The 277,251-nt window shown below is 46.8% G+C and overlaps 1 protein-coding gene across 1 annotated transcript; it reads left to right on the top strand.

Annotated features, from left to right (window-relative positions):
• Positions 1-62,052: 62,052 nt before the first annotated feature.
• slo (calcium-activated potassium channel slo) lies at positions 62,053-263,754 on the top strand. Its single transcript, XM_055063539.2, has 31 exons — positions 62,053-62,558; positions 170,940-171,001; positions 173,183-173,200; positions 180,175-180,189; positions 180,509-180,532; positions 183,715-183,738; positions 198,453-198,549; positions 201,952-202,063; positions 204,921-205,072; positions 208,958-209,125; positions 211,083-211,174; positions 214,573-214,683; positions 215,208-215,313; positions 215,671-215,823; positions 217,519-217,674; positions 219,702-219,814; positions 220,646-220,804; positions 220,904-220,980; positions 225,776-225,835; positions 228,333-228,404; positions 230,678-230,704; positions 232,390-232,540; positions 236,954-237,043; positions 245,134-245,302; positions 248,241-248,465; positions 248,739-248,922; positions 249,866-249,967; positions 250,103-250,233; positions 250,788-250,982; positions 256,005-256,172; positions 258,044-263,754. Exons 1-31 carry the CDS (start codon positions 62,205-62,207, stop codon positions 258,122-258,124), a joined length of 3,648 nt encoding a protein of 1,215 aa, XP_054919514.1. The 5' UTR covers positions 62,053-62,204; the 3' UTR covers positions 258,125-263,754.
• Positions 263,755-277,251: the final 13,497 nt, after the last annotated feature.

The raw sequence follows: 277,251 nt of genomic DNA, 5'->3' as shown, positions 1-277,251 counted from the left end.
ACGCTACAGAATTGAACTATATCCTTGAATGAGGTGAGGAGAACAGAACAGGGTGGCGCCCCGTTCAGGGAAAAGGAGGTTGAGGGGCAAATACATAGTGGAGATCAGTGGGCAAAACTAATATGTGGACTGTCTTACTGTTTTCCCTAAATAATAAATGTTTGCGCGTATAACAGTGACCACTTTTACTGATGATCAGGAATTCTATTTAATTCACACATGCATACGACATCAACCAGTGTTCGACAAACGGGAAATAGTAGCACTCTCATTGATCTAAATGACCACGCTAAAGCAAGCTAACTGCCCATTTATGGGTAGCTAAAGGCTGCCAGTTTTAAGAAGAATGTGATAACAAGGCCAATCCAAGAAATAAAGGGGTTAAAACATGCGAATTACATTGGACCCGAGTGTGAGGCCACCGCCGCGCCTGACTGCGAGGGTAGGCGAAACCGAAACTAGCGGTGCCTGTGTAAATGGCATCGTCGACGGCCGCGCATGGGTACAGTGTTGGGGCATCTGCTTTGGGCTTCGGCCATAACACAAAGCCTTATATGAACGGAACGTAGCGCTAACTTTGTTGTGCTACTCGGAAGAGACCGCGCCTTTCGTGTAGTTTGCGTCATTCCTATTATCCCTGATTGAGAGCCAATGGCGAAACCAGAATTTTTTTTCGGGGTGGGGATCGATGACACCTTCCTTTGACCGGGAAGGGGGAGGAAGGAGGGGGGGGATCCACATACTAACACCATGCTAACACATAAGTTTCGAGGGGCGGAGGGGTCACGTGCCCGGTGTGCTACCTAAAGCCCGTGCTACCCCCAGGCTACGCCACTGCTTCGTGCCTTCTGCACGGCGACTATAGGTGCGACTAGGTAACGCGCATGAAAGGATGTCGCGCGCCCATCCTCATTTCCCTCTCCAGGCCCCCTAGTTCGGTATACGCATCCCGCAGATACTAGGCCATGAAGCTCGCGGCGTGCAAGTGACCGCCTGCCGCCAAGCGCTTTCGACTCCACCGACGGCCAACAATATTAAAAACTAAATTCTAGCGTTTTACGTGCCAAAGCCACGGTATGACCAGGAGAATGCAAAATAGTGTTTGCCTGAGCTCGTTGGTTACACATAGCATAGTTGGTTTCCAGCAGAATGACACGGACAGGAAGAGACGACGGCACACGCTGGACTAGCAAATGAATGTTTATTATTGATTTCCTACACTTCTTATAGCACAAGACAGCCAATCCTTCTTTTTTGTGTCATGCCGATTGTCCGACTCCTTAGGTTGAAATGTCGTCTTTGCGCAAGTAGCCCCTTTTCTTTTTCTGTTAGCATTGATGCAAGTATTGATGCATATACATGATGTAAGATTGCCCACTTCTGTCAATTGCCATGACTTCTAAAATTTCGCGCGTCAGCTTGTCTTTACTTTTTCCTAAAACTTCGATGTCGTGAAATTGAACGGTAGAATGGTGCTGGTCATAATGAAAAGCGAGATGCACAGCGGAGATTCCTTCAAAAAATGCTGCATGCTCTATTGTTCTGTCATGGATGCACCTGCCTGTTTGTCCTCTATCGTCGGCCACATGATAAGGGCATATCATATATTACCCCTGTTTTGCAGGTAGTGTGCTTCTTCTTGTGGTTTATTGTGCATTACTTATTTTGCTGGCACTTATTGACTCGTGCACACATTGAATATGCCTTGTTTGGTGCTGAGCATACCTTCCTTTCCAGCTATATATCTTTAGCTTGTGGGTTAGGCCATGTATATAAGGAACAACTACGACCTTCTTCCTTTTCTGTTTGCTAAGCACGATGTCGCGGGATCAAATCCCGGCCACGGCGGCTGCATTTCGATGGGGGTGAAAACACCCGTGTACTTAAATTTTGGTGCACGTTAAAGAACCCCAGGTGGTCCAAATTTCCGGAGTCCCCCCACTACGGCGTGCCTCATAATCAGAAAGTGGTTTTGGCACGTAAAACCCCATAACTTACTTAATTTTTTCCTTTTCTGTAGAATGTTTCCTTCTTGCTGAACCTTGTTGTTCAAGAGTCTCGTATTCTTTAGCAACCCTTCGGCGACCGCTGTAAGCAGGCCTTTGGGATAGCCAGCGTTGTTGAGCCTGGTTACCTGGTGCATTAAGCTCTCTTCCATGACGTGATGACACGACTTCTTTAGGGCGGCCTGTAGTACTGTGGTCACGATGGCTCGTTTTACATTCTTGGAATGGTCGGAAACGTATGGCAGGAACCCGTTACAAGAGCGGGTTTCGTACTTCCAGCATGTGTGCTGCTTTTCGAAGGTGATGACCAAATCAAGAAACCTAATTCTTTTTCTTTCTGGCATTTCAAAGGTGAAGTTTAAATCCGGACATGCTTCATGGAAAGTGGTCAGGACACCTCCCCTTGTGCTATAAAAAGTGTAGGAAATCTGTAATAAACATTCAGTTGCTAGTCCAGCGTGTGTCGTCACCTCTTCCTGTCCGTGTAAGAACGTTCTGCTGGAAACCAATTGGGCTATGATTACGAGGCATGCCGTAGGGGGGCTCCGGATTATTTTTGACCACTTAGAGTTCTTTCATGTGCACATAAATCTGCATACACGAGCACGAACCGTGCGCCGATAACGTCGGACTATAAACGGGCCTTAAGCCCCCGGCCATGGCGCGCGAGGCACCGAGGGGAGGGGAGGATGGGGGGTGGCGTTCTACTCCGGCTGCGCATGTGCGGCTGCGTGCGGTCGCGCGGCCGTTATCTTGAGAGCGATCTGCGTTGCGGACAACCTTCTGTGGCTATGACGGGAAAGCTACGTAGGCAAAGCTCGCACAAGTGAAAGTGCTTCTGAAACGAGTCCCGCGTTTTACTCCACGTTAGTTTAGGCTGGGGAAGACAAAACATAAACACCTTATTAGCATCAGTTAAATAAGATATAACACACCACTGACTCTACAGGTTTACTTATTTTGCGGCTTTTCCTTTCCGCGCCTGGGGAAACGTGAAACCGTCGCACATGGAAGCTGCGTCAATTCAGCGTCTCTTCATAGCAATCATAAGCACTGTCAAACGCCGCCGGACTACTTAACACCGTAGCACATTTGCAGCATCCATGCGCCCGTAGCTTTCCCTTCATAGCCATAGATAGTTGTCCGCGAGTATAGTTGCATCGACGGCTCGTAGCTTTGTGCGTGCTCTGTTCTCGGCTCTCACTTTGCGTTCAAGTGATAGACAGCCCGAAGATCACTTCGCTTGCTGCTGCTGCCGGGTTTCCTCACGCCAGCGTTTTGACAACGAGTCCCCGCGGTCAAAGAGTGTGACGTGTTCGTGTTTGCTGTGCGCGCTGACACTGTGCTTGTTAATTCAGTTATCAAGCGGTTGATACAGCCGATAAAAGTACTATCCTTACTTCGTATGGCTGTCTGCTAATTTGCTATCGCAATCGATGCTTCGCCTTCCGGGCGAAACTGCGACTGTTTTCATTAGTCCAAAAAAAGTCAACCATCGAACCAATTTGTTCCGAGCCATTGTCACCACTTGGTGACGCAAATTTCGCTTGCATGACAGCGATTACTCGTTGTGAAATGGTGCATGTACGTCATTGATGTGAATTGTCATTGTGCGTTCACGCACGAGTAAGGTTCTAGATTTCAGTCGCACACACATCTATGTTGCATAACCCAGCGTTATAAAAAACATATATTTTTTTTTTTTTGTGCAGCGGGTCAAATTGTGCGTTCAGTTCGGGTCAATGAATTCAATTTGCAGCGGATGTGCTACATCCTCCGCTATGGTCGAGAAGGGCGCTGGCTAACATTCCTAGGGGTAATTTTTTACACGCACACAAATATCCAAGAAAGTGGACGGTGGGATGGCCGGGCCGCTGCTGAGTAGTTTAATTGGCAACTAAAGCACGGCACACGTAATGCGGAAGATGTGTGTTCGGTTCCAAAGCAGGGCACGTTGTCTTTTCGCCCGCTAGCGTTCCCATTTTCCGTATTGTTTATGCACTTCAATTAAACGTGACAATTTCTTCTGTGTTATTTCTGGCTTCACTGTTTTCTTCATATGGTTGTAACCCGCCGCGCTAGCCCGGTGGCTATGGCGTTGCGCTGCTGAGCTCGAGGTCGCGGGTTCGGTCTCGGCCGTGGTGGGATCAGAACGCAAAAACGCCCGCATAGCGTGCATTGTGTGCATGTTAAAGGAGCCCAGGTGGTCAAACTTAATCCGGAGTCCCCCAGTACGGCGTGCCTCATAACCAGGTTGTGGTTCATGGCACGTATAGAACCACAGAGTTAAATTTTTAATTTTCTATTCTTTTCGCCTTTTGTAATTCGATCGGACGCCGCCGCGCTGCCGTTATTTCCGAAATCGCGGCTAGTCGGCACAACGCATGATAAGAAAAGAGGGGAGTCAGTGATGTGGGTCGTTACAAAACACGGCTCCTTAGTTGTCAAATGGTACTCCGGTCACGGTGGCCCAGTGGCTAGGGCGTTGTGCTGCTAAGCACGAAGGTCGCGGATTCGATTCTCGGCCACGACAATCAGGTTGTTGTTTTGGGACGTAATACCACAGAATAATATACAGGGTGTCCCGTGCACATAACTTGTGCCCAAAATGTAAAAAAAATATATACGAGTGCCATGCAGCTGCACAGAAACAAGGTAATGTTTTTTGCCGTTCCTTGGAGCAAGTCAGACATATTTTTTTGCATTTCGCCTAATTACATAATTATTTATTATTAATTAACTTCATTAACTATTACATTCAGATCGCTGACGCATTTTCGCTGACGACTGCATTATCTATCGTTCTATTAACTCCTCCGATGACCACCTGATCCTCCAAAATGATCTTAACCAAATTATTAATTGGTGTGACACCTGGCTAATGACTCTAAATTCATCAAAATATAAAGTGATGTCCTTCACCCGCAAACGCACTAACTTGGACTATTCTTCCTGTATTAAAAATGTTCCATTATCTCGGACCTCATCATTTAAATATCTAGGCGTAAATCTTTCAACAAACCTCTCCTGGACTTCTCACATAACTACCATCTGTGCCAGTGCTTCTCGATCACTGGGTTACCTGCGACGTAACCTTCGGAACTCACCTCCACTTATCCGCAAACTGGCATTTCAAACATTTGTTCGCCCTCGACTTGAGTTCGCCGCTCCAGTCTGGTCTCCCCACCAAAATTACCTAATTACCATGCTGGAATCAATCCAAAATAGAGCCACACGTTTAATTTCCCGAAATTATGACTACCGTTCTAGCGTAACTCAAATAAAGATTCACCTTTCACTTCAGCTGCTAAGTAATCGTCGCGACATAGCCCTTTTGTCATTATTTCATAAATACGCCCACCACACTAACAAACGTTCCTTACACCTAGAAACGTCATCGCACACGTCGCACAGATTATACAACCATCATAGCTTCACGCGCATCTATGGTAAAACAGAAGCATTTAACTCGTCTGCAATTCCACGTGCCATTCGGTTCTGGAACAACCTCCCCGACAACATAGTTGCGGAAACTGACCGTGAAAAATTCAAGCACTCACTGAACTCGCTTAACCCATGTTAACCATTAATATCACACTCACTGTTCTGTGTTATTTTTTTTTCTACCTTTTTCTTGCACTGTAATACGTTTCTTACAAACTTATATTGTTCCTTTTTATTGTAATCATATGCAGCTTTATGTAGCTAATATGTTTCTCTGACTTTTAGGCTGTGCACTTGGCTGCTGATTTCATTTGTTATTGCTGTTAATAGATTGTATGTTACTGATTGTATGCCCCCCTTACTCAATCCCCATGTAGGGGCCTTGTAAGGTATATACAAATAAATGAATAATAAATAAATAAAACGTGTCAATGAAAAAATTGCAGACCAACCTGAAAAAAGAATCCCGATCCAGCTTTCTGTTGCTCAATGTCTCAGATAAAAAGTTTTTCCAAGCAGCCCACAAAACACAAAAAAGTGCCGCGTGCCACTTTTCGCGGGCTTCTTTCTGGCTTGCAACAAAAAAGCTTAAAATTAAATTATAGGGTTTTACGTGCCAAAACCACTTTCTGATTATGAGACACGCCGTAGCGGAGGACTTCAGAAATTTCGACCACCTGGGGTTCTTTAACGTGCACCTAAATCTGGTGTTTTCACCCCTATCGGAATGCGGCCGCCGTGGCAGGGATTCGATCCCGCAACCTCGTGCTCAGCAGCACAACACCATAGCCACTGAGGAACCACGGCGGGTTGCAAAGAAAAACTACTATTATGTAGCACGTGCAGAGCAACAGAAAGGTGGATCAGAACGTTATATATATATATATATATATATATATATATAAATGCATTTAGATGGGGGCGATCTGTGCAAACACCCGTGTACTTAGATTTAGGTGCCCGTTAAAGTACTCCACGTGGTCCAAATTTCCGTAGAGCCCCACTACGGCGTGCCTCATAATCAGATCGTGTTTTTGGCACGTATAACCCCATAATTTAAGGATGAGAAGCACAACTTCGCGGTTATCTTTAGTTTATTTGCCCAACAATTTCGGTCGATGGACCAACCTTTTTCAAGGATATTGTTACGATCGGCCTGCGGGGGCTGGCGATCTTCGGAGAAGCGACCTCCCAACCCTTCCCAGCTCGCTGCGACGACTGGCTTTGTAAAGGCAACAATGCGCCTTCTCAACAGTCCAACGGCACCTCGAGCCACGTCCGGCGGACCGAGTATTGTTAGTTGATTCGCTGTCGCCTTCACGGTCTACTTGGAGAAGATAACTCCTGGAAAAGGATGTTTTGCGGTGCTTTCTCACGGGCCCCAGAAGTCGTCACAGTCAATGGACAGACGCGGCGGCTACTGACGGCGGGGTCAGCTCTGGGATGAAGAGGCGCCTGCTTGGGTCAAGACTTCTGTCTACGAGAACCCTCTCACCTCGGTGTGTTCAGTAAAACCGAAGCGCGGAAGTGAGTGTGTGGACCCTCCCCCTCAAAGGCGGGTCGACTACGATGAATTTGGACGCTCCCATTGGTCGAAGATGGAACGGCAGTTTTCCCTCACCTAGGGATCTAGGGAGGACAGAGTGTTTTTAAGCAGCCGTTGTCGGCTGTTCGGGGTGCTTTCTCTTTCAGTCATGCTAGACTGATGAAATGTAACGTTGTCCACCCTTCATGTAGATATTGTAGATAAATCCCATATTCCTCGTTCTCGTTGAGAACAAGTCCCTCCCTTCAACAACGTCCTCAGCGTGGATGAGTCGGACGACGGCATGGGCCAGCTAGCACTTATTTCATGCCCGACCCCAACTCTTACAACTGGCCGGCAGTGGTGAGACGGACTTTGCGACGTGGTGCTGTGTCTGCGGTGAGTGCTTGGTTCTTGCTTTGACTCTCTAGGCTTCATTTTGTGGTTGTTCAGTTTAGAACAGTAGGGAAGCTGGACTGTAGATTGTTAGCTAGGTTGTGTTTACCTAGGTATGTTTAGCGAGCAGGACCAAGACAGTAAAGCAGCAATCACGGAGTTAAGGACACTGCTGAGAGACGAATTGTGAACTTGGTGAAGAACTGGGCCCAGAGGTACGCAAAGAAATGCTAAAATCGGGATTATTGCAGCTGATTTCCGAACATGCCAGTGAGGAGGACATTGAAATTGGGTTAGAAATTTTTTGGAAAAGAGAGGAACAGGACAGAGAGAGAGAAGAACGGGACAGAGAGAGTTAAGAAAAATGCAACTTGAGCTTGAAAGCAAACGTTTGGAGTTGTCTCAAGGAAGTGAAGGGGCTCTAGGACGATCAAGTGACGCAGAATCATTCCGCATAGACAGGCTGTTAAAGCCATTTGGGGTCGGGAACGACATAGGCTTGTTCCTAGGAAATTTTGAAAGGGCTTGCGAGATGAACTTCTGTCCGAGTACATGGCCACAGCGGTTGCTGTCTATGTTGCTGTGTGAGGCTGCGGAAGTAATCGCCAGACTCAGTGCGCAAGATGCATATGATTATGCAAAGGTTAAGGCTAGTCTTTTGAAGAAGTACCGCCTTTCAGCCGAAGCTTTTCGGCAAAGGTTTAGACGCATGGGCAAGAAGGATTGCGAGAGATATCCGGAGTTTGCATACGGCTTAAAGGCCAACCTGTTTGAGTGGTTGAAAAGCGCGGAAGCGTACGACAGCAGAGACATGATTATTGAATGCATGTGTCTATAGAGCAGTTTTACAAAAGCATCCACTAATCTGTGAAGCTGTGGATGCAAGACAGAGGAAATGCAAACACTGTGGAAAGCGCGGCTGAATTAGCCGAAGAGAACGCAACGCGTACCCTTCGCTGAACGCCGAGGACGGAAATTGGGACGGTCGAAATGAACCGCGGAAACCATTTCCGTTCATAAAGGATTCACAGACTAGACGACCGGAGCCTGTACACATGGAGAAAAAGCGCTCAGAAAAGAGCGAGGGGAAATCAAACGGGGAAACCGTACAAAAAGAGCAGAAAAGAAAATTCGAATCTTTTAGACCGATCCGCTGCTATAAGTGCCACAAACTAGGACATCTTGCTGTAAACTGCGGGAATCCTAGCGTAGTTTTCTCCTGCGTGGATGAAAAAGACGAGAATATGGAACTTTTAAGCCCTTATCTTCACGACCTGCAAGTTAATGGCAAGCCATGCTGGGTTCTGCGAGACAGTGCCGCCACTATGGACATTGTCCATCCGTCTTACGTGACGGTAGATGACTTCACGGGAGAAGTAGCATGGATCAAACAGGTTGTAGAAGAACACAGCGTGTGTCTACCCATGGCCAAAGTAAAAATCAGTGGACCGTTCGGTGAGCTCGTGACCGAGGCTGCTGTTTCCAGATTTTTGTCGCTGCAGTACCCTTACATTTTTTCTAATCGGTCGGATCAGCTACTGCGTGACAAAGGGCTTAAACTGGGAGAGGGCGTAGTACAGGCATTGACGCGAGGCCAAGCTTGTAAAATCGCGTCGCTTTCGGCTGAAAATGCAAAAGCTGCTCCAGCGGAAGTAGCAAAAGAGGTAACTTCAGTAACCGAATCCGACCTAGGCTCGAAGGACGAAAAAGCGGTTGAGGAAACCCTGCCAGCTGACCAGCTCAATGAGAGCGTATCACTAGGGTGTCAAAGTTCACGCCTGCAGGAAGAGCCAGCTGACTCACTCGCAAGCGAGACAGGGTCGTTACTATCACCGGCCTCAAAGAACTTTGACCAGCTCTTACGTGTGGACAGAGAGTCACTGGCAGCCGAGCAAAAGAATGATGACAGCTTAGCTAAATTGCATCACACAGCTAACGAAGGCATTGCTAGGCAAACGTGACGATGCAAGCGAGAGGAGGATTGTTGTGTCGACACAACAGAGACCGAAAGGGCAGGATTCTAGATCAGTTAGTCGTACCTACTAAGTACAGGGAGGACCTTTTGAGTCTTTGTCATGGAAATGGGTGGTCTGGCCACCTAGGCATAAACAAATCGAAGGAAAGATTGCTCATGGAATACTACTGGCCTGGCTTTTTCAAAGACGTAGAAAACTTTGTAAGATCATACGACGCCAGCCAGCGCTCGGGTAAACCTGGAGAAACCTGGAAAGCTCCACTAAAGGTAGTGCCCTAAATTTCAGAGCCTTTCAGACGACTTGTGATAGACACGGTAGGGCCTCTACCAAAGACAAAGTCGGGTAACAGGTAATTGTTTACCATGCTGTGTCCGGTTACAAAGTTTCCGGAAGCAGTCCCTCTGAAAGTGCACAGCTCCACCGAAGTAGTAGACGCGCTTTTGTCAGTATTCGCACGAGTTGGGTTTCCAGCCGAAATTCAGGCGGATCAAGGGTCAGTATTCACTAGCTCACTGACTTCCACATTCGTACAAAAGTGCGGAGTAAAGTTGATACACAGTTCCGCCCATCACCCTCAGTCAAATAGTGTAGACAGGTGGCATTCAGTACTTAAGCGAGTTTTGCGGGCGCTGTGTTACGAGCACAAGGAGGACTGGGAGAATTGCCTTCCGGCCACTTTGCTTGCTTTGTGAACGGTTCCTCATGAGGCTACAGGGTTCTCGCCGGCAGAACTAGTGTATGGGAGGACACTCCGTTCTCCACTGAGAATGTTAAGAGAGATGTGGGAGGAAAGAGGAGAGAGTTAAACAGTATTAGAATACGTGCTAAATCTGCTGGAATGGGTAAGTGCAACCCAAGAACTAGTCGAAAAGAACATGGGAGTAGCTCAAAAGAACGCCAAGTTCTATTACGACAAGAATGCGAGGCTTCGTACGTTTAACGCCGGAGACCAGGCAATGATCCTCAAACCTTCAAGAAAGAACAAGCTTGAAATTCACTGGGACGGGCACGTTAAAGTGTTGCACAAAATTTCAGATACTATGCTCTGAAAATGCCCGGTCGCAGGAAAGAGGTGCGGAAATACCACTGCAATTTGATGAAGGCGTACGTGGAGCGGAGCGGAGTCGTTAACTGTACCATCAAGGAACAGGATGACACTAGTACCGAGTTTAATGAGTATAAGGCGACCTCCAGCTCTGAAATCAGCCTGGAAGAAGTGGGAAAAAATTCAGTAAGCTCGCACGCTCTTAGACCCGAGCAGCTAGATGAGCTAAAAGGGCTGTTAGGGGAATATCTCGACAAATTCAGCGATCGGCCAGGTAGAACCGAACTAATAACGCATGAAATAGAGCTGACATCAACGGAACCCGTAAGATCAAAGCCTTAGAGGGTGTCTCCACGAGAGAGAGAAATTATGGAGGCAAAGATACAGCGCATGCTAGAGTTGGGAGTTACTGAGCCCGCTGAGAGTGACTACACGTCATCGCTAATACTTGCAGAAACCCCTAATAAGGACCCTCGTCCGTATGTTGATTACAGGAAGTTAAATGCCATCACTACGGATCAGCTGTACCCGATACCCAACATTGAGGAACGAATCGGAAGAGTTAGTGCTGCTAGATATATTTCAACTACAGATCTCGTGCGTGGATACTGGAAAGTTCCCCTTTCAGAAAATGCCAGCCGCTATGCCGCATTTATATCACCTGTAGGCACTTTTCGCCCTGTCGCCCTCAGCTTCGGGCTCAAGAACTCGCCGTTTAGCTTCTATAAGTTAATGGATATTGTCCTAAAATACTCGCAGGAGTTCGCCTTGCCATATCTTGATGATGCAGCAATTTTTTCGGACAGCACGTATCGCACCTCAAGCAGGTGTTCTCACGGTTGAGGGAGGCCGGCTTAACGATGAAGGCGGAAAAGTGTAGGTTTGGCTGCTCGCAGGTTACTTATCTGGGCCATGTTGTCGGTCAGGGCACGAGACGGCCGGCCAAGGTGAAAATAGCTACGATTGGAGAATTTTCTCAACCGCGGACGAAAACAGACATTCGTTCATTTTTGGGACTTGTGGGGTACTATCAACGGTACATTCCGAATTAATCGCAAATGGCAAGTCCATTAACGGACGCCCTCCGAAAGGGAGCACCGAATAGCGTGCACTGGGATAAGGACAAAGAGAACGCTTTTCAAAGTTTGAAAATGCTATTGGTTTCTCGTGCTGTGCTTCGCGCGCCAGACTACACAAAATAATTCATAGTTCAGTGCGACGCAAGCGACAGAGGTATGGGCGTGGTGCTTAGTAAGGTCGACGACGATAATGAGGGATATACTATCCTCTATGCCAGCCGTAAACCAACTGTAAGAGAGGAAGCCTACAGCGCTTTGGAGAAGGAATGTGATTGTTTAGTTTGGGCAGCCCAGAAATTGTCGTGTTACTTGTACGGAGCGAGGTTCATCTTCGAGACCGACCACTGTCCTCTGACGTGGCTCAATCAAATATCACACAATAGTGACCGCTTGCTCCGATCGAGCCTCACTCTCCAAGAGTACTTCTCCGTCAGATATAAGAAGGGAAAGCTGCATAGCAATGCGGATGGTTTGAGCAGGCTAATTTGAATTCTCCGTTTAGAAATCCCGCCTAAATTTTGGGGTTCTTATTGTTAATTTTGTTAAGCCAAGAAGGTCCCCTCTCATTTAGCAGGACTCCATCCATGATTGCTGAATTTGTCAGCACGAAATTCCTTCAGAAATTGGCGTAGCGAAATGCAGCATTTCTTGTTTCTGCACTTTTGTTTTATTTGAAGCCTATAGCGGGTCTAAAGTGAGATCCAATATACGTCATCTCGGCGCAGAGCCGTGTTGTGGGGTTCGCTTTGCAGTTGCCTGTCCTTGTTGGATGTTTTGGGGCGGTGTCATCATTTCACAGCTGGTCGCTGCAAGCCAAGGCATCTCCCCCCCTTGCCACCAGCCATTCTCTTCCTGCCCAGCGGTAATCAGCATTGGCCAGTCGAGATTTTTCGGGCCATGGAGGAGCTGTTACGATCGGCCCTCGGGGGCTGGCGATCTTTGGAGAAGCGACCTCCCAACCCTTCCCAGCCTGCTGCGACGACTGGCTTTGTAACGACAACAATGTCCCTCCTCAAGAGCCCAACGGCGCCGGCATGTCTAGCCACGTCCGGAGGACCGAGTATTGTTAGTTGATTCGCTGTAGCCTTCACGGTCAACTTGGAGCAAGAGAACTCCTGGAAAAGGATGTTTTGCGGTGCTTTCTCACGGGCCCCAGAAGTCGTCACAGTCAATGCACAGACGCGGCCGCTACTGATTGCGGGGTCAGCTCTGGGATCAGGAGGCGCCTGCTTGGGTCAAGATCTCTGTCTACGAGAACCCTCTCACCTCGGTGTGTTCAGTGAAACCGAAGTGCGGAAGTGAGTGTGTGGACCCTCCCCCTCAAAGGCAGGTCGACTACGATCACTTTGGACGCTCCCATTGGTAGAAGGTTGAACGGCAGTTTTCCCTCACCTAGGGATCTAGGGAGGACAGAGTGTTTTTAAGCAGCCGTTGTCGGCTGTTCGGGGTGCATTCCCTTTCAGTCATGCTAGACTGATGAAATGTAACGTTGTCCACCCTTCATGTAGATATTGTAGATAAATCCCATATTCCTCGTTCTCGTTGAGAACAAGTCCCTCCCTTCAACAACGTCCTCAGCGTGGATGAGTCGGACGACGGCATGGGCCAGCTAGCACTTACTTCATACCCGACCCCAACTCTTACAATATATATAACGCGTACAAGAAACGTATAGAACGTTACAAGAAAGTAACCTATCGCAATTATTTCATTCAAAAATGTAATTGATTAGACTTACGGATTACTGCCCCACGAAAGTAATTGAAGAATTCCTCAATAGTAATCGATTACTTCTGCGCTACCTTCGTCTGAACTTTTATTAACATTCTTCGGAAACACTAAACTGAAAGAGCTGGCCCGGCCCACACAGTGTGTCCTTTGCAGCTTTCATAGCTTAATTATACTAAAAATCGCACTAAAAATTTTCGTTGATCATTCCTCATTTTTTGTTGTGAAGACATCAGCAGCGACATTGGAAACTTGCTTGAGGAGGAAAAAGAGAGGGAAAGACACGAATGTTAACCAGTTCAATCGATGTGCACGCTGGGGTGTAGGGCGGTGTTGTAACGCATACTCATTTTGTGCACAATATTGTGGTTACTCAGCATCTGGGTCCTTTAGCTATGAAGCGCAGCGATGCAATTCTGCCGGAACTTGAAGAAGACGGTCCCGTCTGGGTCAATGAAAAGCTGAAAAATTGACCGTATGTGATTTCATGGCATTTACGTCCTAAGTGGCCTTCGCTATAAAGAAATACCAGCACCTGCTCAATTTATCAGCGAACATCTATAATGAAGCGTCAAGTTGAGGAATCAAATATTGCGCCCCCGCGTTTGCTTGTCTGAGCATGCGCAGCGAGGCTGCTGCGTGGGCCTATTTAGGGCATTCTACAGCAGTTTCCACTAAATTCAGGTTCTCAAATCTGAGTCGCGTGGTACAGCTTGTATCGCGACAACAAAGGAACTGGTTACATGTAATTGGTTACTGAAAAATGTAATTGAATTACAGTGAGCGTTACCGAGTAAACAAAGTAATCTTAAATTACGAAAAAACGAAAAATATAATTTATTACGATTAATTAATTACGTGTAATTCGTTACGTACAGGTCTGATACACACACAGACCTTGGGATAATCGGCAGCCGCTCTTGGTGACCGGATTTCCATAAATCATACGTGGATGGGCGAACTGGGTTTGTTCTGACAATAACTGTGTTTTGACAATGATGGCGCATGTGCAGAAACTAACATGTCGCCGGAAAGCAAATGTTTAAAACGATAACATCGAAGTCTTACAAGTGTTGTTATCGTTAATAGAGAAGGACATCAACAACAGGAGTATTTCTCACTGGGAATAGTACAATCAGTCTTTTAATAATTAGTAAGTGCTCCACTAAGAGCTACAACCCAAAGAAGGCGAACTACGCGCACGAGCACAGGTCACAATGAGAAAGTCATAATGCGCAACGAAGAACCGTATGGTGGATTACAGGGTTATAGGGACATCAAATAAAAAAAAAAATGAAGTCGAGCTAGATTTGATAGACTAGACTTCTGTAATGACGAATTCATCATTTGTAGCGGTAATGGAGCTTTTATAAGAAAGAAAATGCCAAAATGGAAAATCTAAGCGGCGCCCCTGTTGTAAGCCTTGATAACTTTCATATGACCTCATCACTGGCTGATTCAGATAGAGTGGCATGAAGGGAGATCACGTGGCGATAACCACAGCTCGTCCGTTTTGACGAGGGCGGTTAAAATTACGGTGCAGCAATTACCTACGCAACAAATTGAGATATTGGCACACAAAAAACAATGATAGAATTGTAGACGAATAATCTATCACTGTAGCGCGACTTAATGTTTTCATTTAGTGTCCCCTTAAAGAAACATAAATAGAACCTGTGGCAACGGAAACTTTTGAATTAAGTGGGGATCTCCCGCAAGACTGCAATGATACATGATTACCCGCAAAGCTGGCAGAGAAAACATAGTATGTGCTTTGGAAACCGAATGGGGATAGTGCTCCAGACAAACACTTTAAAAGACGGTCACAACTTCACCCCTTCCCTTTTGGCGCGAGGCAACTGTGGGAATAACGAGATGAATATAGGTGGCCTCGTAATATACCTTCAGTGAGCTCACATGACACAAACGTTGCGTTGGTGTAATGCGTATTATGAGACTCTACGATCAGCTACTCGGTGGCGGAGTGAAAACGGATGCCAGTCTTGTCTTGTATCCGAAGTACTGGCAGTCGTTTCAAGCAATATCGTTTCACGTGCACGAACGTTACCTGGGCAGCGCCGCCGTTGTTTCTAAGCATAATGCAAAAAAAAAAAAAAAAACCGAGTGGATAAGTTGAGAGTCGGACACTTGCAGCCGTTGATGTGGTGTTGAGCGAGTCTTTGGCAAGTTCAGTTGCACATCCTTTACCAACCAATATGGTTCATACTCTCAGCGGGAATGAGCTCATGATCATGGATGAGCTATCTGACACGTCTTTTTCTTCTACAGCTGCCGCTCAGCTAATCTCTGCTATGTACCCTCTGTTTGTACCTCCGATGCGCACACCTTTGCACGTTTACGACGCTCATTCAGCTAGTCGCTAACGTAGGCGTCATCTTCCGACACGTACAGCGCGAGTTAACGTTTAACTTGCAATGCTTTATGGCAAAAGGCAATGAAAAGCAAGAACACGAGGGCAACGAGCTGAATCAGGCTAAATGAGAAGCTTGTTATATGGCTGAAAGAATTCAGCAGGATGGTCAACGAAGAACCAAGGAAGCATATAGTAATTAGTGTTTGTAATTCTGCGGTTTTTTGGGATAGCAGCAAAGGAGAGGAAGGCAATATAGCGTCTCAATGATGACATTGCAACCAAAGAGGCCGTATGCGCCACCCATCATGCAGGCACAGAATCAGTTGCAGCCGCACTGGCCGCACTCTGACAACGCAAAATTACCCAAGACAAAACTACAGCCCCCTGTGTTCACACATGCATTGCCAGGGGTTCTGTACTGTTGGACGTGTCTATGCCGTTGCACAGTCTGTGATTGGTTGGTTGATTTGCCTTCATGAATGGATCATACCCATTATGAAGGATTAACCAAGAATCGGATAGTTAGCAAAATAATTAGTCAAATCTCTAAAAAGAAACACTAATGAGAGATTTTTGCACAGATCAAAAGAAAAGTAAAATAGGACAAATATTAATAATTTAACAAGGAAGTCGTCCTCATTCAGTTAGAAACTTCTGAACAGGTGCACAGACATCACTGAATATATGCCCTAGACAGGAGGCTCCTAAAGACAACATATCGGAAATGGCAAGGTTCAATACAATGCAGTGAAATGCTCCTTCTAAAATGTATTTTTTTTTTCTTAAAGGGCTACTTAAAGGCGGGGCCTGTGACGTATGCGTCACGCGATCCTCGAGCTTCGGTATGAGAAAACGCAGGGAAGGAATTTCGCTTTCGGAGGCTCGACGGTGCAAGTGGAAAGAGTGTCTATATTGGCAGTGACGCTCGCCGCCTGAAATCATGGGTTCGCGGCACTTAAATATTTCAATTTCGGCTATTAATGAACCAATTTGAAAAATTATTGCGATAGAACGCTTTCTACAGGGCACGTAACAACCTCTAGCGTATAACCGAACTTTTCTATGCGGCCTGGTGAGAGGCCCTTTAATGGTGAGACATCGCGGCATGATAAGAAGTGGTCTATGGTTTCATCATCACCACGAATTGAGCACAATGGGGAAGGGTGCCAAATCGGACCTATGGAGAGAATAGTTTAGGATGGGTACTCGACATTTGAATTTAGTAAATAGGAATTCAATTCTGTGGAATTAAAGAATGAAGAAACTGCAATCAAAATTTATTTTACAAACCCGACGTTTAGGACACCGACCGGCTCCTTCTTCAGGGGCGAGATGGCGTGAGGCGTAGCAGTGCTTATATGCGTTTTTTAACGCTTTGAGAGGAGCATGGACACTTTTTTATTGTGAAAGCAATTATATGGACACTCCAGGCGCATTTCCGCCGTCGGCGTCGGTGCCGCCGTGATGTTCCGTATGAAGTCCGAGGACGATAACATCGCCGCCGCGCGCCGATGATGTATGTGCGAGTGAAAACGTGCGAGGGTGAGCCAAAGATGGCGGCTCAATCTCGAGCGCCCAAGGGAGTAAAGCGGGGAGGAAGCACGCCGTCTTCCGTCGTGCGCAAAACACCGGGGGGAGGGGAAGGGGCCATACACCGGCGGCCACTGCGTATGGCGCGGTCGCGCACGTCCGCGCGGGCCCTGTCTAGAAAGCTATCTGCGATTAGTACAGAATCTAGGTGCGCCGCAGGCTCATAGCTTCGTGGGTGCTATGTTCTGGTCACTTAGTTCGTGTTGAAGTGAGATGCAGCACGAAGTTCAATTTGCATGCTGCTGCTGCCGCGCTTCCTCACTCCAGTGTTTTGACAGCGAGTCTCCATGGTCATCGAGTGATATGTGTTTATGTTTGCCTGTGCTCGTGTGACACCATGCTTGTTAATTTAGTTAGTAAGTGAGCGTTTACGAGCTTATACGGCCTATACAGCTACCATCCTTACTTCGTATAGCTGTCTATTAATTTGATAACGCAATCGATTCTTCGCCTTTCGGACGAAACTGCGATTTTTTGCAGTCCTTGAGAGTAAACGGCGGGAAGTGTTCTTGACGAACGATTGATGTTTCCCGATGTTTTCTTGCATGTGCCAGGATTCCAAAAGAAGCCGCTGCCGGTAATTGTTCTCTCTATTCAAGACTTCGGCACCATCGGGGCTAATGTGGTGGTCAAAAAGCTCGCAGTGTTCTGCCACAGCACTGCGTTCTCTTTTTCGGTGGCGAATGTCATTCTTGTATTGACGAAATCTTTCAGAGTAGTTTTTAGTCTCGCCACTATATGACGTGGGTCATTCGGTGCATGCAAGTAGTCTTGTTCCCAATGCCCTGCGTGTTTTCCACAGGACGGTTGTCTTTCGGGAGAGGAAGGAGGCTTTCGACAGTAGAGAGAGATATACTCGAGAAGAATATACTCTAGAAGCCTCTCTCTACTTCGACAACGAAGTAGACAGATGTGAGCGACGTCAACCTCTAGCCCGCGCAGCGCACGGGATACCTGTCTGCCTACGCGGGAGCTGCGTTCCGCGCAACGCCTGCTGTCGACGCCGCCCGATTTCGCCGCCTATGTCGATACAGCTCACACGCCGACATGGAATATCAAGTCGCAGACACCTCCATCAGCCCTGCCGAGCTTGAAGCTGACTCACGCTGGGTCCGTGCCGTGAAAGCACACCGTGCAGCCGCGGCCCACCAGCCCGTCGTCTCGCCACCGCCTGCCTTGCCACCATCCAAGACTGCCTGCACTACCACTCTCCGTCGTCACGCTCCCTTACCTCGCCTCCCAGCGGATGACTTCAAGATCGTCTACAGACCGGGAGGAGGGCTTGACCTCCGCACAACCACTAACGGAGCCCTGCTCCAAATCCTTTGCACTCGTGCGACCATCGACTACGCCAGCGCACGCACCGCCAACCGTGTACGGATAAATCCGTACAACAACTCCCTTACTGTCAGCACCCCATCTGAGCCGCGCGCTCGCCTCTACCTCCGAGTCTCGGAACTCCGCCTGGGTGCCATATCTTACCCCCTGCGTGCCTACATGGCCGCACCCGACAACGCCCTCCGCGGCATCATACACAACGCAGTGGACTCCCAAACCCAGGACGAGATCGTCCAAGACCTCCAGTCAATGAACGTGAACACCCCCTACGCCATCGCTGACGCACGCCAGATGGGGCGCTCCCAATCCATCCTCATCACCTTCGTCGGCACTTTTACTTTTCCCTCCACCATCGTCTTCAACTGCGGGGTCTACCGCTGCCACCCGTTCCGCCCGAGAGCCGAGGCCTGTACGAACTGCTGGGCTCCTGGCCACCGAGCGGATGTCTGCACCAAGCCCAAGTCCGCCCTCTGTCACCGCTGCGGCCAGGCCCACAAGCCAGTCGAGCCCCCGGCCTGCGTCCCCTGCTGCATCCTGTGCAAGGGAGCCCACGTCACGGGCTCGCGCTCGTGCGGGCTCCGGTTCGAGCGGAACGGCCCGTCATCGCCCCCGGCCACCTCCAAGCACCAGCCTCCCCCACCAGCGCCACCCACCGTGCCCATCCTCAAGAACCCCCGGCCTTCCCGTCCCCGCCGCCACTCTGTCTCCCGTGGTGCCCAGTCTGCCAGCCGCCACCGCTCCGTCTCCTTCCCGCCTCTGCCTAGGTCCGAGGCGTCCACCGCCCCCGCCACCACCACCACATCACCGGTAAGCTGGAAACCGCAGCCTCACACGTCGGACCCCCAAACCGCGGCCCTCCAGGCCACTATCGCTGCCCAGCAGCTCCAAATTCAGGAGCTGTCGCGCCAGCTGCAGGCCGCGCTAGTGCGTCTGTCCTCCCCCGCTCCTCCTCCTACTTCCCCAGCTCCCGCACCTCCACAGCCGCCGTCGCTAGCTGTGGAGCCGATGAATACGGCATCCTCGGCTGCATCATCGCGCGCCTCCTCTCCCAACCGCAGTCCCCCGCTCAAACGCCGATCACCTTCCTCCGACCCTGTCGCGCCCGAGCGTGACGTGATTCGCCAAACAACCTCCTTCTTGGAGGCGTTTGAGGAGCGCGTCATGGCCCGCTTTGCGCGACTTGAGCGCGTCGCCAGTATCGACACCCGTGTGGCCGCCATCGAATCCCACCTTACCGCCCGACACCAGGGTCGCGGCCTTAGAGACCCGCCAAAGCGCGACTGAGGCCACCGTCGCACACCTGTCGCTCCCTGCCCCACTCACCCCGGCACCTACCCCAACTCTGTCGGGGGACTCCGCCATCCATCATGGCCAGACACCCCACGCGCCTTAATTTCTGGCAGTGGAACTGTCGGGGGTTCCGCAGCAAGCGGAACACCCTGCAGCTCCACGTCCAGAAAATCCCTCCCGACACTCTCCCCTCCGTCCTAGCACTCCAGGAACCCCTAACTCCCGTGAAACTGCGCGACTACACCTCCTTCCATCCTTCTTCTAAGGCCCACCCAAACGTTGCCACACTGGTGCAGTGAAACCTTGCTGCCGTGCAGCACCAGTTGGACGTTTCGGACTGTGCCCATCTCCTCCTTGAAATCCTTCCTCGCCGTCGCACTGAGACAAGCCTCTTTGTTCTCAATGTGTACAGTTCTCCCAAAGCCCCTTCAGCTCCTCTCCTCCTCGTCCTCCGCCGAGCGCTCTCCTGCGCTGGCCGCAATGCCCTGGTCGTTCTTGGCGACTTCAATGCCCCACATACCAGCTGGGGCTACCTCCAGAACACTCGCAAAGGCCACTCACTCTGGACTTTCATCCACAACGAGTGCCTTTCGGTCCTTAATGACTTCGCTTGCCCCAACAGGATCGGATCTAGTGTTCAACGAGACACCAATCCGGACGTTACCCTCGCCAAAAATGTCGCCAATCCGACCTAGACTAATACAGAGGTCTTCCTCGGTAGCGATCACTACGTCCTCTGTACAACTTTCCCACTCCCCTCCCTTGCTCGCGCCTCTACTCGTCTCACCCAGATAGTCGACTGGGACCGCTTTCGCTCCACTCGTCTCTCTACTTCCTCCTCTGCTCCTATCACCGATCTCTCTGCCTGGACCGAGACCCTTTTGGCGGACGTCCACACTGCCACATCCACACTCCCTACAGCACCACACTCCACTACAGCAGACAGCCGTCTGCTGCACCTTTGGGAGGCCTATCACGCTGTCCACCGCCGGTGGCAGGCTCAGAAATACAATCGCCGCCTGCGCCTCCGTTTGGCCCGACTCGCGTTGGACATGGAGGAGCACTGCGCCTCTCTCGTTAGACAACAGTGGGGCCAGACCTGCGACCGCATGGCAGGCAACCTGGGCCTCCGCGACACGTGGTCGCTTCTCAGGGTGCTGCTAGACCCTACACACACTAAAGCTTCCCAGCGCAAGGATATCTCCCATCTCCTTCATTCCTCCCCACTCACCAATATTGACTTCCTGGCGGCCCTCCGGGACCACTACCTCTGCACCGACCTACCTACTCCGCTTCCCACCTACTCCGGCTCCCCAAACCCTGACCTTGAGGCAGACATCTCCGTGGGCGAGGTTCTTGCGGCGCTACTCACACTCCGCACCACCTCAGCCCCGGGGGCGGACCGCATCACTAACAAGGTACTCCGCAACCTAGACACCCCCTCCCTCGAAGCCCTTACTGATCTCCTCAATACACATTGGCAGGCTGGCACTCTTCCATCCTCCTGGACCCATGCACGTGTCTCATTCATCCCCAAACCCGGCAAACCTATTGCCCTCGAACACCTCCGCCCCATCTCTCTCACCTCCTGTCTCGGCAAGCTGTTCGAGCATGTCATCCTGGCCCGCCTCCAGACCTATCTGAATGATCATGACTTTTATCCGGACTCCATGTTCGGTTTTCGTCCCCAGCTGTCCACCCAGGATGTCATGCTCCAACTTTCCGAGGATGTCCTACACCCCTCCCACCACAAATGCACTCGAGCTATCCTGGCGCTGGACCTTACTAAAGCATTCGACAATGTACACCACACCGCCATCCTGGACGCTCTCTCCTCCCTCCATGTCGGACCCCGTGTCCATGCTTACGTCACTGCGTTCCTCGCCCACCGCACAGCCGAAATCTCATACGGCCCACTTTCTTCTCCTTCCTTCTCCTTTGGCAACAAGGGTACCCCCCAAGGCCCTGTCTTGTCCCCTCTTCTGTTCAACATTACCTTCTTCCCGCTGGCACGTGCTTTACGAGGTATCCCAGCTCTGTCTCATGCTTTCTACGCCGATGACATCACCCTCTGGGTGACCACCGGCAATCTTGGCGACATGGAGACCGCTCTACAGGCAGGTGTGGACGCGGTAGCAGCTCACGCCCGGGCCATCGGGTTGAGCTGCTCCCCGACCAAATCGGAGCTTTTGCTCCTTCGGCCTGGGCGGATGGCCCCCCTGTCGCCTTCTCCACTCACCGTCTACCTTGACGGCACACCCATTCCTCTCGTCTCTACCCTCCGCATCCTCGGACTCTCTCTTCAGTCCAATGGCAAGCACACCACCCTCATCACTCGACTCGCAAACACTGTACACCAGACTGTCCGCCTCATACGCCGCATTGCAAACCGCCACCATGGCATGCGCGAACACGACCTCCGCCGCCTGGTCCAGGCCTTTGTTCTCCGCCGCTTCATTTATTCTCTTCCGTATCTCTACCTTTCTCGTACCGAGGAAGACAAAGTCAACAGCCTCATTCGCCACGCATATAAGTCAGCCCTGTCCCTTCCCACATCTACGTCGACGGCTCGGTTACTGTCGATGGGCGTCCACAACTCCCTGACGGAGCTGACGGAGGCCCATCGCACGGCGCAGCTCCTCCGTCTCTCCCGCACCCGCCCGGGTCGCGCACTTCTCTCCACCCTTAATCTCTCCCCTCTTATTCCTCTTCCCACATCACTGACCGTCCCTTCCCATGTCTTCCCCCTCCTAACCGTTAATCCCCTCCCTAAATATATGCATCCCGAACACCACCCCTACCGTAGAGCAGCGCGAGCCTCCGCGCTCTGGCGTCAGTACGAACGGCAGGCCGCCGTGGCTTACGTAGATACTGCCCCGTACCGCCGCTACCCAGCACATGCCCTTGCCGTCACTGACAATTCTCTCCGACCCACTCTTACTGCCTCAGTCTACACTTCTACCTCTGTCGAGGCCGAGGAGGCAGCTATTGCCCTTGCCATCACGCAAACCTCCGCGAAGTACATCTTCAGCGACTCCAAACCTGCGGTCTACAACTACGCGGTTGGACGGGTGGCCCACCCGGCCATCGGAATCTTGCGTTCCGATACCGTTCCCTCTCGCCCCATCCAAATCATCTGGGTGCCCGCTCACGCGGCCCATCCTGGTAACGAGGCGGCCAATTCCATCGCTCGAGATTCTACTGACCGAGCAAGCCCGTCCCCGCCGGGAATGGATACGCGCGACGCGCTCCTCACGTACCGCGATATCACGCAGCACTATCGCCTCTCTCGTCTCACCTTCCCCCCTCCGCACCAATCCCTTTCCCAGCACCACCAACACTTATGGCGCCACCTTCAGGCCCATACCTATCTTACTCCCGCACGTCTTGCCCTCTTCCACCCCGGGACGCACTCGCCGGCTTGCCGCTTATGTGACGGCTCCCGCGCCGATTACGCTCACGTCCTATTCTCCTGTCCGGCACACTTGCCCCCTGCCTCTTGGCGCCTAAGCAATCCGCAGCAGTGGGAGGCTGCTTTGTCCAGCACCGAGCCGGATATCCAACTCCGGCTGGTGAACTGGTCGGAGGACGTCGCGACTAGGCATGGCCTGGACGCCACAACCGGCAGCCTGAAGGCCGCCCACAACGCTGCTTTTTAATTTTTAATTTGTTTTTACTTTTGGCCTTCTCATCAATAAAAGTTTTTCACCACCACCACCACCACCACGGGCTACCTTACCCCTCGAACGTAAGGTACCGAGACACGGCGGCGCTGTCGGGGTAGGTCGGCAGCCGCCGCCTTCCTTTCATTCTCGTTCCGCCGGCGGAGAGCAGGGCGAATGAATGTAATTATATAACCGTTTCTCTTAAAGTCACGGAATTTCTGCTCCAAGGAAATAGGAGGTGTTAGTAAGATTTGTTAATGATATGTTCCAAAAGTCTTGCATAACTGCACGTATCCTGAACCTAGCAGAAGTTCTGAAAGCTAACACAGGAAGTATCGACAGAATGGGACCGCAGGGGCCGCTCTCGCCAAGCTATCCGCTATTTAATTCGTAGCATGTTTTTCGTGGTCAGGTATCCAGACCAATCTAATTAGAGTTAAGTGAGAGGGTACCAGAGAATGAAATGTGAGTGGAATATGTGGATCACTATTTGCAGTGAGAGTTCAACGTATGATAAGGCATTCGTTTCCATATAACAACTGTTGAGACTGATAATTTCCTTCCTCTTAGGGTCAAAATTATTGCCAGAAACTCTGATAAAAATACAGGTATGAAGTTGAGCACTGCACGGGCCCTAGCTGGCCCGAAAGTTTGGCCTGGCACGGCCCGTGCCAGGCCAAACTACCTAAAATTTGTAGTTTCATCGCTCTTTGCGCAGTCCTTAACTTGTTCTCGAGCTTTTTGGTAACCTCCAAGTTCTGTCCCGTATGTTGGTACCGGTAGAATGTAATGATTGTACACTTTTTCAACGACAGTGATAAGCTCCCAGTCAGGATTTTGTAATGTCTGCCGTAAGCACTCCAACCCATTTTTATTTTTCTATAAATTTCCTTCTCATTATATCAGGGTCCCCTGTGACTAATTGACCAAGGTAAACCTCCTCCTGCACAGATTCTTGAAATTGAATAGCGATCCTGAAGCCTTGTTCCCTTGCCAGGTTATTGAACCTTACCTTTGTTTTGTGTACAATAATGTTGAACCCAACTCTTACATTTCCTCGGTTAAGGTCCTTAATAATTTGTTGTAATTCGTCCCCAGTGTTGCTGAACAGGACAATGTCATCTGCAAACCGAAGGTTGCTGAGATATTAACCGTTGATTCTCACTCCTAAGCCTTCTCAGTCTAATAGTTTGAATACTTCTTTGAAGCATGCATTGAATAGCATTGGAGAGATTGTGTTGTCTTGCCTGACCCCTTTCTTGATAGGTAACTTTCTCCTTGTGGAGAACCATGATAGCTGTGTAATCTTTGTAGATATTTCGCAAGATATTCACGCATGCCTGCTGTACTCCTTGATTACGCAACGCCTTTATGACTGCTGGTATCTCTACTGAATCAAATGCCTTTTCATCATCCATGAAAGCCATAGAGAGAGGTTGATTGTACTCCGCAGATTTTCGATTACCAGCTGATTGATGACATGGATGTCCTACATTGTAGAATATCCCTTCCTAAAGCCAGCCTGTTCTCTTTGTTTATCGAATTCAAGTGTTGCCACGATACTATTGGAAATTATCTTGGTGAATATTTGATACAATACTAAAAAAAGATAATGCACCTAGCTATAATTCTTCAATTATTTAACACCTCTCTTTTTATGGATTAGTATAATAGTGGCATTCTTTCAGTTCTCTGGCACACTTATAGTCGTGAGGCATTGCGTATAAAGGGGCGCAAGCTTTTCAAGCATGATATCTCCTCCATATTTGATTAAATCTACTGTTATTTCATCTTCTTCTGCCACTTTTTCCTGGCTCATGTCTTGAAAGGCCCTTCTAACTCCATTGCTAGCTATAGAAGGAGCCTCTGCATCCTGCTCATCACTAGGTCGAATGAACGTAGCGTGGCTGCTCTGGGTATTGTACAGGTTACATTGAATTCTTCCGATGTTTTTACTATATCATCGAAATTGCTGATGTCATTACTCTGCTTATCTTTCAGTACATAAATTCTACCTTGTCCTATGCCAAGTTTTGTTCTCACTGATTTCATGCTGCGGCCATTTTTTGCTGCTTCCTCAATCTTTCCCATGTTATAATTTCGAATATCCCTTACTTTCTTCTTGTTGATCAGAAGGATATTTGCATTGAAATGGTGTTCACGATATTGAAAACTATTTGAATGGTGGGAGACTTATTGCATAAACATTCCTAGACTGTCTCCAGTTGTCCGAAATATGCTTCGTATAGCAGCCACAAGAGAAATAATAAAGCAGTTTTAGTACAGGTAGCTACATTTTTCCAGAGCTGAAGACGTGCCTAAAGGTGGAGTCGTTTACAATATCTTGTTGTTGCACAAAAAAAAAAAGTAAATTTTCCGCTGGAATCAGTGATTTTAAACAAGTTCTTAGTGTATTGAAAGAAAGGGGCAACAAGGAAATTCTGGAATATTCATCTACAAAATAATTTGTATGTTCATAGTGCGAATCGATATTGGTGCCCAGTATTTTTATTCGCTATCTGTTCAAACAAGTTCAATATTCTGCCGTTGTCTATAGGGAACAATTAGTCCAACTAAATAAATTTGGACTTTCAAGTATTCAATGTTTTTAGATAATGCTGCAGAAAGTTGCAACATCGGTGAGAGCGACGTGAAAAAGAAAACAGAACGCACAAAATTTTATTCTCTCAGTGCAATTTCGAAATGTTATTTTCACGCGTTAAGTGGCTCAGTCCTCGTGTTCACAGCATTGTATATGTTTTTCTAGCCCTAGGCGGGTTCCCTGAGAATTTACATGAAAAAGAGAATAATATCACATCCCAATCTGACGAGAAAAAAAAAAAAAACTACGTTGCCTACGCTGTACATGCACTCTGCTTAACATACTACGTGATAAGACAGCAGTATACAGAGTCTAAATGAACTCATATTGCGAAACAAGGATACCTAAATTGTGGGCTGAGAAATTTACACATGATAATGAGGCCGAATAAAGCAATAAATATGACAAGGTCCATGTCACAACATGATTGCACATGAGCGTTACCCTTGCAAACCACCAATTTCTGTACAACGAAAAAAATTGCGGATCCCACGCATTGTGGGAATCGATGTAAGTGAAGCTTTGTATGCTGATTGCTTTGATTGACGATAATTAGCGGTGGTGTTGGTGGCGAATGTGTCATTTTTACAGCGTTTAGTCTCATACGAGAGTGGTGAGTTGATGTTAAACGTTACCTTGCATACACCGCTGCTGTTTGTCGGCGTAGGGAGACACAGGAAGACGTGTTTGCTTGAGGCGTTGTTGTGCTTTTTTGTTCATAATCTCTGAGAGTTGAGCATTATCATTGCCTCACATGGCACGTCGCATCGTGGCAGAAGCGTTAAACCTTAATTGAATTAGGGGCTGTACTTAATTCATATAATCATTGTAAAATTGTATGTATACAGTGTATACATACAATCGCAGTCTGCACCACGTGGCGCTGCTCAGCGAAAATGCTCCTGTTCCGCGCGACGCTTCTTTCGGGCCTGGGTGTCCTCGACGCTGAGCGCACGCTTTGGAGCCATTTTTCTGGCGCGTGTTTACGTGCTCCTTCTGCATACGTGACCAGCACGCTGTTGAGACGCCAGCTCCAAGCGCTCTCTTCAGGCTATGCACGATTGTAATGTTTATCATAGCCCAGCACTTGCATTTTTGTCGCATAGGAAATTAAGCACAGCACGTGCCATACACACAAACTACGCATCTCAGTCCACGGCGGTGTCGGCCTGGATGGATGGATGGATGGATGGATGGATGGATGGATGGATGGATGGATGGATGGATGGATGGATGGATGGATGGATGGATGGATGGATGGATGGATGTTATGAGCGTTCCCTTTGGAACGGGGCGCTGGGTTGCAATGATTATATGAAATTCAAAAATGGCTAGCAGTGGACATGGGAGCGTTCACCTATGCCTTTGCTATGCGTATATTGCTGCACAATTAGTTGGAAAGTCTAGCACGGTTGTTCATATCCCACTTTAAAGCACGAGCATGGTGATTAAAGGGTGCACTTTTTTAATTTAACAGCAACTTTAGCGGACAACCTGACGCACTGGAATTTGCTTCTTGCAAATAGTCAACCTCTTTCTATATATATCGTTTTTCCTAAAGAGTAAGCAGGCGTTGTGCCACTCTCGGTGGCAGTTGCAAGCCTGACCCCTCCATATTTTCTTCACTGTCCACATGTATGTGTGTTTGCATATCGAATAATAATCTGTGAGGTTTCGGCTAGTAATGACATGTTTATTTCTCTCAAAGTGACACAATAGCCAGGAAGAGAGGACGCAGGGCAGAAAGCTGCTTCATGCAGATTGAAGAGCGTCCGGCGCCCGTTAATCGCATGACAGTATCTTCACAATAACCCAGAACTCGACCTAGCTTCGTTAGGCTCCAAGGGCTAATTAATCAAACCGAACCGCCTGGGCTCGGGCGACCCAGCGCATGACACTTTCGGACTCGGGCCGGACCCTAGCCTGAAATAGCGACCCCTGCAATGCTTTAGTATGAATTCGGGAGGTTGATAGCGAAAGCGACCAGTCAGAAGCGGCGGATAAAATGCCAACTCCATATTTTTTCTTCGGCTTGTGAGACCTCTGTCGCAATGACAGCACTTATTTTTGCTCCGTTAAGTGATTTTGTCTGTGATGTTGTCTGGTGAATGTTTCCTGCTTACTTTAACCCCTCTACGCCCACTTCTGTTGGTCGTGTTGATTCCGCCGAACACCGCACTTTCATCATACTCCTCCTTCCGCTTTGCTGCGTTGTGCTTTTCTCCATTTCTTTGACGTCGCTTTTAATGACTGTCACATTTTACTGGTGTAAGGCATTAAAAAAACATTCTTGTTCGTAACACTGTCTCGGCTGAAGGCAAAATTACACAGCATGCTTTAGAATGTGTGAAGTAGCGATGCCAATTTACGCTGTACAGGGTGTCCCAGCTAACTTTAGCTAAGGTTTAAAAATATGCCGACTCACTTTAGGAGGACGCGACCAAATGCATGTTGTTAACTATTGTATGAAGCGAGCCACATTTTTTTGTTCTCTGCTTAATAACATAATATAATTAAGAATTACTTGACTAACTTCGGAAGTATTAAGTTCAGGGCAAAACTTTCAATGCGCTAGCAGTAGAGCGCTCTGGGAAACATCTAATTCATCAGCTTCTAACCTTCTACTTGTTATGTAATCATTCTTTTCTGCGTCCTAAAAAAAGCCCGCGAAATATGAAAAACAAGAACTAAAAACCCATGACATGCCCGCTCGCACGCCGCGATTACAGTACTCTGAAACGTGCGACGTGTGAACACGGCCGGCATGTACGTAACCTGGCCTTGAATACCTGCACGCTTCTCTCTATGAATGAACAGGGTGTGTTCGGCCGGGCATGTCCTGTAATCAATTATGGTCGGAATACATAATTTTCTGTCCGACTGTCGAGAAAAATATTATTTTCGCAAGAAAAAAAATCTGTCTTCACACACACGCACGCGCGCGCACTACACACACACACACACACACACGCACACACACACACACACACGCACGCACGCACAGACGCAACCGCACACATACACACACACACACGCGCGCGCGCGCGCTCACGCACACATACGCACACACGCACGCACACGCATACACACACACGCATACACACACGCACGCACACACGTGCACACAAACGCACGCACACACACACACACACACACACACACACACACACACACACGCATACACACGCATACACACACACACACACACACACACACACACACACACACTATGTAGAAGCGCCCGGGAAGTCAGAAACCAATTTTGCGAATTTTGGCGACCTGGCGCAGTGACTTAGATGTTGCACTTAAGCCGATGTCACATGATCAAATCCCGGCCACGGCAGCCGTATTCAGATGGGGGCGAAATGCAAAAATTCGGGTGTATCATTGATTCGGGGCACGTTAAAGAACCCCGGGTCGTCAGAATTAATCCGGAGTCCGGATTAATCCGGAATTAATTCACTGCGGCATGCCTCATAATCAGGCCCTCGTTTTGGCACCTTAAACCCCAGAATAATCCTTTTTTCTTTCCGAATTAAGATTTTGGTTGGCTCCCAAAGAAAGTGTTGTGGCTACAGTCCAAAGATATTTAGTGATACCATGCTTGTCAATAGCGGTGATACTAACGAATTATTAGAGTATCACCTCTATAAATTGAAAAAGAAAATGAAATCGCGAGAACGGAACAATGCACAATATCGGACAAAGTTCAAGTTTTTTCCCTCCGCATCTGTGAAAACCACTGTTTTAAATTTTTATCAGGCTGTTGCCATGAAAGTCATGAAAATTTCAGGCAAATATCTTTGCCAAAGTCGGCACAAGAATTCACGAGAAGTGCTCAAGTTTAGGCCTATATCGTTAAGTTAGCGCTATTTTAAACATATTTTTTAAACAAAAGGTCACCATCAATTTTCTTTAAAAGTTCCTAAATTAAGTCTATTGACCTGAACGTACGTAATCTGGAAAAATATGTTGCATGCTTTCTTTTGGTTCGGAACTATACAAAGTAAAAAATTTGTCCGAATTAAGGGTATACCGCCACAGCGACGTATACGGAGTCCGTGCGTGCTCGTGGCTGCGGGTTCTTTTTTTACGAGACGAAAATTCTAGAAAATGATTCGAAAAGCAAGGATTAACAAAAGAGAAAATTTGGTGATAAAAACACTCGTCGCGTTCTTGGACAGGAATCTCAAGATCTGTGCATGGGCCCAGCCACAGAACGGTGAGGCATTTCCACATTGTTTTGGCCCCATGTGACACACACACACACGTATATATATATATATATATACATATATATATATATATATATATATATATATATATATATATATATATATATATATATATATATAATAAAAGCATGTACGAAAAAAAACACTTGGCGGACGCTTAAGCATCGCCTTCAAGAGTGGAACGCGATAGCGTTATCGTACCCCGTTCGCACCGCCCACTCATTCCCTCGGCATGCTCTTGAGTCACACAAAGACGAAACGTGCGCCTGAGCAAGCGGAACGAACCAAACAACTCGGTGTCTCGGAGGGGGAAACAATCTACGCGAGCCAAACGTCGTGATCGGCATGGACAGCCGGGTCGCGACGCGCCATGGAGGCGGACGCGATCATGGGGCTGACGCCTCGATGGGAACGTCCTCTATCTCGCTTGGGAGCACCACGCAGACGCATGACTCCTCGCCAGCAGCACGGCACACATCACAGGGGACGCTTTCCCACCAGACGCGCTACGGCGCAGCGATCACGTCAGAGACGTCCCGCATCGGACGCTGCACCTAGGAATCGCGCTGTGAGCGGAAAGAGGAGCCGCGTCGCCTAAACACGAGAGTTCGAGTGACGCACGCTGGAAGTTGGAAAGGGAGAGAGCGAGAAAAATTATTAAACGCAAGGGTATTGGAGCATCCTCGCATCGGTCCCCGCATGGCCCCAATGCGCTCAAACCAGACGAAGGGGAGAAGCGGGCGAGTGGCGCGCCACCTCTCGGGGCAGCGCCGTACATTGCGAGGAGGGGGTCTTCTGTGTTTGCCGCAAGATGGCTCTGCATGTGCGCCAAGCGCAGAAGCAATGTAGCGGAAACGTACTTCGCTACGCGTTTAACTGCGACTTCTGTAATTTACATGCTCATAATTACCGATATACACCACAGTATAACTTTCTACGGCACGTTTCTAAGGCAACACCGCATTCACTAGAGGCGCTTTTGTCCCGCTTTGAAGCATCGACCTCATGGCTGAGTGGTAGCGTCTCCGTCTCACACTCCGGAGACTCTGGTTCGATTCCCACCCAGCCCATCTTGTAAGTCGTTTTTATTTATGAATTGCCTTCCGCAATTTTTCGCTGACGGCCAACGGCGACGACACTGGCTTTTCTTCGACACGAGCTCCTTAACGCTGTCGCGTTAATAACGCGACTTTCCTGACATTTCGGCCGGGAGTGATGCACACTTGTAATGATGGCGATATCTAAAGTAAGAATGGTGTATCATTGTACATACATTGTACAACATCGCGCAACCATGCGAAGTGTGTGATGACGCTGGGAAGCACTATCACAGTGCGAAGACTTACTTATCTGAAGGCAACCGTTGCTCCATCATACGGAGCCTGTGCGTCGTACAGCCATGTTTCGGCCGCTCACAAATATCTTTTGAATATTGCACTGCGTTCTAGAAGGCCATTTTCGAAGTAACGTGTAATGCATGGTCAGTTTATTTATTTGTTTGTTTGTTTATACATACTTCAGCCCCTTTATGGGGCTATTGCAGGAGTGGGTTAGACAAAAAGAAGTCATACAAAAACAAGTAAACAATAACATTAAAAATACACAAGAAATGAGGCAGATGACACAAATGAAACTCAAAATAACAGCAACACTGAGAGTCAGTACAAAAACGAGAATGAGTCAATACACTGTAACAAAAAGAAAATACATAAAATCAGGTGTAGTTAACTTTTAACAGGAAATCGTTTAATGGCAGTGACCTAATTGTTCCGGGAATTAAGTTCCAGAATTCAATAGTACGTGGGAAAAAGCTGTATTTAAATTTATAGTTAGTTAAGCATTAGATGAAGTAGTTAAGCGCTACATGAAGTAGATTCCTTTTTACAGGAAACTGTGGACAACGAGCGCGAGCAACTTTAGTGGAGTACGGACGCATAATTTTAGTGTCGTGCTTATTTTTGTCTATTAGATAGCTGTAGACCTTGCAACTACACTCTGGTGCTAGAATTCCTCGAATGCTCACGAATCTCTAAATATACCTTTTATTAAAGTGACCTATCCAAAACCCCCAATAAATAGAGCGCGGTTTCTTGGCCTAGGGATTGTTTACAATGGTTCCTCTACACGTCACGAAAATTGCACTGAAAAAAAATGTCGCAGTTTCGCCCGGAAGGCGAAGCATCGATTGCTATAGCAAATTAGTGGACAGCTATACGAAGTAAGGATAGTGCTTTTATCGGCCGCATAAACTTATAAATATAGGCGCACTAACTAAATTAACAAGCATGGTGTCACGCGCGCACAAGCAAACATGCACACATCTCACTAGATGACCGCGGAAACTCGCTGTCAAAACGCTGGCGTGATGAAACGCGGCAGCAGCAACGAGCGAAGTGACGTTCACTTCAACGCACAGTGTGCGCCAAGAACATATAGCACGCATAAAGCTGCGAGCCGCCGACGCACCTAGACTCTGCCGCCAATGCAGATCGCGGCCCCCTCCCTCCCCCCGGTGCCTGGCAACGTTTGGTGCTTCGCGCGCTACGGAAGACGGCGCGCTTCCTCCCCGCTTTCGTTCCTTTAGCGCGGGCGAGATTGAGCCGCGATCGCGGCTCCTCTCGCACACTATCACTCGGACATACAGCGTAGGGCGCGCGGCGACGGTGTTATCGCCCTTGGACTTTATACGGAACCTCTCGGCGACGGCGACGGTAGGAATGCGCCTGGAGTGTCCATATGTAATTGTTATAGCAATAAAACGGATTTGATAGTCTCACAGGGCGCCACGAAGCCTTCTTAATATATACAAAACCGACGTGCCTATATACAACAGTCCACCGAGCCTCATTTTTGGGATTTTTCGAAAGTTATTGCCTGTCCAAAAGAAAATGGTTCACAGTAGTTATAAGACACGCGGACTTTTCTCTCCATAATACCGCACGGTATTGCGGAACTTGAGGCACGCAGATGTAATTTTTTCCTCGAACTCGTTTGAACTCCAATCAACTGGCTCACAAAGGTGCGAACCGCTTCTAACTGTTATAATTTTCGCTCCTGAGTTCAGCCGTAACCGAACAATAAAGCGTGAACCCTAACCCAAAATGAACCCGAAAATGTTTCGGTTCGAAAACCTGGGGTAGATGTATACAATTTCACGCGCGAACTGACCATATGCTAACGTCGGCGAAGTTGAAAGATGGCTGAAGCAACAAATGACATTAAAAAGGGGCATGTGTTTTCGCGAGAGTACACACTGAAAGGGACATAGTGAATAAATACATGAAAAAAGATGAAGAACGTATCAATATTGCACTTAGAAGACGCGATTATTCACGTACACAAAAAACTCGTTTCACCCGAAAGGCGAAGTATCGATTGGAACAGCAAATTATTAGACAGCTATACGAAGTAAGAGTAGTAGCTTTATCGGCCGTATGAAGTTGTAAACATTAGCTTACTAACTAAATAAACGAGCACGTTGTCACGCGCCCATAGGTAAACATGAACACATCGCGTTCCATGACCGCGGGAACTCGCTGTAAAAACGCTGGAGTTAGGAAGCGCGGAAGCAGCAGCGAGCGAACTGACCTTCGCGTTGTCTCTCGCTTCAACGCGAACTAAACGTCGAAAGCACAGCGCATACGAAACTACCAGCTCGGCGCGTGCACTTTGTCCACAGCGCAGATCGCTTTCAAGATACGGTGCCCGAGCGGCCGCGCCGTAAGCAGGAGCCTCCTGAATAGAATGCCCCCCCCCCCTCTTTCTCGCCTCCCACCCGTGCCTCGCGTGCCTTCCTCCGCGTTCCTCCCACGCGCACGCGAGATTGAACCGCGATCGTCGGCTGACCCTCGCAAGCTTTCACTCGAACATACAGAGTACGGCGCGCGGCAACGATGTGATCGCGTTTGGACTTTATCCTGAACATTATGGCGACGGTGGCGGCAGAAATTCGCTTGGATTGTCCATATAATTGCTATCGCAATAATAATCATAGAAGAGAAATAAACTCTAGTTTCTAACCAGGCGCGCGTTGTGTTCGCCCAGAGGTGGGTGACCTCCTTATTATAGGCAGCCATGACTTGTAACCGACGCACGGGCCCTGTCCACCAGCTGGAGCTGGTTCTCAGGGTTCCATGACGTCAGCAGTGCCTCCCGCTGGTAGAGGGTGTTTCACATGGTACCATGTGGGGTTACCACGTGGTAGAGGTTGTTCGCTGTCTTCGGGCAGTATTTTCAGGTCCTGCTGCAGGTCCCGGGGTGCATCCTTGGAGAAGTGTCCCGTGTGGGCCGGTTCCTGCCTGGAGCCTTATCCAGGTCACTACTTGTTCTCTGTTCAGCTTCCTGTGAGCAGGTGGATAATGTCTTCGTTGCTTCCCGTAGTGTGCGAGTGCTTCGGAGTGTTTTCTAGATATTCATTACTCGTAAATGCCGGAGCCCCAATATCCCTGCAGGGTTACCCGTTGTATATGCTCTCGGGCTGCGGCATGTTCCGCTTGGTACCCCGCAAGGTATTCGTGCCCCGGCGTCCAGAGGATACTTGCTTCTTCGAAGTCACACTTCTACTTCTGTAGAATTTGGGGCGCTGATTTGCTTAATATTCCGTTCTTGAATCTTCGGCACGCCTCTGGCAAATCCGTCACGACGGTGACTCGTGAAGCATTTGTCGTGATTGCTAACGCTATGCCAAGTTCTTCCGTAGTGGTTGCATCCTTTCCATATGTCGAAGCCACGGCCAGGTCGTGCCCTGTTTCGTCCACATTAGCTACGCGTGTGTTTTTTTCTCGGTATTTAGAAGCATCCGTGTACCTTATGCTCTCTTTGTTGATAATGCGTTCGAGTGTCTGCTTTAGGGATTGTGTCCGCGCTCTGCTCTCCTTGTCATGTTCTTGGGGCATCTTCTTCGGTATGTTGGATAGATGTATTTTATCCTTGATTTAATGGGGGATACGCTAGGGTAGGTGCGCTTATTTTTCGACTGTATAGCCCAAATTCTTCAGAAGTGCTCGTCCCACTTTGGTAAGCTTCACTCTTTCTAATTGGTTCACCTTTTGTGCTTCGACTAACTCTTCCAAGTTGTTATAAACTTCCATCTTGAGGACATTGATCGCAGATGTATTGGGCGAAAGCGCCATGGGAATCTTTTAGGGTTTGCGGATGAGGATGTTCACCTTCTTGCGCTGGCCGTTCGTCATCTCCACGTAGGAAGTCCCGTAGGTAATGGCGCTTGTGATTAGCGCTTGTATCATTATTATGCAGTCCTCTTCTTTGAGTCCATGGCATTTGCTTGCTACTCGCTTAATAAGATGCGCCACTTGTTGAACAGCGCGTTGTAGTTGCTAGAGCTCCGCTCCTCCGGCATCATCTTTCTGAATAAGTGTACTGAGGATGCGTAGTGTAGAGACCTTTGGGATATTGATGCCTCCCACCGTCACTTCAGGATCCGGGCTTTCTTGTGGAGGGCGACCCTGTGTACATTTCCGCAATACAGAGAGCTCCGATTTCTCCGGTGCGCAGGAGAGCCCGCATGCTTCCAGGTATTGCTTAGTGTTGCATGCCGCTTCTTGAAGCGCATCTTGTTGGGTCCCGGTAGATCCGCCAGTGGTCCAAATTGTCCTGAAAAAAAGCATGTAAAAAAGCAGGTGATAACCCGCTTGCAGTCGCCGGAGACTTTAATGGTCCCTGCGGTCTGGGGCTACAAGTATCACACAACTAAGGTCAAGCATCTGTGGCAAAACGCAATCGAACTAGATCTCACCCTCGCTACAGACCCGGCATTCCCTACCAGAACAGGCACCTCTAAATGCAGAGACAAGACGCCTGACCTGTTCTTTGTCAGGAACAGGAACACTGAATTCCGCTGGCGCAATCTTCTCGAGGATCTAGGCAGTGACCACTGCATAAACGAATTAACTTTCCCATTAGCCACACAAATCCCTAAAGTTCACACTTTCGTAGATTGGGCGAAATTCAGAGAAATCAGAGAAAATGGACTCAAAGACCATCCCACACCCACGCTAGAACAATTAGTGAAACAGATCAAGGATGATATCAAAGTTGCCGCCTCGGAAATAGAGACCTGCCAATAGACAGCGTAGACCGCCACCTAGCCCACATGCTCGAGGCCAGTCACTCACATCTAGATGGAATGGACAGCGTCTTAGCCGCAGGTTAAGAAAAAAGATTTCGGAACTCAACAAGCAAATAGAGGAATACTGCTCTAAGCTTTCGAGGCAGCAGTAGGACGATGTCTGCAACGCCACCGACGAGCAGATGCGGAACAATGGCGCCTGGAACCTGCTTAAACACCTTCTAGACAGCACTAGCACCAAATCTAGCCAGCATCGCGCCGTAGATAAGGCAATCCACGAGGCGCTACATAACTCCACTCCCACAGACCTCATTGAAAAGCTGATCAACAAATATCTACCGCTGGCTGGCGCTAACAGCAACGGCTCACACCCTACCTATGTGGGTGCGGATAACGTGAAACTAGATCGAGAGTTTGAGGTGGAGGAAATTCGTACTGCCCTTCACAACCTCAATAGTAAGTCAGCCCCTGGCCCCGATGGCATTAGTAATAAAACGCTTAAGAATCTAGACACAGAAGTTGAATATCTCACAAAACAAATAAACTCAATTTGGAAGCAGGGCAACATCCCCCCGATTGGAAAACATCCCTCACCGTCCTAATACACAAGTCCGGCAAAACCTCCAGCATAGATAATCTAAGACCGATCTCACTCACCTCGTGTGTTGGTAAGGACGCGGAGCATTCCATTCTCAACCGCCTTACGAAACACCTAGAAAATAGTGGGATTTACTCACACGCTATGATTGGCTTCCGGGCAGGGCTATCTACGCAGGATGCTATGAAGCTGATCAGGCATTAAATCACCGACAACAACTCCAGATACCTGAAAGCTATCCTAAGACTCGACCTCGAGTGGGCATTCGACAGCCTGTCACACGAATACATTCTCAATACCATCTCCAACCTCAACCTGGGTCCCAGATTACACGCATATGTCAGCTCATTCCTTACCGACAGGACAGCAACGCTTAAGGTTAGCGGACTAACGTCGCAGCTGCTAACGCTATGCAACAAGGGGACACCACAGGGGTCCGTTATCTCCCCTACCCTCTTCAACCTAGCCCTAATAGGCTTAGGCAGAACACTCAGTGCCATCGAAGGCATCAAGTACACAATCTATGCTGACGATGTCACTATATGATGTACCGGTGGCAGCGACGGTCACATTGAATCGACATTGCAAAGTACTCTTCATACGATCGAGGATTACCTAGAGCCCCACGGGACTCAAATGCTCCCCAACGAAGTCAGAACTTCTCCTTTGTACACCAATTAGACCTGGACCCAAACCAATGGGCTGGGTCTACGCCAAAGACCGGGACATGAAACTTCACACTAAAAGCGGAGGAATGATTCCCATAGTATAAAGTCAATCAAAATTCTAGGTGTGACAATTGATGCCAATATGATGCCAATACGAAGGCGATGAATAAAATTATAACCAAGACAGACAACGCCATGAGGCTAATCAAAAGAGTCTCCAATAGACAACAAAGTCTCAAAGAGGACAATCTACTCAGGCTCGTACATGCATTCGCCGTATGCCACTTTACATATGTGACGGCGATGCACAAATGGAAACCCTCTGAAAAAGCAAAGCTAAATATCCAACTTAGAAAGATCAACAAGCAGGCACTGGGTGTCCCGAGTTGCACGAGCACGGAACGCCTAATGCAGCTTGGGACACATAACACACTCGAGGAGATCGCAGAGGCGCAGGAAAGAGTTCAGTTGGCTAGACTGGTGGGCACCAGGTCGGGCCGTGCACTGCTCCAGGCTTCGACGAACCTAAAATCCACTCACTGCACGCAGACATCCCGTTAGACACGCGTAAACGCTTCGAAGTCAAGCCGCTACCTCGCAATATGAATCCGGAACACAACACAGAAAGACGACTAGCCCAGGGCGCTAGTCTTCTCCGCAAAATTCATAAAGAAAAGCAGAGAGCTTGTTTTGTCGATGCAGCAAGACACACAGACAGAAACGCTTTCACGGTAGCTCTCGTGGACAACATGGGCAAGACAATCAACTCAGCCACGGTTATCACAAACAACCCAGAGATTGCCGAGCAGAAAGCAATCGCCCTAGCGTTAACGGATCCCCGGAGACCACACACATACAGGGATTCTCGTAGCGCAATTCGTATCGCAGCCCATCAGAAAGGGGTAACCTCGCAGCAAGCCTTAGCTATCATACAAAATAGCAAAATCCACTTCCATTCAATATGCTGGTTCCCTGCACACCCGGGAAACATCGAGAATGCCCCCCTGAATCTCAACGAGCTGGCCCATATGAGCGCGCGAGAACTAACCCTCCGCAGCGCCACCCTCGCGGGTCCGGACCATCTCCGAGAGAACAGGGACGCCCCACTCACATATAACGAGCTCACTAAACACTTCTAACTCAGCCGAAGAGAACTTGCCACACCAAATCACACGCTCAAGAGACCACAAACACTCACTTTGAGACTACTTCAAACCAATACATGCCCCACACCCAAACGCCTACACCACTACATGGCGGAACAATTACCCTACACGCAGTGCGCGAACTGTATTGAATCACTTAACCTCAAACTAGCCTCAAATAGCTGTATTTCCGCTCTGGTGTGCGACCGAACCCCCAATGCCGATTGCACTCAGGACCTGGCCAGGTTCGAGGCTGCTATTCGCAGTCCGAATCTGGTTGAAAAGCTCTGGGCAGTCCAGCAAGCCCGTCAACGCGTCCGCGAAGCTCCTTCTTCCGGTCCCGACGTGGGATTAGACCTCCTATGGGTCACCCCATAGCCTTGCAGGACCCAATAAAGTTTTCCATCCATCCATCCATCCATACATCCAAATTGTGAGGTCACCTGCATAAATAAAGTGCGTGTTTGACGCCCTTTATTCTAGCAAATATTTTTAATAGATAGCTGTATTTCCGCAGTTTTATGAGTGCCGCCGGCCGTAAGCCAGCCCGCGCGGCTCTGCGCGCCGACGGACATGAAGCCAGGCCTACCCGTGGCAGAAGTTTTACAGACGCGGACCAGCGGTCTGGTGTTCGCACGCTTTGGGCTGGGCTACGTGGCTGCGTAAAAGTGAGACTAAAAATAAAGGAAGTACACCATCGTGGCGAGCGCAACACAGGTAGAAAAAAGGTCAAGAAGAAAAGAAAGAAAATATAAAGTGACGTTTAACTTCGTGAACGCGGGTTACGCGCAAGCGTATGGGTGTTGTTCCGGAGCTTCTAAGCGACGCCGTCTTGCCTGACATACACGCATTGTCGCAAGCCGCCTAGCATGCCTAACGCACGCATTTTGCCGGTCTTGTTCTGCTCGTGCCCCGCGCTAGCTGACGACTTCGGGGTCGGTCGACTCGCGCTCGGCCTGCCACCGGTTGCGTTGCTGCTCCGTCCCTCTCATTCGGCGCTCGGCACTCGGCCTCTCGATCGCCAGAATCCAGACGAACCCGGTACATCCATAGCACACACAGAGCCCATAGCAACTACCAGAGGAAATGAACCCAGCGCACCTCCGCTTACCCTCCTCCTCAGCGATCCTCAGCCTCCTTCCAGCTCCCCACCTCCGCCGCGTGCTCATTTTCTCCACCACCAGGTACCCTCCTCCTCCGGCGCTCGTTTCCATCTCCCAGCTGGGCGGCCTCCGACCTTTTTTTTTAATTATGGGGTTTTACGTGCCAAAACTACGATCTGATTATGAGGCACACCGTAGTGAGGGACTATGGAAATTTGGACCACCTGGGGTTCTTTAACGTACACCCAATGCACGGTACACGGGCGTTTTTGTAAATCGCTCGCAATTGTGAGCGCGTAAGTATGCACAGTGCTAATGAAAATGATGGCACGAGGGGTGATTGCGAATTCTACGTAAGTATAGGATACACAGTACGATCCGGCGTGCAACTTGCATACCAACAAGTTCCAACGAGAGGCAGTGTCACATTTGATTCCGAACGAACGACAAACTGCATGTATTCGTCATACGACGAGGGGAGCGGTAGTACGGCGACAGCCAAGCACAGCGCAGAATGTGTGGGAGGTCGCCTGCTTCATAGCCGGCGCCTTCCGCCGGGGTCTGTTCCTCACCGATTCGATCACTCCGGCCGAGGCATTCGCATTTATCGTCACTCGCAGTGGCACAAAAATTGACCACAATTTGTTTCTGACTCGAAATAGTAGCTAATAGAATAAGCTTATGTCGAAATTGCGCCTGTACTGCAAAAGCAGCACACAAGAGAGCATTTCGCATACAGCTGGTGCTGCGAACGTAAGAGACGTACATTACAGCAGTTACACTGTGCAAACGTACGCAGCATGTTCCCATGATGTCCTTCGCGTACATGAAAGTGATCCGCATAACACGAAAAGTGCGGCGAAACGAACATGCGAGGGACGTCTTCAGGACGTGTTCGACGCATCCCTAGGATATATGTCTTGGCAGTGGACGACCATAGGATATCCATAGGACGTCATTATTGTCACTTGGACAGCTTGTGCTGCAAACGTAATAGACGTACATTACAGCTATTACACTGTGCAAAAGGCCCTGGCATAGTCCATAGAACGTAGGTAACATGTCCCCGTAATGTCCTTCGCGCAAATGCAAGGAATGTCTGCACGACACGTAAAGTACAGCCAAAAGATCGTGTGAGAGAAGTTCGCAGGATGTATTCGACACAGCTAGCCCTAGGATATCCATATCTTGGCAGTGGATGTCCATAGGATATCCACTGAACGTCATTGTTATCACTGGAGAAGCACGCAGCCCATACCGCCCATCTCAGCAAGGCGTCTCCCTTGGTTTGCACGGCTGCTCTTTGTATCGGCGGTGTTGCGAAAACCAACGGTCTTTGTTTAGTTGTGATATACTTGTACAGTGTTAACTGTGTCGGTAAAAATAAGTACTCTATGACGAGGTGGAGCTGGAGCGCGAACGGATACAACTCCACCTATCGAATGCTGGTAGGCATCCAGCATTCGGGCTGGATACTTGTGGCACTTCGTCGTTCGCCGCCATCCGTACCGCTTTGTCCGGGCCGAGACCATAGTGAGAAGTAGGCCACGAGAGCGAGCGGGCGATGTCGATGGGATAGGAGCGAGCGCAGCAGCGTGGTCTCCGAGATCTCTTGTATCTCGGCGGCCACGGCAGCAGTCTCCGGTATAGGATTAATGTCGCATCCTGTGTACCGCGGCGCGGCCGCTAGGTGCGGTACCTTGGTGGGAAAATAATTAAATTCATGATTTCCGTCAATTTCTCTTCAAAGACAGCGCTGTGTTTGCTGTTTTTAGCGCTCCAGCTTTCATTTGGGTTAAAAAGCTCGGCGGAAAAATTTTTATTCAGTATTCCTCGAACAATGCGAGTCGTCACGCCATGATATTAACCGAGAACACTCCGCGAGAACCACCCAAACTGAGAATCACCCAAAATTTGAATCTGCGCCACATAGCCACTCTCCTACCATCATGGAGTGACCAGTGATGAAGTGCCTTCCTGCATCCCCAACAAGTGTAGAATCATGCTCTTCCTCTTCTCCACCCGACTTTCCCCAAGAGAATAATCATGGCGCCGCTCTTGCCTGCGTTTGCAGGTGATGATGTGGCAGTTGTGTGACCATTACGAGAGTCGTTGCTCCTTAAATAGTGTTCCTTGTATTTTGAGTTCCGACAGCTGTAAATATAATGAAATGACTAAGCTGTCGTCGAATTTGTCAGAGCTATGACGTTGATGGGTCATATTCCCTGTATTTAAATGGCGTAATATGACCTTTTTTGTTATTAATGTATTTTGATAGCCCTTGGCATGAACATAAGTTACAATCGTGAAGTCGTGCAGGAGACTATGAGCGAGCGACGCGTTCACAGCGAGTGAACTTTACTCATCCTCCACTCCCTTGCCCCGCTTCCGTTTGCAGCCCGATTGGCAGAAGATGTCTCAGCTCTCGATGATCACCTGCAATTCCGACTGCACAGAAATCTTGCAAGCATTGCTGCCTGAAGGCCATGATCCCCTCGCGTGGCACTCCGCCACCTGCACACCGGCACGGCAGTCACGCCAGATACCTTGACATCTCGCTGGACCCAACCTGTGATACTTGCCATGTGGGTGAGCCAGTCACAGCTGGCCATCTGCTAGGGACATGTACGGGCCCATCCGCACTGCGAAAAATCTACTTTGTTGGGCTACAGAGCTCAGTCTTTACGTTATAAACGAACGGATTCTTCCAAGAGGGACCCTTGCCCACCGGAAAGCCATATACGACAGCTTGCTGCTATACCTGTCGAGGAGCGATACCTTCAACTCAATGTAGGCACCTCGCTTGAAGCGCGAGAAGTTTGCCTTTCATTTATATTTAATAAACGTTTCCCTCATCTCCTCTCTCCCACATTAAGTCTAAAAAGTCGTGATGTCGTTCATTAATCGAGCTGAGCAAGCCTGCCCTGGCTGGCTGGTTGAAGACCCGAACGGCGCAGACTAAACTCATGACCGTTTTCAAGCTGGGGCATGTCCCTTGGAGGTGGTGCAAGTCTACTTCACGCACTGGCCCAGGACAGAACTGGCAGCTGTATCGGACAAACCTCGCAATCTGGATAAGTGTATTAGAGAGGAAATCACAACGTTAACTTAGGACTCGAAACAAGGTCCCTACTAGTACGAGCCGACAGCGCTACACTTACAGCGACAGCTTCCTTTACAACAGTGTCTGGGCCTCAGCACTGACGCGTACGTACAAGGTTCCAAAGAGCAGCAACCTTGATATTGACGTACTTCTGGGCTCAAGGCCTCAACATTTTGACCAAGAAGTGTGCATTAGAGGCGTTTACTCACAAGGCCATGACGTGGTACTCCGTTTGAATTTACCATAAGACGATTTCATACACCAAATCTCACTGACTGTTAAGGCATTGTTATCGACAGGTACGCGTCGTGGACTTACATATATTGCTCACATACATAGGTTTCTCGCTGGTAAAACGTGGGGCCAATCCGTCACCGCAATGCTTCAATCGCACAGAGCGCTCTTCATAGGATACTTGCAATACAGCCTAGCAATGCTGTCCTGGGCTGGCAAATCTGACCTCTGTGTCATATAGAGTACTCAAGGTCAACCCTTTCACGTATGCCTGGGACTACCTTGGCGTAAGACCTTGATGAGGGCTAGTTGGTTCATATATAAAACTGAGGTTGAACAGCGCGAATAAAACAAGGACAGGAAGAAAGAAATACACAGCGCTTGTCTGTGGTATTTGTTTCTTCGTGTCCTTGCTTTATTCGCGCTGTTCAAACTCAGTTCTACTTTGGTGTGCTTCAACCACCACAACGAATGTCATCGCCAAAGACCACCCACAAATGACAACATATAGCTGTCGACGCACTTCTGGCGCATATGCGCCATCATTTTCCGTATTCCTGGCCATAACCTTGGTCGCTTGCCAGAGGGGAGACCCAAGGCTACGTTTCCAGAGTGGTTGCGATTAACAACTACCCTATGATATTGCACTTCTCGCCCACAGCCAGAAGCCGTTTCCTTCGTGGTGACTGTAAAAGCCTCTTGCGCAAGTACCTTGAATTTCAAGAAATTGCGAAGACGGCTATCTTGTCCTGAACTACTCACAAGCAGATCACATTGGCGCTATTACACGTATCATACGCTCAGCGAGCCCGTGCTAATACGGGCAGTTGGGTATCCGCAAGTTCCACGGGTGCCTTTGTTGTACCAGCTCGATCGGTCGCCATCAAATTAAAAACTTGGCGCATCACGACATCCACGAGATCCAAACTTACCACTGTTTGAACCACTTTTGAATAGTTTGGAAAAGAAAGAACTTGCAAATGGGCAATGTCTCAGGCAGCCCTTCGAAGCGTGCGAAGTTGACGCAACGGGTATTATGAGCAATTAGTGTTCCAAATCAACAAAATTTGCTATTGCTCTACTGATAGAGGGCATCGTATAATATTTTAGTGCCTGCTGGAACATTGCGGTATCGTTGGTAACCACGTTGCCGACGACGTTGCCCGAGATGCTCACGCTGGAGCGCCGACACTCCATAAACCGTTATCGACAGTTGACGCTGCAAGAGAGTTTCGCTATCTTGCGCGTACTATCCCGTTGGCTCATTGCAACGACCAACAGAACTCCAAACGTCACTTATACAGTATCGATCCGTGATTACAATTGTAGTTACCATCAAATCTCTCAAGACGTGATGCAACACTGCCGTGTCGTATGCGGGTCAGAGCCGCCTTCAATAATTCGTAGTTATCGCAATGGCATGGCTGACTCACCTATGCGGGTGAGTCAGCCTCAGTGCAGACGTGAAGAGGCTACAGAACGCTTTCTCTACCACAGTTCCCGCTTTGACGAACGCTAGACTCTCAGTTGTGCCTTGAGCAAAACTGTATGATAGGCCTCTTACCGATGCTAAGGTCCTATGAGGAACCTGGCCTCAGCGCTCGTCAGCCCAGAAAGGCTGGTGAGCGTGCACTTCTAAGTTCCTGAAAGTGACAGACTTAAGTGCCCTACCGCAGGAACATTGTGTCTCATAGAGCGCCAGTTATTAATCTGAATGCATATCTACACTGCATTTCCTCCCCCATCCCTCTCCATACTTGTAGGGTAGGAAGCTGGACGAAGTCTAGTTTAACCTCTGTGCCTTCCTTTATTTCCTCGCCCCTCTGTCTCTCTCCTTCACCACTTCCAAAGAGCCCGACGTAAGCTCGTGTTGATGACGCTTAACACACATAAAGTTTGAACCGACAAAAAAAGTGAGTGGGAAAATATGGTAATAGCAATACAAACGCCATAAATAAAAATAATTTACCATCAGAATGGTTGGCGTCAAAGTACCGCTGGACCAGTCTCACCCATGTTACAGAAAAAAGGTAAATACTTGCAATTACAATTAGTCTAAAAAATCAATCGTTTTCAGTTACTTTCAGTCCCAAGGGCGGAATGAAAATTGTAGAAAAGTAACTGATTACTCTTTAATTAACCTTTCGTATCCATTACCCCTGCAATAGCACACGTGGAAAAAAAAGGGCTTGTCTTCCTCAGGCTGCTGTGTTACGTGTTACTTATTTTCCTTCAGATTCTGCTAATTTTCACAAGGAGCTGCCTCTCAAAGTTCTTGTCTCTACTTTTTCCACGCTTTCTTGTAAATATGTCCGCAGCGTCACTGAAGACCCCCTCAATGTATGCAGGTGCCTTTTTGTATTCGCGCGAGAATATTGGTTGTGCGGCTGTACTTGTACTGTCGCTTTGTACCATTCATCCGTTTGCCAGAACATATCAAGTGAGGACGCTAAGCCGCAAGATTTCAGCCATATCCATCATTTCATTACATTCTGTAGATAGCTGTTCGCACCTCCATCATGAGCATTTTGCTTTGCGCTTATCTAGCGGCAAGCTGTTTCGCAAGCAATGTGCCTTACTGCGAACCTTTAACTGATTTACCTATCTTACTTCTGCTTCATTAGCCTTCAAGAAGTGTAAATTCGTGCGCGTGGCAATTTTGAATTACAACAACCCCAAGGATAGTTGCGGGGCGTTGCTTGCTCGCGGCCGTTTTCCGCACGGTTATAGGAAAAGAACGGAGCTATTTTTCAGCGAGCTGGTGCGTGGGCAGATTTTAATGAATGCTGATACGTGTCCTGGCCACTGAACACCAAAATAAGGGCAGCAGTGAAGCATGAACGGATAAACAAAGGAAACAATGCGATACGGGCGGTACTTCCTAGTGACAACGTAATTCGCCGAGCTGCCAATTATATACTACTCAGCTCACATCGTCGTTCGCCGTCGCGCTGCGCCACGGTCGCGTAAACTAAGCATATATATAGATATCAAGAAGTGTGGCGCCTAGGTGTTGTCTCTCGCTACCGCTTCGTTGATCATGGAGACAACCACGTCATCGGATAAATCGTTCGCCATTACACATCTTACACATGCCTACGCAGCCTACGCTTGCGCGCATGTATAGGTTGTTTCTCGTAAGCGAAGGCGTTCTGTGCCAATGAAAGGGCCAAATAAAACACGTATTTTTGAGGTAATGATAGTGAACCTGATTGTTTGGCGGTTTTAGAGAGCAGCTCTTAGGCTCCAGTGCCTGCGACGAGCGTCGGCGTCAGCGGCGTAACCGAGCGAACGAGCACAACGAAAGATCAAAGAGCGAACGCGGAGCGAGATATGAAAGACGCGAGCCACAAACGGTGGAGATCAATGAGAGCGGCTCCTTCAGTGATGTGTGCGCGGGAAACTGGTGTGATGCGGACCCGCCCAACCACTCGATGCGTACCCATGACTGGTCTCAGCCGGACCGCTCGTTTCGTACTATCGCATGCTCGCGTCAGCTCTCGCTCACGATTGTTTTGTTTGCTTGGTCTGGTCTCGTTCGCGCTTGTTTCGATTGTCATGGTTCGCGATTGTTTTGTAATCTGACAGTATGCGCGACCAGAATTGTGTAGTACTTTCTGAAAGCCACGCGGCAACAGCGATTACACTGGAAACTTCGACGAGTCATCCATAAAAGTCGACGCGCTTCACCCGCAGATCAGATTTTCGACGAACGCCGACTCTGCTACATGTCTCTCTCAAATTCTTTGCCTCAATATATCGAGAAATGAAAATACGTTTAGAGCTGCGCTCAAATTTCGCGTTAGGGAGTATCGTAATTGTGGGTGAATTGTTTACTGCCGCAGGATATCGGTAATCGGTATCCTTCCATAGCGTTGCGGCCGTTCGCGATCATCCGCTCGATGCACTGTTCGCCAATAGTGCACGAAGAAACCATGTCCTACATTGTGCACAGCTGCTCTTTATCGTCATATATGGTCGACACCAACGTCTGCTCATAAATTTCACTGACGAAGGGCAGCGGCTGTAAACGATACCTGAGTTTTTGCCACTGGATATCAACATTAATGTTTTCCCGTGCGCTTATCAGCAGGGTATCGAACCAATACTCCTTCGGGTTTGGTTCGAGTTCGGTTTCATGCTTTTGCGTTCGGCTAAGGTTCAGCTCCGGAGTGAAAAGAATAACAACTCGAAGCGGTTCAGAGTTTTGTGAACTAGTTCATTCGAGTTCAAACGGGTTCAAAGAACGAAAAATACATTTGCGTGCCTCCGGTTTCCGCAATACCGCGCGGCGCATGGAGAGAGAAGTTGTTCGCTTGGGTTATAACTACTTCGAACCATCTTCTTTTGCACAGGCATTGACTTTTGAAAAATCCGAAAAAGGAGACACGACGCACCGTTTTATATAGGCACGTCGGATTTATATAGATTCATAGCGCTTTCTGGCGCCCTGTGAGGCTATCAAAGGCGTTTTTCCAATGCAGTTTTCCTGACGTGTAGAGGAGCCATTTCAAACAAACTCTAGGCCTAGAAAGCCACGCTCTATTAACGCGACAGCGTTAAGGGCCCCGTGTCAGAGAAAATATGGTGTCGGCGTCGGTGGAGTTGTCCGTGAGCGAAAATTGCCGTATGTATTAAAGCATATGTATATGCCACGCCTTGCTATATGACATGCGGTATATGAGAGTCATATTGCCACACCATTCTATCACTAAAGTTGCTCATGCATACCTTGTCTTACATTCTTGACAAAGTTGTTCTTCGGAATGTTGACAATGACAGCCCACAAACAAATGACATGAAAGAAACATCGGCATAGCATGTCTTTTATTTTAACTATTCTCACACTTAAATATTAAAAGTACGAAATAATAAAAGGAACCTGAAAATTATGTAAATTTTTTGGCGCTACTGTGCACTACCTCTGGCATCGGCCCACGCAAGAGACCACGTTTCTACTAGAAAGCTCGCCTTCGTGCATGCAGTTCGCCGCCAGCGTTTCCCGGTAAACATTACGGTTACATACGCTGCCGTGAGAAGCGTGAAAAGCAGTCAGCGATCTTTGAATGCTATCGCGTTCTACTCTTAAAAGCGAAGTTTAAGTATGCTCCAAGCTTTTTTTATTTTTTATTGCGAGTTTTGAACCGGCCACTTTAACCGAATATATAGTTAGTGATTTCTTGAGCATTCGTGGAATTCTGGCACCATAGTGTAGTTGCGGGGTCAGCTGCTATATAGTACAGAGAAATAAGCAAGACACTAAAATTATGTTTCCGTACTCGGCTAAAGTTGCTCACGCTAGTTGTCCACAAATTCCTGTAAAAATGAATATACCTCATGTAACGCTTAACTGACCATGCATTACACGTTCATTTTCGTAATAATAAAAGAAGTCGCCTAGTTCAAAAAGAACACGTAATACGCCTTCACAAAAGTGAGCAGTCGCAACTAACATCTCTTTATAAATACTTCCTGATTAAAAAATTTATAGCTAAAATACTTAGAGGAGCCAAATAAGTAAGGTAGGGGAAAAACTCAACAAATGTGTAGTGCTTTAATTATGGCGCGTGGCCATCGCAAATATCAAAGAATAAAAGAATAATTTTTATAAAAATAATTTAAAATTCTTTATGCCAACAACAATAACAAAAAAGGCTTGTGCGACTTTGCAGAATCAGAGCGCAATTTCAAGCAAGTTTGTTTATTTGGAGCATATTTACTGAAGTACTATAGCGCCAAACAGACGACACAAGAAGAAGAGACACGGACGAGCGCTTTCTGACAACTGATGCTTTAATGACGGAAACACACAATATGTATACGCAAATTTGGCGGCGCGACATGCGCATTGTCAACACATCACATGGTAACTAGGTAAAAGGCGATAGAACGATGTGATGTGTTGACAATGCGCATGTCGCGCCGCCAAATTTGCGTATACATATTGTGTGTTTCCGTCATTAAAGCATCAGTTGTCAGAAAGCGCTCGTCCGTGTCTCTTCTTCTTGTGTCGTCTGTTTGGCGCTATAGTACTTCAGTAAATATGCACCAACTAGCCCAACAAAAAGTGCTGCTGGATTATTTGGAGCAGTTGCATTAACAATTTTAGTTCCCTTTATACTTAAACTGCAGGGTTTAAAATATTGTCTGGATATGACGCTTTCGAGCTTGAGGAATTTTCAGCAAAGGGCCCACACACCTTTAACGTCGCATGGCCATCAGACATAATGTTCGGCCATTTTCACCAAATTCGATCTTGGTGGCTCTTGTTATTCTTCCAGTAAAGCTAGCTAAATTCTACGCCGATTCTTAAAACGCACTTACAACGTTCCAGAGTGCTTGCATGCGTAATTTATGGTATACGCCGTGATCAACCCACACACGTGAAATATTTCATACGCATCGCCCGTAACGTTCCCTCTGTGTCTGCGAAATATAAAGGTGACTCATTTAGTTCACCGAGGACACCGCGAGCGCCACGTATAGCGCATGAAAATGGGGAGAAAACGAGGATTTAGTAATTATTTGTAGAGCTCATAATTAAGGCAGAAAAGTTAAAGCTTTGTCACAAATTAAATTTAACATGCCTCTTATTTTTGACAAATTTAAACTCAGTGTTAAGCACAATTCTCTTGTAACACTGGTAAACATAGCGTTTTAACGTACGTTTGACACTTTCGAGCACTTGCTCAAGAAATGTTTTACAAAAGCCAAACTCATACACATATACAAACTTATACACATTCGCATGCCCATAAGCCATAACATTCGCCACATGTTCACCAAATTTTACCTCGGTGGCAGTTATATATATTGGTCGCCCAGGACAGCAGGATAAATTCTGTGCCAATTCTTAAAACGCTCTTATAATGCGCCAGAACGCTTCCATAATCAATTTACTGCAAATGTCGTAATTAACCGTAACACTTCGTCAACACGTTACCCCCACCGTTCCCCTGATTTTCGCCAATTATAAATAAGGAGCCTCGTTTAGTTCACCAAGGACATCGGGGGGACTTACTACGAGCCTCGCATAAAAACGAAGAGAAAAATAGGATTCAGCAATTATTTACAAAACTCATAATTAAGCAAGGAACGTTAAAACTTCCCCACCCATCACCCCTAACACGGCCCCCTCTGCCACTCCATGTGCATTTAATGTCATGAACAATTGTCTGAATACGTTGGGAAACAGCTTTTAACGGCCAACGCTTTTGAACACTTTCTAAAAGAATTTTTTTTACAGAAACTGAAGCTTATCCACACACACCCTTAAGTTCGCATGTCCATAGGCCATAAGTACCCCACATTTTTTCAAGATTTGATCTCAATGGCTTTTATAGTTAAGTGCTCTAAATTCTACGCCCTTCGTAGGGCACACAGAATTATCCGGTCCTCTTCCATACACAGTCTACTGCGAAAGTCGTATTTAGCCCACGCAATGTGAACTTCGCCTACACATCACCCATACCGTGTGTCTTATTTTTACGAAATATAGACAAGGTGGCTCGTTTAATCTACTGAGGAATTCATAACCTTATACATAGCCACAAAACCACCACTCCGGCTAAAGCATTGCATTCGGTGTCGTTTAGGATTAAAATTTAATTTAAATTAAATTCTGGGGCTTTACGCCGCTAAAACCACAATCTGATTATAAAGCAGTCCGTAGTGGGAGTATTACGAATTAATTCTGCCAGCCTCCGGTTCTTTAACGAGAACTGTTGCATTTCGCCACGCTCTAAATGCGGCCGCGCCGCGCTCGTGATCGAACCCACGACCTCGAGCTCAGCAGCGCAACGCCATAGCCACTGGGCTACCACGGAGGGTGTAATTTTACACAACGTCTGCCGTAGCTCTTTCCGAAGGTCAGAATGCCTTTAGTTGTATGACTCTAGGTCAAGCCGCAGTGTTCAAGCTTATAGATTCTTTTATTTTGATAGCAGGTGGCTTGATACGGGCCATTTCCCCTGCGCACCTAACGTTGGAGATCACGTGATAAAGCGCGCGCGCGTGGTAAGGGGGATGGGCAGGGCAGGTACGTGAGCAGCTCGCGGCTGGCTCGGCGCAGCGAACGTTGCACGCTGTGTTTCCTGCGGTGTTGTACTACACTCTTAAACAAGATTACACCATTTGGGTCGCATCCTGCCACACAACAATAATCATCTGTCTCGCCCGCATTTCCTTTCTTTACCGCTGCGAGCTCGGTACCTCCAAGTCAAGAACGGAATGCACGTTATCAGTATGACAGCATTCTCGACAGGGAAGTAGCGAACACAGCGTTTTCAAGAAAGGAAACGCAAGCAAGACAGGTCACATTGTTGTGTGCCAAATATACATCCCAAAGGGTGTAAATTTGATTATGAGTGTCCCAGTTAGCCACAAACATGCAACAGACGTACCGCATTGATCCAAACATCCAGAAAAACATGGGATGTCCTATGGACATCATTCGCATGCACATACATCTAAGGGACGTACAATGGCATCAAAGTTTTGGATGTCCAATGAACATTCATTTAGTTCGTTCATCAGACGTACAGCAGACAAAATTTTGGATGTCCATGGAACGCCTTTAAAAACAGTACTTCAGACGTACAGGCGCCGACAAAAGTGGTATACTGCACGCAGCGGGAGCCGGAGCAGCGGCACGCTGAAATCCCTTGATAATTTGAAAGTAGCAACACACTTTGAACTCTGCCGCCGCCGCACGAGCTCCTCGCCGCCTCCTCGCCCCTTGCGCGTTTCCCCGCGGCAACCAGTTTTGCCCCCGTTTTTCTGCACGACGATTGGTCTCCCTGCCGTTGCCCTTGGAAACGCGCGGATCTTGAGTTTTGCTTGTGTTTTTCTTTTTCGTTCGCGCCATTTTTCTCCTGAGCACGGCTGGCTCGGCGCTTTAGCTCGACGTAGCGAACGTTGTACGCTGTGTTTCCTGCTCTATGCGCTAGCGCTATGCCGGGCTGTTGCGCATATAACTGCAGCAGGAAGCCTGAAGATGCTTATTCCGTTTTTATGATACCACAAGGCAAGCGTGACGGCTTGCGCAGGAAGCAGTGGCTGCATGACATAGGCCGAAAGAACTTTGTTCCGACAAAGAACAGCGTTGTTTGCGAGTTGAGGCGTCTTTCTTATAGCTCGTAGCAAAGCATCCTGTAATGCTGCATTTTTTTTTCATTCTTCCTGGCTGCTCACCAGCGTTTTTATTGCGGTTGTTCTGAGTATGCTTAATATTCTGGGGCGGCTCCATCACCCCGCACGTCGCTAACTATGTTATTAAGTCGGAAGTGGCATTATAGATTCTGCTTTGCACCCTGAAAAAAATAGTGGCAAGTATACCCGTGGTATTGGAGGTGATGAGCGTTAGCTAGTCAACATTGAGTTTTTTTTGTAAGTTTTAAGGCGAAAACCTTTAGATGTCTGTTTCAAGGTAGCGTTGTAAACTGGAAGCATCACGTGACCCAAGGAAGGCCAGAGGTGACCCAAAGCATGTCCACCCCTGTATAAGAGAATGATTACCGAAGTTAATTAATGAATGATAAGTGATTGACATAAGGTGGATAAGGGAGAATTAAGGTTGATTAGAGTGTATTAAAGAAGATTAGGGTGGATTAGAGTGCATTAAGAAGAAATAATGAATACAGGTTAAGGTGGGTGGAGGAAAATTAAGGCGGATTATGGTGGATTAAGGTGAAGGGTTGATGAAAGCGTATTAAGACCGATTAGGGTGCATGAACAAGGATTAGGGAGAATTAAGGTGGATAAAGGAAGATTAAGGTCAATTAATGTGGATTAAGGTGAATTATGGTTGATAAAGGAGGATTAAGACCGATTAGAATGGATTAAGGTGAATTAGGGTCCATGGAGCTGGATTAGGCTTGATAGAGGTGGATTAGGGTGTATTAAGGTGGATTGTGACTATTAAGCAGGATTAAGTTAGATTAAGGTGCATGAATAAGGATTAAGGTGTATGAAGGAAGATTAAGGCGTATTATGATGGATTAGGGTTGATAAAGGAGGATTAGGACCGTGTAGGGTAGGCTAAGGTGCATGAGGGGCGATGTAGGTTGATTAGGTTGTATTAAGGTGGATTGGGAGTATTAAGCTGGATGAAGGAGCATTAAGGTGGATTAGGGGGGACTAAGGTTAATTAGGGTTCATTGAGTACTAAGACCGATTAGTCTACCATAATCCTCCTAAGGCACATTAATCCACCGAATCCACATTCATCGAGCTTAATCCTCCTTCATTCACTTTAATCCACCATAATCCACGAAAGTCCTCCTTAATGCACGCCAATCCACCTTCATCGACCTTAATCTACTCTAGCCCTCCTTAATGCCCTTTAATCCTCTTTAATCAACCCTAATACTGCCTCATTCACTTTATTCTACTATAATCGTCCTTAATTCACCTTAATCCACCCGAATCCACATTCATCTACCTAGTCCACCCTAATCCTCCTTCATTCGCTTTAATTCACTCTAGCCGACCATAATCCTCCTTAATGCACCTTAATCCTTCTTAATCCACCATTGTCCGTCATGCACTTTAATCCATTATAATCGTCCTTAATGCACCTCAACGCACCTTCATCCACCCTAATGCACCTTCATCGACCTTAATCCAACCTAGTCCTCCTTTATGCACCTTCACTCACCCTAATGCACCTTCATCGACTTTAATCCACCTTAATCCTCCTTAATACACCCGAATTCATCTTAATCCAATCACTAATTAATCATCACTTTGCTAATCATCTCTTATGCGTGGCTGCACATGCTTTGGTTCGCTTCCCGCCTTCCTTCGGTCACGTGATATTTTCTGTAGCTCACAACAGGACCTTGAAACAGAGGTCTAAGGCTTTCGCTTAATAAGCCACACACAAAGGGATGTGTCACAAGCGATACTAGATCAGACGCACGAAGTAAAGCATCTGATCATGTGGCAGAAAAATTGTCTGGAGTATAGGACTCGCCTCAAAGCTCCCTTTACATCGGTTTACTCCGTTCATACGGCTTTAAGAAAAAACCAACCTCCTCATAAACGTTGCCTCCAGCATTATCGTCTGTTATTAGCATTTCTCAAAATTTTCAACCCCACTGGGGCGCGCAACTGGCCGAAAATAACACGCCTCCATATAATCCTGCGGCCCGTCCCCGGAAGCCCAGGAGGAAAAGCACGCCGTGCGCAGCCGGCGGGCGAGGAGAATCGAGGAGGAAAGCGCCGTGAGGAAGAGAGTGTTGCTACTTTCAAATTATCAAGGGGCTTTAGCTGCTACCGGCGGGGTTACTTGGGCACGGTAGGGCGCGGGAGCACAAGCTTCCTCTTTGGTGGCAGATCGGCAAGCAGCGTGGACGTTCCGCGCGTGCGCCGATCCATGGTTCTGTGAGACCGTCGCTACTTTCAAATTATCAAGGGGATTTACGGCACACTGCATCGCGACGCCATCTACATTGACACGAGTCAAGCGACACGCCTGCAGATAATAAAGGGCACCCATTGGCTGTCTCGATCCCAGATGCTGCCTGTAGATGGCATTGCGATGCAGTTTGCCGTTGCTCCGGCTCCCGCTGCGTGGAGTATACTACTTTTGTCGGCGCCTGTACATTGCACAAAGCTTTAGATGTCCATGGAACGTCCATAACGTCCATAACGTTTGTACTTCAGACGTGCATTGTAGGCCCCCCACAGCTTTCGCATTGTCTACGCGCGCTTCTATGATTTTGACGCGGAAGATGCTGCGCAGTTGGAGCCTGTAGTTTGGTGCGACGATCACGCGGTATCGTCGGTGAACATGTAATGCATGTCCATAGACGTCCCATATATATATATATATATATATATATATATATATATATATATATATATGTTTGCAATTAATGACTCATTTATTTCTGACACTGGAAAATTGAAAAAACGAGGTAGAGTATGTTTGGGAATGAACTGATATATATAGTAGAAAAAACTGCATGAAAATTATATCCAGACACTCTACTTTTGTTGAGCACCACCAAACTTTTTTAAACAGTGCCAAACTTCCCGTGTGGAAGTTATTGCGTGGCCTCCGACACTTGACACTCCATCTGGGAGGCCATGTGCGTCGAAAGCATGCTCGAAAGCAAGAAGCCGGAAGCGCGCCATATATTTTGCATTAAATGAAAAATGGTGCTTAAGGACGTCAGAAAAGTTAAATGATTTAAAGAGATGTTACGCAGCATTATTGTCCAATTATCAATTATTCTCACAGTCGCGTGCCTGTCATACGTCACCATAAGCGCAGCCATTGCAATGGTGCAGCAAGCAAGCATATGCGGGCGTTTGTGAGCTTGTGTTCCAGTGCTGGCGCTGAGCTTTCTCTATGGCTGAGCCGTGCTGCTCTATGCTGTGCTCCCTGAAGGGCTGCAGAAGATAGCAAGATAGCGCCAACCTTTCCGTTCTCACAACGAACCACTTTTAGTTTGCAGTTCTGATGCTGTGACACTTCATTTCTTATTCTCGCCATGTCTGCAGTGGTGTCCGGTCGTCAGCAGGCACATGGTTTTCAATATATCTCGGTGGTTTGTTTTTGTAGTTTCTTCTCTTTTATGCCAGTAATGAGTGCTTAGCATGGGCCGGAAGAGCTAATGCATAACGCAAACGCCCAGCGGTTTCGGCAGTACCCTTCGAGGCATGTCGGTGGTGTTTCTTCTCGGAATAGTATTAAACTGAGCCAATTGGTGCATAGCTAAGACTAGTTTGAGCAGCTGAACTGCAACCCGAAAAAAAGGGCGATAAAGAAGCGATGATCCTCTTTGTCTCCCTTTGTCCCGTGTTTCAGTTCAGCTTTGTCCCGTGTTTCAGTTCAGCGGTTTCACTGGTTCTGGCGCACGTTTTCGATAGTGGTGCTCGATGTTGTGAGGTCGTCACCGTTCATGCATTGCTTTTGTTCTGTCTGCCGGTGGAGATATTTTGTAGCAAGGGTTTTCAGTAGAGATACACGATATTTTGCACGCTTTGATGCTCCTCTGTACATAGCTCCTGTGTATATCGTGCAGTATTACGTGCTTGTCATTTTTAGGCACAAGCCAAGTACTTTCACGTGTCTTAAAGAGTCGATATTTTTGCACATTATGTAACGCTTTGCTGTGCTCTACTGCTTGCAAGGACGAATTTTATTATCTGTCTCCATGATAAAGATGTTATAAGTGTGGGTTTATACTCTGCGATTTCAACCTAATCAATGAATTTAGAGAAGCTGAAAACCGGTTACTTTAGGCGTCTTAAGCTACCTTGTATGTCTTACCCACGCATTCAGAAATGTGCCTTAACTTGAAGCCCATGCTTGATTTGGTCGAGATAAAGCCCGACGCGAACGCGCCCAAGGAGAGACAGTGAGTGTCTTGGGCACGTTCACAGCTTTCGTTATAGTGATAGTCAAGCATGGGCTTCAAGTAAGGGTGAATATCTGAATGCGGGATAAGTAATAAGCGATGTGTTTGCGTAGCTGTGAAGATTCTGTCCTCTTTTTCAGATTTAGGATGCTCAAGCCAGCCAGCAAGAGAGCGATCTTCCAAGTACGATTCGTCCTCCAGCCCCACATAGCATCGTACCGTGTGCCTTTAAGAGTGCTGACAAATTTTCTTCCTCTTTTTAAACTGGTAGTGGTCCAACTTGCAGTCACGGTAATGACTACAAGGCTAAACCTCACCATCTTCAGCGCCCAAAAATAATGTTCCCTTTGAAGTGGCAACCTTAAGATAAGCACTCACTGCAACATGTTTCCTTGGTAGTACTGCTACGAGGGCCAGTGCAATTAACCACTGCTGCTATGTTGAGCCCAGTGTATGAACACCAACCAGATAATGCTACAGAGATGTAGATGTAGCAGCTCGTCTCCAGCATCAGCTGAAGCACCTGCTTGCATTATAAGTAGTGCAGTATGTCTTCAAAAATGTGGCAAATATAGAATCCTGTTACATGGTGTCAGGCTGAGTGTACGGAAAGCATTGAGATGGTTTATAAATAAAGGGCTGATTTGATACTGCTACGAGTGGCTCAGCACTCTCAGTGGCATGGTATGCCCTGGTGCCACTGCACTTGGTTGACTAGTGCATTCCAAGTATGCTGTGGTACCAGGTATCCACTAACTGCAATTACATTGACATTCCTTATGATCCGTGAATCTACGCACGAATTGGCTGTAGTCTCACTTGCATGGAAATATGATATAGTTATTCTTCTCGAATAATTTATAGAGCATATCATGGTTGTACTTGGACGGCATGCTTATTTATTCGAGGAAAGTGAGGCAAAAGTTAAGATGCTTCCTCGTTATAACAGTCTTGATTTCTAAGAGAGAACAGTATGTTAAAACAACTTTTTTTTATGCAGCAGCTGTGTTCCAAATATTTCTCCTTTATGGAGAAGCTAATTTGGCCCCCTTTTGCTGCAGCGGGTTGCCTTCTTCTCTCACATAATTTATCATTGTGCTAACATATTAATAGTTTTCAGATTGTTTTTCCTATAGTATATATATTGCTGTTTTGGGCCTTCAGCTGTTGCTCTCCTTTATGTTTCACTACGTTGTTTCTATTTCTTTTTTCTTATGCTGAATACAAGGGTAGTCAAATAGTGATTTGATGTTTCAATATGTGAATTCTGCTTTTGTTTTTGTTCATGAGAATTAAGTCTCATAATGTGCCCTCTGTGTTTTATTTTACTGGACAGAATGCAGCTAACACTGCGCTGTTGCTCACCTAAAAATAATTTTTTTTATAAAAGAAGTGTTCCTTTTCAAGCATTGCTTTTACTGTCTTATTTTATTTATCCTTTAGTATGTTAATGCTTAGCTGTTACACAAAAGTGATAGTTTTGTATTGTTTCGTGTGTTAAGTGCTCATTGTGCCTTTCAGAAACCAAGAGGTGGCATTATGTTGTATTTTTAGTGTTCACTTTATTTTCATGAGACAGCTGCAGTCTGCCATTGTACTTCACTGCAAATATTGTGTACATCATTACGTACTTGTCAAACGGTTGATACCAATAAGAGGTTTCACAATAAAAAAGCTAGTGTTGAGTTAGAACTTGAGTTTCTCTTCGCTTAGTAATAGTGGCACTTTGATTTGTTGTCCCAAACAGTCCAGGACTGCACGAGAAGCTGCGTACGCCAATAATCACTGGCTGTAATAGCGTCTCAAGCAGTTTGGGGCAGTCTCGGACAACAAATTGAAGAGGTCCAATGCTTGTATGCATGACGAATAAAAGAAACAGCCAAAAATAGTACAATGGATGTCCTATGGACGTAAGTGTGGTTAATATGCATATCCATTAGATGTAGTAAATATCTATTGGATGTTGTGGATATCTATTAGATGTAATTACATTTACAGGATGTCGTGGACGTCTATTAGATGTTGCATATATCCAGCGCTGACATCCCCACAACGTACTTCTTACATGTTCCGGATGCATTTGCGATGATCCATAGTACATCCATGCAACGTTTCCTGGACAACGGACGTACTGTATCTCTAAGGTGTACCATATTATGCACATCTAATGGATGTATCTGGCTATCTGGGGTAGCGCTATGCCGTGCTGTAGCTCGTATAACTGCAGCAAGAAGCCTGAAGATGTTTATGTAGTTTTTATGATACCACAAGGAAAGAGGGACGGCTTGCGCAAGAAGCAGTGGCTGCACAGATGACCGAAATAACTTTTTTTCCGACAAACAACAGTGTTGTTTGCGAGGTGAAGCGTCTTTCTTATTGCTCGTATCAAAGCATCCCCTAATGCTTTATTTTTTGTTAATTTGTCCGGCATTCCAGGAGTTCGAAAGAAGTCCGATTCGCGAACTTGTGCCCTGAATCAAGCCGCTCTACATCTACTGCATGATTCATACTCCAATCGAGTTCACGTTTATACAGAGGGCTCTTCGACTCTATCCAGCTCTACTGGTGTGGTAGTCATTCCGTCGATGTCAATCTGCAAGAAGTTCAAGATCAGCCACGTCACAACATCGACAAGATGTTGCACTGCGCCCTCCGTACTATATAGCACTGCGCCCTCCGTAGCGCCGTGCTATATGTGCAGCAACAGTCACCAAATCACTGGGCTATATTTTGTGACTCAAAGGCAGCCCTACAGTCACTCTTATCAGCTCTGCGCCGCAGCCCACATGGAAAATTCGTAGCAGAGATACGATTACGCTACCATCAAGCGGTGGACAGAGGCCACGACATTGTATTTAAGTGGCTACCTGGGCACTGCGACATTACTGACAATGAAAGTGCCGACAAAGCTGCCCGTGAGGCACATGATGTATATCAAAGCAGCTCGATACCATTGTCGAGAACGGATGCAGCGCGGCACCTGAGTGGTCTTACCCATAATATTACTGTAAGGAAATGCAACACACCGGAGTTCACCAGCCGGCGCCTATATGCCATGGACCCACATATAAGATAAGAACATTACTTTGTTTTAACCGACGGGAAGAAACGTTACTGTGCCGCGTGCGACCAGGAGATTTTTTCCCAAACACTTACTCATCCCTAATTGGATTGGCGGACAGTGCCAATTGCAGCACATCTGGTGTCGAAGAAACGACCAAAAATCTCTTATGTAACTGCCCCACTTATGAGATAACAGGAGTGCCCTCCGGACAGCTTTGGAGCCCTTAGACGATAGGCCTTTCACAGAGGAGAAGACCTTGGGCCCGTGACCTCGTGCGTCTGCTATGTGCAAGGCCACAAAGGCGCTACTGCGTTTCTTGAAGAGCACCAGCCTGTATGACCGCCTGTGACTGACTCAGCGATAAACGTTTGTGTGTGTAACAGCGCAAAGTGGTCTATCTTTCTTCTCTTTCTTTGAATCCCCTTTTCCCCTTCCCCAGTGCAGGGTAGCCTACCGGGCTCCGCCTGGTTAACCTCCCTGTCTTTCCCTTATGACTTCTCTCTCTTTTGTCGTTCTTCCTCTTCATTCTGTTTCAACATCACTGAGACTGTGCCGTAGAGTGGAGCTTGCGGCTGAGGAGGCATCCGTCCTTAAAAAGCATAAGGGGACAATTATGTAGGCTGAGAACATTGACTGCTGGGTGTCGCTTTCTAGTAACTTAAAAAACGGAGCTCTCTTACTGTGCCAAAGTAATGCACCACAATTTTGGTGATCGCGTAAATTTTTTTGACGTTATTTGAAGGTCTGCACGCGTGCGGGAGCCATCTTAGAATTGGCAAATTGAGAAAGAGGTCTTCAGCCCGTATTCACAAAAACGTTCATACGCTATACAACTCTTCGTAAGAGCACATGCTATGCAATCATGCTGTTCAATGTACTTTAGTGAAGGCGACCGGCCAATAACAAACAACACTTACGGAAGAAATGATTTGTGAATCCGGCTTCTGATTTCATCTGCTGCACAATAAGAAGGGAGGGCTGGCAGCTCCATTACGTTGTAGTAACTTAGCGTCTCATGTTTTACTCCATTTTAGAGAGTAATCGCACTTCCCCATAGAGTATATATACGATCACCTTGCTTGGGCACCAGCAGAGCAAACATTTTAAACGGGACGTGTGAGAGCGCTCGGAAATGGAGTTAAATTTGACAGAGGAAGTTACTCCAATATAATGAAAGCTGTCAGCGCTCTGGGCTGTTATAATACGTGTAGAGTGTTCCATTACGTTCTCCCGTTTTTCGCACCATGAACCCACATATTGTTTAAGGTGCCATTTTGCTAAATCTGTACGTCAAATGCAAACAGAAAGAAACACCGGTACTATTATAGCGCGCGGCCTGTGACTCACGTGTGTGGACCCTCAGAAGTTGCTATGGACGCGTCTTTAACGGAGAGAAGTAAATTATTTGAATTAAACACTATCGGTTCGCTTATATTCATTCAATGCAATAATATGACTATGCGTGCAGGATTAAATATGAGCGAGAGAGATATTTGACCAATTACAGAAGGCTTGGCGCTAATCGAGGGGTTAGCGGATTCGAAATAGTTTATAAAGTATAATTGAAATAAAATTAAACATCCAAAATAGTGATTGTAATATAACAAAAGGTAAAGCCAGCATTTGCAAGTTTAAAGAGTGCCACTACCGTAATAATAAGTCACGGTCGGCAAATGTGAAGGCTTAGGTATTTGTGCTGAAATATTGTGTAAAGACTGAAATGATTTGAATAAGTTTATTGGCTTGAGAGCTATGTGCTAGCTAATCCGAGCGGGAATTAAAACGTAGACTAGTTAACATCAATTATAAAAGTAATTTCCACGATGGGTGCTCGGTTTCGATTAGACTCACTGATTACTGACGCGCATTCTAGTGCTGACTAGGAAAAATGGGATTCATTATAGACAATTAATCAAGCAGAGACTAGCCTCATCCCCTTACTTGCTCTGCCATCACAATACCTCCTCAACACTGTGAATGAATAATCAGTTGAGTTTTTAATGAAAGCTGTAGCACGCATGCGAAAATGAAAGTGCGAGCGTAAGCGAACCAAGGGTATACAGAAAGAAGGAACCGGTAAGGAGTTCCATCCAGCGCCGCGGTCTTCTCGTTCACTATACCATCATTGGCCGGCTGCCGTTCTTGCGAGCCGTCCTTGCACACGAAAGGCATTATGAGCTTCGGCCGGATTCGGCAGAAACAGAGCAAAAGGCGGTCTGCAATCTCTCAAGATTGGCCTGCGCCAATTTGCCGGCGCTCTCGCGGGTACGATATTTGTTTCTCCGACGGAGAACGGAGCGGAGCTGTCCCTAGGCGTCCGCGCCTGGGTCCCTAGCCCCGGCTCGCACGCCGCCTGGCGGTGCTGCGGCGCTGGGGCCCGTGGCGCTGCGGCGCCAGTGAAGAGGGAACCGATCCCGACGACGGGCTGCCGCCAGCGAGCAGCGGCCGCGAGGAGCTACGAGCGAAGCGTGCGAGCCCGCTGGGCCGCCAGCGCGAATGTGCGCCTTCTGATGCGCGGCGTGACGAGCACGAGCAGCGATGGCTTCTGCCGAGGCGACGTCGCCCGCGCCCAACATGTCGCCGGGCGAGCTGGAGTGCATGCGGGAGCGGAAGTGGTGGTGCTTCCTGCTCTCCAGCATCTTCACCTTCCTGGCGGGCCTCTTCATTATCCTGATCTGGCGAGCCCTGGCCTTCCTCTGCTGTCGCAAGGAGAAGGCAGGCGCCTACAGTCCCGGGGCACCAAAGCAGCCGACCGCCAAGAAACCAGCCCCGGGCGCCGCCGACGCCAAGCGCAAGGGCGGGGAAGGGGCCGCCGAAATCGGGTTCATGACGGAGGCCAAGGACTGGGCAGGGGAACTCATCTCGGGACAGACCACCACAGGCAGGATACTGGTGCGTTTCACTCCTCTGCATGCGCCGCCCCTCGGCATGGAGCGCTGGCACAGTCGCTCTTATTCGCATTGGAGGCTCTCGTGGAATGCCTTCCAGTGCAGTAACGTAACAAAAAATTTAACCTAGCGGCACCGCTGCACCTGGCAGATGGTGGTTCTTAACGCTTGCTGAAGGTAGATGAAATTGGAAGTGCATCGAGAACGAGGCATACGGAAAGAGGTGTCTGGTTCTTCGTGTTCTTTCAATTTCTGTGCTTGACGACTTCTAGCCGTCTTGCACGATGTCAAACATGCGTCGCCTCCGCAAACGCTATGTAGATTTGTCAGAACTGCTGTCCGGGCACTCAATGCTCTCTAAGCAACCAGCGAAGTCATGGCCTGCGTTGTCATGTGTCAAACGTTTCAGCACCGCTGATGCAACCGGTGATACAAGTAGCACAATATGGGAGTGTGGGTACCTGAACAAACGTGCAGCCGAAACCAACGGAGCTAGAACGCATTTATCTCTCATCGATCATTGTAGCAGGAGAAAGTAAAATAGGGCCCGTGCGTTCGCTCGCTGACGAGGAGAGGGCAGCTAGTTTCAACCACATGTTCCAAGAGCAGCTCTTTCTCTGAGGCCACCCAGTCGTTTGTTTGAAGACAGAATAAATGTGGTAAGAAGAAAAGAAAAGAAAAGCACTTCCATCTGTTAAGTTTTCGCGAAGAACGTGGTTTTAAAGCAAAGACACAAGAAAACATTGCGAGAACGAGCTTAGCGTAGATTTGGACAATATATACAAAGCTACCTGTTGACCTTCCGGTGTAAGCACTGCACTTTCCAGGGCTACCTAGTGAAGATTGCATTTACCAATATGTAGGACATTTATTTCGCCGTGTGACTTTAGCCACGCACCACAAAATAAAAATAATGATGCTCACATGGAGTAACACCAATTGATAAAGTGATGTGCACACAGAGATTTGTATGCCGCTTTAAAACTCGCCAGTGCTCATTTCTTCGTACAGTGACTGCTCTTACGTGCACTGAGAACGCAAAGAGAGTTTGTGGGCTTGTGCGTTGCGGATTTTGCATTGAATGTTATGCGACGAACGAAAAGCTGTACGGTTTCGAAATTCGCACTATATTGTTGCGGTAAATGGCGCGTATATACCGAGGACAAGGCGCCATTTCTCAATGGTCGAACGCTCTGCCGTTTAATTGATCATTGTGAGGGCACGTCTTTAGTTCCAATTTCACGTTGTGTAGGAGAATTAGGATATATAAATACGTTTATGCATATGATCCCGCTAGAAAAGCCCCATTTACCCAGTAGTCTGCCGAATTTACCTTCTTCCTGTGTCACAGCTGTGTTCGAGAAAACGCGAGAAACGGAGTGGCCATTGTCCTTGAGCTTAGCTTCTGAAATCGAGCGAGTGGCTTCATGGGAGTATTACGGGCAACCTAACCGCGAAAACCTTGAAAGTATTTCGCTTAAACCGATCCTGTAGCTTATGCGCAATTATTGCATTTCCGTGATTGAATCGTTGTTGAGCAAGAAGACAGGCGCGGTGCATTCGTTCTCGAAAGTTGACAGCTGTGCGTCGCCAGGTGTTTTAGCCGTTGTTTTCTTTTATCTCACTCGTACTGGAATGACGTATTACTTCCTAGGGCTGAATGCATAATTAGTGCCGTAGAGCGAGTCGCGCGCAGACGTGAGCGCGCCTCGTCTTTATGAGATTAGCGTTATGACGCACTGTGTACGTTGATATCGATGGCTCGCGCAGAAAGTACACCTTTCACTATTGTACATTCGACGCACGTATTTTGAACGGGCGAGCTTCTCGAAAAATAAATGCACGTGGCACACGCAGATTATTCTGCTGTCCCTCTCTGTTAAAATGAAGTGGTTCGGTTATTTGTGGTGATTTTGACGTGAAACTTGTGCTATTGGAGGGTTCAACGTGCATGATTGACAGAGCTTTCTAAATCTCAGTGCAAGGGCGACGTCGTGCTTGAAATGCGGTCGAGCTCGGCTCGAACTCGCAAGCTCACGCGCAGCCGGTGAACACCTTGGCTACAGTTGTGCTGTGCTGTGGGGCAGAGAGTTGGTTCGAAATGACCTATCATTTACGCTTGTGGAACATAGAACAAGAGGCGTTAAATCCAAAGAAAGCGCAAGGGGGGAATGGTTAAAAAAAGGTATTTTGTTATTAGGATGCGAACACCCCTCTCGGCTGTCGTCATCAGGTGCAAAAAGGGTTAAGGAGGATGTACTTGGTGTGAACGGGTGCCGACCGGGTGAGCGCTCCAGCTCCGTCGCCAGGCCCGCGAGAAACTCTGAAATCTAGTACAGGCGCGTGCTTGCGGTGTTCTGAATTTCATTTCGGAATCGATCACATGAAATCCTCCCGGGTGTGTTTCGGGCGGGTACGCTGTGCAGCCGTTGCTGAGAATACTTACACAAAGTGCATAGTGTTGGCCTTAGTGTCACTGCTACGCCTAGAGCAATTACTTCTTGTTCTTGGGTTCCTGCTGAGGTCGTTGTTAGATGTAATTTAGGTTTCGAGAAGAAGTTAGCAAGTGTCAAAAAAGTGTAAGTTCTCAGCTTGCAGAAGGCGAAAGATCTCCTTGAACATGTGCAATGTACAGTTATGGTTCCCACGTAAGTTCGAAGGCGAAACCCGAGAAAAACCTTCTTTCGGCAACACCCACAAGTAGTTGTCCGAGGTCACATGGAAAGGTACTGCACTTAGCAAGGAACCGAAATGAAGGAAAATAAGTGATGGAGGTTTTCTTCTGACAGGGCGCTGTTGCGTACTGTAGCCTGCAGCCCAACATTGAAGATTAATAAAGTAGGTCAAGATTTTTCATGTGTAGTGATGCGATTCATAGGCATATCTAGACTGACATTATAACTGCACCGGCGGAATCTATGCCTGGCTCGCCGCTGTCGAAACTGTGATTTAGAGAGGGTGATCTTCCCGATGGCCGGTGCATCCTTGTTCACTTTATTCTTTTTTTTTATAAGTTAGTCACCGAGTACGTGTTTGCTGCGGCGTGCAGTCTTCACAGGCTTGCTGAATATGTCATGCCTCCCTGAGGAAAATACGCAAAAAGTACCACTGGTGAAGTAGCATACGTTTTCTTTTTCTTTGTGTTTCCTTCTTTGTTTCATTTGATGGGTATTTGCTTATTAGATACACGTCAGCGCTTGTGCCTGCGACACGCATAAGGCAGCGTGTATATAGGACATATTTGGTACCCGGAAAATGTTCTAATACTCGCCTCGTGCTGCGCAACCGGCGATTTCATGTTGACGCAATAAACCTCTTGAAACGTGAACACTCAGAACAAAAAGAGGGATTGTAACCGTAGACTCAATACAGTCATGACATTCACTTTTTAAATGTTCTTCCTTTCTATATTTACACTTGTAGATAATCCCTCTGCCTTTCCCGTTAATTTTAACAGAAAAATACGGTTTTCATACGCAGTCTACTGAATTCTTCGCGTTTTCGTGCTTCATTCTGAGTGAAGTAGTGTACTTATGTGACTGAACTTTGTGTTACTGTGGTTCGGAGTTGACTTCAGTTTGGGTGCTTTTAGGCGATTTCCTTTTGATATCTGTGGACTTCAGTATTCGCGAATCTGTATGTGAAAAGGAGTAGCCGGCGCCAATTAAAGGTGACATCTTCTCCTAAGCACCATATGATAAAAAATATAAAAAGAAATAAACAAGGTGTGGTATTGATGGATTTTGACAGAAAACTGTTTATCTGGTACGAACAAACGTAATAAAAGACGGGAAAAGATATGAAACAGTGTTATTGAAGACCTCTGCAGTTTCACGTTTCCTTAAAGTTCTTTACCTTCAAAATCACACATTTAAACCCTGACGAGAGGATTTCGTTTTACATCACAACTTCCACTCTCAGATTATAACACACTGCAGTATATCCTATCGATACTTATTAACTGATCAAACGGAAAAATCGGCCATTCAGTAAGACTTGTTTTTTCACTAATTTATCGGCTCACAAACAACCGCAATAATTCAGCTACAGGAACCACTTGCTTAGGTTACTATTCACTGAGATGGCATAGTTTGTTCGGATGTTTTCGCCTTACAGATTCGCTTCTCAGACGTAGCGGTGCGCATTATTTTAAAACGAATGCACACAGGCGGCTATGAATAAGGCTACTGTACTGGGTGTAGGCACATGGTCATGTGCCTGCACATTATCTGGTCTGCGAGGTCAACAATGACCTTCCGTAGCGATACGTTCACTCTTTCTCGACATTATCCAGCCTGTATCCCTTCCCTCTAAACTCCCCGCTCGGTCTTCAATCCATCCTCCGGTGGGACACCCGTGCCCTCATCCTCCCACATGTCTGCTCCCTTCCCCACAATTTTTCTCGGGTGGAGGACGTCCTAACCTTCGGGCCGGGGTGGCACATCACCAGCCATCACTTGTGCCTGGGGTCAACTGTATGAAGACAATGTCCAGCGCCAAAAGGATTCCGCACCTGTTTTGGTCTGCAGCGATTGCCCGTCGTCTGCTGTAGTCTGTGGACATGCCGTGGGACAAAGAAAGTCCGCGAAAATTTATTGTGGGTGCGAAGTTAAGTGACCAACCTGACGAGTATGAGAAATGGGTCCTAAAGAATACAATACATGGTAACAGGCCTCCATGTTAACATATAATTTAATTCGTACACTATGTCGCGTGGCAGCACAGGCCAATAAAAAATTATAAGAAGCAACGGCCAAGCAGTCTGGTCCATCATCGACAAACGGTTTATCTAAATGAAGGGTAGGATAAGAATAATTTTGTTAATTTACTCTCTGTACCGTATATGAAAGTAGCCGTAGTATGAGATTCTTCTAATTATGTCATCAAGGCGCCATAATTAGTTGAAGTTAATAAAATTTTCTGTATGCCATGTCCGTTGCTCTGCAGCAAGATGCCAAAGCGGGATTAGAGTTTTGCAGGCAACATTCGACAGCACTATTACACGTGCACGTTTGGAGGGCCTTCGTAGCATCTCATGTGGAGGCCATGGTATGCGCTGTTACTGGTTGTTATTATTCGACGGAATGTATCATCGGCATTCTGCCTTACACTTTTCCTCCTACTTAAGCTTTATTTTTTGTGTGTGTTGGGCCCTCTGCTGCCTCCTTCGGTCATCATCGCTCTCACAGTCCACTGCATCATGACTCTCATTGCTTCAAATTTTGCGCCGCTATACTGTCAGCCATCCGCTGCGTGCTTTGCAATAAGATATAGCTCCAGCGAGCAAGCATTTTAGCGCTGTGCTCGGAATTTAAAGTCACAGGCTTCGATTATCAGCTCGATTTGTTGTTGTCAATGACCGCTGAGATAATGTGACTGGCGAAAAGCGATCAGTTGTTAGTCTAGTCCTCCTTCGTTCACTTCATGCTTCTTGGTCCCTATTTCCAGTCTGTTGGCTGCCGTTGATCGGCGAGCTTCTGCAAGTCCTACCATGCCAAGCTCGTGTGCCCACGCGAAGATTTGAACACTTCACCACATTATATTTGTTTAATCAACGAATTAAATTTATTTCGCAAGAAACATAATCTCGTTTGATGGCACTTTCATTAGACGAATGTTTTTTCTCGATTTGTTTCAATAGGGTCATCCGCCACTCTGTCTTTCCTGACGGTAGCAGAACCTATGTTGCAACGGTTATTTCCAACAGGTATTCATGCTGAGTGCTCGCACGTCGATTCAGGGTGCTGTTGTGGGTGACATAAGAAAGTTTTTGAAGCATTGCGAAGTTCACTCTCTTTACCGTTCATAATGGATGGATTTCAGAGCTAAATCTATAAGTAAACAGAGGAGGCTCATGTCCAAAACTGTGGTGAATCCCGCATAGAGATCTTGGGTTTCGTACGTTCTTTCTAAATATTTCTGTAAGCTGCAATAACAGTAAAGGTGAATCCTTTTTTCGCTGGTCCAGGCTGGAAAACTTCTGTTAAAAAACGAAGGCAAGGTCTGACGGCGCGATTGTAAACTACGTCTGTGTATATTTCAGTTTTTGTCCTTCAAGACAGTCTATGTAGCGATAATGTGGCATTGCACATACCTGGCAATTTCTATTGTGAATTTTAAGTGAGGCCTTATTCTTTGAGAGCCCTTCTCATTCCATAGCGAACTTATTTATTTGTTTTTTTCATATTCACCATTGCACTTGTGTCGAATAACTAGCCCTTTAAGCATCTTGGAGGAAGCATAAAACGCAACAAACTTTATCGGAGGCATACTCTAGATGCAGCCACATAATTCGCTCGGTGTCTGCACATGCAGACTGCGTAGCACCATCGAGTTGCTAGCCCTAATTTGTTGCCTGCGAGCGCCCGTAACGCCTTTCGCGGACTCGATCCTCGCCAAGATAAGGGGATATAGGGGTGGCTGCGGCATTGATGCAGAGTAATTGCATTCACTGCTGGGACTCTAATCCCCAGAAGCAATCAGCTCGGGTACACCCTGCAGTAGGGACCAGCGCAGTGGCGATCACATGGGAATCCTTGAGCACGCATCGACGTTCTCACGGGAACGAGCAAATACAGGTGGTCTTTACCTGCTACTGAGTCTACCCCTGCTAATCTTGATGCCGCCTCCCCCGTCTCCCTTTCGCAGCTGCCGTGACCCACTCTCTTTTTCCGAAGCCCATTTAATGCGGCTCATTGTCGAAAGGTAAGCATTCACCAATCTTGAGGACATGGTTCTATGTCAGCTCGAACGACATGCCGTCGAATACTGTAGGCTATGCTTGTAAAGTGAATACAAAAGTATAAAGATATTTACGCTTGTGGCACCGTGGCACCATCTGGCCAAGTTCTTCAATTTTAGGGGAACGCACCTGTCCGCTTTCTTCTGCCCCGTTACATCATGTAAGCTTCGCTTTCATTCATTTGGGTAGTTTGCGGTTATCCCCTTGATCGCGGCACTAGGTCTCGCAACGGTGCCGCTGTGAAACGTCTTGATATCTACCTATTGCTTTAGTTGTTATATTCTCGTCTGGTCTGCCTGCACGTTTGTCCAGACAAGCATGGTAACGAGGGTATACTTGTGGGGCAGCCACCGGGGCAGCCACCGGCGAAGCCGGTCCAGCAAGGCAGGGCAATGGCCAGCACCCGTGCGCGGCGGCGGTCAGGCGAAGGGCGCCCCGCGGGACTCCGAGGATGCGAGCCACGGTTTCCGTCGCCTGCAGTCCCATGCGTGCGCCGTGCCTTGTTGCTGTTGTGGAGCGTCCCGACTTGGATTCTGTCCAGTTCCCGAGTCGGCGGCAGCCGTGGCCGTCGCAGTCAAAGTGCAGCTTTGTGGCGACACGCTCGGCCCGGCAGCCCGCGCGTCGTGCGGTTGCACTGAAATTAGTGTCGCCCCGGGCTCGGTCCCCAAGCGCGCTCGCGCTGCCGGAAAATTGGAGTGGTGCGCTCGTGCCTCCCCCTTCGTAATTAACTGCGTGTTGCTGCTGCTGGGGCCCCTGATCACGCGCGGCTTTCTCACGCGGTGCACGATTTACATGTCAGTCGTTCGTGCGATCAGGGCGGATGCGACACATCTCGACCAACGCGCGATCAATCTGCACTCCATAGCCACGCTACCAGTTCGCGAGAAACGCTTCGCTGGTCGACATTTCTGACGTATGCCACGAACGGCATCGAGTGACTGACGGGCTTATTCGAACGTAATTATTTCATTCTGTTGTCGCGGATCCTGACTCTTAGTTATTGCGCTATATCCCGTGGGTGAAGACTCTGATTGGTTTCATCCCGCGGATTGTCGGGGCTGGTCAGAGCGACCAACAAGTTTGGGTGACGGGGGAATATCGTCTTTTCTCGTGCGAAGGGTGTGGCCGTCCACCAAGGTAGGGTCCAGCACTCACATGAGAGCGACAATCCCCGACGGGGCATACATTTATTTTGCCACTCGAGTGAGCGCCATCGCATTGCCTTCGCCGAATACCACAAATTTTCACCATCCCGGCTCGCTGCACACACTTGTCGCTTTCATTAATCCAGAACACGTCAGTTGCACGTGAAGTGTCATTTAGAAACACCTATAGGCAAAAGTTTTTCCAATTTTGCCGACGCACGACGATAAAGGCGATGACGATGTTCATTGTCTGCTGCCCTTTTAATTACATTTGCTGAGCGGGAGAACATGGACTTCTGCTCCCACAAGGGCGTCGGAATAGCTATATGTGCACGAGTTCGCACTATCTGGCGGAATGGCGCTGAACATTCTGCGGGCAGAGCGTGGGGAGAAACTGCGCTTGCAGAATATACCTTCGAAGCAAATTCCTCCGTAATAAATGTAACAAAGCTGTGCCTGTGAATCTCTCATGGAGGACGTCAGAGGTTTCTGCTGATGACAATAAGTATTTATTCATTCCCGAAAAACAATGTTCCTTGGTCAGGCCTTATAGAAATATAAAAGAAGCATTATTGAAAGTTAAAACTTGATAAATATGGCAGTGCCTGAAGTCCTGAGAGAGCGCTGAAGGAAGTCGGGACACCATTTCGTTTACCTGGAGGTCCCCTTGGTCGGGTCCAATCCAGTGATGCTTCGGACGCTCAGAGACCGGGTTGCTATTCGTAGAGGCTTGTGGGCAGGACAGTTTCAAAGCATGCGATCGGCTGGCCACACAGTTACATAAAGAGTGCAGAACACTTCATGATGATCGGTGAAGTACGTGCGTGTTAAGTGATGGCGATCATCGTGGTGATTGGGACATGACGTGTAGACGCAGCTGACCAGCTGTGGCTACACGGATGGTCAGCTGGTACGGGGTCTTTGTTGTCGGATAGGGTGGCTTGGAGGGCCAGTCGCCGGCCTGTGTGTGATCTGTAGATAGAGTCTCGCCGCATTTTCGGTCACCAAGCAAATCTCCGTATTGGATTGAGGAATCCAGTAGCATCTTGCTCCATAACGAAAACTCTACTTGGGATTCGATTGGGGTTCAGTATTCACAATATATGTATGCGCTGCTTCTTCAGCACCAGTGCCCTTGCAATGCGGTGTTCTTGGTGGACTTGGGTACCGCGCGAGCCTACGTTGTTGTACTCCTCAAAAGCTCCTCTGCAACCTGTGCACATGCAACGATTTCTGTATCTGGAGAAAACTGGCTCAACTTGCAAGGCTTGACGGGCAAGAACAGTGGTCTCGTTTTCGGCGTTCTTGCTTGCAATATAGCAGTGTTGCGTAGGAGTTTTTCTTTTTTTTTCATTGAGTCGGTCGTCCGTACTTTAGAGTGTCACTCTTTTTTACGCACACCGTTGAGGTCTAGAAGATAGGATTCGGGTCATTCCTTCCTCGCTTTCTATAGCAGATCTCTTTCACCGGAGAGGCTTGCATGATTTACGTATTCCAAAGAGCTACTAACATGATTAGTAAACTAACGCTGCAGTTGTGTGTCGGTATTCTCCTTGTCGCAAGTGGTGACAGGAACAGAAAGACGAAATAAACGCGGTGAAGCGCTTTGACTCAATCACATCGCCCTTCAGTTTGCGTCGCCTTCGTCACCTCTCACCCCAACAAATTCCTTGGTGATAAAGGCATAAAAAGACGATGATGAAAGTCGTGATAAGATGACGCGCTTTTCACGATAAACCTGTTTCCGCAGCTGTAATTCTTCATTCTTTATAAATTCATTAATTTGTAGTAGCTGATCTTTGGCCCAGCTTGCAGTGAACAAATTGCAGTAAACATTCACTTACTAACTAAACAAGCATGTTGTCACACGCGAACAGACAAACATGTACATATTTCACTCGATGACCGCGATCACTTGCTGTCTTAACGCTAGCGTGATAAGCGCCGGCAGCGCGGAGCGAAAACTTCTTGCTGCAGCTCGCTGCACCATTTCAACTGTGCGCGCCGGGTTTCTGAAACTCACATTACTCGTGCTCCAACACTGCGCTGGAAAACAGCGCGCATGAAGCCACCAGTCATCTTGGCTCGCTCCACAGATGACCAACATACGGCAAGCATGCAAGGGAAGCCGAGAAACATGGTGGCTTGATGCGCGCCGTCTTCCCGCGCGCCCAAGGTTGGAGGTTCTGTGATTAATCGCACGCTAGGGGGTAGAGCGCGCGTTTCATCCTTTAGTCCAGCCGTAGATGCGCATGGCTGTCCGCTCGGCTGAGCTCATTAGTAAGGACCCTACCGCATAAGGGACCCGCGAGCCGTATGTTGGTCATCCGCGAGGAGAGCCGAGATGGCTGGTGGTTTCATGCGCGCTGTCTTCCCGCGCACCTAGTGTTGGAGGACGCGTAATCTGAGCTTCGGAGACGCGGAACAGTTGAAATGAAAAGCACGAAGCGTTCGCTGCCCGCAGCCGACGCTCATCACGCCAGAGTGGGCTGCTCATTCTTATCGCACTTGGACTTTATAAAGGACATCGCGGCGATGGCAATGGCGAAAATTCGCCTGGAGTGTCCATATATTCGATATCACAATAAAATAAGCAGGGAAGCGAGAAAAAGATGTTACAACAGCTTTGTACCTAGATATAACGAACTAGAGCCTTCCGAACATGACTGCTGACTTGAATATTCGAGTCCTTAGGGTGAAAGGATTGCCCAACAGTACCGGTATCAGTGAAACAATAACACTGTTATATCAAGTGTGCACTTTTCGCATTCACAGCACGAATGTTTTGCACCTTGCCTCCTGCAGGTGCACCGATCATCCTTATCACATATTTCATAGATTCCCAGCTTTATCACAGGCATACGTTGGCTCAGGAAGGCAAACGCTTTGACAGCTGGACGCATCCTGACAACAGACGTATTCCTATCATAGGCTTGATTGCTGTACGGCTTTCTGTGCAACAATTTCTCTATCGCGAAGCCTCATTAGGACATTGCGCATTAATCGACCATGCCGACAAGATGCATTTGCTCCCGCTATTGATTTCCGGGGAGAATTCGACGCTGACTACGGTTCGAAAGGCTGTACGTCCCACGGCCGAGAGATGAGATAGAATATATTACCTCTCATTACCGTTGCGGCTTTCTTTTTTTTCCACACCGATGCGTGGCTATAGATGCCAAGTGGCTTTGAGTAGTGTATAGTTTAGACAAGCCCTTACGATATGCTTTTCACCGTGTGCATGCGGGCGCTTTGTTAACGGAGATATTAGGGCTCATGTTTCAAGTAGTAGCCTTAGCGCAAACTTCTGTCCGTAGTCTGTTGTTATCCGAAGTGGAGTATAGAGAAAAATCTTATTGTCTGCCCTTTCGCTCGTGCATGTTTTACCCACACCACTTCCCGGCAGATGATCAGTTTCGGCGAACATGAGCTTGTAGAAGTCTGTTAGGGGCAAGTACAACAGCCTGCTGAAGAGCAAATCGACGTCAAGAAACTGCAAACAGAAAGCCTATGTTTCTTTTGCTCATTGTTTATTCGGACATACACCGTGCGAGATGAAGGGGTGAAATGGAGATTAAAATGCCTGGCGAAGCCCCTCCCCCCCCCCCCCCCCCCCTACCCGTGCATTGCAGTGGCGAAAAGCAACAAGCGTACAACAAAACAATAAAATGTATCGACAAGGACATCATGAAAAGTAAAAATTAATGCAAATAGCAAAAAACAAAAATTCAGAAAAGGCAACACACCGCAGCAATACTACATATTGCGCGAACAGTTGTTATTCTACAGAAACGAACAAGAGATAATTCTTAACCTTTTTCTTGAGCCTATATTCTGGTCTGCACTAGTGAATCATATTAGCAAAATCGCGACTTTCGTTTAAATTAAGGTATTCATTGAGCAAATGCCGTAGTTCCGTAGTGAGTTCTGACTATCGGTGTTCTAAGTCGGGTGTGCCTATGATGGTAATGTGTATTGTCCGGGAGAGAATGAGGGCTGAGTATACTAGTGACTGGTAAAATTTGCTTTCGTTTATACAGAGCAAGCGTTACCTAGTTGGAACATCAGGTTAACTCTGAGTATGCTAATCTTAGAGAAGAATGTGGCTGTGTGATCTATTCGTTGAGCGTTTTCACTGCAACGCGCAGCTCTTTTTTGTAGGGTTATCAACCTGTCTAAATTTGTCTCAGTTTTCGTGCCCCAGATTAGTGAGCAGTAGTGAGGGTGGAAAGGAACAAGGGAATAATGTGAATGAAGTTTTAACGCTTTCGGCAGCAAATTTCTAGGATTGTATTATTTATTTATTTATTTAAATACTTTGAAGGTCACATGGCGTTACAGAGAGGAGTGGGAGAGAAAAAAAATACATATGCAATTGGTTCAAGAAAAAGCACTATAAACAATTGAATTTCAATAAATTTTGAATTGAATTGAATAAAAGTTGAATTAGCCATAGTCTGGGATAAGAGCGATGGTGGCAGGAAGGTGGTTCCAGTCGGAGCTTGTCCTAGGGATGAAAGAATCGCTAAACATATTCGTGCGGGAGACAGGAACTTGTACTGTATACTTGTGATCCAACCTGGATGAAGTGTAAGTGGGTGGAGAAAAGATAGCTTCTTTTAAAACAGGGTTATAATGGTAAACTTTATGGAAGAGGCAAAGACGGGAACACTTGCGACGTACTGAAAGATCTGGAAGGTTTAATATCGATATCGAGCTACACGTATCGGCATGAAGCTCGTTTACCTGAGGTGTCCAGCTCAAGTTCTATTCAAGAACACCTAAAATTTTGTACGTAAGTAGCCATCCAATAGCGTAGTTTTTAAATTTACTGCAATCATTTTAACGGTGAAGCATGTTACGGCTTTTATTTATTTATTTATTTATTTATTTATTTATTTATTTATTTATTTATTGAACAATACTGCCAGCTTCATTTCGGAAGCTCAGGCAGGCGTGCAAACATCACCCGATTTCAAACGCTTTTCCCTCAAGGGAACAAAAAGAACATAATCAGCAAGAGAAAGATTTTCTAATACACAAGTCATTGCAAATGAATACGATAATGCCGTCAAATTTGCTGACAATAGGAAATGTGTAAAAAAAGAAACATCAGAATATGTAACAGAAGCCAAAAATGAACAATGACCGCATGACTTTACAAGTACGCCTGTACTACAGATAAGAAGGAACTGGAGTGGTTGAACTGACCACGTTTTGTGGAAGGCCGTTCCATTCGCGCAATCTTTTGGGCAGGAAGGAAGAAAGATATGCGCTTGTTCTAGTTTGATAAGCATATATACTAAGTTTTCTTAACATTCAGCTGAAGTTCATTTCGATTAACTATCTATTAGTTTTAGTATTATTAGCAGTGTTAGCATCTATTAGTTTAGTATTATTAGAGCGAGATAAAAGAGATGAGAAAGGCAGGGAAGTTAACCGAAAGATAGATATCCAGTTTGCTACCCTGCACTGGGAAAAGGGTAAGTGGAGGCAGAAAGAATAGAAAGAAAAGTGCACACACATGAAAAGAGTGGGAGAGGGGGAAAAAGGAAACAAACACACACACAAAGTGCGCAGCAGTGTCACACTCGTTCAAGCAGGTCGCTCGACCGGTGGAACCTCAGTAGAGCCTTCACCGCCTTTTGGTGTGAAGATCGCATCAGCCGGCATTACTAGACTGTCTGCTCAGAAAACTGCCGGTCATCGAGGCGTACCAACGCCGTCACAAGCGTCTGTCTCTGGCAGCTGTAGCGAGGACAACGACAGAGGATATGTTCGATTGTTTCCTCGATGCCGCAACTGTCACAGACAGCACTGTCAGCCATTCCGATGCGGCAAGCAGACGCATTCGTGAAAGACACTGGAAGCCATAGTCGGCAGAGAACAGTTGTCTCGATTCGGGATAGTCCAGATGGAATGCGTAGTCGGAGGGATGGGTCCAGGCGGTGCAGTCGAGTATGTCGGAAAGCTGGCGTGTTCCACACGGATCGCGTGGCATTACGCGCTAGCATGCGAAGCTCTGCTGCTGCGTCAGTTCTTGATGGGTTCCTTCACGGCATCTTCGTAAGCCCTCGAAGCAGCTTCATAGGCGTTTTCGTTGCCCTTGATGCCGCAGTGGCCTGGGAGCCACTGAAAAGTGATGTCATGTCCTTTCTCTGCTAGCTGGTGATATAGCTGCCTTATTTCCAGCACAAGTTGGTCTTGTGGTCCACGACGTAGAGCGGATAGCAAACAATGCAGGGCTGCCATCGAATCGGTAAATATGCTCCATCTTCGTGGTAGACCTTTATTCATCATGCGAAGTGCGCTGCGAAGTCCAGCAAGCTCTGTAGCAGTCGACGTTGTCCGGTGAGAAGTTTTAAACTGAATGGTCACGGCTTTTTCGGGAAAGACCAAAGCTCCTGTAGATGCATCCACAGTTGTTGAGCCATCAGTGTAAATCTGAAGATGGTCCTTGCATGTCTCGTGCAGCATGAGTAGAGATAGCTGCTTGAGAGCTGGCGACGAGAGTCCTGCTTTCGTCCGAATTTCCGGTACCGAGAGTCGAACTTGTGAGCGAGCCAAACACCAAGGAGGTGGCAGGAGCCTCTCGGCAGGCGCGTAATCTCCAGGGAGGTAATCACAGTACGCCGATATCTCCTGGCAAAAGGAGGCACTGGGCCGGTCTTTCGTCAGCGCGGCGAGGTGGTGGAAAGGCGTGAGTGCAACGTGCCTGATGTGTGCTCTGAGTACTTCCAATGTCATACGAGTTGTGATTGGGTAATCTTGAGCTATCGCAATTGTCTCCAATGTTGATGTGCAGCGCGGCATCCAAGACAAACTCTGAGTGCCTGCGCCTGAGCACTCTCGATTGTGTGGATGTTACTTCTGCAGGTATTGCTCAGTACAGGTAAGCTGTACCTCAGATACCCGAGAAACAGCGCCCTGTGGAGTTGTAACATTGCGTGTACTGACGAACCTCACGTTTTCCCTCCAAGAAATTCGAAAAGGGGTGAAATGGTCATTAGACGTTTTTTCACGTAGGCCTCATGGGGATTCCAGCTGAGGTCTCGATCAATGATCAGGCCTAAGAATCTGTGCGTACTGGCGTAACAGCGATTTTGCCTGTTGATAAATATGGCGTAGGACGTCATTGGCTTTCACGTAAATGTGACGACCGCACAGTTCTCAGGTGAAGCCTGGAGAGCCTTGGACTGTTTAGTATAAGTATTAGATTAACAGTGTATTAGCTGCATTTTGAAGATCGAGTAAATGTATACCTGTTAGTAAAAAATGTATATCTGTTGCCTGCATATAATATTATGCCAGGAGTTTGCGGTTTACGTACTACGATGTCATTTATATAGTAGATAGTGAAAAGTAGCTGGTCTAGAATAGAGCCTTGCGGTACTTCATACTTTATTGACTGCATTTGGGAACTGTAACTGCTTAAACAAGTGTGCTGCACGTGCCAGATAAATAACTACGTATCAGATTCAGTCCCTTGCCTCGGATACCGTACTGTAGTAGTTTACGAGAGAAAATAGCGTGCTTGATGGAATCGAACGCCTTTTAAAATCCAGAAATGGTCCAAGGGTGTATTGCTTGCTATCAATATTATTAATTATATTTTCTTTAATGCTCAGTAGTGCCATTTGTATTGTTTTCTTTTTACGGAAGCGAAATCGTTCCCTTACAATCATGTGCCGCTCATCGGGAAACTTGCCTGGTCATCATAATTTAAATGTATACTGTAAGTGTTTCGAAAACGAAGGGTGCACTGACATAGGCAGGTAGTTGTTTAAGTAAGTGTGAGCCCAACCTTTGTGGATGGCTACTTCCTTAGCAATTTTCACGCCTTCTGGAAAAGTACCCGAGGCGAAAGCTTGATTACATACATACTGCAATGGTCCACATAATAGTTCAGCAACGTATATATAATTGGTTCTGCCTTAATGTCGTCATAACCAGCAGCAGTATCTTTATTCGAAGATTCAAGATGTGCGACCATTTCGTGTTCATATATGTTCGTATGTGAAGATGCTGTCGATTGTGTGTGACTGGGCACATACCGTATATGCCTAATGTTTGCACACCGCGGGACTGCAGATGCTCTGGAGCTCTGTAGTAGTCCTCTCTAAATAATTAATTGAACTCCGATTCACTATAGAAAGTGTTCTCAACCTGATGCTCGTAAACTTATATACATGGTACATCACTGTTTCGCTTGGCGACAGCATAACATTTTGTCGGCGTAGTCAACGAGCTTGCGTGAAAAGATTTGAGTATATCCTTAATAATTTGAAAAAATTCTAATGTGTACGCAAGTATGAAACTATTAAATAAATGACGTCATAAACATCAAATTTGTGTTTATACTGTATGTTTGCAAGGAGCTGATGTAGTTATGTGGCATGTCTAGGCTACTCAGTAGTACAAAATTGACACAAAGATTTTATTGTGAATTCCGCGTGGGCATTTTATAACACCGTCGTCACCGCGCCAAAGGTGCGAAGAGTTGCTCTGTGCCTGATATACGCTGCAGTACCGACAGTTTACGGCTGAAAGATATATGCCAAGTTTCAAAATCAGACACTGGGCGGTAGGGCAAGGAGAAACGGCAAAATAAAAAGAAAGATAAAAAAGAAAAGGAAGAAATGGATAAAGAAGAATAGAAGAGAAAGAAATATGAGGGTGCACATGTTGGGTGCCAACCCGTTTGGCTTCCCACATAAAGATCTGGGCTTGTTTAAGAGGCATAAATGACGAGGCGTGTATAGAAATGCCGGAAGCGGCCGGTGATACGGGTAGTTAGTGAGAACATGCTGGAAAACTGGTAGTATTTTAAGCAACTGTTGCCATTAAGGTGGCGAGAAAACGAGTATAAATCTATGCAGATCCCATGCACGTGGGCACCGACGTTATGTGAAATCAGGACACACTTTCTGTGACTGTTATTAATTGCGCTTATTAAATGTTTTGCATCTTGTATCTTGTTAGGGCCTCTTCAGGAGCTTCTTGGGCACTTCATCTGTTGTCAGTATCCAGTACCCACGAGACATGTTTACCGTAAAGTACGAAGCGTACTGTAAGAGACTGAACTTTGGAAAACCGTTCGCACTGACGCACTTGATGACGTACCTGGCCTTTGTGATGGGTATCACGTCGGACCTGACGCTATCCAACCCCAACGCCACATCCGTGACGCACACGATCATGCTTGATGATGATGAAGAAGATGATGATAATTTCGCATGACATCACCTTTGATACTGGGCAGCGAGAAGTAGACACTTAGCCTGCCGTCAGCTACTTTACATGCTGGGAGCAGGAGAGAAGAATGGAACGCACAAGAGAGAGAAAGTGTGAAATAGGGTGAGTTCATATCGATGGTTTGAAAGCACAGCGTATCTTTAGACAGTTCTATCGTGCAAATCACAATCTCGGGGGGAAAGAAAGCGCCATTAAGTTTTCACGCTGCCTTGGCCATTAAGCTATGTGCGGGCAGCTACAGCGGAACTTTGCTGTGCAAGAGTAACCTTCCCCACGCTCCACAGCCGTGCAGTCGTGCTTCACTGGTGGCTACGTCAACAAAAACATTTACTTAAATGGTTTGTAGCGCTTACTTTACACCTCCTTCTGCAAAAAAAAAAAAAAAAAAGCGCCGCTAAAATAGAGTACGAGCTACCTTGCAAATTTGCTTTGCAGCAGCGTTGCTGTTTTTTTTTTATTACTTTTCACAGGGAAACATAGTCCACGAGACTAACAGTGGAATGTGTTTGCTGCCATTTTACGCTGTTGACTGTTTTGAAATAGCAAAAAGGTTGCGATACAAACAAGGCTTTATTTGAAACATCTGTTCCGTACACGTTGATTTTCTCCTAACAAAAGAAAGTATTTTACAGCGAAACTGTATACTTCTACCCTCCCCCCTTCCCCCAAATGTATTTGTTGTGTCTGTGAGCAAAAAAACTCAAATAATCACAGCGGAAGGCGCGCGCCGCGTGCGCCGCTGCGTTTCTTGCAGCACCACTGGATGGCGCTCGCCTACGCGCATTCGCGGCATCGGCGGCGCCGGCCGTGAGGGGGGAAGGCGAGAAATTAAAGAGAAAGCTCGCCTTCGTGCATAGCGTTCACCGCAAGCGTTTGCCAGTAAAGATTATGGTTGCATAAGCTGCACTTGCCGGCAAACAGCAACTGTAGCATACGAAGCAGGGAATGACCTAACTACACTTTCGTACGTAACGGAAAAACCCGCTTAGCGTCTGACTTCATTTGCGTTCCGATAGTGCCATGGAAAGGCTAGGCATAGTTAGGACTCCCGAAGAGCACCGTGAACACGATGAGCTGCGACGGGAACAGCAACGGCAATGTGCACAACGGCGTGGTGCTCAGGCTAAGTAGGACGCAGAGGTTCCCGCCTAAAGCAAGCCACGCACAGTTAGGACGCCTGAAGAACAGCGCGAATACGATGATCCATTAAAGGAACAGCAACGTCAATATGCACAACGGCGTCGTGCTCAGGCTCGGCAGGAGCCAGTTCAAGGCTACGTCAGATTGGTCGATCGGATCAGGTGATACCACAGCTTCGCTGGCCAACCACCTTCACAGCGCGCATTTGAGCCCATTTTATTACTGATGCAGCATAGAAATATGAACTATTCTTATCCTAATTGGTGACCGAAAGCACATGCTTTCGTTGACTAGTACAGTCTAGGTTTTAAAAAAAAATATGGGGTTTTACGTGCCAAAACCACGAGCAGATTATGAGGCACGCCGTAATGGGGACTCCGGAAATATGGACCACCCGTGGTTCTTTCACGTGCACATAAACCTAAGCAGACGGGCGTTTTCGCATGTCGCCCCCATCGAAATGCGGCCGCGGTGGCCGGGATTCGATCTCGCGACCTCGTGCTTATCAGCCCAACACCATAGCCACTGAACAAGCACGGCTGGTAAATTCCAAGTTTGAGGTGAGCAAGATATGAAACGAAAAATTTGGTTACACCTGCGCATCGAGCTGCGCTGAACAACAACCACAACAACAAACATTGTTTTGTTTATCCATCATCTAGTGAATGTGCTCCGCTTAGTGGCCCATTCAAATCGACAAGGTGGTTTTCATGTTAAATGACAGGATAATCAAGGAGTACAGAACGCTTACGTAAATACCTTGGAAAATATCTACAGAGGTTCTACAGCTACCTTAATTCTACACAAGTAAAGCAGGAAGATACCTATAAAGAAAGGGGTCAGACAGGGAGACACAATCTCTGCAATGCTATTGACTGCGTGCTTGGAAGAAGTATTCAAGCTATTAAATTGGGAATGCTTAGGAGTAAGGATCGACGGTGAATATCTCAGCAGCCTTCGGTTTACCGATGACATTGTTCTATTCAGCAACAATGCAGAGGAGTTACAACAAATGATTGAGGACCTTAACACAGAGTGTGTAAGAGTGGGGTTGAATATTAATATGCATAAGGCAAAGGTAATGATGAATAGCCGGGCAAAGGAACAAGAGTTCAGGATCGCCAGTCAGCCTCTAGAGTCTGTGGAGGAGTACGTTTGCCTAGGTCAATTAATAACAGGGAACCCCGATCATGAGAAGGAAATTCATGGAAGAATCAAAATCGGTTGGATCGCATACGGCAGTCATTGTCAGCTCCTGACTGGGAGCTTACCGTTATCATTGAAAAGGAAAATATACAATCAGTGCATTTTACCGGTGGTGACATATGAGGCAGAGACTTGGAGACTGACAAAGAGGCTTGAGAACAAGTTAAGGACCGAGCAAAGAGCGATGGAACGAAGATTGCTAGGCATAACGTTAAGAGACAGAAAGAGGGCGGCTTGGATGAGAGAGCAAACGGGTATAGACGATATTCTAATTGACATCAAGAGAAAAAAAAGGAGCTGGGCAGCTTCAAGGGGAGTATGGTAGCGCGATTCAAAGACGGGACAAGAGAAGACACAAAGGGACACACACAGCGCTGTGTGTGTCCCTTAGTGTCTTCTCTTGTCCCGTCTTTGAATCGCGCTGCCATACTCCCCTTGAAGATGCATTACCAACAAGCCCACATTGCAACACTCGTGAGCTGGGCAGGTCATGTAATGCGCCGGTTAGATAACCGTTGGGCCATTAGGGTTACAGAATGGATACCAAGAGAAGAGAAACGCGGTCGAGGACGGCAGAATACTAACTAGGTGGAGCGATGAAATTAGGAAATTCGCGAGCGCTAGTTGGAATGGGTTGGCGCAGGACAGGGGTAATTGGAGATCGCAGGGAGAGGCCTTCGTCCTGCAGTGGACATAAAACAGGCTGATGATGATGATGATCACCATGATGATCATGATGATGATGATAAGCAAACCGGAAAGGCGTGCACGCAAGATGACACACGACAAAGGAATATCCCCTTTTAAGTGAGGGCTCCTTGCAGAAAGAGAGATATCCGAAATTCATTGTGGGCCTAAAGGACCTCGGATGCAGCTCTTGAACAACAGGCAACTGGACAAAACACAATGGTGCCTTATTAAGAATTTTAGTGCTTGGCAGTGACGCAACTTGTCTGGCAGTGAACTTGTACTGCTGCCATACTCTCAAACAGTGATAGCCGTTACCACAATTATGATCGCCATCGTCGCGTCATGTTGGTCCTCGGCAGGCCTTTCGCATATTCGCCACATCTGTGGTTTCGTCTATGGTTACGTCAGCCTATAGAGTCGTCACACCACAAGCCGGTCAAGGCACTCTTGAAGCTTTTTGTGTTTGAGTTTCCTATTAGAGAAACTATAGTTTTCACGGATGTTCCCCGCCTCCTGTTTCTTTTTTTTTTGTGCCTTTGCTTTATCGCTCCTCTATTCATTCCGTCTTTCGTTTACCTTTACCCTTCCTTCAGTGCAGGGTAGCAAACCAAAATCTTCAAGTTAATCTCTCTGCTGTTTTCACCCCATTTCTCTGTCTCGCTGTGGTTTCGTCCATATGCAGCTTACACGAGGACAATGATTCGCATTGTTCTACTTTCGTTAGCGTTTGGAAGCACCGACATTTGGGGTGCGATCTTGTACGCGTTCCAAAATAGAACGGAGGCGGTTCGTTCTTTACGTCACGAAATAGGCGGTATGTTCCGTTCCGTTTGTTCGATAGCAGACGGCACGGAATGATTGACAGCAGATATCACGTCACAATTGACGTCATGGCGTTCGGCATGGTTCGAATTGACGAATCGTATTTGGCTCGGTGGAACGAACCGCCTCCGTTCTATTTTGGAATGCGTACAAGATCGCACCCTTGTTGTCCGTAAGCTGGAAACTCTCCTCTGGTTAACCTCCCTGCCCCTCTCTCTCTCTCTCTCTCTCTCTCTCTCTCTCACAACTAGCCTATCCAAACCAGTTACAGAGCTGCACAGTGGAAACGACAGTGCGCGTTCGCACAAGACGAATTCTGGTATACCCAAAGGCAGAACCAGAGGGGGAAACGCTGTCTTCGCTCTGCTGCCGAGCCAATTGAGCTTTTGCAATCCAAGCTGGCTACGCGCCATTCACTTCTGAGGGAGACGTGCTTTCAGAAAGGCGAACTCAGTGGCAGTTCCACAACGCCTGAACAAGTGAAATGTGCGCGAAGGCGACGCTCACCTTAAAGCTGTTTAATGTTGCGACAAAACTAAAACTAGTTGACGCCTTTTTTTTCCTCTTATTCTTTGCTTTGCATTGATCAGCTGCACTATTCTGTCAGTTTCAGTTTAAAGAAGCAGCGCAACGTGTTCTGTTGCATCGCTTACTGAAAACGTATATAAAGGAGACCGCGCGTATACCTTGCGTCAGCGGCAAAACCCTTTTTCGTCAGTGTTGGGCTGCGTCAGTCCGCGATAAAGGTACAGAAACAAGGGTTGCTCCTTCGTGTGCTTTCCTAGCAGCTTCGTCAGCGAGGTCGTTGCCGGAGATACCGCGATGGCCAGGCAGCCACTGAAACACGACGTCGTGTCCTTTCACGATCATATGATGGTGCATTTCTCGTATCTCCGACACGAGTTGTTCACAGGACACGCGACGAAGAGGTGACAGAAGACATTGTAAGGCCGCCATCGAATCGCAGAATATTGCCCACCGATTAGCCGGTTGGTTGTTAATATAATCAACGGCACCTCGGAGTGCAACAAGCTCCGAGCCGGTCGATGTTGTCAAGTGAGAAATCTTGTATCGGATGCTTAGTCATCGTGATGGTATGACCACTGCGCCAGTGGAACTGGTCTGAGTGGAAGAGTCATCCGTATATATGTGGACTCGGTCAAAGTAGAAAGTGTGCAAACAATCCAGAGCTGCTTGCTTCAAGGCCAAGGTAGGCAGGTCGGTCTTCTTTCTTATCCCTGGAACCGTAAGACGCACTTGAGATTGTTTTAAACACCACAAAGCTGAGGTTGAATGTGCTGAGGGTGTGAAGCCCGATAGTAGGGAGGCACGATGGATGCTGACCTCATTGGGGAAGGACGCCTGTGGTCGTCGTTCTGGCAGGCAGGCAAGAGAGCTTGACTGCATCCGTGAAACATGATGAACATGGGCCCTAAGCGTGTTGGTGCTAATGTTAGTCGTGATTGGATGGTCTTGAGCCATTATAATGGTTTCTGTTCTTGAGCAAGCTAGCCCACCGTATGACATTGGAGAAGTGGCACACACCTGAATTTACCCAACATCGATTGCATTCCTTCGATCCATCTATGCAACTACGGCTGTAACCAGGGCTTCCGCGTAATGAGGAAACTATGTTGTGCCGCTTACGCTTAGGCGTCGCATTCACCAATGCATATACGTTTTTGATTGGAATGGCCGATAGCGCCGAGTGCAATGCCTGCGTTGTCGAGGAAACTATAGAACATCTACTGTGCTACTGCCCATCTTTTGAAAATGAAAGACATGACCTCTGCACAGCTCTCAATCACTTAGATAGAAAACCGTTCACCTTGAACAAGATCTTGGGACCATGGCATCGCATACCGCAACTACAAAAGACCACAAAAGCGCTGCTGCGATATCTGAAAGCTACCGGATTGAGTCAGCGTCTATGATCCGGACTGAGTGACCGAACGATATCCCTAGTGGACTTTATCTTCTTCTTTTATTCTTTCCGTCCCCTTTTCCCTTTCCCCAGTGTAGGGTAGCCAACCGGGCTCAGTCCTGGTTAACCTCCATACCTTTCATTTATCATTTGCTCTCTCTCTCTTTTTCGTCAGTGATTCTTCAGCGTAACGGAAAGGGGGCTTACTTCAAAGGATTCTAGTTCGCCTGTGTGTCAGAGGTATTGGAATCAAATGCCCCCATTTCGTGAAATGCAGGCTTTCTATAACCGCTCCTTCACACGTTCGTGAACTGAGCGTGCAGTGTTAGCCACGCCTTTACTTTGCCCGCTCTGCGGGGGCGCGGCTTCGTGCGAACCAGCGACGAACGGCCTAAGGAATAGAAAACGAAAGGGGTCTTTAGAAAGTGAGGACCCTAGGCCGGTATTGACAAATCAGTCTATACGCCACAGCAAGGCAGCCATTCTGATAATATAAGAAAGGGTGCCCACCAATAGCGACAGCGAACATATCATTAGTAGCAGTGACCATCCGAAGAAGAATAGTTTTCAAGAACGAATGAAAAGCTTTGGAAGTTGGCTCCTGGCTGTGATATTACAGACGTCCTACCCCAAGGGACTTTTGACTCTTACTTAACGAGCGGTAGCCTGCCGGCGCCTTCGCTAGTGTTAGCGAATTGTTGTGGCCGGGCGGTAAAGACGGGGTAGAATGTAGTTAAAAAACAACAATATTTGACATGGGTCCGTATTCACAAAGCAGGTCTTGTGTTAAAGTTGGTCGTAAGAACAGGCGTTTGCCAGTCGTGAGGGCAAACATATTAGTAGCGAATGTTCCGGCAAATCACAAGCAGGTCTTACAAAAGACAAGCTTTGTAAATAAGGTTTGGGTTTCCGATGTTACACTGAAACAGTTAACTACTGACACCGTTTTATAATTTTGCTCCTGCAAGCAGTAAATTCATTCCCTTAGGTCCGCACATAGACGCAGACTCTATGTCAGTTTCGCTCATACGTCTGAAAAAGCGGCGATAGTCGGATGTTCAAAGGTTGGGTTTCCAGATTAACAGGAAGCTAAGCTAACAAATCGCCATAGTCATTTTCTTCTGTCTTCCACGTTCACCAAGGAGCAACCATCGCACTTGTGCAAAATGGGCCATGCCTGTAATTTATCCTGCACCACCATCAAGCACTTTGTTTCTCGAAAACAATGTACTCTCGAAAATGAAATTCCGACTCGAGAAATACCAAGAGTTAAACGGAACATCCGTAAATTTGCAAGGGCTGATTTAAGGCATTCTTTGGCGCCATACGTGGTTCAAAAATATGTTAATCGAAATAGAAGCATTACCTTTAGTGACAGAAAGCCATCGTACAAGCTTGCTTTTCGAAGTAGTGTCTTTCCTGAGCTTGTGACCGTGCACCGTTGTTTTTCGGTTTATTACATTGACCTGTCGCATTTTGACGCTGCCTCGAGAGGAATGCAGTGGACAGCACAAAGGACGGCACCCCGCGGAGAGTCGACAGGCGTAGCAGAGCTGATTCACCAAAGGCCGACAGACAGTCCGGTGTTCCATCTCTGCGCTCGACGTTATCGCCGTTTACTCGCATTTGCCGAATGGTGTCTGAAAGCTCCTTGTGCACTTGAACAAACGCTGTTTCTCAATTCACGTGATGAAGGATGAGCAGAAAAGCGTGGCAACTTGACTCGCCTATTTAAAGGCATAAGCGGTCCAAATTTACTTCGACGTCTATGTAACGTGGTTTTTGCCAACTTTATCTCGCAACTCACACTTTGTTTGACGGAGATCTCCGAGTCATCGCTCACACCGGATTACAACAGTTATGGTGCAGAACGTCAGTGGCTCAATGCCGTCTGCTATTATCAGCTGGTGAAAACATAATAGCAGTTTCTCGTTTCTTGTAGCACACGAAAGCAAAAAAAAAACAAATTAAAATTAATTTAATCCTCTTCGCTTTATATTTAGATCAATGTAAAGAAGCAGGTGAAGTGCGCGCTCTATTTTTAACGCTAATTCACCAGAAAAATAAGAAGAGAGAGAAAAACCAAGAAATTAGGCGGACGAGCAAGTGATGCAAGTCGTCGTTCGATTTTAGGACGTATTACTGCCGCTTGCGATGGTTGCACTTTTTCTTGCAATCAAATAAGGAGCTATTGCCTATATTGCTGGTCTCGGCTGGTTGGTACATCACTGAGACGGGAACAGCGCCTTGTCTGTCGTCCTCACTTCGCCCCGTCCAAGAGCTGTTTGTTCCCGTGCCATGTAGTGCCACGCACAGCTAGGCCGAACAGCGGCTCTCAATGTTTCTCTCGCGTTCAACCCGGAACCTTTCTGCTCTCTGCTACTTAGAGTTAAATGGCAGATGACGTCAGCATAATCACACTTGATCATTTTTTTTCCACGACGTCGCAGGTGCTAAGACGCCGCGTCGAACTCTGTTTTATTAAGACGTCGCATGTGAAGGGCAAATGACGACAACTGGGTAAGCTGCATACTAAAGAAGGCGTGAAAGCAAAGCGGAGGCTTTCTGACGTGCCGTGATTTTGTACATATATAAGCTAGAAGACTAAGGCGAACTGGGTGGCAGGAAATTTAGTCCGCCAACAACCACACGAAGCCAAGAAACAATAAAGTCAAGAAAAGTGGAGGGTAATTAACTATTGTTTGTAAACCATCAAGATAAGTGGTATAAGTGCGCGAGAAAATATTCGTATTCTTAAAAAACAACAAAGGAAATGAAAAAAGAGCAAAACAGAACTTCGTGACTGGTGGCCGCCAGATACACAGCTTGCGCATGCGCGTACCAATCACCCTACGGTCCTATCAATCGATCTAAGGTGACGGCTGTACCTCCAGCTGCTTTCATATGTGGTCATACATATGTATGTTAAACTCGGGATTTTGAGCCACCGCTAGTGTTTCGCAACCACCGCAACCTTGGCGGTGGTTGCGAAACATCCGCTAAACCTCTTGCGGCACGGCACCTTCGGAGCAGGCGACTGCGCTGTAACCCCTTAGATGCTCCCTAAAGTCAGCAAGCCTGCCAGAGTCGCGTTCCTCACTATGCAGTCACCCAGAAGAATCAAGGGATGCGAAGGGCTCGATTTCTAGTCAAGGGACGTCTATATCAAACCAACAGACAATGACATTAAGCAAAGCATAGAGCGGACGAACTTTTGTTTAAGTAGAGGAGAACAGAGAACCTGACGCATGAACACTAGCCTTTCTTTATTTTTTTCACACATGAAATTATGTTTTACTCATTCCTTCGGTAGCTTTTTGGTTTGGCAAATGATAATCGTAGATGTTCTCATGCCACCATTTTCTCATGGGGAACTCATTTTCTTTTATATCTAATCTGATTGCCTTGTTGCCCATACTGTTATCTCCTCCTTACGCGGTGCCAGGATTTCTGTATTCTCTTTAGCTACGTCTCGCGCCGCCGAGCCGGCAGTTACATTTTTATACTAAAAGAAAAAAAAAAGGAGAAATGAAGAAAGTAGAGAAAAAAGGAGCGCGAGAAAATCCATGCTGAACAAAAGATCAACCGCATGCCATCGCGAATATTACAGAGGGCAAACGCGCGCTTCTCCAACCTTGGCTATGCGGAGCACACCGGCGCTGCTTTCTACTCGTCGCGCAGTTCTTCAGGCCTTTGAGGCTCGGCTTTCGTCTTCTTTCACTATGTCGCTTGGCATTTTTATTCTCAAAAGGTAACGACGGAGTTTCTGACAATGACGCCGCCACCGTCGTAGACGAACAAATTTTTTTTCTTTCCTTTTCCTTTTCACCACCGTCTCAGTGCGGCGTCTGCGTCCTAATATGAGAGCGCGGTCTTTGGAGCCGCCGCCTCGCCACAGAAACTCCCTTCGCGGCGGCTCTGCTTGCCAGTGTGTTCGCTGTCGGCGACAAAAGAAATGAGGATTCCTCGCGTCGCGCCTTCTCTGGGGCAGTCGCCTTTGTGCTCACAAAGCCCATGACTTTTCGCCCGAAAGAAATGACGCTTATTCTGCAAGCCTGAAAGGATTAAATCAGTGGGCGACACGGCAGGTCGCGGCTAGAAAGTGGAGGTCCGCGGCCTTCACAATCCATGGCCCCAAACAGGTGAAAGGACATTTTCTCTGTTCTCGGCTGTCTCTTTCGCTACCGTGGGAGGCAACTTCTTATCAATGAGGCAACGGGTCAGCCTCTTTTCTTCGTGTGGTCTAATCGTGCAGACTTTTGCTTTCTTCCATAGGTAAGCCCATGTGAGCTGTCTTAAGTTGGTATCTTTGTGTTTCTTTTTCTTGTAGAGATTTTCGCATCAAAAACCGTGTGGAACGCGTGAACCTGTGAAAGAGAGTGCAACTCATTAGCACCACTGAAACAGCACGTTAAGCTTGAACATCAAAGAAAACATCTATCTATCTATCTATCTATCTATCTATCTATCTATCTATCTATCTATCTATCTATCTATCTATCTATCTATCTATCTATCTATCTATCTATCTATCTATCTATCTATCTATCTATCTATCTATCTATCTATCTATCTATCTATCTATCTATCTATCTATCTATCTATCTATCATAAAAGCACTCCAGGTGCTTCCTGCGAAGATTCTGGGTACCTGAAGCATACGCGCAAAATATAAGAGATAACGAATGCGCCAAGGGTACAGGCCAACACCTCAGAGACCACCTCACTTACAGCTCGCTAACCGGGTGTGTCCTGCATGCTTTCTTGCAAATGAATAGAGCTGTGGGCAGCGCACGTATGCTGCTGTGTCCAAAGTTGCATGTATCTAGAGTTTGCGGAGGAGCAACTTAGCGTTGCCCAGCACTCCAAGAGATCTTCCAGGGACACTTGGGTTCTCTCAAATTTTTCCAAGAGCACGGGAATTAATGGTGCTCATTTATTTCTTCCTTTCTTTCTTTCCTTCTTTCTTTCTTTCTTTCTTTCTTTCTTTCTTTCTTTCTTTCAACAGGTGTTTCTTCGAGTGTCAGAGTTAGCAAACGATGCTCAAAGTGTGCGTGTACACTGCTTATCTTCCTATTTGGAATCATGGACGGAAAGCTTCTTTTCATCAGACTGAGCCCTAATATGGAAGAAGAAACGACGTAAGCCGATCCATCTCTGCTTAGCCCCCTCAACCCACCGCTTTCCGAGTTGTCTGTAAATGGCACTTCACCCAGTATCGATCCGTAATGCGGTGAAGCATACTTATCAAAGATGGAAGGGTGTGATTCGAAAGAAATAGGGGACGAGCCTGGAACCTATCGCACAATAAGACGTCCCAGGTTTTTCCGCGGACTAGTTAGCATGGCGCAAACTGCCTGTCAGTCGCTATCATAAGGTTTTAATGCATGTTAGTGTGACACAGCCGAAAACCTTTCTTACGTGTAATGCTTCTAGCTGCTCGTAATGGCTGTTGGACGCTAAAATCGGTGGCAGCTGGTAGAGTATGCGGATGGGAAACGTTGATGGATGCAACCGCAGTATGGACGTCGCGTGGTTACGACAGTATGTGTCGGCGTCGTCTTGAAGTACGTGTAGTCTCTGGCGATGCGATGAAGCCATAACGTGTTTAAAGCGTGGCGCCATTGAAGCCCGTGACTCAAAGTAACGCCCACAAACAGGACGCTCGTAACTTATTGAAGCGAGTAGCGAGCTTCGAATAAAATGTTAGATAAAGTTTAGTCACGCCCCTTCCAGCTTCACGCGTCCCAGACTCCCTTGACCAAGTTCCTTCGACCTAACCGAGTTTTCCCCCGGCAAGGCCCTTCTCCGACTCATTGGTGCCACGCCGTGTTGCTAATATGCAGCGCTGAATATGTTTTGCGCCTTAGACTTACTCTTGTTATCAGAGACAACAGATAAGCATGATGTGAACGTTTGAAGACGCCATCTGCAGCCTGATGATACCAAGGGCTCCGTTATATATGTCCCTTTCCATTTCAATAGCGAAGTCTGTCGTTCTCGAGCACTTATTAATAACTTACCCAAACCTATTCCAACTTCACACCGACGGGTTCGTGAAAGTGGACGTACGCCATTACATGTACCCTTTCTTGGGTTTACTTAGTCTAATCAGCTGGACTCACTGACATTGCAAGTGACGCAGATGGGGAGCAATCGCCCGGCTCGATGGCCAAGCTAAGCCCGCCGGTGACCACCACCTTCACGTTGCACGTGTGGTGTGTCGGTGCATTCGGCGCCAAAGACAGTCAGCTCGCAGCGCTGAACAACCGAACGCAGCCGTTTCATTTCCTTCCGAACAAATCAAACAAGTTAAGATGAAAACGAAGCTGCACTTAGACTTCATATGATGACTCGCAATATTCGTAGTGGGACGGCTTTCGAACAGCCTGTCCGGAGCGATGCAGTGCGAGCTGCACAAGACACTAGCGAGCCCGGTGTCTAGGACACAAAATCGCGCACGGTCAAGTCCGTGGCGACCGCGCGCCTGTCCCCGGCGTCCGCCGTTTCGCTCTTGCTGTATCCGGAAGAACGTCATGCGCAAGATTTGCACTGCTCCACCGCAGTCGCTGTTTTTGGCCGCGTGGTGAGGCGCGGAAAGCAGGCAAGATGAAGCCGCCGCGAGTGCACGCCCCGCGCAGTCTGCGTACGCAACGGCGATGGATGGACGGAGCAAGCACACATACGCACGCACACTACCTGCGTGCCTGCGCCGGGAGAAGCTGTTCCTATTAATAATGGCCGTGCGCCGGATGAGGCGGCTATTTGGAGCAAGCCTCACCCGGCGCTCAGCAGCCATGGCGGTCGCCGCCGCCGTGGTTTTCTGGGCAGGCTTCCCGGCCGCGCGACAAAGCGACCCCTCCGCGCGGCGGCGGCGACCAGGCGTCGCCGTCTCTCTGACCTCGTTCCACCTGGGTGCCATTCGCCTCTGGCTTTCTCTCCCCATTTTCTTGGTTGCGTTACACTGTGTCCGAGCCGAGAGCGAATATATGTGCGTGGCTGAGCCATGCATGCGCGACAACAAAGTCAACGGCAGCTGCCGCCAACAACAAGAGCGGGGAACTGTTGTTTGCAGGAATGGGATAATGAGCCTGCCAGCCTAGGCGGTGCCCTTCCACTCTGTGAAGAAGGATGATCAGCTAAGCTGTGTATGTGGGCCCCTTAATGGCGAACTGCACCTCCGTCGCGGGTCGGCCCGGCATTGCACTATCTTCGGGATTTTGTGCCTACACACGGACACGATTAGCAACTTAGCAACTTCGCTGTAAAAATATGACTGAATAATAGTTTCGATAGCACTGAGTCATGATATTATGATTGGCTAAGGGAAGCTCACCGGCAGGAAATGGCTGGTTCTAGGAGGGCAGCAGAAATAAAGGCCACACCCGGGCGTTTCTCCGCACCGCTGTATTGGTAGCTTTTCCATTGTAGCAAGGCGCATTCTAGTGCGACGGACGTGTCACTCTCGCTTTTGTGGACGGGCGTGGCGACGGCCGAGTCTGATCTGCGGCAACGGGCGTTGGGGGCGGAACGGGTATCCGTTCCTTTTCGCCTCCGGAGGAAGTTAGGCGGTGGTCGGGATATCGTGCGCAGCCCTCGTGTTCTGCGCTCAGCTGCGCGCGGGCAGGGAGAGAGAACGTGCGTGATTGATTTGCGTCGGCGGGTAAAACGACCCGCGACGCTATTTGCGGAACCACGCCCACGCGGTGAATGGAGCGCTGGCGTTCGCCATTGGCTGTATATCGGCTGACCGGCGATGCACATTTCGCGCCGCCTGGGCCCTGTTGACGTTGGCATGGTTCCACATTCATTCCACACTAAATGAATCTGCCGCTCACCGACAATTCCCGTTGCTTGTCGGCGCGTGCACCCTCCGAGGCACATGCGCGCGCTTCCGCCGAAAGCATTAGCATATGCCTCGTCAACCATTTTCCTCCCTAATGACGCGCCTCGGATGCTTTTATGTCTTCGCGGTTTCCTGCCGCGGTGGCCAGATTTCGACCACGACCAATCATGAAGACGACATTTTGCCGGGAGTAGGAATGTCATATTGATCATTGTGGTCAATATGTCTTCGCAGCTCTTAGCTACAGCGTCTTCGAAGCTCTCATTCGGCTCTGGTGTGTTATGGGAGGAGCAGGACATAAAGAGAGAAGCCAGGGATGTTAACCAGAAATGCGTCTGGTTGGCTACCCAAGGTGCTTCAAACAGTCTGCTATGGTTACAAAAACCACGATGCTGTTGCCACTTAACAAGGGCACCTCTACTTATCTTTGTTGCGATATTGCTCCATTTGAATATGAGCATATAACTTTCTAAAAACAGACAGGTTTGTCATACTAACGCGCTACTTAATAATTCTGTTATTAAAATTTTTATTTCTGAGCACGAAGTCGATGGCTCACTCTCAAAATATGTTCTGCGATGCGTTCTTCTCTTCCCCTATCTATGCTGCCGGGTATTTCTAGAAACGACGACATTGCGACTGACGTAGTTGTGCAGATTTCTAGCAGCGTCAAGGAATGCTACATAGCAAGCAGAGAGCAGCTGCTGCCGAGGATGACGAAGCCTTAAATAAAAGCACGAACCCACTGTAGGAGATAGGCCACGAACCGGGTGATAATATGGTTGAGAAACGAAATAAATTACTTAATAAATAAATAAGTATTAAAAAGGAAAAATAAAAGAATAATAAAAGATGAGAAGTAAACTGATAACAAATGAAATAAAGCAGTATATAATAAGGTAGTCAGCATTGCTTAGACAGGAATAGTAAGTAGTAAAGGATATACGCAAAAATGAGCAAGTTAAACTATGTGCATAAAGCATCAAAAGCAACTTATTATTATTATTATTATTATTATTATTATTATTATTATTATTTGTTTTATCGGAGGGGAAAAAGTGTATTTGCTTTTACTTTCTCTTCCTGAGGTTTCTATCTCTTTTTTTTTCGCTCTTAGTGCTATCGCCAGCTCTGAATGCGCAAGCACGCAACGCTTACACATTGCGAGTGGCTCAATCAATTCGAAAGGCAATTCGTACATACGACATTCACACCGTGAGCCTGCGCAGTGCCCGAGCGTTTCCCCACTACCGGCGTTAAAGCATTTCGTTCTACGGCATGGCGACGCTCCAGTCAAGCAAACGAACTGAGCGTCGCAATGCAGATTGTTATCTTACGCATGCGCGCAAAAAAAATGCGGTAAAAAAAAAAGAAGAGCCTGGCAGGGAATGCACGCAATAACCTTCAGGGCGGATGATGCGCCCCATAATGGCGGACATAATTTGGGATCCGAGACTCGGTGGCGGAAGCGCCGAGAGTCTCGCATAGCGCTAGCTTCAGCAGCGAAGCGCTTTTCTCTCAAACTCTGCTTTCGCAGCGAAGGGGTAGAATAGCCCATGCAAGGACATATCGACACGGTTGGCTACAGTGAGCCGCGGTTTTCTTGGAGCGCTGCTAACGCTGCATTTTGAAGCACATGATTTTGATATCTCATATTGTCATTTTCTGTTCTATATTCATTTATCACGCTGATCGCCAAAGCAAGCACCGTCGTTTCTGCTTTCGTGAATAAAATAATGTTGAGCAACTGTGCTGAGATGTCAAGGGCGCAGTTGTTTTAACAGCGAAATTCGCCCTCGCCTTACCACTCGCCCTTAAAAGCGTGAGTGCTAATCACACAATGCAATTCACTCGCGCGGTAGACGGCTGTTGCAGAAAGCAACGGAAAACACAATTAGTTGTTGGTTTGGTTTGTTGCGTTTAGTGATTGCGTACAAACAACTGCATGCGGCTACTGGAAGATAAACACCCATAATTGCCATCGTGCGAAGTGAATGACTCTGAACGAATGTAATAAACACAAAAAAGTGTATACTTGAGACCTTCACGAAGAGTTTCTTTACCAGTGCATTAGGCCTTTCTGTAGCGGTCGGAAAACGCCACCATTGTGAGTTTCAGGCGGTTGTTATTGGACGTTCTTTTCCGACAGAAGGTGCACTGGAAAATGAGTGTTACCTGACAAACACAGATTTACTACGATGATAATTTTTTGTACGGTTTATTTATTTATTTTCGTCATTCATTCATGCCTGGGTTGTACTGAACGTCGTACGAGGGATAAGTGCTCCATAAAGTTCTGTAGGGGCGCAAAAAGAAAATGCAAATTCGAATTCGTATTCGCATTAATGTGCAATGTTTGTGTAAATGTACAAAAGCGATTTCACAACGAAATTACGAGCTAGCAAGGTAACACAGAAATACGCACAAGCACGGACCAGCTAAAGAATAAGCACGAACGAAACGATTCTTCCGCCAAAAATGTACTATGCGGTACGCACATATATGGAGAGAGAGAGAGAGAGAGAGAGAGAGAGAGAAAGCGACAGATTATGCGCAAGTGCAATAGGTACGCATAATCATGCTTGACTTTCAGATAAAGAAAATTCGGATTAAAAATACCCATAGAGACAACTGAATACCAACAAGGCTGAATGCAAAAAAATGCCACCGTCCTGCTGATATTCTGGTGGAAATGAAAAATACCCAAGAAGCTTCGAACAGTCTGCAATCCACCGCTGCGGCGTCTTCCATAGAGCTCGTGTGTGGCTTTGGGACGTACAACGCTGTCAGTCATTAAAAGACTTCTCGCGCAGGCCGCGTGGAAACAACATATTCTTCATGCACCCTTCTTTAGGCAAGCCAATCATGGAAAAAAAAAAAGAGAGATACTACTGAAGAGTACGAATGTTAACAGTTAATGAGACACGAATTTAGTGGGCTGTGCTACACACGCCGTAACTTTATTTACGCATTCAGAGCAAATTCAAGAGCCACGAAGGAAAACACTGTACCCTTTAGCTACTCCTTTGCTCCGCGGAAGATTGTAGCTTAGCCGACAGGACAATGCTTCTTTCCTCGACGTGCCAGCTGTGGGGCGAGCGAGCGCCGCTCTTTTCCTCGCATTTTCTTTCCAACCGCAGAACGGGAGGAGAAGACAGGCTGGCGAAAGAAGCGTAACTTGCTCGACGCGCGCCGGGGTTCAGCAAGTATATAGTTGCAACCTGGAAAATGTTTGGACCTTGCTTACGCCCGTAGACTTTCTCAGGAAGTTCAGCGCAAGTCATTATTGAAGCAGAGGCGGTGTGATGCAGCGAAGCGCGTCCTTGGCCACCGCGTTCCTTTCTGCTCTTCTATCATTGATACTTCTCTATATGCCGGGGTTTTTATTTTAACATTAACAAAAATTTTAAATATCGTGTGTAGCATATAGCACAAATTAATCTGGATTGCTGAGAGAGACGTACATAGATTAAAAATCAGATTGCGTAATTGACTAATTAAGAAAATTTCACTGATTAATTTTAACCGCTTACTTTGGGGCACATATTGCAGATCCTTTTTTATGCATTGAACCTCGAAAATTACTGGAACACCCATGCATTTCGTCATTAACTTTGGGAATGCATATATGGAAACTGATGTCATCCTCACATTTTGTTTCAAGTGGATATGACTTTCGAAGTGACCTGCTACGATTTGTAAAGTGCAGTATGTGCCATATAGTAATTAATTTAACAGTTAATTACCGAAATTGTTTAATTAGTAAAATATTTATTTTAATTTCTTGTGCAAATAATCTCCGCCTCTCAAAAAAATCTAGCTCACGAAACAAAATAGTACAACACGATACGTCTGATTTTTAAACATTGTGTTACCTAGTAAAAAAAAACAAACAACCCATATATTTGTAGTGTGTAGGACTGCAAAGAAAGTTGCGCAGACTGCGGCGCCGGTGTGAGGTAACTGCTGAAAAACGCGCTGGAAATGTGCTGCAATCATCTAATGCAACTGCATATCATGACTGTCAAAGGTGCGCGTCTTGATGACCAGGTACAAGGGGTGGAGGAATTGGACTAGCCGGTTCTACCAGAACAACTTGAACCAATGAAAGCAGACACCGCGAAACAATGAAGGGAGACAAAAAACCTCTCTCTCCTTCACGTGACTTCTAGCCTATTTTAATGCTATCCGTGCTTTTAGTTATTCTGACCATGTGGGCAGACATGCAACAACTATAGCCGACATCCACGACGCGCTGAAGTAGATCGACTAGGCGTAGATTCAGTGGAAGAGTTGGCTGTTCGCGCTACCTGAACCTCGTCTTGTAAGGTGAAGATGCTCAGGTATCGTTTAAGAGTAACGAACACAATGTCGCAAGAGCGCCCGACGAAGGTTAATTGATTTTCTCGCCTTTATTTCCTACGTTTAAATCGACGATTCGTACACGAACATTTTCAGAAGTCAATATAAGTAGAAAATCCTAAAACGGCCGCACTAAAGCTTCTTCAAGCACACGAAATCATTGAGCAATCTTTGCCCGCTGTGGGGGCTCGGGCTGTTCGGTCTACACATCACTCATGTATGCCACACTTCTAATGAAACTTTCTCGCACGCAACGTGTGAATTCATTATCAGATGCAGTGAAAGAGACAAAATTGTTGGAAGAAAACTCAACGCTCATTGAAAAGAACAAATATATGCAGTCCAAGTTGGTTGATGGGTGACAAATGTACACAACTGCGCTGACGTTGGCTGTCAGCAGTCTGTTGCATTGTTGAACGCCGTTGCATAAAAGCGGGAATTTCATGTTTCCTCGAGGACTTATTCGGACATAGGTTATTAAGCGCGCGGTGAGGTGCGTAGACTAATGTGTCCTCTTTCGAGCACACTTTTCCAAAGTTTGCGACAAGCGTGGGCAGATTTGGCCATTGGGTGACACTCCCCTTTTTCGGGGGCACCCGCTATCCAGACAAGAGTTCGACAGAATGAGTTCTATGTCAACGATCATCCGGAGATTCAGCGACCGGAAGCGCTGCATTCAATAGAGTCGGGAACATTTGTGGGCCGATAATCTCGTGATGCGCCTTTCTCATGCCTCGAGGACACGTTCTGCGTCTTATGCAGAGCCATTCAAATGGGGAAAAAGGAAAAGAAAAATGAAAAAGAAAAAGCAGAGTATCCCTCCCCGGAAACAGAAATGCTGCGTCCTCTATACTTTAACATTGCTGTCTTCTTTTTTTCTCACCCCGTAGACCTAACGGATACGCCCTGAGGGCAATATCTCCGCGCGTTCCTTGGTCGTACCTTTGGTTCCCTCTCTCTTGCCGCCTGCTCGTGGGTCAGCGGAGGCGGCCGACGAGAGCAGAAAATCGGGCTGACCCAAGGCGGCGGGCTTTGTGCCCTCGACGACGCCCAAAGCATTTTATCGCAGCCGGTGCCGCCGCATCGCGTCAGGTCGCGTTCCGAATGTCCGGGGCCCCGCACGCAGATTCGCCTTTGTGGGCGCGCGATGGCGGGCGCTCGTTTTTACGCGCGCGCGGCGCCCTTATCGGACCGCCGCCACTTGACAAGGTCGTTAGGGGGCCGTGCGCGCATCGTTTTCTATTAGTGTCGCGCTCTCGGCGGTCGTATACCACTTTCGCGTGCCTATCGCTTGCCGGCGGAGCTGCGCCGCGGCTCCCTCGCCGCGACGAGGACGCCCCTGTGTAAGCTCCTTCCGGCCAGGACGATAAACAGAGGCGCCAAATAGGCTCGCCGCCCCGAGGGTGTCCCGCGCGCGCCGAACGGCGCTTTGTCAACGTCGTATTTCAGGCAGGCGCATTCGCCGCCCCTCGAGAGCGCCCCGAGCCATCGGCGCACACCGGGGTTCCCCCGCGAGCGTTCGCTTGTTGCCCGCGTCACCGCCACTGCGACGCGCAGGCCAGCCGTGCGTTGCGGCGCGACGCTCATGAAACATTCACCCGGCTGGGTGTCGTTGCTTCGCGCCTGAGAAACGAGCCGGCCACATGCAACAGCTCACTGGTCTCGACGACGACTTTGCCACGCGCGCGCGAGCGATGACGGCGACGGTTCACCGGGCAGGTGCGTCGGTTCGAAGCGTACAGGCTTCGAAGCTAGCAGGCCGCTGGGCCCGATGCCGCGCGCATACCTAGAACAGCACAATGCCCGTGGCAGCTTGTGACAACCGGTGCCAGAAAGGCGCCTGCTATGTTCAAAAAAAAAAAAAAAAGTAGAAGAGGAAGGCATAATTGTGAAATTTCAACGTAAGATAATGATGAGTTTGTTCGCATGAAGGAGCATTAAGAAATTTAGCAGCACCCTGGCAAGTCTCGGGATCTTACTAAATGACATAATCGCGAAAGTAAACAAGGTAGGGCCCACGTACTCTGCCTGCGGACTCCTTTTAGTATTTCTGTCGCTTTTCACAATTGGGTTGAAAGACAACGACGCCATCTTCACTTACGGTCTAATGCGGGTATCAGAAGAGCACGTGCGGCGGGAACAAAGACGAAAAAGAAAACAGAAGAGACACGAGAGCATTCACGGCCCGCCTTTGTGGGTCTGTAATCATCATCATCGTGGCCAATGCTTCTCTGGGGCAAGGCAAACTGCAGAAGGCCCCGCAGGACGAATCGTTCCTATTCCATGAGCGGGTCCACCGCTGCACGGGCTCAGGGGTCTCGCTTCTGGCTCCATGGCCGGCACCGTGGCCTGTCGTGAGCTCAGTGCCGGTGCTGTTCCTGGCCTAAAATTAAATTATGGGGTTTTTACGTGCCAAAACCACTTTCTAATTATGAGGCACGCCGTAGTGGAGGACTCCGGAAATTTCGACCACCTGGGGACCTTTAAGGTGCACCTAAATCTAAGTACACGGGTGTTTTCGCATTTTGCCCCCATCGAAATGCGGCCGCCATGGCCGGGATTCGAACCCGCGACCTCGTGCTCAGCAGCCCAACACCATAGCCACTGAGCAACCACGGCGGGCCTGTTCCTGGCCTATTCCTCGACCGACTTCAGGATAAGGCACAGGGTGCCTGGAACCGCAGTCCTGACCCGCATCGTCCAGCCGCGGTGCTTTTGCGGCGACGGACACCCAACCTGCGAGCGGTCTCGAGGGCAATGGTGCATTGCTTTTCCCAGGGCTACGCATTTTGTTTTAATTTTAGCGTCTGTTATAGTATATCTGTTGTTACATGTATTAGTGCAGAGACTATTACATGCTATACCTGTCCCACAATAGACTGCCGTCCAGTGTTCATCGCACTACACGCCAGCGAACGTTACGGTTCATCTAATCTCTACAACAATCTAACCACAGGACCTTACGAAAACATAATTAGGAGTTCCTAGGAAATGACAGGCCTTAAGTTTGGCGCACTAAAGCGCCATTCGAGGCACGATGACTAAATAAAGGATTTGAATAGCAGGCGATATCTGCGGCTCTGTCGGAGAGTTCAGCAGTTATTGTAAAACGTTTTATGTTTATAGATGCATTCTATACGATTTGACCTGAACACCTATTTTTATTTTACTTTAGGAATGCCTCCGACAGTAGTTAGCTTAACCCGCTGCTAAAAATTATCTGATTCCGACTACGATCCATCAGAAGCACGCAAGACCGCTTTTATTAATAGAGTTATTGACTACGGATCCCTTTGGACTCCTTTATTAGATCGACGAAAGTTCATTCGTGATGTCTGAAAATGAATATACACATTATTATTATTATTTGTTTTGAACGCATGTACACATATACACAGTTAAAGGGAAAGGGAAAGCGGTGAGAAGGCTGGCAACTGCCACCAGAAGGGGCACAATGCCTCCCTATTACGCCAACAATAAAATAAGCGGTACGTATTTGTCCCCCCTATAAGTGCACCGTAATGAATGTATAGGGGCGGATATTTAGCTGAGATAAAATGTGAACGAATAAACGATTTGAGCGCTTGAATCCGACGGTTCTTCGGGAGTTTATACAGCCAAGTAGATTGTAAATCGTTTCGCATGAAAAGGGACAGAGAGAGAAACCCGTTTTATTCGTGGCTGCACTTGAACGAAACTCGGCAAAGCTTCAACACGTGTATTTCTCTGTCGAGGAAAATTTATGCCGCGAGCATTTGCGCGAGCCCTGCACGTTCGACACCGTCTTAGCTGAACCGCGCGCCTCAGCTACCAGTCGCCTCATTTTACGAATGCGCATAAACGTGTCAGACGCCGAGCCCGCGTTATGCACCTGTCGGCTGGCAGCCGAGCTTCTCGCAATGCCTCTTCTCGCGCCGCTTCCTGGAGTCGCGCTCGGTGTCGCCATCACCTCCCTGGCTGCTGGCGTGCTGCGATCGCGCGCGCGGCTCGCCGGGCGCGCTGACAATGGGCGCCTCCTGGAAGGAGGGAAAAAGAGAGGGTGAGACAATGGGCGCCTCCTGGAAGGAGGGAAAAAGAGAGGGTGGAGGGATCGCATTCGTGGCAGCTGCGCGCAGCCAGCCCGCGGAGCGCCCAACAGGCGCCGCGGATTGTTGAACCGCGCGTCTGACCGTCGCGACTGGCTCCGCGAGTTGGAGCCCGGCGCTCGCCGTGTCATTCCTCAGCGTGGCGCACGTGAGCATACGAACGAGGCCCTCATTGGCCCACCTCCGTTCCTGCACTGAGCGGCGATGGAGAACAGCAGCGACTCACTCGAGTCAACCGCGGCAACCCATGTGCATACGTAGCGGCGCTATTTGGCCACTTCAGCTGGACTATACTTGAAGAGGCTGCATTACTCGCACGGGAAATCATAATTAACATCAATTACACGGTCAACGAAATTAGCTAGTTAACTTTCTGTATTACTTAAGAGTACATACGATTCGGGTTAAATGCTATAGATGCATGTCCCTTTCGACAGAAACTCTGGAACTTGTCCAGTTTCGCGACATCCTTCCTCAAAATGTGTCACAATATACGTTGGCATTCCTCGTAGTTTTGTCACACAGTGATATTTTGAATAGTAGATGAAACGGCTCATGCTGTTCGCCACATATTTTTCAGACATCTCGAAGCTGGAGCCAGTCTCAGTAGTCCTACTAAATGGACATGCTTAGTTCACTGATCGGCTTCAGTTCAACAATTTTTACATGTGGCACGATGTGAAATTTTGGTTAATTAGTGACATTTGTTCATTAGATAATTGCATATTGTGATTTGGCGTGCGAGTAATGTTCGGCTTTTGAAGCGATCCAACAATGTGTCGAAATTGACTGGAAGCCGAGCGAAGTCCGAATGCTTTTGACTGCCCCAGCGTGCAAGTGAAATGAAGCATGACCTTGACGATGGAAACAATACATGCATCCGCTCGAGTTTGATTTAGAGCACCATCTGGCCGGCAAACAGAAGGAAAAATTCATCCCAGCACGCGATATTGCGGCGTTCGCCGAAAAGCAGCGAGCTGTCCGCTGTGCTCAGCGTTCCGGGAGAAATGAGGCGCGCGTCGAACGAGAGGCGAGTCGTGGCTGTTGCGGCACTGGCGCGCGCGCCACGGGCCTCCTTCGGCGTAGCGCAGGTTTGCGAAAGGAAGCCGCTCAAGAGCAGAGCCTCTGTCGGCGCGCAATGGTAAGATGAAAAAGCGCGTGTCGGGTAGCCGAAGACGCTCGCTGGCTGATTGCAGAGGGGCCGCGCTGGCATCGATCGTGCAGCCGGCGCTGAGGCTTATTGAAACGCAAGTGCGCCGAGCGCGAGCCCGCGGCCTTCTCCAGTCGGCGCCGAGAGCACGGCCCGCCGCGCGGACGACGGCACATGCTGGCAGCTTGCCCGGCGTTTCCGGCCCTGATTGAGCCGCGCTTGGGGGACGCCTTTACGTCCCTTGCGGCATCGCGCGCACTCAGCGATGGGCATCGCCGGCACTTAGACGCCGCACTCGCCATCTGGGATTGCGGCCAGGCTCCGATATTGTGCCGTCCACTTGAGACCCGTGCCCCGAACAGAGCCTGTGATTATGTGACAGGAAATGCCTTTCTCCTTCCCGTTCGTCGCCTCTCCCTCCTTTTTCAGCGATCGACTTCCGGCGTCCTTCAGCGAATTCGAGTGCTGCTTCAGCTATCCACCCGAAAGCTGAATCGGCGCCCGGCCTTTGCTCGCATGTTGATGCGGCGGTGCAGTTGGCAGCACGCAACCCGCGCGCAGCCCCTTGTCAAATGCTGACCGCGATCTCTTTACTGTTTTGAACGAGGGGTGAGCCAAGCTGAAGCTTGTGAAGACACGCAGTGGATACAGTTCGTGATCATACTTTGTATAATAGCACGTATTATAAAGGGAAGTTAAATATGAATGACTACGGTTGCGCAGCACTCATTTCGATGCTTGCATGCAGGCTTGTGAATGGGTGCGATAAGCCTTGCTGCGCAGGCAATAGGTATTATTGCACTCATTCTTACGCTTTCGAAAGTATTCACCTGCGACGCGTCAACTAGGGGCGGCACAGATGGAAAGTGTGCCACATCGCAACGGTGTACGTCTGTGGTGCTCCATGTTACGCGCGCCAGTGTTTCCCTCAGTGCATTGTTTGACTTAATAGTAGCACCACCAACTTATTTGCGTTTTACTCCTCCTGACCCTCACCTTCATGCCGGCTACAAAAATAAAATAAAAAAGCGTTCTGCCGTGACATTCATAGTTTAGGAATGCCCCTTTCCCTTTCTTCTAATGCACAACATCACTTGTATAGCGGTGGCCTATGGTGCCACGTCAATGCATGCTGCCTTCTCACGCCAAAAAATTGTCAGCTTCGCCCGAAAGGCGAAGCACTGAGTGCGATAGCAAGGTTTAGCGTTGCGCTTGAACCTCTCGGACGGCGTTCTTACTGTACGCGGGTCCGAATAACGTGGACGAGTCGTACGCGGGTGCTCTAAAATTTATGGCAACCCCAAAAGCTTTAACACGCTGCTTGTAGGAACATCAGACGGGTGCCACTACGCTGCCTGTAAAGAGCATCACCAGCAAAATTACATCACTTACAGGTTTGAGAACTAATATTGTTTTGCGCTTTTAATATTTAATAGTCCGAGAAGAATTAAGATAAAAGGCGTGCGCTATAAATGCTACGTTTCATGACATTTCTTTGTGGGCTGCCATTATCAATATTCTGAACAATAATTTAATCAATCACGTTAGGCCTGTTATGAGCAATTTTAGTGATTAAATAGCCTAGAAATATAACCTGAATATGTGGCATGGATAAGCATGTAGCCTACCTACCTAGTTATAAGCATGTAGCATACCTAGTTATACGCCGAGCCCCACGGCGACGCCGACACCGACGCCGCTAGCAAAGAACACGGCGAAAATTCGCGTGGAGTGTCCATAGAATTCCTATCGCAATAAAAGAAATCTAGATAGTCTCTAGCCATAAATTCTTGCCCTCTTTTTCGCACAAGAAACTCTCACAGAATCATACGCAATCAGGGCAATGAGACATCCTAAAGCAGTCTAAATGTCGGCAGCGCGCAGAACCTAATGTAAAAGACAGCCAATGGAAAACACGTAAGCAGGGCATTCTGCCAACGCGCTCTGTTTCCATATAGCCGAGAAAGAACAAAGGCACGGACATCATTTGGCCTCGAAAGTTTATAATTTTATGCGCTTCGACAACGCCGCAAGAACCCCCGTTGACCAAAGCGCGACACAAGCAGAAACTTACAGCGACGCTCTTTTGGTTTGGCCCTGCAGCAAAACACTGCTGAAAAAAAAAAAAAAAAAGAAATTCCCGTAGAAGCTTGCATTCGTTTTTTGTTGTTTTAATGAACGTACATTCTCTTTCGTACGTTTGGCATCGTATGTGCTTTTCCTTAGGCGTTTCAACGAGTTGTGAGACTTACAGCTTACCGAAACAAACATGAAAGGCAGCGATTTATTATTACAAAGCTATCTTCACAATTTTCAATTTAACGTCATCCACAAAACATGTAGTGTGTTCCCGTACAACTATCTTAAGCGCATTTATCAAAATGACATTTCGTAGATTGTCATAGGCTTCAGCAATCTCGAAGGTGACCAAAGCGGCTTAATGATACGAACACACTGGATTCGCCTCTCTAGGTGCGCACACCTAATGAGGCACTCACGGCTGAATCCAATTCGATTAGGGTTCAACCACATGTTATCCATGATCCCATCAACTATTCGACTGTACAACATCCGTTATATGAGTTTCAGGCTAGAGGCTAACGATATTGGCCTAAAATTTTGTCAAACATAACCAGCGCCTTTGAATATTGATTTTTAATTAGAGGAATTACTTTCACGGGTAATTCAAGAAGAAAGCACAAATCTTTAAGAGCATAGTTTATTGTGGTAAGCATGTCCTGCGGCGATAGCTGAAATAATGCTTTTGTTAGTGATATTAATGCCACCTATAACTGGGGATTAAGCGGGCAGTAGGCCGACTACATGAACAAGCTCAGAAACTCTGACAATTTCGAAGTCTTCAACATTAGTATGCGGCGGGTATAAGTGATGAGGCAGAAACAACGTAAAACGGCGTTCGATGCCGTTAACGATATCTTCCAGCATTTCAGTCATTTCGCAGGGCACTGAAACAACAAAACGTTTATAGGAGCTGGAATGACATTTTTACTACTCATATACACAGAAAGAGGCTTTCTGTATTCCATTTCGAAAATAAAATAAATAAAAAATAACAGAAGGCCCATCACATAAACGTTCTTCACTAAATTTCGTCTTAAAGCCTCATGTCACTTGATGAGAGTTAAAATCGTCATCGAATAAAATTTTATTTCGACAAGGCGAAATGATCAAGTAAGGAACACTAGTATTCTGAACAGCTGTGTGGAAGTAAACGTTAATCAATAAATGAAAGACACCCGCGAAGAGGCACACCCAAAGCTAATATTCCACTCTCTGACGACATAAACTGGCACGATATTTTAGCCGTCTAGGCAGTTTCGAAGAAGTGAAAGCGGCTGTACTATACCACAACGATATGTGCGGTCAAAAGAAAAGGTACAAAAATATCTGAGATGAAAACATTTTGGTGTTGATAAGCAAGTTTCCCGTAATTCAATGATATCAGGGAAGCGTAGGGAACACAGGTACAGTAAGTCAGTAGCAGTCAAACGTATGAAACGGCAACTCCATTGTAATATTTCAAATGTAGCTATGTTAGAGAGTGACCAGCAATAGTAACTGCCTTATACGAGACACTTTTCTTCAAGAAATTCTTTCTCGAAAGATTCTCCTTATGGTACTTTATTCTTCGCCCTGTGTAGCGTGGGGTATACTTGTACTACGGTAGACGCACGGCTTCATACACGGCTGCATGTTTGTATCTTCTGAACCTGCAGCTTCAATCAGATTTCTTTTCAACATATGACATATAAAAATTTGCGTTAGGATGAACGTGAGAAGGCTCAGGTTTCGAAATATCGGAGTCAGAAACATATGGAGGCAGTGGAAGTTGAGAGGCCAGATTCTTTCGGGCAGGATTTGAAGGATCCGTGCCACCTGAGCGTTCAGTACTTGAGCGAGAGGCTGACAAACGTAGTCTTGTTCATTGTTTTCGGTACAGCTGTCAGCAGACGCTAGGACAATCTGAAAGGGATGAATCCACAGAAACTAGCTGCTGCACCATCATATCCGCGAGACCGTTCTGCAGCTTCTCGTTGTGAGCATATGACCCGTTGTTCAATTACCTCTATAATTGGTTATCCCTCCGTATCTCTCCGGGCAGTTACCGTAGTTGACAGGATGTCTACAGAGAAGACATAGAGAGAAGAAGAAGAACTACAGAGAAGACACAGTCCTTACTGAGACAGACAACATGTTCAGTCACGGCTTTCACTGCAGGTACGACATCAGGAAGGGCGCAAAGCTAGAGACTCAACCCTATAGATCAGCAGCTACGCCTTGATCTCTAACAGATGGATTGTGCCAAGAGAAGAGACAATAACTGATTCCGCAATGATTCCCTTGCTCTCAGAACTACGGGGATAACGTTCGGAACACAGAGACGGCAGCTGCCATACGAAACATAGCTAAATCCTCTGAAGGACTATAATGCTGGAATCGACCCCGCGTACTAGGCCTTCAAGACAGGTTAAGTAAGAAGGAATGAAGCAGTGCACCAGATGAGAGGCAAGCACTGCACATCTGAGCAGCTCAGACACATAGGCCTGCATGGTCAGGCAAACAGCAAAGGATACCCCCTTGTCCCAACTGTCGCACATGGGTAATCTTTTGAGAGCGTGAAATCGCCCGTCGAAACTCTTCGTCGATCACTCTTTACTTTTTCATTCGAATGAACTTAGCGTTCGTTGACATTATATAGCTACAGAAACGCTGCTCAAGGCATTGCGCAGGAAAGACCGGTCGGACGATCATCAGTGGCAAGAGAAGTCGGCCAGGTAGCTCCCTGGTCGTGAGGAGACACATATATTACTATGTTGTGCCTAGAACAGGCACCGCCTGATATCTGACTGCAACTCCACCAGGAGAGAGCACGAGTATGTTTTGCCTAGGTCAGGCACCGCCCGATATCTGATTGCAACTTCACCAGGAGAAAGCACGAAGAGGCTAGAAAGACAAACATCGCTGACCTAACAGCTCTGCTGGCTGTTCACACCAATAAGCAGTAGAGGCCGGAGAGCGCGGCGCAGAGCAGGTCCAAGTAGCCCGGCAGATGCTTGAGCTGAAGCTCTACGTCAGTAGCGTAGAAGATTGAACGTCGATGTTCATGTTGAGTCGTTATAAAGCCGCTCACATATCAACGCAGTGGGGCTGCACAGAGCGAGAAATTAAATAAACTTCAAGCTGGCGCCATATATTGAAAAAGCAAAGAAGAACACTCAAGCAAAGCAGAAAAGCAACATATATATAATTGGTACATAATTGCGAGTAAATCTGAATGCGTAATAATTAAAAAAAAAAGACATGCGATAAAAAAGGATACAAAACATTGCAGCAAAGATGACACCCCTAGCAACGTAAGTTCGATAAGTCTCTGTTCACCGTTGAAATTGCAGAGCGCAGCGCGAATTGCCCTGTGGCTGTGGCCAAACTGAACAGCTCCAAACGACAAAAATTGAAAACAGACGTCGAAAGCACAAGGTGTTGAAGAGGGAGTGCAAGAAAAATTTTGCCCGAGGAGGCGAATTCGGCGGCCAGTAAAAAAATTATCAATTGTTTATTTTTCATTACAAAAGAAGTAATGCCTTCACTAGACTTGTTTTTGTTCCTCTGTGTATAAACCTTTAAGGACGGCTCACTGTTAATTCACCAATCATGATCGTCGGCAGCGGCGGCGGTCTTGCACACCGTTTGCAGTGCGCGATTCATGCCAGTTTTGCTGGCGTTCGTGCGCTCGTCTGCATTGGACAGCCAACTTGAAGAATCGTGTTTATAATAAGAGGTCGTTGGGAGCATATTATTGGTGCATTTTTGACACAACTGTACATGTTTCTCAAATATTTCATAGCGTCCGTGTATCGGGATAAGTCTGTCGGCATCTGAGTGCGCACGCTACAGGCTTCTCTGCATTCGCGAGGGTCAACGATATGGTTTTTTTTTATGTATGCACCTTCCGTTCCGTCGGCCGCTACCCTTACTCCTTGTTACGCAGCGCAAACTAGCAGTCAAAAAAGCTGCCGCGATTCGAGGACCGCTTTGCCTTTCTGACTCGTTAAAGACTTCTTTTCTCGTTGGAGATAGCGTCTGCGCCAGACGCTTTAATGCGGTGTCAGCGAACGACGCCAAAGACATTTGCTATCCGCGCAAACAGATCTCTGCTAGACTGGCCACAACAGAGTCGGTGGGCCAACAACCCGGGCCTTCTTTCGATCTTCCAATAAAGAAAGGGACGATGGGGTTACGAAACTTGTGGCCCGCCGTCGGCACCGAGAATGGAGCCATGGAGCCAGGAAGGCGGCTGGGATAGATTGGCTGCCGCGCAGGCAGGCCACTGCGCAGCTCGGTTTCGGTCTTGTGCGCAGAAGACGCTGACAGCGCTCAGCACTTCTGAAGGTTCTCGTGCCCCACCCCTCCCCCATCGCGGGCGGCTTTCACTTTCTTCATCGTCTTCGAGCCAGCGGCTGTTTTTACTGCGCCTTGCAATGATTTCGTTCGTACATTATACGATAGAACTTTATTTTATGGTGCGCTGTTTGTGGTGAAAGTGTCTGCCTGTATCGCAATTTAGTGCTTTTTCTTAATAGCACGTGGAATCTTTCTTAGTGAACTGTTTTGCTTTCAGAGCGCTTAGGCCTGAGCGAAGTTGAACTGTACGCATTGCTGCATTTTTCCCCCTTAAAGAGAAGGTTGTACACTTGTTCTGAAACGGGACGGACAGGGTAACAATATAGATTTTAGCAACGTACTGGTTGAGAGTATGGTCTCTCGGTTTAGCGAGTATTGAATTTCTTTATCTTAGCAACACCAGGCGGCGGCGTGTAATTGAGGTTGAGGCATTCTAGCTTTATTTTTCTCCTCCTAACAAAATATATCCACTTAGTATAAAATAGCACCTAAGGAAAGCACGTATAATACCAGGACGCTTTAGTCTCCATGTCTGCGGTATATAGCACCTCGCATAGTGAAGAAAACAGCGAACTTATGTTTTGGTTTTTCTCGGCCATTGTTTCATGGTAGTCAGTGCGCGACGATGGCTTTGGGAAACATAACTGGACCGTTGATTTTTTTTTTTTATTATGATCTCACGAAAACGAGAGGAATGCATTATAATGCTTACATCCTACGTGTACACTATATATAGCATACTGTCCCTCTGCGACCTAAGCTGTTAGGTACTTAACTCATTTAGATTAAGGCTAGAGAGATTCAGTGCTTTTGCCCTTTTTGCGCTACATCGCTGTTCCGTCTCCTTTTTATCGCGTCGGCAGAAAACAGTAGAACGAGACGTTACGCTCGGTCTGATACACGACACATCTTTTAACAAAAGCAATATTAATTTTCACCATATATCACTGTCGGTACCCGAGGCAAGTTCATAGCGTCCCTGGAATTATACTAGCATGACATGACAGACAACAAATCGCCCCACTGCAAGAAGAAATTTAAGCACATTAAAGGACTGCTGAAGATTGATGTTTCTTTGGGCCAATGTGGGGTGTGCACATGTGATGGTGGACGCACAGATATGGGTCAGCCTTAGGCATTTCACAAGTTGAAGAAATAAGGAATACACGACGAATGTCTTTGGCTTGACTCTACTTGAGCTCCAGGCCATATACATCACGTTGTTCAGTCAGCCTCCTCTTTATCGAACAACACACACGTACGTACACAAAAGTACGAACATCACATATGTATTAATTGCTTACTTGACGGCAGTTCTGGAGTGAAATGCATAGACGGGTGGATGGGCTTTAGTGCCACCTGCTATGGGCATGCAAATGCAAAATATATATCTGGCGGCATTTGCTTAGACGGTCTGAACACCTCAGGGACTTGCTCGCTGAGTTCAGCGCGTGGATTTAAGGGGATTCTCGTTACTGAGCCTGGGTTACATGCTGGGTTGCACCCATTCGTTTTTCTTTTCTATTATGCTTTAAGGCAGCCTTCCTCAAAATTATATATATATATATGTATATATATATATACGCAGGAAAGAGACGACGAACTTTTTGGAAGACTTCTCTTACTTAACGTTTTCGGCTGGTGGACCAGCCTTCGTCAGACTCTGACGACCGAAAACGTTAAGTAAGAGAAGTCTTCCAAAAAGTTCGTCGTCTCTTTCCTGCGTATGTTACGTCGGGTCCTGCGTGCTGAACTTTGAAGAAAACCGCTATATATATATATATATATATATATATATATATATATATATATATATATATATATATATATATATATATATATATATATATATATATATATATATATATATATATATATATATATATGTGTGTGTGTGTGTGTGTGTGTGTGTGTGTGTGTGTGTGTGTGTTTGATGCGAAGCTTTCGTGAAGCGGTCGACTAAATGCTATAAACTACCCATCTTTTGCGATAATTTTTACAGGATAGCGATTACGTAGCTGCCCGGCAAATCAGCAGGACGAGGAAACCCCGCCACCGTAGCCCACGCGTTTCACGCGACATCGGATTACACTGTCTCCGGGATCGGTCCACTTTTCAACACGTCATATCCGGGATCAGCCCGGTTTAATGTTTCACTATCTCCAGGGCTTGCTTATTCTCTGCTTACTCGGCAAAAAGCCGACCGAGAAGATGCGCCGAACCCCAGAAAACGAGGCATAGCTAGGAAACATAGCTTTAATATTGGATTTATGCGCTTGTAGGCCTATATTTGTTGCACTCAGTATATTCACAGGCGCCAGTTTGTTGTTTCACTGCATAGAGAACCGAGCCGGCCACTAGCACAACCGTAGGGATCGTGCAGGTGGGGATGCATATGAGCCGATTCATTACATTAGTGCTGTCCTGCGTGTGAGCTATTCAACAAGACAGCAACAGGCGCCACGGTCAACAAAAGTCCGAGAGGGCTTGACTAGGAATCTTTGTTTTAAACACAATATTGGGACGAAACGTCAAGGACGAGGGAACCCAGAGCGCAGTTTCCCTCACGTGCTTTGCTTACATTCTCATTTAGTTGAAAACGCTTAGTTCCGTTTGCGGCAATATTAAAGTGTACATTGAAAGTCTGCGACCGCAAACATAGGGATTAGAATGTGGTGCCATTCACGTACACAGGCACGAACGCCCATAAAATAACTAACATTTGTAGGCGGTTCTTGGCAATCTGCGATCTGGTACTCTCGCGTGCAGAGAGAAGAACGGTCTCTTTAAATATGCACTTACGGTGCGCTTGCAGTCGTACGCGTGCGCTCAGTGAACCTGGAGAATTTACCTGCGCGGATGGCGCGACATGAGAAAACGCCGTGGCGCACAGTCGGCACGCCAGCAGTGTGAAAACTGAGCCGACGACGCCCAGTCTCATCACGAACATTCTGGTTTCCTCGCGCCGCACGTACCGCGCTGCCGAACAAGGAATGCCCACGGGCTGGCGTTGGAAGCTCCTCCTCCTATCGACTGCCTCGCGACCTCGCTGTTTCGGGAATCCACCGCCGTAGGAAAGCACTGCCGGCGTCTTCTTTTTTCGTTTCCCGATGGTGAACTTGGGCGCAATGAGACATTCCTTTCGTTTTTCGGAGACATTCCATGCAACGTCTCTTCTCTTTTACGTACGCAGTTGTGCGGCAAAAGCAAAGAAGGATTAGAGAGGGAGAGGCAACACGAAGCGGCTTTCCTGTTGCGATGAGAAAAATTCCGGCGAAGTGGAAAAGTTAAAACTTGCGTTGGCTGGCCCAAAAAGTAACTTAAGCTAGCGCATTGTCGTGTGTGTGTGTGTGTGTGTGTGTGTGTGTGTGTGTGTGTGTGTGTGTGTGTGTGTGTGTGTGTGTGTGTGTGTGTGTATGTGTGTGTGTGTGTGTGTGTGTGTGTGTGTGTGTGTGTGTGTGTGTGTGTGTGTGTGTGTGTGTGTGTGTGTGTGTGTGTGTGTGTGTGTGTGTGTGTGTGTGTGTGTGTGTGTGTGTGTGTGTGTGTGTGTGTGTGTGTGTGTGTGTGTGTGTGTGTGTGTGTGTGTGTGTGTGTGTGTGTGTGTGTGTGTGTGTGTGTGTGAAGGAAAAAAAAACAAATTAACCAGGCCGAGGTGCCCTCATTCTACTCGCCATGTTTTTAGAACGTTCGGTCTCTACGGCTGACTTTCGTATTGTTCTAGGAGCGTGTTGTGACGCGAGCTCCAGGGATAATAGGAAAATGACAGTGGTATTCGTAGAACGACGCTGAAAGCCTGTCGTGCTCTTCACTAGGACAGTCGATATCCAGCTACCCACTGTACCGTACATTAAGTGAAACTTAAACAATTCTCTGACGAAAAAATATAAAACGCATCATGAAAACCAGCAACCGTACGCAAATATTTAACCAGCAATGACAGCAAATATTTAACGCAACCTTAAAACCAGCAATGACGCGTTTCTTTAATGATACCAACTTGCCGTGGCTAGGCCTTAAGCAATCTGTTGTCAACTTGATTTTTTTTACATGGCCAATATTGCGACCGTATATGCATTTACTCGAGTGGCTCTGCTATTGCAACCAGCCGAACAGGTGCAAGGGTGTTCCCACCAGTATTGGTTATATAAGGTTTAGGGACTCACATACCGCCGATGTCGACAAGTGCGTAGTTTGCGGCTGTACGAGACGGTGTTATTGACATCTATCTAAACAATCCGACTGGTTGCTTATCCTCACAAAACCCGATGTGTCATTCTTGATACGCTGAATTTGATGCCTGAAAAATCTGATTTAGTGCTGTAGACCCAATGTATAGTCCGCACTAGCGTTTTTGATATTCTGGAGGTAGTATTCATTTGTGAATAGTTGCGCAAATGAATTACTAATAAGGTAATTACCATAATAATTAAGTTTTACTCAATTAAAATATCGCTGTTTTTTTTTCATATCGATATACTCTCCGTAGCCAGAAATACGTGTGAGCAAGTTGTTTTAATTTTCTTTGACGTGGGGTTACATATTGCGTTCAAAGTATGAAGTAGGAAGTGTGTTGTAGTGAAAGGGGGGGGGGGGGGGGAGGGTGACTTGTAGGAAAGCGACTTTTTGCCTACTCACTGGGTGTCGCCCTATATACTCATTCATTTTCCGTCGGACAGGTTGAAATTGCCACGTGTGACGACTTGTTAAATTATGGGTTTTTACGTGCCAAAACCACTTTCTGATTATGAGGCACGCCGTAGTGGAGGACTCCGGAAATTTCGACCACCTGGGGTTCTTTAACGTGCACCTAAATCTAAGTACACGGGTGTTTTCGCATTTCGCCCCCATCGAAATGCGGCCGCCGTGGCCGGGATTCGATCCCGCGACCTCGTGTTCAGCAGTCCAACACCATAGCCACTGAGCAACCACGGCGGGTGACGACTTGTTGCCGCGGCTAAACTGTAAGAGCCGTGGTAGCTGTAACTCAGTGGTTACGGTGTTGTGCTGCTGAGCACAAGGTCGCGGGTTCGAACGCGGCCGCGGCGACCACATTCCGATGGGGACCGGGAATACAAAAACGCTCGTGTACCGCGCGTTGGGTCCAAGTTGAAGAACCCCTGATGATCAAAATTAATCAATCCGATGTGATTATAAGCCCCGCTTGCTAGTCTCCGTACTTTCGTTTTCGTCACCTATTATAATGTGCCTCGTGTGCCGTATGTAGCGAGGCTGCGAGGGCGTTGCTTGCACTTATTCTCCGAGCAGGCACGTTCCCTTGAAGAGGAGGAACGTGTTGCCTGCAGAAAGGAGCTCTCGCGAGAAGAGGGAGTGGGATGGTGGCATGGCCGCGGGCCGGAGCATGCGCCAGCAGCACGTGCGCATGAACGCACGCACACCAAGCGTGGGGGCGGTCGGCAGTTTGGTGGCGCGTCTTGTTGCGTCGTGGCCGGCCTGGAATGTGCTGGCGGTGCGCTGCCGGTCAGGACCGCCGCGAGGCAGCAGCTAGCGGCGGAGGGGGGTTCCGAGGCGTGGGGGGATTATGGCTCGGCCCAAACTCCCATCGATCGGCGCCTGAGCGCGACGCAGCCGCCGGCTTCCTCGCTGCCGCTGACTCCATGTTGAACCTCCTCCCGCAGCTGCTTCCCCCTGGAATGTCACGTCGCCGCCGCACTCCTCTGGCCTCCCCCTCCTCGGCACGCGCACTCCCCGGGCCGTGTGGCGACCGCACAAGGGGCGCCTTCGCACGGAGGCCTTGGGCACGCCAGGGCTAATTTCGTCTGCGGTGGTTAGGGCGAACCGCGATTAGTGCATGGCAGGTCAGTAACGCGAGCGTTGATCGCCATTCTTCTTTATCCGCATTAGCCATAATGTGTGCAGCACAACATGGACGGCAAAAGACGATCCATACGAAACAGCGAATACAGAGCGCGTTAAATGTAGCGGCGTGCAGCACATAGATCTCGTGTCGAGCACGGAGCAGTCGCACGTCTTCGAGGGCATGGAAACCGTGACACACCTTTATTGGCACAGTTGAAAACTGTGTCGTGCAAACAAAACGGGAAGGAGCGCTCGAGCTTGATCGCCTTGTTATGCTACAGCAGCGCCAAACGTCGGTGGTCTTGAAAGGCTGCGCCTCGAAACGGCACAAGTACGAGTAGGCGGGTGTGCGGGGGAGCGAGGAGCAAAGAAGGAACGGCGGGACGGATTACAGGAGACCTGCCGGAGCAGCCCATCGCTCCTCTCTCGAGCTCGATGTGGTGCTGCGGGAGGAAGGGACGCCGGCGGCTCGCCTCCATGGGCTCCGGAAGCGTTCAGCCGTGCGAGTCGCTGCACTCTCTGGGTCGCGCGCGCGCCAGAATCCGCGAACGCTCTTCGATTATGGGAGCCGCCGTCGCCGCCGCTGCTTCTGTTGCGGAGCGCTCTCCTGCGTTGAAAATGGAATTCCCCTTTCGGGCACGGGTGCAGCGGAGCCTGGCTCCCGTCGGGGACGGCGGCGCCTCGGCTAAGCCGTACACTGCCACGACGCAGCGCGACTTTCCTGGAGAGAATGAGCCAGAAGCCTGCTCCCTCCGTCAAGAACGCTCGTGCGACAGCTTCTGGTTGGCATTTAAAAAGAATCTAGATAAAAAGATGAGCGGGTCGTGTTTCTTCAAGCATATGCTGAAGACACAGCTATCATGAGTAGGCTGCAACCCCTTCAGCGTCAGCTTTCTTTTTCCTCCCCGAATACGCCTTGGGCCATCACACGAATCAATCAATCAATCAATCAATCAATCAATCAATCAATCAATCAATCAATCAATCAATCAATCAATCAATCAATCAATCAATCAATCAATCAATCCGGCTTCTAAGTAGGGGTATTACCAGAATGGAAACTTAAATAGCTCGATATATTTCCCCCTGTGCATCTTCTCTCTGTTTTTTTTTTTTTTTTTGCCTACGGAAGGTACGTGAGTTGATTACATCTGAACAGCGCCACCGTAACGAGATATTTAATCACGACGACTGAATGTGCAATTTGAGAGTGTGGCCTTACACAACCCCGCAGCTCGTGAAGCCTTGCACTTGAGCGCTGCTGAAAGTAAAGCTGAACTTGCTAATAACAGATAGCTTTCCAGTGCCATGCTCAGAAGTCTGCGAACATGTGAGCGCACACGACATACTGGCACGACGAGGTTGGACTAACATGTATACTCTCAGTCTCTCTAAAAGATAGTGGCCGTCTCGGCCAGCGATATTGAAATGCTAGGCTGTGTTAAAAATCTCCATTAACAACAAAATACATCAAACTTGGGGCTTAAGGAAGACAACGAAAATAAATTGGAATGTGATTTCAGGACCTCGGCGCGCTCTTGGTACTTAAGGAAATGTGAAGCTGCCACACCGCGGTCCAAGTTTGCTCTTGAGTTCTCCGATAAAAAAAAAACTCGCCGCGGTTGCTTAATGGCTATGGTGCTGGGCTGCTAAGCACAAGGTCGCGGGATCGAATCCCGGCCACGGCGGCCGCACTTCGATGGGGGCGAAATGCGAAAACACCCGTGGTGCTTAGATTCAGGTGCACGTTAAAGAACCCCAGGTGGTCCAAATTTACCCACTACGTCTGCCACTACAGCGTGATTATGGGTCCCCCACTAGGGCGTGCCTCATAATCAGATGGTGGTTTTGGCACGTAAAACCCCATAATTTAATTTTAATTTCCGATAAGAAACAACTGGTTGGATCCTGCTTTTTCTGCAAGCACCCCTCAAGGTGGCGCATGCACATTTTAAGTTGACTCAAGAAACACTCAAGAAAGGGCCACGTTAAGTCTACGTCGCGTAGGTTTGCATATTTTGCGTGTACTCTGTGCCGAAATGTATTCCATACTAGAGTATTAACGACTGACTTACGTGACGGGATCAGTTAAGTGTTCTTATTTTTTTTTTCGAATTGGATATACAGATGTGTGGAAAACCGATCATCATTGTTTATTGGCAAATTTAGCGCGATTTTAGAGCTTTTCTTTTTCGTTATACCACTACCTCGCAGAGAAATAGTAAATCGCAGTGAGGTCCTCGGAATTGCACGGCACATAAATCGTTGAGGTTAACGTCCCGAAGCTGCACAGTCGGGTGTGAGGCAAAACAGTTGTGCGGAGGTGGATGAATGTTCATGAGAGCAAAAAAAAAAAAAAAAAAAACAGAGCAAAAAACAAATAAAAACTCATGCAGGGGCCGTATAACGTAAAACTATTCCAATATGTTTTTATTCCAATCTCCTGACGTCAAATTTGCGTAACCGCCCACGCAAGCATCGGGCGTTCACCCGCAGGGTTGTCTGAACAAACCAATCAAATACCCCCTCGCTCATAGGAGGTCACTTTTATTTACTTGAAAAACGAATGACATTGCTTATATTGAGCGGCCTGTCTTATCTAATTGGCTCGCAAGAGGCGAGGAGCATGCTTAAGTGGAGAGGGATTCGATGCGGCCGAGCCACTGCACTGAATATCGATAACCGGATGAAGATGGTGGTGCCGGCGTCTGCGATTGGTCCGCTTTCTCTTCTTAGCTTGCGGTGGCTCGTCGACAATCGTGGCGGCATGCGACGGAAGCTTAAGAATGACGCTAAAACGGATCCTCAGCAAAGAAGAGTTCGCAGAACGAGGTCGTAAACGTGCCGAAAGTTCTCGAAAGCGTTACACGGCCACGCAAAAAGTTTTATTACCCGCAAATAAACCCATGCTCTTCGGCAGGGGCGAGTAGCCAGTGCCGGAGCGATCGGCGGCAGCCATATTTTATTCTTTTCGGAACGGGGCAGCCTGCGGCTATTCAGAAGAAAATTCAGTTTTGTTCGGCATATTAATGTATCTTTAATGCGTACGCGTCACTGTGACGCGGTAAGTTTTTGCGGTTTTGTGACGTCGCGTGAGAGGCAGGTGAAGTGGGTACAGGCCGAAAACTTTTGACCAATAGCCGAGGGCTAATGAAAAAAAAGGCGTTGAATCAGAAATAACTATTTTTGTTTTGTTCGTTCAAATTATCCATAATCAGTGTGTACACATCATATCACAGACGGGGAACTATCGCGGTTTTCGTGACGTCGCGTGACTGACAGGTGAAGTGGGGGTGGTCCAAAAAAGTTTTTCACCGATCGCGGTGGGCTGATTGCTTCAGAATTGGAATAGAAAAGTTTGGAATAGTTTTACGTTATAGCGCCCCAGATTACACGCGCTGTGCGATTTGGTGAACGCGAAGCTTCGGATGAGCCGGCAAGACAAAAAGCCTCACAATAAGGAACTCGCAGTGGATTTCGGCGACGAACGCGTCCCATAACGGTTATCGGCCACGGTGGCGTACCTTGCAAAGCAAAGGTACCTACCTTCATATCTTCATATACCTTCACATGAAGGTATATGCTTCATGCTTCATATACACATACCTTCATATACACACGCATGGTCAATCACGTAGGAATGGCCGTATAAAGGCTACCCAAACAAAGGTATATATTACATTCAGGGGGCGATCACCTTCGCGAGATTTCATCTGACTGCTCACTGGACGCGTCGAAGTAGACGGCCGAAAGCGTTCTTGGCATTGTGCGAAGATAGCGAGCTTGGCCCAGCGCCAAACACGCTGTCAGCTGTACACGCAGACGTGTCCGGTGCATGCCGAGTCATTTGAAGCCATAGAGGAAGGAATACAATAGTAGGGAGCGTCACGTGACAATCTTAAAGTCTAGTCATAACAAATTTATAGTAGTACACCCTAGTCACGTGATAGACAAGCGGCACATCCTAGTCGGCTCGCTTTGATTGCATCTGCTGCGGGGGTTTAGGAATAGGCACACATGGTAGGAATGACAAACGCGCACGCCGAGGTTAGTGAAAGTTCAAGCGTGTGACGAAGTCGAGTCTGTGTTTGTCAGTCATGTAACCCACCAAACCACCTCACATTACGCAGACGCGGCTCGCCGCTTAAGCAAGCTGCAGGCAAGCGCCAAGGCTGTAGTGAACGAAGGCGTCGGGTAACCGGCATTCTGCTCAACAACCCGCGGGGACCACTTCAAGCACGACGACTGGTAGCGTTTCGGAGCGATTTCAGGGAAACGAGGAAACATTTCGCCCTGCAAACGTGTACAGGCAACCAAGCTACCCTTCCGACGGCAGGTCGTCGCGTTGGGGGACATCTTCTGGGAAACAATGCTTTATTCTTTTTTTTTTTTTTTTGCCCCCGCAAACATGTACAGGCGGTCAAGGTTGCGCCCAGGTTTCGCAGCGGCTGCTTCCCCGTGGGAAAATAATTTCGTCCCTTCGTGTGCCCAAGGATAGACTAACGAGCCGGGCACCCCGAACACATACCTTAAGGCCATGCCGACCCATTGTCAAGGCAGATGGTCCCAGTCGAAGCTGTCGTTCTGCTCAGTCTCCGGTCTCTCCGCAGACCGGCGAGCACGTAACGACGTCGCACCACAAAATCTTACAAAATAGTGCACGTAAATCTGAAGCAAAGGCGACGACTTCGGCGTTTAGTGTGCAGGCAAACGCTGTTTATTCCTGTCACAACGAAAGACGCACAGAAGAACATTTTACTAAGCGAAAACACAACAAAAAAGTATCCCGCAAAACATCTCGTCTCTTCCAATTTAGGTGCAAGACAGCGAGACAAAGAGAGAGGCAGAGAAAAGGATGCATAGAAAGGCAGGGAGGTTAACCAGATGTCATTCTGGTTGGCTACATGCCTGTACGGGGGAAGGAGTTGGGGGATAAACAGAGAAAGAGAGAAAGAGAGAGGAAGGGGGATATAGAGATAGAGAAAGAAAAATAGAGTGGTACGGGGTGGTGTTCTTAAAGTCTGTCGTGAAGGTCCGTAGACCGCCGGAAGCGGGACAAAAAATAGCAAGAAAATGCACACCGCAGTTAAGGTACACAACAGCTGATTTACCTAAACAATTCACCGCGCTCGGGCATTCTGGATGGGTTTCGAGGCGAGAGCGCTGGCAACTCCAGTAACCGCGGTTGTAAACGCAAGTGATGCTTTGAAAGTTATGTTGTCATGGGTCAGGCGCCCCAGTCTTTCTCCACGTTTCAAGGCAACACATTGCCACGTACCAAACAATCTCGAATGATTCGGCAATCATGCGGGCCGAATCTACCCAAAAGGCACCGCATACAAGGTCCTGGAGAGAGGGAGGGGCGGCGTCAGTTGAAGTTGGCTCTCCGAGTCTAGCGAAATGACGTGACGCTCCCTCCTAGTTTCTTTTTTCCTTTTTTTTTTCATATTTGAAAACTTGCGAAAACGATCGTATCACGAGGCGCTACCATGTATGGATGAAGGAAAACGTTAGGAGGGAGCATCGCGCAACGCGATTGAAGCCAAACCTGGTGGCCCAACGCACGTCAAAGTGCGCGGTTAGTTTTAGTATTCCTGCTCTGCAGGCAGAGCCACGGCAGGGCAGCTGAACAAGCGCGCACCGAATAAAAACTACTGGCATAGCTACTGGGAACCAAACGTCTCAGCAAACCTCAATTTTTGCTTCTTGATCTCGACGCAAGATGTCACGTGCTGGGCCACCACTGAGCAAATGTATGGGCTTCACGGAGCGTTCGCTTGCCAAGGCTGGCAGCGTGACGTAATGCTCTCTTCTAACTTTTCCTTCCTCCATGCTATCATAGACATCGGCGAATTCCGCCGTATTGTCGAATTCACCATCCTGTCAGCTCTGATTGGCCCAGAGGGCTGCTAGGGCCTCTGATTGGCTGAAAATGCCGCCATCGCAGAATTTGACACTATGGCCGAATTTGTCAATGCCCACAATAGCACTCCCGGACAGTAACAGTATGGTGGCTAGAGTAGCGCGACAGATCTTATTCGGTGAAACGGCCAACGACGACGACAACGCGCCAAATTACGGAGTTGCAGGCAAAGGAACATATAAAATTGCCATCCACCCGATTTTAGCACAAAGCTACAAAGGAAACCGATACGGGTTTCTTAGAAAGAAAGCTTTGCAGTTGGAGAAAGCTTTGGGCTACAGTCAGGTGGATGGCATTTTTTTTCCTTTCAATGGGTTGTGAGGGACACTGTAGTGGAAGACCCCAAATTAATATTTATTATTTATTATTTATTTATTTCCTCAAAGGTCTCTTGTTGAAACATTACATGATGGAGTGGGTGGTTAATGGCAAACAAAGATACTATAAGTTACAATGGGATGTTTTCGACGAGCCGCTTGAACACAAGTGGGTCGACGATAGTGGCAACTTTGGTGGGCAGGCCATTCCAGTCTCGTGTTGTGCGCAGAAAAAATTATTGCTTAAAGTCGCGGTATAGGCTTGTGGGGGATATACTGTGTTAGAGTGGCTGGTGCGGGCAGTGCGATACGCTATCTTATGTACGGGTTGTCAAAAGGCAAAGAATGGAAAAATTTTTTAAAAAGGTTAAGACGTGGTATTCTACGGCGTGAGGCTAGAGCGGGTAAGCTTATTTGGGTTTTTAGTGCTGAGATGCTTGAACTGTACGAATAATTAGACAGGATAAATCGTGTCGCGCGGGTCTGAAACAACTCGAGGGCGTTAATAAGGTTATGGTAGGGGAGGGGGGTCAAAAATAGCATGGACATACTCCAGCTTGGGCAGCACAAAAGTTTTAAAAGCAAGTTGTTTAATAGAGGGAGTAGCGAGGAAAAGGTTACGGCGCAGGTAACCTAGAGTACGATTACCAGAATTCATTACGTGGTTAATACGACAGGTCCAAGTTAGGTCACGGGAGATGTACCCACCAAAATATTTGAATGAATCAGTTGTTGCAATCTGCATGTTATTGTTGCTATAATTAGTCATATCGTAATTACGACGACGGTGAATAGACACCTGGGGTTCTTAAAATAAAATTCTGGTGTTTTACTGGTCGAAACTCCGAACTGATGATCAGGTGCGCCGTATAGTGGAGAAGCACGGTGCACGAGCGATTTTGCATCCCATCCCCATCGGAATGCAGCCGGGAATCGAACTTGCGACCTGATGCTCAACAGCCATGGCCACTGAGGCACCGTCGCGGCAGGGCAGAGTGCCGTCGCTTGCGTGTAATAAAAGCTGCTCACGAGAGAAGCGGCGTAGTTAGCGCGGTGAGGAAAGACTGTCGCCCATCCACCCCCGCTGGTTAACGGAGCACAAAAATGAGCTGCCGCGCTTGACGTGATGGATTGCTGCTAGCTAAATTTGGCTCATACGAGTGAGGGCAACGAAGGGGTGGAGGCAAATGAAATCATGCACATACGGTAACTGCGCGAAGGAAGCGTGCGTTGGTCGGCGACTACATACTCGTCTTCCGATCAGCTCATCGATCGAGCGATCGAAAAAATAATACAAGCAACAAGGGGCTGTTGTTTCGACTGCTCTCGTGAAAAAAAGAAAAGCAAGAAAAGTCAAGTAGGACGCTCATGTGACGAAACGGAAAACGAAGTTTGTTAAACCGTCTTTTTCTCACTAGTGTGATGCTCACCGGGCATAGCTGCTTTATAGACCGTTTATAGCGGCTAGTTTGTGGAGCGCAAATGAGACTCTGATGAGATACGACAAATTCCGAGTCCATACGAATGTCCGAATCGCCACAAAAGGGGGTAGGCTTGTGCTAACTGTATTGACTGTATAGGATAACTTATTGCGCATATGAAGCAAAATGTGGTATGGTATACCTGAAAAAGTATCCTTCGACACTGTGCGATATGAGCGTATACAGTATCCTGCAGTACCATTAAGGAGAAACACGACTTCGCGTGTTGTGCAAACAGTGCCTTTTAGCAAGGAAATGGTTGTCTGTCATAGATGGATGCTTATTTTTACCCATTAAGCTACTCGGTTTTGAAAACAAAAATATGGTTAGCTCTGATATGATTGCTATATAAGAACTACGAGCGTCAATGAGCGAGGAAAATTGACTGTCGTTTCGTACATTTTTCGATGTCACCGCCTGTCGTGCTTCTTTAACTAAGATTTTGCCTCCGGTAATGGGCATTTAATTAACAGGAGGAATTGTCTATAGTCAGAGCTCGTACGTGCGGTAGTGGGCTGCGCATGCAGTCGTGATGATAAACCAAGAACGTCTCCCCTCGAAGCATACTTTCATATGTTGTGGCAAGTATAAGAATAAAAATGGTGCTTCACTGTAAATTTCGTTCTGAGCACGTGAAGCATAGCCAAATATCTTTAACCGACTGCACTTTCATTGAAGCGCAAAACACCAAGGCATTTTGGGCAGAAAACTTTAATTACTTTTATCGTGTGTTTTTTTTTTATCAGAATGACTAACTCGGAGACCGATGGGCTAGTATAATAATAGCGCAGATAAATGGGCTGACCTTCATCTATATACATCTCTGACGGTTCTCGCTTCTTAAGCATGGGCGCTATAACGTGAAGCTATTCCAAACTTTTCTATTCCAATTCTGCAATCAGCCCTCCTCGATTGGTGAAAAACTTTTTTGGACCACCCCCACTTCGCCTGTCGGTCACGCGACGTCATGAAAACGGCAATAGCTCCCCATCTGATGTGACATGTACACACTGATCATGCATGATTGTAACGAACAAAAAAAAAAAATGGTTATTTCTCATTCGATGCCTTTTCGCCATTTGCCCTCGGCTATTGGTCAAAAGTTTTCGGGCTGCACCCACTTCATCCGCCTGTCACGCGACGTCACAAAGCCGCGAAAACTCACCGCATCAAAGTGACGTATTAAAGATGCATTAATATGCCGAACATAACAGAATTTTCTTCTGAATAGCTGCAGGCTGCCCCGTTCCGAAAGGAATAAAAGATGGTTGCCACCGATCGCTCAGGCGCTGGCTACTCGCACCTGCCGGAGAGCATGGGTTTATTTGCGTATAACAAAACTTCTTGCGTGGCCGCGTAACGTTTTGGAGCACTTTCGGCACGTTTACGACCTCGTTCTGCCAACTCTTCTTTGCTGAGGATCCGTTTTAGCGTCATTCTTAAGCTTCCGTTTCAGGCCGCCGCGATTTTCCACCAGCCACCGCAGGCTAAGTAAGGGAAAGCGGACCAATCTCAAACGCCGGCAGCTCCCACTTCAACCGGTTATCGATTTTCAGTGCACTGGCTCGGCCCCTTTGAATCCCTCTCCACTTGAGCGTGCTCCTCGCCTCTTGTCAGTCAATTAGATAAGACAAGCCGCTCAGTGTAGGCAACGTTATTCGTTTTTCAAGCACACAAAAGCGACCTCCTATGAACGAGGAGAGCGTTTGATTAGCCGTTTCAGACAACCTTGCGGGCCACCACCGGATGCTTGCGTAGGCGGTTACGCAAATTTGACGACAGGAGATTGGGAAATAAAACATATTGGGATAGTTTTACGGTATAGGGCCCCTTATCTCTGAGGACTATCAGTCTCTTGCATGTTCAGAAAAACCGATAGTTACGAGCGGCAGTGAAAACAACAGAGACAGATTTTTAATGGCCCCAAAGACAATATTGTCGACGGACTGCTTCCGCATAACCACCGTTACAACGGGTTACACAGTAGTGACGTGGTAAGAGCTATCTGCCGTTATGAGAAAATTGAATAAAGATGAATGATGCCCGCAATCAATATACTTTGTTTTGTCAATCGGGAACCACCTCGACAATGGTCAATTTTCAGCGACTCAAAGGCAGCCCTACAATCTGTACTATCAGCTCTGCGTCGCGGGCCATCTGAACAGCTCGTATTCGATATTAGATGCCTACTTCATACATCACATGAAAAAGGACATCGCGTGACGTTTCAGTGGCTGCCAAGTCACTGCGGCGTCATCGGAAATGAAGACGCCGATAAAGCCGCTCGGACAGCTCTTGAAGACACACAGGAAGAGGCCATACCACTTTCACGTTCCGACGCAGCCAGCAGACTTCAAGTGCTTGCACAGGAGATCACGCTCTCTCTATGGTGCACACCAAGCAGCCAGACCAACCGCAGCGATCATCAACACGACCTGCCCTCCTTGATGCATCTCTGTATGCCAACCGGACTCCGCCGAAGTGAGGCCACCCTGCTTTATCGCTTATGGCTAGGGGTGGCCTTCACGAAATCTTACTCGTTTCGCATTGGAATGGCCGACAACGCTCTCTGCAATGCCTGTCTTTGCGAGGAGACGCTGGAACACATTCTGTGCGACTGTCCTGAATATAATGTTCAGAGACAGTCCATGGCGTCCGTTCTAGCGCACCTTGACAGTAGACCATTGTCAGTTGCAACCATTTTCACATATCGCCGACTGAAGACATCGCAGCTGAAGGCGACGAAGGGACTACTTCGGTTTATGAAGGATACGGGCTTGGATAAGCGACTGTGACAGTGATGTCACGTACCACACAAGAGTGACAGACTGTAACCAACGATGTGTGTGCCGTGTTATGTGCCCTCTATCTCTTCTCCCCATCTTTCATCCCCCCCATCCCCCTCCCATGTGTAGGGTAGCAAACCGGTTAGGCAAAACTGGTTAACCTCCCTGCCTTCCTTCTCCACTTTTTCCTTCCTTCCTTCCATCGGAGGACGCACATATATTCTTGGGGTATATTCGTTCACTCCCATCAGGCTATAATAAGAGCCTGCGCAAGTTATCAGTGGCACTAACATTCTGTTTGCGCTTTCGGTCGGAAGAGTTGCGTTAATGGCGTATAATAATTCACACAAAAAGCAACAACAGCGCTTTTTTTTTCTGCATTCACTCAGCACGTCATCCGCAATAGCGGGAAAGCGAAGCCAGAAGCGGTCAATGGCGACGCGGTCACCTGTTCAAAGAAGACAGCGCACATGCAACAGCGCTGTATGATGTAACTTTCCTTCAGCGTTATCCTGCTGTCTTTTTCTTTGATATAACGCTGTGTACGAAGGAAATAACTGGGCTAAAAAACGAGTTTGCCCCCGGCCCGATGCAGTACGCCGCATATACCCACCCGCGCGCTATTTTCTGCCGAAGGTGCTGCCTCTCCGATTCACTCATGAATGTTGCTTCTTCAGTGCGGCCGCTCATTTGGTGCACTGCAGACTGTAACCAACGCGTCGCTCAACTTCATTTAATTTTTTACAGTGGCTCTGCTAATAGCGGCTCTGTCTAAACACATTTTTGTATACTGTGGTACTATATATAGGCACCGTGTTTTTAAAGTGCCGCGCCTGAAAATTCCTTGTTCGATACGCCGCAAAGAAGGCATACTTGGATTTCAAGTGAATGTATCTTCAATATAAAAATAAAGAATATTGTTTAGATAATGCCTACCTATCTCACGCCATAGGTAGGCATTATCGTAGTTCCAATCTATTTCGCATACAGAAGAGGAATCTGCAGGTTAGCAGAAATGGCTCAACTTCAGTGCCTTCTCCGCTTTGTTTTTCTTGTCACCTGAGTTTGTGCGAAATAAGCCGATGTTGCCTAGAAACTCTCGCTTGACAAAATATTAAGCATATTCTTTTAAAGCTGTTTCGTGTAAGTCTAGCCCACTACACCGCTTTCTTGTGGGAGTCGTCGTTGCTGCTGTTGCTCTTGCCGTCACTGTCGGTCTTGCTATTGTTTTCTGCTTTTAAGATTTACGCCAAGATGGCCATGCACATTCATATTTATGCGCACACTAAAGAATCTTAGCTTCCGAAGTCCCCTACTGCTGCATTCCTTGTAGTACAGGTGACTTTAAAACCGACCACTCAACCTTTCACCTTCCTGACGAAGCAACTACGTCGAGGCACTGCGAAGGCACTGCCCACAACTATAGTTGTACATGCCGGGAGCGAAATCAGTTGCGTTGATAGCGCAGAAGTACGAGCATGAAGTAGGGTGCCCTATAGCTCACTGCATGCGGTCATCGCCGTTACAACAGATGCGACAGAAGTTACCCGTCTGGGAAACCTTTAACAAAGATCAGTAAAGAAAAAGGAGCGTTCAAGCACTTTTCTCAGGTAGTTATAGTAACGATGGGTGTTACATATACTTTAGGCATTTCTCGGGGCCTTTGTCTGAAGTAGCGATTGCTTGGTAGACGTCACCAGGAAACTTCAATTTTCATTACCCAGGATTCACTTACGAGTTCGTGACGTGTGAGCCGTCGTGCCGTCATCGCTGTTGCGCCGTCGTCCTCATCGCCCTTGTCGGCGCTACCGTCGACGATTTTGTCGTCGTGGTATATAGCGCCGAGGGCTTCGATTTGAGTAGACCTCCAGACTGCCTTCATTCTGTAATGTGCGTGTTTTTTCTGAATGGTAATGAAAAAGAATACAAGCTAAGAATGGTTGGATTCGCTTACAGGACATTAATTAATGCTAACGCATACTACAGGTACGCGGATTATATTGATTACCTGCATGGGGCACTTTAGCGTGCACCCAAAACTCGCTACGCGAGCGTTTTCGCATTCCGCCGCAGCAGCAGAACGCCATAGCCACTCAGCCACCACGGCGGGTGGTCTGCACGATGCTGGAACTTGACTCTTACATCTGAATATCAGCGGGTGGAGGGGGGGGGGGGATATTGAAGTTTTCTGCAGCGTCGATAGTGCACACGTTTGAAAAATGTATATGATCCACGGTGGACATACGGTACCATTCCTTTTCATTCATTTGTGGAGACCTAGACTAAAGACAATTATTCTGGTGTCGTTCCGAAAAACAAGTAAAAGGCGTGTCGTTGGGTTTAATGTGCGGCACCTCGCTGACAGATCGATTTCGCCGCCACTTTCACTCCGCCACCTCTGAGGCAGAGGCCGACGGTATAGCTGTAGCATTTGGACGGCCGAATGGCAATGGGCAAGCTATATACGTTTGAATGCACTTTTTATTTGTTTCATGCCTTTTTTCGCACATTCACAGCGAGATCGCACGGCTACCGCGGTGGCGATACAGCCCAAGGTTATCTCGTAGCCAAGGTGCAGTCGCATTGACTGATTTTTTTTTTTTTTTTTTTTTTGTCATGCGCAGTCAATTTCATGCCCGGGCTCGTCTATGCACTGTACGTATGCACCGTGAGCTGTCATTGCAGCGAGAGCGAACTGCTTGCATGGTATTGCAGGAGATGACGCCTTCTTGGTGTGTCTATACTCCGCCATCGTTCAAGCCCACAAGTTACGTTCGCATAACAAGAAAGCGCCATTTTGGGATGATTTTAATCTCGCCGTTGTTACAGCTATATATTTGATTTAGGCCCCGCTAACCGCCGTCGAAGCATATACTCGAATCACCCGCCGCGGTAGCTCGGTGGTTATGGCGTTGCACTGCGCAACACGAGGTCGCGGATTCGATCCACACTGCCGCTGCCGCATTCCAGTGGGAGCGGAACGCGAGAACGCTCGTTTACCGGGCATTGGGTGCAGGTTAAAGAACCCCAGGGGGGTCAAAATTATTCCGTAGTCTCCCCCCCCCCCCCCCCCCCCCCCCTACGCCGTGCTTCATAATCGTATCGTGACTTCGGCGCGTAAAGCACCAGAATTTAATATCAACTAGTTTAATATACTCGGATCATGCCGCACATCAGCGACATTTACGCCGCAAGTTGCGTTGTTGTTTTCCTTGTCGCTACCCGCTTGAGCTTCCACGGATTGCCACTCGGGAGTGACACCACAGACTGCGAACCCTCGCGTTCGTTTCGTTCTGGCCGCGGCTACGCCAACACGCGAGCGGCGGAGCGGAGAATACGAGAGAAAAAAGAAAGCAAACCGTAAGGAGACGAAAATAAGAGCGCGGGCGGTTTTCTTTCTCATGTGCGCTTCTGTGGCGCGGGGCATGTGGTCTCCCGCTGAGTGACATCTCCGGGCCGCTGTTCAAGACGGGCGCCTGTCTTTAGGTGTCTCTGTTTCACGAGTTTCCCCTGGCAACGGCGGGAGTGCTTTGTGTATTCGACGTGCACCGGCCTTCGAGCACAGCGCCGTCGTCCTCTGTTTGTTTTCCCTTTATTTGCCTCTCTCTCTCTCTCGTGCACCTCCGACTTGGTGTTTTCGCCATGGGGCTGGTCGATGGGCCCCGATCGATCTGCAAGCACAGCCAAGGAGGGAACGGTCGACTAATTCTAGAGCGCCGCGGCTCGCGCCCGTGCAGCGGCCGGGCCACGGCGTACGCGCTCTGGAAATCCGCTTTGGTCGTCGCCGCCCTGGCGAGAGTGCGAGGAGGCGCGCGCTTTGTTCGCCTGTTGCGTAACGCGCGTGGCCAGCTTGCGCAGCGGGCGCGCGTTGAGCGTCGACGTGGAGAGTTTTGCTCGCCGCTTCCAGCCACCCACGCTGTAGCCAGTGGCTTTAGCTTCAACATAGTTCCACCGCCGTCGATGTGATGATCAATGAGCAATAAGTGGGCGCAACAAGCCAAAACGTTTTTGCCTTTTAAATGAAAGGGAAGCGGCGCGTTACATAAAAGAACAAATAACGCATGTGAAAACGCGTGGTATGACGTTATATTTTCAAAAAGAAAAACGGGAGAGAAAAAGAAAAAGAACACGCAAAACGCAGAAAGGGACGCAGACGTCGCTTTGTGTGTGTGTTTCCCCCGGTCTCTTTAGGGAGTAAAATGTAGCGTCACATGCCAACTTGCCTGCACACTGTCAATATTGATTCAGTAATGTGTGAGTGCGGTAGTATTCCATTTCCTCGCACAGGCTGTTCTATAGCACTGTTGCTTTGGTCGGTATGCTGAGCTGTCGCTATGTCGTTTTGTCACCACTGTGCTGTATAGTTCGAAGCGTTTTAAGCCGTTTTTCTGTTGCGCCGCGATTCCGAGTTCGCGGTGCGAGCATAAATTTCGATCGAACTTCGCGTATCGCGTGAGTTCGCCTAAGCTGTCGCCTTTAAGCGTCTATTGATTTTCACGGGCCTTCCTCTTCTGCTCGCTCCTAAACTAGGTCACGGAATACAAGGCGCGCTTTTTTTTTTTCTTCACTGGGCCGCGCACCTTGGTACGCCGCTGCGGCAGTGACGTGTTGCTCCGGGGTTTAGTGCAGTGTAGCGCGTGCGTCCCGTCATCTTAGCGCGAGTCTTATACTACAGACGCAGTGCAAAAGGGCAAGACCATGCCGAACCATGCCGGCCAGTGGCCTGTTAAAGACGCGCGCTTTTCTGCGTCACCTTCTTGGCTACGTAATCCCAGGAATTCGTTTGTGTATGGTGAATACAGGAAAATATATCGGACAGCGTCCGTAAATCGTTTTCCTAAGACGGCTCGGCATGTCTATTGATCAGAGCGCTGTGGATATCGGCCTCTGAGTCGTCCGTCTATTTTGATAGCATGCACTCCGAAATTCTTTCACAGTATAACAGCGCAATCGATTTCATTCGATTCTGTTCGACATGTATCATCCACCGCACAAATTCATTTAATCTAATTTATCGATAGCCCTACTTGTGGGTCTATTGCAGGCGAGGAAAAAACGAGGAGCTCCACTTCTATTGCACAAACAGCGTATACTTACGCACCATGTACGTCTGAGAAAACGAGAATATTCACAGAGCGAGCGCATTTATTATAGAGAAGAAGAAAAAAAGGGGGGTTGCTGTGACATTTATGCGACGTCCAGCTACATTAATTGTTAACTCATATTTCATCATCAGTTATTAACACTTATACGACGTTCAGGTACAGCAATTGTTAATTCATATTTCACCAACAGTTGCTATACCCTGAAATGCCCCAGTGGTGCATTACACAAAGGGGGAGGGAATACAAAAAAAAAAATCATAAAGTGAGAAGCGTCGATGATACAGGCAAAAAGCTTAAAATATAACGATAGAATTACAGAGCAAAATACAGAAAATAATAGACAGCATTATATGTTAGTGAATGAATGTTGCATATTAACAACTGTATATAGTAAGTAGTAATTAGTTCCTTAGAATTTTCGGGTTTCCTCTCACTCGCAATGTCATCTGGGAGTTTATTCCGGTCGCTGATGGCAGCAGGTAACAGCGATCATAACAAGGATGGATATTGTCTTTTGGATAATAATGTCAGTGACGCGTACGTCACTGATATTATCCAAAGATGTGTTAGCCCATGAAGACGTTATAATATAATTAGGCAACCTATCCCATTCGTCCATTCGTTGATTGCTATAATAAAATAGAAAACTGTGCTTAAAGCAGTCACTGACGATCAGTGCTATTGTGGCAATATGCCAGGTGAGACACCTCAGTAGCAGTGAACGACGGACAGAAATATACGTTGTTTTGAACAGAATTTCAAAGATATATCCTGGGGTGTTACGTGCCAAAGCCACGATTTGAATATGAGGCACGTCGTAGCGAGGAAACTCCGGATTAATTTCGATCGCCTGGGGTTGTACAACGTGCACACAATACAATGCACCCAATGCAATGCACCCATTGCATTTCAGCCCCATCGCAATGCGACCGGCACGGCCAGGATTCGATGCCGCGCCCTCGGGCTTAGAGGCGCAACGCTCCCCTTGGCCACTACGCCGCCACGGCGGGTCGATCGCGCTCGATGTATACCGCGTGTGCTGCGAGATGTGGTGAGCGACGAAAGCTTCCCGCTTCTCATCATGCAGTAAACCCTTATTAATTCGTGATTGACGAGCACACTGCCGGAACACGTGGCAGTCGTTAAACTCCCTTGAGCTTGAAATACGCGGTGGCTCGTAGAAAATGAATTTCGAATTAATTAACGTTTATGGTACAAACGGACTGCAATACACTGCGTTTATTGATACGAAGCTGGCTTCTGACTACTAGCGACTCATTTCGATTTGCTGTTTATTTACTCGTGCTTGAAAATATATGGGTAGGCGTTACTGTCACGAATTATATCAGCGCTTGAGGACCTATTGTTGACAGCGCTGGCTACAGGAAGGAAAACATTTAAGATGACAAGTAGCTCATTTATTCTTCAACGTTTACTTGTAATGCATAAGTGCTCATAACAATGGATTTGTACGCCCCACGTTGAGACAACAACGTAATATTTGCACTGCATTCGGTCTTTCTTACAACCATGTTTCAGTTCTTCATATGATATATGCAGAATCGGAAAGCGCGAGATAAAGCAAGGAAACGACTTGGAAGCGAGGAAGACAGCGTTCGAGATGCTGGGGTCGAAAGTCGGTGAACATCCTTTTTCGAGAACATCGAATTCGGCCATAGTTCACTCAGTGCGGACGGTCTCGAAAACTGCATGAAACCCTGCTCACCCTTTGCACCTACTACAACAACTACGGTTGGCTGAAGACGACTCCTCCAATGGCCTTAATTAATTTTATCATACCATCCGAAGGGCTTGAGGAAGATACGTAACGTAGCGTAAGAAGATGTGAATTTTGTGGAAACTTGATGGGGAGAGGGTAATACATGAAGGAGAAAGACGATATGCACCAGACCTTAGCAAGGTGCCGAAGCCCTCGTGCTATACATTCTGGTGAACGCTAACCTTCACCGTCAAAGGCAGTGTACGGAGAACGCGGAGGGCAGACCTAACACCCGCCTCTTTGTTTACTAAAATGCCAATAAGCTTTCTAACCTTAGTCACTGTACAGTGTCGGTATAGCTAGTGTGTTTCTTTCCTTCTGAGCGAAGAAAAGTTAAAACAACAAACTAATATATTTAACTACGCAGTAGGGTAACGCAAAGGTACTGGGAGACGCAGAGAGCACATAGCAGAAGTCCTGCAATCGCCTGAATTGTACAAGACCCCCGAAATGAAAACACGCGCGTCGGCGATAGCAATGCACTACGAAAACTTAACGAATACCCAAGTAGCCATGCAGAGATTAAAGATCACACGAGAGAACTTATCAGATCAGGCTGCTCTATGCACAACATGTCTTTCTTTATTTCTTTTTCTTGAACGCGTCTACTGGCTGCATCCGGCGCTCTTTAACGCTTCAGTCGTATGTAAATGACGAGGGCAGCTAGACGTGTCAAGCACAGACGATTAGGGGGCTGTGGAGGCACTGGCGCGTGCACGTGTTGCACGAGCGGTCGCAGAAGCGACCTCCTCTGCGGCCGCTTGCGGCAACACTGTACTCGTGTAAAGGAGCTGTAGCGACGCTTCACCAATGTTTTCCGATGACTGAGTGCGTCTTCGGTTAATGCGAGCGAACCGCTGCCCGCCTCTTAACTATTCGAGTTGAGGCGCCCCTTGGCTGCAGGGGAGGTGTGCGTGCGGTGGTGTAAGTGGATGCGGGGGTTAGAGCTGTTGAAAGCTTTTCCTGAAGTGATTGAAACACGTGTCAAGCAGAATCGTTACTCTATCCAAGTGTAGGGATGAAACAAGTCTGCCACATATATCGGTCAACTGTATGATAAGTAGCGCGCAATATATACCGAGTGGAAGTAATGCCCAGTCGTATCGAGGCTGTTCACGAAGGCCTTACGCAACCTAAACTACGTTCTAGGAGAGAAATGCGTCACGGCGGATATATGAACGGTCCAGCAACGCTTTTGATTGTCGACGGGTGTTCTTTTGCGTGTCTGGCAGAATGCGCGCGTGCTCGGGAATTCCCATTTGTGGGCTGGCCGCGTAGCTTCGCGATCGAGTGGCTCTGAGGAAGCGTCGCTCGCTTGCCTCTCCGTTCGGTGCGTGGGCGTCGGGTGGTTCGTCGCCGGGACAATAGCGTTTTTTATCGCTTCCGGTCTGTAACGTACGTTGTCAGTGTCACCCACCGCTGCATCATGATTAGTCATCAAAGCACCACAAAAGTCTTAAGCATGACATCTTCATAGACTAGGTTGTTCTGTGTTCCGCGTTCCACGAAGTTGCACGAATAATTTAGCGGAGTCCTAAATCTATTTAACAGGGACATCTATTCTCTTACTTAGATAATCAGCCTCGATGGTGAGCAAGCAAGTGAGATGGAATAGTTGGTTGCAAGTATTATGGAACATTATTTTAGGGCGCAAATTTAGAAAGGACAGTGAAATACAGAGGACAAACACCGAATGTTCCGTTCAATCGATTGTGGAAATAGCCGTAGGAAGTACTAGTGTATCAATGTTAAAGAAAAAAAGTAAAGGTGCTTTTTCCTTCTGTATAATTTTGAATAATCACAGAAACATGAATTGGCATCAATTGGTTCGTTCTGTTTTTACTGATTTACTAATGACGTTTTTGTTTCCGCCGCAGCGTCTTCTGCTTTTCGTTTACTTCTAAACACTTTGTGCAGTTCATTATCATTAGTATTGGTGCAGATTTTGTTGTCTTTCCTTGCGGTATTAATTTAAATGAGCAGCGTTCCTGACAATTATGTGCTTTGCCTGTTCGCCACCGGTGCCACGACTTGTAATCCGGGGATAAGGCCTTGTCAGGAGGCCTGATTTATCTGCCTCCTTTAGCCTCTCCTCGGGGCCATATTGTATAATATGCCCGAAATAAAATACCACTACTACTACTATCGTGCGTATCTCGCTCATTCCTGTCTAAATTTGCGCCGTAAAATTATGTTCGATAAGCTTCGATAGCTTCTGCATATTATTATAATTTTTTCTTGCTTTTACTTGTCCCATGGCTGATCTTTGATTTCGTGTTGTACTGTACATATCATAGGAAACGTCACTTCTCTTACTTTCGGTTATGAACGGCCTTTTGGCGCACTTGTAGGCCGACTATACAGATCGTGACGCTGAGTCCCAAAAACGCTGCGGCACCAAATCTCAGGCTCCGAACAAAAATTGCACCTATCTCGCACACCCTGGTGCGCGCAACGTTGGAAACGCAAATATTTGCTGCTCGTTTTATTTGTTTGGTTCGTGTTTCGATTTATTTATCGATTCAGCGTTTTTAACGGTCCGACGCAACGCAAGGACTCCAAGTGTCATTTTGTCGTCTCGGGATTAATTTTGACCAGCTGTAGGGTTCTCTAACGCGGACCCAGGGAGCTCGTGTTTCGGCGAGTGGCTACAATCGCGCACCAGATGTGCGTCCTGTGGGCAGACGCCATGGGAGCGTTGTCTACGCGCACGGATGTGCCGGTTTGTGGAGGGCGTCCACCACCGCACGCGACGCGGTCCCGCGTGCCTCGCCGTGCGGGCAAGCACGGTCGCTGGTCATCGGTGGCGGCCGCCTCTCAGTGGCCGTCAGTGGGGCGCCCCCGTAGCTGGTGGTGCTCTTCTCGTTCGCGCAGCATCCGCCGCCGGCTCCTTGTTATGCGTCGGGGGGAGGGCGGCCTTATTGATCGCCTTCGAAGCGCGCCGTCCGGTCGATCCGAGCGAACTGTTCTTCCGCGTCAGGCACCATGGTGGGCCGCTGAACCTCGTTCGCTTTGTCGGTCGCGCTGCTTTCGTCTCAATCCTTCACCGCTTCTGCCGTCGCCGGCCTCTGCGCACTCCGCACCGGCGGATCTCTCCGAGGCTGGCAGCTCTGAGGAGGGCGCTTCCAGCCAGCGGCGCCCGCGTGACGGGGCAAACAGATTAAGACCGGCGTATGCGCCCAGGGGTGAAATCGAAGCTTGCGCGGATTAGGCTTGAGCCGAAGCAGCGCCGGCTGGCCACACGGAATAAACGGTCAGTTTGGCTAACGGCGTGTGGCATTCTGTTTGGAGCTGTCTTCTTTTTTTTTTTTTTTTTTTCGTAGATCACCTAGCTGGCGTTGACTTGGTAGCCGAAAGGCTTGCGCCGATTACGTCGACGTACACTGGACGTGCGCGTGGTCTGCTTGTTAGTTGTGTCCTTTTTTTTTCCTTTCTGCATTTCTATTTTGTAATGAGCAGTAATCAGTGGTGACGTCGTCGGCATGCCGGGCGCTGCTCCACAAGCCACCGTGGCCATAGCAGGCCTGTTCTTGTACTTTGCAAAAAAAAAAAAAATATATATATATATATATATATATATATATATATATATATATACAACAAAGAAGTTATTATTATTATTATTATTATTATTATTATTATTATTATTATTATTATTATTATTATTATTATTATTATTATTATTATTATTGTGTATGTAGAGGGCCTAGCAATCCTGCCTAATATATGAGTATATCGGCGGCGTGTTCGCACCGGTGACATGCGCCGATATCTTACGTTGTTACGTCTGTTTTTCGTCCTTGTGTGAGTGAGGCCGTAGTTCTTGCTTTCTTCACTCCTCAGTTTCGTTCACACAATGGTTAGAGCTAAATGTCAGATGCCTTCTTGGGCCGCGCGTCTGCTTGAGACGGTGCACACATAATATATTATAACACGTAATACAGAACGGTGGTCGAATCCACAAAGCTTTTTGTTCATAAATGCTTTTCGCCATTGGTCGGCGGCCTTTGTTCGTAATATGTCCAACACCACAATTCGCAAGCATTTGCTTTTATGGACAGTTTTTGCGTAAGAACTTCTTTTTTTAATATGGGGGGGCCCTGGATACTTCATGCAGTTTAGAAATATACATTCACAGTAGCACATGATATTAGCTTTTTCGAATATATAGGATGCGATATACTAGACAACGTCAGTAACTGCCTTACGGAAGCGATCGGCGTAATTGACGCAAAGAAACGGCGGGTGATTCCGGTAGTGGCAGATTTTTCGAAAGAATGATTGACCATATGCAAATGTCTTATAGAAAGGTACGTTTAGCTTGTTGCGTTGTGTTATTGGTAGCTCGCGCTCTCACCTAGAGAGCGTGAGCTACACGTATATCGATTTTCGCCACTCAAAGCGTTATGAACCTGGCTACACAAATATTGCCTTTTTGTTAGTATCTTTTATTTTATTTTCCCTATGCATGTTTCATCCAACTCCCTCTTTCGCTTCATCACTTATTGCCTCTTATATTCTTAACGCGCACTTTACGAAGTTTTGATATAGAAACTAGCGGCGCCTTTCACAACTTTATGAAGCCCGGTCATCTTCAATCATACAACACGCCTTCTCGAACAGCTAACACGCCTGTGGCTTACCGTACTCTCAGTGTTATATGGCAGTGTTCGAGCGAAACAAAGCCGTCCGAAATTTTACCCAAGTAGCGATACTCGACCGCTCTGTGTTGAAAGCGTCGGCATAGACCTCGTCATTGATCTCGTCTCCGGTATAGTGATTTTTTAGAGGCAAGTGACCAAATGAAAGCGAAATGAAAATCACGCTGCAGGGTATTGCCTAACCAAATTGAGGATCTCCGGTAAGGCTGGGCGATATTTCGATGGGTGGTCGACCTATCCCTGCCGAGGCTGTCCGGTCATCCTTGGTGCGTTACTTTATGGTTATTTCAATCACAAGAATAACAGCAGCAAGCCTGGTAAAACCAACATGGAAAGCAGGACGAGGCGGACATGACGAAGATTTATATGCCAAGCTTTCGAAACGCCAACATGACTCTCCGAAGCTCACATACTCACTTCGGAAAATTTGTACTTGCCCTCTATCAACTATAACTGCAGGCTCTCCCAGGTTATTTCAGCCTGTTGGCAGTTACCGAATTTGGCGCACTGCAATGCGTATTAGTAAGTCACAGATTGTGTCGTGCGTCGAAAAGCGGAACTGCGAATAAGTGGCTCCGATGTACCAAACACCCGCTGATGAAAATGGCGCAGTCCTTGCCCCTCCCTTTCTTGGTCCCGCTGCAGCGTAAATCTCTGCACCTTGTGCGGCTGTTCTGCGCTTTCACTTCGAATGGCGCGTCCATAGAAGCTGCTCTATAGAGCGGAGCCCGCAGTTGCATCGGTTTAAGCGCACCGCCCACGAATTGGCAGCATTCTGCAGCACCGGCGCGCGCGGTCGCTGCTTGCGCATTTTCAACAACTGTGACGACACGCAGTTCGCGAATTATGTCAGCAGCGCACAGCCGACCGCGAAGTCCACCCACCACGCCGTGCATTGTGAGCCACCGACGCGCAGCTCAGCCTCAAATGTCTCGCGCCCGGAATCCCTGTGACGCACCCACGCGCCTGTGTACCCCATTAGAGGACAAGCGCCCTGCCCGACTCGTCGCCTGCTTTGGTTTTTCAAAGTTGTATTTTAACGCGAGAGCGTTAGGGGGAGCCCGTGTTCCAGAAAATCCGGCTTCCCGCGTGCGGCGTCGAACATCGTTTGGACAAAAAAAAAAAAAAAAAAAGATTTTCGAACCACACATACCCAGGCCTTCCATGTGACGCAATGAATTGACTGAACTAATTGAATGTCTCAAGCTAAGATACGTGGAAAAATCGTAAACTACGGCTTACACATAACCTACAGACGTGATAGCTCTCGGATTGTAATTTGAATATACGAGAAAACATAATTCTGTTACGCGAAAACTCAAATAAACCCCTTTTCCAGCGTTTCTGCAATGCATAGACCGGAGACGGCGTGCGCCAATTGCGCACGCCGGCGCGTAAATATCTCGGAGCCCACGGAGCTGCGCGCTCGCGTCCTTGAAACACTTCCATATGCCGCTCGCCTGCGCCGCATCGCGGCTCATGCAAAAGGCCACGTTTCTACCAGAAAGCCCGCTTTCAGCGGTCGCTTGCAGTTCAACCAACACATAGTGGCGAAGCTTCTACATAAGCCCATACGTTCAGAATATAGCCGTTCATGGACACTGACAATATCCGTGTGACTAGGGTAGACTTCCGGTGACGAATAAAAAAAAAAGAGAAAAGCAAAGAAACACTACAGTGCTGTACGTGTTAGAACCTGAAGAAATAAAGAAAAAGAACATCATGCTTTCGTGCTGTTTATATAGCGATACAGTCATATATACATCTGCATGCACACACGCGCTCGTTCGCGCACATACTTATACGTGTACGTGTGCACACAACATACGCAGACGCTCTTAAAAAATTTCCCAAAAAGTCTGTCTGGAAAGCGACACCTCGCCGCAGACATTTCAATTCAGAGATGAACAGTAAATTGATTAAGCCCCTCTTTGGTATGCTCTTCTACTGCTCAGGATACGGTCATCAGATGGAACAACGTCCCGGACAACAAAAGAAGCCGTTATTGACTCATACATACGGGTTTCACTGGATCCTGTCAAACTGGCGATAAATCTCGAAATGTGCTCAATAAAATTAAATACAAATACGTCTGAAAGCGTACACCTAAATAGACGGATAAATATCACGAGTGCATGCGCCTCTTTTCAAGTGCCATAATTAAGGACTGCGGAAGACATCCGATGCATGCGCCATTGACTAAAGGAGGCCGTACAAATAATTGTAACATATTCCCAACAAAATTGATGCCAATTATGTTTACTCGGAGCCTTGGTCTTACGTGATCTGTAGTAATAAATTTGTCTTGTTGCATAAAATAACAACTCATCATAATTTACACTCCCAAATAACTTTTCTGTATTGTTGTGCATAGTTTGCACTTTGCTCATCGCTGATTCAACATCTTAATCAAACTGATCTACTTCATCATTATCACGACTGGATACTGGAGCGTAGCCATGCAAAAGTGGTGAAAAATCAGGCTGGTGAACAAGCAATTGGCAACTACGGCATCGATTCTAGCAACGCTAGAAATGCTGGTAGAATTCGCGGAAAGGAATAATCTGCGAATAATGAGCACTTTCTTCAGGAAACGTAGCAACAGAAAATGGGCCTGGAAAAGCCCTAATGGTGAAACAAGAAATGAAATAGATTTCGTACCTTCTGCCGATCCCAGCATAGTGAAGGATGTTGAAGTGTTAGGTAGAGTAAAGTGCAGTGATCATAGATTGGTGAGGTCTAGGACTCACGTCAATTTGAAGAGAGAAATAGTATAATTGGTTAGGAAGAAACAGGCCAACCTGGACTCAGTAAGGGAAGACAGGGATGTTAACCAGAAATGCGTCTGGTTGGCTACCCTAATCTGGGGGACGGGAAAGAGGGAATAGACAGATAAGATAGAGAGAGGGAGGGGGAGGAAAGCCGCGGTGAGCTCGCGCACGCACGCGGAGGGCCTGAGCGAGTCAAAGACGTTCGCATAGGCCAGTCGCCCTCAAGAAAGACAAAAGTGCCTTCATAGCTTTGTGGGCCGACGAGCGATGGGGACGGTCTTCAAGTAGCACCTGCACAAACAACGGCCGATCGTCCAGTCGTCGCAATGATGCAGCCTTAGAACAGAGAGATGAAGACATAAAGGTAATGAATAAAGGCATAACTAGGCTGGCTTCAGAAGCAGCAATTGAAGTGGCAGGTAAGGCACCAAGGCAACCAATAGGCAAGCTCTCCCAAGTAACAAAGCACGTAATAAAGAAACGACAAAGAATGAAAGCGTCCAACTCAAAAGATAAGATAGAATTCGCAGAACTGCCAAAACTGATCAACATGGAGAAAATAAGGGATATTCAAAATTATAACGTGAGAAAGACTGAGGAAGCCGTAAAAAATGGACGCAGCATGAAATAAGCGAGAAGGAAACTTGGCGTAGGACAAACCAAGATGTAGGCACTGAAAGATAAGCAGGGTAATATCATCAGCAATCTTGAAGGTATAGTAAAAGCAGCGGAAGAACTCTATACTGACCTGTACAGTACCTAGAGGAGCCACGATACCTCCATTCGAAGCAGTAACGAACAGGTTGCAGGGACTCCTTCTATAACTAGCGATGAGGTTAGAAGGGCCTTGCAAGACATGAGACGGGAAAAAGTGGCAGGAGAAGATGGAATAACAGTCTATTTAATCAAAGATGGAGGAGACATAATGCTTGAAAAACTGGCGGATCTCTATACGAACTGTCTATCGACTTCAAGGGTCCCATAGAACTTGAAGAATGCAAACATTATTCTAATCCACAAAAAGGGAGACGTTAAAGAATTGAAAAAATTATAGGCCCATTAGCTTACTCCCGGTATTATATAAAATATTCACTAAGATAATTTCCAATAGAATAAGGGCAACAACGTACTTTACTCAACCAAGGGAACAGGCTGGCTTCAGGAAGGGATACTCTATAAAATCGATCACATCCATGGCATTAATCAGGTAATCGAAAAATCCGCAGAGTACAATAAGCCTCTTTATAAGGCTTTCATAGATTACAAAAAGGCATTTGATTCAGTAGAGATACGAGCAGTCACAGAGGCGTTACGTAATCAAGGAGTACAGGCCGCTTGCGTAAATATCTTGGAAAATGTCTACAGAGCTTTCACAGCTACCTTAATTCTCCGCAAGAAAAGTAGGAAGATACCTATAAAGAAAGGGGTCAGACAAGAAGACACAATCTCTCCAATGCTATTCAGTGCGTGCTTGGAAGTATTCAAGCTATTAAACTGGAAAGGCTTGGGAGTAAGGATCAACGGCGAATATCTCGGAAACCTTCGATTTGCAGATGGCATTGTCCTGTTCAGCAACAGTGGAGACGAATTACAACAAATGATTGAGGACCTTAACAGAGAAAGTGTAAGTGCGGGGTAGAAGATTAATACGCAGAAGACAAAGATAATGATCAATAGCCGGGCAAGGGAACAAGACTTGAAGATCGCCAGTCAGCCTCTAGAGTCTGTGAAGGAGCACGTTTATCTAGGTCAATTACTCACAGGGAACCCTGATCATGAGAAAAAAAGTCACAGAATAAAAATGGGTTGGAGCGCATACGGCAGACATTGTCAGCTCCTGACTGGAAGCTTACCATTATCATTGAGAACGAAGGTGTAGAATCAATGCATTTTACAGGTGTTGCCATATGGGATAGAAACTTGGAGACTGACAAAGAAACTTGAGAACAATTTAAGGACCGCGCAAGGAGCGATGGAACGAAGAATTCCAGGTATAACTTTAAGAGACAGATAGAGAGTGGTTTGTATCAGAGAGCAAACGGGTATAGCCGATATTCTAATTGACATAAAGAGAAAAAAAGGGAGCTGGGCAAGTCATGTAATGCGTAGGTCATGTAATGATAGCCGGTGAACCATTAGGGTTACAGAATGGGTGCCAAGAGAAGTGACGCGCAGTCGAGGACGGCAGAAGACTAGGTGGGGCGATGAGATCGGGAAATTCGCGAGCGCTAGGTTGGAATCGGTTGGCGCAGGACAGGGGTAATTGGAGATCGCAGGCAAGAAGCATTCGTCCTGCAGTGAACGTAAGAGATGATGATGATGATGATGATGATGATGATGATGTGCATAAAAACGGGACACAACAAAACGCTAGCCTATTGTGTACGCGACCATAATCGCACAAACAAGGTCCATCCACAAGTTGTTCTTCTCCAGCCATCTTTTAGACCACAGTCACAATGAAATCACCAACTATAACGCTATGCTGAGCTTGGACCTCTCTCATCGCTAATTCCACGTCTTTCTTCATCGTCATGACTGGATGTTGGTGCATAGACGTGAACTGCGTTTAAATAATGCCTACCTCCGATTGAGCTATGACTGCTACCCTTTCTCTAACGCTGTAGAATTCATCGATATTTGCCGCTATGTCCTTACGCATTATAGTTTCTACCATGTATTCTCTCGCATTTGGAAGGCCTGTGCAGCAGAATACGTGAGCAATAGGGATCACTGCAAGTACCTGGTCAGCTATTTCTGCCAATCCCTACAATACTACAGATAAAGCATGATAATTTCTCAAGGAGGCCTGCCAAGCTCGCTACATTAGGCAGTGCCCGCGTGTCAAACAATGACAGGTTCAATTTACTCTGCCGGCCTGTCTGGGGTCAGGAGGCTGTTCGCACACTCTGAGCCGCAGCAGGTCTGGCCACTGCCTTGGCCAGGTGCTCCGCAGCTGCTCGGGACTGAGGATCAAATGTTCATTGAGTGATCCATGCAGGGGCCAATTAGTGTAAATTTTTAACGAGTTGTAATATAGCGGTTAAGAGGGGCGCCATGTAAGGAGACAATATTTCCAATGCTGTTGATTACGTGCTTGCAAGGAGTATTCAAGATGATTGATTAGGAAGGATTACTTAGGTGTAAGGATTAAAGGGGAATATCTCAGCAGTCCGGTCTGCAGATGACACTGACCTCATCAGCATCGCTGAAGGATCTGGAGGACAAATGGTTGCAACATGATCTGCCAAACTCTTACCGTTAGTTCGAAGACTCATATGCACAAAATTAAAGCAACGTTTACAAGCGGTAGGGCCGGAAAACAAGAGTTCGTGACCAGTACTGAGCCTCTTGAAACAGTGAACAAGGACCTGGATGACGCGGAGGAAATATCCAGACTGATAAAAATGGATTGCACTTGAAAGACGCGAACGGCGGCTTACACTTATTCCTTAAAAAGGAGAGTGCAGCGCCTTAAAACGCTGTGCGAGCTACGTTAACGCTGCTTGCAAAAATGATCTGTGCTTCTTGGCTGACACACCTTGCCCTGCAGGGGAATTACGGCCATAAAGTGTATAAATTACCTTCAATTCACTAGCAAACTTTTTAAATTTTCGCATGCAGAGTCTAAATTTATATTGGAAACTTGAAGAGAGTCGCGCTCCTGGACTCTTTCGTTTTCTTTGACTTTTCTACAAGACTCGTGTGTTGACCTGAAAGTTGTCACTCAGTGCGTAATTTCGCATAATGAAGCGGGAATCAGCCCAAAGACGCACCCCGGAGTGTCTCAGCTCGTCGCATAGTTCTTTCCGCAAGGCGAAAGAGACTGCTGAACCGCTATCACCTTTGCCCTGCTTCCGCCCTGCTTTCAGACTGGCTACAACGCGCCATGAGCTGTATCACTCTGGAGCACGTCTTCATGCTACAATTATCGTCTTGGCTTTATACTATGCGAAATTAGCACAAGTGAGCGAAAAATTTGGCCGTGAATATGTCGGAAGGCGAGCTTTCTGGAGAAATCGAAGTTTACTGATCTCAGGATATGACTGCCTTCAAATTCATAATAAAAGTACACACCGACAACGTAAAGCAAATTGAATTTCAGCTAATTATAGGCTGTATCACTATAATTTCCAGCCCAGCGTATGTTCTCTATGAGGTGTATAAATCACCTGTGTGAGCAGCATTTACAAAGGTGGAGTAGCGTTTTAAATAAAATTAGTGAACATCCGCCAAGGCTCGGTATGGCATAATCAGTGCATTTCGCCAGTACTAATATGAGGCCGGAATTTCGATGATAAACCAGAAACTTGAGAGTAAGCGAAGTATATAGCTCGAAAAGTAGGATGTAACGGATGATCACGGCTGGAACGAGACAAGTAGACGGAAGTATTGGAACAGAGAGCAAACATTAAGTTAGCTGAAATACTCTCTGAAATCGAGAGCGCGGATCATGTAGACAACCGCCAGTTCTTTAGGGTAACAGAAAAGTGTCAAGGGAAGGGAAACGAAAGCCTGGGAGGGCCGATGATTAAATGGAGCGACAAAATGAGGAAGTTTGCAAGTGTAAATTGCATTCGGCTGACGCAGGAGAGGAGTAGCCGGAAATTATTTGGAGAAGCCGTCTTCCCGCAGTGTTCACAAAATATGCTGACGATGACGGTCCTGTCGAGCGTCTTCTTAGGGAGCGCATTCCCTATAGTTCAGCCACGAGTGTCCTACGAACGAAGGAGGAGGAGACAAAGGAGAGGAAAGACAGGGAGGTTAGCCAGTGTAAGTACCGGCTGGCTACCCTGTGCTGGGGAAAGGGGTAAAGGGAATAAAAGGAGAAAGAAGAAAAAGAGGGAAAAAAATGTAAACTAGAAAATGCAAACAGTATCGCGAAACTACGCGCTACAACATTCCAGGCGGTCGCACAATTCGCATGTCCTTAAAAACTTAAGCAAAGCCCTTAAGGCCTTGAGTGCCGAAGCCCGTCTGGACCAATGTCCTAGAGCTTTTTCCTCGTAAAGGGGCGATTGTCCAGTTTTTCGAGAGCGGTCACGAGCACTTTTCTTGGCACTTTGTAACGGGGACAGTCACAAAGGAGGTGCTCAATCGTCTCCTCGCAGCCGCAGGTGTCACAAGTAGGGCTGTCGGCCATTCCAATACGGAATGAGTTGGAGTTCGTGAATGCCACGCCGAGCCATAGGCGGCACAGAAGTGTTGCTTCCGCTCGTGGCAACCCTGGTGGTAGGCGGAGTTGCAGACGTGGATCCAATCTGTGGACGGATTAACCGCCGATGGCAAGCACACGCTTCTGAGCGCACCTGCTATTCTCACATAAATGCGAAGAAGCAGGGATAGTTGGCCATATTGACTGTAAGAAAGCGCCCGACAGCGTGTGAGTGTTATCGGCGGTGACCCCGGCCGCAATCCCATGGAGTCCGTTCGGGCATCCGGGGGAGCGAACGGCGGTCAGCTGTGCTCCGGAGCAGCCGAGTAGGCCAGCAGACGCGGTCCTTCTCGGCAAGCGAGCGTGTCAGCCGTTTTCGGGAGCACGGTGTGCGCCTCCAGTGCACTGGAAAAGGAAAAGCGGCTCGGGTCGTGCAGTATAGTAAATGCAGTGGCGCGCTGTTGCAGCGCGCTGTGCATCGATCGGCCGGAGCGCGCGGCCGCGAGCAGCGCAGCAGATCTTCAAGGCCACTGGGCCCAGATCGAACGCCTGGCAGCGGAGACAATGAGGCCGACAGGCTCGGCATTGTCTCCCTGAACGCGCCCTGTCTTCCACGCTCGTCACTCGGCACGTACGACGAGCGCGCGCACGCATCGCCCCGAGGCGTGAACCGCCGCTGCCTCCTTGGCGGCGGCCGTCCTTGCCGCCGCCCGGCGAGAGCAGCCATGCCGGAGGCTGAATCCAGGCGCTGCAGCAGCCGCTCGGATGGCATCGCGTCGTGTGTGCTCGGGCGCTGATCGCGAATGAGTCCGTCGCGAAGCGCCGAAACAGCAACACTGGTGTGACTGGCAGACTGGCCACCCAAATGAAGACGTAAGACCAGTTCACTCCTGGGTCAGGCCTCGTGCGACCATATTAGCAGTGAGCTTGACTCAAGGTTGCGTGTTTCAAGCAATGCTTTCGCTCCAAGAACTATAGAATGCGAAGCATACTCGATTCATTAGTTCCGCCACGAGCGTATCTAGAAACGAAGCCTGGGGGCGCTCGGTAATGAAATGTTTACCTGCGTGGCTCAATATGTGCCTGAAGGTGATACGACTGCGGGTAGCATTCCTACGCCCGTATGTTGCCAGTGTTAGATAAGAATTTATTGTCTCCAAACAATATGCATGTGGTTTCGCGCGGATATATGACGGTATTGAGCAGACATAGCAAAAAGAGATGAAATAGTTGCTGGACGAAGAAAAAACAGAAAGAAAGAAAGAAAGAAAGAAAGAAACAGCAACATAAAAAGGACAGGAAGTGGATGTGGTAGTGCTATCGGCATTTATTAATAGTAGTAGTTGCAGTTGTTGTAGTAGCGGTGGTCATAGCAGGTGGTTACAGATTTGGTTGTAACGACAGATACCAACTTTAGAAAATTGGCCAAGGATCACGTAGCACAAATATAAGGTACTGTTGTTTAACTCACACATTTCTCTCTTCTTCTTTCTTTGTATTGTTTTTACCAGCTAAGCCCATAACACTATATATAGATAAAAATAATCACGACTTGAGTATAGGCGGGTTGGTCTACTTGCTCGTGTGCCTGTTTGTTTTGTGAGTCATTTTGTTTTCATTGGTTCTTCACAAACTGATTCAGCTATCCAGCATATATAGTGCATTCATACTGGACCTTGGAAAGTAATGATATAAAATTGAATATGCTAAGCACAAGATTTTATATAAGGCTGACGGAAGGATATCTCACAAATAGGTCGTCATAATGGTAATCTAATGGCTGTACGGGTGCACTGCTTGTGTGTACAAATCATTTCAAAAGAGTTAAGTCAAACTCTGGTACACGCAGATAATAATAAGCTTATTACTGCAGAGTGACTTGAGATCTTCGTTATGATCCCTCTCGCCATTCCTTTGTCCTACGCTCTCCATCTCTCGCATCGTTGACAGTGTCTAGACAGCTTGACTTGTTTGATGAGTGCAAGCCCTTGACACCTTCCGGCGCAGTAACCTCATTGGGTTTGTGCTACGCTCGGCTATATGCGCTAATGAAGCCGGGCATTCATACTAAATACATCAAGAAAAAAAAAAGAACTAACTCCAAACATACAGCATAGAATCATAGCCTATGACAAGGTAACACATGTGAAAATGTGAAGGCTGACAGCGTTGGCCGACGGCCTTTTGTTTTTACACGACGCTGTAAGATAGTTTTGCCGTCCTAATAAAAAACCCTGCGCACGCCTATGCTTGTATTGCATTCATTTATGAAAGAAAGCTATATTTTTGCTTATCTATACCTCCATCCTCAGGTACAAGCTACTTAAATTTGTTGAGAAATTTGTTAAGCAGTATGCACTGCCAGTGAACGGCGATTTGCATACACGTAAAGGTATGGGGTAGCACAGCGTGGCAATGTGAGGACCGTTACGGAGAATAATTGTAAAGGGTCAGGAGACACCCAAGTTTAACTAAGTGGCGGTAATGTCGGCATTATGGCAATAAAATGTTATGTGATCTTAGATGCAATCGCTGTGATGTACACACACAGCCGATCGGTTCTCGTAGTTAACTCACAGATGCAGTGGCCTCCCTGTAGAACAGTCGGAGTTTGTAGCGCACTAACTGATGCCGGCACGGACCAGACCTCGGGACAGGAGTCGCTGTCATAAATTGTCGCCTGGCGCAAGAGTTTACGATGACCGCCGCAATTCGCACAATGCAAGGAGAGCTCATTCGCTTGCTTTTTTCACTAAGGTGTTCCTAATCCCAAATTATGTTTTGAATTCCGTTCCGCCATTTCATTATACGGCAGAGAACGACCTAATATTTACACTAATAAACATGCCGACTGCCTGGACGACAGCTCGAGACTATGGATTTTCAATATGTGGTGTCGGCTTGAATCCCGCGCACCCCTGAAATTAATTGCCCACTTTCTAATGTTTCCTATTCCCTCATTTACGCTCCCGCACTTAGATGCAAATCCGATATGTTTTTGTCTCTTAATGATGCAATTTCTCAACACATTATTGTTACATCTTCTGCGTTTTGCAAACAGAACAGTACAAGACAGCAAAGGACAGTATGTTACATGTACATACGTCATGCCTGAGTACATACGAGTCGGTATGCCCAGAATGCATGCTGCGCTAAGAGAAAAAGTACTAAGTACTCAACCTTATTCTCGAGGTGCTTCGAGAGTATCTGAAGTGTTATCTTGGGTGACGGGAAGAGAGTGATGTCCTGCGTAAAGCACGAAACTTCAGCATATGCTTTATGCATAGTGTTCGCGACCACCAAGATAGAGATAGACGGAAGAAAGGAGAAATGTAGCAAGATTAACCACAACGGAAAATCCCCCTTGCTATCCTGCACTGGGGGAACGGGATAGGTAGAAAGATAAGAAGAAAGTACAGAGAGAGAGCACAGGCACACGAACACAGCCGGTCATGATCACCGCACACGGTTACAACACGTGACCACGTGCAGCCCATTAAACACGAATTAAGGCTGCCCTTTGTGCAGCCTTGTTGTCCTTAAGAATTATAGTAGTGCCCTTGTCACTCTCTGCAGCGATAGTTTACGAGGTCTGCATTCCAAAATGGTTTCATCTGACTGGGGTCTATAATCAATGTGAGCTTAGCGCAGTCGCGAGCGATCGTCTCTTTACACTGTAGCGAGGACAGTCACACAGAGCGTGTTCAAGTGTCTCCTCGCGACCACAGTCATCACGCGTAGCCTTGTCGGCCATTTCAATGCGAAAGACAAAATACTTCTTAAAGGTCACTCTTATCCATAGCCGACAAAGCAGGGTAGCTTCACATTGGCTGAGTCCTGATGGGATGCGAAAGCGGAGCGAAGAGTTCAGGCGGTGCAGTCGGTCGTTTTGAAAACTTGGAATGTTGTACACGGAGAACGCAACGGCTCGTGCAAGCACACGAGGTTTTCTAGTGGTATCTGACCTGGAAAATTAACGGTATCAATTTCAATACTTGCTATTTACAACAGCTTACCGAGCAATGCCATCGGCGTGCTTGTTACCTGTGACACCGCAGTGACTTGGACGTCCCTAAAATGTGACGTGGTGTCCTTTCTCGGCCAAGTTATGGATGAGTTCTATGAACTCGAACACTAGTAATTCATATGGTACTCCCCGCAGGGCTCATAGTTAAGGCTGCAACGCTGCCTTCGAGTGGTCGAATATTGACCATATTCAAAGTTGTTCTTGGCTAACGAGACGAAGAGTTGCAAATTCCGCAGCCGCTGATGTTATTGGATGGCACGTCTTAAAGCTTTCATCTCCTGCGTGTAAATAACTATCTCTCTCCTTTTTGCACGGGAGGTACGCCGACAATATCCATATTTGTACTGATGGCTCCAGGTCCGACCGGTGTCGCTGCTTTCCCAGCGAGGGTCATCAGGAGTTTGCTGTGTGCGTAAAGTCTTTGTAAAAATTTCGAAGCCAGTGCACTTGTGATATCGCCTATGGTTAGGCAATGTGCATGGGGCCCCTTTAAAACTTCTGAGGCTCGAACGTAACAGAGACTGAAACGGCGAGCGCCCTTCACTCTCCCGAGCTTTTGTGTGCCGCGCATGCTACAGCAACCCTGTCAATCCTAGGAAACTTATTGAAAACTAAGTATGATGAGAGCGATTCGAAGTGCACATACTAGGAAAGTGTTTGAACGCAGGAATAACTGCTGTAGTAATTGTACTATGTAACTTTTGATATACATATTGATAAAAATACAATGTGGTATCTATTGAGCTTTCTACCGCATTCGACTTCAACGTTTCTGACCTGCCACTTCAAGAAGTGACAAACTTAAGAGACATTAAGCGCATGTAGGCTAACCTGCAGCTATGCTACGTTGAGTGTGCTACGGCTTCCAGTGAATGAGTCGCATTCCAGAAGTCTAGCAGCAAGCTTCTAAGAAGCAGTCTCTCCAGGTGCGTACCTATGATGACCTGACGTGGTCTGCCGCCCATTACACAGTGAGCGGTGAGGGCTGGCCATGCTGGTGTCATTGAACTGCAAAGAAAGCAATCTGCGTTAGTGGATTATATTTGCGTTTCGTTGCGAGCGCTGTCATGACTGCAGGACTCTTCGCGTGATCTCTAATGGTGGCCCGCATCTGAGTGCATGTCGTAATCGTTCTAGCACCAATAAAATTATCGCCATTAGCCTTCCGAGGCGGTCAGCTGCGACGCCATACGGGCGATGCTGCGCGACGCGCGGCGAGCAAAGACAACGTTCAATGCCCACGCATCAGCCGGGTCCGGCCCTTTCGCCGTCGGACGCGCTCTGTTGGCCACAGATCTGGCGCGTTGGTCTATCCTGTCGGCAGCACAGCCGCATTACGTGAAATGACTCCGCGCTGATGTCGTGGACGCTAATCGAAGGAGGGCCGGCCCTCCCCTGTGCTCCCGTACCGGCCTGACGGAACGGCGTCGCCTTTGTCGGTATAGTCGCGCTCTCTGCTGCAGGCAACGCCGTCGGGCGCCCTATAGTCTATAACAACGGCACGAGAGTCATTCCGCACATACTCATTCGGACGGCGCATTTAAGCCGGTGCTGCAAGAGACTACTTTGGCCCAAAATGCCAAAGTATTCCCTTTTGTTTTGTTGTGTACTGTTGTCCCAAATCGGTGCACCTTGCCAAGGCATCTTGTTGCAGAAGGCAGGCTGCCGTCTCTCGCCATTTCACAGGACATTTACCGAGCGAGCAAATAGCATCACATCCTCTAGGTCTAGACGTGTGTTGTTTTGTACGAGTCTGCACGCGTGCTTGTGAGTGTGTGTTTGTGCGTGCGTGTGTAAGTGTGCGCGGATAATGATGATGACAACAATAATGATGACAATGACGATGAGGGAAGACCGTATTTTAATGATATAATCTCAAGACTTTGTATCCACCAGTGCGGGAGTGCCGTCGGCCTTAGTTTGTCAACTGTAGTGCTGATTGGATCGCAATAGCAAAATAGTTTACCCTTATTCTTACTACCTGACGTTATAAGTATAAAAATTGGATAATTAATAACAACATGCTGCTCAATACACATAACAATATTTCATTTAATCTTTTCTGGGCTAAACTATTCAGTGCCTTGGTTGTTCACTGGTCAAATTTTCCTGTCAGCACATCTCTATCAGGCCTCGGGGTGCTCAACATCACAATGAAATATTTAAACAAACAAGGATGCTTTATAGCTTCATCTTTATCACCTAGACAAGAGGACAAAAGCGAAATCATGGGCCGTATAACGTAAAACTATTCCAATGTGTTTTTATTCCAATCTCCTGTAGTCAAATTTGCGTAACCGCCGACGCAAGCGTCGGGCGGTCTCCCGCAGGGTTGTCTCAACAAACCAATCAAATGCTCCCCTCTTTCATAGGAGGCCACTTTTGTTCGCCTGAAAAACGAATAACATTGCCTGCGCTGAGCGGCTTGTCTTATCTAATTGGTTCGCAAGAGGCGAGGACCATGCTCAAGTGGAGAGGGATTCGATGGGGCCGAGCCACTGCACTGAATATCGATAACCGGATGAAGATGGTGGTGCCGGCGTCTGCGATTGGTCCGCTTTCTCTTACTTAGCTTGCGGTGGCTCGTTGACAATCGCGGCGGCATGCAACGGAAGCTTAAGAATGACACTAAAACGGATCCTCAGCAAAGAAGAGTTGGCAGAACGAGGTCGCAAAGGTGCCGAAAATTCTCGAAAACGTTACACGGCCACGCAAAAAGTTTTATTACACGCAAATAAACCCATGCTCTCCGGCAGGGGCGAGTAGCCAGTGCCAAAGCGATCGGTGGCAGCCATCTTTTATTCCTTTCGGAACGGGGCAACCTGCGGCTATTCAGAAGAAAATTCAGTTTTGTTCGGCACTTTGACGCGGTGAGTTTTCGCGGTATTGTGACGTCGCGTGAGAGGCAGGTGAAGGGGGTGCAGCCCAAAAACGTTTGACCAATAGCCGAGGGCTAATGGCAAAACGGTGTAGAATCCGAAATAACTATTTTTCTTTTGTTCGGTCCAATTATGCATAATCAGTGTGTAACATCATATCAGATGGGGAGCTATCACGGTTTTCGTGACGTGGCGTGACAGACAGGTGAAGTGGGGGTGGTTCAAAAAAGTTTCTCACCAATCGCGGTGGGCTGATAGCAGAATTGGAATAGAAAAAGTTTGGAATAGTTTTACGTTATAGCGCCCCATGTTTCACAATTCTGGGTCTGGGCCAGATGCAAACACAACACACAACGTGAGGTTTGTGTTGCGTACGCGCGGCAGTGGTGACTCCATTTATCTTTGGACATTCAAAGTGGTAGTCCCCAGAATCTACGGCTACCCAATGTGATATGCCTTGGTTATATACTACATAAAATGTTATGAAGGGCACATGAAAATTTCGGCAATGTATATGCAGGGGAATAAGTGCATTAAATCCATCCTCGATCCCACCTTATACGAGAAGCGAGTTAGCTGTAAGACTCCAACGCAAGCACAAGAACCGCATTCATGAATTCACTTGCGACGTCAGCGTGTGTGCCACGTACACCTTCTACAGCAATTTCAAGTCCACTGCATTAGTGACAAGGGTTGTGACAGCCGGTCCTGCCTGCGGCGGGGTTCCTGGAGCACCCCAAAGCTCCTGGGAGGTAAGGGAACCATTCCCGTTCGTCTATGGGGCTTCGGAGCTATAGACACATGCGCAGTGGATTCAAAACCTCTAGCAAAGGTTTCACTTGAAATCAACGCTACCACCATGTGACTGGCTCCTTCGGTGTTGTCTGTCCAGAGGAATGAGCAGCAGTGTTGCGTTTCGAAACAAGAATGACTTACGATCATCGCTACATCAACACGCGTTAGAAGCGAGAGGAAAGTCTCTGCTGCCTGTCGCTTCACTGTTCCCGCGCGGATCTAGAGCCATTCGCTTAGGCTAATGCAGTTCTCTCTCATATGCCTTAAGTATACGAAGCGCAACTAACTCACGCGCGCGGTACACGGGAGCGTGTTCCGTGCCCATTGGCGCGCCTGCTTGCGCGCGGCCGCGTTTCTTCCGAGGTTGTGAACCAAGAGTCTCAGACCGCACACGTGGCGTGTCAGCTTGGACCGGCGCCAAGGAGCACGCCGTGTGCTGGGACAGAGGGGGTCTTCGTGTCTCGAACGATCCAGTCGAACTTCTAAGGTAGCAGTGGCACGCGCCTTGTGCGCGGATCGAACCGCGCGGCCTCTGTGAAGTGCCTGTTCCGCGCTATGCAGGCTCTCTACTCCCTGACAGTTTTGTAAAATATAACTCCGATACCATGCCACAATTGTAGCTACGCCCTAGATACACATAACATATCACAACGTAACCTTTCAAGATGATAAGGCGTATTCGGCCTGCTAATTAATCGAACAATTAGAGTAAGGACCCGTACAGAATCATATGCGTCTAAGCTGATTTAACCTTGGAACCAGGGGTCATGTGGTCATCAGCTGTTTTCATACGGTGGCTCGGTGATTGCACGCGAACTAGAAGGCTTCCAGGAGGAATTCGAGACTTCACTAGGAGCGTGCTGCCCAGCGTTCACTCCTTTCCACAAGCCGTTATGCGAAAGCGCTGACATGCGCAGTGTGGCCCTTGCCGTGCATGTGTGACCCTTAAATGTTATTTTTCTCCGTATATCATTTCTATCTTCCTCGGCGGGTGTAGGGTAGCAAACCGGAACAGCCTTCCTGTTGATCTCCCCGGTTTCATCACTTTAGTCTCTTCGTTCCTCTCAGTTCCGGGTATAGAGGTCATGCAGCGTCCGTTATCGCTGCCTGGACGCGCTATAGAGTAAGGCAACACTTTCTGTTCGGTACCAAGAGAAAGAAAGAAAGCGCCGCCTTGGATGATGTATAAGGATGAGCGTACAGCACTCGCAATAATGGCACATGGATGTGCGGGGCCAGTTTGAAAGTGGAGTGCCCCACTTCTCGCGCCGCACATCAGCGCGCCTCCGCGTGCGCGTCTGCTAATGTGGAGCGTTGTTCGTTGCGCTGCTGTTATCATTAATGCAACCCCGGCCCGCAGGCCTTTTCGAGAAATGTGTGTTTCGACGGAACCTGACCCAGTTTTCGGTGATGAATTTTTTTCTTCTCGCGAATCCGGCGCCATTAGGCCGCTGCCGCCGCGGCTCCCACGCGAGTTTGCGGCCCAAAACGTCGATATTTGTACCGCAGACATCGCGCGCCGCCGGCGCATTTGCTCGTCACGCACCTCGTGTTTGCACAGCGTGGCAGGGCCGCCTCGATGCACCACTGCTAACCACCTTTACGCACGTCAGCGCCGCAAGTTACGGCTTATCATGGCCGCGAGGTCGTTCACGGCTTGGTCGATTGTTGTGAAACATTGGCGCAGTCGTATGAAACCCATGGCGCGCTCCACGTCTTGGTGCAAAACAACACGAGGGCGCACGGCCGCACAAATACGCAGAAAACGAGGGACGTGCTGCGCCACAGCCAACGTGCAGTTTCAGTCACCAGTACGTGTGCAAGGCATAGGCCGCGCAGATAGTCCTGACGTGATGCCTCTCCGCACTTACGCAGAGAACTCGGAATCACCGCCGTCTTTTTGCGGCAACTATACTGTGTACTAGGCATACTTGCGAGAAAAACGAGGTATTCTTTTTTTTATTATGTTAGGGACCCTTCATGGCGGCGGCACACATGTTGTGGTTTGGCTCATTCCCGCTTAGATTAAAAACAGACCACTGTTTATTACGGATTACAACATCGCGCGTGCTCTTCGCTGTCTGAGGGCGATCGATGCCGAGGTCTTGAGCAAGCCGAGCGGAATCGTGGCTAGAAAAGTAAAAATGTTCCTCTGTAGTCGAGGCCTGCGAGAGCGGGACGTGCTGCTGCTTGTCTGGTCTATTTGGTTCGACGCTGTTAGGACACGTGAATGTCGTTCGACCTGTGCACATGCTGCAAGCGCTGGCTCCGGGTGTTGAATTCACGCAGCGTGAAAATTTAGAGTTCGATAGGCTACTTGCACTCTGAAGGCTGACATTCACAGTAGCGTATAGGTTCTTGCTGCCGCCACCTGAAGTTTGGTGCAATAGCCATTATCATTATCCGTGTATTTATCGTTCACATTTAATTTTCGACAGATAACACAACATTAAGTCTTTACTCGGTACTGCGCATTCTCTGTCTAACAGATGGTGGCGCTGCAAGTCATGAAGCGAGGTTACAACAGCCCAACGGGCAAGTTCACTCCTTTTTGACGGCGCGTTCTGTCGCTGCCGACAAAACGACAAAACACACACACACACACACACACACACACACACACACACACACATATATATATATATATATATATATATATATATATCGACTAATTAACAAAATTTCACTAATTAACTCTAACTAATTACTTTAGCACGCATTGCAATACAGGAATTGAAGCCAGTGGTTTCAGAAGGCACATCCACTTGCAGTAAGGCTAAGTGCCGGGCGAGTTGGCACCTATTGAACAAGAAATTCAACCACAGCGAACTACACGCATACACAGAAACGAGAAGTTCACAGGATGCTGCACTAACAACTGACTTTATTCTTCACAGAAACCCTCAAGAGTTACACCAAGCGCATGCGCCAGCACAAGACACCGTACAATCACATTCTTTTGCCCCCTCGTTGACACATGCAATCGAAGTCAGATTTTTAGGTATGAACACTCCTTTTCCGTCGGGGTGAGCGATGCTACACTAATACAAAGGTCATTGTGCTTATTAATCTGAAAAGCTTCAAACATCTGCCTCACAGTTCGCGTTTTTCCCCGGCCAAGAATCGTCATCGAGCTAAATACAGGAACACAACCACATATACTGCGATGATGGGCTAAATGACCATCCCCACCTGTACCTACGTTTTTTTTTCCCTCAGCCTCTGGTTGATACACTGCCCGGTTTGGCCTGTATGTAACTTTCCACACGTCGCCGGTATTTTTCCAAATCACTTGCGAGGCACACTTAAGAAATTTGTTTTTCTGATTAGTCGAGCACCCAAAGGAACTTTTCTTATCCGCCGAAATACGCGCACACAAAGATAACTTTGACGGGGCCAAAAACACAACGTTCAGGCCTTGCCGTTGAGCCACTTTCTTCAGACAATGCGACACTTTATGCAAGTAGGGAACTACATGTAGCTTTTTGTTGCGTTCCTGGTCCTTCTCTTTGTTAGTGAACTGTGACTTTCATTTGCTTAAGAGCCTCAGACACAGCCTTCTGCAGTGCCTGCTAATAACCAGCTCCCTGTTATGCAACTTGTAATTATGGTTTGCAAGCGACTATTGTTTTGATACACTTTGAAAACACGACTTAACAATTCCTCTTTTGATTAGCTTTGAATGGTTAGACTTCTGAAAAAGCAGCAACGCTTTTTTCGATCGTGGAGAATAAGTACAGCGCACATGACCATCACCAGTAAAGGATAGGAGCCAGTCAAGAGAGAGAGAGAGAGAGAAAGAGAGATGAAGAGGAAAGCAGGAAGCATAACCAGATATCAGTCTCCAGTTTGCTACCCTACACTGGGGATGGGAGATAGGGGTTAGAAAGATGACAGAGAGGAAAACGCAAACGCACACACACACACACACACACACACACACACACACACACACACACACACACACACACACACACACCCACACACACACACACACACACACACACACACACACACACACACACACACACACACACACACACACACACACACACACACACACACACGCACACACACACACACACACACACACGCACGCACACACGCACACACACACGCACGCACACACGCACACACACGCACACACACGTCCCAGTTAAAGACGTTCGCGAAGGCCGGTAGATCGCAGAAAGCGCAATAGCGCTTGCGCGGCCTTCTTCTGTGACGTTAGGTCCCTTCGGTGGCGTAGAATTCTTTTTTTCGACAGCGGTTGGTCGTCCAGTTGGTCAAGTTCGTGGCGAAGGCATTCCCTCTGTGGACTGTACTGCGGGCAAGCGCACAAAATATGTTCAATTGATTCTTCATGGCCGCAGTGGTCACAGCTTGCGGTGTCAGTCAGCCCTATGCGGAATGCATAGGCTTTGGTAAAGGCAACGCCCAACCACAGTCGATACAAGAGCGTGGCGTCTCCACGGCGAAGCTGTGATGGCGCTCGGAGACTTAATGTCGGATCAAGGTAGTACAGTCGAGTATTTCTTTAAATGTGGCTCATTCCATCGCGACGTGGTGCACTGCCGAGCAAGCAGGCGGAGCTTCCGTGCTGCGTCAGTTCTAGAATGTGGAATTGGTACGTGGTGCTCTTCAATATGGGCTGAGCGGGCAGGTTGATCGGCCCGTTAATTGCCGATAATCCCGCAGTGACTTGGAAGCCATTGGAAGGTTATTTCATGGCCTGCATCACTTATATGGTGTAACGTCTCTGTAATGTGAAATATTAGCTGCTCGTGCGGTCCGCGTCGTAAAGGTGACAGTAGAGACTGCAGTGCCGCCTTCGAATCGTAGAATACCGTCCACTTGTGTGGCTGTTCATTACCGATGTAATGAAGGGCAGTAAAGAGTGCTGCGAGCTCTGCTGCCGTCGACGTTGTCAAGAAACTATATAGAGTTATGGTTAGGTAGTTCTACCGTAAAACGGAGGTCAGTCAAACATGCTTTAAATTTGTCAATAGTATAATTCACTGTCTGTAAGGAAGTCATTGAGTAAAAATTCTTAACATAATTAGAAAATCATCAACGTACCTAAACATTCTAAGCACGCGCTTATCGTTTCATTTTTCTTTAAGCTTGTCAAAGTTTGCTAAAAAGATATGGCTTGCTGAGTTGAAAAAAAAAATCCCGGCAACGTTATGAATATACGAGCTATAAGGCGTGATGTACATGCATCCCAAATTGAAATTCAGTTAAGTGCCTCTCAATTTCCCTGACAGATGTATTCTATCACATTTTTCTACCAAACCACCAGCGCATTGTGCACGTCCCTACTCCCAATGTATTACCCCCCCCCACCCGCCCCGCCTGTGGCGGCTTTAACATCGCAGTGCGCCCTGGATCTATGTGCTTGCCTCGTCTATGTGGGGCTGAAGCGAATTATACCTGAATAAAATATGGTCTGCGGTTTCCCTGGTTTGCACTCAACCGGGGGAAATATCATTTATACCGATAAACCTTCGCCGGTAGCGTTTAAAAAAATTAAATTATGGGGTTTTACGTGCCAAAACCACTTTCTGATTATGAGGCACGCCGTAGTGGGGGACTCCGGAAATTTCGACCACCTGGGGTTCTTTAACGTGCACCTAAATCTAGTGCACCTAAATCTAGTGCGAAAACACCCTAAAACGGGTGTTTTCGCATTTCGCCCCCATCGAAATGCGGCCGCCGTGGCCGGGATTCAATCCCGCGACCTCGTGCTCAGCAGCCTAACACCACAGCCACTGAGCAACCACGGCGGGTGGTAGCGTTTAGTCCTGCCCGTGGAAAAGTAAAACCATCTCCTTTGGGCTGCCGAAAAAAAAAAAATTCTGTTGTCTTTATTTGTAAGCGTCTGGTAGAGCTCTGTTGCCCGTTTACCATGCGTTCTAGTTCTCCAGTAATTATATTTGGGATCTCCAATACTTTCGATTTTAAGGTAACCCTGGCATTTCCGTACTCCAACTTTGACGTGCGTAATCCTTTACAAGCTGCTATGTCCTTTTCCGCACAGTATGCCCCGGCAGTGACATAAGAAAGTGAAAACTCTCGCCGCACATCGCTTCTCCTAGATTTGCCTCAGCCTTTCTCCGTACTAAAGCTTGCTTTAATCCTCTGCTTCTCCCACTGTTTACCATCAACTGTATGTATCCTTTCATTGCTTCATTCGTCATGCAACCACGCGCCGTGTGCACCTAAAGCCAGTCTGTACCAAAATTATTCTGCTGAATTTCAAGTCCAGAATTGCTGCCTCGTGGCAGACATAATAGTAGGCGCGGAAATCCGGTACTACTCTGCCCTTCAACATACCGCGAATTACTTCATATTTATTATGACCACAAACCGTCTTGTGCTTCATCACATTCGCATTTCCTTTCGCTTTCTTCTCTTTTGTCTACTTGATCCCTCTGGTATCGTATTATGTAGTCCTTCCCACAATTTATCCATAAACAAAGGCGCTTATACGACCTGACCACAGGAAATTCCGAGCACTGCACCAAAATTGTGTTGCTTTCCTTGTCATACCATACCATAACACCGGGTTTTCTTCCGCACCAAATCGCAAGCCTAAAACATCTCAGATGCCTGCTCTCCACAAATACGAATCAACTTTACAAATCGTTAGCCACGGTGCCTCGCGCATCACCTGACGCTATCTGCTGAAATAAGAAAAGAGAAATAAAAATAATTAAACAAATAAATGAACAAACAAATAAATAAATAAACGATAGGAGTCTGACTGTAAACCCAACTGGTCACCCTCAATTTTCTCGTGCCCTATGCCCTTCCTTTTGGTTGCTATAGTTTATTTCTACTGAATCGTCTTTCGTGGGACGTCAATATGTGGCGTCGGATGTGCAGCATTCTGCGGCATGTTTTTTTTTTCTTTTCTTTTTTGCATCCGGCGGCGCAGTACAAAGTGATATGGCTACAGTCATTTCGTGGCATTGGTGCAATCTCTAGACATCATTGGTTATTACGCCCCTTTCTTCCTGTTTCCTTTTTTTTTTCCCTCGAGGCTTCCTTGTCGACGTTGCCTTTATTCGCCCAACGCAATCTGCCTGCTGTAGGTGAGACGCGGCGTGAGCTAATTTTCTGGGTCTTGCTTTACCCAGAACTAATATATTTTTTCTTCCTTTTTTTTATTTCTATCTTCTAAATGAAGTTGCTACTGCGCAGCTACCTGAGACCTTCCACTGCTGTCAGCGTGTTATACGCTTTCTGCAGCTCGAATTTGTTGGTTTGTTGCTTACACGACTATCATCTTGTGCCGGCCAGCGTCCACGGTGGCACCGATCAATTTTACAGACCGCAACTACGGGCGGACACTTCGCAATAAATACATCACGTCCGTCGCACGCTCTCAGTCGCCATTCGACTATGCCGCGACAGTTCGTTAATGTGAGGCCGCTGTCAATCGAGCGCATAAAGTTCGTTTGCCAGAGACTCTGATTCTCGGATGTGCCCCCCCCCCCCCCCACCCTTTCTTTTTGTGCTTTTGTTTGTTAACAAGTGTGCTGCGATGAGTGTGCGTGTGGGCGTCTCCCACTCAACAAGCACGCTACCGTTTCAATTCGCATCTTCTATTATAGCCTGCCTGCTTTTGCTGTTGCCACGAAGAGTGGCAAAAAGCAAAAAATACATCAGTAAATAAAAAATGAAAATGAAAGCGAAGTGAATGTTTCCTGAAGAGTTATTTAATAATGATATGCATGCGATAGGGAGGAGATGACTCATTTTCATTTTGTAACTGTAGTGCTGCAAGAAATCCTAGCGTTTGTTTTCCCCGATTTGTGCATGTGTTCAATCGCCCATCCTTCTTGAACATGTTATGTTCCGGCACGACATAAAAGCGTCTGATTTGAGCACAGTGCGGTCTAATATATATATATATATATATATATATATTTGCAATCAAGGTTCCTTATTGCTAGTTTCCTTTACATTTTGCTGCTGTGTAACCTCACGAAATCAAGCAGCTTTCAAGTTCGCGCACAGCACTCTCCTGCAGCTATTCACGTCTTTAGTGGGAGGACAACGACGAAGTGTTTTTTTTTTCTTGTAGAACGCTGTTTCCTCCGTCCCCTTAAATAAATTTTTTTTTCTTTCTCTGCGCCTCCTCCTCCCATTACTATTTAGATGCGCGCGAATATTCGCAATTTCGAATGCAAATCGAATACTCTTATTTCGAAATCGAATGAGCTTAATTAGTAGAAAATTTGATATTAAATTTATTCAAATATTCAACAGTCATCGAATAGGTGGTCTTACTGGGAGTTATTTGAGGCTGCCTGCCCGAGAAAGAGACGGTGCATCTGGTGCATCTGCCACTTCAAGCGCCCGTTGTAGGCCAAGCTAACCACAAGTTCTTCGTTCTTCCCGAAGTCTCTTTTGAGGGCATCATATCATCTTGTCCAACAAGCAGCCGTTTCTGCAGAAGAGAAACACTTGCTTGGTGACCTCCTGCAGAAATAAAATTTGTCTGGCGAGGCAAGCCCTCGACGTCCCTTCGTGGGAGGCTTAGGCCCGGCCATCATAAAGTGCTGGTTCTACAATAAAAGTTTATTCCTCCTCCTCCTGGCGGCTTGCAGTCGCTAAACAAGAAGTCGTTGTTTTCGGGGCTGCCTCCAGAGGTATCTCTTAGTTTCGTATATTTGGTTTCAGTGACTAACGTAATGCATGCAGTCGTGCGCTCCGGATTAATTTTGACCACCTGGGGTTCATTAACGTGCGCCGAATGCCCGGTACACGAGCGCTTTTGCATCCCACCTACATCGGAATACGGCCGCCGTGGGCGGGATCGAACCCGCAATCTAGGGTTCAGCAGCGCATCGCCATAGCCGCTAGGCTACCCGGGGCTGGCATAAATAGCAGTTAATAGGGTGTTCGAAAATTTCACTATTAGAACAGCGAGACATTGCTTTTTTTTTTCTTGTGGCGGTGAAAGTGGAGCATAATGTGCATTCCCTCGATGTGACGTCGTCTCAGGAAAGGGGTGCCAAACACGTTCAGGTGTGCGCCGAGCATCAATGCGAAAACACTCAGCAACGCAATGCTTCGTGCTCGAGCACGCACTGGTAAAGGTATAACGTAGTCCCCGTAGTTGAGTTGCGCATTTACACTTCTGCATGTGGTCAGTGGCGTAGCCAGAAATTTCGTTCGGGGGGGGCTCACGTTGCAGTTCGGCCTCCTCCTTAAGAGGAACCTTTAGCTCTGGCGCTCCTATCTAAATACATGTAGAAGGAGAATTCGTTTTTCTCGGCAACTACTGCACCAAATTTGACGAGGTTTGTTGCATTTAAAAGCAAAGCTTACATTGTAGTGACTGCTTGTTTCAAATTTTGTATTTAGGTGGTCAATTCTTTATTAAAAACTGGCAAAAATTACAAATTTTCAGAAAACGAGACTATCAAGTTTTGAAACTCTAGCTCAACAATAAAAAAATATCACGATTCTGTGAATTGCACCTAATAGTGCATCTACAGCAGACAAAATTGATGTGTTACACATGAATCCGAAAAAATTTAGTAATATGGAAACACGGCTTTTGCAGAACCCTTCTACACAACGTAACCAATTCACGTAAGATATAAACTGACATACCAAATTTGTCCGTTTTGACTGTTATGGTAGATGCCGTTTACAGAACGGCGATCTCTTTTCTTGATGCTGACCTATTAGTTTGTAAACATCGTGCTTCTATTTTATCGAACTTTCGAATTTTTCAGAATATTTTAAACAATATTAAGGCCTAAATCGAAATTCCGCTTCCAACAGACACTAGAATTCAACTTTCTCTCTCAAATGCAACAAATTTCATTATAATCGATCCAAGGGTTATCTCAGAAAAGCGTTTCTGCGTTTCACATGTATCTGAATAGATCGAATCGAAGTTAGGCCCGAGCTATAGCTTCCTCTTAAACAATTTGTCGAGGGATCAAATACATGAATAATAACAGCATTGCCGTTGCCAAAGATGCTGGAAACGAATTCTTGAACGCTACGCACTGTCGAAACAAGTAAAATAATGAGTTTTTTTTATAGAAGAATAGACTCTTATGTGCCAAGAATTGTGCCCAACGTAAATATTATCAATGCTTCAATGTTTTTGTCTATTCAATAAGTAAAGAAAATATCACACGAACTTTAGAACTATATCAGTTCGAAACCAGCAAAGCATTGCATGCCACTAATATGAAAAATGTAATGGCCAATAAATGAACAAGTTGAGGATAAATATGTTAATGCGACTTTGTCATTGAAGAACCTTGTTTACATTCTTGCACACATGGAACGGCCAGTGAAAAATCTCAATGACGCTGTCATTTGCTCCAATGTATTACGCAGAAGCAACCCTCACCGGTCCTGTATCGTAAGTAATTGCACCGAAATTATAGTCGCAACAGAGAGCAAGTATAAAAAGCAGGAGTTCTGTAATATATACGAGGGCGAGTCAAATGAAAGTGATCCAATGCGAATATATGACAAACGGAGCACTTTATTTAAAGGTAGTCTCCATGAGCAATCAGACATTTGTTCCAACGACTAACGAGTCGCGTGATTCCCGTCTCATAAACATCCTTCGGTTGCTGCTCCAAAAAGTCTGCAACTGACTCTTTCACGTCATCGTCCGACAAGAATCTGGTTACCTTGACCTGTTCTTTTTTTTTCAGTTGCCCCAAAATCCTGACGATCGAAAAAAAAAAGTCAACAACACCTTTGAGGCGGAAATGACAGCCTTTGCTTTCTTGGGGGTGGTGAATTCGAATGTTTCCACTGTAAGCTTTGCCGTCGTGTTTCAGGCTCGTAGTAGTGGCACCATGGTTCGTCCCCGATCACAATGGCAGACAAGTCGTCACCCTCATTGTGATACCGGATCAGATGAGTCAAGGTAGCGCCGAACTTCTCCGTCTTCTGGCGGTGGTTCAAAATCTTGGGCATCCATTGCGCACACAAGCGCCGATAACCGAGATGTTCATGAATTATGGCGTGTACGGAGCCGTGACTAATGTTCACACGCACGGCCGGTTCATCGATGCTTGTCCTTCGTTCTTGTCTCATCAGCTCATCAACCTTTGCAATTTTGTTGTGGTTGATTGCACGGTGGCTTTGACCCGGCCTTGGATCGTCTTTGCAACTTTCACGTCCTTCTTTGAACCGTTTGCTCCAACTCTTCACAGTGGCCAATGAAATGCAATGTTCAAGGTACACGGCAGCAATACGGCGACTAATTTCTTTTTAGGAAGCACCTTCAGCTGTCAAAAACCTCACGCCAGCACGCTGCACAACTTCTGGAGCGTCCATTACGTCACACAGCCACGTTCAACCAAGTGTATGAGAGCATTAAAGAACATTTATCCTCACCCCTGCATGTCAATTTTGTAAATGAGAGATGCCTGTGTGATACCCGCGTGCCTCGCCGATAATGAACCGAAGCATTATTGCGCGGGGTGGGATGGTTCACTTTCATTTGACTCGCCCTCGTACATTAGAAATGCGAAGATACAGCTTGATAAAGGGCAGAAAAGTGTCACTGGAAACAAAGTTCACTGCACTTATACACAAAACCTCGCAACAAGATATTTAAATATACGTATAAGTCTCCAATAAATCTACGTGTCTAAGAAAAAGTCACTGTATATGATGCATCAAATAAGGCAAATAAACATGTTGCGTAATCACAGATTCACGGAATCCTAGATCCCGCCCCCATTCCATCCACTCCCTCCGATGTATCGCGCGCGACCGAAGGCGGCGCGCTTTCTCTCCGCTTTTCTGCTCTCCGCACACAAGAGTGAGCCGCCATCGTCGGCCCCCCATGCTCTCCCCTACGCTTTCACTCGCACATACAGTATGCGGCGCGCTGTCCCGATGTTTTCGCCCTTGGACTTTATACGGAACATGAGGGCGACCGCAGAAATGCATCGGTAGTGTCCATATAGTTACTATCGCAATAACATAATAAGAGTATCCGGCAAGTGAAGCGTCCCGTGGCCTATTGCTTTCCTTTCCGCAAAAGAAGTAACAAAACCGAAGTTTCACCATGCGACAATTCGCTGTGCCACAACAATGTCTTTTTTTTTGTTTCCTTTTGTGGGGCGGGGGCACCGAAATGAAAAAAACGCAAGAGAAAGTATCTCCACCATTGAATGCCTAATTCGGGCCCCTAATGTGGCTACCGAAGGAACATCGAAGCAAACGTGAGACATTTGGTCCACCGAGAACCACACGCATACTGCTTGGTATCCTACACCAGTTAGACTTGACTTTCCGGAGATGTTGCTCTCAAGCGAACGCGGTGCAATCCTTCGAGTCCCCACAGTGATGGCGGCGAGCGACCATTGTTCCTTTTTCTAGTCTGCTGGCAAGAAAAAGACTAAAATTCTTCCAGGCAAAAATCTACTCGGCCAGAGAAAACCGAACGCGCACCGAACTGCGCCGCGTGGTGGTCGGGGCAACACGAGAAAAACGCATGCGCTCAGGCTGGCTCTGGCAGCCCGCGGGTATTAGCGAGAACAAAAAAAATTGAAGAGGGTTAATGTGTCCTCGTGAATAAAAGGCAAAGTAGAAAAAATAAATAAGAATGTAGCTACCTTTGATTGCTTTAGTGTCTTGACATGGATGCTTTGGAGTAGGTGAAAAAAAATTTTTTATATTTTCATTGTGTGAGATGGCGGGCACAAATAAATCATCACAACACTTCGTCTCATCGGACCTCGCTGCGTGCTTCGTCAACTTGTCGGATAGTGTGTTGATTTGGTTGCCTTGTTTTATGTTCCGATGTACGACTTTAGAAAAGTCAATACACCTTTGGCGTCAACTGTTTATAACAGCCTTAAACCAACAAAGTTCCGCAATTGAAGTTCGAAAGCACAACTTTGGAAATGCTAATGCACGTTTCACATCAAAAGTTTATGAGAACTTTATACCCATAAATTTTCGGCATTGACATCCATGCGCTCCGTAGATTCCGCAGCCTCCGCGAGATGCCACGGCGAGCCCAGTCGCCATCACGACGCCCTTGAAACTTTGTGCTCGGATGGGGCTGCTTGCGTATGTGACTCCCGGTACATGGACGCTGTCGCGAAATCACGCCCGAGTTTGCAATGATCGCGGTGAAATGTTTTTTCGAGCGTGAAAAAGACATTCTAGACAAAATCCAGAATGATTTCCGACGCCGGGGGTTGCTTTGGTCAGCGGTGCATGGACAGCACGAAAAAATTTCGGGGGGGGGGGGGGGGGGCTGAAGCCCCATAAGACCCCCCCCCCCCCCTGGCTACGCCCCTGCATGTGGTTTCGTCTTACACCGTGAAGTGTCTCAACCGCCCAACTGTAGTGGTAGAACTCAATACTCTGATGTCAAATGAAATTAGGGAAATCAATATGAATGCCCATTACAACTTCTGTAGCCATAGACATAGTGCACCCTGTCTTGATGTTCTACACATGTGCAAATATTTTGGTGTCAGTGTTCCTAACTGGGGATCAGAAAAAGGTAGGTACGTAGTATAGTCCCCAAAAGAAACTATGCAAAGGACAAGATTGAAGTTCAAGTAGATAATAGAGTAGCCAAAATTTTTGTCGCCTATAGAATGACATTCTTGTGTGTGTGCTAATATAATGCTAGTCTAATATTTGTCTGCTGTTTCTAAAGCACTTTTATGTTGTTGTTGTTTTTCAACGTACGAAAGGCAATGATTAGTTTTAAGAATTATACTATCGCATTAAATCCCTCCAGGACTCGATTAAATGGAGAACGCAGAAAAATGATCACCCGCGTTGAGAAACAAATGAACAATCCTAACTCCGAGAGATAAGGAGGCGTATAGCGGCACGAAAATAACACCCTCCCGCTTTTAGAACACGTGGCATGATGTACTGGAGCTGGAATCAGTGCCCGCTATCACAAAAAAGTCGTTGCGACAGAAATATTTTTAAGAACAAGTACGAGGGGACCAATCGTAATAGTAGACATAATATTGGCGAATGACAAACAGCTTTCACCATTGCGAATTCACCATTGCGAAAACCGCTGCGTATTCGGTCCCAGATTTACTAAGGGCTTTTCGTACGCAATAATTATTTGTCGCAAGTGTGCCTTCTTGTTCGCTGCCATGGCTGGCAGGCCTTTTCCTTACTAAGCGTTGAGGAGTGTTGACGGTGACGTGCATCTTGCCGTATATAAAAAGAGACCAGAAAAGGCAGGGAGGTACGTTGCTCTTAGTTCTCTATTCTATTCAGGGAGAAAAGGGCAAAAAAAAAAAAGAAATGAACGTGCAATGCGTAGGAAAGCGGGTGCACAGACGACACGTCTAAATGCTTGAGCAGGAGGGCAGTTCCATTGAAAACTTCTACAATTTCAATTCAAATCAAGCCCAGGAATTGTAGACACCAACTGCGCTGCGTACAAGCCCCATTTCTGTGAGAGCACGTTGTTTTCCACGAGTAATTAATCTCACAGGCAACGATTCAGCAAGGGGCCTAGGAACTAGCTTCTATTCATCTGCAGCCTTGCATAAGACGCCCAGCGGGATTGCTTCATAAATGATTATAGGCCTGCGTAAGTGTTACACTATTTATGTGAGCCTATGGAGATCGTCCTATTTCGTAGGCATCTGGGGCCGGAAAGAAGGAGGAATTAAAAAAAAAAAAAAACACTACAGAATGGATGTGAATATCCAAGTGGCAACACCATGTCGTAAGATTCATCTTTCAGATCATTATAAAACCGCATCTAGAAACATATCCCAATGTTTACAAATGTACTTGGGCTTGAACATCACCATTGGAGCACCGTGACTATACTTGTGGCGAGACAGCGTTTCCCTCACCTCAGCGGAATGGAGGAAGATCGTGGAGTCATGATGGCAAGTCGCGCAGAACGCAAGTTCATTGTCAACAAAATGAATAAAAAATAAAATTCACTTTGATATAAAGCTATCGTTAGAGTACTGGTGCATTCAGCGCCACAAGGCATCCAGTGGAATTGCTTCGTAACACACCTGCTAAGCTATTTGGTGTGTTGGTGAAAACACCAACTAGCCCAGCAAAGCATCTTGCTCGACTACATGGCGGGGTCGAGGGAGGCTTTCGAATGCGATGGTTACAAGTTTTAAAATCACAAATTTTAAAGTATCTTAATTACATTCACACGTATTCACTACGCGGCCACTTCAAGCCCTGCATATAGCAGAGCTGACATCTTCGGCTCACATTAATCTCTCTCTCTCTCTCTCTCTCTCCTTCTCTCGACTCAAAGCTCTCTCTTGACTAGAACGGTTGTAGGACAGCACTGCCCTGCAACTGTAGAGGTCATCAGTCAGGATCCTCGGTGATGTTAGAACTAACATTGTGCAAATAAAAGCTGTAAGCGTCTATTCGAACATAAGCAGTGAAGTACTTTTCGAGTAACTCGTCATCGAGGAATCGCCGATGGTCGTTACTAAATCGCACTGTCTACTTCAGTCGAGCAGCGAAGCTGTCCTACATATGGGCCGTAGCTTCGAGTAGGGTGCTTTTATAAACACGATAAATCAAATAGATCGGAACTCAAGATATGCACCTGCGCGTGAGACAAAAACCTTGCTTGGCTGTGGTAGGACGGCTTCGGCCACTAGGGTCAAATCGTGCGATAAGATATGAGCGTCAGTTTGCTAATTCCATTCGACGGTGGCGTCTTTGCCATGTGGCAGGCTCGTTATACACACGGTGTTCTACGTGACTATTTGTGTCATCGCGGAAGTCTTGAATTTTGAAGGTCGCGAAGCGAGCCGCATAGTAGCGGAGTTTGCAAAACCTAATTAGGTGCCGCGAACTTCTGGAAAGAATTTAGAAATACTCTGGAAACAATCCGGTTCATAAATTTATCGCTTCGTTTTCACATTTCTTCAAAGTTCGTTACTACCCCGCGAGCTGCTCCAAGCAGGAACAAATGCCGTAACAACAGGCACTACAGAAAATTGCACAACGCTCCGTACGGAAGCCTTACTAAAGTTTTGTCAAGCAACAAGGTCAAATTTGTTAAAGGGTTCTAGAAAGTGTCTAAAATTTTCCAGGTAAATGTGAAGCTAGATTGCGGTAAAATCGTCTGATTTAGCTGTAGACTAAGGCTGAATGCTATTGTTGGTATCTAAGATGGAACTGGTAGCGAATCCAACCCGCAGCCGCGTGCTCTGCAGCCGAACGCCCCAGCCATCGGTGGTGGGTCGACTGTTTTCAAGTGCGCGGAACTTTCCCGGGTCTCACAATGCCTCCTTGAAAGAGCGCACAAAGAAGAAACGCGGCATCCCGAAAGTAATGGTGTACAACGGTGTACTGTAGTCGCCGCCACACATCAAGTAAATAAACTGCCTTCTCTCAAACATCGCTATGCATCTCCAATCCTCTAAAAAAAAAAGTGGCCCAACGTACTTTCTCATTCACCGGAGCCACCATCGCCGCTCCTGCTCTCGGCCAACACGGTGAATTCAGCTAGCCAGGGGACATGGAAAGAAAGTTTGGGAGCTTCCTTAGCTAGTGCTCGCTGCAGACAAGCTGTTTCCGCAGAGCCGCATTCTCCACAGAGGCTACGCTGTAGCTCAACTGCCGATAAAGACCTGCTCAAAAACTGTCGACATGCCTAATAAAGACTACTCGCGTTCTCCTAGTCTGTCCCCTTCCTAAGCTCGAAGAGCACTGCAATTTCCGAATTGCTTATAACAGCTGCTCGCAGGCTTTTGCGAGGTTGCGCCTTATTCCTCCACCGTCATCAGTTCTTTCCATAAACCGTGATATGTACTTTAATTTACTCCGGTATGACGTTGCTTATACGTTGCGTGTGTTCCACTTTATACGGACAAAAAAGGTTGTCTGTTTTGACCTTGAGAAGGACAGCTTCCTGCCGGCGTATTGAAACGCGAACACGCCGCTACGTTGTTTGCCACGTGGCATTGCTTTCTCGACGCAAAGATAAAGCGAAAGGTTATTGCTAGGGGTGTGTTAATACTCCAAATTTCGAATACGAATCGAGTAGTCCTTGATGTTCGATTCTTATTCCATACTGTGCTGTGCTGCAGCACCGCACTTATCTCCTTCAACGAACACACAACTCTACATACATTGGGTGACATGTTTTTTCACTGTTTCGTTACTGTTATCAGAGTGGGCCAGATAAATGAAAGCAGACTTATCAGGCAGTCAAAGCTCTATGACTTTTGTACCGGTGACCCTAGGCATTTTTGTAAATGTCTGAATAAACTCTCATTCACTATTCGTAATATACGACAAGTCGCAGAAGACTACTGCAGTGAGTATACGTACCAACGCAGTGCACTCATTTTTTAAAAGCCAGTCTAACATCTCCGAAGTTCCAATCGTAGCACTCAGCTAGGGCTGGTGTTTGATGCATCTGATTCGTTAAATGGTTTTCAAGACGATGGTGTGCCATGGCTAAATACCACTTACTTCGCGCCGCTACATCACGTGGTTTCCCGCCGCACTGCTCTTCCATGTCTGCCTACATAGACAGCAAGCTAGCCTGAATCTTTGCAGATTTCGAGGCTGTCTTGTAGAAGTTGTCGGATTTGAGATCTACGATAGGATTGGAACACGACATTCCAACGACGTAAGATAGAACACGACTTAAGAGCCAGCTTTAGCTCTGGCCCCACTCCGATGCCGCCTATTCAAATACATGTAAAACGCAGAAATGCTTTTCTGAGATAACCACTGGGGCAATTTTAATGAAGTTTGTTGCAGCTGAGAGAGAAAGTTAAAATTCTAGTGACTGTTGGAAGTGGAATTTCGATTTAGCGCCTGCCCTTTTTAAAAGATTTGTTTTTAATTCGCAAGATTGAGAAAAAAAAAATAGAAGAACGAAGTTTACAGATGTGTAGCCTTGCACCAAAAACAGATATCGCAGGTCTGTAAACTGCACCCGTTAGAGCATCCAAAGCGGACAAATTTGATATGTCAATTTATATCTTGCGTGAATTTCTTACATTGTTCACAAGGGTTTTGGTCAATGCAGATGTCTGCTGTGACCATTTTCTTCTGCAAGCCTTAATAGTACGCCTCTTTTTGTCTCCTTGCAGGTAGTCCTGGTGTTCCTGTTAAGCATAGCATCTCTCATAATATATTTCATTGACGCTTCAAGGTGAGTGAACTTCTTGCGCGCCTCATACTAATAGGGCCGTCACATTGTTATGTGGTTGTTTCTTACCAGCGTAGCGCAGAGAAAACTCAGCGCTGCGCTGTGTGCCTGTAGCTAGCGCTTAATGGACCAATGGATGCTAAGCTTCTGTTGTGCCAAGTCGATTTGTGGACATAGGAACCACAAGGTGTCCCGTGTGCCCGACTTTATTTCCAGAGTGTTATATTGGGTAAATTATTAATGATATGTTGCGTACATCTGTTGCTTTTCTGCTGTAAGTGACTGAGCTGTTTTTCATGCATCGTTTTCGTTTTTATCGCGCTGTTTATTGGCGTGCACTTGACGGTGGGATAACTATCTCTTTCTCCACAAAAAAAAAAACATCATTAGCCACAAATAGCTTCCTGGAAAAAACGAAGGCGGAGCATGTCAATTTCTGTCACATAATATTGAGGCTCTACTCTGTTTATAGTCAGGTTTGGGTTTCCTTGCTCAAAAACGAATCCGATGGCTGTTGCAGGATTTCCAAGGACACATGAGCAACTCTTGCACTTGAGTCCTGTCTTCTCGGTGCACACCTGCAAACTTCAGATTTATCTCATTTTCTCATTGATATTGTGTGAGAAAACCTTTATCGCGCACCAGGCATGTCGTATAGCGCCAATCGCAAGCTTTCCGTTTGCTGTACAAAAATAATAATAGGTAATCAACATTCCCCTATATGTGCAAGAAGGTCGCTCTGTGTTGTGACACTAACGCGCCCGTGTATACAGCATTTATTGGAAGTTTATCACCGCTAGTCGTAAATGAAGAAATAGATTCTTCTTGCTTCATGAAGTGTCAATGTGAATCACGGCAGCTATAAAACCTCACTGCTGTGAAGGAGCTTGCTTGCATGGCGATACTTTTTCGTGAATCATATTCCATGAAGAGCTGGATATGTTCGCTTTCTGAACGTCGAGCATTATATTTAGCGCCCGCCATTTGCTATTCACATTATAGTGCACTAGCCTGGCTAATAATAAGCTTCCGATAAATGCACGTTTTTTTTCGCCAGGTCCCAATGCTGTCGTGATAAGACGGCAGCCGGAGCAACGTAATGCAAGCTGACGCCCGTTCGTGTGCAGATTTTTTAAAGAAAAGTTGAGGAATTAGTCATTTGAATTATTTCGGTGTAATGACAGTCAATAATAATTGTAATCACGGACTAATCGTTAGTAGCCTAAACTTGAAACCATGTAGCGGTTAAGGCTTTCTAAGTTGCAGTACGTTGCAAATGATGATGACGTGAAAATGAATTGCAGAGTTGAAAGATGACCTGGAAAACATGGATAGGTATAGATGAGTGTTGTGTACTTGTGGTCAGCCTGCGTGTTCATGCCACGTCTCCTCTCATTGTCCGAAATTTAGATCCTGTACCACGCATTTTGTCACACGCGATGCATGATTAAAGTTTCTGCAAAACAAAAATGATGCTTGCCCGAGCTACTGAGAGGAAGCAATGACAGCATGCAACGAAGATTTTATGGAAGCCAGCGTCTTGTACCACGCTTCAAAAGCGTAAGAGCAAGCAGATGAGCAGGTAACAACGCGCACAACGATGCATCGTCGAGATGTGCAGATGATGAGAAAATCATTGGTGTTTGTGTGTTCGCTTTTCTTGTCTCCACAGGAACCATGTGAGGCTAAAAACACTTCCGAGCCTTTGAACTGCATTGCAGCCTCTCTGCAAAACTTATTATTGGTCCCCTGCTTATGTTCGCCGCATTTTATTTCAGCTGGACGGTAATTTTCTTCGTAGTGATCAACAAAAGAAGCAAATCGTCCGGGCAGCGTTTGAAGTCTCTAGGTTATTGATCGCCGAAAACTGATACAAATATATCGGCCACTCGCATGCAACCTCTCCACCGTTTTCGCAAGACCAGCTAAAATCCTCATTTTGCCGAACGCACACGCAAAAAAAGGGTGTGTCACGTTCGATGACCAGTACGTGCTACGTTTACTATCTTCGTTCTTAACGATTAGTAGCTTCACTGCAATCATTTGCGAACTCGACGGACAGGGTGGATGCTTGGGCGAACACACGCCTCGTGCAGCGTTTCCCGCTTTCTCATTGTGCAATGAAAAAAAAAAAGTGTGTAAAGCATTCACATTATGGCGCTTTCGTTTCCTCATGCTGCGTAGAACTGGAGCCAGTAAGCAGTAAGTACTGGCCTCGCCTCCCCGTCACCGAGGCTGTGCTGCATTTACACTCTGCTTGCGGTCACTGGCGCTCAATGCCGACGCGTCGCTGCTCCACCGAACGCTTTGGCCTCGGCTGCGAAGACGGCGCGGAGGCGAGAGAATACGCCAGAAAACGCTCCCCATTAAACGAAGTGCTGACCGCCTCGCGTTATCCATGCGGGACTTTCTGCCTGTTCTCTCGCCTGCGCGATTTCTTCCAGTGTTTTAGTGCGCACGTGAAAGTCGCAACGGTATGCGGTGGCGATGAAACGAAATGTTCAAGAGTCCTAGCGTCGGAGAAGCGCGTTCTGGCGCTGCATATATGGGGCTGGATGACCGTGCACATTGCACTCGCCTTCAGCTTCCAGTGCAAGAGCAAGACGCGCGAAATATTTGCTCCGCGAGTGTGAAACAATCAACGCAATTACCTTTTGTTAACGGTTTGCACAAAACACTTGCTCGCTGAGGCCTTGTAGAGGGGCTGACACGTACCTCTTTTGCGGCATATTCTGGCGCTTTTGTCGCAAAAGTGGCTCGTATTAGAGGCATTAGAGAGCAAACGTACCGCAGCAAGTCTAGAGTGCTTGTAATATTTCCTTCTTTATCAAAAATATTTTTGCGTGAGTTAATTTCAGTAGAAATATTTAGTTGCAATCTGCATTCGTTCTTCTTGTGTCTATCAGCGTTCTTTCTATTTGCACGACGACTTACGTTGGCACGCATGAGCGGAAAAGGCCGTTCGTGCATGCGTGGAGTGATATTCCGAAATTCAAGCGTTAAATGAGTATACTGACACGTAATTTCAGACTCGTCATTTCTCCTGTTTTTGTTTTCTTAGTTAAACAATAAGGTCTTAACCCTCTAAACTCAATGCAAAATACTGACAAGCGTCATAGTGCGCTAAATAATTTATTAAAATACTTATTTCTACGAATGTGTTTCGGTACGAAGAAGCTACACGTGTCATGTGACATCAAGGTACATTGACTAGCTCCGTTCCTGAAATCCCTACGACTCTCAGAAGCGAACGTAACCAGAAAAAAAAAAGAGCATTCTTTCTTTTGTGTTTTCTTTTTTGTACATTTGTCAATTTTTCAATGAGCAACGCCGTCATGTCTAGTGTAATTGCTGACGACGTCAGCAAATTTTGCTTTGCGTCATGATGTCCGGATAATGTCGATGACATCACGTCCGGCATTTAAAAAGCCCCCCGCTACCAACTTTAGTACCAAATTAGAATGTGTAATAAGTAGAGGTGTGCGAATATTTGGATTTTTGAATACGAATCGTATTGGTTCTGCGGTTCGATTCGCACGCGATTCGAGATTTTGCTATTTGAAGTTGTTGGAATATTCGTTTCTTTCAATTATATAAGGAATAAAAATGCTATTTAGAGACTCCGGGGAGGCAGAACGATGAAAGTGAGGACTGTTCCGAATGATTCTGCTACATAATAGCTGCAATTCTTGTGCAAGGGCTCCAGTTCCTGAGCGAACGCACGGCTCAGATAACTTCTGCTCAATAGTTTCCAATCATTCAATACTAATGGCTTGTTTTTAGGCAGCTTATATGCGAATTTGTTCCCACTTAGTACTTAGCCAGTCTCGCTACATTTACATCCCTTTAAAACAAGGTGCGGTGCTGTAGTCTCACGCTTCCCTTCCTCAGCGAACACAACCTTGTACGTGCATCTGGGAACATGCTGCTCCTCTGTTTTATTACTGTCATTACCATGATGCACCAGATAATTGAAAGCAGTCGTTCATCCTTTACAAGCTTCTCAGTTATCCAGACCTCTCATTTTACACGGTATTACATACATATGTCAATGTGTCTAAGCCTAATTTCCTTTTCTTTTTTTTAACCAAACGAGCTCCGTGCAAACTTCGCATTTGACGTTGCTTCAGAAACAAGAAAATACACGATGTTCAATTCGATATTCGTGGCTCGTTTTTCTCGAATAGCCGATTTCGATTCGATTCGTAAATTTCAAAATTCGAAACACCCCTACTTATAAGTGCTTCACAATTATCATATTTGGCTAGTGTCATCCTTGTACGCGTGAAAGGCATGTGGTAGAGTTTCAATACGTGTCAATACTCCTTTAAGGCAGCGATAGGTTTTCCTAGCAGTGTTGCAAAACGTGCTTTGCGAAACGCGGTTACATATGCGAGCAGATGCCAGATATGGGTCCGCTAGATTTAGCGATTTCAATTCAATGCTCCGTTAGCCAGGCCAATCCTGCTTGCAAAGGTGGCTTTTTCGCTTTAGCTGGCACAGTTTTTGTGACCGAGTCGGAAAATGCATAATTAACAATACCAACTTTTTTATCAACTTTGTTAATCAACTTCTTTAATTTTGTGATTATCGTACAGGTTTATGAAGAAACCTAAGGCAATACTATTCGATGGCAACTTCATTTCGTTCACTTCTTCTAGAGCGCTCGTGTTTCGAGAAATCTATCAAATATGGCGCTCTGCGCGCTAATCTAGCATGCTGAGGCGGACACACGAGGACGAACCTGCTATGTGACGTAGCTCATTGCAGGGTCAGTCTTGTCCTGTCGGCCGGCAAAAGGAGCGCAGCTGTTATCACCTTCGGCCGGCTTCTAGATGCGATGCGAAATCGGCTGCGTCACGTGGGAGGTTTGTGCCACAATTCCCGCCTTTGCAGGGAAGCTAGAGCGGGAGGGAGAAAAAGGTTTGTTAAAAATATAACTAAAAGGCAACCCCTGTTGTGCTTCCGGCGAGGTGCCTAAATTATCGTACAGAGACATTCCGAGATAACTATCGTAAAACCAAATTTCATTACGAACATTTCGGAATACAAGCGCTTTTGAGGAGGAGGAATGAACGTTTATGGTGCGAAGCAGCGAGAAAGTGTTCTCTCTTCGCACTATAGGTGGGCGGCTCTCTCAGTCCACAAAGCCATTCACAACCGGCCAGCAGCAACCTACAAGCGCCCTTGAAGAATATCAAAAATGTTGTTGTTTTCCAATCGTACGGTGTTCACGTTTCTAATATAAACATATACGATAATCGCGAAATTGAAATCTTAATTGACAAAATGTTGTTAAATATGTATTTTTTACTCTACTTGTTTGCCAGAAATCTGGCCGCCAAAAAAGCACAAACTACCACCTGTGCAAGCGGCATTTGCAAAGCTATACCGTAGCGTTGTTAAAGTTACTGACATATGCCCGCCGTGGTGGATTAGCGACTGTTGTGTTGCGCTGCTAAGCACGAGATCGGGGGATCGAACCCCGGCCGCGGCGGTTGCATTTCGATGGGGGACGATATGAAAAAGAAAAAAAGAAAAACGCCTCTGTCCCGTGCATTGGGGTCACGTTAAAGATCACCAGGTGGTCGAAATTTCCGGAGTCCCCCACTATAGCGTGCCGGATATCGTGGTTTTCAGCACGTAAAAACCCCTTAATTTATATTTAATGTTACTGATACCTTAATTTTGAAGATACTCTCTCTATATAAACCGCATGTTCCTGCGACATTGGTATCTGTTTAATAAACATGGCGTGCGACATAAGATAAAATGACTTTTCTTGTTTGCTCAAAAAGCGTCATAGCACTGGTGGACATTAGAAGTTGCGCAATAATCGCAAATGACATCATCAATTAGTTTTTGTTAAGTTAATAACTATATTGGTGATTGTCACGCGAATTTTGCTGTGGGCGGCACGTACCAAGCTTGGTCAGCAATCACCTGTGTTTAAAAATTTCAGAAAATATTCAGTCAGTCCTTATAGAAACGCGCGGTATGTACTATGTTCAATATTCACAGAGACTGTTCGCGAGCTTTTCCTGCCGTGGACTATCGTCGCGTATTAGCGCCTAGCAAGGGTTATAACCTCTCTCGCATTCATGCCATTTGTCTTCTATATATATATATTCATCTTTTAGAAGCAGTAGACGAAATGAACCTTAAAAAAAAGGAAACGGCCAACTCGCGATTGAAAAATCAGAGGGATGACAGCGCCGTCACTGATTCTGAGAAGCCAGCAGTCAGCTACGTATAGAAGCAATCGAGTGTCAGGCGTTCTGTGCGAACCGTTACATCTCTAAAAACGTCTGTATCACTGTTCGCGCCATTTTTAGTCAAAATGGAAGGCGGCTTCTGTGCTAAGCGAAAAAGAAGAGCTCCGTATACTGACTGGCTGGATCTCTTCTTCGCACATGTGCTATAGTTCGATGCACATTACAGATCGCGGGTATATTTTCATTCGAGAGAACCTGAATTTTCGCTCCACTTCGACATACCGCGGTTACAGTTTACGAGAATTTACGAAAACGATACAGAAATCTGTATTCAATAACATCTGGTTCGACAGCGCAACGTTCTTGCAACGCCGAATATGACCATTCCTTCTGTTCCGACGGTACTGCCCAATTGGACAGCACTGGGCAGTGCATATTGAGGGGATCATGAGGAAGGACGAATCAGCCGCTGAAAGGCATCAGATTACAAGGCGATTCGAGTATATTAAAATAAATAAATCAGTCCTGGATGTCGTACTCTGGTGAGGTACTACACCATGTCTCCCAGCTACCGTTAGCCAAGATGTTCAGCGAAAAAAAAAAGGGTTGGAAAAAGATAAGACCTACAGTGTTATGTCATCAGACCTCTAACGACCGAACACCGCAGACTTTAAAATCGTATGGCACCATGTTTTTAAATATTTTTCTTAAATTGAAGAGCTTCGCTAACGTTAGCTGGGACACCCTATAATATGGTACATTGCATCGCTCAATTTTTAGGCTGGTGTTGTCGTTTTTCTTTACCTTCATATTGTTACTAGATTGTATGTGCTTACTTGATTCTATGCCCCACTTACTCAATGCCATTGCAGGGGCCTTGTAAGGTATTTTACAAATAAATAAAAATAAATAAATAGAGATATATTGCTGTTTTTATTTCGCTGCCTTATTGTGCTGGCATCAAGCTCTCGTGGATCGTCTCTGCTGCCGCAAACGCGGTTTTATTGGTTGCTCTTATTGTGGGCACAATCTCCGTATCAGAAACGCAGCTCAGGAGGAAGCCAAACACGCCTGTGCAGGCGCTGCGAGCTAATCAGAATGGAGCTCATTCCGCGGCACGCTCATATGTTCGCTTTCTTTGCGAAAGCAAAAACCGCACTTCGGCCCTGGATGCACCTTGCACGTACGTGAAGCGCCTGCCTCTGAACAAACTTGCGGTTTGGCGTTACAGTTCCCGGGTGTTCAGGTGGAAGGCCTAGGATAATTCGGTCAACGAACAGAGGAGCCCTCTATGCTTATCAGTTTTGATGCTGCCAGTGTGCGCGCTTCTCTTTGCTTCGACTCTTGAACATGTCGCCCGCAATAAATGCAGTTATTGTGTCTGCGCGCGTGTGAACGTGCCACTGTATGCGCAACACATCGGCACAGTTCACCCGTTAGAGATGCAACACTTCTCCTTCGGTTTCCTTTGGCAAACGCACTTGTGACAATTTTCCAATCGTAGTAACCAGCATGTAGAAATCATTCCGGTGAGCGCTGACCGAAAATTCCTTGTTCCGTCCTGAGCCACAAACTAACCTTCTGGACACTTGCTACTGCTGTAATATAATGAAGCTGTTGGGTGGGGAGCGATGTGTCGGCACTAATTCACCACCACCTTTGAAGCGTGAATTCAAACAATAACATGAGAGAAGAAAGACTGCCGGCGTGCTTTGACACGTCGGCATGGGGATACGTGCGAGTGACGAGCATTCGGAAGCCACGCGCACGCCGCCGACCTCTGCGCGTTTCAGCATTCGTCGTGCCGATGCGGTGCGCAGCAAAATGTCGTGCTCTTCGTGTTGTGGGTTTGATATTTCAGCGCATAAAGCAGCTTCTGCCACTTCTGCTATTCATAAAGCGTTGGACAATGTCAACAAGGTGCAGGGGGAAGTGAGCGTGTGTGCTGATGTACCGCGCAAAGCAGTCAGGACTGTAAAAACAGCTGCGCCACTGTTTAGTGTGTTGAGCGTTGAGGAGGTCCGGCATAGTTCTGCCCGATACAACTACTGGGTTGGAGGGTGGTGTATATTACACGTAGTTGTAGTCACGGTACCTGTGCATTGTTATTTTCTGCATGGTAGTTAGTGTGTAAAACGCTTTTCAATAGTGTACGTTTTTCTTTTTCGCATTCTTCGTAATGTTTTTTGAACTGATATGAGCATTTTGCGTAGATATAGAGAAGATCTTGCGCTGAAAGAATTGTACAGTGTGCTCAGTAGGTGCTGTTTAGTGACGCCAGCTTTCTGCTCTCTTCTGTTTCCGCTCATTTTGGTTTCCGGCTCTTTCTCGATTGGCCAATCGCCATGGCCAATCTTATCTTCTGCCTCTTTACGGCTGCCGTATTGGTCGCCCTCCTTTCTTCGGTTCAGTAGCAGGTACCACATGACAAGCGTCATTTTTTTCTTCCTGTCCGCTTGGTTTGAATACTGTCTTTCGTTTGGACTACTTGCACGGCACACCCATGCCCCGCCTAAAACAATAGGCTTTTATCTTCGTTTATTACTAAATATATTTTACTAGACATTACCTTTTCATTAGTTGTTTGTTTGGGACCTCCGATTAGGCCATGCTCAAGAATTTCTTTTCTTGCCCTAATTGTGTGAACGACCCAGCAATTGGTGTGAATACATGTGCCAATAAGCGTGCAGTGTCTGACACTAACGCGATCTTAACAAGCTTGTTTTCTTTATTATTATTATTCATCTCTTCGGCATCTGAACACTTCCATCTTTAACTCCCCCCTTTTTTTCTGTCTTCTGCGCCACTCGGGCATTTCTGAGAACAGGGCATTTACCTCTTGCTATCAATATGACCAGTATGCTTTGCTTTGTCACTGACTGATCCTACAACCAAACATGTCTTTCCTTTTTTTTCTTTCTTAATGCTCACTTTCTTGTGCATCTTCATTGTCACCACAAGCCGTGAAAACATACAGTAAGTATTCATTGCAAAACACATTCGCACGGTGCATAATTTGTAACACAAAAAGAAAACCATAACTCATTTCCGTCTAAAGTTTCCTTTGTGCAAAACTTGAGAGTATGTTTGACGTTAAGTATAGTACTCTTAAAACCAGTTATTTGTCATTCTAGTATGCCACCTGTAATGTGTAATAACCATAGGGAAACTTTTCAACTAAGGAAGATACCCAGCTTGTTCTCCTGGAACAGACTCCCACATACTAGGCAGACAAATATTTAATTGTGTGGCTTTCTTTCCTGTCTCTTCTGCACTCATCCCCTTGCTGTCTCAGCGGTCCTCACGACATGATCCAACAGTAAGTTGACACCAAGTCTTTAACGCGAAATTGCCAGATATAAGTCATGCAAGCAAAAGAAGGGCAATTTTAGCAAATAAGATTTATGTAACATCTTGGCACTGAAGTAAGCATGAGAAAATAACTTACAAAGATCTCCGAAATTCGTGAGCAGCATTTATATCGGCGAAACATCACAGTTGCGGGGGCATTCAGTAGTGCTTGAGCGCTGCGGTTGCGTCTTCTTAAGCCAACCAGCGGCATGCGCTGAGGGAAGAGAAAAGTAGAAGGCAGGGAGGTTAACCAGAATAACGTCCGGTTGGCTACCCTACACCGAGGGAATGGGAAAGGGGGAAAAAAGATCACAGGGAGAGAGAGGAGGGAAGGAAAGAAGGAAATTGTGGCGAGTTTGCTGACGCGTGTGGTCTTACAGAAATTGCATTAAAAGTCACAGATGGTCGCACAAACCCGTCGTCCTTAAGAAACACAAAAGCGCCTTCACCGCTTTATGGGCCGACGGGCGATGGGGGCGGTGTTCCAGCAGCACCTGCACAGAAAGTGGCCGATTGCCCAGTTTTTGGAAAGCTTTGACATGCGCTGAGCGCCAGCTAAAGCTCGCGGCCCACTTTCGTCAGCCTTGATTAGTGCACAGCCCAGCCGCAGTTAGTGCTGTCGTCGTTTGAGTTTCTGTTCCGTCTCTACAAAGAACGTCGAGAATGTTGTGACGCATTTTCAGGACTAAACCAGGCGCTGGCTCGCAGAGCGCGTGAAGTTGCGAATCTTACAATTAAGTATCGAAACAAAACTGTTGAGCCTCGTGGGGCGTTACAGATAACCATATTTAAAATTTTTTTCCCCCTGCGTACAATGTTGGACTAGAGCAACGAATACTACATCGCACTTCATTTCGCTTTGTCGTTGCATTGCTGCTTTATGCCGGCGCTGTTACCGCTCCTGATAGCACCTGCGCTATAGTAGAGGTAAAGCTAGCGTGCGCGCGGCTTGGAGCTCGCTGGACCGATAATAGTATTGTTAGAAAGGTGACCAGCACGCTATAATGTTATACTGGTACACCTTTTATGGCGTTTACTCCCGGCGTTCCTTTGTTTGTCCCGGCAAAGCAGTCGGTCATTGCGCGGCGCCGCGACCGAAGAACATTCACGGTGCTCCGACAGTGAAAACAGGGCAGTATAGTTTAGCTACAAGGCGCCTCGCATGCTTAACTGCTGCGCCGTGTTCCTTGCCGCCTTAATTAACGTAATAGCGTACCGCGTTGGGCATCGAAACCTAGCGCTATTGGTTAACGTAGGTAAAAGCGTAATTCACTGTTGCGTGCCCCCAGAGGCTTAAATTCTCACTTAAGTTCCAGCCGTGTGCGGATATATAAAAAGAGCAATGTTTGCGCCACCTGTTACCAGTGTAGCTGAAGGTGTGCGCACGTAATTCATCATGCGCGCTTTCCTTTTCCTCTTCCCCCCCCCCCCCCCCCCAATAATCGTTGTTGGGCGTCTCTCTGCCCATACTTTATTTTTGAGACCTTTATTGCATCACCGAGACTTCTTTTTTTATTTGTCTCTGTGTTTATTGCGACTCACGGGCGTAACGTGCACGGTCCGCTGGCGCCCCACCGTAGGCATCTCGCGATGGTGGCTTATGGATACCTGCCCCACGGGTTCCCACGCCCAAGGCCACTTTTCGTTGCACTCAAAGCAGTAAAACCTACTTTCACGATTACTTTCACACCAACCTCGTAATTACTTTGCCAACAAAAGGGTGAGTCTGCGTATGTTATGCGTCATTCTGCGTGACATTTGTTGTGAAAGCCCAGGCTTAAGCCGTACCGTCATTATTATCCCCGAGTTCTTCAACGTTATTATCCGCAGCGATGAGTAGCGAAGAACACCTACAAAGCTTCGCGTGTCGCGCTAGCAACCCACAGCTGCTCGATAGGTGCTAATGAAAGGCTCGCAATAGAATCACCGCAGCCTAGGTGACGGAGTGCCCAGCTCCTGCTACGCCATTTTTGTCGACCCCATGACTTGTCCCCGAAGGTAAAGGACGAAGCACGAAAGGTTTCCATGCACGCCATAGTCACCGCCAGGCCGACATGCCACCAATGTCGCTTAGACGGCTTGCTTACGCATACATTACGGAGGTTCCAAAAAAAAAAAAGAAGAAAGAAAGAAACGAGTCAACATTGGAACGTTCTTCACCTGAACCATTGAGCGCTTCTATCTTGTCGCGGGGACTCGTGCGGCAAAAACCCTTTACCGCTAGTAAGCCTCCGTACGTCCGGATGTGACGTACGCTGAGGCCTCCAGGATGGCCGTGGAAATCCTCGCGTGGCGGTAAATATAGCAGGCGAAGGGTGCAGATTCAGGACGCAGAGCCATTACTGCTGTGCTGCTGGAGCTGGCGCGATTCGATTGAGGTCAGGTAAAATTACACGCGTTGCACCGAATAAAAATATCGCGGTGCAAAAACGTAACGCAGGCGTATATATGTGAGAACTTACTTTGTAAATTTAGTATCTAATACGCACTTCAAAAGAGCCGAAGCATCTCTCTGAATGCGAGATGACTAATGACAATTTCGTCTAAGCAAGAAAGAGAGACAGAGACAGGCCGCGATAAATCATTAGCTGTATAAGCTCAACTACGGAGTTTTAGAAAATTTGTACGTAACTTTTTTACATTCAAGGATGAAATTGGAACGGATACTTTTTCACGGCAGTCCAACCATCCAGTGCGGTGCGAGAAAATGTTGAGGTTAACGAAAGATGAAACGAGTGCATTGAAGCATACCTTTTGATATATGCGCGCATATCTATTCGGTAACTCTGCTATACGTAATGCACAAAACGTGCATTCGAGGAGTAAATCGAGCATGCTTTACAACCGAGAACGCATCGGGAACTTTGCCTGCTACACCATTTAACTATCCAACAGGCGGGAACGCTGAGACGAGTACTTCAGTGCCACTCGTATGAGACTGTGATACGGTAGATCTGGTTTTGGCATGCAGGCCATATTTTGCGCTGAATGGCCAGTCCGTGTAGGTTTGGTCTTGCGATTTGCCATATGCCCGTGTTGTGGCCACGTCTTCGCAAGCGCAGAAGAAAGTAAAAACATTTTTTACATATGTGTTCGCTAAAAACTCTTCCTTTTCTTTATTCGCATTCCTTTTCCTTGCGGCGCAATCAGTAATGAAAAACAACAAAGATACCAGTAAGTATGCCACTTCGTACTATTCCAATGTCAGTTGTCGTCTTATGTTGTGTTTTGCTGTGCACCGGCCAGCGCTGCATTGAAATGCCACTGAAGGAAAGTTACCAATGGGCTGACACGTTGAAACTGTGTCCATCAGCGACAACGGTTTTATAAAAATCCATGAAAACATTTACAATACAAACGTGGGAAGAACTACACGTGAAAGATGGTAGCAGACTACAGCTTTCTCCTTTACAGGCTTTGCTCTCATCTCCACGCGTTCAGTGCTATTGCTTACAAGTCAGCTGGTGCGGCAACATTTGTGTAGGTTAAGTCAGCAACTGGCCAGTGCACGAAGCTTGTTAGTCTTTCGCTGTTACAATTTTGGGCTGAAGCTAACAGAGGTCTATACAGCCTGGAAGCTATTCAGCACTGACGAATATGTCGAACATGAGTACAGGAAGGCAGAACGACATTACAATGTCGAAAAAAGAGGTATTTGCACGCTCAAAAATTTGCATATTCTGTGTACGAAAAACGAGAGGAGAGCTCACTACGTGTCTCCTAGTCCGCAGCCCTGATTTTTTTCCTTCTTTTTTCTTTATTTTTCCTAGCTGATGGGCGAAATTGAAGGAGTACAGACGCTGAAATTTCGACTGCGCCTACTTTCCTCCAGCAATGCTCTTGCACCGTTAGTGAATTCGAGTCAAGGTGCAGAATCCGTAAACGACCAGCAAATAATTTCGTAGCTTTAGAAGTTTCTTTTCCATAAATAGTCGAACGTATGTGGCATTCAAGAGGCGCATGCTGTTACAAAATGGTTCAAGAAACTTTAACGAGGCGCAATAAATTGGCTAATATGACGCACAGGGAACGGCAAAATCTCAACAAGTTTCGGGCAACCCGCGATCGATTGTTTCCTTTCATGTCGCGAAACCAACGTGAGACTTGTCGTCGTTTTCCATGGACGCACTTAAACACATTTGACTTCGGTACATGTATGTTATCTGGTGCCCGAAAACCGAAACATGCTAACATAAAAACGTTCGCACTAATAAAAAAAAAAGTGTACCACGTTCTGGAACTGTATTAGTGACTCGTGAACTTTCTATCATTCCGAGCACGAACAAGTTTACAGATGAAAATTTGACGTCTGTACTTCTTTAAATATGGCGCAACCTAAATCACCTCCTATAACAATTTTTTTTGGACCACCTCTTTCAAAAGTTGCAGGCTATTCCCCGCACCATCTCATTTGTTTCCCGGCAGTCCGAAGTTTTAGAGAAAGGGGTTTGCGCTTCTCAATCTCTGGGCCTTTGCATCGAAGGCAGGCAGTGTACTAATGAGTGTGCATTACGTGGCCCAAGATATCGTTCGCGAGGAAGAGCGCAGGGGCAGCCAGTCTAAACATCGGATAACTAAGCCCGTGTCTTCGGAGAGCAATTTTAAACTTCGGGCTACATGGAACTACACGCTTCAGATCAGGAGGATCAGCGTAGCTCAAGCCTCAGTTGTGTACGAAAAATTAGTACAGAAGTGGGCTCAAAGATCGTAGATTACGCTAAAGTTGTCCCAATTTCCCATTAATGAAAGGATTTATTAGAGCTGCATTGCTCGGGTAGTCTTCAGCGAAATTTTCTTGTGGTGAATAGTTACAAATAGTAAATTCAGGCGACAAGCCCTGTTGTCGACATGCATCCTCAATTTGCGTGGAAGTTAGAGTGTCAAGACTGTTGCCGTCACAAGACAGTTTCGCAGGTCAGACAGCGCAGCGAAATTTATCATCTAGTAAGAGGATGCACTCTGAAATTCGCGGCGAGCTCGTGAACGTTTTCAAATTTTCGGGCATTGACCGAAGCTGAGTGATCCTTTCTTAGCTTCCCATGCAGGATGATCGCAGCATAATTCACGGTTACTATAAAGGATCGCTGCTCACAAAAGACTTTAGAACACAGAAGCTAGGAAAACGCCGCAATTACTTAGGGCCTATGCGCGCAGGCAGGGATCGATGGCTGTACTCGGCGCTTGCTTTTGAGACCTACGCAGCCCAGAGCTTGAATTCAAAGTCGGTGCCCAGGCAGAGAGCATTTAAATTCACGGGTCCAATTTCGAAACATGTTTGTTTGTAAGAGCTGTGTAAGAAATAAATTTGTAAGCACCTACGAGTTTTTGTAATGGTTGTCCTTCCTTAGCACTCAGCTAGTGCTGTTTAAGCCAGTGTAACACGGGTGCCCGCATTAACTTGACAATTAGTAGCTGCTTGATTTCTTGCTTTTGCGATGTCTAATAAGTGCGCTATAGACGTAAGCAGGACTTGCTGGTGAATATCTGTCTTTTCCGTCACCAAAAACATGTCTCACAGTGACACGCAGTAAGTACGGCCTGCCTCACAGGAGCTGTGAGGCTATGACGCACAGCGGCGTCCTGCGCTGCTTGCCGTTGCACGGAGCACGCTCCGGAGCGGGCCGCCCTCCCTCCGCACGTGTCCCTGCACCGTGTATACAACATAGCCACTGTCGCGCCGCAGCAGCGTCATTTGTATTAAGCACGGTACGCAGCGCAGTCGTGAAGTTTTGAAGCAGGCCGCTGAGATGGGCTCTCGTGTCAAAACGCCCGTGTGGGGTGTAGAGATGTAGGGGGGTATCGCAGCACAGAGCATGTTACTTAGTGTTATTGCCTTACATCCTTGCGGTCTCCTTAGCTTTAGGTGAGGGTTCTTGTTGCACACTAATGCCAGCAACTGCTCATCCACGGTACTCCCATAAAGGAAACGCAAAAAAAAAAAAGGAATACTATCGCACTAAACGTACTGCGCACAAAAGTTACCTAGTGACGAATTGTAGGGATTACAACGCTCTAAAAGCACTCCAGGCGAAGGTCGACCGAAACTGACAAGTAGTGAGGTAGCGCGATAGAGGGTTCAAGAAGGGATGGGAATAGGGTAGAGAGAGAATGTAGATTCTTAACACTGCGACGAGCACACACGGAAGCTATGAACTAGAGCCCGATTGGCTTTCACTTACCCCATTCCAGTAGTCAGTCAATTTCGTCACACTTATTGTCCTTGTAGCACTAGCTAAGCAAAGAATTTATAGTGATTTGCCTGTTCTAACTCATCTATGCAAATTATAATCTTGACTACCTGCGTCTGAAGCCGTCGTCCTTCAGAATGTGTGGCAGGTTGTTGAAAGGTACCTCGGAAAAGCTTATTGTAGCGGATAAATCTCACAGAGAGTCTGTAGCGCTCCTTATCTGTATTATTCGGCTGGCAATCGAATAAGGAGACGCAAAACATTCGCCGAGGATTTTCTTCTTCAATTTCCGGCATCGAAAAACGTAGCTCTAACTTTTCTCCATGAAAGTGTGCCCTATATAAACAATTATCTTGATATTCTGGCTTTTTAGTTTTCTTTTCCGTTACCTACACCTTCAACATTCCCCTTCTTTTGCGTGTGCAGAGTGCAGGCGAAGGCTCAAAACAGCTCTGTGAATGGACTCAGAAATATGCCCCATCGAGACTTGTTTCAATGTTTCATGACTGCTATGCGTGATCACCTAAACGCATGCTTATGTGTTGTGGTTATCAATGTTTTGCCGCGTGCACACTGAATTGTGCATTATGACGCCTCCACGTCCATGTTCATCATTAGCTGTAAACCCTCTTTCGTCATCTTTTTACACGTATAGATCATGGGTTCCTGCAGTTGGAACATTGTGCAAGTAGGGGAGAGGATACCAGCCTGTTATTGGCATATTTAACTCAATAAAACAAGAATCTCAAACACAGAGCAGTGCTCATAGTATACGAAAGCAGTGAAAACATATGAGTAAATAAAATACAGTCAACAACGACTGTAAAGAATGCAAATATCAAATTTTACACAATACTTAGCGATAAGACTAGGGCAATTAGAAGAACATAATCTTGTTGTCATTACGTATCGTGCGTACAAAATGCATTACGATAATAAGGCTGGCAATCTTTTTTTATTATTATTATCTGGGATCACTTAATTTGACCCCTGTTAAGTAAGGTGTGATGCGGCTTCGTTACTCTACAATGCTATCATTGCACCTATAATAGCGAATTTTTATTGCATGCGACACTCTACCATTTCGACGTAGCTGCATTAGCATTGTCTACTTAAGGATTCGTGCATGTAAAAATGTCTTGTATCCAGAATATTCACCTAAAATATTGAAGGCAATCCTTATTACCTCGCAATAAAAAGCACTTCTCGGGCGACGCCTTACTCAAAAAGAACTTAGGCTGACGTGTTCGACGCGTTCAGGCATTATTAGTTGTTGATTAACTGATGCAAGTCCAAGAAAATAGGTCACTGAAGAGTCGGATATTCTGCACAAAATCCAAATACAGCAAATGCAGAAAGGCGAAAAGGATCGAAAGAATAGAACGTCACACATGAGCCCTCTATAGCTTGTTGTGCATGAAAATTCAATCACAGATTAGGTTTACCATCACATCTCTACAGTCAGCACATTTAGGGCACATTTAAAATCCCCAGGAGGTCAAAATTAATCCGGACTCTCCCACTGCGCTTTGCCTCATAATCAGATCGTGGTTCCCAGAACTTCAGTTGATTTAGTAAATGTAAGTCTATATGAGTACATGAGAGAAAGATGAAATGGTTTTATTACAAACGAGAAGAACAAAAGAAAGAAGTAAGAAATAAAGAATAAGAAAAGAAATGAAAGAAAAGCGAACTACAAAAGAACCTCGCACACAGTGAAGCATAAAAGCGCATCACTACAGATACTACACGCATATCAATTACAGAAATTAATTTAGAAAACAGCCCGCACAGAGACAAAAGATTGACGAAAGTAAAGTAGTAAAGAAGCGATCGAATCGTAGTGGCAGTAAATGTCTCCATAACTTAACAACAATTCTAATAAATATGTTAGCGAAACACGGTAATATTTGTAATACCGAATGATTTTGCTAGTTTCTAAAAAGCTTTGATATTAAGTGCTCTTATTCATAATATGCATATACGTTGATCATGGGCCTAGTATTCTTGCAGGACTAAATGGCTGGTGTTTGAGTGCCATTAAAATATCCTTCGTCTCCATCTTCTAGACTCTTGGCATGGAGAGGTTAAAAGAACGTGGTGGGCATATTACTCTTTGTGACCGCAATAATACTGCATACCGATATCGTGACCGATTCTGTATAAAAGTGTCCCATATTGGCAGTGTCAAGTATCAGGCAGTGGCTTTAATTAAGGACCCGTATTCACAAAACATCTTGCACTTCAATTGTTCGTCAGAGAAAATTCCAGCCGATCCTGTTGCTATACATATTGTTAGCAAAGGTGGCCGGCTAACAGCAGAGAGCACTTAAGGACGAAAAGCTTTGGGAATTCGGCCCCGGGTTCTCAGCACATTTTATGAAGTCGATAGCCTGTCGTAGCTCCTCGGTTCTACAACAACAAGCACATAGCACGCTAAATGTTCCTTTTAAGAACCACGAGAACATCAGGTTGAACAAAATGCACAGCCAAGAAGATTTCAGTGCATTTTTGTCGCTTTCTTATTATTGCATCTGGACCCGTATTCATCTTACCTTATAACTGTTAATAAGAGCAAATTCAAGTCAATCTTGATGCTGGCCATTTTATTAAAGAAGGCCACTGCCAAATGGTACAGAGCACTTACGAACGAAAAACTTCGTGAATTCGACCCCATGGCCACATTCACAAAAATTTTCTTACGCTAAAATGATTCGTAAGTGCAGACGCCGGCCAATCGCGATGTCGGCCATCATTAGCGAAGACAGCCGGCCGGCTAATGGCAAATAGCACTTACGAATCAAAAGCTTTGTTGAATCGGCGCCTGAAGTTTTATACACTTGCATGGGTTTCTATAGCTTATGTAGTGCGAGATTTATTGAAATCTTGCTTCAAACTCAAGTTACCGAGTTGCTTCTAGGCAAGTTTTTGATGGCAGCATCTGAAGCTGTTTAGTCAAATAGAAACGTTAATTCATCTTTGTTTAGCCTCAAGGGTTGCGGCGAGAGGAAACTAGACATGTAAGCTGACAAGTTGCTCTGTTACTCTCATACGCTAATGCAAGCTTTCCATTACATCCATTGTGACGCAGAACTTGAGGGACAACTTTACTATTCACAGAATACTTGGAAGTGCAAATAATCTACCACTTGTAATAAGCATACAGCGCTTGTCTTGGAAATTGGCAAAAAGGCATGACTGCTTATAAATGTGGGCCACTTCTCTTCTGCCCATGCATCTAGACCAAAACTAGAAAATTGCGTCATCTGATGAAGAATTCGATGTTAGCGCTATCATGTTTAAAAAAGTGTGCTGTTCGATATGGCCTTGAACTAAAGTATATTAGGATCACTCTTAACAATACAATCAATGAGTAAGGCAAGCGGTTTCAGCATAAATTTGACAAACTTAAGTGCACTTTTTTAATGAAAACGGTGGCAAGTTCTGCTATAGAGGAACGTTTTTACGGACCCAGTTGGCATTGTAATTTGCGCGTTCGGTGCAAATTACTGTTATGTTTCTCTTATCCGCCTTTCTTGCTTTAGTTTGAATGAATTAGAATAGCGCAGCAAGCCAAATATTCCATCAAACGTCTGGAGAATCTTCCCTGTCGAATATTTTTGGAAAGTCTTGCCCCTCGGTGCATGCATAATCTCAAAGAAGCACCAATGGCCCCACGTGCCTAAACGCGTGCCGCTTGTCAACCCATGTCGTCTGCGAGTGTCGTTCCTTGGAAGACCAAGTGCTTTTCTTCGATGCTAGACTAAGCCGATTAGCAGACGGATAGTTCACGGAGCAAACGGACCTTCGCCTCGGTCGTCATGCATGCACAAATCTTTCAGTGTGACGCTGTGGTTTCTTAAGTCAACTGGATTCTTCAACCGCATTTAAGAACGTGGTAAACACTCGTGTGCGTGTGCGCACGCTCTGTCGTTTTCTTTTCTCCTCATTCGTTTGACCTAGCGTAAGGCAGGAAAAAAGATGCAATTATCCCTGACCTTTCTCTCTTTTCGTAGTTCGTTCTCTCACCCGGCATTCGCTTCCTCAGCAGTGAAACAACAGTGACAAATTTTTTATACGTACTACAAACGTCACCTACCTTAAGCTATTGGCGTAATGCAAAAGAAAAACGCGGGCGCTATAACGTAAAACTATTCGAAACTTTTCTATTCCCCTCTTCATTTGTCTGTCATGCGACGACAAGAAAACTGCAAATATTGATATTCTGATATGACGTGTACACAATGATTATACATGATTAGACCGAACAAAAGAAAAAAATTCGGCAGAAACACTGAATACTGCTTACGTGTGGAAATGCGAAAGCATTATACCGCTGGCAGACCACGGAACGCCACGAGCGCCTCGGGCGCCACTTCCTTCCCATTGGCTGCGTCGTCTCCTTCCCATTGGCTGCGCCGTCTCACTGTCCAGTGACGCACCCACTAGGCCACACCTTTAGTCAGCCACAACCGTGCAGCCGCCGTCGCGTCGGGCTCGTCTCGTACCCGAGGAGGGCCTGGGTTCGATTCCAACCCAGACCGAAATTTACGAAATTTTCTTTTCAAATTTATTAATTTACTTTGTTTACAGGAACCTGTATGAGAAATCTGACGCCAATCTGAGCATGTTTTTATGTGTTTTCACTTTTTGCGCCGTCGGCCATTTTTGGCACCATCTTTTTGGTCACGCCGACTATGACAAATTTTCGCTCAATGGGGCAGATAATGCTTTTTCATTAATAATTATTTGTGATCCCACGTCTTTTTCACCATTAGCCCTCCGCTATTGGTGAAAAGCTTTCGGGCTGCGCCCACTACGCCTGCCTGTCATGCAACGTCACAAAACCGCGAAATCTTACTGGGTCAAAGTGATGTAAACGCATTAAAGATGCATTATTATAACTGATTTTTTTTTTCGGAATAGACGGAGACTGCCCCGTTCCGAAATTAAAGATGGCTGCCCGCCGATCGCTTTTGCATTGGCCACTCGGAGCTGCCGGGGAGAACGAATTTGTTTGCGTATCATAAAAAAAAAAAAAAAAAATTGCGTGGCAACATAAGGTTTTCGAGCCTTTTCGGCACGTATATGATGTCGCTTTGCCAGCTTTCCTTAGCTAATAATCCGATTTAGCGGTATGTTTACCATTATGTTGAACGCCACCGCTATTTTCTACCAGACACCGAAAGCCAGGGACACCGAAGAACAGGGACACGCCCTCCACCTACAACGAGATTACTAAACACTACTATCTCAGCCGTAGAACCTACTTTGTTCCTCATCTCAAGCATTAGCTCAAGCTCAAGCATTAACGCTCCGTCTACTACAAACGAATTCCTATCCCAATCCGTCGCTCTTACATAAAATCTATCCGGATACTTACACCAATGCCACCTGCCACGATTGTGGAGAAATAGCCACGTTAGACCACATGCTCTGGCGGTGTGCCCTGTCACACTCTATCATCGCTAACAGCTCGGCCAGATGGGAGGCGGTTCTCCGCAGCCCTCTTCTGGCTGACCAACTCTGGGCTGTCCAGCAGGCCCACGATGCGGCCGAGAGGCTCGGCCTTCCGGTTCCTACGTGGGAGCGGCCCGCTTCGTGAAGCCTCACGATCTGCAGGACTTCATTAATGTTTTACCATACCATACCACGCCAAAAGCCAGGAGAAGCGGGCCACTCGCGGAGGCGAGCACTACCCACCATGTTGTCTATTTTCACTACCCGGCCACACCGAATCCACCTCTGCGTGCTCCTCACCTGTGGTCAGACAGTAAGATAAAAATAACCTCTAAATTACGCAATGCTATTAACTTTGAAAGCAAACAAAAGTGTCCTCCTATAAACGAGGGCAGCGTTTCATTGGTCTGTTCAAACACCGCTGCGGGTGACCGCCCGATGCTTGCGTCGGCGGTTACGTAAATTTTGCGTCAGGAGACTGGAATAGCTTTACGTTATAGGGCCCCAGGTGTAGGTTAAACACATAATTTAATTAAACAATCTACACTTAATTTATTTACGCTTACTTTATCTATTTATTTAAAAAATCTGAAAACCATATCTGAAGCATTTTCTCACCCATGATTTCAGCCAAGCTTTCTTTTTTGCGTTTGTTCTGTTCTTGTGCTTGTTTATGGTGAAGTTACATATATCCGGAACATTTGTCCAATTATAAAGCGAACAAACCTGAATGGATAATAGCTAATTTCTGATATATCTGCGAGTATAGTCAGAAATAATACATCGTTATACATATGAACGCAAAACTAGACGTAGGAGACGGCCGCTCTACTTAAGCACAATACGATGCCACGAAAACGCAGGCTTCCTTGTTGCGCGGTCATTCGAAGGCAAACTTTCACGCATTGAAATTGCCAAAATAGATCACTTTAGACCGAGAGAGACATTTAAAAAATGAGCGACGTAAGTAGACCTTGAACCACTGCCATGGGCTTTTCCATGGCAGTGGTGAGTGGTAACGATGTTGCTACCCGTGGGGTTAGTCTGGCAGGCTAGACGGCAAGTGCTCCGCCTAAGTGTCTGTTCATGTCAAAAATATTTGTCACCACGAGTCAATCAGCTCAGTCTCTCCCATAAATTCCAGTAAAATGCGCGATACTTGCTTTCGCACTATTCGCAGTCGGAAAACAAACTGTCCTGCAGATTCGTGAGAAAACCTTCTTCTTCTCATGCAGTCCAGGGGCCTTATAACGTAAAACTATTCCAATACGTTTCTATTCCAATCTCCTGACGTCAAACTTGCGTAACCACCGACGCAAGCACCGGGCGGTCACCCGCAGGGTTGTCTGAACAGACCAATCAAACGCTCTCCTCGTTCATAGGAGGTCACTTTTGTTTGCTTGAAAAACGAATAACATTGCCTACACTGAGCGGCTTGTCGTATCTAATTGGCTGACAAGAGGCGAGGAGAACGCTCAAGTGGAGAGGGATTCACTGGGGCAGAGCCAGTGCACTAAATATTGATAACCGGATGAAGAGGATGGTGCCGGCGTCTGCGATTGGTCGGCTTTCTCTTACTTAGCTTGTGGTGGCTGGTCGAAAATCCGGCTGCATGCAACGGAAGCTTAAGAATGGCGCTAAACTGACCCTCAGCAAAGAAGAGTTGGCAGAATGAGGTGGTAAACGTGGCGAAAGGGCTCGAAAACGTTACACGGCCACGCAAGAAGTTTTATTATACGCAAATACACCCATGCTCTCCGGCAGGTGCGAGTAGCCAGCGTCTCAGCGATCGGCGGCAGCCATCTTTTATTCCTTTCGGAACGGGGCAGCCTGCGGCTATTCCGAAGAAAATTCAGTTTTGTTCGGCATATTAATGCATCTTTATCGCGTACACGTCACTTTGACGCGGTGAGTTTGTGCGGTTTTGTGACGTCGCGTGACAGGCAGGTGAAGTGGATGCAGCCCGAAAACTTTTTACCAATAGCCGAGGACTAATGGCGAAAAGGGGTCGAATCAGAAATAACTGTTTTTCTTTTTTCTGTCAAATCCTGCATAATCAGTGTGTACACATCATATCAGATGGGGAGGTATCGCGGTTTTCGTGACGTCGCGTGACAGACAGGTGAAGTGGGCGTGGTCGAAAGGAGTTTTTGACCAATCGTGGAGGGCTGATAGCAGAATTGGAACAGAAAAGTTTGGAATAGTTTTACGTTATAGCGCCCCAGAAGGCTCTCCCTTTTAGAACAGAAGCGCTTGCAAAACAAGATGAAGTGCCCAAGATCGCTCACTTCGTTGCGTTCAGTGCAAGATGGCGAAGCAGCACGGCTGATCTTAAATACCCATGCAGGAGTGTAGGCCCATCTCGTTCTTACTTGGTATAGGAGAGTAGCTTCAGTGCGGCGAATCCCCTTTACAACACAACGCTGACGCGGCGGTTCCCAAGTGTTTTTAATGGCGTGCACAAGTTGCGCAGGAAGATAGCGTTGTTGTTCGTCGAATGTTGAGATTTCTCAGCATAAAGCGCGAATACTGAAGCTTGTGGCTAAGTTGGAAGTAATGCAGTTGTTCATTGAGATAGGAGTTACCAAAAAAAATTCGAGGACACATAAGCACTTCTTGGAGAAAGCAATAATATCCACCTGAACGCCGCAGGGCGGTTCTCCGAGTTATGAACACCTCGCGGGTATGCGAGCTCGCTGAGACGCTTGGCCAACGCCTTCTAGATAGCACAAGGCCGGGGCCCTCCGATCCGTGACCTCATGCTACATTTCCCCACTGCCACAGAGTCTAATCGGGACGCGCCCGAGTAAGTCGCAGTGTTTTGGACGTCACCGCTTTTGGGACGCCGGGGTGGGCAATGGAAATTTCGGTCCAAGTTGCACGATGTCATTAAGCAGAGCGCACAGGCCTGCTATCTAGGAGGGGCTGGTTTAGCCCAGTGTGTAAGACATTCGGCCTCTGAGCGTGGGGTCATAGGCTCGAAACACACTACCGTCAACGTTTTTCCTTTAGCATATGTTGTTTTTAAATACAGCGATTTCTTTATAGCGATTACCGAGGTGGAGCCTCGAACGCAGGCGAGAGCTTGCGCGGACAAGGGAAGCGCGGATAACACAGGCCTCCGAGAGCGAGGGTGACGTGGCGTCGTGGCGATGCCCTCTCCCCTCACGCAACGCCTGGCGCGCCAGCGTGGCAGCAGGTGTTCCCTCTCACCCGTTCTGCTCCGTCGAGGCGCGCACGTGACGCGGCGTCGCAGCCAATGAGAATTTAGGCGTCCTTTCGCTGCTACATACGCCGGCCTTTTCCACTAATCGGCCATTTGATGTTTTCCCATCAATAATTACTGAAGTCTCTTGAGTTAGCAGGGCGATTTAGAAGCAAATTTGAATTGCGTCGGCATAATTTGCTCTGTAAGATGGCGCGGACAGCGTTAGCTATGTGCCGCTGCGTCCACAATTCATCGTATTCAGAGCGTACGTGCAAAGTTACAAAAGCAAAATAAGAAGGTCCATGCAAAATATGGGTTAACACTTTGCGGCATAATAGTTGAAATCCCGTGTGACTTCGACATTTATAATCATGGTGTTGTATGTTTGTCTAATTTGCGTGAGCGTTCTGTGCTTTTCATGTGCATTGGCTTTAAATCACGCTGCGATATCTTGAGGGCGCCAACGAATTACACTTGTAGAGCACCTGAAGCTAACCAGGCAATGACGTGAATACGGGTTACGATATTTCTCTACAACTAATATATGAAAATATTGTCGCGCTTCGAAGGAAAAAGGAGCAAATTGGCGCCTCGTCGTACGCCACGAGAAAATATGCAGAACCAAACTGCCGCGAACTTATATACTTGGGCTGGTTGGTACTGACGGTTTAATGTGGCTGTACTCCACAAGAAAGAAAGAAAAAAAGAAGAAGAAAGAGGAACGAAGTTTCACAGCCCATATGTGACACAGCGTACTTAAAGGAAGTTTCAGTGGCAACGTGATGAGCAAACAGACGAGTAGACGATTTTATTTATTTACAAAATCGAAAGCACATGCCAGTGAACGATGAACTTTATATATGACGTGCTTGACACCGAATTCAAAGCGCCAGCTGTAAGGGATGACGAGCTAAACCAGTCAAGCGGTCATCGGAGAGCTAATACAGTATTTAGGGGTTGACCGGGTAGGCTCGGCGTATGTGAATTTTTGTTTCCCATCTATCCGAAAGGTGCCGTGTCATGGGCCCTAATAATGAAACTTGCGAAACACTGAGACATCACGGGTTGTACGGGGACTGACCTAAGCTAGGCCACATGTAGAAGGGTCCCGCCGCTGCAAATCGTACGCGAGGAGAAACAACCAGGGCGTTTCACGCAGCATGGTATGGTAATAAATTTACAGACTAGTTGACAAGCACTGGCGCGTGGAACGGCTCTCCCGGGCAGCATCAAAACCCTCGGCTGTGTCTGCATGGCGCCGCTGCCATAGGAGATGTAGCTCCCCGGAGCGCCATTCACTTCGGCCCAGAAAAAGGCGGAATGAATGTGAGGCCGTCAGAATTGTCAGAAGTTAGCCGATGAGCCTGATTTATCCGTATGCTCCAATGCTAAATATCGTCCCGTGATGTTTGTTGAATGGTGCCTTCCGTTTCTGGCGCTTGAAATGCTTGCTGCGCGTGCCGCCTAGCAATGTCGTGTACGCGCGCGTCTGTCGAGCGTCAGCCGTTGATGTGGGTTTGTGCAGGGCAGTGAATTATGGCGCTCATTTATGAATCCGAAGTGCCGGTCGTGCGTGTACTACGACATACGCGATCTTTGAAAAAAAAAGTGATAAATGAAGACCGCTTGCTTTTTAACCGTTTTCTCTAGTTTTCGGACTTGGACAGACGACAGTGTAAACGAGACCGTGATGTGCTAGCAAGCTGGTAACTTGAACGAAACATATCTAGTCATTTTTATTTGATTCTTTTGTGTACTGTGTGACTCGTGCCATATAATGATACTCAAGGGAAGTAAGATGCATAAAAGAAATAAAAAGTCAAAATTTTGAAACTGGGATAATTACAAACGCTTTGCGATGTAACTATTATGTAGCATTGCATAAGTTTCGTACTTTGGTTTCATTTCGTTTTTTTTTTGTTCACTTCATCTAAGAAAGTGCTGTGTGTTCGTAGCTTCGCTGCTTTCACATTTTCGGACTGGTGCATGCTTCCCGAGCTGGCCTGCTCTGCGTGCATTCCTGAATGTAGAAATAAATGCCTGCTACTAAGCTCCATCACTGCGTGCGCATGCGCGGATGCATGTGCATGCTCACCGATCCTGCAAGTTTCGTGCAAGTCTTGTGAAATTGTATCTGCTGTGTTGGGGGCGTATCGTGGCTCGAGGTGCCTTGCAATGAGTGTGTGCCCTTCCAAAGATCCAAGTTTCAAAAAATAACGAAAAAAATTAAAGAAAGTGCTTGGCTCTCTCTTCTTTTGAGAGTTACGCTATCATTGTGCTCATGCCCGTTTCTTTTTCTTTCTTTTGCAAATGAGGAAGAGCTAAGCTTTCAGTCTGGCCCAAACAGAGGCCTAACATTAACGACGTGCACAATGCGGCGTGTATTTGTACCGCACTACCGGAAGCTTGGATCTTCTGCGAAATTGTGTCGTGAAATTTCGACCTTTCGACCGTTCAATACTTCGCGCTGTATCATCTGTATTTGCCGTGAGGTGCTGTTTCAAGGCCTTTCGGTGCCCTAAGAATCTTATAGGCAATTCAGTTGCTATACCTTCGCTGGGTCTGCTGAAAGCTAAGGAAAAATAAATGTTTTGATTCTTATCATGGCTGCTCGATATTGGCGTTCCTCCTGCTTTTTTTAAAGTAGCTTGGAAATAATGTTCGTGATTAGGATACTGAAGTCAATTAATGAAATTAAGATTACTGGCTAGCGGATTACAATGTAATGACGAGAAATGAATCACATGCACAAAATCCTTGCGCACATGTAAAATACCACCAATTAGCATGGGGCTAACATCATATTGTGTCTTGTTTGTATTTTGACAGCGTCATATGCTGCTATCTTGAAATACAAAGCGTGTGATCAATGCATGAGCGTGCCTCAGGCAAGATAGGATGAACCGCCGCTAAATCACAGTATTGTGTGCAACGCAGTTTAAAAAATAACGGGGAGGGATGATTCCAAGAACAGCGACTGTATGTGTTACCGGGAACTAGAGTTTTTAACAGTGCCTACGCTCCTATTTCAGAGACGGAGTTGAGAAATGCCAGTCTTGGTCGACGAACACAACGCAGCAAATAGATCTAGCTCTGAATATATTCTTCATGGTCTATTTTTTTATACGTGTGAGTATAAATATTCTATTTGTCACATATATTCGGTTAAAATAACTCACCAATGACCCGAGCATGTAAAAAGCGACATGTCGGTGATTTAATGTCATCCGCTGACGGCTTCCAGGTCTCGTATTATAAACTCTTTGTACGCTCGCAGGTGGGCCTACAAAAGCCACGTTCATTTAGTGTCGAGTAACTAAAAGAGCCTTCAAGTATCGGAACAAGACTGCTTGTCTGAAACAGAGTAGCTTTAATTACAGATTTAGGTCAGGCGGGTCCATCTGAAGAGCAACTCGCCTCACGGTGGTGGTTGCTATAGTGGTGCCATCTAGGCGCCAAATCCAAAATCGGGGCTTGCGTTCAATACTCGGTGCGACGACTGCCGGCTCCGATCTGTCGCCGTGATATTGTGCCGATGAGACGTCACAGACGAAAAAGAAAAAAAGTAACCGGAACTTCGAGGAAAGCTGATTCAGCGTCCCGGTGAGCTGGAAAACTATTTCAGACCTATTCAATTGGCAGAGCAGATTAGACGTACATCGCATGCCGTTGAAAATCAGCGGGTGAACAAGCACGATTGTGCGACTTCGTCTCCATCGCCGTAACCCGTAAGAGAACATACAGTTGACCACACAAAGTAACAAAAAGCTCTGTGCACATCGAACGAGTGTCTGAGTAAGAAATTTTTGTACGTGCGTGTGTGCCCGTGCGCGCACATGTGTGCGTGTGTGTAAGAGAGAGAGAGAGAGAATAAGTGACGTGTGCGTGCGGGTGTGCTACGTTGTCACGTGTAGGCGACACGGCTATCCTACTATCTCTGACACATGTACAAAAGCGCTACACACGCTAAAAACGGAAAGAAAGAATCGTACAGAGATATCAGTGCCAGAGTTCGCAAAATACAAATCTCTCGTGAGTGCCACACCACAAGTCCAACACTCGTGAACGCGGAACCAAATCGTCAGTGTGTCTCACTCAAAACGCTTGGCTCGCGTACACTGAAACAAACCATACGTTGGATCACCTCTGCATACGCATCAGCAGCAACACAACTGCACAGTTAGAACAAAAGAAATGTCATCGTTAACATATTCATGCAAATGCAGTATACACTGGGTCTCTGTCTCTCTCCTTTCTTTTTTTTTTTTACATCTATGCAGAATATTTCTAAATCGCTTGTCGCAGACAGCGCAATTTTAGCCCTTGATCTCGGCTACGCAAAAGATCAACATAACTTGCAGGATAAGTCGAAATGTATAATACAATAGTTAACAAAGTTTCACTAATTCAAGTGTTAACTAGTTACTTTACAGCACATATTGCAGTTTACAAATTCTATCCTCTTGGACCAAATTCTCAGGATGATACCAGTTTCGAGATAGTCATTCGCAATATACATTGGCGCTCTAGTTATTTTTGTGCTGTAGTGCATAAAGCGACGTTTTGTTTAAAAAAAAATAAAGGGTTCAACAGCGCACTTTTACCGCAAGTTTAACGGCGCTACCCCAAAACCGGCGCCTTCCTCAGAATTCATTACAAGTTGATATATCTTGAAATTTCACCGGCTATACAATTCGTAAATTGCAATATTTACCGCAGATAATTACTTAGAAACTTAATTCCTGAATTTTCGTTAATTAGTCAGTTATGCATTTAAATTTGTTGTCCCAGTAATGTCCGCGTCTTTGAGCGATCTACTTCAAGAATTACTTTGGATATCTGCCACGTGCAGCCGATTTCCAATATATATATATATATACATACTCGCCACTGTATGAGGTCGAGTTTACTCGACTCATAAAACGCTCGTTTACTTAGTGTTAGAAGCACCTTAATGAACCCCACGTAGTCAAAATTAATCCGGAGTCCCCCACTGCCTTGCCTCATATTTATACCGTAGTTTTGGCACGTTATTATTGCCGTAAAATTTGTATCATTTTATTTTAAATTCTGTACACTCTAAAAACCACCTGGTATGTATAATTCCAGCAGGATGAATATAAAGAGAGAGAGAGACAAAAGGAGACAGGGAGGTTAGCCAGTGTGAGTACCGGTTGGTTACCCTGTGCTGGGGAAAGGGGGGTAAAGGCAATAAAAGGTGAAAGAGTACACACAGAAATATGAGGTTTCACTTGGGTGCAATACGAAGATTAAGTAATTTTTATATATTTCTGATGCCTCCATAAATGCACCAACCCGCGTGCAGCGCTGTGCTGATATTGTTTTTATGACTATGCACTCAAGGTTTCTTGCCATTCATAACGGCCGCACGGTGACGGTGCGCTGGCAGTACTTGCAAATTCTAGTCGTCGGTGTAATTATGCTTATACCTAATTAATTATGCGACTTTGAATTTTCCTTTCATCATTCTTGTGGTGGGGTAGCCAGCGCCGCCTGCAGTGGCCAACAGTACAAACGAAGCACATGTTCGCACAGAGGTGCCAGGAATATCCTGATTTCCGTTTTCAAAACTGACATTGGAGGCTCGTGAGACGTGTAGCAAAAGCTCGGTTCTGCGAAAATTATGGTTCGGACTCCTAAAAACGAACCAAATGACTTTCTACTTGACACGTCGGTCAATGAGTGATAAATTAAACGCTAATAAATAACTTCAATCACTGCTCTAATTAAGCAAATGCATCAATTAGGGATAAAAGAGGCTGCAATAGGTGATATCTGAAGCTGACATTCTATGAAAAAGGGAAGACCTGTTTTAGAGATTTTAGTCGAAATACTCATTGTGACTGTCCTTCTGTGCCGCGCTCAACAGTTGCGGTTTTGTGCTCTACATTTTCGTGTGGGTGAGACTGCGACACGAGTGTGTAATTTATTTATTTTCATTTATTATTTATTACATACTGCAGGCCCTCATCGGGCCCAAGCAGGGTACGCAAGAAAAAAAAAAGTACAACTATGCAGAAGGATAGGCACTACAAGGAAAACATAGATAAAATTTCAAGCAGGTTACTCAATGTAAATAGTTGGTACATATTTTAGTGTGTTCCACTCGGTTATAGTTATAGGAAAAGGGGAGTTTTTAAACGTATCGGTTCTTGCGAAGTACAGCGTTAGGCAATGCGGCTTGACATGTCATGTTAGTCTAGTTGCTAGGGATGAAAGGTGGTCGTTAGGCTCTACAACAAGCTTTTTAGTCAGTAGGATGGGTATAAATTGGTTTCGCTGAGATTTCTGTGTAAGTATAGGTGTTCGATAGCGTTATTTTTCATTAGTTGGGAAGGGGAATTATGCCAATAGTACTCTGAGTAAATGAATCTGGCGGCTTTTCTCTGTATTCGTTCAATGTTGTTAATACTGTCGCTAGTACATAGGTCTATATGCTTTATTCCGTGTTAAAACATTAAACTGTGACGACATGCGGGTAATACTCTTGCTTTATTTCTCGCTTTACAGTTCATTGCGGCCAGTGATAAGTTGTGGTTCATGTTGGAGCTATATTCATTTGTTGATTACTTCACCATTCCGCCGTCCTTTGTTTCTATCTACTTAGACCGTACATGGATTGGTAAGTACTTTCTTACTTTAAGTTTTTGTTCTATGCATAGCTATAACGAGTCTTGTGTCATGGCATACGTTGTCGCATGCTTCAAACGAGAAGCGATCACTTACTGACTTGTGTTCGTTAACGGCGACGACGCTATCCTTCGTGTATGCAGCACAGTGTACTTCTTGCGTACGAGCAAAGATATATATATATAATGAAAAGAAACTTCAAAAAAGCCACATATGCGCTTCGTATTTAGGGTCAATAATGACTTAAACGTAAAAATTTCAGTGGAGAAGGTGTACAGCTTATTGAGGAACGTTTCATCAATTTGCAAGAAGATAAGTGTTGTGGTTTTAATTTTTGCCTGCTCAAAAGAAAGTTCGCTTCATGGGATCAAGTCGTCGCAAAGTTTCTTTGTATGCTCTCCAACTTTGTATTGGAGGGCTATGAGTCAGTAGATATAACGATAGCTTATTAATTAGTTAATGAGACTCATTGCCAAAAATAGTCCGAGCTGCACAGCAGAACAGCGAACAATACTGCCTTAGTCACTGCGTCGCGCACTGCGTACCTGTCTTGTTATAAGGCTTGGCACAAATTAGATCAAACATAGATCTAAGCCTCTGGTGCATGTAAATCTAAGCAAGCTTACATGCACCAGCACTTCCTTATGAAATTTTTTGCGCTCAAGCACAAGCCATCCATATATTTTAGTCACAGTCCGTAGTCGCAGTCTAGTATACATACCCAAAGAAAATACAACGCACATTCAGTTTTCTACAGTACAGCGCCTAGACAGAATATAGCTACGCGATTGGTACCGGGGCAGTATAGTCTTTGTTCAAAATTCAACGCCCACTCTATGTATGACGAAACTTGAGTTGAAACTGAGTAGTTGGTTACATATTTCCCGCTTTGCGCTCCGATATATTGGAAAGCACTCTGCCTTTCCTCTGTATCGGAGTGCTGGAGATACCGCAGACAGTCCGCTAAATGTCGCAGACTCGAGGAAGCTTGATGTCACGCATCAAGCTTCGAGGTTTGGCTAACGCGGCACATGTGACAAGCTACAGGAAGAACGCTATGCATGGTCCAAGAGAAAGATAGTGAAATTATTATAGGAATGGCAGGGAGGTCGGCCTAGCAAGTGTGTTCTGGCCTGCTGCTCTGCATTCATACCAGTGTAGGAGCATCTTTTTATATTTGAGGCCGTCTGTATTTGCTAAAGTCGACGGACGAAATTTCGAAGTGCGAGTGTTCGTCTTTACCAGGCACGTTAAAAGTTGGTTTTTTTGCAGTAAGTTTCATTGTGGGGAGAAGTCCACTTCCATAATTGAACGATAACAAGTAGGTATTCATACACAGGTTGGTTTTTATCTGAATAGAAATAAAAAAGAAAAACGCTTGTGGCAGATGGCACAATTCTACTCCTTGAACAAGATGGCTCGAAGAGGAGAACATTACTTGCACGAGAAATCGAAATGAATAGATCAAATAAAAAAATTTCCCTAGTTAACTTCCTAGCACTTCAGGACACATACTGCAATTTACGAAATGAAACCAGCAAGTTCTTAATGGACGTCCACTTGGAGCAAATTTTGCGCCTAATAACATTTTTGAGATAAGTGCCGTAAAACTTGAGATAAAAAGCATTTTAGCGAACCGCCTTCCCAATTCAAATAGTGTAGGTGAAATTAAAGTGAAACACCAATGCATTTTAGTCGCACAGTTCGGGAACGGTTATTTCAGAACTAGTGCTGAAATCAGAATTTATTCTAAATGAGTTTGCCTTGCGAGCCTGCACGCTCTAATTCATAAATTGCATGTGCGTCTCAAAGGCGTTAATATTCTCACACTAACTACCTACCGACGTCATGCTCTAGATGCTGCGCGAGTCTAATTAGTCAAGTATATTTTCTTGTTCAAGTACTGTCCTCTTCGAGTTATCCAACTTAATGAGCCTAATTGTGCCATATGTGATTGGTCATCTTTTATATTCTGTTAACGTTTGTAAACAAAAATCCTGCATATGTGGGTAACCTAAAGCGTTACTACGGCGATGATAAGCACTGTTATGCATAAGTATTAAAGGCGTATCAGCTGGGAAAGAACCTGAACGTGCCTTATGCTGAGACTAGCCCATAAGCGATTGCACGATTACGACATCGGGTACTGCATGCGCCATTGAGGCTTCGGCGCGTGCTTTGCACATGTCGCAGGCTGAACGCTGATGATAGCGCTGCAAACAAAACCGACATAGTAAACTGCATATGCGGCGTACAGAAAGCAAGGCAGGTGGAGCGGATGCCTGTCAAGTGGCGTTAAGGCGAGTCTCAAGTACCAAAATGTGTAAGGCGTCAGGTTCTATCTCTGGCCACGGCGGTTACGTTGAAATGGGACAAGAGGCAAGCATATTCACGTGCTCAAATTTTAGTGTGCATAAAATACTCCGGGTGACCAAAATTATTCGGAGCCCTTAGCCTGCAGTTTCTTGAAATAAACTAACTTCAGCTAACAACAACAAACAACAGCTTCTGTAACAGCCCTTATTTGCAATGAGAAATAAACACACATGCAATGTTATTATGATTGCATTTAAAGCAATTGGAAGGTCGTTGTAGATTACCAAAAAGCTGTTGGAAGGGAGTAGGATGCTGTCAAATGCGTAAGCTTGGAGCACAGCTAAAGTGCGTGCGCAACTTCAATATGCTGTCGGCTATCGTCTATCTCTTTTATCGCATGGTAGTGCAAAGAAGCCACTTTTTTTTTTTCCTAGTGAAGGCTAGATAAGGCTTGTTTTTTCCCTGTAATTTGATGTGGCTGGAATTGCATGCTAATACTAGACGACGGCAGAAGTGAGAATGTGCGTTTGCAGGCCTCCGTTTTCTGCGAGCCCTGCGAATGATGTCTGTGCCAGACATCCTGCAGTACCTGAACGTCCTCAAGACAAGCAGCTCTATCCGACTCGCCCAGCTCGTCTCCATCGTCATCAGCGTCTGGCTGACTGCCGCGGGAATTATCCATTTGGTAAGCTCATCGCTCGCTAGCACGGCGGCACGTTCTGCAGGCACGCTGCTTTCGTTTTGTACACAGAGTATATACCTACACAGATAGCGCCACTCTCGAATTGGTTGGTCTGTTGTAGAGCATCTCCTGCAGAAGCTTTTCTGTCACTCTCTCCTCATATGTCTAATCTAGGCCAAAGCTTCAGTATGGCTGCGCTAGCGGAAAGGCTGTTTCATATGTGTGGTACACCCACTCATTAAAAAGTTCGCTACCACTGATTACTGATTGATTTTGCAAATCGATTGTTGCATCACAGGACCGCGTCGAGGTTTTAATTGCCTATATGCAGGGCCTGTAGCGCACTCCTGTGTTCCTATTTCTTCCCGTATCTGCCATTTAATTTCGGTACTTTGTTAAGCAACAGTAGCAAAAACGAGTGTCCTATCCCTCTTTTCTCCACTCATGCGACCGCTGCTTATTGCTGCTGACATATAAACAAGTAAGATATTACCAAATTAAAGTGACGTATTTTAACTTTGGCCAAGAAACATTAAAAAAGAAAACAAGCTAACTGCACGATATTTCGTTTTCACGTATTCTGTGCGCAATTCGGTATAGTTGCGTTCAGAGTGCAGCCAGTTATTAAGTGCGAAATAACTTGGATCATGCACATGAAACAATGATTGGATGGCGGAAGTATTTTTGATCATGTTGATAACTATCAACCAGATAGTCTCTTGAAAAAAAAAAAGCGCTTCATAGCGGGACACGGTACAGTCGTATTCCGAAAAGGTTTCGACGGTTTGCGAGTATAGGTACTTTGAGGCAACATTGTCAGCGCGACTAATAAGGCCTTTAAAGGCCTTTATTGCCTAAACCCTAAAGCCTAAAGGCCTTTATCTAAACTAAAGTTGTTTATAGTACACAATATAGCTGTAATATATGTTCACTGGTGCGTATTTCCGTAGCGTTGGAACTCTACGTACACTTTATCGCACTTACGTTGACACATAATTTAACTGTTTAGAGATGGGACGCTGCCACTTTTGCATTCCAGCTCCCAACAAAGCGACCAACAGCGCGGTTTAAAATTTTTTGCTGCATTGTCGGCTTCTCCAAGGCAGTGCTAAATCAATTGCGGTTTGCGCATCTTTCTATGTCGAGCCTCCCTTGAATTAATACTAGAGAGAGAGAGAGAGAGATAGCAAGGAGAGGAAAGGCAGTGAGGTCAACCAGACGAGCGTCAGGTTTGCTACCCTACATTGGGGGTGAGGGAAAGGGGGATATAAAGAAGAAAATAGGAAGGAAGTGGTGACTGTGTGCAGTAAGCACCGTGATGCCAAAGTGAAGTTCCGTAGGTGGTGATCTGCGTTGATCGCCCCTGGGACGACTAAAGTGGTCGCTGCGCGAATGAGAGGCTGCGGGTGAGCTATGGGGCTTACTCGAGAGTTGCAAGCACTGGATTAAGAGCATCCAGTACTGCACTGCACTTCGCTCTGACGGAGTATGCAACTTGCTGAAAAGTACACGAAGGGTACTTATGAGTGACCGAAGCATCACGACCACTTGCTGGTCTTCTTCGGACAATTCATCGGGAGTGGGCGCTGTGGACTCTACCGCGGTTCGCTATATCCTTTGATGTGACTGTGGCTCCGGCTGTGGCATCGGTCGTGGCTCCGGTTGTGGCTTCAGCTGTGCCATCGGCTGTGGCCCCGGCAGTTTCTTCGGATGTGGCTTCAGTTGTGGCGGGGGCTGCCGCTTTGGTAGCGCGGGCCAAGCTTCAGTATTGGTGTTGTGCGGCACGACCTTAGACTCGACTCCACCAGGCCTAGGGTGCAGAGGAGGAGACGTTGTCGGTTGTGGCGCGCTCTTCAAGGAGGCATCTGTGTTCTTTGAAGTCCGACGGCGTCGGGAGCGTCGCTTTCTAACGGCTGCAACTGCTTCCCCACGAGATGAACGGTCTCTCGCCATCTGCTTCAAGACGTCCCGTTCCCTCTTCATTTTGGGACAGTCCTTTGACGTAGCATCTTGGGACCCAAGCAATTGGGGCATTTTAGGACAGTGGCTACACAGGAATCTGCAGTGTGGGCCTCTGCGCAGAGCGAGCAACCTCGTGTTCTCGCACACAGCACTTACGTGCCCCAGCCTCATGCAATTGCGGCATTGCAGTGGCCTTCGGATAAACGGTCGTACGAGGTGTCTAAAGTGGCCCACCTTGACGTGTGAGGGAAGAGATTGGCCCGTGAAATCTACCATCATACAGCGGGATTCGCCGAGTCGAGACACGTGAGTTATGGCGAAGCCATCAACGGCTGGATTCACTAGAATAGGCAAATCAGCGCTGGAGATAGATACGTTCACGTCGTAGATGACACCAGTAGTGGTGTCACTGTCCGGAGGAATATGCAAGCGGACCTTCATGCCGCCAAGTTCCGTAAGTATGCTCAAAGTTCGCAGCTCATTCTCATGCACAACGTCAATAGCCAAGACATTTTTTCGTGTGTTGACTCTGACGTCCGCGACTTGATTTGGCGCCACTTCTTCAAGAAACACCGAGACAGGCTGTCTGTTGAGTAGCCTCAGGTCCATGCTTCAAGAAACATGAGACAGGCTGTCTGTTGAGTGGCCTCAGGTTGTCGGTAGCAAGTTTTGGTACAAACAGAATCCTATTGACTGAAGTATTCCGAGTTGGTCCTACCGTCGACGTGCTTGAAGACAGATAGGTCCTGGTGTTTCTTCGTTACGCCTTGCGGCACCTCACAAGCCGAAAGCCGTCATCGGAGAAGTCCTCACTGCTGAGCGAGTAGACACTGGTATCGTCGCAGTCGATGTCGCTCTGGAGGCCAGTGCGCTTCCTAGACGCAGCCACCACTGAAGTCGCCATCCCCGGCAGAGGCGTGGGGACGTCAAGTTGCATCCGTGCCACAACCCATGGCGGCTCCCCGGTAATATACACAGAAATCAGGCGAAAATAGTTGAGCTAGAAGAATAGCGTCCTGGCTCGCAGTCACTTCGTCTTCGTCTTCATCAATACTAATGTTGCACTAGTAGCAATAGTCTCAAGAGGTTGCTTGTTTAAAAGGGAAGTAAGTAGTAACATGCAGTATTTCAGACAAATGACACATCAGTGGTGTCGATGTAGGCGAAAGAAAACTGGAAGATTAGCCTGCTGTACAAAATATGAATATAGAGAGACACAAAGGGAAGAATACAGAGTGACAGCCGTATTACTTTGCGTTTATGCATTCACGCAGCAGTGTCATTACATAAGCGCGAACCAATTAGCCTTTCAAAAAGTTCTACACAAATTGGAAACGTAAATGTATTTCTACCTGTATTTACTTCTACCCGTAGTTCTACTCGCATTTGACCAAACGGCACCAAAATATTTACTGTTCTTACAATGAAGATCATTTATTGCGCAGCGAAGTTTTGTCCCGCCCCCCTCCCAGCCCGCTCGCCTTCCACAAGAACACCAAATTAAAAGAAAAATGCTCTATAACCTGCTGAAGTTTGTTGAGAGCAAAGTGGAAGTTTTGTCGCTAATATCAGTGCTGGATGCTTTGAACGCGTTCATTTGGTAAATATGTCAATCGCTAACGTCAAGTTAGTCCGTTGACCAGGTTTAAAATCTGACGATTACTCGGTTCCTGTTTGCTCAGGAGACAATTCAATGTCGTTAGAGAAACAACTTGGCGGAGTAGAAACAGAGCAAAAACATGGGCAATAGCATGGGTAAAAAGACGAACGACAAAGCGCTTCTTGCTTCGTTCTAAGGTTCTGCGCTGTTTGCCCGCGGTAACGCCCTTGTTCAAGATCAGATTGTCCTTGTTACCAGCAACGCTCAAATCAACTACTGTGCATAGTTCCTTGCTCCTCTTAACGCCTGACCATTTTGTTCCCTAGTTGGAGAATTCTGGCGACCCTCTGGACTTCGCCAATGCTCGCAAGTTGACGTACTGGGAGTGTGTGTACTACCTTATCGTAACGATGTCCACTGTGGGTTATGGTGACGTATACTGTCAGACAACACTGGGACAAGTCTTCATAGTACTCTTCATACTGGTTGGCTTGGTAAGTAATGGTCGTCAAGATCATCTTATTCGAATTTTCAATCCTATATGCTCTCTTAAAAATAACCAATACAGTGCAGTAGATACAACTTTGATCTGGCTGCCTTCTGCGTTATATAGGCAGCAAGCAGTCATGGTGACTACATCATTCGTGACAACATAGTATTTCGCAACACACCGAACAGCATGTCTGTTTACAAATAGTAAAAAACATGTGCTAGAAACCGCAGCATCCTCGCATTGTGAATGCTCTCAAACTGAATTATTGGGTTTTGCTTTTGGAAGGCCTTATACCTTTATACCTTTTTCGTAACTAACGAAAAAAGAACAAAAAATAAAGGCACCCAGTATTTCATAGAGACTTCCATGTGAATTTATTTCATCATGTGTTTCCGTCATCATCATATGCTTCAAATCCTGTCATCGTGACACATTACAACGAAAAAAACTATGTGAAGTCACATTTGACGATTATGAAAGACTTCGCTGACACGTGTGATGTTGGCTGATATTGAGGTCTGGTTTGGCTTGCTTACAGAGCTGTTAGGCCTATTATAAACCGCCTCTAGAAAAGGCTAAACACGAGTTCATGATAGAGTATATGTTGTCTAATTATTAACGCATATATAATGCTTTCATTGAGCGAAGGCAAAACATATCATGCGCTGTCAAAGCTGATCACATTATCCTTGAGAGAGAGAGAGATAAACGGGATGGGAACGGCATTGAAGTTAATCGGATGAGATTCTGGTTTTCTACCCTGCACTGGGGGAAGGGCAAGGAGAAGTGAAAGACGGAAAGAACGACAGATAAAAAAGCAAAGACGTTACGGTTGTAGCCGTCTGTTAAAAAGGTCATACGAGGAAATAATGTTAGCGTACAGAGGAAATAAATGCTGTCATCTTACGCACTACCTTTTTTTATTACATGTATACATCTTTTTCATTTCGTAGATCTGTCTTTCTAAAAGTACACAGTTTATAGGCTTGCGCAGCGAGCACGACTGCTGCCGTATTTACTGTTCCTCCTGAATGCAGCACCAGATTTGATTTGAATGCAGCACCAGATTTCACTCACATTTCAGAGCCTGCTGCACTTATTACATAATGTCAAAGGTCGCACGTCTGAAGCTTGTCTAGGGAAAATAATGTGGCCGGCGACTGAGTTACTGCAGGCTTGAATTACGGACGTAGGCTCAGCCTGATAAATTAATTTTGTTTGCACACTAAGATGCTGACCCGTAGTTGTGAGTGGAGTCTGGTGCAAATGCTCTTCTCGCTCCTGTCTTTCTCTGTGTTTAGTTAAAATTCCTTAAGTGCTAGCTTTATCGTATTGTACTGTAGTAAACAGTACTGCTCTTGTTAAAGCCATAGATCACTTTTTAAATTCCATCCTATTACACAAAAAATGTCCTTTTTTTGCTATCATTACTTTTCTCTTTTTCTTTAAAAAGTGGACATTGCACAAGCAGCGTTGTTATGCGCATGTGTTGTTTAACCAGTTTACTAGCGTACGACTGTCTGTAGAAAACACCGTAGGTTCTCAGCAAACGTTTCTGATGGCTTCCTGCTGCTGGCAGCGCTTCGGTAAGCGCAGTTCTTCAAAGTGTGCTTCGTAATAAGGGCAGCACGCACCATAGCCTAGCACTTGTACGAGACTAACCACATGTATTGTTTTGAGCGATTTCAAATAACTATGGTTGTGTCTTGCTCGAGTGGGACAAGGCGCCACCGAGATGCTCTAAAACACAGGGTTTAACCGCTTCGCCCACATCGCGGATAGCTGACTTGGTGTGTGGAGTGCACTTTTCGGGTTGTTTGTGCAGAAGTTGAAGAATGCGCTCCAAGAAGGGGAACACATTTTCGAGCATGCTTAATGATGAGCGTCGCACGTCAGCGACCACCAGTCTGTTTGTTTTGTTGTGTTTTCTTTTTCTTTCTCTTTTTCTATTCTCGTAGGCCGTGTTTGCCAGTTGCATTCCTGAGATTCTAGAGTTGATAGGGACTAGGCCCAAATATGGCGGCGAGTACAGGCGGGAGCATGGGAAAAGGTACAGTGCGGGTGACTTGACCATGTTGTGCCGTTTATTCACACATCGGCAGGTCTTATGCGACGTGTGACGTGTGGCTCACCTTTGGTTTCTTCCTGCCACAGTTTGTTTGTTTGTTTCTATCTTCCTGTTTTGTTGATGTTTTCTTTGGCCGTCGTCCTGCGTCGTTCGTCGTCAGTATTGTGCCTCTCTCTCTCTTCATGCATGCCTTGTTGCCCTGCACGGCTTAGTGGTTGGTTGCTGGCCAGAAGGCGTTCATCGTTGCGAGCCGCATCTGGTGTCGTCACTTTGCACATTGGGCTGTGTGGCACGCTGCCCGCGGGGGACGATGAAACACGCTTGTGGCGGCGGTACAGGTTCCAGGCCCCGGCTATCAGACCCACGACAACACGCCGCGCCCTCAGCCATACACACCGCGGCTTCTCGCTCAGGCGGACGTTTAATGATGCCCGACAACAGTGCTGGCCAAAGATGATCCTTCGTCACAAAACCATTAGCGCAGGCGCCTGCCAACCGCTGCACACAGTCTTTGGCGCCGTAATCTCGCGACTAGCTTGTTGACCGCTTCAGGTGCCCTGTACTTCTTGCTTTCTTTTTTTTCTGGGAGGGAGATTGGTGAGCAATTTTTCGTTCTCGAAATAAACGGCGACATTTCCGACACGAGTGTGCTTGACCAGTCTTGTCTCGTTCAGGTCAAGCCTCGCTCTACGAACTATTTGCAGCTTTCGTGCAGCGCAGGAGGCACTCAGGTAGCATCAGGCACTGTTATTTGCCGCACAGACTGGTGCGTATGATATCAACTATTTAATGGGCTTTAGGCCTTGAGAGCTCGTTAGCTTTACTTTTTCTTTAATTATATGGTGTGGTTTTTCTCCTATTAAGAAAGTTTGTCTCGGTGATTTCCGCACCTTCTCAGTAGGGCCTTTTTTGTGTGTGTGCGTGCTTACGTCTCGTGACAAGCGATTGGCTTACTTTAACCCTTTCGTCTGAGCTTCCTACCCTGCAGTCTGTGAATGCCTCCTTCATCCTTTACCGGCGTATAAGGAGGGTGCTTCTTTTGCTCCTCCTTTAAAACCAGCAGCAGGTAGTGCCAGGTGCGGTCGCTACTACGCGAAGCAGCTAAACAGCGACAACACGTATCTATGTGCGAAGAATCGTGCGGCAGGTTCAACTTATCAACGACTCCGAGCAACGGTGCTTCTTGAAGTTATCGCGCGTGATGATTCCACCGCACAAACAAAATAAAATAAAGAAGGAAACAAAAACTAAGAGAAAGAAAATAAATTTTTGCTTGTGCTGGCTGTTCAAGCATGTGTTGAGAGTTTCTACTTTTTGTCTTTTCTTTCTTTCCTGACGCCCCCTTTTTTTTCCGCTAAAAGCGGCTTTGAATTCTTTTTCTGCGGCGAGGCTGTTCAGAGCAGGACAGGAACCGAGGAATTCTTTGTGGGTTCAGTGCATTGCTGTCTCGGACAGGCATTGCCTGGTGCTGGTTGAGTGCCTCTTTCTATCTCTTTCTCTTTCCTGTCTTTCCCTCATCTTTCCCCGTCTCTCCCTCTCTCTCTTTTTTTTCCTCCTTTTGCTGTCCGGCTGTTGCGATAGGCCGTGTTCGCTAGCTGTATACCGGAGATCATAGACCTAATTGGTTCAAGGCCAAAGTACGGTGGAACATTCAAGTCAGAAAGAGGACGAAGGTAACGTGTATTTTGTGGCACTGGTAGAAATGTAGTTTCTTTCTCTCTCTTTCTCTAACCCTAATTCGTAGTGGTTTTTTGTTTTTCGACTGCCGAACTTCCCCTGCATGGTCTCTATGAGCACCCTCATTTATGCGGACTTGTGAAGTCCGTTATTAATGTTTCAGCCAGTCCTAACACCGCGTCGCATAACGCCTGTTTCTTTTCTCGACCACTAACAAAGCAGGCCAATGATTGCGCATGGTGAACACATATGTTAGTCACTTAGTATCACGCAGGCTCTGAGCCAACAAAGCTCCATTAAATGCATGCGTCAAAGGCATAACGAGTGTTGACGAGAACCTTGCAGCCGAGTGTTCTCTTCGTGAAGTACGGCGCCTCCTGACTCGCAAGTTACGATAATGTCGTAAAACAATTAGCAGGAGAGTAATACGTAGTGTGTGCTATAGCTTAGCGCAGCTCTCCTGCTAGCATGCTATTCCACTATCTAAAGGCTCGGTCGACGTGCTGTCTCGTAGACTGGGCACGGAAAACGTCAAAGTGATTCAGCCGCGCCTTCCAGACAAACAGCGTAAATGGTTCTCAAGACGTCTGACTTACTTATGTAGAAAATAACCGACAAATTACAAAAATAACAGAAGCGATATTCCCCGCGAACATTCAGGCTCCACCGTAGTTCCCGCGATGTTCGTAGTTGCTGCTCGCTGCATGTCCTCACCCGCACGCCTGCATGTCTTTTCTTTTTTTTTTTTTAGACACAATGGAAATAAACGTTGCATGTTTGGTGCTTTTACCTTCGTTATTTACAAGTGTTTTTCGTGGCATCAAATGAAACCAAGTTTTGTGTGCTGCCAGGCTGTGTTGTGTGCCATCTGCAGCAGGCTGTACAAGGTGCTGTCTGGGCCAGTTTGCTGTTGGCTTTTAAAATTGCCTGCCGTGTCTACTGTGAATTTTTCTGACATCATTGCTTACGTGTACATAGAAGTTGTTTTCATTTCTACACAAAGGACAGCTCACGACAGTGTTGGTCTGCCATTCTTATCAGTTTTTCCTACTTCTTTTTCGGCGCTTAGTTACATCACCAGCGCTGTACGATTATGTCGCGGATTAAAGTAAAGTCATGGGAATGTAACCACTGTAATTTGTTGAGATACAAGTCTGAAGCAACACAGTCAAAAGTTATTCAACCTCTCCTGCATTGCTCCCATGATTTTGCTCTGCTGCCAGCAAAGTGTACCTTTGATATCCATCGATGCTCAAACATTGTTAATGAATTTTTTCCTGAGCATGCGGCAGAAGAGAATGAATGTTAGGGCCCTCTTTACATCAGCCTTAACGCAAACATATAAACGTATATAGAGCCTTTATTGTCTTATGTGTCAATTCTATCGTTTCCTTTTTACCGTTTTTTTATGCGTCGTTTATTATTACAGAAAAAATATCTTAAATACTATTTTGTTTGTGCATTTTGATCACGAGCACTGTCATTCAAACGTACCCGTCACGCCCCCGCCCCCCCCCCCCCCCCCTCCCACCATCTCCCTATGCCGTAAGAATGCTGGAGTTATCGTAAACATCTTCATAGGAAACTTTCTTTAGCTTTCTCAAGGCGCAGATAACTATTAGCATTTTTACGGTCCTGTGCTCCTTGAATGTATGCAAAAAACTTGTGCTGTTTACAGCACAGACTATCATTCTTGCTTACAGGCACATTGTCGTGTGTGGACACATCACCTATGAATCTGTGTCCCACTTCTTGAAAGATTTCCTCCATGAGGACCGAGAAGATGTAGATGTAGAGGTAGTTTTTTTACACAGGTAAGTCTGATCCTGTCGCCTCTTTTCGGCAGTCCGCACACTGATTGTGAAACACTTGCATTATAGTAAGTGGTCACATTGTAAGAGTGAGTCGCTCTCTGCAGATTTCTTGTACTTTGTGCGTCACAAAATAGCTAATAAGGTTTCTCGCGTTATTTTTCTTTAGTCTTCTGCTATGATTGAGGACCTTCTGATTCGTAAGCGGTGAATTGAGGACAATGTGCGTTATTTTATGCCTCATCGTCGCCAACTGTCTTCGCCTAACAATCCTTCTTTTAGCGAAACAGCTACTATGGTAAGCTCAAGATCGACTTAAGTGAAATCAAAAGACTGGCCGATTTTTGGCGGGAACAGTTATGGAAGATGAACAGTAACTCACGTGCAGCAGAGAAACATAGCGATGGAAAGATGAAACACACTTGGTTTGTTCTTTCCACGATATCCAATCACACTCGCTCAGCCTGCCCATATCGCCTTTAACATAATCTAACAGTGCTGGCACTGTCGGTTTCTCTCGCTTGCAGAAAACCTCCTGACCTCGAGCTGGAAGGTCTGATAAAAAGGCATTTTACAACAGTGGAGTTCTTTCAAGGCAGCGTCATGAATCCAATTGACTTGCAACGAGTCAAGGTACATCTACAGACCTTGTATTGCGCTATCTTTTGTGTTTCTCTATATGTATATAAACTTCGTGATGATTGACTCATGGGGGTCATCGATAGGTGCAACTTCTCTGTGACTATACCACGGATCTGTGAGTGTTTCGTTTGTTGCACAACCCCGGGTATTTTAATCGTGTTTTACTGATGCTATGCCTCAAGGAGTAGCTCTGCATGGGCACTAGCACCTCTTAAGGATAAAGCGCTTATAAACCAATCCAAATACACCGAGCCAATCATGTCATCCCACACATAAAGTGTAACACGTGCCGCATCACCGGTTTAGGGGAACGGGCCAAGTGACAGGCTTTCATACCTTGATTCGCAGGTCCATGAGGCAGATGCATGTTTGGTGCTGGCAAACAAGTACTGTCAGGACCCGGATGCAGAGGACGCTGCCAACATCATGAGAGTCATCTCCATTAAAAACTATTCTGATGACATCAGGGTCATCATTCAGTTGATGCAGTATCACAACAAGGTGCGCATATTACCGGGTCTTGAATTTGTTGCCCCACTTTGTGCTTGCGATATTTGACATATGGCCGATTGAGCGTGCGCACGTTATAGAGAATCAATTACAGTGCAACTGGCGGAGATATGCTCTTCACTTACAAAATAAAGCGTCTTTTTTTTTTACTTTTTTTGCAGTTGCAGTTGCTACGTTGTGGTTAAACGATTTATCTCAAATGAAGAGATACTTTCTGCGTCACAACTTTTCCCTAGCTTATGCTCATTACTTAGTCTCGACACTATTGTTTCATTTACAAAATCGAGCCTATTCAAGCAGCGCGTGAGTCGTGTCGTCAATTATATTTCAGTTTCCCTGTACTAGTGTCGTTTCTGCCGCTCACGGTTTCTGGTAAAACGTCCCTGACAAGTAAGATTCTGACTTTCCGGAAGAACAGAGAAAAACGTCCCCTGGTAACGAAAATTGCGAATGTGGTTAAAAGCGAAAAAATGATGCAGGTCCAACTCACGTGATGGAATCAGAGAAGCGAAGTGGTTAAAGAAGGGGGGGGGGGCGAGGGGGGAGCGTGCAACTGATTATATTATGCAGAGCGTTATTGGCGCGATAGCGATTACCTGCCCGCCAGCGAAGATGGCAGGGCGCGAAGACCCTCACCACGTGACCCACATGACCACGCATTATACTCTCTTCGGGAGCGGCCCCCTCTGCCATGACACTGTATCAAGGGTCGGCGTTGCGACTAGAGCGAGTCGACCCTGGAGATAGTGCAACAGTAAATTGCACTTCTCTCGGCGAAATAGCGACGAAGAAGATGCGCCCAACCTCGAACCTTAGGAAAGTAAGCATAGAAAGCTTTATTAAAGGAATTGTGCTTTTGATGAAGTATATTTGTGACAATGAGGATATTTTGGTAGTGTTTGTTTTATCACTGCGTAATTCCGTAAAAAACGAGGCCAGCAGCCAGGGCACCTGTAAGCGCTGTAAAGATGGTAGTGCTATTCTGAGTGTTAACTATTCATCAAAACAGCAGCACCTACTAGGTACGGTCATCAAGGTATGGGAGGGTTCCCAAAGAAAGCTTCGCTTTAGAACACGGAAACGTTTCGGCCTTGAAGTATTTTCTGGAAATAGTTGTGATGCGTGATGGGGGGGGGGGGGGGGGGGGGGCAACGTTGTCGCAACGCGGTCATCGCGGCAACGGCGCATCATAACGGCAAAAAAGCAACGACTGTTCTTCTCTGAAGACCCTAAAGCGTGCTCAGCTCGAGTGGATGCATGCTTTCGAACTTCCTACATTGATCGCTAAAAGCTGTTGATCTCCTGTGGTATAGCCCTTTAGAATTATTATTTTTCCGTGTGCGTATTTCTTACCACTTATAGCCACCGCCTTTCGTCATTTCTAGAGAACACCGACTGGAAATGCAACGATTTCTAAATAGAAACACAAATAAACATTAGCTAAGGTGGCAAAAAATAAAAACCAGAAAACCGTAAGCCTCCTCACTGGACGGATAATTACCAACGATTAAGATTGTCACAAAGCGTGCTACGCGCAGTTCGAATATTGACGAAAGAAAAGGAGCTATCCAGCGGGATAGCAACTGCTGTTCAGTGTAATGAAAGTACAAAATCTTCGTACAAAAAAGACAAAAATCTAAGGCGCGAGAAACGACATTCTCTCTTCTTTTCTTCTTCATTTTGCAGGCTTACTTGCTGAATATCCCCAGTTGGAACTGGAAACGGGGAGATGACGTGATATGCGTGTCGGAGCTGAAACTCGGCTTCATTGCACAAAGCTGCCTGGCCCCCGGTTTTTCAACCATGATGGCCAACCTGTTTGCTATGAGATCCTACAAAACGGTGAGTCGCCCGACTTCGCTCCATTTTATTTGCGCTCATAAATCATGTGTTTATTTTCCGCAAGAAAGAAAAAAAGGAAAGAAATGAAGAATGATACGCATGGAATTTACTCATGTTTACGCTCTAGGATGTGGTGCGCGCGCGCGTGTGTGTGTGTGTGTGTGTGTGTGTGTGTGTGTGTGTGTGTGTGTGTGTGTGTGTGTGTGTGTGTGTGTGTGTGTGTGTGTGTGTGTGTGTGTGTGTGTGTGTGTGTGTGTGTGTGTGTGTGTGTGTGTGTGTGTGTGTGTGTGTGTGTGTGTGTGTGTGTGTGTGTGTGTGTGTGTGTGTGTGTGTGTGTGTGTGTGTGTGTGTGTGTGTGTGTGTGTGTGTGTGTGTGTGTGTGTGTGTGTGTGTGTGTGTGTGTGTGTGTGTGTGTGTGTGTGTGTGTGTGTGTGTGTGTGTGTGTGTGTGTGTGTGTGTGTGTGTGTGTGTGTGTGTGTGTGTGTGTGTGTGTGTGTGTGTGTGTGTGTGTGTGTGTGTGTGTGTGTGTGTGTGTGTGTGTGTGTGTGTGTGTGTGTGTGTGTGTGTGTGTGTGTGTGTGTGTGTGTGTGTGTGTGTGTGTGTGTGTGTGTGTGTGTGTGTGTGTGTGTGTGTGTGTGTGTGTGTGTGTGTGTGTGTGTGTGTGTGTGTGTGTGTGTGTGTGTGTGTGTGTGTGTGTGTGTGTGTGTGTGTGTGTGTGTGTGTGTGTGTGTGTGTGTGTGTGTGTGTGTGTGTGTGTGTGTGTGTGTGTGTGTGTGTGTGTGTGTGTGTGTGTGTGTGTGTGTGTGTGTGTGTGTGTGTGTGTGTGTGTGATTTCCGAAAAGCGGTTTTTCTTTGAAGCCTTTCAATTAAATGAACCACTCTGTTTCTATGTCCACCGAGTCTGCGTAGCACAATAATGTTTCTCTAAAACCAATCTGTTACACGTGTTTTTTTATTCCCGTTATACTAGCGAATGCTTACGTATCTTGTTTTCATTTTGGCGCCACGGTGCAGTGGGTTTTTCTCTCTGCATCTCACAAGAACCATCTATCTCAATGCTCTATGCAGGGTGTGAATGGTATTCGAAGGAATACCATTCAGTGAATATCTTTGCCTGGTACTGTAGCATAGGCGCAGGCTTATTTTATTTGATAACTCGCATTTGCACTTCGCAATGTAATCGCAATTGAACGGCTTGTCAGGGAGCTTTGTTTATTGTTCTTTATTAAATGTGATCACGTCTTGAGGATTTCACTTGTGCCTTCCTTCTAACGTTAATTGCAGGATGTCAGCTTCTTCAAGAAACTATTTGGTGTGAGTGAGTGCGTTGGTGATAACGAGGCGTAGCGCGTAGCTGGACTGAATTGGATGTAGGTAGAAGCGGGCAGCCTTTTTGTGGGGTAGAGTAGAGCTTGCATTTAGTGTCACGTCTCGTTGCTTTATCGGGCGGGCGTAGAGCTTTGTGCAAGTGAGTTCGTTTAGAGACGGAACACTTTCAGTGCACGTTGTTTAATTATTTTTCTTAGCTGAGCAAAAAACAGCAGTTGTGGGATAGCTCGCATCCTGGGCGGTGTGTCTCCTCCTACGGTACTTTGTTTCTAACCCTGTGCTCCGTCTTTCTTTCTATATGGGTTCGGCCTTTCACTCCGGAAGTAGCATGCAAAATCACATCCTTCTCTCGCTCCTTAACAGTGGTATGCATAAAGTTCAGAGGTGCTCTGAGGCCACCTTTAGGGTGTTGGATAAGTGAAACAAGTATCGGCTTCAGAATAGTGGCTAGCCGGGCTTGTTGGTACGCACACATTCTTTTGCAAACAGCGCGAATAACGGGACACAGAAAGAGGCACACGACACACGCGCTGAAAGAGACACACGACACAGCGTCTGTGTCGTGTGCCTCTTTCTGTGTCCCGTTATTCGCGCTGTTTGCAAAAGAAAGTATGGGCTCGACTCCCAAAAGAAAATGGAATATTAAGGATGGTCTTGTAGAACCGCGATGAAACCTCCTATCTCACTTTCTTTTTCAGTCTCCTGACATGCCCGCATGGCAAAACGATTATCTGTGTGGCACAGGAATGGAGATGTACACCGAGAGCTTATCCGCCTCTTTTACAGGCATGACCTTTCCTCAGGCAGCAGAGTAAGCACTTACTGACTCGTTTACTCGATTTTAGAAAATTTTTTCCTGCATTGGAGACTGGAGTGAGCATGTCAATCTTCGCCACGAGCGTTTGCATCGTCAATAACTTACTTCATTCCTTCACTGCGGCGAAGATTTCGCGTTTACCAAAAAGAATGAATGCGTTGTTCTATTCCCGTACATCGCAGTGAGTTTTATTCAGTGCACTTGGTGGCCCCAGTGTGGTGGTATAGGAAGCTATGCCATGTGGATTCCTTCGTAAGGGCGCCGTGTAAATGATTGGACACGGCCACCAGTAGTAAGCTTTAAAACATCTGAATGCCGGAGGATGACGTTGTACTAATTGAACTACGGCATGCGCGTTTTTTTTTTTTTTTTTTCTGCTGCCGCTTCAGCAGGGCGAAGGGTAAGAGACGACAGGACAAGCATCACATTGCGACGTTTCGTTTTTCATACTTGAGTCCACCATGCGTCTCTTGCCGACAAATTCGCGAGGCTCTATCAGCGGTTATGAGAGATCTAGGGAAAACACGGGAAAGGCGGGAGGTGGAAATTCAAGAGGCTGAGAAAAACGAGAACAAGGTGAAAGCAGGCTCCTGTTTTCACCTTGTTCTCGTTTTGCTCATCCGTTATGGTGTTATGAGGTGGTTTAAAACTACAATGCTGGCTTTTACTTCCTTTTTGCACCTTGGTTACGTTGCAATATATTATACTAGTGCAGTAACCTTCAATGGTCATTTTCAAAAACTGGAGCAGAGCCCTTTGCTTCAGCTGCTTTAATTGGTGTTGTCGTACTTTATGCCTGATGGAAACACGTCTGTTGCTTTTCAGGCTTTGCTTTGTGAAATTAAAACTGCTACTTTTGGCCATTGAGGTGGCTGTTGATGAAGGTTCGGATTCCAAGATTGCCATCAATCCCAAGAAAAAAATAAAGATTACTCTTAACACTCAGGGGTTTTTTATTGCTCAGTCTGCAGACGAAGTGAAAAGGTAACAAGATTGCCGTTTTTTTTCCTCTCTCTCACCATCAGTGATATCTTTCTTACTGACCGTTAAAGGCTGATTTAAATTTTGTTCTCTCTTTCCTAGGGCATGGTTTTACTGCAAAAACTGCCACGAAGACATCAAAGATGAGAAGCTCATCAAGAAGTGCAAGTGCAAGAATCGTAAGTGTTTTGAAATGCTGGCACAGCTTTCATTCAGCCAACAGTCGGCGTCACAATCCAGGTTGGGCGAGGACAAAGCTTCTGAGTGTTGTTCTTTTTGTTTGTATGTTCGTTGCTAAGCGGCTAAGTGTTTGCTAGGAAGCGCCGTGATCGTAAAGCACATCTCGCCCACGGCAGTGTTCCACCTGTGTTTGAAACAAATCCTTAGGCTGAGTGTTCAAGCGCCGCTTTTTTGCCCTGGCAGTGAATGAACAGGTGGTCATAAATGTGTACCCCGCTTTGCGTGAGCTTTCTGTACGGTCACACTCGCTGTGCTTCAGCTGCCACGATGAACACTGACTGTCTTGGCAAAACCGCTTTATGCACCGCCCTATCTGAGAGCTGAAAAACACACTGAATCTGCTCTTCTACCCTTGACATGAAATGCTTGCTTGTCGCTTCATGCATTGTGCACTATGTTGTTTACTTTGAAAAGGCAAAAGTATGTATTACAAGCTCAACACAACTTCAGTTGTGTGAGCATCTTATTTCTTTTTTTTCTCGTTGCGCTCCGTTTAATGAAATTGGCAAAATATCTACAAACGTCTTGTTCTCGCGTTTCCGACAAACGAGCGGGCAGCGTACGCTGAAAAATTTCACGAATGTGTGTTAAAGCTGTCTTATTTATAAAATGTACTGCAATACCTTTTATCACTTCTTTAACAGGAGTTCAAGTGAGTGCGCGAAATTTATTTATGTTCATTTGGGGCTCAAGGCTGCTTCTCCGAGTATTTGCCACTTCGAATTCTGTTCATCACGTCTGATAATCTCTGAAACTAAATCGCTTTCTATTTCAATTCCAATTCACAAAACGAAACCGTTTAGTTGTCTGTGCGAGCGATCGTCAAAAAAAGTAATAAGAGCTAGACTGTATTTACCAGAGGGTACATGATCACGCTTAAATCATTTTATCTTCGCTTGACGCGCACCATTTTCTCAGTCGTGCGCTTTTTGCACGTTTAAATTGTCGAGCTCTGCGCACAGAATGAACCACGAAAGGCATCAAGAGCTTGAACTCGTACCGCTAGCGCTCTCATTTAACACGATGCCGTACTTCATGGCCACGTGTTTCTCCTTCTAAAGATGTGCCAGTGGAACAGAGCAGGTAGGTAAAAAAAATCTGACAAAACTCATCTCACGACGAATTCCGACGTTAATGCGATTAGCATTGAAGCAATGCATCGGCACACCGTATCGCAATCGCCGAAACGCGTCATGTATGAGGTGTGCATGTGTCCGGGCTGCTCTCTCGCGCTTCCCTGCGCCACCTAGCGTCACCGCAGCATAACCAATGGGAAGACCCAAGTTGGCGTTAAAGTGGTTCATTGAAAAGCGGCACATACTCACACATATCCAGTAACCCAAGATGGCTTAGAAGGCATTCAAGAGCGGCACAAGCCCAGGGACCCGAGTTGGCGTGAAACAGGTTTCTTGAAGAGCGGCACATATACCCAGTGAACCAAACTGAGATCAACAAGGTTCACTGAAGTGTGGCGCATACCTAGTTTCACATACCCAGCAATACAAGTTGGCGTGAAACGGGTTTACTTATTAACGGCACATACTCAATGTCACATACCCGTGATTCGTGAAGTTGGCCTGATAGTTCGTTTCGAACGCGGTTCCCTCATCACAGCAGCCCTATGTTCTAACCATTATACTGTGGACTACCTGCAGTCACACAAGTTGAGACAGACAGACAGACAGACAGACAGACAGACAGACAGACAGACAGACAGACAGACAGACAGACAGACAGACAGACAGACAGACAGACAGACAGACAGACAGACAGACAGACAGACAGACAGATAGATAGATAGATAGATAGATAGATAGATAGATAGATAGATAGATAGATAGATAGATAGATAGATAGATAGATAGATAGATAGATAGATAGCCAGACAGATAGATAGATAGCCAGACAGATAGATAGATAGATAGATAGATAGATAGATAGATAGATAGATAGATAGATAGATAGATAGATAGATAGATAGATAGATAGATAGATAGATAGATAGATAGATAGATAGATAGATAGATAGATAGATAGATAGATAGATAGACAGACAGGCAGACAGACAGACAGACAGCACCACCAGGAAAGCGTGTGTAGTACCGATTGCTTGTCGCATTAAAAAATTGCATAGTGTAACGACGGCTAACTTCGCCTTGCTGATCATTTTGGTTCCAATAAAATTTACGAGATGTGTTTAGTCAATATCAGATTTTAATGCGTTAGCATTTTTATGGTACTTCACGTACTTTCCGTGTGTGATGCCGGATTCCTCTCTCGCTCTTCCCACTGAATGCGCTATTCAGCAGCGCCGCCGCGAAATCCGTACGTGGCGCTTGTGTGAATGAATAATCAGGCAAAGCTTGTCTGAATATGTGTGACGCGCGTTCGATTCCGCGGGACAGACAGACAGACAGACAGACAGACAGACAGACAGACAGACAGACAGACAGACAGACAGACAGACAGACAGACAGACAGACAGACAGACAGACAGACAGACAGACAGACAGACAGACAGACAGACAGACAGACAGACAGACAGACAGACAGACAGACAGACAGACAGACAGACAGACAGACAGACAGACAGACAGACAGACAGACAGACAGACAGACAGACAGACAGACAGACAGACAGACAGACAGACAGACAGACAGACAGACAGACAGACAGACAGACAGACAGACAGACAGACAGACAGACAGACAGACAGACAGACAGACAGACAGACAGACAGACAGACAGACAGACAGACAGACAGACAGACAGACAGACAGACAGACAGACAGACAGACAGACAGACAGACAGACAGACAGACAGACAGACAGACAGACAGACAGACAGACAGACAGACAGACAGACAGACAGACAGACAGACAGACAGACAGACAGACAGACAGACAGACAGACAGACAGACAGACAGACAGACAGACAGACAGACAGACAGACAGACAGACAGACAGACAGACAGACAGACAGACAGACAGACAGACAGACAGACAGACAGACAGACAGACAGACAGACAGACAGACAGACAGACAGACAGACAGACAGACAGACAGACAGACAGACAGACAGACAGACAGACAGACAGACAGACAGACAGACAGACAGACAGACAGACAGACAGACAGACAGACAGACAGACAGACAGACAGACAGACAGACAGACAGACAGACAGACAGACAGACAGACAGACAGACAGACAGACAGACAGACAGACAGACAGACAGACAGACAGACAGACAGACAGACAGACAGACAGACAGACAGACAGACAGACAGACAGACAGACAGACAGACAGACAGACAGACAGACAGACAGACAGACAGACAGACAGACAGACAGACAGACAGACAGACAGACAGACAGACAGACAGACAGACAGACAGACAGACAGACAGACAGACAGACAGACAGACAGACAGACAGACAGACAGACAGACAGACAGACAGACAGACAGACAGACAGACAGACAGACAGACAGACAGACAGACAGACAGACAGACAGACAGACAGACAGACAGACAGACAGACAGACAGACAGACAGACAGACAGACAGACAGACAGACAGACAGACAGACAGACAGACAGACAGACAGACAGACAGACAGACAGACAGACAGACAGACAGACAGACAGACAGACAGACAGACAGACAGACAGACAGACAGACAGACAGACAGACAGACAGACAGACAGACAGACAGACAGACAGACAGACAGACAGACAGACAGACAGACAGACAGACAGACAGACAGACAGACAGACAGACAGACAGACAGACAGACAGACAGACAGACAGACAGACAGACAGACAGACAGACAGACAGACAGACAGACAGACAGACAGACAGACAGACTCCGGTAAATGGGTGATGTACCTTAAAATTACCAATCGCATTAAAAATATCAGAAAGCTTATTTCTTTCTTCTCTGGAAAGCGGCTGCTGAAGAAGTAGATACGGCTCTCGTCCCTCAGCAGGCCATAAACCGTTTTTCATGCTAGTGAGTGCCGCTTTAATGGGTTGACTTTAATGATGTGCCCTGTTTTTAAATGAACAATTGAATATGCGACTGACGCGATGTAAGTAATTATCCGCCCAAACTGCAATTCTAGTTGGAAATGAATACTTTAGGGCTTATGGCCGGGAAGCAAATGTCGAGTCTGCAGCCTTGAACAAATGAACATTTTGTGCAGTGAATGTGATTGTGCATTTAACATGAGAATTTTTTTTGTGTTTACCTCTTTTTTTATTTCATTATCCACAGAAAAAGCATGCCTAGGTTTACGCACCTGCAAATCATTGTTTTTCCTTACATTGGCATACTGCGCATTGACCAGCAAGGGCATTCGGCCACATCAACCAGCGAAGAGTTTCTAAAGGAGTAATGATACATCAGTTGCAAAACTACTGACTTCTCTAAGCATCTATAGGACTAAAGTATTCTTACTTACTAAATTAAGTTCTGAGGATAGTTTTTATAGATTTTTGTTTAAGTGTATTGTGCAGGTGTCATCTTCAGTCCTTTAAAACAAACCAATACAAATGTGCTAACGATAAAAACTGTATTTTCTTTAAAATTTTACAGAAGTTTGAACTAAATTCTAATTTTCTAAATGTCGTGTGTTCTGACCATGTCTTACACCCAACAACTAACTGTCTATCCTTTTTTTCTTTCTCTCCCCCATTTTGCTGGCTTTTCTTTTTACCCGTGTTGCTGCCGGAGTTGGTCTGTTTAAAAAGGGTGTCAGGGCAGTACAGGCAGTTAGTCGAGCAAGTAGGTTGCCTTCAAAGTATCTTTGTTAAATGTTGTGTACGTAGTACGTGTGGCCAGCAGTCCAGAACTGGCACTGGAAGCTGTGAAAGAATACGCAGCCTGACTGCACTTTTGACGATGTTTGGATAAGGTCCGCGCTTCGTAAGTTCAGGTTCAAACATTTAATGTGGACTGCACTCTAAATTTAATTAAAGATTTCTTTGCAATAGTTCATGTTGATAGCAGATGTACGAAAAGCTGAATATAGAAGCGCCATGTACAGCTACCTAACGCGCAGAAAGTGCAGACGTGTTAAGTCTACATGTGCATATTTAATTCGGAGCTTCCCATGAACAGCTTATAAAAACATTTCCACCAGATTCACGCGGCAAAGAAATATCGCAGCAAATATAATCACCGCACAGCGAGCAGTTCCTGTAGATGGGCTTGCAGTTAATTATGCGCGAACAGCAATCACATTGACGCTGTACAACACAAACATCACAATAAAATTTTGAACTCAAGTTTCAAATTTTACCGTTTGTTATCAAGTGCTGACTCGATACGTCGGTATAATAGTCATTTCCGGCACAATGCCCATCCTTCGTCAAACCATGTCTGCGCTTGCGCTCCCTCGAAGTTCTGTCTGACGACAAAAGTGCAGTCAAGCAGCGTTTCGCTGTAATTGTATTTCGACGTGTAAATGTGACGTAACTCTGTTGCCCGCCAAACGCATGCCTTCCTGTCAACGTAGCATGTCTCTCACTTCCTCACGTGCACGTCCGTAATTATTCGGCGTGTCCGCATGCAAATGTCTGCCTGTTTGTGTATGAATGCATGCCTTCTCTCTCACCTCCAGCCTGGTTTGTACGACATGCGCTCTGCCACGGCACGTCGCCACTTATTGCGTTCTCTAGCATGCCACCATACTGGCTTACCGTTTCTGTCAAAGTTGTCTCCTTCACTACTGGTTCCGCACCGCCCAGTCTACGCCCCGTGCTTTATTGCCATTTAGCTAATACCGTAATTAGTATGGCTGACCGCCCCACAGAGCTCTTGAGTACAATAAAAAAACTGCCTAGGCAAAAAAAAGAAAGAAAAATATATATTGCGGAGGACCAGAACAACACTGCTGCCGTGGCAATGCGTATATATTTCACGTACGTAACAGCCGCGTGTTTAGCATGGTCGAGGACGTGAATAAATTTGCCGATGAGTGTGTCTCACTCCGCAGAAACTATCGGAATGCGAACATAAACGAAGTGAGCGCGTACGCTGTCATCAAATAAAATACCCAGAAGAGCAGCGCGGATATGGAACAGTAGGGATGTGACTTACCAAGTTCAGCTCTTAGACGCATTACCTAATGACGAGTGACTATATTACGTGCCTAAAAATGTCAGGCTAATAATGTTTGGTGTTTCATGCTATGCAGAATATGTTCGCGCAGTGTTTTATAGCTTGACTAGAAATTATGTCCAAATATATTTATTTGCCAATGAATCAGCCATAGACGATGTGCCAGATACCACTCGACTTCGTAGGTGATTCTGCACCGTTATAATTTATCCAAAATCTAAAACCGCGACCAAATGGCAGTCTATTTAATCAGCACTGTAATTTTTTATAACCCCAAGTAGCCATTCCCATTGCACGCCACACGAACTTCACGCGTCTAAGAATGCACCCTTCTTCTAAATTATTAATTCAAGTTTGCGCGCGTGAATAGGCGCTTTGAGAGGACATCGATTCTAATAGTGCCTAAAGAATAAAAACCCCACAAAGCATGATGCATCCCAGTATACAAACCTAATTACGTTTGCTCCGTTATGTACCTATGGCACTCTACAAAAATAATGTACACACGCGCTCTTATCCCGAATGCTGTTGCTGCTTTCTGTGTGACATCCCTCTGGCCGAAATCCACTGCGCGCGTACATCACGTAGTCTGCAAAAAGTCATTGAGAATATAGTTTGAAACAATGAGACTGCACATCCGACCACCGTTGTTTACGACGAAGCAGTCACTTCAAATCAAAAAGCGAAGGAAACGCGCTGAAACTGCTCACGCGCTGCATCTCGGCCGTTTTTGCTCGTGATGCCTACAAGCCTTCTTCGCGGAAAACAGCGGCGTCGATGGAGAACACCTTGCTCCAGGAGCTGCGTTTTGGGCAAGGGTGGTTGAGACTGAGATGGATGGCATTCATATTAACTAAATAAATGAAGTTACCTATTCTCGGTTAAGGCTAAACTTTCACTGCGCGCACAGGACCTATAGGGTAACGTGCATGCGTGTTTATCTTCTCGTTAACAGACCAGTACAAATGGCTAGGAGGTTCTTTGTTATTTGTGACTTCCGTCTGTAGCCTGTGTCACATGATCGTGCGTGCTTTTGTGTGCATGTGTCCTGTCTTTAACTGCTGCCGTCTTTCAGCAGGCATTGTTCTTCGGTAGTGCTTACCACTGAGCCACTGGCACGCTAGTAACGTGGGTGGTTGTCTTATTCACTAATTCACAGATGAAGGTCTGCATAACTCCAATGTTCCCACTTTCACACCACCCGAAATACCCAAGAGAGTCAAGCTACGAGGTAGTCATCCTTTCACTAACATCTTCTGCTGTAGTTTGCATGCTGACTGTGCTTCTGAACTGCCGCCCGCCTATAGACGTGTACTAAATATCGGGCACGTTGTCATTTCTCTTGTGTTCTTTCCTAGTTTAGCTTGTGAAGAGTACTAGAGCCTCACTTGATTTGTTTCGCTGTTTATCTGTCTAGTTCACACTTGCACATCGACAATCACTTGTTGCAACTGTAGTCGTGTTCTTGTGCCGTCTCTGACGATTCTGTGTGCGGAAATTCATTTTATCTAGCTTTTTCTTTTACATATGTGTACAGCTGATAACACCACCAGAGCAATCTGGACACGCAACACGGTTTCACCTGCTCGCAAATAAGTGGCGAACTAAGTCGGTGGGCTATTAACGACAATTGTGCTAGTATCTTCGTGTGGCATCGTCGTACTACTCTAAGCAAAGGATAGCAAACATGCTTTTTCTCCATGCATCTCTTTGCTGTTGCATTAAAAGTACGGTAGGGTGAAGGGTTCAGAGACATTTGGTCGTTATAGAGCCGTGGTACTTTTTTTCGTATTAGTGAGTGTAGTCTCTGATGTTCAGTGCAGCGCTTTTGCGTTCAAGTTACCGAAAGCAAAAGAGCACATGAGCTGAACTATATTGTTGACTACTTAATGTCAGGTTTAGGAAGTGACTTATGTGCTCAAGAAAGCACACATATAATATTACATGCACTTAGAGACGTCAATTTCTCACGCTCTTTCACTTGCTTGCTTTATTATTCATGCTGCTTACATAAAAAATAACACAAAGAAAGCTAGCCCTGGCAATGACTTGCACCTGCTATAGCGCCTTACTCACCGTTTGTTGGCTGCTGAGAAGTGCGAATGAGAAAATAAAGAGAGAAAACGTTTTTGTGCTTTGCAAGTTCTATGCTGGCTATGCGGCGATAGTTTTCGTCGTAACTGAGAAGCGTGAGAACTTAAGATTCTGCGCTATTTTCTTTGAAGCGAAAATTCATTACCAAGATATTCCCTTTTTAGAATGCACTGAGTACATTTTGCTCATTGTGTGAGACGAATTCCTCAGATGCTTATGGCCAGTTAGCTTAAAACATTACTGCTGCATGAAACCAGCACGCACTATTGTGGCTCATTGACTTGCTACAAATGATTGAAATTGCAACGTCATAGGCGTCAAGATGTGAAGACATAGAAAGACCATTTCTGAAGCTGCGTACGTGGAAATGGTATTGCTTTGCGTGAAAGGATTGATCGGTACGTTTGTAATCCGACGAGTTTTGAATGCATCGCAGGCCGCGCGTTCATCATACCTTCAACAGCTGCTTCTGCCTTTGTTGACTTCTTACGTAAACGCGTAAGACAGGACTGAAATTTATTATAGCGCGGTTTCTTCTTTAACAAAGACTTATATTGGCGTTGTGCACTACTAGGCGATGTCTAATATGCAGAGTTCGGCACTAACAGCAAGCGCCTCGAGCTATGCCGTATTCTCCCTGCATTTTGGCAAAGCTGGTGGCACCAAAACTTGCAAAGTTTACTTGTTCATTCGACGAGTATGACCTTTCCATTCTTATTAATTTTATGAAGCAAGCTCGAAAAACAGAGAACGTACACAGGAAGGCAGTGTTGAAAGGCAGAACTTGGCGCGAACTTCCTTGAGCGCAGCCGAACTGATTGGGCACATTTCAGCGAGAGCCTGTTATGTGAATATATTCGAACTCGATACGGAACATTGACGTGTTGAGTACTCTTTCACATTTAATCTATATCGCAAATGTTACACGCGGTTTAGACTATACAATCGTTACACCATTACAGCTCAGAGAGCCCGCCACGGATCCGCCTCTATGGCGCTCCGCTGCTGACCATAGTGTCGCTTGTACGCTTCTCTACCGCGACGGCTGCGTTACGATGTGGGTGCGATGGCTGCGTATTGAGAATTCGGTGGACGTTAAGGAAGTATGGATAGTTTAAATGATTATCTAACGCGTCCATGTTGTGAGAATTTGGTGGCCCTTAAGTAGTCAAAATTATTAATCGAGAGCATCTCATTACGGTGTTTTCAGGTAGAGCAGCTGGAGGCAACAAAGCTATTTGCGTACTTTGCACTGTAAACGCGCACTTGCGCACCCTTGATTTAGCGAATGACATAAAGCATCTGAGGTGTTCACTCTCCTATACTGGGCATAACGTGTTTAAAAGACCAAATGCGAACTGTTCGTTTTTTGTGTTGATTTGCACGTTCTGTTTTGTTTTACTCACCTAGTTGAAGAAGAAAGCTTTACCTACACGGGTACGTTCATTCGCTGTATTTGACAGCACTCCGTGCCTCGCACGTTTTTCGGACTACGCGTCCGCAATTCCTTGTTACTTTTTGTATACTGCTAGGCATAGCACAAACTTTTTTGTTTCATCCAATGTAGAACCCAATAGTACAAGAAACTAGCCTGCAAGACTTGTTTCTTGAAGAATCTCGCTAGACCTTAGGCTGCATGCTGCCATATCTGTTGTAAGAATGCTTCAACAGGGTTTGCGAGGTCCACGCTGAACCATATACTAGGATACCCGGCAGACAGCGACATGCTACACAAAGCTCTCTGCCTACTTTAAACGACGAGGCAGCAAAGATTCACAAAAAAGTCATTGTTGAAGCCATTTTCTTCTTTCGATGCTCGCAACCTTGTTTAAGCTCGACATCGTTCTCGCGTTTATCTGTTATGACCTTCTTTCTCTCTCACTGCATTTTGCATGCTTCAACATATTTTTCTATCAACTAAACTGCCTGATTTCCCACATGCACCTAGAAGCTGTGCATGCCCTGCTTATGCGTTACTAGATTGTCTAACGACTCCTGTAAAAATAGTTTCTTAGTTAACTGTGGGCTTGGTTCGCGAGCGTTAGACTGAGGCAGTGCCTTTTGTATGGCTGATGCCCTCCAAGCCCCTTGCGTAAACTTTCCTTTTAGGAAGCACTGATATTTACTGCACCTACTATTGCACAGGCTCGATGCTCGAATTTTTCGCAGAGGACGCCTCATAACTGGAGGTATAGATAAACTGTCGGCCCTCGGCCTGTAGCTAGACTTTTAAGGCTTCTGAAAGAAAGAACGTATTATGCATAGAGTAGTAATACGCCGCATTCCCGCATCTGAAAACATGTTTCCTAACTGCGCTGGCGCGTTGTATAAAGTATAAATCGACCAAGCTAATCCCGGCATACAAAAACACCTTTCTTATTGCCGCAAAAAAAGTAAGAACACTGACGCTTATTTTTTTCAATAGGGATTGGTTTGAAATTTACCGAGAGAAACCCAAGGGCACCTTTCACATCATTCTTTTAAATAGCGCCTCTGGTTTCACCCATGGAGTTAGGCTGTTCTGACTTATTTTGTAATTATATCTTGAATTACTCGGTAGTGTGAACAAGTGCCGTTCTTTGGCATACAACGTTTCGTCAAGGACACACCTTTGAGAATATTTTTGCTTCAGAGAGATTTTGGTTTTCTTGAGTTTTACATCATCAATGAAACTAAGCGCATATTTGTTTGGTCAGCTTATCTTTGAATCTAAGAAATCCCTGCTATCGTTAAAAAAATAAGCTGCTTAACCAGCCACAAATTTGATAGCGTTAGTCACGAAACGCAAAACCTAGTGTGACATGTTTCAGGCATATCTTCTTTTTAGTGCGTGCCCGATATTTTTTTTTCTCTTCGGTACAAGATTCCAGTTTCATTCTTAGAGACACTTCACTGAGGGGGAAGCACGAAAAACGCACGTTGCAGAGCTGTCAGGATGACCTTCGTGATCCTTGTAAAGCGAGCCCTCTATTTGCGTTTAGAAAGACACGGCCCAAATTTTCCAGGCACAGTAAGAGGACGGAGGGCAGTCGTCCACTGCTTGCCCAAAAAGCTCGAATGAATGGCGCAGGGATGGTCTTTCAGATGTTTTTTTTTTCTCCTTGCATTTCGTGCACAATCAGCCACTCAGCCTCAAGTGGGCAACAACAACGACCAGAACCGCGTGAGCTCTGCACCGAAGCCAAAGCCAAGTACAAAAAAACACGACCAGAGCAATTCGCTGACGTCGCCCAACGAGCGCGGAGGACGCTCTGCTCCCCCATCCTACGCCAGGTAAGCCCTGCTGCGAGTGTCGCATGCACCGACGGGGAGACGTGTCTGCGCGTGCGCCAAGCTGGCCATCAGCACACCGTGATGCCTCAGTCATCGCGCCCATGATCTGTTTGCGCAGCCTGAATCGATTCATCTGACTCGCCACGGAGCGCCCAACTAGAACGCAGACCACAAAGAGCGATCGTCATCATACGCACCAACGGAATTACCGTGAATATCATTCGGATGCAAGCTCTGGTCCATTCCATGTCGCTCTGCCGAGTGTAAAAAAAAAAAAAAAAGCTCGGAGTCAGGCTAATGGCACGAGTACACTGCCACTGTTGTTTTTATCCCCAGGTCTTCGCGTACAACGTACCATAGGTACTAAATTAACAAGTGTTGTCCAGTGTCTTTTCTGAAATTCCTTTCCGATTTCGGAGACTTCAGCTGTGACGCTCATGTTTACTCGCTCGCCAAACAGCACTTTCGTGTTGTTCCCAAATTGCTTAGGAGAATGATGAACGCATTATGGGGTTTTACGTGCCAAAACCACGATTTGATTATGAGGTACGCCATAGTAGGGGACTCCGGATTATTTTGACCATCAGGAGATCTTTTACGTGCGCGGGACATTGGCGTTCTTGTATTTCGCCCAAACCAAAATGCGGTCGTCTCGATTTGATCCCCCGGCCTCGTGCCTAGTAGCGCAACACCGCTAAGCCACCGCGGCGGGTCCCTTGCTTTGGAGTCGACACAGGCTGCGCGCATGAGGTGCCAAAATGGTTACAGGGTGCGCTGTTGGAGAAACGATACGGCTCCGAGATATCGAGATGTTTGACGATCAGAGCAAGCGAGGCACGATTACGCCTCGTTATGTCACGCTCTTCGCTTGTATCTATGCGCCAGAATGTACCTCGCCTGACCGTATGAGTCGCTTCTTTCCAGAGTCAGATCGCTTCACTTGTATATCTTGCTATAACGTACGCACCTTTACGGCTTCTGCGAACGGATTCAACCGGCGACAAGCCAATCAGCTGCTGCGCCTGTGAAGGCATCCTACTTTGCCGAGCCAGTTAGCTGTGCTAAGGGGCTCGACGGGAAATACCTTTGCTTTTGACGCGTCACGTGTACAGGCACGCAAAGCGAAACAAACGAATCTTATCAACGAATACCACGGTAGAACTTAGCACGCGCAAGGGCGGCCACGTGAAGCACACAAAAGAAACTCAGCTCAAAATGAATCAGAGTTGCATACGTCGTTTCAGAACGCTTCCCTAACTCAACATCTGTCTGCCTTCTTGTGGATCTGATAAGTAGCCAACAAACAAAGACACCAAGGACAACACAGGAGAAATTACTTGTACTTACAAATTCAATTAAAGATATCATACATTAATGGAAATTAAAGTGGATAAAAAAACAACTTGCCGCAGGGGGGGACGATCCCATGTCTTCGCATTACGCGTGCAATGCGAGTGGTGGCACTGCCTAACACTCCCAGGGTTAATTCTAATAGTAAACACATAACTACCCCAGAAAGTGGATGGGAAAACGGCGCCGTGGTAGCTCAATTGGCAGAGCACCGCACGCGTAATGCGAAGACGTTGTACCGCTCCCCATCTGCGGCAAGATTGTTTTTCATCCACTTTAATTTCGATTAATTTATCATTTCTTTTATTCAGTTAGTAAGTACAAGTTATTTCCTCTGCATTGTCCTTGGTATCCTTGTTGGCTTCTTATGATATGATTAATAAAAATCGGGCCCATCAGTTAACCTCATTTCTTCTCGTTCTTGTGGATGTGTCACAGCTGACCTGCTCGCGACATTTCTCAACTTGTGTTCAAACTATGGGTCATGCTAGAAGCAGGAGTCGATAAAGGCTACGTGTCATATTGGTTGATTTCAATGACGAAACATCAAATGAATAACCTAAATCATGCGTAATTAATGGTCTTCTTCGTAAGGGCCTGTTTATCTGTTTTGACCAGCTTAATAGGATCGCATTTATTCGGATATCATCATTCGATCTTTGACAGTAACTGGCAGCGACGGCACCAAGGAAGCAGCAAGGAAATACAACGGCGAAGCTCTGACATACGTGATGCCTTGTTGCTATTTCTTGGCTCTCTCTTCTCAGGTTCATGCGAGCTCTGGTACTATCAGGAAAGAAGCCTCACGTATCACGGCACGTGTGAAAAAAAAAAAAAAAGAAGAGTGAATTCTGGCGCAACCTCGATGTGCCGCGTAGAGTCGAGAGTTCTACAACTTTTCGCACAGCACCTGAGTCAAACCTCTCAGTTTCAGGCGAGATAACTGTACGCTTAGGCAGTTCAAGGCCCGTATTCACAAAACATTTCATGACACCAAGGCCAGTACATATCTGGCCACGGCAGTAAGCCTTTGCTTCCCCGTACGCGCTTATTCACACCGTAATCAGCCATTTGAAGCACTGCAACACGAACGTCACTATCACTGAACGAGCGGCATACGTACTACCTTTGTACTGAGATATGCTATTCACAGAGATAAAGTATGCGCAACAGGCAGTTAATTTGGCAGTCAAGAATAGAAAAACCCTGCATCAGCGAGGCAAGCACTCTTGATTTCATCACTTTCTTGTATTACAAACAGGTAAGTGAACTTATTGCGTGCTCAGCTGCTGTGCGTCATTGTTGTGGAAATATGAAGCGTAAAACAGGCGTCATGCTTGAGAACAAAATGGCGAAAGCCCAATTCGTTTAAGAATGCGTGATTAATAAGCGTCTTCCAACCTGACGTGCTTGTTCAACACAGATTTTCATTTCGCCACAGCAAAATCATTTCGCGCTTCAAGTGGTCAAGAAAAAAAAGAAGTATCCATAAACACTTCAGCATATTCGTAACGACTTTTAAAAAAGCAACAGTGTACATACCATTGTTGAGAGTATCTCTATTCACATTGGAGAATAGTCATCGCCAGTGCGCTGGGAAAGGCGTGCGGTGCAGCCCAACCGAATTCCTCAATGTTGAGAGAACTCAAGAGCTCTTTCCTGGACAGTTCGAGGCGTCACATTAGCTAGTTTCACAGGTTCTAAATGCCACAGAGTGATCACCAGCCATAAACATTCCAAATCGGGCTAGAGAACCGCGACCGGACCACTTAAACTGATCTTGTTCGACCAATGTAGCTTGCTGTATATGTCCTTTCCCGTGATTCTACATTTAAATAAGCACTGAAAGAAAGCAGCAAAGTTAAACTCATAAATGAATACTGATAAGCGTAGTTTTTTGACAGGACAAAGAAGACACCGACACACGGGACAAGCGTTTGACCCGTACGTCGGTGTTTTCTTTCTCCTGTCAAAAAAACTGCGCTTACCAGTATTCATTTATTAGCATGAACCAACTAGCCCAGCAACAAATTTTATTAGCGAATTCAACATTCAAGTCCCTGCGGTCCTGTTGACTTCCGCGGTAACCAAGCACTCTCTAAAGTGGTGGATGCCTAATCTGCTCAAGCATCATTGCAAAAATTAAGACAAGTGTTTAGTAACAACTACGCTTGTAAGGCGTTTCTCGGATAAACCTTCCACCAACTAGGCGCAAGTGTTCTAGCGAGGTGATGACCGCGACAATTTGTCGTCTGCCTAGCGTATTTTAGGTTGAAGCCAAAAAGCCCCGCTGGTTACCATGTTCGCCAAAACAGTGTCATATTAATTCTAATACTGAAACATAAACTGGATAATTGTCATAAACGTGTTTTTTAATTATATTTGTTCAACGAAGTTTGCCAATTTCGCCACGAGAATGGCAGAGTCCTGTTAAGACCAGCGGAGGAGAAAGTAATTTTCCTTATCAAGTTTGGGACGCTGCTCGCCATCATCCTCTACCGGGTGGTCGACGTATTGATGCAAGACTGACGCCACTATTTATCTTGTCCGGCTGTGCAAAGCTCTTTATTTTTCTTTTCAAGGGCACTTTTCAGGCACGTTTCTTTCCCGATGCAAAGGCGTGCAGAAAAGGTACCGAAACAAACTGGGCGCTCTCACATGCCTTGAAGCACGCCCGTCTCTCTTGAAATCACCGCATCAGCAGCATCCGCTGTCTCGAACACTCGATTTTTCTTTTCCGCAACCTTTCTCAAACTTGCGCACCTCTCGGCACGGGCGTCTCTCCACACACTTTCACTCACTCACTCATTCACTTTCACTGTCGCTTGCGTGTGTGTGAGATGGCGCGACAGGAAGCGGGCTTCTCTCTCTATTTGTTTCTCCTCACTGGGATGCACTCTTTTTTCTCGCAGTGGCCGTTCGGTGATGAAGCGAGCGTGTACATGCACTCACTCGCACTGCGCGCGCGCGTGTGTTTGTGTGCCACGCCGCGCGCAGCCTTGTACGAACGCACTCGCGGCCACCTCACAGCAGATTTTTGTGTATGTTCCCCTCTCTTTGCAGTCCTGTCTCTGACACTTCCCACGTCACGCGGACGGCTGCGCCCGACATGTTTGCTGGCTTACACCTTGCCTATGAGGTCAAAAAGCTCATGTATGCTTTCCTTTTCTCACTTCTATCTATCTCTCCTTCGTTTGACTGCCTCTCCCAGCCCCTTTGCTGGCCCCTTCGTTCCTTGCTTCCCTGTTTTTTTTTTTTCTTTCTATTTTGTCTTGTACGTGCACTGTAGAGGTCGCGACGCACGCATGACGCTCACGCTATGAATGCTTACTCAACCGCTCCGGCCAGTTGTTTGTCCGAATGCCTTTCTGCAGTCTCGCCACGCTAAGGTCCGCAGAGGCCGCACTCGAGAGCGCGACAGAGAACATCAGATGCTCTGTTACAAAAGAAACGCTAAAGCGAAAGTCCCGGTTATATTCCAAGGCGTGCCTTTAAGTGTGCCTTTTGCTCGCTTCTGCCCCGGCAGGGACACTCTGGCGTACACGGGCGTCTCAAATGTATATGGGGCATAGTCCTAACAAGCGTTGAAGTGTTCTTGGCAGTGACATAACATAGTCACCAAAAATGTCATACTTGATTTATTGGTGTCACGCTCTCGTAGCTCATGCTTTTGGCATTGATAGCTTCTTTTTGCGGAAAACCGTTTGTCCATATTTTTTTTCTCCGCCCGTACGGCCCGTACTATCACAACTGAATCTTCCAAGCACCGAGATTGCCTCTTTTATTGGCATACTAATAAATAATAATAAACGAGGCATACAGATGCCTCTTTTATTGGCGTATTTTACCTTAGACGACAGCGGACAATGCCCTTTCATTTTAAGCGAACTGTAGTTAACTGCCACACCGGAAACTGTCTCTACACTACGCTGCATGCGCTACTACACTGCATGCAACGCTGAGAAAGCAAATGCTTAACCTTGCATTGCCGCCTGCGCTTACAGTTTGCCAAAAAAAGGCTAAAATTAAAAAAAAAAAACTCAAATGTATTGCCTCTACAAGCTACAAGCAACGTAATCTGGAAATTCTGTCCCTTTGCCACAAACAATACAGTTTTTTACGCTAATTTTTCCTGGTCGTCACTTAACGAAAATGTAATTTTCAGAAACATTTCTGTAGTGCGCTTTCCTTATTCATCTGCACACCCTGTAAAAAATTTCAGTAACCAAACGGCACGGGAGTCACACTAAAGTTGAATGTACGAGTGCTGTAGTGGGTCATCTACTTCGTCCTTGGCTCTCAAAGGCTCTGGAAGAACACGACAGGAGAGGAGCCTTCTTAACCTCCGTAGCATAGCGGCGCAGAGAATACAATGTGATGATCATTGAACGACTCCAAGTCGACTTTGGTCACCTTCGTTTCGGCGCTGAGCTTCTAAAGCGGGTTGCAGGTTGCTGTTTCCGCTGCTACCTTGCAGCAAAGCTTGAGCTGTATACATTCTGTGGGCCACCTGTTCAAAGGCCGCGGACGAAGCCTCTAGACAGAAACGGTAATATATATAACACAAAGCCTACAAAAACAAATCGAGGTGTAGAAGGGCCGCAACATATAACGAGGTTTATCACAGTCTGTATCTAGACGACAGCCGAACACGGCCAACCAATGCTCAGAGTAGCAGAGACGATGGGTCGTGTAATAAACGGAATCATGTACTTCGAAAATCGGTTGAGGTTAGCATGATCTTGCGCGCCCACTAATCAAGCTGCGCCATAAGGCACTGAAGTAAAACGTTGGCGCGTTGAAGGAGTCGCCTAGAATTTAACGCGTGCATATCGATATTTACTTCGCGCGCCGCTGCTGATCGAAGGCGTTTTAGAGTTAGAGCAATGCTAACGCTTTCTGAGGCGTCACATGTATTACTAGTTTTCTCAGCATATGCCATTGCCGAAAAATTGCGTCTTCAGCAACAGCTGCCATTCTCTCTTAAAGAAATAATGCTGGCGGGCTGTTTTCTTCTGTAAGCGCGCCGTTCAACACCTTCAGGCAATCAGCGTCGTTGCTCATATGTTTCTCAAATGTCATTTAGAAAACAACTTTCGGCAGATGCTGGATTTTACGAAAGAAACCACCGAGAAAAAAAGTTAGCTAGCCTCGATAAAATAGTAAGATGTATAATTTCTCACTAGCTCAGACTGCGTTTTTTTTTTCAGTAAAATCTGTAAGCCTCCCACAGGTGATGGTATGGGGCTGGTATGCTTGAATCGCATGAAACTGGAAAGACGCTATTCCATGCGCGCTGAGCACGCAAAATTTCTGCTTTGTGGGGCCGAGAATGAAGCTAGAAAAACAGTACTCGCCTTTTCGATTTATGATAAGAATATACCAAAACGAAAATATGTGAGCTGGGGCTAACCAAATGCACAGTGGGCTACTAGGGCTGAGAGCAGCAGCAATTCTCTTTGGCGTACACTGCTCATCAGCTACCTATGTGTATGAGTTTCACATCATCACCACACACATGTGCTGTCCTTTTTTAATTAAAGCGAAATGAAAGGAGAGGTTGGCACAATTTTTGGCGCCGCGGCCACTCTTTTTCGCAGGGCAAGAAAACAAAAGCACAAAAAGGCGATATGCACTAGCGACATTCAAATACTACCAACATTTGCAAAGTTCTACCCACAGAAGGAAGTAAAAGACACTAAGAGACATACAAAATTCCTGTCTCTTATAATGTGGTGATCTCTCGGACTTGTAAGGTTGCGTTTCTCATCTTTCACTGTTCGCTTATCTTAGCCTTTAATTATGGCGCAGAGAAGCTACAGCTGAAGCTAAGATGAAATGGTCGACGGTAAGGTTGCAGGGCATCGAACTATTATAAACTCCCCAGTGGGCTGGATCCAAGAAAACGCGGTCATTCCAAAAGTACTTTCCACTTTACCGAGCGGTAAGCGAAAGTCCGATGTGATGCTCTTGCTTGATTTCAGTTTTAGAAATTCGTGCTAATAGCTTCTCAGCAGATCGATTCACCTCACTCAGAACACACGTGAGTGGCTCCTCCCGGCATTTCTTACCGCTATGCTAAGGTACAAAGTAGATACGCCGCCTAAGTACAGCCGCTATGCGCACAAAGCGCATTTCTCCCTTTAACTTTGGCGGCGCTCTTTGCCCACGCGGTGCCTAAATCCTACGATGGTCATTATTTAATCTTGCACAATGAATAAACGCATGGGGGTCTCCGTCCCCTGCACACCGAAAGCTACCAACCGTTGCAAATACTGTCACCCACTAAAGATTCAAATTACAACGGCCTCTGTGGTAGTGCTGATGTGAGAAAACTTGACGTGGAGATCGGTCTCCTCACGTTCTACGGCTTTCTGGACTTATAACGCAGAGAAAATTCGTAAACTTTACCTGCTACTTATTGGCGAAAAAGTTCACGTTGGTGTGCAAGACGACCTATAAAATCGACAGAAACTGAGCCTCAACTGTACGCAACACCTCGGCTATATTTTTTTTTAAATGCGAGAGCATTATCTGTCCCAATACGCGAAAACGTCGCGTTGTAGTCTGCGGCGTGACCGAATGATGGTACCAAAAATGGCGGATGGCGAATAGCAAGAACACCTAAAAATATGCTCGGATTGATGTCAAATTTTTCATGGAGGATCCTGTACACTAATACCTTGGAAAAGAATGTGAAGTAAATTTTTGTCTGGGTAGGAATCGAACCCAGACCTCCGGGGTGCGAGACGAGCACGCTTCCCCGACACCACGGCCGCTCCACGTTTCTGGCTGACTAAACGTGTGGCCTGGTGGCTGCGGTCGTTGGGCACGTGGCGGAACAGCCAATGGGTAGTAAGTGGCGCCGCGTCATTAGTGTATAAAATGAGCGTATAAAATAAAAAGCGTTAAAGTCCAATTGAACGCCGCTGAGCAGTTCTTCGAATCATGAACTCCTCGCGGGCAAGCGAGCGCGTTCACACGCTCGGCGCGTTTTCGTTTAAGCCTTACCGAGGCGCAGCTAAAACGCAGGCGAGAGCTTGCGCAGATAAGGAACGCGCAGAAAAAAAAAAAAAAAAATTCCACCATAGCGACTATGATGCTTTCGCATTCTTCCCCACGTAAGCAGTCTTAAGTGCCTGTACCGATATTTTTTTTTTAATTCTAAGTTTCCTTATTGAGATTAAGCACCGTTCGTCCGCGCTTTTTGAGACATGCACAAGAAAAAAACTTGGCACGTGTTAGGCTCCATGTCGTTCTGTGGCTACTTTTGTGTTGTGGCTTCCTGAATAGAAAAAAAATCAGTGGCGATTTAGTGGTAAATGCGAGAGAAGTGTGCTAGCAATACTTCGCAACAATTTGTGTCCCGCATCCATTTCAACCGCGTTCACCACATTGGAAGGTGTTGTCCAGCTCACTCGACACACGTCCTACCTCTGACAAATTGGCACTGACATTGATCCGCTCAACATATATCTATATGCCACGTGAATGACTGGCTTTCCACGCTTCACACACATTTTTCCCACTTTGGCACTCATATTACTAAAACATTAAAAGCGCTCCGTAGCGCTGGTCTTGAGGCTAGGGCGAACGACCTAATCTATTGTTGATCCCTTAAAAAATAAATATTGGCCTTGTCCGAATATACCTAGTTTTAGATCACAAAAAGAACGTAGACAGTCAGGTATTTTTAAAGTGAAATTAGTTTATTTTGTTAGATAAGGGAGCCAAGCACGTAAAAAAAAGGCTAAGCAAAAAGTGAACGCACAAAGGATGAGCGCCTCTTTTGCAGACGCTCTACTCGTTGTTGAAGTTTGAACGATCCACCGGCGTCGAATACTGTATGTGTACTGCGTCCCTTTCCAAGTTCTTTTCTTGTACCGAAGTCATGGCGTTATCCTCTATTTGAATAAATGGAAAGGATCAATCAAGTATCAGGTCCGCGTGGTAACTAAGTTAAAGGGTGGCATGTTATTTTTGTGCAAATGACATTCTCATAAATCTGGGGTGCCTCGTAGTCTTACTCTGCCCTAGAACCACTACAGGCTTTGCGTAAATTATTTACATAAGTGATTTTTTCCTCATAGATCTTCACCGCACATACGCATGCTTTATGCAAGGGTCTTTCAAAAACTAACTGGCAAATCAGATATGTTTACTGAAACAAACATGCCAGGCACCTGAAACTTCCGGAATGGAAGACGCAACATTATGAAAAGCACTGATAAGTGACCACCCGCGATATATGGCTGGATTCGTTGTATTCCAAGGACACCAGGTAAATTATTGCGATACATGCAACTCCTTGCCTCATTGGGCAGCAGAGATAACTCATCAGATCTCAATAGTCGCAGGATGTAAAACCTGACGCAATTCACACAAAAATGACGTATGGGTATGGAAATCCTGCACTGTCGAGAGGAAAGCACTTAAGTGTGTACGCGCGTATAAATGTGTTGCGCGTGCTTACACACCGACGTAATAATAAGTCAGGCGGTAAAATGAAATATTGATTCGACACCTTGTCAACATAATCGTCTCAACAAATCAAAGTCGCCGTTACTTCTTGAAATACATTCGCATTAGCATTCACGATTTTTTTTCTTTCTTGTTCACTCAATGTGGTAATACTTTTTCCTTGTAGAGCAAACATTTTAATTTTAGGCTAACAATTTTATCCCATAACGTGCATTTGTTTTTATATAAGCCACTGTCATACCATAGGCTTTCGCTTATTCACCTAACTCCGTTGCATGGTTTAACACAACTGCATGCGATTTATGCTAGCCTTAAGTGTGTGTGTGTCGGGGGGGGGGGGGGGGCGGTTGTAATCCTCAATAAAAGTTTAAATTATGCCTGGCGATATGATGTCGCTGTTAACCTACACTTCCGACACAAACACACAATGGTGCTCTGTTGTTGAGCTAATTACTCGCAGGAAATCAGAATAATTTCTCAGCTTCATTACGGAAAAATAAAGAGCAACCTTTTGTGTTGGGCAGAGGAAAGGGATCACCTTTCTCTACGCTTTCGATTGGGATACCATTCCGAAGACTGGCCTCGACTTTTAACGGTGACATAAAAGTTGGTTGTGCACAGGCAGTGATTGGCTGTTTCTGCGAGCGGTTATATTTCGCTCAATGTTACGTGTAAACGAAATGAACATTGTAGCCAGTGCGTATTGGGGCAGCAGTGTCTTGGGTGCGAGCGAGCGCAGTGCGCCGCGGCTACACGCCTGTAGTTCTAGAAGTCCTTGTGTATCTGCTGTGCCTTCTTATCAGTTATTCGCATGATCGTGCGTGCAAATGTACAGTTGTGCGCGTATAGTTTCTAACTGGCGTGCATACCTTATGCAAGCTTTTTCTCTCTCTCTCTCTTGTGCTTCACTTACGTTGGCATTCGTCTTTCCCTTTTTCTGCCGTGACTCTGTCTTCTTTGTCACCAACCCCCTCGTCGTTCCGAGTATCCTGCGTAGACAGCGTTTTCTCGTTACAAATGCCTCTTTGTTTGTTTGTTTTCTTCCTCTCCTACCTCTTTCTTTCTGCCGTTGTCAAACATGCAATTTGGTCATACTGAGTACAGCTGTCTTAAATGTAGCGCTTGTGTTTAACAAAATCTTTAAAAACGGCGCATCTGCGCTGTTTGTCAGTTATTTTCTCGTGTTTCACAAAAAATTAGGCTTCTCTTTATGTCTCTTGTGAAAGTGCTTATAAAGAGGTCCTGCAACACCTCCGTTAGCTTACTGCAGCGTTGTAGGTCTTCGCAGTAGCTCGTCGATGCAGTGGCGTCATGATACACACAAATGTTTCATTGAAAAGTTATGTACATCCACCACCGGCAGGTTTTCTTGGACAGGAGAGCGCACTTTCTGTAGCTGCAATACATCGAAAAATATTTTGTTCTATATTTATTTAAATGTATAATTTAACATGCGTAACATGGCTCCACGTAGTTCCCCTTATTCAGTGGTTGCTGTACGCTCTACCCGGGGCAGGAGACAATGCTGTTGCAATGTCGAGAGGAGAGAAAAAGCCAGACAATCGGCAAAAAAAAAAAAAAAAAGGCACAGCCTTGCAGTAACCAGCCAACGAGTTGTGCCCGTGACAGTTGTGATGGATTGGCCAATTTGTCCTCATAATTCAGTCCGAGCGTTCGATAATTTGTCCTCCTGATTTCTCATAAATGCATTTGCGTGACATCCAGGCAGAATGAAAATATTCGCAGTGTGGTCAAAACTGCAGTGCGAGTACCGCTGGCTAAGTTCACTCGTCGATAAACGTGTTAACTTCGATATAGACGGTTACATTTATACGAAATTCATTGCAAGTGCCACCGACACAACCTCAACGAAAAACGTCGCGACAAAGAGGACCATACGTACACGTGAGAGAAAGAGCAGGTACTCAGTGTGCTGTGCAATCCTGCACACACGCTTACGAGTGTAGCTCGTGCAGACGCAGTGCGCTCACCCGGCGTGTGATTGCGCGACGTGCGCTGTCGCGAAACGGCGACGAGTTGATACAGAGGCGGGTCACACCATCCGTAACGCTGCCTGGCGTCACTCATACCCCTGGACGCTTTATTCTACGAATATGTCCTCACCACCATTTTCACACTCCTCCCGCAAAACCTCGTAACACTTGCAATGTCATCCCAACATGCTCTACTTCTCACACTTCGAATGCTGTCCGTGTGATCACGTTATCATTCGTGTCGAGGGCGCCAGAACAGCTTCTAAACAATGTACGGGCCTCAGAATTGTCGATAACATCTTTATGCGTTGTTGTTGACAATTTTAAGCACCGCGCTGTGTTTTGCTTTATTCAGCGTCATAAAGTCAGAAAACACCGCGCGCAGCTCACAAACGGTTTATATTAACATGTTCGCGTGTTGTCGTCAGTCTGGACACTTAAATCTCGTCATTGGTTATCAGCCTCGACATTAAATGGTAACCGTAAGGTTACCGTCATTAACAGCGCCCTAATTTTAAAATTTTCATGCAGGGGAAAAAGAAACCTGCGTATAATTCACTGTCTGCCGTAAAAACGGACGCGTCGATGAAAGGTGTTGCAAGGCCTCGTTACAGAATGGATTATTGTTATCGATTCTCTGATTGAAATTCTCACCTCGTTCGCAGTACTATAATTATTGGTGTAGTTAATTCTAGCTGTTACGACCGTCCTACCTCGGTTAACAATGTCCCTCACTTCATGCCCCCCCTCGCTCTTCCCGCCACACAGGCCCACGAGCCGGGGTACCAATGGCACCGGGAACTCGCAGAACGAGAAGCCCTTCCCGGTGGGCCTGTCAGACGATCAGGCGAAGGATTTCGAGAAGACCGAGATGAAGTACGACTCCACTGGAATGTTCCACTGGTGCTCGGCGCGCCCCATCGAGGACTGCATACTGGTACGTGCCACTATACGCTCTGCGCCTTCTCTGCAAGTTCCGGAAGCGCGGCACAGGACATGCGTGCTGACTGTGCTGGCAGGGATATATGGTGCTCAAGGTAGCTTAGCGAATTACTGTAGTGAATTTGAGGAAGCGAAATAACAGCCCTATGTTACTATTAAAACTAAATGTGAGGAACTATATCGCCACCCCGCAGCACATAGTCCCCAATTTGTGGACAGCAAAACAAACGTTCGGGTAGAAACTAGCATTGTCTCCGTCTTGACGCTATCGCCCGCTAGCAGCCGACGGCTAGCCACGTGTGTCACGCCGTCATCGTTAATTTGCACTACTTGCCATTTTTATTTTGGGAAAGGCAGCGCACCAATTTTGCCGTCACAGCTAGCGAGCAACAAGAAAAGCCGCAATAACGAGAGGAGGTGAGCGGATGGACACACCTGAGTAGAAATATCAGAGGGGTTATTCTGCAAGAGTCCACCTAGTGGACTGTCCATTTCGGCCGCTGTTGACTGGCTAGGGCCGATCGTCTCCTCCTCTCTCGTACAGCTGCATCCAATCAGCAGCGGCCGAAATGGACAGTCCACTAGGTGGACTGTTACAGAATACCCCCCAGGTACCACATCTCCCTGGCGTTCAAGGCACGTGACAAATGCATTCCTACGCTGAGCGCACGAATTACCAACCAAGCCTATCGAATGTTTTGTGCACTCTCTTGGGTAGTCCATCAGCGGTCACTCGTCTGCAGGTTCGCGCAAGGCTACATAAAGCAGCAACACAGGCATCTCACTATCTTCACACACAAGGCCTCACCATTTCAACAGAAAAATGTGCGTTAGTCGCTTTTACACGAAAAGCAATGTCTCGTTATCCAGTATGCATTAATGGCCAGCCTATCTCCTACAAGAGAAATCATCGGTTTTTGGGTGTCATTGTGGACCGGGACCTCTCTTCGAGCCCTCATGTTGCCCACTTGAAGAAGAAGCTCACATCTATTGTTCATGTCTTCAAGTTTATCGCCGGGAAAACATGGGGATCGTCAGTGGGCTCCATGCTACAGTTATATCGAGCACTTTTTATCGGATTGCTACGTTATAGTTATCCCGTGCTTGCTAAAACATGCAAGTCAAATCTTCGAGAACTTCAGAGCGTGCAAGCACAGGCACTACGTGTTTGCCTAGGACTTCCGCGGAGCGCCTCAACAGCAGGAACCATTATATTGGCTCGAGACCATCCGATCACGACTTACATTAGCACCGAAACGCTTAGAACCCATGTTCGTCATGTATCACGGATGCAGTCAAGCTCTCTTGCCTGCCTGCCAGAACGAAGACTACAGGCGTCCTTCTCCAACGAGGTCAGCATCCATCGTGCCTGTCTACCATCGGGCTTCACACCCTCAGCACGTTCAACCTCAGCTTTGTGGTGTTTAGAACAACCTCAAGTGCGTCTTACGGTTCCACGGATAAGAAAGAAGACCGACCTGCCTACCTTGGCCCTGAAGCAAGCAGCTCTGGATTGTTTGAACACTTTCTACTTCGACCGAGTCCACGCATATACGGATGGCTCTTCCACTCAGACCAGCTCCACCGGCGCAGTGGTTATACCATCACGATCAATTAGCATCCGATACAAGATTTCTCACATGACAACATCGACCGGATCGGAGCTTGTTGCCCTCCGAGTTGCCGTTTATTACATTAACAACCAACCCGCTAATCGGTGGGCAATATTCTGCGATTCCAAGGCGGCCTTACAATGTCTTCTGTCATCTCTTCGTCGCGGGTCGTGTGAACAACTAGCGTCGGAGATACGAGAAATGCACCATCGTATGAAAGCGAAAGGACACGACGTCGTGTTTCAGTGGCTGCCTGGTCATTGCGGTATCTCCGGCAACGACCTCGCTGACGAAGCTGCTAGGGAAGCACACGAAGGAGCAACCCTTGTTTCTGTACCTTTATCGCGGACCGACGCAGCCCAACACCTAAGCAAGGTAGCACACCGTATGACATTAGAGAAGTGGCACACACCTGAATTCACCCAAGAACGATTGCATTCGCTTGACCCCTCTATGCAACTGCGGCTGTTACCAGGGCTTCTGCGAAATGAAGAAACAATGCTGTGCCGCTTACGCTTGGGCGTCGCATTCACCAATGCATATACGTTTTTGATTGGAATGACTGATAGCGCCGACTGTAATGCCTGCGGTGCCGAGGAAACTATAGAAAATCTACTGTGCTACTGCCCATCTTTTCAAAACGTAAGACATGACCTCTGCACAGCTGTCAATCAGCTAGATAGAACACCATTCACCTTGAAGAAGATCTTGGGACCATGGCCTCGCATATCGCAGCTACAAAAGGCCACAAAAGCTCTGCTGCGATATTTGAAAGCTACTGGATTGAGTCAGCGTCTGTGATCCGGACTGAGTGACCGAACGATATATCCAGTAGACTTTCTCTTCTTCTTTTAATCTTTCCGTCCCCTTTTCCCTTTCCGCAGTGTAGGGTAGCCAACCGGGCTCAGTCCTGGTTAACCTCCCTACCTTTCCTTTATCATTTGCTCTCTCTCTCTCTCTCTCTCTTGGGTAGTTGCACATGTTATGTAAACCTACCGATTTCTAACAAAGGCAAGTTTGTAAGTTTTTCGTGATATCAAAGCAAATATAAAGCAGCTGCTTTAGATGCACAAACGTACGGATATTTTTACATGCCTCTAGGAACTGTTGTACCAGTTAAGCCCAAGTTTTCTTATGCATAAAACTGTGTATGGGAAAAAGAAAGAAAACAAAACGAGCCAAAGTAGCTTCAGTGATCGCATGCGCGTGATTGTGTTCATTACCTTAACGTGCCACTACATCGCGAAACTCATGTAGCAGCAAGGTGTCAGTTCTTACAAAGAATGCTTACCGATCATTCTTTTTTCGTTCTTATTGCAGGATCGAAACCAGGCGGCAATGACTGTGCTCAACGGCCATGTGGTTGTGTGTTTGTTTGCTGATCCCGATTCTCCACTAATAGGGTTGCGTAACTTAGTAATGCCACTTCGTGCCAGCAACTTTCACTACCACGAACTCAAGCATGTTGTCATTGTCGGCAATGTGGACTACCTGAGGAGGGAGTGGAAGATGCTTCAGAACCTGCCGAAAATATCTGTCCTTAACGTAAGTTATGGAATCATTTTATATGTTTCGTCCATTATGTCCGTTGCTTGATGTGGTTGTAATGAACAAAAACTCGAGTTTCTAGGCCCCTGATTCTTCGCGCTCATTGTCCATTTCCTGTTCAACTAAAACCCTTGCCAAGAAAAGGTCGTTTCCTTACGCAACACGTCTTTGCCCTCACGATCTTGCAGCTGTTGTATTATTCTAGTGACCGGTCGCAGTTTGCCTCTACAGAGAAATTGTCTAACAGTCGGCTTGTTTTATTCATTCCAGGGCTCCCCCTTGAGTCGAGCGGACTTGCGAGCGGTAAACATCAACCTTTGCGACATGTGTGTGATATTATCTGCAAAGATCCCCAGCAGCGATGATCCCACGCTGGCTGACAAAGAGGCTATACTAGCCTCGCTCAACATCAAGGCTATGACCTTTGATGATACCATAGGTGTCCTTACTCACAGTAAGTACACGATTCTTCTATCACACATAGGCCGCTTTATCTTGCACTTAACGTAATTACGTCTATGTGTCTTTTTTTTTTGTAGCTATGTTAGTCGTGAGCACACAGTGCTTACAATGAACCAAAGGAGCTCGGCTATAAAATTATTTACCGTTTGTTTTCTTACCCTTTGTTTCACTTTCTCAGCAAAGCTTCAGTGAATGCTTCTTCCACACCGTTTTTATACTGTGCGAAACCAGTGCCATAAACGCGTCTCTCTCAATACACCATAATTTCTCCGCTAATACTAAATGCACCTTCGAAGACATTAATATTAGGCGGGCGCTTTACGTGCACGAAACGGACCACCGAAGCACGAACACAAAGGAGCCGAGGTACACAGCATACGGGGAGCCAACACAAATATCAGAACAGCTAGTTGGGCGGGTTGGTTTAGGCTAGTCGAATTAATCAGTTAGAAGTGCGCCATGTGTGTCCCGTCATTCTAATATGCTGTCCACTTTTACTGAGTGCATTACACGCCTCAAAAATATCAGGTGCAGTCAGTCGTGTGGCCGCGCTGAGGCTTTTGCACAAAGAAAGAACACAAAGCATATTCGCCATTGAAGCTGTCTAATTGTTGCTTGCCGCTACCGCATTTTAAAACACTGATATGCTTTATACGACACATGTTGTGTAGCCCGTTGTATTTTTTCACCTTTCTCAATTTCTCGCAAGGGCTGACGTGACCAGACGGGAAGACTTGTACACTTTCTATTTTAAAGCGTTCTCCTTTTCTACTTCTCACAGAACCACTGAAGCTAATCGCATGACTATACAATCCTGCCATTCAGTTAGCCAGCTTGCAATTCGATCTAACAAATAATGTGGCTGGCAAAATGCTTACTGAAAGTGAGAACTGGGGTTACCTTACGCAATCTGATTATGGTGTCATTTTCTTTAGATCCCAATGGTGCTGAGGGATTCTCCCCACTGGGTAGTCCCATTGTGATGCAACGACGAGGCTCTGTGTACGGTGCCAATGTGCCTCTAATCACCGAGCTCGGTAGGTTGGCCGCAGATGAAGGGCGTTCATTTTCGCTTTACCCAAAGTAGTCGACGAGTATATATTTGCTGCCTTTTGAAATAGCTCTCTTTCTCTTGGCTGCAACGAAGGTGTTGCCTTTCTTTGGTTGTGCAGTGAATGACACAAATGTACAGTTTCTGGACCAGGACGACGATGATGATCCAGACACAGAGCTCTACCTAACGCAACCCTTTGCCTGCGGTACCGCTTTTGCTGTTAGCGTGCTTGACTCATTAATGAGCACTGTGAGTAATCGTTTATTTCACTAAAGCCATTCTCGAGGCCCTATTTTCTAACAATACGTACTATTTTCCATTCTTTTCGCCGTCGTGATTAACTCAGATGTGGCTCGGACGTCGCCGCGCGGCTGTTACCGATGGAATTAGCCACCCGACGCAACGCATGAGAAGAAAAAAAGAATGGAAAACGGAACGAAACATTACAAAATTCGGGCTTTGAGTTCCTAGGCTGATAATCAGCTTCTTTGCTTTTCAATTTATTTTTCCTCAAAAGAACATTGCGGAACAGCCAGTAGGCATATACGCTGCACGTTTTTTCTCTCTCTCTCTTGAACGAGGTTGGCATGTAGTCAATTAAACATAGCACGTAACGTCGCTGATACAGACTTCTAGTGTGACGTAGCCTGAGGAATCATTCCGCAAGCACGAGGACATTAAATTACCAGCCATTCGTGTGTGACATTCATTTGGTCTAAAATACCCGGTGTCGTGCTGATTGTTAATGCGTTTGAACGATTGGTGAGGCGACTGTTTTGCCCTATCCTCCTCTTCTGCAACAGACATACTTCAACGCGAATGCGCTGACCTTGATACGGTCACTGATTACGGGTGGCGCAACCCCTGAGCTGGAGTTGATCCTGGCCGAGGGAGCAGGCCTTCGCGGAGGCTACAGCACACCAGAGTCCCTAGCCAACAGGGACCGTTGCAGAGTCGGGCAGATCTCCCTCTACGATGGACCCCTGGCTCAGTTTGGGGTAAGTGGTCACATCTCTGCAGACCTCCTTTATGCAACACGTCGGTGATGACGGAACAGCTAACCATCTGGGACCAGCGCCTCGTCCATTTCAGATTGAGTCATTCACTCAGAAATGGGCGTTTCAAAGCAACACTGGGGCTATCAGAGACGAGGTAATAAGGGGCTCAGGATTTATTTTCACCACCAAGGTACCACCTAAATCTAAGTACACGAGCGCTTTTGCATCTCGTCCCCATCTGTGTGCGGCTGCCGGGAATCGAAACCACGCCCTCGTTCTCGGGAACAGAACGCCACAGCCACTGCCGCCCACTGCTTCATCTTACTCTCAATTTCTGTCTTCTTATGCCATCATCTTCCTTTCCCTTGTGAGGGTTACCAAACAAGACATGAGTTGGTCCCTGCGTGGGAGACGCCCACTGCGCGCTGACGTGCGTCCTGCAGGACTTTTATTAAAGTTTGTACAATCCAATCTGAGTGACCTCCTTGCTATTGCTTTTTCTCTATCTTAATATCAACTAGAATATCATCTAGGCGCGTTTATCCCCTTATCTATATGGCATTACAACTCTAAAGTTTACGTCGATTCAAGAGTACCAGAAAATTTAGGCAAACTGTTTCCGCGAGGTGGAAGCCCTAACATGGAGCTATACTGGCTTCTATATGTACTTGTCTTACCAATGCGTGCCACTGTTTTTGTTCATGCAAACTGCTTATGTGCGGGGACGTAGATGAAAATCCAGGCCCCACAGTGGATGAGATGTTCAAGACACTCATTGATGGGCAGCAAGCTATTCGTGCCGATATTGCAGATTTAAAATTACGACCGGAAAAAACAGAAGAAACAATCTAACTTGAGCAGGCGATTGAATTATGGGGTTTTACGTGCCAAAACCACTTTATGATTATGAGAGACGCCGTAGTGGGGGACTCCGGTAATTTCGACCACTTGGGGTTCTTTAACGGAGCAGGCGATTGAACGGACTTGAGAACACCGTAGTGGACATTCAAGCAACGGTTAGCGCAACTGAGCAATGTAATGCAGCTGTAAACGAAATCGAGCAAACCTTGAGAATGTAGCAAGTTGGCTGACTTAGAGGACCGTAGCCGTAGGTTCAATCTCGTGGTTTTTAGCGTTCCAGAAGTTTTTTCCGAATTCGATTCGGCGTTGCGTAACAAAGTCGTAAAAGAAGTGTTTCGGGATAAATTAGGAATCGTCTGCACATATTTAGTTAGAATTCATCGACTAGGAATACATTCTTCAAACCGTCCAATCATACTTTGTTTTCAGAGCTATGCAGAAAAACAAGAAGTCTTGAGAAACGCCTGGAAGTTAAAAGGAACGCACATTTCCTTGCAAAATGATTACTCCGTAGAAACACTGCGCAAGCGGAAGCTGCTCTGGCATTGTGCAGCACAGCACAGAAACAGTGGTGGCAAAGTGTCGCTGATACACGACAAGCTACGAGTAGATAACAAGTACTTCAAATGGGACGACGTCTTAAACTCACGGAAACTGGTATCGAAAATTAGCAGTTCACAGCAAAGCCAGCGACAGGAAATCAGCCAGTTGCGCTTGATTTCCTTAAACGCGAGAAGTGTCGTGAACAAAACCGATAAACTTGTGCCACTTCTGCTGCACGATCCACACATCTGGGTCATTACCGAGACTTGGCTAAAAGATTCAGAAAGAGATGATGAAGTTGTGCCACCTGGTTATCAGCTTTGCAGACGAGATAGAGTACCGCCTGGTGGCGCCGTGGCCATCATTACTAAGTCTGGTGTTGACGTTGCTGTTATGGAGCTGATAAGTCAGCATGAAAGCTTGTTCTTGCGAATCTCTTTTTCGGGTGTAACATTTTTCTTTGCTTTGTGTATCGTGCTCCAGATTCAGGTGATTCGTTTATGGAAAAGCTGTATGATCATCTTTTCAATTTGCGTGGAAAGCACATAATTTTAACGGGTGATTTCAACTTGCCCATCATCGACTGGAATAATACGTGTTACGGTGATGATGCCTCGGCAGATGTTCTTCTAGATTATGTGTTCTCCCTTTGCCTTGAGCAGTGAATACACGCGGAAATTCTATTCTCGACCTTCTGTCTGTTAGCGAGATCTTCAGTAAAAGTCGAGTCTGGTATTTCCGACCACAGGCTAGTATCCTTCTCGTGGATCACGACTGCTCATAAACCTGTTAAGACCGTGAAGGAAAATTTGATCAGGGATTTTAACCATGCCGATGATGTCGCTATAATTGATTATTTAGACACTCATCTTATTACAGACTACAACGAGATTGAAGGATTGTGGGAACAGTTTAGAGAAACTGTTAAATATTGTATTGAGAATTTCATCCCTGCGAGAAAGAAGTTTGGGCGTGAAAAAGAAACCCGTGGACAAACCATGGCATCAACCAGCTTAAAAGAAAACTTAAGAGGCTGAAGAAAAAACAGAACAAAGACGAATTACAAATTGAAAGAGTAAAGCAAGAATTATTAACTACACTCAAGTGCGCTATGGATAAGTACTTTTCCCAAAGTCTCAGTGAATTCATTAAAACCGCCCCCCAAAAGCTTTGGCGTCATCTCAGGAACACTAAACAGGTAATAAAGAAAATAAACGCAAGTGATTTAGTTTTCACGGTTGCAAAAGAAATTGCAAATGAATTCAATCACTATTTCCAAGGCGTCTTTGCAGAAAATTAGGAGTTCAGGCCTCGGAGCTTTGACACTGACGCAGCCGATCGGTTAGCAGTAACTTGCAAAGGTGCTAAAGCGATGCTGCTTAACCTTAATCCAAAAAAGTCTACCGGGCCGGACGGCATTCCTAATGCGTTTTTGAGGCGGTATGTTGAACAAATATCCGAATTTCTGACCAGTATATTCAAACTGTCCCTTGGTACAGGTAGGATGCCAGATGACTGGCGGAACGCGCGTGTTGTTCCTATTTATAAAAAGGGCAATCCATAATCAGTTACTAATTACAGGCCTGTTTATATTACCAGTGCATCCTGAAAATTGTTAGAACATGTCACTGTTAGCAACATACAGAGGTCTTTATCGGAACAAGGTGTCTTATCATTTCATCAGCATGGTTTTAGGCAAAGTATGTCTACCGTTACGCAGCTTGTGTCAACAGTGCATGTTTTGTCTCATGAGGTGGACTTGTCAGGCCAGATCGATGTTCTTTTTATGGATTTCTGCAAAGCCTTTGACAAGGTTGCTCATGGAAAGCTTCTGCTTAAATTGGAATCAATAGGGCTTCGAGCGTTTATCATTCAATGGATTGGTGACTACCTCAAAGATAGGTGACAGTTTGTTCAAGTCGGCAACTGTCCAAGTGTTCTGAGTGTCACTTCAGGAGTTCCCCAAGGAAGTGTCTTGCGACCCCTGTTATTTCTAATTTATATAAATGATTTGGTCGATGTGGTTGCGGATGGCGTGTCTATTAGATTGTTCGCGGATGATTGTGCAGTGTTTAAAGCAATTTCTTGCAATAAGTATCATCATTTGTTGCAGCAAACTATTGATGCTATTGACGAATGATGTACGCAGTGGGGCATGACACTGAATCAGGAAAAGACTGTACTTATGCGTGTTACAAAGCAAAAAAACTAGGGCTGTTCCCTATATGCTACAAAACACCCTCATTTCCGAAGTTAACAAGTATAAGTATCTTGGCGTAACTCTTAATAGTAACCTGTCCTGGTCTGACCACATTTCTAACGTTTGCACATCAGCCCTAAAAAGTTATGGTTTTTGAAGACAAAACTCGCGTCAGCGCCTATAAATGTCAAACTTCTAGCTTAATTATTACAGTTGCGTTAAGTCCAAATTGGAATACGCTTCAATAATATGGGACCCTTTCACTAAAAAAGATGTCAGCCAACTCGAACGGGTTCAGCGTAAAGCAGTCACATTTATTTATGGAAAATATTGACGGCAAGATTCTCCCTCTTCTATAATGAGACAAAATATCTAAACGTTGCAAGCACGCAGAAAATTTAATCGCATCATGTTTCTTCACAATTGTCCTTCTGGGAAAACCAAATTTACGTTGCCTTCTTGCATCCAGCGTATTTCTACGAGGAGAACACGCCACACGCATGATTTTTCTCTAGCGCCGTTGTTTGCTAGAACAAAGTTATATAAGCACAGCTTTTTCCCACGAGCAGTATCAGAATGGAATTGTCTTCCCCAAAGCATTTTTCTGCCCCGGATTTCGCGAAGGGACTAGATCATTTTCTTTTCCATTCGTAGTCCTTGTATTCAAGTGATGACATTCTTGTACTTGTACCTTTTTTTTTCTGTGTGTAATCAGTGTCCTGCTTGGATTCCATTATTTTGTACTGTAGGCCCTCCTGCATGGGCCTGCAGTATTCTCTAAATAAAATAAAGATAAAAGGCCAGTGCTTCAAGACATACTGTTCTGTTGCGTAATCAGAACGAAACGCCGTAGTTTTATTAATTCAGAGACACCATTTTCCATCTAATTTTGCAAAATGATTTCAAAGACAAGAACCCTACATAAAGTATATAGAAGATGACTTAAATTTGCATGCACGCCTGCATCGGGGTTAGGAAACTATTTCTTCACAGCGGTGTTTATTTTTTCTTATGTAACTGCTTTAGGTAACAGCGAAGAAAATCATTCACAATGAGTGTTTGTTTCCCTGTGCTCACAGTAGTTTTTGCTACTTGCTCTTTTCTGCTATCAGTTACAACGCGTTACACCCAGGGCTGTGCATCAGCGAAAGCATCACACGTTCGTTATTTCTGAAGTAGCTTGGTGTAGCTTAAAACTTCAACAAATCTATCCCTGCAAATCGCAAGACAGTGAACCATTATGCCATGCTTAGTGGCCACTGCCGCCTCACGTTGAATATGCGTCTCCGTAGCTCGCACTTCGCTAGGCCAGAGCCATATATCCTCTCGATAGGTGACTTCATTTGATCTGGTGTGTATTTGAACGAAGGCGTTATGCTGTTTCTTCGCATGACGTGGAAATATTTTGGCCGTCGCAGGAGGGCGGCAAATACGGCGACCTCTTCGTAGCGGCTCTAAGGAGCTACGGAATGCTCTGCGTGGGCCTGTACAGGTTTCGGGACACGAGCTCCTCTGGCGAGGCGTCCTCGAAACGGTATGTCATCACCAACCCCCCAGCAGACTTCACCCTGCTGCCGACGGACATGGTGAGTAGCCTCTTCCCTCCTTATCTTAGGCCGAAGGTCTCCCGCATGGACGCCACGTTCGCAAGGCCGATTGATGCTGCGGCAAAAACACAACCGTCGACTGATAGAAAAAAAACACAAAAATCAAAGAAACTACTTGGGCACCATCGCGGGCTGAGCGAAAGTTTCATGCAAGAAACCTCTCTGCCACTGAGGTGTGGATGTGAAATTGTATACATATTAACAGGCACTACATTCTATTGGCACAAGAAGCTAAATCTGGCAGGTGAACATTCTGATTTTACTACTACCTCATTCAGTCGACTTATGCGAACGTGTAGTGGCAGCACTCCGGCCTTTCTTATTTCTTTGTTACGGTGCTCAACCCATGCGTGACGACAGCAGCGGAGAAATGAATTAGTGGCATTGCGGCCCTCTCATAAACAGAGTCACTATAGTCGGTGGATGGCATCCACGCTTCGGCATATTATTCCTACGGACGTCCGACCAGATTAGGATTTTTCACACAGATTATATACTTAAACTTTACTTAAGTTGCGTCCTTTGACATCACTTGATATATTCGACTGACTCCTTGGACAGCGTCACGCCTCTTTCCTCAGCCAGATCATTGGCGGTCTTGATCATATGAACTCCTGTATAAGGTGTCGACGCTCGAGCCGTGACTTCAGTGAGCCAATGTTTCCACTACAAATCCCCCAGTGACGAAACGTCAAAACATCGCAATGTAAGAAAAAATTAAATTAGTGAATTTTGCGTGCCAAAACCATGATCTGATTATGAGGCACGTCGTAGTGGGGGACTCCGGAAATTTGTACCACGTGGGGTTCTTTAACGTGCACCTAAATCTAAGCACCACGGGTGTTTCCGCATTTCGCCCCCGTCGAAATGCGGCCGCCGTAACATCGCAGTGTACGGTCTATCAATCCCCTAGCGCGACGTCACGGTGCCGAGCTTATCTGGCATTGTGCTATCCAAAAAACGTCGATCACGCCTGTGTTTTGAATAATTCACGCTCGTGTTTAAAACGTTCCGCCCTTTTCGAGAGTGTAATTTTGTCCCGAAACAATCACTGTCTTCATTCTTGTGCACACATTTTTCTCCAGTAACGATGCGAACTTGTTCGTCATGTACATCTATAGCGTCACAAACAGAAGAGAAATTTGAGAACACGGGGCAAGGAAGGAGTCAGACAAATGATGATGCCCGTTGTCGCAGGGCAGAATTACACCATAACTCTTCTAAATGTGTGCGTATGTCTCTTAACTCCGATGCGCAAAGAATAGTAAAGCAAAGTTATAACGCGCATTCTCATTATCAGGCGCCTTTATCGGACAGTCATGCCACCATTACTGAAAACAAAGGCTATTTTTCCAGCTTTCCCCATGCTAGGAACATCTACCGCTCCGCTGTGTGTTGTTGGTATAGTGCGCAATGCAATCATGCACATACATTTATTTATATGTGACCGAGTGAGAAAAGGCATGAAGACAGCAGCATTGCTATGAAAAATAGTTCTGGACGTCGCGTACACAGAGCTTCATGACAATGTAGACAGACAAACCGTGGAAAATAACACGACAAAGTGGCTTTTCGTAGAACCGCCATGAACACACCTCTAATTATAGACTACCGGCACACGGAAATATATGCGGATGCATTGAACTGTACACGAATTAATCTTAGATAAGGAGAGGAAATGCAGGACGAATTTTTCCTCAACTGCAAAGCTCTGTTTCTGAGAAACCCATATATGGGGTTCTCAGAACACCGTCCTTGTTTAAGCACATACTCACCTAAACGACTGAGCGGTAGTGCACGTGGGATGGTCGAAAGTACCGTGCCAATCGGTGCTATATTTTTTTGTGCAGGTGTTCGTTCTGCTGCAGTTCGATCCCGGGCTGGAGTACAAGCCCAACCGGGCCGAGGAGCCAAAGGACGACAACTCTTGACTCCTGCTGTGTAGCGCTTTGACTGACGGGCCTTACTCCTTCATCTAAAACAGACAACACTCCACCTTGCTGCTTGCCTCCCACGGTGTGGACGGAGATGGGACAAACGGAATCCGACACCGTACACCCAAACTGCACATTACAGCGAACGCCGCGCACATATCCCAAGGAGCACTCTGACCCACTGCAAAGTCGTTGCAGAGGCTTCTGAAGTGGGGGTTTTTCTTGGCTGATTTTTTTCTCATTGAGACCCCGAATGACGCACAGAAGTGGCCTTGTAGCTTAGTTAGGCATTACACTGTGGGGGGGAGGCTTATCTCTGTTCCTTTTCTTTCGAGGTGTCGAACAACGAAAATCTTAAGCAGCCCTGTGGAGGCACCTGCCGCATGCGTGCTCTAGGCAGCCGCGATCCCTTGTGGGCCTTACACCTAGTCACCCTTCGGAGCAGGCCTCTTGATCATACAGTGTGAGGGCCTCCCAGGACGGACACGAAGAAAGGCTGCCCCGAACTCTGCAGGTGTTCCCCGAGAGTACCACAAACAAAGGATCTTATACGATGACATGCAAAGCTGGCAGCAACCTGTCGAGCCCACTGCTTCCTTGTCACTCGTCGTCGGCGGCACAAGGAAGCAGGTATCATCAAAGTATCTTCTAGGAACCTAGGGGCATCTCACGCAATTCGCCACTTAATGAAAAGGACACATTACGCAGCACGTGGTGTCGGCAGTGCCCATCGTTCGCGATGCCAGGCAATGCACACACACACACACACACACACACACACACACACACACACACACACACACACACACACACACACACACACACACACACACACACACACACACACACACACACACACACATACACACAAACACACACACACACACACGTGAACATACACATGAACACAGGAGGAAAACTCAAGGGTCGTCTGTTGAGGTCGCTACACGGTTAACGAATGCATTGGAAATGCCTGAGAACGTGCAAAGTGCAACGCTGCCTTCGCAGCACACATGAAACAAGAGGTCCGACTTGGAACGAACGTCTTGTTTCAGCACTCGCTCTGCATGTCTACTTCTCTGTCCTTCTCTGTTCCCGACTCTCTGCAATACAACAAGTGTTTGTTTTGTGTTAAAATCTTGTACATTTGACATACGTCCTGACGCGACCACGGCGTCGCGCTCTTTGTACGAAAGGGTTCATATTTTATGTACGAGTCAAAGATTGTTGAAATCTGTTTAGTTGCATTGTTTCCAAGCGGAAGCACGTGGTGTACAGTAGTGTTGTAAAGTGAGCAAGTTAATGCTGAAAACTATGAAGAAGGCTTAACAATGTGTAACATACCTTTTGTGTATAGAAGTGTACATAAGCACGGCAGCGGGCATTGACCTGCTTGTGCATTCGGCCCGAAGCGAGAGGCGTAACTTGTTACGTGGTCTGTTTTTTCTCCATGCAGCCTTACATTTTTCAACCTTCGGTTTAACGTTTCGCATCAATGTTAGCTCAAGGTCACACCGACGAGATCACGTGCTATGCTGCGTAGTTACTACGACGCGGCGAGCCCCCCCGTCCCGCTGCGGCGGCGGCGGCCGATGGGCGGCGCGCGCACGGCCAACGACCAACTGAATGTACAACAAAGCGTAGATACTCGAGCGGCGCTGGCCGACTACTGTAAGCGACTTCGTTTTAGCGCGGTCAATGCGTGGCTCTCGCTGGCCACCTCAGCGACCGTCCCCCCGTTGCAATCGGGACTCGGAACTTTCGATTTGGGTTCCGTATTGTGTATTTTGCCTTATGCATCCCCCTCGGATCTGCATTTCCGCCTGAAAATAAAATCCTGTTCACGCAAAAGAAAAAAAAGCGAAAAGAAGAAGAAAAAAAAAAGGCTGCTGAGGTTTCACGCCGATCGGAGTGTCTTTTCTCTGTACTTTTTTGTTCCTCGTTGTTGCTGCGTGAGGCGTACACGAGGGAGGGTACGTGAAGGGGCAAGTTATTTCCTACCGGTAGCTGCGTAGGGCACTGCGCAGCGCAGCGCTGAGAAAGAGAACATGTCTCTCTGCGGTATAAACACAGACACTAGACAATCCATGCATGTTGTGATTTTTCATTGAACGAAACTATGTTGCAAACTCTTTTTTATTCTCATTACACACGAGGGGGCTCATTTATCCTGTCGCGTGGATGCCCCAGCGGAAAGCCGTTCGGTACTTTGTGACGCGAGAGCGAGGAGTTGAGGCGCCAGGGAGCACGCCGGCTTCTCGTTGACAGTGTGTCAAACTTGAGCAGCAAGGGTCGCTTTCACTATATATTTAATTTGTGTGCTTTGTGTCATTTTCTGCGCTGTGTTTATGGCGCCCTCATTTTTCCACTACTTGAGCTAACCAATTTCACCTGCGTGTGCATGCTCACTCTTGGCTAATGTTGTGGAGATTTTGCTTGCTAAAACTGAGCCAGCGGTCTTCTCATACCTTTGTTTTATTTTATTTTTTTTCATGCGTGTGCACATGACGTTGGTGGCCTATCTGCTGCTGCTTCTGCCGCTGCTGCTGCATGTAAGCTTAAAGGAATTGTCGGTTGACTACTACTGCCACAGATGGTATTTCGTTGTTTTTTAAAGGAATCGGGCAACGCGATTGTCTGTCGTGTGTCCACTTTTATTTCATTGTTGCTTCGTCGTTATCTGCTGTGACGCAACGAGCTTGACGCGTTAAGTACTCCAGTGTCTTGAATAGCTGAAGCATAGTGAATCGCAGGCACTGTGGCCATTGGAATAGTGAATAGACGGCGGCGACACCGAAGCTTCGTTTATGTATCTTTTTTTTTTTCTTAAAATGAACACGTATTCGATCTCTCCGAGGGTCTGGTACGACGTGCACCTCCACTATAGGAGGTGCACGCGCCCTTCATGCCGCGAAGCTCCGTACGTTTCTTGCTCCCGTGACCGAGAGGTCTTCACGCCGGTGGACCAACGAACATTCAAAATCGCGACATCGCTGTGCAAATCCGAGGGTCAATAGATTTTGTCAGCGAAGAAGCGCCAAGTTTGACAATAACGGCATGCACTCAACGTACACACGGCGCATGACGATTAATTGTGTACGTGCGTTATCACTAAAATGCACGAAGTGCGGGGTTTTCCGGGGACAGTGACGGCTGTAGGAAGAAAAGCACACACCAAGCTTTTCTTTTTTTTCTGCGAGGCAAGGAGCTCGGCTGTGAAGGACAAAGCGCGTCCACAAGCAGCGAAGGCTCCGTGGTTCCGCGTAGAAGGCGAAAGGTCCAGACAGGCGGCGCCGCGTTAGCCGACGGCCACCAAGAGCCGTGCCAGCGCAAGATGGGCGCTCTTGTGCGTATATAGCCTACGGTGAATTATTCTCCACGCTGCTTAGCCGCATGACGCCTTGTATAACTTCAAATACCACTGCAGTGGCCGAGAAGTCGCTATAGGACTCTTGAAATTTAGTTTCGTGTACGAAGCCGCGTCGAAATCGATATCTTGAGCCAAGAAAAACAAATGGAAGATATATGCTGGTTCCTTTCGCTTTATTTGATAAATGGTCGGCGAGTTCAAGTCACTTTTGTGCACCGTATACGCTATTCTCTTTATAAGCTACGTGGAGTCGGCGCCCTTAAGGCGCATTGAGATGATATAGGCACCGCTTACCTCCATCGAGCTTAGTTGTCATAGCAGCGTCCGCACGTTGTTAGGGCGGAGTCCGACCGTCAATTGCTCTTTTGCGATCACGAACAAGACGTTATAGTCTATGAGATCATCATTACCGCCGTGCCGTGTGTGCGTGCGCACATGTATGTATATCGAGGGCCGTCATTGTGTGGCTGAATACATCGGGCATCAACCATTGCAGTTAACTGCATTGCAGCGACAGAGACCACCAATTGTGCGTGCCTGCTCACTGGCAGCAGCAGGCACCGAACGCAGACTACTAGGAGCATCCTCACTTCTGTTGCGTGTGTTTCAGTCTCCCTTTGGGCGCCCTCCGCAAAGACGTTTATTAGGCGGCGGGGCGTGGGCACGAATGGTGAAATCAATGTGCTCGGGACAGTACTTAATTCTGTTCATATTATTTTAAGCCAGATGGTCCTCGCTTTACCGATTTTTTCTCAGCCCGAAGATTACCAGTGCCCGCTTAAATTTTCTCCCACTAAACTGCAAGGCCCAAAAAAATGTTAGCTCGATTACTCATCTTGTAAATGTTTCTCCCACGAGCGTAATAAACATCTGCATTTAAATGTTTGTGAGTCACAATCCTTTTTTTTTCTTCCTGTTGTTGGTGTTGTTGGTTGGTTGGTTGGTTGTTTGCCTGTTGTGTGCCGCTGCGGCTGTAGCATGCTGCCTCGCCTTTGTTTCCTAGAGTTGTGGTGTGTATGTCGGTGTGAATGTTCCCCGTTTCTCTCGCTCTCTCTTTTTCTCACACCCTGCCGGCGGGTCTGCGTAGTGTTCATGGTTAAACCCCGTTTTACACGGGGGCCGCTCCGCTTAGCTCTCGTTCGCTACTTCAGACCTGCAGCTCTCGAAAATGTACATAAGCATACCGAGTATGGCGGCCTGAAAACTGCTTTGTGACTGTGACGCACTTCGAACACGAAAGAAAAAAAAAAAGACAGCTCCAAATTAGTTGTGAAATCTCTCTCTTTTCCTTTACATTTTTTTTTTCTTATTTTTATTGTAAGTAGCAGACATGCGCCCCCTTTGAGATGCGAAGCACGTAAGCTGTCTTCACCTGACTGGGCACCAACCGCATTTTTCACCTGTTTATTGCCTACCACTGCACTGGGACCCTTCTCTTTAGTTCACGAGAACGAGGGGGAAAAGAGCAAGAGAGATTTGACAACGATCCGAACCCCGGTTCCGCTTCTGTCCAGCACCACCAAATAAGATCCATTTACAGAAGCGGAAACAGGGCACCACATTTCCGCCTAACTTAGCGCGGTCCAATTCGAACTGATTAGCGCTTCGTGTGCTTCGAAGAGCGTGCGTCACAGAACCAAGCGTATACATATAGTATAGACCACTGTGCGATGATGCTGCATTGGCGGTGCATGTGATAATGAGTGCATAAACATGAAAGGAAGTATTTTCCCATGTTTGTGTGCTAGTTGGTGTGTTGTGCATTTGTTTCAGTTTGTCCTTTCACTGCGTTAAAGCCCACAGCACCACAGGCTTGACTTGAATTCCCAACACCAGCAATTGGGAACTTAGGTCAGCCTTCGTACACGAGGACACCCGCCCAGTCAGGTGAAGAACACATTGTGCACGCAATGGCCTCAAGTTTGTTCAGCCACATGTCTGCCACTTACACTTGCCACACTTCTCTCTCGATGTCCTCGCCTCTGCCATTTTGTTCTTTCCTTCAGTTTCTTCTTCCTGTAAAGTACGTGCGCGGTAGCAACGTCTCTCCTGTAATTATTCTTTCACACATTCTATCACTCTGCATCTTTCCTTTCATGTGCTGTCTGCGTGTCTCTCTATCTCTCTCGCTATCTCTCTCTCTCTCTTGCATTCTATGTACCTCTATAGTACACTTGCAGCCTCATGCCGTTTTGTTGCTCCTTCACTGTACTTGTCTTAAGTTGTACTTGCAATAAATGTTGGTTTACCGTCGTCATTTTGCATGATTGTACAGCATTATGATTTATTTCTGTACGTGTCTGTGTGCCTTTGTTGGAAGCAACATACTAGAGCTTGCTTCACACCTGGACCGGCACTTCCTGCCCCGCGAGCACGCGTCCAGTGCGTCGAAACAACGCGCGCGCAAGCCTCCCCTGTAGCTCTAATATGCTGCGCTTTTCTCCAGAAGGCCTAGCAAACCAGCAGAGAGAATGCGTACGGTCACTGCGTACGTCCTGTGATACGCAAGCTTTTCGAGCCAGGCGTAAAGAGAACACCACTGAGCCCCGTACTTCAGGCGTCAACGGCTAGTCACAGTTCGTACGAATGTGAATGTCCGTTCCGACACAGTGTGCGTCGACGCGACGTAATTTATTCATTTCCCCCCCTTTATTTTTTTCCTTTAGCCCGCTGTGTTTGTGGATGAGGTTCAGCACACTCATAAAACGCGTAAAAACAGAACCGAGTCCGCATATCCCGCTGCAGCTGCGTTCATAAGAAAAACCAGCTGAATTCTCTCTCTCTCTCTCTCACTGTCGTTTTTGTAATCTGTTTTCTTGCTGCCGAGCTCTTGGACGGCTAGCCTGTGCACGTTTAATTTACTAGCGGTTAATAACGATTCAGTAGATTCGAATATCTTCTTTTGTTTCCTTTTTTCCTGTTTCTACCTGCGCCATAATTAGCACTATATTTAATTAAATTCCAACACGCTCCACTTTCTTCACCATATTAGCGCTTTTGCTTGGGCTCAACTCAGTTTTGGCCTCGTTTCTTAAATGACATGCCAAAATATACTTCGAAACTTAACTCGATGTCTTTCACAGGCAACGAATTACTTGAGGGTTACTGAAGCAGCCATGAGTTACGAAGTAGCTCAAGGCTACACCTAGTGACAGTTAGTGTATGTAAGTCCACATTTACTTTCTAAGTTCTGAGCAAATTATTTTGGCAGGCTTGAACTGCAAAGAAACTGTGAAGAGCTATGAATGTTGAAACCACTGATGACCAGGTTCGCGACATAATCAGGTACTCTCAGTTTAGGTCCCTCTGGACTGAAGTCAAATCCACACGCATCTCAGCATGCCTCTTTAATTTCCCCATACGCAATGTTCTGTTTTGTTAATGTATATGCCCTCACACACCAGAAGGATAATTCAAGTTTCAGTGGCGGCGCTTCGTGTATCTTTGAGAGAATACCGCGCACGAAAAGGAGCGTCCCGCAATTTTGCCGCCACAGCAAAAACATTTCAGCGGCAGTTCAGTGTACAGACAAGTTATAAATGCTGAGGATGCCTGCTAGAAGGAATGCCTCCTGTACTTCAACGTCCCCTTCCCCAGTGCAGCGTATAGCCATAGAGGTTTAACGCACCATCTTTTCCTCTTTCACGTCTCTCTCTCTCGCTCTACCTGGCTCAGTCTAGTACGGTCATTTTGTATCTTGTCCAAAAGGATTCTACGCAAAGTGCGTAAGTTGGGGAGGCATGCACTTGCGCAATGTACGTAATCCGTCTGTCCGCACGAACCCTGCTCTAATAAGTTTCGTTTCACTTGCTAAGCTTGGGCTGTATACAGCTTGCGACAGTCGAGCAGTTCCGTTCTGCGGCTAAAGTCATTCGATCATCATTCGCCTGCATGTACACTCCCGTAAACAACAGCTCTGAGTCGCACTCACCATGCAAAGCAAAGTTACGCCGTTCCGTTTCGCGCAAGGGTAAAATTCGCATTGAAGGACCCGCGTTTACTGAGAAATCGGGCCTAAAGTTTGCACGCTGGCCTTTAGGAATTGGCACCGTTCCGTGCTCCCTCATTCGCAATTAGGTTAAGGTTATTACGAGATGCGACGCGTTCTCACAGGGGCTGGTCCCAGGCTTGATGGGGCACCGTGGCTTGCAGCTGTGATGTCTGTGCTGGTGTATGTGTCGTGTCGTAGTCACTGTCGCACCAGGCGTGTCGTGTACTGCTTTGCACGGTATGCACAACCGCCACAATGGGCCCGGCGAATAGAGTTCGCAAAGCGGGGCCTCATAGCTCGGCAAGTGGCACGGCAGAACGGGGAATAAAGTGTTGGTCCTGGGACTTTCACGTCTACTACACGGCTGTCGAAAAGAGCTAATGAAATACTCTCGCTTAGTAAGGCAAAAGAAAAAAATATATTTTTCCATGAGAAAATTTGCACTTGTTGAAAGCAGTACAGCAGCAATAGGGACATGCCGTCGATAAAAAAAAAACGCCGCTGCTTCTCATGATGACGGCGACCGTCGGCAGAACCATGCGCAAGAGAAAACACTCCCTGTGTGGCCCTTCCACAAAAACAAGGTAAGATCTCAACCGCAGTTGTAAACAGTCCGCCTAGTGACACGTTGCATCCTGCCAAAAAAAAAAAAGAACGATTTAGTCTTTACGGGCTGTGGTGAACTAGCGTAGAAGACAATGGTAACGTGCCATGGAATAAATAGTCTTTTTCTTCTTCTTCTTCCAAGATTCTTTTGTACCTTAATTGAGGGCAAGTGAGCCAATTGTGACAGTATGAAGCTTTGTTCTCTCAAACACTTTATGGTGAACACCTTCGTTGAAAAAAGCACGGCAGGCGTCAAAACAGCTCTTCTCATTTCCCACTACAAGGTTGTCACTCCTCAACTGCCACCGCTGACAGAGGCAAAAGAATTTTATTTCCGCCACACCGAAATCTGTCCGTGCCGGCAATAACGAGACGTAACATGCACTTGTCGGGCTAGTAGGCAAGAAGTTACTGAAATGGCACAACGATTTCTGCATCTAACAAAGTCAATCTACGGGTGTTCTGAACTTCCTGATTGGAAGTCTCGACTCCCAACTGTTTCACTAGCTATAATACAGAAATTAGTTACAGGGAAAGCACAGGGAAGGCGGGAGATGGAAATTCAAAATGATGAGCAAAAGGAGAACAAGGTGAAAGCAGGGGCCAACGTTTCAACTTGTCCACTTGTCGAAACGTTGGCTCCCGCTTTCACCTTGTTCTCGTTTTGCTCATCGTCCGAAATCGGTTACAGGAACATGATTTTTGTTAGCATGGGCGCTACTATATGTAATGTCAAATTTTGTGGGAATGGAGGCGCCTTTATACGACAGAAATGGCAGAAACTCACGAGTCTTCTTTCTCGAGTCGTTGCAGCGCTGGGCTTGCCGATTGCAAGGTATCATGGATGTATAGTTTCCTACGTTTGAAGTGTGCACCAACAACAGAACAAAGCGCCCTGCTTCAAGCATCGCGGCTCAAGCCTAAATGTTACAGGGCCTGAAACGACACAAGCTAGGTCGACCTTCGACTTATGGTCACATGTAGAAGGCAGCCACAATCGCTGCAAGAACAAACTCATTCACTAATTATTTCTTCTGCCTGTCAACTGCACAGCGAAAAATGCTGGAGAAAGTCGCACTCACATTTCTTGGATCAGCCTTAAACACTGTTGTGCCCGGTGGCCCTCCAGATCGGGGGAGATGCGACACCTGCGACATGCAATCACGCCTCCATTCGTCACACCTGTCAGCAGCCCAAATTGGCCTGTCCACGCCGGAATAAAGGTCGGTGGAAGGCTACGACTTTGCACGCCTGTCAATAGCCCAAATTGGCATGACCACGCCGGGGATCGGAGTCACCGTGCGTTCCTCATACTTTCTTTCTTGGCACCCAGGGAGGGACGTGCGTTTCCGACCGGGCGCACCGAAAGGGGCAACCAGCTCACCGACGCTGGGATTGGTCTCCTGACGCCGGCTGTCCCCTGACGCCGGATTGGTAGAAACCATGAACAATGAGGATGCAGGCATAAAAAGCGGATCTGGATGGCTCAGAGAGGACGCTCGGAAACAGTGTGTGACTCGAACATGCTAAGACGATACCATAGTGTGCTCCGATAGTTGGAGCCGTTTTGTATTCTCAATCATGTAACCTTTTTGAATATATTCTTTTTTCTTCATTCTCTTAAACGTCCTTCGGAACCTTTTCCCCCGGCAACTGGTACGGCACCACCGATGGAAACTTCGCCGGCCGCACGGACCCCCGACTTCACAACAGTGATAGTCAGCGGTGAGATTGACCTCACGGAACTTGGGACGTCCTGGACAAACGCAACAACACCCAATCAGTCGCAGACATCAGTATGTAGTCAATAGCTTTTATGACCTTCGTATGTTCGATTGTTGTTCATTAAGCGAACAAAGTACGCAAAGTACGACATCAGAGTCAGCTGTCCCACCATATTGTTACGAGGCATCGCGTATGAGCATGCCGTTAAAGGACCACTTCGCTCCGCGAAGAGAAAGAGAACGGGACATGCCGCGTGAGATGCTGTCCATCCACTGCCACGAATCGATGACGCCCTTGAGTGTCTTCACGGTGCGAGATACTTCTCATCCATGGACCTGTTTATTTCTGTTGACGACTTGGACTGAGTAAAACCTGCCTTTGTCTCACCGGACGGCCTCTATCAGTTCAAAGTTATGCCCTTTGGACTGTGCAACGCCCCCGCAACCTTCGAACGCATGATGGACTCTCTCCTTCGTGATTACATATGGTCCATCTTTCTCTGTTACCTAGACGACGTCATTGTGTTTTTCACAACGTTTGAAAGTCACCTTACCCTTTTGACGTCCATTCTAGCTGTCTTTCGTCGGGCGGGACTCCTGCTAAACACCAAAAAGTGTAATTTCGGCCGACAACAAATCACTGTGCTTGGCCATCTTGTAAGTGCTACAGGTGTCCAGCCTGACCTTGACAAGATTAGCGCTGTCAAGAACTTCCCGGTGCCCTCGTCTACTAAAGATTTTCGGAGTTTTGTGGAATTATGTTCGTACTTCTGCCGTTTTATACGCAATTTCGCCATCATAGCCTGACCCTTATAACCGACCTTCTAAAGAAGGACGTCCCCTTCTCGTGGGACTGTGACCAAGCGACTGAATTCTCGGCGCTGGACAACTTGCTCACTTCACCGCCTATAAGTGGCTCACTTCGACGCTCCCGCCACTACTGAAGTTCGCACAGACGCTAGTGAGCATGGAATCGGCGCCGTCCTCGCACAGTACCAGCATGGTCAAACACGTGTTATTGCATAAGCCAGCCGCCTTCCTTCCACGTCTGAACGGAACTATTCGATCGCAGAACGCGAGTGAGTGCCTTGCGTTAGTTTGGGCTGTCGCGAAATTTCGTCCGTATTTTTACACCCGCCCATCTCGGTTCTTACCGACCACCATGCTCTTTGTTGGCTGTCATCGCTCAAGGACCCAACTGGTCGCCTTGGTCGCTGGGCTCTCAGACTACAGGAAGATACACTTAAGGTAAATTATAAATCTGACAGGCTATATCACGATCCCGATTGTCTTTCGCGCCATCCGGTGGACCCTGCTAGCCTCGCTGGCCATGACGATGATTTCTGTGTGCTCGCCATATCTGATTTACGCGACATTGGCATCGAACATCGCCGGGATGAATCCAGAAAGCTCACCATTCAGCGACTCTCTTCCGCACGTTCCGACCCTTCTCTACTTCAGTATGTCCTACGCAATGAAGTTCTATACCGTCGCAACATGAAACTTGACAGGCCGGAATTTCGCTAGTTATTCCTCTACAGCTGCGTACCACCATTCTTCAACATCTACACGATGCTCCAACTGCGGGACACCACGGCGCATCACGCACCTACGACCGCGTGCGACAGCGGTTCTTTTGCCTGGCTTGTATCGTTCTGTGCGCCGATAAGTCGCTGCCTGCGAGCGCTGTCAACGGCGCAAACGTCCTGCTCTTCCACAGGCTGGCCTGCTTCAGCCTGTCGACGTTCCATCGGAGCCCTTCTTTCGCGTCGGCCTTTACTTGCTCGGACTTTTCCCTACGTCCGTATCCGGCAACAAATAGATTGCCGTCACAACTGTCTTACGACCAGATATGCTATCACGCGCGCCATGTCCAGTAGCTGTGCTACAGACGTTGCAGACTTTCTCCTAAATTACGTAATTCTTAGACACGAGGCACCGCGCCAGCTTCTTACGCATCGTGGCCGCTGTTTCCAAGGTCATTGACGAAATTCTTCGTAGCTGCTCTACTGAACATCGCCTTATGACAGCCTACCATCTACAGACCAACGGTCTTACCGAGCGCCTCAACCGAACTTTCACGGATATGCTGTCTGTGTACGTCTCTAGTGATCACCGCAATTGGGACGTCACCCTACCCTACGCTACTTTTGCCTACAACTCATCCCGGCATGACACCGCCGGATCTTCGCCGTCCTTTCTCCAATACGGTCGCAACCCTGCTTTGTCCTTCGAGACGCTCCTTCCTGCTGATCCCCCCGTACCCACCGCGTATGATCAGGACGTCATCTCTCGAGCCAGAATAGCTCGCCAGGTTGCCATGATAGAGTGTGTAAGGGCGACTGAACGAGGACGTAGAAAGAAACAGATACACAGAGACAGCGCTACTTTCAACTATATATATTATTTTTGCACGCATCGATAAATATATACCGTACTAGCGGAAACAAATGAGACAGCAAAAAAGAGCATTCAGTGGTACGTGTCGATGAACCGTACACGTGTTCAAGGCATGGTCAAAACATACACTGCGATGGTTACAACGATAAACCAAGGAATCGCATCTCCTTTTCAGATAGCGACACTGATGGCTTGCTCACGAACCTTTCCTCTAATTTTGCAATTTCATAGGCCTCCACAATCTACCTTCTCATTCTGTTATGAGCCCTATACAAAATAGAGGTGCTTTCAAACATGGGTCTGCTGGGACAATCTAGGCAATGAAGGCGCCAGGTTGCTCCCGCTAGGCTATGTGCGTCGCAGGCTCCCAAATAGAGCGCTATATGACTGGTACCGCGAAGTCGAGTACCCTCCTGAATCTTTCGTCCTACTCAGGACGCCGTCTCGACGCCAAGGCCTGTGCGAGGAGATCCTCCTTCGGTACACCGGACCCTACAAAGTTCTCGGCGAGCTTAACGACGTTGACTGCCTCATCACTCCGCTCCCACATCGCCCGTCTTCTTTTACATCTACTAGTGATGTCCATGTGTCGCGGCTAAAACCCTACTTCACCAGCAGTGCTGACTGATTTTAGAAGGCGCCGTGGCGGCGCTTAGTCCACAGGGAGTGATGTTACGAGGCATCGCGTATGAGCATGCCGTTGAAGGACCGCTTCGCTCCGCGAAGAGAAAGAGGACGGGACATGCCGCGTGAGATGCTGTCCGCCATTCTGCGGTAGCAGCAGCCTGTAAATATTGTAATATACGGTTTCGTTACTTCCCCGTGTACTCATGCATCCCCGTAACAATATCATCAATAATAAACACACACTCACAATACATCTTAAATCCGCTTAACAATACCAAGTAACAGGCATCTATAGGCAACTGCTGGTACGAAGGATTCCCACAAAAATCTGTAAAAATATTTAGGCGGATTTCTGAACATTTTGAGCACGTCGAGATTGTGTTCAGGCAGGTTTCTATTGAAACGAGCACAAGTTAATCATCAGCGCTGATGGGATGAATAAGCAATGCAAACATATTCGTAGGACACTCAGGTATTGTAAATTTGCTCCGACACTGTCAATTCGAGGTGGTGGTATCATATAGATAGCAATAGCATACTGATCTTGGGAATTTTATGCACGTTACAAATGTATTTACTCCGTTTTTTTTTTTGCGATGTTCAAGAACAATCATCATGAAAGCATGCTTCGTACCAAAAAGTGAGGAAATAACCGATAAAAATAGCCGAATAACGAATAATGCCTGCGGTCTTACGTCTAAAAGCTAACGATTAGGCTATGAGACGCACGGTAATAAAGAGGCTACGTAATAATTTTGTACAGCCTGGGTCCTCTGGCATACGCGTAAATTCGAGAACACAAGCTTTTCTACATTCCGCCCCTCTCAACACGGTCGCTGCGCCCGGGAATCGAGAGAGAGAAAGAAAAAACATTTATTCGAACCATCGAGGTGGTTGCTCTTGAGGTCGAGTGGGTGGTGTCCTCATTCCAGGACTCCACTGGCCATGGCTGCTCGACGTACTTGCTGGACGAGAGCTTCTTGTCCCGCCAGGGTATCGCCGGTCAGCTGTACCTCCCACCGCTCAAATGACGTGCTAGGCGTCTTTAAGTGTTGAGGTTTGCCCCCACGAGATGTGGAAGAGTGTAGGGCGTGTGTCGCCGCACCAGGGGCAGATGCCGCGATATGTATGTGGGAACATGTTACTGTATTTGTGTAGGTTAGGAAATGTGTTTGTCTGAATAAGTCGGAGAGCTACGGCATCTTCAGTGCTGAGCTTTCTGTGAGGCGGAGGATAAATCCTGCGGTTGAGTCGCTGGATCTCGAGTCGGTCGCAGTAATTGGACGGCATGGGCATGAAGGTAAAGGGTGGGGATTGATGAGACGATTCGTCTTGCCCCGCTCGGTTGATTAGCGCTCGAGCTAGGGCGTTCGCCCTCTCGTTCCCCTCCAGACCCGCGTGGCCCGGCGTCCACGTGATTTGATGGTATTCTTGCAGCCTCGGGCCTAGAATCTGAGCCACCAGCAGCGGTGTTCGTCCGTTGGTAAAGTTACGGCAGGCCTGTTGCGAGTCGGTAACGACATGGGCTTCCCTGCCTACCCTGTCTTCTTGCTTTATTGCCAGCGCCGCGGCTATGGTCTCAGCTGCAGCTGGGGTCTCTGCCCTTACGGAGGCCGCGAGGGTCAAGGAGTTGTCTCTCCCGTTCACGGCGGCTACCGCGAAGAGGCCCCCTACAGGGTACGCGGTCACGTCCACGTACGTGACGTACGGGTCACCCTTGAATTGTCGGCGCTGTCTGTCGACGCGAGCCTTGCGTCGTCCTTCATGGAGTTCATGGCTCATGTGCTTCGGTATCGGGTTCGCCTTGATCTTGCCTCTGACCTCAGGCGGGAGTGATCATTGCCCATCGAGGGCACGGAGCTCCGTTGCCGTTCCGGTCCGGTGGAGGATGGCTCTGCCCGCCGCCGTCTTCTGTAGTCTGGTCTTTTGCGAAGCCATAACCGCGTCCGACAGCTCAGCGAAGGTACTGTGGATCCCGAGGGCCGCTAACTTCTCGTTTGAGGTGGTGACAGGGAGACCCAGGGCCGTTTTGTACGCGCCTCTGATGATGGCATCGACTTGTTCTTGGTCGCGTTTGTTTAGCGAGTGATAGTGATACGGCATGCTACACGTGATTCTGCTGATCACCAGAGCCTGGAAGAGGCGAAGCGTGTCCTCTTCTCGCATGCCCTTGCGGCTTCTTGTAATTCGTTTTATAATCCGCGAGATCTGGTTGGTGGCAGACCTTAGGGTTTGGATGGTGTGGGAGGCTTTCAGGTTGCTCTGGATCCAAAAACCCAGAATCCTAGTCCTATTGCCTTCCGTGATCTTTTGGCCCTCAAGATAGAGGTCGATAGGGCCGGGGGACTTGTAGATTCCTCCTCCGTGCACCCGGATCACCTCGGACTTTTCGGGCGCACAACGCATCCCGCTCCCTGCCGCAATTCTCTCCACGGCCGTCGCGGCCTCTTGAAGGGTCGCCTTTTTTCGCGCTAGGGAGCCCTTGGTGGCCCAAAGCGTGATGTCGTCTGCGTACAGGGTGTAACCTAGGTCGGGAATCTTCCGCAGCTCTTTGGTCAGCGCTAGCATCGCGACGTTGAATAGAATCGGGGAGATTATCGCCCCTTGCGGTGTTCCTTTGTTCGGCACGTCGATCGTATCCGATCGAGTCTGGCCTATTCCGATGGTTGCCGTCCGGCCCGTCAAGAACGATTTAACGTAATTAAAGATGCGCTCCCCACAGCTGATGTCGTTCAGTCCCTTGAGAATGGCCTCGTGAGAGATGTTATCGAAGGCCCCTTTTAGGTCGAGTGCGAGCAGGAGATGTTCTCCTCCCTTCGGGATGCCATTGAGAACTTCTTCCCTTAGGATTAGGAACGCATCTTGCGCAGAAAGTCCCGGCCTGAAGCCAAGCATGGTCTGCGGGAAGAGGTCACCGTCCTCTATGTAATGTTGGAGGCGGGTTTCGATGACCCTCTCGTACAGCTTGCCGAGGCACGAAGTCAGCGAGATGGGACGCAGGGCGTCGATCGCGGGCTTCTTGCCGGGTTTGGGAATGGTCACGATTTCCGCGTGTTTCCACTCGTTCGGTACGTGGCCCTTGCTCCAGAGTTCCTCGTTTAGGTATTCGGTCAAGTCCTGGATGTGCATCGGGCTCAGGTTTCTAATCATGGCATTGGTGATTTTGTCAACTCCGGGAGCAGTGTTGCGATGTGAGGCTCGTGCCGCGGCATACACCTCTTCCTCCGTGATGGGAGCGTCCAGTTCTGGTCTTGGTCCTCCTTCATATTTTAGGAGGCAGGGTTGTATGGGGTCGCTACCCAGGTATCTGGTTTTTAGGGTGTCGATCAGATCCTGGTCGTTTCCGGGGAACTTGTGAGCGATTTCCAGAAGCGTCCGACTGGTTGTCGATTTCGCCTTGTCGGGCTCGATCAGGCAACGTAGGATGGCCCACGTCTGCGCTGTACTCAGGGTACCCTTGAGCGAGGTGCAAAACTGTACCCAATTTTGCTGCGTCAGCTCGTTTGCGTAATTTCTGGCTTCGTCTGTTATTTTCTCGATTCGTAGACGTAGCTTCCGGTTTAACCGCTGTCGCTTCCACCGTTTGAGGAGGCCCTCACGGGCTTCCCACAGGTGTAAGAGCCGGCGGTCGACTTCGGGCGTCTCGACCGTGCGCTGGATGGTTTTAGTGGTTTGGATGTGGGCGTCCCGGAGGTGCTGCATCCATTCCGCTATGTCCGTTATACCGTTTTCGGGCGGGGGGTACTGCCTGAATGCCTCCCAGTCCGTAAGCCTAATTTCGCCAATTGTTCTCTTGAGTTTCGGCGTGGATACCGAGATGCTGAGGATGTAGTGATCGCTGCCCAATGTTTCGCCCAGGTGCGCCCATGAGTATTCCCTTACGTTTTTGACAAATGACAGGTCCGGAAACGTGTCTCGACTTACACTATTGCCTACTCGGGTTGGTTGGAGGAGGTTGGTTATCAATTCGAGGCCCATTTGGTCAACCGCATCGAGGAGCGACCTCCCCTTTTGCGTGTCTTGTTGGTAGCCCCAAGTCGTGTGTCTAGCGTTCATGTCTCCCACCACTACCAGCTGGTTGCCGCCAGCGGCTCTCACGCTCTCGTAAATGATGTTGCGGAAGTCGTCTTTCTGAGCCCTCGGTGGACTGTACAAATTCAGGATGAAAGTGCTACGTCTACCCCTCTTCTGCGGGAGGACTTCCACTAGCACATGATTAATGTCATGATGTTGATAATGTTGTCCCACGGCCGTCACCGTTTTGTGAACTAAAACCGCAACCTTCGGTGATCCCGCGTGTTTAATTACGTAGTAACCCCGCAGCCTGATCGGCTGGTTCCCGACCTCCTGAAGGCAGATGACGTCGGGGGGGCATAGGTGATTTTGGATGAAAAGTTGGAGTGAACTTGCCTTCTTGTTGAAATAGCGACAATTCCACTGCCAGATCACGAGGTGTTCGGGCGCGCTGCGTGTGGTGTTAGCCATTGCTGACGTTCATGGCACCGCCGTCGCAGTTGTCGGCGTCCCTGATGTCACCCGTGTTGTTTATGCGCCTGTACGCCTTGATGCGTGGGTTGCTGCTCTCGTCGTCGACCCGCTTGCGCGAGCCACTCAACCTTGCGTATTCTTCTTTCAAGGTCTTCATGGCTTAGTGTGTTCTCCTTGACTTTATTGTTTAATTCGCCCATCTGGTAAAGCATCTGCTGTATCGTAGCATAAATACCTTCGAGGGTGACTACACTTGACTGGCCTGCAGCTGCCGAGGCCGCATCGGGTAGCGATGAGGGCGTGGTGGTTCTTGAGGGGGCAGGAATGGAGATGGCGGGCTGGTGGCCTATCGTGCCGCTTTGCGGCCCTGCCTGTGTGTTGTTGCTTGTTTTGCTTAGCAACGCTTCTAAGCGTTGCATGCGTTGGTTTAGGTCGTTAACCTGAGCCTTGAGTTTTTATGCGTTGCATATTGCAATCACTCAGTTCAGCCCTTGGGCGCGGCCGGGCAGCCACCATTGACCTTTAGCGCAACCACGTGACGTGACGTCACGACAGCCGGAGGAAAAGCTGGGCCCCAACTCGCGCGGTCGCGCGCGGCCGCAGCCACCACCTGACTCCCGCTCCTCCCGGGCGCTGCGCCGGCGCGTGACGTCACGGAGGAAAAGCTGGGCCCCAACTCGCGCGGTCGCGCGCGGCCGCAGCCACCACCTGACTCCCGCTCCTCCCGCTAGGGGCGCTGCGCCGGCGCGTGACGTCACGGAGGAAAAGCTGGGCCCCAACTGGCGCGGTCGCGCGCGGCCGCAGCCACCACCTGAATCCCGCTCCTCCCGCTAGGGGCGCTGCGCTATGCTATTGGAAAATCGAGTGCCGCCAAGCAATACCTCGCCCTCAAAAAAAAAAGACCGCGCAATATGCAACGCATTCTTAGCTTAACCAAGCTAAGCCTGGCCATTTTTTATTTTCTTCCCTGATGCGCGTACATTCTGGGGAGCATTTACTATTTTCACTGGTATTTTGAGCGGAGGAGGTACTAGACTGATTCCGGCTCACCTTGTTGTTGTTGGCTTGGTTCTTCTTGCCCGATTGGTTCTTCTGCTTCGACGTGGATGTCGAGGTAGAAGGCTGCCGCTGCCCTTGCTTCTCTCCTAGCTTTGGCCACTCCGAGCAGAATCGGGACCTGGACCTGGACTGGGACTGGGACCGGGATCGGGACCGGGACCGGGACCTTGACCTGGACTGGGCCCGGGACCTTGAGCGGCTCGCCGAGGATTCCGAGCTGAACCACCGCAGGCGGCTTCGTCTTGGCCTTCCTCCATCATTGTCGTCGTCTTCCTTCCTCGTTCCGGGCGGAGGATGGTATGGTATGGTATGGTACTCCTTATGCGATGGCGCACACCCACTGTGGGGGATTGGCCAAGATTTGGGTGAAATTAGGCTATCTTTATTAAAAGACTGAAATTGGTAAAGCTAACTGGAGAAAATGAACAAAAATAAAATGTTTAAGAATTCAAGACAATCTCTTTGTAGAACTTATAAAATCCTCCACGGTTGAGCAAATATCCCTGTGGCACTTTGCAAGAGAGGAGGCTCCTAGGGAAAGGATATTTATAATTGAAAAGCTCAAACCAAGCTGTGTAAATCTTGATTCTAGATTTTTTCTTAAAGAAGTGAAACGGCGGCAGAATATGAAAAAATGATCTATTGTTTCATCTTCTCCACAGACTGGGCACAGAGGGGAGGGCACCAGACCAGCCCTGTGACGATAGAAGTTTAATTTTGGTATTCGACAACGTAATCGGGTAAAGATGACTTCAGTTTTTCTGGTGTGAAAGGAATTTTTGGGCCAAGGGAATAGGAGGTGTCGATATTCTGAAAAATTAGCTACAGCTGGGTTCAAAAAGTCTTGAGTAATTGTGTA

Source organism: Dermacentor andersoni, chromosome 1 (genome assembly GCF_023375885.2).
Source record: "Dermacentor andersoni chromosome 1, qqDerAnde1_hic_scaffold, whole genome shotgun sequence".
NCBI lineage: Eukaryota > Metazoa > Arthropoda > Arachnida > Ixodida > Ixodidae > Dermacentor > Dermacentor andersoni.
This window is presented reverse-complemented; position numbering and strand designations above follow the sequence as displayed.

Bases quoted from the DNA above. Each gene is read 5' to 3' on its own strand.
- slo (XM_055063539.2), top strand. From the start codon at position 62,205: ATGGCTTCTGCCGAGGCGACGTCGCCCGCGCCCAACATGTCGCCGGGC. The intron at 183,739-198,452 runs GTAAGTATGCCA...CTCCTATTTCAG, and splicing joins GAAAAACAACAAAGATACCA to AGACGGAGTTGAGAAATGCC. The intron at 256,173-258,043 runs GTGAGTAGCCTC...TTTTTTGTGCAG, and splicing joins CCCTGCTGCCGACGGACATG to GTGTTCGTTCTGCTGCAGTT.